The 252364-nt window shown below is 44.0% G+C and overlaps 6 protein-coding genes across 8 annotated transcripts; 1 reads left to right on the forward strand and 5 right to left on the reverse strand.

Annotated features, from left to right (window-relative positions):
• Window positions 1-19990: 19990 nt before the first annotated feature.
• Window positions 19991-59449, reverse strand: MAL (mal, T cell differentiation protein). The gene is made up of 4 exons (XM_048507911.1): window positions 59233-59449; window positions 23797-23964; window positions 23100-23228; window positions 19991-20342 (listed from the first exon to the last, which is right to left on the reverse strand). The coding sequence occupies exons 1-4, from the start codon at window positions 59317-59319 to the stop codon at window positions 20268-20270; spliced, it is 459 nt and encodes a 152-aa protein (XP_048363868.1). The 5' UTR covers window positions 59320-59449; the 3' UTR covers window positions 19991-20267.
• Window positions 59450-78193: 18744 nt separating this feature from the next.
• Window positions 78194-96633, reverse strand: MALL (mal, T cell differentiation protein like). Its single transcript, XM_048516059.1, has 4 exons — window positions 96377-96633; window positions 82285-82452; window positions 81051-81188; window positions 78194-79443 (listed from the first exon to the last, which is right to left on the reverse strand). Exons 1-4 carry the CDS (start codon window positions 96482-96484, stop codon window positions 79381-79383), a joined length of 477 nt encoding a protein of 158 aa, XP_048372016.1. The 5' UTR covers window positions 96485-96633; the 3' UTR covers window positions 78194-79380.
• A 6147-nt stretch (window positions 96634-102780) lies between these two features.
• On the reverse strand, window positions 102781-150319 carry NPHP1 (nephrocystin 1). 3 transcript variants are annotated; one of them, XM_048482121.1, is made up of 20 exons: window positions 150301-150319; window positions 149169-149242; window positions 142693-142753; window positions 142189-142325; window positions 140128-140362; window positions 138862-138963; window positions 138132-138235; window positions 135948-135990; window positions 135564-135648; window positions 134438-134532; window positions 133036-133164; window positions 131048-131122; window positions 123315-123425; window positions 122347-122429; window positions 114312-114388; window positions 113561-113660; window positions 111282-111394; window positions 107625-107698; window positions 106445-106489; window positions 102781-103891 (listed from the first exon to the last, which is right to left on the reverse strand). In XM_048482121.1, the coding sequence occupies exons 2-20, from the start codon at window positions 149201-149203 to the stop codon at window positions 103619-103621; spliced, it is 1977 nt and encodes a 658-aa protein (XP_048338078.1). In that variant the 5' UTR covers window positions 149204-149242; window positions 150301-150319; the 3' UTR covers window positions 102781-103618. The 3 variants fall into 3 exon arrangements, with proteins under 3 accessions (XP_048338078.1, XP_048338071.1, XP_048338087.1); XM_048482114.1 differs by lacking the exon at window positions 150301-150319 and adding an exon at window positions 149378-149847; XM_048482130.1 differs by lacking the exons at window positions 107625-107698; window positions 150301-150319 and adding an exon at window positions 149942-150073 and having other exon boundaries at window positions 103763-103891; window positions 149169-149244.
• Window positions 150320-156943: 6624 nt separating this feature from the next.
• On the reverse strand, window positions 156944-159664 carry MTLN (mitoregulin). The gene is made up of 2 exons (XM_048499555.1): window positions 159422-159664; window positions 156944-157263 (listed from the first exon to the last, which is right to left on the reverse strand). The coding sequence occupies exon 1, from the start codon at window positions 159606-159608 to the stop codon at window positions 159426-159428; it is 183 nt and encodes a 60-aa protein (XP_048355512.1). The 5' UTR covers window positions 159609-159664; the 3' UTR covers window positions 156944-157263; window positions 159422-159425.
• A 6806-nt stretch (window positions 159665-166470) lies between these two features.
• On the forward strand, window positions 166471-206657 carry LOC125424721 (two pore calcium channel protein 1-like). The gene is given in 21 exon segments (XM_048482153.1): window positions 166471-166708; window positions 177243-177325; window positions 178353-178467; window positions 179703-179831; window positions 185317-185433; window positions 186180-186298; window positions 186981-187082; window positions 189009-189135; window positions 190325-190529; window positions 191207-191301; window positions 191303-191320; window positions 191322-191362; window positions 191552-191737; window positions 195016-195080; window positions 198782-198869; window positions 199153-199222; window positions 201199-201418; window positions 202106-202196; window positions 202917-203030; window positions 203959-204083; window positions 206098-206657. Coding segments are annotated over 21 exon segments (2370 nt in total). The 5' UTR covers window positions 166471-166594; the 3' UTR covers window positions 206244-206657.
• Window positions 206658-207655: 998 nt separating this feature from the next.
• On the reverse strand, window positions 207656-235777 carry BUB1 (BUB1 mitotic checkpoint serine/threonine kinase). Its single transcript, XM_048482143.1, has 23 exons — window positions 235643-235777; window positions 233874-233933; window positions 233657-233792; window positions 233142-233338; window positions 232120-232163; window positions 229894-229991; window positions 227951-228000; window positions 227155-227351; window positions 225078-225235; window positions 223989-224350; window positions 222602-222654; window positions 220308-220436; window positions 219751-219846; window positions 218389-218470; window positions 217396-217474; window positions 215658-215835; window positions 214504-214641; window positions 212811-212926; window positions 210818-210979; window positions 209921-210078; window positions 209658-209835; window positions 209156-209262; window positions 207656-208036 (listed from the first exon to the last, which is right to left on the reverse strand). Exons 1-23 carry the CDS (start codon window positions 235696-235698, stop codon window positions 207841-207843), a joined length of 3030 nt encoding a protein of 1009 aa, XP_048338100.1. The 5' UTR covers window positions 235699-235777; the 3' UTR covers window positions 207656-207840.
• Window positions 235778-252364: the final 16587 nt, after the last annotated feature.

Consider the following 252364-nt stretch of genomic DNA (forward strand, 5'->3'; position numbering starts at 1 on the left):
GTGAGTAATTCATGAGTGAATTACTATCTCCATGCAAGTATAGAGACAGAGCAAGCGGTTTGTTTGCATAAGGTTCCAGGTTTACTCCCTAGTGAACAGATGGACCTATATAAAGAGCATCATATGGTGTTTGAGAACTCCCCTTTTTACACCCCATAAAAGAAGGCAGCCGAACTCCACTGTTGCTGGGGCAGAAGGCTAGAAGCAAAGCTGCAGAGGGAACAGCAGAGCTTGGTGCAGACGTGTTTCACTGTTAGAGTTGACCAGGAGCCAGCCATAATACTCATGTGTGGGAATCAAAGCAATTTTCTGTCCATTTCTATGGGGACTGGGGAGGGGGAGAACATGGTGATGGTTAAATCAGCTGATAGATGGTGAGATTTTCCTGGAGATGCAGCGTAGTCCCTTGTTGCTCAGAGCAGGTCAGATGTTATTGCCAACATTTAACCTCATCACACTGCTAGTGCAAAGGAATGATTGTGACATAATGGCTTACTCTGATCAGGCTCTGATTCCAAATACTGTGTGTGTACACACCCGTAAATCCAATGTTAGTAGAGGGGGAAAATATCTAGGAGGCAAGCTAATTATTACCCAACCCGTAGTACCCATATAAGAAAAGAAGTCGATAAGAAACATTCTACATTGTGTTCATGAGGAATATTCAGCACTTGAGAGAGGCTGGAATGGAGTTGTAATTAATGGTTTCAAAATGCATTCATCCCGATCTGCCAAGAACCACCATGGATCTGCATACAAAGATTCTCAGACCCATCTCCAAAATGATCTGAAACAAATCACATGATGTAGCCCCACCGTGACTGGGTCTCCTGGAATCTTGTTGACCCTAGTGACCCCTAACTCCACCCCATGTCAGCTCTGAGCAGGAGTTCTAGCCCCCTCAAAGGTAACCCCATTCATTTCAATATAGTGTGGTGTAGTGATCAGAGCACTAGGGTAGGACCAGGGAGAGTTTGGATCAAACGCCAACTCAATAAAGTTCACACATATTTTTACATCTTGGTGTGTGCCACAAACTTGAAAGACTATCAGATTTTTAAAAATCAGTCAATCATTAACATGACATTGTTGCTAAATATTTTGAAGTAACAAGCTTCTTCATGATCTATATATGTAGATTATTATCATTCTAACCAGCATCTGTTTGCTGGCCAGCCTGAAAAAAATAATTATAATGGCAGAGTTCATGTTTTTCCTTTCCGGTGTCATATGTTGCAGTCACCTGCCTGGTAGCCTCTGTGTAGAAGCCGCTGAACTCACATTCTGGAAAACAGCAATGAGAAAACTCAAGAGTTAGCAGAACGGCTTCCTTAGAACCCACAACTACCACCAGGTGGCGATGTTCTCCTTTGCCTCCCAGACAGAATTCCTGTTGACATAAATGGAAGAGCATCTTTCTTCTAGGGCGCTTAAGCAAGAGTTAAGCTTGAGTTGAAAAGTTTCCAAATACTTTAAAAATACAGGTTCTTTAAAATATATGTCATATATGTGGGTGTTTTAGTATTTACTGAATAGGTATAATTGTGTGTTTCTTAATAAATGTAAGGGATGAGCCTGGAAATTTCTAATTCACACTTCAGTCATGAGTTCACTAGATGGTCTGAAAGCAAAGTGTTTCAGTGTTCTCCTGTAATAAACTGGGCTGCTTTGTTTGAAAGATACTTTAATTGTGTGAGTTTAAGCTCTTGGACCATTAGGGGGGAGAACAAAAGCTCCATATAAATGCTACGTAGAGCTATTCATAGCAAGTATATGCCTCTCTAGAGGTTTTCAATTATGTACATCCACAACTGATTCACTTGGGCTGTTTTAACAGGAGTTTCATCTCCAAGACTCTACAAGGCCTGCCTAGAGGGCCTCCTCCCATGTTGGCAGGGCTCTCATCCAGCCCTGGGATAGTGTAGGTAAAGCAATAGTTCCTGAAAATGTAACTGCCAGAAGCTCTTGCCTGTAATCACTAATGGGCATCAGAAAGCTGGCCCCGTGGCTGTTTAAACTCTGCTGTTTAGTTTTTGAAAGAAAAAAAGACTGGAGGATTAATGTGTGAGCCAGAAGATAATGTAGACAGAGCTTCCTGCTTTGCATATCAATCACCTCATACTTTTGTCTCCATCCAAACTAATTTAAGTCAACCCACTGTATGATAAAGTGGAAAGATAGCAGTTAATGGGGAAAAGCATTTGCATAAATCAGACGGCCTGGGGTGATTTCTTCTGCTCAGCTAGTGTTTATAAAAAAACACCATGAGCCATGCATTCATGTAAGTGTCTAAGAGGTGGCAAACATTTTAAATGGCAGTTGCATGAGTACCAAGTAAGGCTACCATCTTCAATGATCTGACACACGATTAGCTAGTTTCTATGGCTGTCCACCCACAGGCACAAAGCTGAGGATTCAGTGCAGAACTATCCATACAACTCAAGTAGAGTCAGTGTTGGAACCAGTGTAGCTCAGGGCTAGGAGAAGAAGCTCTGATCCAGACATTTGCCTGCTTAAATTTTATCTCAGCTGCAAACTCTTTAGGTGACCCTCCTTCAGTCTGAGTCCCCTGCTGCAATATTATATGACTAGCAATAAATCCTGGTGTGTGGAAAAAATACAACAGGTTCTAGAAAACTAATCCTCCCAGGGCAAAAGATGTGGATGGGGCATTTCTACAGGAAATGGCACCCAGCACAAACAATGAAATTGCACTCCCCCAAACATCCCAGCTTTGCCAAAGAGGATCAGCTGCGTGCTTGTGATGATAGGGAGAGAGTTTTCCCCATCTTCACAGGCACTCCCCCATTTCCAAAGCTGGTTTTCTCTTTCCTTTGCAAAGCTGGATCCTGGCTTTGCAAAGGGGGGGGGGGGTCAGCTGGGTGTCGGTGAAAATGAGGAGCCTATTGTGTGAAAAAATACAATGGGCTCTAGCAAATGGGAATCCACAAGGTGGGACTGGAAAGGATATTACCGCCCCCTTATTTCTTTTGTTCTCCTCTTTCTTCTCTGCCTCTCACTCTCCATCCTGCCACCCCTTCTCTTAATCTTCTTTATTTTGGCCCCACTACCCCAACTCTCTTTCTCCCCCCCTACTCCAGCTTTCTCTTTCTGCCCCACAACTCCAGCTGTTTTTAACTTTCTGCCCTTCTACTCCAGCTCTCTTTTTCTCTGTCTTCCTGCCCTGCTACCCCAACTCTTTCTGTCTGTACACTTATTCCAGCTTTCTCTCTTCCCACCCTAACTGTCTATTCTCTATGTTTATTCCATGCTTCTCCAGCTTTCGTTCTCTCTTTCTGGTCACCTAAAGTAGCTTTCTCTGCTTCTCTCCAACGCTCATTCTGTTTTGCCCCTACTCCAACTACCTCTTTCTCTTACCCCCCTCCCCAGCCCAATTCTTGGTAGCTTGCCTGGAGTGCTCTGGGTGGACATGGTGAGCCCTTTTCCCACACAGCCCCTCTCTCGCCACCTCAGCCAAAGCTGTTCCAGGTGTGGGGAGGCCTTCCACCTCTACGTCCAAACAGCCTGGGGTGGGGTGGCCAGTTCAGTCCTGGCTGCTGATGCTGGGCTCAATGTTAACTTACTTGAGAGTTGGCTCAAGCAAGGAATAGGATAGCCCAGAGAACCCCAAAGCCTTAAGAATGTTGAGTGAGGAGTCTAGAAGCTGTAATCCTGTCAGTCCTGATGTGCTTGAGAAATGGTACCCTCTGGACTAAATTTCCAAGAGTCCTTTGCCAGGCCTAGCTGAGTCATGCTGTGATCCTAGTCTCTGAATTTAAGTATCCACAGATGGGGTTATGCCAAGAATTAGATATACTGATATGTTCAATGTACATGGTCTCTACCCTGCAACCTAATTTATTTATTATTTTCATTTATATCTCTTTTTCCTCCCAATGTAGTCCAAAAACTACTGATATTTTTCCTCCTTTCCTTCATATTATGTTTGCAGCAACCTTTAGGGATAAGTTCCTTGAGAATGTGTACTAACCATCACATGAATTTCCTTTGTGAGTGGTATGATTTAATATCTGCTTCATAACATAAAACATCTCTTTCCAATTATTTTTCCTTTAGGCAGAATTTAATTTCCTTTCTCTGCTAATAGAATTGTATTCTGAAAGCTTGCATAATTCTTGGTGTGCTGGCCTCTTTCTGCCACCACTAAGCATAGAATTCCAGCCAGTGTTCCAATAGGGTAGCAGTCTCTGTTGTATCAAACCAAAGACTTTTGGCACCTTTAAACACTCACACAACCTTCCTTGTCCAAGGCTCAGTAAAATTCTCAATAAAACTATTCTGAACTTCACTGACTGTGCTTGTTGTTGAGCGAAGCCATCAGATTGTTTCAGAAAGGGCATAACACCAGAGTCCTGTGATGGGAACTCTAGATATTCTGTTAGCCCTTAAAGGTAGCCATTGTTTGGGGGGGGGGGGGTTATGTACTGTTGGTCAGAGTTGCAGCGTGGGAACTATTTCCCAATCAGAAATTTCCCAGGGGCCTTCCATTGCAGCAAGGGGGAAAGATAGGCACCCATTTTATAACCGTCTTTCCTCCTCACTGAGACTCAAAGAAGACCAGAGAGGCCACTGTCAAGAGGAAAGTATTAACCTCCCTTTTCCCTTGAGCCTTAATGCTAATCTATATCAGATGTGGCCACATTGATGCTGCCTTTTAGTCTGACAAGCATGAGACCTAGGAGGCTTACAGGAAAAGGAAATACTTTCCTCTTTTTTCCCATCTGCTTTCCCTTCCCCTCATTCTGTTGCCACTTTCTGTCTTTCCCTTTTCCCCCATCACTGCTTTATCTCCAATCCAAGCCTCTCTCATCACCAAAGTGATGGATGTGTAGTGGTTGAGAGGGGTGGCGTAGTGGTTAAGAGCAGGTGCATTCTAATCTGGAAGAACCGGGTTATCTGGGTTTTCTTCTTCTTCTTCTTCTTCTTCTTCTTCTTCTTCTTCTTCTTCTTCTTCTTCTTCTTCTTCTTCTTCTTCTTCTTCTTCTTCTTCTATGTGAGTCAGGGGTGTTTCACCTCCAAGCCAGGCAGAAGTGACAGAATTGGGGAGGAAAGTGTGTTCTGCCTTCCATCTTCCAGCTAGAAGATATGGGAGGGTTGGAGGGGAAAGCACTTCTTACTCAGATACTAACAATCACTTGTACACAGCAAGTTTTCCACTCTAAACCTCCACTTTTACAATCTTGTGGGACCTGCAAGATATTTTGCAATTTTCCAATTCTGAACAGTTTTGAATCTCCTGAATATTTAAAACATTTTTTAGGTTTTTGTTCCAACATGGAGGTTCTCTGGTTTGACAGAAAGCCCACCCTTTTCAACTGTACACTGCCTGGCTGTGAGGATGTTTTGGTCTACACTCTAGAACAGTGGAATTGGCCATGCTGGAAGGGGCTGATGGGAATTGTAGTCCATAACATCTGGAGTGCCAAAGGTTCGCCACCACAGCTCTAGAACCATGTTCAGAGTTAGATATAAAGATAGTTTCAATCAAAGAACTCCAACATCACATATATATTGACACTGAGATATTTAGTAACAAGTAAAGCAATTTATAGAAATGATTCTAAATAAAATTAAAGACTTATCTAAGAATGAATTATTTTTAAAATGTCATATAGATTCAATACAACTGAAGAAAATTATGCTCCCATAATTATGTTCAACAAATTAACTGCAAAGCAGAGTTTTAAATTTGTTTTAGTTTTCTTTGGCAAGGTTCTTAAATTCTGTCCTCCCACACTCTGAAAAGAAATAATTAGATCTTCAGAAACAATAAAGAACAATTGGTGCAGTAGGTACTTGATTTGCAATTTGTGTTACTCCATTCCTGATTAGCTAGTCTGTTATTCAAACAGGTATGTAATTCTACCCATGGATTCTTGTATCAAGTAGTTTGTTGTTGTGAATTTAAAAGATAAGACAAACAAAAAGGAATCATTTATTTATGCACCTCCTAATTATTGTAAAAATAGTTTCTAAGTATGTGCAAAACTGACTTTAGAAAAAGTTTGAAATAATACATGGAGGATAATTTTCCTAGTGGAAATCTCTCCATATTAAATATAGGCTACTTCCCCAGGCTGTTTAATCTTCCCCAGGCTGTTTAATCTTTCCTGCCAAACTGGAGTGGGTTTTTCGGAGAAGCCACATTATATTATTTACTTACTGTTTATTTACTTATTGAAACATTTATATTCCACAATATATTCCACAATTATTTACAATAATAGTTAAAAACATTTTCAATTAAAATTAAAAATAAAATAGCAAACCCCAAATCTCTCCTCCACTCTCCCCTTTAAAAGATGCCTGCCCCTCAAAAGCCCTCTGCAATTATTGTTTCCTCCCACTTATCTGTCATCTTTCCCAAAGCTACTTTAGTATGATTTTTTCCAAAAAGATAATAATGAAAGTGGCTATGTGAGTGGCAAAGGCATTTATTATCAGACCTTCCCCTAAGTTGCCAGTGGGCCTTTTTCTGTTTTTTAAAAACACTGGTAGTTGCTGTATCACTGTAGCATCACAACACTATAGGGCCCCTTCCGCATATGGAGAATAATGCACTTTCAAAGCACTTTCAGTGCACTTTGCAGCTGGATTTTACAGAATAGCAAAATCTACTTGCAAACCATTGTGAAAGTGGATTGAAAGTGCATTATTCTGGTACGGACCTACCTATTACTGGGGACAAGTATTAAAGGATGCTCTACTTGTTTCTTCTCTGTGGATTGCATCTGTCAAGTGTCAGAAGACACAAGGGAAATCTAGATAGATTATTTTGATTCAGCACAGCACAGCAATCCTGCATTAAACTGTTAGCATTTTTAAAAATCTACTATCATGAGCATGATAGTTTCATGAAACCATCATGACAGATGTGAAAGCCAAGGGGTGGGGATAACAGACCATTTTGGGTGGAGGGTACAGTTTCTCTTGTTTTTTTCAAGGACGTCCCTCCTCCCAATATTTCTGAAGAAAAAAATGGGGAATTTTTGGAAGCTTAAAATAAAACCTCCTATGAAATACTGTTGTTGTTTTTTTAATTCAGAATGAGTGGCATGCTTTAAGATAAGGTTTTACTCACTCTGCATGTATAGCACGTAGACAATCTACAGCATTAAATTATCACTCTAATGTATCATGTAGGCATATCCAGCATATTTTAAGGATTTTATTGTTAAATTGTGACACTATGCTATAACGTATCTGATAGTAAATTATTAAAGTACAGTGTTATCAGTGTTCTAAACTTGGTGACCAAATATGCTAGTAGCAGTCCTATCTAATTGTGGCTGTCCTGAACTGGACATTACGTGTAACATTTAACTGTCATGAGGACTTCCAGTCAGACAGTAGTTGCAAGTTCCCCTTGGAAACTCACTTCAGAAACATTACAGTGGCCTCATTTGGATTGGGAGTATGGTGTGGAGGGCAAGAGGGGCTTCAGACCTGACTTGACATGTCCCTGGAGGGCAATTTTGTGGGAGCCTTCCTTTGGCTCTACTTATGCTCAATTTGTCAATAAAATAAATGTCACAAAGATTCTGTCTCCACTGTTCACTTATCAAAAGGGAACTACACTTGTGAACTGTTGTTCTGGAAATCAGGGGTGGGTAACACAATATTCTTCACTGACCTTTCAGGGGTAATAACACAGCCAGTCCATTGTGGTATCTGTGCCAATTCTGCCTTATCATTCAGCTGACTATGCAGTGAGAAAAACTTGCTATTTCAGTATTCCCCAGGGCTGTCTGACTTCTTTAAAATGTACTGAGGTGCTCAGTGAAATCCATGGGTTCTGTAACTATAACACCAGGGAAGGGTGGAGGGAGAGGGGTTTTGTCTGCCAATTAAGAGGCGGAACAAAATTCCCTGACAGGAACAAAATCTACTACAGGTCATACAAGGACCTGAGTCAAACATTGTGTCAGAGAAGCACACAGACAAGCATCTTCTACACTTTCTGGATCTGTGTAGCTGGGACTGGAATTTTAAATTTGTCTGCCAGAAGACCTAGCACCACTGATAAAGAAACCCCTAGGCAGTTCAGCAAAAGGAGAGTGGATTGTTCAACTGCAAAATTTGGAAAGTGATGGTGGGAGAGATCAAACTGCCACTTTTGGGAGAAGAACAAGGCTGCCAGTCAAAGCTGCCAACCATGTCAAAATTGTCTCATGTCTCCAATCAGTTTGAAAGAAATACTTGCTGTTTCCCTTAGCAATGTGCCAGCTTGGTCTTCATAAAATTGGGAGTTAGAGCAGAAGCAATGGTGCAGGGAAAAGAATAATTATTTTCATTCAGTTGTACTGCCTCTATGCTTTTCTAATACACTTCTTCAGGGAGATCAATAAGTATATAGAAAAAAGCAGAAATAAATTACTATTAAAAACAGAGTTGAGAAACTTAATACAAATATATTAATCACTGAGCATGTGAAAAAGGGTGTAAATGTATCCATAGCCACAAATCAGATATTTCAGATTTTGCTAAGTGTCTGGGGCATGCTACGCACGGGTGGAAACAGAGCTGTTTACATCACAATATAGATCACTCTGAAACTTCTACATGTTTAAAAAATATAATTTACCCATAAAATTGTGTAGCCAAAGCAATTCCTACAGCAACAGAACTTCAGAGAGAGAAGTTTGATGGTCTGACTAGGTATAAGAGATTACAACCCATGAGGGACCAGAGCTATTCATTTCAGAGTCCATTCTGCCTCTTCTTCAATAACATTTTGTCACTGTGACATTTTGACCTATGGCCCTTTCTGCACAGCAAATGTACAGCGGGTTGCAGTCGAGATAAAGTAACCCACTTTCCTGTTTTTGTGTTCACATGCATCTGTGCAGGCAGCAATTGGAGCCCACGGAAACAGTGTGAGTTGCTGTCGTGCCTTCGCACAGAGACAGGTCTCTTTTTATTTATTTACCTCCCACCGATATGTAGCTAAGCAGGCATGCACAAATGAACCCGCACAGCCACGCTGATGTCTCACGATACGACCCTCTGCACCTGCGTGGCTACGCAGATATAAGCCAGGATTTCTTTTTAAAGGAAAGCACAGCCGAATAAAGCGCCTCCTGCCCACCCGTTCGCTCGCAAGTGGCAGCAACCCAGGATTTTTAAAAAGACTCGTGCAATTCTCAAAAAATCCGGTTTGGGGGATATAACACAGGGCAGACTTGCTGTAGGAACGGGATCCGTGTAAAGTCCCCCCCCCCAAAAAAACAGCTTTTTTACCGTCAACACGTATTATTGGCTCATGTGAAAGGGGCCTATAATTTGCCCCAGATGTAAACTCTGTTGGACCAAGGCTATGGTCTAGAACAGTGGTGGCGAACCTATGGCACGCATGCCAGAGGTGGCATTCAAAGTCCTCTTTGCGAGCATGCACATTGTCGCCCCAGTTTGGGCACTTGGCAGTGGCATAGCACCAAGGGGATGAGGGGTGCACAACACATTAGGCGTTTGCCCTGCGGGGGCGTGGCAAGGGTATTTCGGGGGTGTAGTGGGGTGTTTCAGGGTGTGGCGGGGAGTTCCAGGGCAGGACGGGGGCAGACGGGGTGTAGCAGCAGTGCAGGGCACACACATGCCCCAGACACAGTTTCCTCTTGCTCCGCACATGGCACTTGATCTCTAAATGGTTAGCCATCACTGGTCTAGAAAGTGCTGAACCAGAGGGGTACCTGTTTTGTAAAGGTGATTTTTTTTTTGTATTCTGTAATACATACTATAAATTTTCTCAAGGTTTTGCCAACATACATGGATTTCAAGGACATTGAATAGATATTGCAGAATTAAAAAATAAATAGGTGCCCCTGTTTTGGATTTCGAAAGTGTTGGCTCTAGTCCCTCATGGGTTAAATGAAAAACTGAGTCAGACCATCCAGATCTCTCTTTCTCTATCTGTTATGTTGCTGTGGAAACTGCTTGGGTACACAATTTTACAGATTATATTTTCTAACCTGTAAAAGTTTTAGAGTGGTCTATATTATGGTTTAAAGATCTATGTTTCCACCCATACATAGTCTTCATAATGTTCCTTTGTTTACTTGTATAATATCTGAAACATGTTGACAGAATTGCAGCTCCAAATACATTTATGCACTTTTCACATGCTCAATGATTACTGTCTTTTTTACTAAGTTTATGATTTCCAGGGCTATAGCCAGGGTGGGTTTAATGAGTGCATTATCACATCAGGAAAGCTATTGTACTAAGCTCATGTCTTTTTCCTCATAGAGTGGTGGTTTTAAGCTATGATATTGAAAAAATTAGAGCTAGTTTTCACAAAACAAAAACAAACAAAAACAAAACCTTTAGCCACTACATATTTGTGAGCATGAGAAGATGCTTGAAGAGTGTGTCTTAAAACAAAAATGAACAACTGGAGGGGGGGGCATGAGCATGATTCTCCCGTCCCTTGACCTGGAAATTTCTGTGGTAGGCCTTGCCCAACCTAAAAATATTGCAGGAGCACCTAGGAAGGAAGACTGTTACTGCAATGGTAATAGTTATGATTAGGTAGCCTGACAGCCATTCTTAATCTGTACAGTTTAGGCTGGGCAAAAATGTGTTTGTTGTTTAATCCAAAGACTTGATTACAAGTGGAACCACTCTGTTTTTGTGAATGATATTCTTATGGTCTGTGCATGTTACACTAATTCCATTCCACAGTTATTCTGATATAATAAGTGCACTCAGCTAGTTCAAGTCATCCCAATATAGGCATTTGAATCACTGGATTCTGCACACATTGGGAGAGACAAAGGCAGGATGTGCAAGGTTTGCAATCTTGAACAAAGATGCATATTTTTGTCCCTCCCTGTCAACAGATTCATCCCTTGGTTTCCATGAATCTCTGATGCGGATCTCCCTTCTAAGGCAGGCCATTTGTTTTTTTAATCTAGGCTAATTTCTGGTCTCAATATCCTCAGAATGAGGTGGAAGATAGTGGAGTGCAACATGCCAATACAGGCTGCAGGTGGAGAGTCACATTTCCCATGTTTCTCTTTGGTCACTTCCACCCAGAGCTCTTACATTCCTTACAACCCACACAGCAGCAGTGCCTCTGGGGGCTTCCACACATCATCATCATTTGTTCATCCTCTTTCCAAGTTTTCCTTGACTCTTCTGCAAGAGTCTTCTTTGACTCTCCCCTACCTGTTTTGGTAAAGATTCCCAAAAGATCATACCCAGCGACAGGTGTGCACTCCCACACCTCCTGGCCCATATTTCATGCCATTTCTACCTCCTTTTTGTTGGTTTTATGAGTCAAGTTCCAGGATATGGAACTTTCTAATCCTGACAGTTAACTATAAGTTCAGTTTCATAGGTATGATAGTCTATATCGCCTGGATGACCTAACCTTTGGACTAACCTATTTCATAGGCTTATTGCATGAATTAAAGGGGGAGAACTGTGATCTTGAGCTTTTTGGAAGAAGAGTAGCATGAAAATCTAATCAGAAACCATGGAAGAATGAAACCATGGAAGAATCAGAAACCATGAAAGCACTCTTCTAGGCAAGGACAGATCAAGAGGGGAAAGTGCCCGGTGCACTGGTATGTCCTCCACCCCTGTCATGCCAACATCCACCCCCACCCCGGAACATCCCCGCCACGCCCCTGGAATGAGGGGCGTGGAACCCCGCTATATCCCCGCAGGGGTACATGCCTGGTGGATCGCCCCCCCCCATCCCCTTGGAGCTGTGCCTCTGCTTCTAGGCACCTGCAGAGTACAGTTCTCTCCATACTTTAATTGCTTTGGAAATGATGAAAAGGGTGGGGGACAGGATGACAAGTTTATTCGAACCACATTAAAGAACATTGCAGTTATTACAACATGCATAATTCAGATAGATAGTACTGAATCATGTTGTATCTGGAAGTAGGACATTCAGGTCAAAACCATCTAGGAAACTCACTGTGGAACCTGCCTCAGCAAGTCTCTTAGCTTAACCTATCAGAGTTGCTTTGAGATTTAAATCCTATTGTAAGCTCCTTGCGATGGGAGACGAATGAGTAACAAGGTTTAGAGGGAAGGGTTGTCACGATTAGAACTAGAACACACTGAGTGCAAATTGATGTCAGATGGGAACCAGGTTGCATAAATGAAGGCACAAGCACCAATACCTAGTGGAAATATTCATTTTTAACTCCCATCACGATTCTCTTCTGAATTGTCATTGTGTATGATAGACTCAATTTAAAACCTAATTCACTTCAGTTACTACGATATAGCAGAGGCACAAACCAGGAGCAATTAATTTTCAGCCCCCCTGACTTTGGCCTCAGTGCCTACCTTTTGCAATAGGAAGCTTCCAACCTTTTCAAAACTCCTGCTAGTATAAAGATACCTTATGTAAATTCCTATAAGTCCTCTTTTACTCCTGATATGATAAGGATTGCTGCAAGAGTCTTAACTCTACCACATAGCAATGGCTGACATGCACCTCTTGCCAGAATGGAAGGTGCCATCCAAGACGTGGCAGTTAAAATATACAACCATCATGCAACCCTTCAAGAGATTCATTAAAAAGACTGTTCATCTCAAAGGCCATATACATATTCTTAATGCCAACAGAATTCAGACAGTAAATATTGGCATCACGGGATTAACCAGCTTCACATAACCATACACACAGCTTGCTTAACCACCTTATTCATCCATACTGAAAAATTGCCACTTGGGGGTGGGGGGTGGGTGGGAAGAAAAACAAATATGGCCAAAATGGAACGACAAAATATATGCTCAAGTGTTTGGTTTACATGCCAGCAGGGGACATTTCAAACACAGCTGGGTACCCTTCCAGCTGGCCAGATTTCTCTACCCCCTCCTGCCCTGGAGGGGTGCCAGACCAAGCAACAAACCAAAATAAATCCTCTTTACACATTTTAAAGCTGTATTTTTTGTTATAATATACAGGTGCATAGTTTTATCAATGTGCAGAAGGTCATGGCAGTCTACTTACAAAGTGTTCCTGGTATGTTGCCAATCAACACAGGTATTCGAATGAGAACTGAGAACAAGCCTGTTTGTTGTTCAGGACATTCTTGATGCCTATGCCAAAGAACAATGATTTATAGCTAGACATCTCAAGACCAAGAATCAGTTTAGTCATGCAGGCAAGCAGATAGTGCTGTCCCTCCAGATGTCTGTAGCTGCAGAAAGCATGCACCCAATGGGCAGGCTCCATGCACTCCATCACAGTGTTTCTGAGCTATCAGCCATCTCATTTCATGGGCACGCAGCTCATGTAGAGAGGGAAATTGCTAAAGGGGGCTCTGAAGTGTGCTCTCTGAAGTGAAGAACTGGCAAATCCAGGTGTTTTGGGGGCAGTCTAGGTTTGGGTTCTCAAGGTGCCCCCCTTGTTGCCACAGGAACATGGAGATTAGGAAAAGGGCAATCACCCCTTCCCCCGCCGCTCCTTGGTGAAGCAGTGAGGCAGCACCCACCTGTCTGAAGTGCAGATGCAAGGTGCCGCAGCAACAGGCCTGTACCCACCCTAGTACTGCCAATGAAATTCCTGGAGATTTGGAGGCAGACCTGGGAAGGGTGGAGTTTGGGGAGCAGGGGGAGTCCAGCAGGGATGTGATGCCATAGAGTCTGCCCTACAGAATTCCCATTTATTCCAGTAAAAACAGTCTCTGCACTCTGGAGATGGTTAGTAATTCTGCAAGAGCTTCAGGCCTGATCAGAAGGCTGGGAACTGGAGCCTGCCCTTCTCACTCCTCATACAGCAGCAAAGCAATTGCCCGCCCTCCTGGTCTCCCACACTGTAGGGTGGCAGAAAGCTATTGACTGCTACTTGTCACCCATCCCCACCACCATGAGGCAAAATGGTGAGAGAACAAGAAAGATGGCTGGGTTGACCCCAAGGGAGAGAGGGAACAAGCCCCTGATTGCCACCCACTGTGTCTGGGGAACAGCTCTCCGGTCTGTTTGCCGTGGCAGATCCCAATGCCATGGGCAGGAAGAAAATGGATCAATGGGCAGGGGCAACAGGGTTGGTTGCCACTTAGCCACTTCTGAAGCCTTAGGTAATGGGAATCGCTAAAACATTATAGAAATCTGTCATACTAATGCACTAATTCCCAGTTTTTATTTAGAACAAAAATGAACCTTTCCCTTTATAACTCAGCAACAAAAAGAGCTAGAGACTTTATTTTTTGTTTTAAATGAAAACTGGGAACTAGTACATTGTTGCAATGGATCTTATATTGTTATAATACTAGGTATGTATAAAGTGCCATCAAGTCACAGCCTACTTATGGTAACCCAACAAGGTTTTTGAGACAAGAGATATTCAGAGGTGTCGCTTTCCTCGCGACGCAAGTTTCAGGTGTCTCCCCCCCCCCACGCCGCAAGAATTCTTGCCGGTGGGCGGAGGCCGCTCGCGACGCTAGTGACGCGAAGCGCTCCTCAGGAGGCAGGCCGGCGATCTACAGGCAGCTCCCGCGATGGAAAGTCCGCTTCAGCCCTCTTTTCTCATTTGTCTCCTATTCGGCCATGCTGGCCTCCGGCTCAAGCCCCGCTGCCATCGCCAAGCCTCCCTCCGACCTCCAGGGGGGGTCGGGAGGACAGTGGAGGGGAGGGGCCTTCGGAGGCCAGCAGGCTTCGCACGACGGGACAAGGTGAGTGGGAAAGTGGGAAACAGCGTGTTCCCCGGCGGTGCTGTTCGCGATCAAGGCCAGCCGAACACGCTGTTAGGGGCAAAAACACCCCTTTAAAGGGTTGTTTTTTAGGGTGGCCTGACGCTGCCCTGGGGGAGGGGGAGCAAAGCCAGGTCAGCGCTGCTGCGTTGCAGCAGCGCCGCCTGTGCGAATGGCTCCCTGGGAACGGCGTTTTTGCCGTCCCCAGGGCGCCATAAAAGGGCTGTGCGGAAACGGCCAGACATAATTTGCCATTGGCTTCCTTTGCATAATAACCCTCGAATTCCTTGGCGGCCTCTCATCCATGTACTAGGTAGGACAAACCCATGAAGTGTCAATTATTGATGTTTTTATAAAGCCCTAGAGGGGAATGGCAGCTGCAGGGGCTGAAGTATGGAAAATGGTGCTGATGTTTGGCAGTACCTGCAAAAATACCATCCACATAGCTTCCAATGTGATCTTTCCAAAAATGTTGACCCAAACCAGGGCTGTTTCCTCATGGATATTAGCTCCACAGCCCTTAGGGGAAGGGGCGGTATATAAATTTGAAGATAAATAAATAAATGGATATTAGCTCTGCCTTGACTTCCTTACACCACAGTCATATCGAGCTTCTTCATCAATCCTAATTGCTGCAATCTGATATGGCGATTTTTATTTTTTAAAAAAGATGTGTGCATGGGAAAGTGTGGAATCAGCCCAGGTTTGGGAAGATCACAACCACATGAAACAGGATGAAGAGATTATGTGGAGCTTTTCAAAACAGCTCTACTGTAAGAAAACCAAGGGAAAGCAAAACATCTGTGTGGAAACAGCCATGGAGTATTTGTAAATGCAACTGCTCAGAGTTTCATATCTTAGTATCTTTAGTTAAAGGGGGACAGTTAGAAATTGGTCAAGGAAGAACCTTTACATGGCAGATTGGAGAGATGAAACAAGTAGACAATACTGGGCTACATGAACCAAGAGACTTTGACATTAAACAACTTCAAGTGCTGCTCTTGTCTCCATCATGAACTGGGAGACGCAAGCAACCATAAGCCTCCTCCTTCCTCACTTCTTCACCAATTTAATAATATTGACCTATCTACAGGGCTGATGTAAAGACTATTGAAATGAAGAACGTCAAGAAGAATGAATATTCAGCAAAAAGAGAAATTAATTCAGGTTACTGTTTTAAACAACCATGAGAACCCTGAAAGGCAGAAAAAATACCAATGTTTTAAACAAAGTATTGTTAAATAGCGGCTCCCTGCAGTGTAGAATATAACACCATTTCCCCTCCAATCTTCCTTTTATCTTTATTTAACTTTTTCTTAACTTAACAAACACTGATCTTTCTGTGTATTGTCGAAGGCTTTCACGGCTGTATTCAACTGGTTGTGGTGGGTTTTCCAGGCTGTTTGTAGTTGTCTAGGAGTTAACAGTGGATCTTGTCATCCTAACGTTTACATGCACCATCTGTGGCTGGCGTCTTCAGAGGTGTATCACAGAGGAAAGTGTGTAACAGACTTCCCTTTGTGATACACCTCTGAAGATGCCAGCCACAGATGCAAGCAACCACGTTAGGGAACATGATCCCACTGCAGACCACGGCCACTGGACAGCCCTGAAAACCTGTCTACCACAATGTCCCAATACCTGATTCCTTTCTGTAAGTTGGCAGGTTACCGTACTTCATAGAATTTCATTTGCACAGCACAAAAACTCTGGGCAGCGCTGGCAAACCTCTCTGCAGAGCCATGATTCAGTGTTTCAATAACCCGTTCCTCCTCACGTATATGTAAGTAACAAGTACCAGAGCTCAGAGCTAGGCAAGGCCGACAAGCTGTTTTGCCACATATTTCACATTGTTTGTCAAAGGTGGAGTTAACGCACACACCTTTTACTAGGCACTTGACTTGCTTTTAGAAGCAGCATTGTATACAAGAGGGATCCTCCTCCTCCCCTCTCAGATGCCTCATTCTCCTTTGTCTTACCTGTTTCTTAAGAATTTATTGCACAAATGTACATCTACACTGCCATTCAACAAGCAGGAAAATGTTAAGTAAAGGCCTTTCCTTTCTAGGGTCATTCAAAGTTCAATAACTTGGGGCAGTTGTTAGAATAGGGCTAGAAGATGTTGGCCAGCCAAATGCAAGAGAGCCTTTTCAACAGTGCCAATTTCCATACAATGGCTAGCACTTCTAGAATCCTAGAACCATCTTCCTAGCCCAAGATAACCAGTGTCTGGGGCTGGCTAACATCCCTTAGTCCTTCTCCAACCAGGTAAGCTGTGAACAACCCAATGCTTGGAGGGAGCCCTGGAGCAGAAACCAGCATGGTGAGACAGGCAGGAGAAGACCATAGACCTCCAAATGTATTCATGCTTCAGGTATATTCATTCAACTCAGGCTCAGAACACAATTTTCTCAGTGTTGTTACCTCCATTTTTAGAATTCCCATTTGAGCTTGACTCAGGCATAAATAGCAGTTCAGTCACCCTGGTATTTACCCACCATTGTTCTATGGTCTACAGTTTTAAGTAACTGCAGGCTGTTTGCATCAAGATGGAGTGGTAGCAAAATTGTCAAGCTTCAGTATCCCAAGGAGTCCCCTTTTGATTTCAATATTTCATTGATCCACAAGCCTATTGACATTTACTTCAGAATAAACATGAATAGATGTTGTCAATTGTGGCACCATGCTGGACATAAAACATGTATTTCACAAGTAGCTAGATCCCAATGTGTACATGCCTTTTTGTTTTTTTTCCCACTTTCACTCAGAAGTTTTCTTGCCCCCATGGTTTCCACACTGTAGTGGGGCTTTTTGAGAAGGTCCGTAGACATTTTCCTCCAATTGTCCACTTTCCAGTCCTTCCCCATCTTTGGTATGTTCTTTTGCAATCCTGATTTGATATTATCTTTCTGAAAAAGAATGTAGTCTAGAATGTTCACAAGATATCTACATGGAAAGGTGCACAAAGGTCTTGTATACTCTGGCACAACTTTCCTTTTATCAGCCTCCCATGGAAGAGCTAGAGCCTGTGAATTCAAAGCTGTGAATTCAAAGGAACTAGATCAAGGCAGAAGGCCACTGCTTTCACATCCTGCATGTGAGCTCCCAAAGGCATCTGGTGGGCCACTGCGGGTAGCAGAGTGCTGGACTAGGTGGACTCTGGTCTGATCCAGCAGGCTCTTTCTTAAGAGTTCATCATGATGTCATTGAGCCATCAGACAATAGCAATCACCAATTTTTAAAGGAGTTCTTAACAGCCTTGTATTGATGGACTTGGAGGAAATTCAAGGGAAGTGGCAGCTGAATTCATGCAGAACTCTCACATTATGCTCTGCTGACAATGCAAATGTCTCTACATATGTGGTAGCAGTGACAGGGAAACAAAGAATGCTCATTGTGTTGATGTAACCACTTTAAAAATCTAAGAAGTGTACCTATACTATCAAATCCTGATTGCTGCTGTCCCAAGCCCACACCAAATCTGGAGAAGTAGAAGGCAAAGTCTTTATTTCTACTGTTCTGTGTCAGCCTTGGCTTCCTCCATTCCAGCCTCCTGGGTCCATCCGTCCCCCCCCCCCCATTGTTTCTGGAGTCACCAGCCTCAGATTGCCTCAAAAACAGACCAAACAACTGGGGTGAGGCTCCCTTCTGTATTCTTGGTCCAGGGCTCCCACATTGCCCTCCTCTCCCCCTCAGCAGCCAGTTTTTCTCCCCTTTTATTCACCCAGTCCCTTGAGTTCCCCTTTATTTCCTTGCCCCTGCCCTGGCCTTCCTTTTCCCCTTTTCCCTCTTTCACAAGAGGCCCAGCCCCTCTCTGGTCAGGTCACACCCTGACTCCCAATTTCTGGCTAGTCAGGGTGGATTCTGCCCTCCCATTCTTTGTGCCCCACTGGGTGTTCTCTTCTTCCGGTCCTGGGGCCAGAACCAGCACCCTATGCGCTTGCTGCCAGAATCATTAACACTGTGAAGGTGAGGAGGGTGACACCTCTTCCCCCATAGGAGCAGAACGACCATAATGTCACCCAAGGCAGCCCTGGTCACAGCAGACACTGGTAAGATGGAGCCACTGAACAACTATTGATGGGGGTGGGGGAGTGGAACAGTGGCCTTTCTGAGCCTTCTGGCTGCTTGAAGACAGGATGGAGGGGAGGGAAGCTGTGCTGGCCTCTCATGCCATGGCTGCCCTTTCCCACTTTAATAAGATAGGGGTGAGGCAAGTCATGCTGATTGCCTGAGCTGCGGCAGCCATCCCTGTGCTTGGGAAGGCCAGGGGACAGGCTGTGTTTGCCTCTTGAGCTGCAGCTGCCTGCCAGACCCTTAGGATTGTGGAGGAAGAGGAGCCACGCCAGCCCCTCCCCCCAGCCACAGCTGCTTTCTCTGCTCTTGGGGAAGAATGCGGAAGGTGAGCTGCACCAGCCTCCCCCACAAGGAACTCTTGCGCTCCAATTTTGGCTGTCTCCCCAACCTCTGGGAAGGCAAGGTGTGGGAGAGCAAGCCATGTCAGACTCCTGAGCAGTAACCATCCTCCCCTCTGAAGAACTTCTAAGTTGCGGCTGCTGACGACTCCAGACACAGCTCCCCTCTTTTTTTTTGTTTCTTCCTGGGGAATCTGGCAGTTTTGTTTCTTCTCCCCAGGAAGAAACCAAAAAGAGAGAGCATTCCATTGGCATTGGTATAGAAGTGTCCTCTTCAGTGCTGGATAGTAAAGCTGAAAGGCAAATGGGAAACGTACCACCATCACATTCCAATATTGTAAGACTTCATTTGTGACACCCAGGTTAAAGCGGTGTGGTTAGTGACTAACATAAAAGAGTTTTTAGTGAGGTAATATTGCAGCATTTCTATGGGCCTTTTAATAGTGAGAGCTTCTCTTTCTATGGCTGCAGTTTACGGCTTATGGATACTAAAGGAAATTCCTGCCTCTCAATGACCTGAATGAGGACTGGAAGGTGAGGGGTGTGTGACAGAATGTCCCCTCCCCCTTGAGCTGTAGGTGCCTTTCCTGCTCTTGGGGAAGAAAGGAGGAAGGTGAGCCAAGCTGTGTCATCCTCCCCATCAAGTAAGACCAGAACTCCAGCTGCTGCTATGGCTGCCTTCCCTGCCCCTGGGAAGGCAAACTGTGTGTGTGTGGAGAGGGGGTGAGCTGCACCAGCCTCCTGACCCATACTGACCACCCCCCGCCCCGCCCCCCTGCGCTCCCCGCATTACCACCAAGGAAGTTTCGAGCCCTGGCTGCCACCCAGGCTGGACAATGGAAGATGTAGGAAATACACTCCAGAAGGTAAGGTTAAAAGAATAGTTCACAGAACTCCACCTACTAGTTAACTCAAAGCTTTTTATTATACAAATTTGAACCTCCATTTACATAACAGGGATTTTTAATAAAAATAAATTTAAGAGACACAAAGTGTATTTGTCCAAAACTCTAAGAGGGAAAGAAAAAGATTAAAGTAAAATATAACCTGTAAGATTTCCTTCTCAAAGTAAAGGACAGCAAGGAATACAGTTGTGTGTAATAACACATCTCCAGAGTACGCCAACAACAGACCAAATCCACCTGTAAAACTCTCTATTAAAGACTGCCAGGGGCTTTTAAGATGATTTCCATCTCAATAGTGAAAACATCATATGGATCACATAGGTCAGCGTGGTTACAAAGGCAAAGACCTAGAGAAGAAGAGAGGGATGTTTAGTATGTTGACTAGATAAGCTATTTCACATGTGGTTCCAAAAGGCCATTTCTCTCCATGCAGTGATCTGCCAGAATACCACCCTCAACCCTCCCTTTACTGCCTCTCATGTCTTAAGAACTAGGAAGTGAAAAACCTCTCCCTTCAAATTCCTTCCACACACCCACCCACACACACCCTAAGTTGGCATAGGGGCCTAAGTATGTCTTAGGCCAGGGGTGCCCAACCTTTTATAGTTCATGCACCATTTTTTTTCATTTTTTTAGTTAAGATGCGCCATACAGTCTTATGCCCCTTTTCAGCCCTTTTAAAATATGGTAATATGGATATATTTAACTGTATTTTAATTGACATATAATTTTAATTTATAAATATATTTTAATTTAATACACTGAATAATTGCAGGTTTCAGTAATCAGGAAATTAGGGGAGCGGGCAAGAGCACGATGTACGTGTTCAAAATGAAAAAAACATTTACAGAACTATATTAAGCCCTCATGAAAACAGAAATCTCATATTAAACTGAAAGAACTGTTAATAAAAACATATACGTTTGAAAACAGAATTGTTCACACACATTAAATCAGGAGTCCATCAAACGTTATGACACGAGAGTCAGCTATAAACTGATTGAGTTGTCAGGATGGCTCCCTTCCGTCAATTAGGGAAGGGGAATCGAGCCATTAATGCCGGCTATCACATTGGCGCTAGCCCATCTCCCCCCTCCCCTCTGGTCAGTTGGCTGCGGACTTGGCTGTACTACCATCACAGGAACCACAGGTGTGAAGTGGTTCCTGTCTTTTGTGTCCTTCTTTTTGTTACTATGCTGAAGCTGTGGCTCCTTGGGCATCAGGGATTTAAGGGCATCAGGGATTGAAGCTCTAGCTTGCGGTTTGTCCCACAGAATCGTCTATGCTTGGTTATGCTTTGGTTGCCGAATAAAGCCTACAGTTTGAAAACTACAGTTTCTTTATTTCTGGACTGAAGTCTTACATGAGTAACTGGTGATGCATGTCAGCATTTTACGGTGCCTGTTGCTTCAAGATCACCTATCCCGCTCTCTTACGGGACTTCCTGGTTGCTCCAGTAACAGCGCTAGTGTGTGTGTGTGTGTGTGTGTGTGTGTGTGTGTGTGTGTGTGTGTGTGTGTGTGTGTGTGTGTGTGTGTGTGTGTGTGTGTGTGTGTGTGTGTGTGTGTGTGTGTACACACACACAGAGTGGTACCTTGGTTATCGTTGACTTCGGTTTTCGTCGGTTTCGGTTTTTGTCCACTGTTTCTGGGCAAAATTTGTCTCGGTTTTCGTCGATTGCCTTGGTTTTTGTCCTCCAAACCAAGAAAAAGTTTGCCCAGAAAAAGTCCACGAAAACCGGAACCGGCAAAAACCGAAATCAACAATAATGAGGAAGCCCAGCTGAGAGACAGAGGGAGCTCCTTATTTGGGCAGTGACATCAGGGGGAGTCACTGCCCAAATAAGGAGCTCCCTCTGCCTCTCAGCTGGCTAGAGTTTGAGGAAGCCCAGCCAGGAGGCAGAGGGAGCTCCTTATTTTGTATTGTATAAGACATTTTACAATATTGTATAAGAAATTGTATATTGTATAAGAAATTTTAAAAAATTCTCTGGGGTTCAGTGCGCCATTTCTAATCATGCAATGCGCCACTTTTGGCACATGTGCCGTAGGTTGGCCATCCCTATCTTGGGCCTATTATGTATGGAGCCGTTTCCGTGATACTCCTTACCCTGCAATGTCTTTGCAGTGAGGTGCCCTCAAACTTCCTTGTTTAAGTATGAAGAGGTGCCCCACTGCCTGTCACACAGCTTGCATGCTTGCCTGCCCCTACTTCTGGGTTGCTCCCCCTGGCAAAAGCCAAGATCAGAGGTCTCCTCCCCCACTCCTCACAGGGATCTACAGCCTTCATTTCCCTAAAAATGCAAAAGTAACGAAAGCAGCCTCAAAAAGAAATATTGATATCATGTTTAAAGGGCTTTAAATTATTGGACCAAAAATGTAACCCACAATGCCTTTTCATGACATTCTGTGGAACATAACGACAAAATCACAATTTCCCCCCAAATTAAGGAAAAAAACAAGATTTGGATGGAGCAGGAGATATTTCTGGCAAATCTGGAATAGCATTTTTCACACCCAAGAAAATGGTGCAAAGGTCTCAGGGAAGCAAGTTTTTACTCTTTCTTAAAGATACCCTCCCCCAAAGTTTGAAGGGGGTTAAACAAAAGGGTCCAATTTTACTGACCCCTGAACAAGATGCCCCCCAGCTATCCTGGTCTCCATTTCTTATGAGAAAAAATACCATTCTTCCTCCAGGCAAAGAATAGCTCAACAGAAACAGAGTCAAACCTGGTCAACTCCTTATACTACCAGTACCTGGTCAACTCCTTATACTACCAGTATCTGATCTGGAGGAACCGGGTTTGATTCCCAGCTCTGCTGCCTGAGTTGTGGAGGCTTATCTGGGGAATTCAGATTAGCCTGTACACTCCCACACACGCCAGCTGGGTGACCTTGGGCTAGTCACAGCTTCTCAGAGCTCTCTCAGTCCCATCTACCTCACAGGGTGTTTGTTGTGAGGGGGGAAGGGCAAGGAGATTGTAAGCCCCTTTGAGTCTCCTGCAGGAGAGAAAGGGGGGATATAAATCCAAACTCCTCCTCTTCTTCTACTTAAAATATGACTTTCATTAATCAGCCAACAGCCACAAAACACAACAGACTTACCACTGCTGCAATAGTTATTCGGTACTCTTTGACAACCATCGCTTCATCCTTCAATGAGTATGTAGTAAAGGCTAGCAAAACTGCTGCACTCAAGTAGAAGAGAGATGCTGTCACCTGGTAGAAAGCATCCTGAAAAAGAGATTGTTAAGGATCTTAAGAATACTGCTAGACAAGGCATTACCACAACTGCACAAGGCCTTTCTGGTAACCAGTGAGAAGCCAAAGAAGCATTCATTTCAACAGCAGTTTTACATGATACTATGCCACGACTAAAGGATTGAGACTACCCTGATCTGCATGGCCTAGCGACAATCCCAATTTCATCTCCAGTCGTTCTGTAGCTGGGCTTGCCTCCTAGCTGGAATGAGTGATGGTTTCCTGGTAAAGCCATCCTTCATGTGCAGTATGTCTCAGGTCCAATCACTGGCCTCTTCATGTAAAGGACTCTAGGTAACAGATGCCACAGAGATCCTTGTTTTGCTAGAGCTGTTACCAGGGAGAGCAGACCAGACTTCACAGAAGGCAGCTTCAAAAGTTTGTATCTGAAGATGTTTCCTCTGCTGCCATTTTTATGGTGTCTTTCTTTTACTCATTGTATCAGTTGGTCTGGACTGTGTCATGTTTAACACATGTAGGGATGGTCCTGCATTTGGGGCAGTGGGTTAACTAATGATATTTAATCTCTTCCAAGACTTACCACAGCAACCCAACCAGATTTTTCTCCATGAGCTCCACAGAAATACAGAAACAGAAGTAACGTTGAAATTACAAAGCAAAAGACAGAGACAAACATCACCCAGCCTGTCAGCATTGGCAAGATCACACGTGTAGATGCCACCAGAATCCAAACAAGGCCACCAAAAACCTACAAAAAAAAAGCATAAGCAGAGTCTGTCAAGAAAGAAATGTCACTGAGGATCTTACAAGACTGACGGCATCTTGGAACACCACCGTTATGCAAGAAGGAATAATGTTGGCAGTCAATGCAGGTAGAACTGTTGCTGAGTGATGATGATAATCTGACTTTTACATTTAAAGGGTTTCTTGTTATCCTGAACAGCATGATGTACAATACAGCCAAAGCTTAAAATATAAAACCTGAAGTCTTTAACGCTTTCCTCCTAGTTGATGATGATTTTCTGTGCTCTTTTTATTGCTGCTATGAATGAAGAGGGATTTACCATGGCCCTCACAACCCCCATTTCCCCATGTATTACTGGAGGGCTTTAAAAAAAATAGTAACTGACATATTGCTCTAGCATTAAGCTGTGACAATATGCCAAGTACCAATTTCAAGCTATACCAACACATCAATTGCTAAATGTAAAATTTAGCGCTTAAAATTGGCAACTGACATGTTACTGTAGCTTAACTGTGTAGTGATATGTTAATCACCAATTTTTAAAAGTTCAAAAAAGTTTTTCATTGGGGAAGCTGCCACAGGGAGTAGGAAAATGAAAATAGGGTCAGTGGGGGTAGAACAGACACCTTCCCATCCACCTCGCATGCAATGCACTTCGATTGCAATCTTTCTCCAAAGAACATACCAAGTCAGATTTGGGAAAGATCAAAGCAAAGCAGAGGGGAAGCATGGATAATGAATCATTTTGAGTGGACACTCCCCCAAAAAGAAAAAAAACGTTCTCCAGTTTAGACATAAAATATGAATATATACGGAGTGAGACCATCAAAGCCAGTACCGTCTTCTCTGGCAGTAGCTGTCCAGGGTAAAAGCCTTTCACTTCACAGACCACCTGGTTCTTTTAAGTGAAAACGCTGGGGATTGAACTGGGGACCTTTTGCATTCTGAACAGATAGTCTGCCACTGAAACACAACCCCTTCCTAGTCAACCCAAGTACTGATTGATCGACTGAGTTACTGATGCTCTGTAAATGGCCATACAGCTAACTGGGTTGTTGGGACAGCTGACTTTTTGTCTGGCAGACATTTTTTTTAGCATATTCCAGTCTAAGTCAATTGAAGGTGACTTTGAGCTAGAACTGAAATGTCACCCAGCCTGCATCACAGCCTCAGGACACCTTCCTATTTCCAAGCACTTTCTTAGCAGCAATTCCCCTTATAACCATGCTAGCAGTCTATGTCTGAGTATAACCTTCTTTCTAACCACCCCCCCTTCTGAAACTCTACAGACAGAAGCAGCCTAAGGATTCTGTCATTTTGCATATAGCAACCTGTCTAAGACACTGCACTTATCTGCACAGAAATTAACTCCTGATATAGCAGTGGAAGGGAAACAGTCTCATAAATATACATGACAGCATGCACAAAAGAAAGGGGCAAAATGTTCTTGAAATCCTGCATGCAAAGAAACAAATCAAAGAATGAATGTCAAAATCCAATCCACACTCGTATTTTCAGTCTCCCTCTGTATGCGGCACCAGCCCCTGATTTTACAATGATGGATCTCTTAAGCAACTTAAACCATTAAGTTCCTGGGAAATGTTCAGGAGGTTGGTCCTTAAAATAGATAAAGATAATAAAAATGCTGGTTAAACATTCATCCCCTTACCTACGCGTCATTCTGGGCGGAAATGTAAACTCCACACCGGGTTGTAAAGTACATGATAGAGGCCAGCACTTGAGTTTTGGGGTACTTTTGCTGCAGTTTGTTTTTAATCATTTAAACAGAAACCTGCCAAACCCCACAGCTGCACTTCTCTTCCTCAAAGAAGATTCACATGTGAAGGCACACAGAATGCAGACTTAGACATGAACATGGAAGCAGCAGTGAGCCAACAGGATGTAGAAATTTTTATACCATTTTTCTGATGTTCAAGGCAGGTTACAAATACCAACATATGTTAAAAACACAATAATGACATCTCATATTTAAAATGTAGTATATCACAGCATAAAAAAGACCTGCTGTGTCAAATGAAAGTTTGAGCTAAAAGCCAAAGATAAAACTTACATGGCTTCCCAAAAATTTTTTAAAAAGTTTTCTGTCACCTGCTTCAGAAGCACAGGAACCACAGTTTAGAAATGGCTGCATCTGACCAGCTTTGATTTTACCAGTTGGGTGGAGGGCACCACAAAGACTGTCTGTTGATTAGACATTAACAGGAACCGGGATTCACACAGAGAGAGGCTGCTCTTCAGGGATGTGGGCCTCAGACAACCAAAAGCATTAATGGTTATCATCACCACTTTGAACTGAGCACAGAAGCAAACTGCTAGCGAGCACACCAGGGAGAAGAGCAGTGGATGTGGCCAGGTCACGGAGCAGCCACACAAGATAAGGAGCTGCTCTGCGATTCTGACGTTGCAAAGTGGAGCTGCTCTTGACTGACGCTTCACTCACCTGCAGTTACTCTAACACAGGTGGCTGTTTTGAAGGAAGAAGGCCCAAAGCATTAATGAAAAACAGCTCCAAACTCCCTCTCCAAAACCAGGATTTAGAAGTCATTCTGGCTCTCAACTTGTTCAAGATCCCCCCCCCAAAATATTCTCTTACAGAACCTTAACATCCCTTTGATCTTTTTTCCTGTTGTCAAGTCATAGTTGACTTACAGCAACCCAATAAGGTTTTCAAGGCAAGAGATGTTTGGAGGTAGTTTGCCATTGCCTGTCTCCACCTCATGCCCCTGGTATTCCTTGGAGGTCCTCCATCCAAATACTAGCCAGAATGACTTCTGAGATCTGACAAGATCAGGCTATCCTGGGCCTCTCCAGATTTGGGATCCCTTGATTTTTTCCTGAATTTAATTTCATGATCACAAAAGCTGGCAAAAAACACAGGCCAAAAGTTCCCAGAATAACATTTAAATGTAATGTTGCCAGTCCATAGGAGGGGCCTGGGGATCTCCGGGCATTAGAACTTCTCTCTAGGCACTTCCACTGGTGAAAATGGCTGCGGCATTATATCTCACTGAGGAGATTTCCCAAACTCCTGCCTCTACAAGCTCCACCCTCCAAATTTCCCAGATGTTTTCCAGCCCAAGAGCTGGCAATCCTATTTAAATGCCAAGTATCCCCTCTTGCTGGTGAGGAGGACTTTCAGTGATCAAACCTGAATTCATCCTTGCTATATTTGTTAACCATTTGGTTGGCGCACATACACTCATTAGAAATTGTGTTGCATAACTAAGGGACACAACCCAAGTGGCCACAAGTGTATGCAATAGTATAGGCATCTCTGTGGCCCACAAGGTCTTCTCCCACTTGCATGGCCATCTTTACTTCTCCTCCTGCCCTTTCCTACCATTACCGACACACCTCTATTGTTTGCCAAGTTAATCCTAGCCAGAGTTATTCTGTTCACCAAAAAGATTCAAATACTTGTTTAATCAGAACTGGGGGGGGGGGGGGGGCTGCATAGTTTGGAGCGCAGAACCAGACAAAATAATTACAGGACATTATGCAATTACAGCCATTCCATCACTGCAGTCAAGACACTGATTGCTTTAATTCACTTGTCATTGGTTTCTCATCCAAGGGCCACATATCTGGTGGGTCTACCTATTTTTTACAGGACAATTTCTGGCACTTCAGCTGGAACCACAAAAGCAAATCAACTGGACACAAAAGGCAAAATTATACATTGTGAAGTTCTGAGGGGCTTTTTTAAAAAAATGCCACGCAACTGCTGATGCTACAATTTGCATTGAAGCTGGATGGAGGGGCTTGTTAACCCTTTCCATTTTTGCCCCTCTCCTCTCAAAAGCCATTTTTATTTCCAGATATATTTGCATCTTCTCCACAGCATGAAGAAAAAGGTAGTGTATATACTCGCATATAAGTCAAATTTTTCAGCACATTTTTGTGCTGAAAAAGCCCCCCTCGACTTATACGCGAGTCAGGTGTATTTTGAAAAATATTTTAGGGTTTTTACTTTGTCGGCCACCAGGGGGCGCATTTTTAGGCTAGCAGCACCAAAATTTCAGGGATTTTTCAAGAGACTCTCCTAATGATACCACCCAAGTTTGGTAAAGTTATGGGCCCCCAAAGAAGGTGCCCCATCCCCCATTGTTTCCAATGGAAGCTAATAGTAGATGGGGCTACCCTTTTGAGGGTCCATAACTTTGGACCCCCTGAACCAAACTTCACCAAACCTAGGTGGTACCATCAGGAGGGTCTCCTAAAGATACTCTGAAATGTTGGTACTGCTAACATAAACATTCCTCCCCTGACCAAAAATCCAGTTTTGAAGGATTTTAACTCTTGTGTTTTAGCTTGGTTGCTGATTGAGCTAAGGTTTTTGTACTTTTAAAGTTATTGTTGAGACCATATTGTTTTTGTTGACCCTCTTTTCCACTTACAGAGCTAGTTTAATGTTTTTCTTTGAAACAAATATTCAAAAACATTTAACCTACTGATGCCTCAATTAATGTAATTTTATTGGTATCTATTTTTATTTTTGGAATTTACCAGTAGCTGCTGCATTTCCCACCCTCGACTTATACAAGAGTCAATAAGTTTTCCCAGTTTTTTGTGGTAAAATTAGGTGCCTCGACTTATATGCGGGTCGAATTACATACGAGTATATATGGGTAACTTTCTGTGGCAGAGAGACCCATATAAATTACAGCATAATTTCCTGCATTATAAAAAAGAATATTCTCCAAAAAGATCAATGTCCTGTACGTAATGCATACTTCCACTTTCAACTGCATTGAGCCATTTGCCCAGTTGGCATAAAGCCAACTTCTGAGTGATACGGCACTATTAAAACATTTGCTCATTGGTATCTTGCTCACATCCGCATGTTTTTTGTTCTGGGGCAGCCACAGAACTTTCCTTCCCAGCCTTCAGAGGTGGACAAGTGCAGACACTCCTGGCTGCGTTCTTGCTTCTAATGAAGAGTCACCTGCCTCTCAGAAGTTCTTGGTAAGAAGACCTAGAACAGGGGTAGGGAACCTGCGGCTCGAGAGCCGTATGCGGCTCTTCTGCCCTTGCACTGCGGCTCCACGAGCCGAGCCGCTGGCTTCATCTTTGCCCAACCTGCAGGCAGCAGGGCAGGCGCACCAATTGCCCGCGGCCGGCCACGCCGCGGGCTTCCCCTCTCGCCCGCCCCGTTGGAGCGGGGTGGGCGCTTTCCCGGCAGCTGGTGAGGCCGAGCCGCCGGCTTCATCCTTGCCCGCCCTGCCGGCAGCAGGGTGGGTGCATCCATGCGCTTCTCAGAAAGAGTGGAGTAAAAGGTAAAAAAACCCAATATATACAGTGTTATCTTTATTTTAAATGTCAAAAATTATTTGCGGCTCCAAGTGTTTTCTTTTCCCATGAAAAACAGGTCCAAATGGCTCTTTGAGTGTTAAAGGTTCCCTACCCCTGACCTAGAAGAACTCAATGCTACTGTTTACCCTCCAGTATTACACAAATACCAAGTGCATGACCACTTTTTGAACACATGGCACTGAAATTATTTTTTAATTCTGAACCAGTTACTTTTGAAATTATTGGTAGCCTACCAGTCTCCTAGGGAGCTCAGGGCAGTAAACATGGTTATCATTGCTTCCATTTCATTCTCACAACAATCCTGTATCATAGGTTAGGCTGAGACAGAGAGTGACTAGCCTAAGATCATATCACAGAATCATAGAGTTGGAAGAGACCACAAAGGCCATTCAGTCCAATCTCCCGCCATACAGGAACACACAATCAAAGCACTCCTGACAGATGGCCATCCAGCCTCTGTTTAAAACCCTCCAAGATTCCACCACCCTATGAGGCAGCATATTCCACTGTCAAACAGCCCTTAATGTCAGGATGTTCTTCCTAATATTTAGGTGGAATCTCTTTCCCTGCACCTTGAACCCATTACTCCTTGTCCTAGACTCTAATGCAGCAGAAAACAAGCTTGCTCCCTCTTCAACATGACATCCCTTCAAACATTTAAACACAGCTCTCCTGTCGCCCCTTAACCTTCTCTTCTCCAGACTAAACATCCCCAGCTCCCTCTGGCCCCTTCTGCACATGCAGAATAATGCGTTTTCAAACCACTTTCACAACTGTTTGCAAGTGGATTTTGCTATTCCACGCAACTTCAAAGAGCACTGAAAGCAGTTTGAAAGTGCATTATTCTGCATGTGTGGAAGGAGCCTAAGTCTCTCCTGATAGGGCATGGATTCCAGACCTTTTAACATCTTGGTTGCCGTCCACTGGACCCACTCCAGCTTGTCATAGCTGTGTTGGGATTCGAATCCAGGTCTCTTTGTTTCCATTCAGTACTCTAACTACTTTCTAGCCCTTGCATTATTTCGGGTCAAGATACATGTGCCTCTCATTCAGATTCAGATGCTTAGCTGCATTACAAAAATTAGGTTCTTTTCCATTTTTTGATGAATGTGTTTTATTATTATTTCGTTTACATTTATAATAAATACAGAGAATATAAAACCTATACAGAACTATCATACTAAAACAGATTATTATTAATAATTCATAATAATAATCATTTATTATTATTTTATTTAACTTTATAATAATTACAAAGAATATAAAGCCTGTACAAAACAATACATACTTAAGACAGAACATTGAACTAATTAAAAATATATAGGTCATACACCATCCTGGAATTTATTATTCCCATATATTTATAAGCATCACTCATTTTCCTAATTATCTCTTCACATACAATGATTTTTCAATCTAATGTGGGGAGCCAACAATGTTAAAGGGGTAGTCTTCACACACAATTTTATATCAATCAAAACTGAAAGTGTATTCTTCTTTGCTTAGTTCGCTGGTAGGCACTTTGGGCAACAATTAACACATTTACAATCAGTTCTGCATCAGTTTTGACTATCACACCTTTCAAACACAACAGAAGAACTTTAGACTCAGAATACTTCACAAGAATATTTGGATCTTGGGGACTTGATGTAAATCTTTTATATGTTAATTAGGTTTTTATAAATACAAGTTCATCTATATAGACTAAGGTCAATTCCCCACCAAAAAAATGAATGTAGATACAAACCGGTTTGGGAAAAACCAGAACCTTTTCAGCACAGTTTCATCATCCCCACTGCAGCTTCTGCCCCACAAACGATCCTTGTTCCCAGAAACGCAGCAGCAACGAAGGATTCCCCACTGAGGTGGATTGAACACACGATCCACTCAGGGGCTATCCTGATTGGCTGTTGCATTGTGTTGGGGCAGGAATTTTTTTTATTTTCAAACTTCCAGATCCATGTCGCTGCAAGCATGCGCAGAACGACCCTATGCAGACACTAAGAAACAGGCGATTCAAGCAAAGCCCTGTTTCCGCACGCCTCCATGTAGTTGGATCCACGTGGATACAATGTGTAGCACCGCTTTGTATTGCCTCTACTCAGTCAATCAGTCAAAACCGGCCCCAGATTGCTTCGTTTCCACATGGATCTCTGGTCCGCGAAATTTAAAAAGTTGCGCCAAGCATTACATTACGCGCACACAGCCCACTGGGCTACAGTTTCCTCATATGGAAGCCGGAGGCTCCATCTGCCACTACCAGCTGCAGGAAAGCAATCCAGATTCACACCCTCCCAACTCTCCCCACCGGGCCCAGATTGTGCCTTCACACGCTAGCTTTTTGAAAAGGTCTACTTTCTTGCAGGTTCTAAAATAACACGTGCTGGGAGGGGGGAGCGCCAGAAACGGGATGAAAGCATGTTCGGCGCTGGTGCAGTGGGGATTTCTGCTGCAAACCTGGATATTTTGTGTGATGAGCACGCATCTAATCCTCAGTGGAGAATCAACCTAAGTAGCCACGGGAACATAACCTTAATTTTTTTCCAGCTTCACATCTGTGAATATCCAGTTTGTTAGACTAACAGCATAAAAACATAAGAACAAGCCAGCTGGATCAGACCAGAGTCCATCTAGTCCAGCACTCTGCTACTTGCAGTGGCCCACCAGGTGCCTTTGGGAGCTCTCATGCAGGAGGTGAGAGCAATGGCTTTCTGCGGCTGTTGCTCCCGAGCACCTGGACTGTTAAGGCATTTGCAATCTCAGATCACAGAGGATCAAGATTGGTAGCCATAAATCGACTTCTCCTCCATAAATCTATCCAAGCCCCTTTTAAAGCTATCCAGGTTAGTGGCCATCACCACCTCCTATGGCAGCATATTCCAAACACCAATCACACGCTGCATGAAGAAGTGTTTCCTTTTATTAGTCCTGATTCTTCCCCCCAGCATTTTCAATGTATGCCCCCTGGTTCTAGTATTGTGAGAAAGAAAGAAAAATTTCTCTCTGTCAACATTTTCTATCCCATGCATAATTTTATAGACTTCAATCATATCCCCCCTCAGACGTCTCCTCTCCAAACTAAAGAGTCCAAACTAAAGAGACTGACACAGAAATGTTTTTCCACTTCATATGCCAAGCCTTCAAAAAAAAAATCAAGTTGTTTCCCAAAGAAATTCTCATCTGGCTTGGAATATGATCCAATCTGGGTTTAGTCTTTGTGACTGCAAAGATGAGCTTTGGAACATGCTAGTAATATCTGATGACCTTTCATACACTGCACAACTTTGTCAAAGGTCATGCAGGAGAGAAGCTTTCAGCCTAACTCCTTTCTGTTCCCTTGAGCTGCAGAACAAATTTTTGCAAAAGCCTGTAGAATTCAGCTGCTCTGTGACCTGCAAATGTACAAATAGTTGCACTGTCACTGTGACCACCCACAGTACAAAACTTCCTGCTCTACCTTGTTGCTGTTGTTGATTTCAAACTGCTACAAGATTTCCCAGTTTCCCTCAGGCCTACAAAGAGAAGATATATATTGTCCTTAACAACTACTTTGAGCAACCTGGGAACTAGACTGGGGTCTATACTAGCACAGGAGTTTGCATCATTGGTTACAGTACAATTTATACTTTTAGTACAGCTTCTTGCAGACACTTAGTTTGTTGTGGCTGCCATAATATGTCTATTTATTTACAGTCCACCTGTCTCAGAAAACACAAAGCTAATTACTAAATGAGGTTGCCAACCTCTAGATGGCACCTGGAGATCTGGAATTACCATTGAGTTGCAGATGACAAAGTTCAGGTCCCCTGTAGAAAGTGGCTCATTCATATGTTGGACTCTGGGATTACACTGTGCTGAGGTCCCTCCCCTCCCCAAATCCTACATTTCCCAGGTGGGATGCCCAATCCAGAGGCCCAGGCAGGTGGGAACGGTGGCTTTCTGGTGATGTGGAAGGGGAGAGGAAAAAACAAAAGATCACCCCCTGCCAGAAAGCCCTCCATTGGGCCTAATGTACTTATGCCACCTGACATGGTCCCAAGTGCCAGGGCGCAGAACTCCCAGCCCCAAACCCTGGGTGGAAGCTGACTAAGGTTAACTTTGCCCCAGAATGCCCCAGCCATGCTGGTGCAGTATCCTGTACCAACACAGCTGGGATATAGCAGCCATTTTTTAGGTTGGGCACCGCAAAGCTCCCAGGCACCCATGTATCTGCTTCCTCCACTGGTTCATTTCCCCTTGTTGCACCAGCAGGGTGGGCACAAGGCTAAGCCAGCTCCAGAGGTAAGTCTGCATCCCCCTTCACCCCCAGATTGGATTCTTCACCACCAAATCTCCAAAAAGCTTTCAGCTTTCTGGAGATAACCCTAAGTATGCATGCATTAAGTGCCATCAAATCATTTCCAACTTATGGCAACCCTTTGAACTCATGACCTCCAAAACGTCCTATCATAATCCTAAGTTCTTGGACAAATGCCTATATATTGCCAATTTTTAAGAAAGGTGATTCCCATGAGCCATCTAATTACAGACCCATAAGTTTATTATCGATAACAGGGAAACTGTATGCAAAATATCTACTAAATCAAATGCCTGGTTGGAAGCTAATAATATTTTGGGTTCAGAACAAGCTGAGTTCGGAAAAGGCTCCACCACATTAGACCATTGCATGCTATTAAGTGGGCTGCTAATATCTAAATACAAGGTGCAAAATAATATCAAAATCTGTCTTGCCTTCCTGAAACTTACAGGAGCTTTTGATACGGTAAACAGATCTCTCCTCTGGGCCAAAATAAGGAACATGGGTGTTGACAAAAGACTCCTCGTTTTGATAAGAGTTATCCACTTTAAAACAACCTGTCAAGTAAAATGTACGTCAATTGCCAAACCTACCACTAAAATTCCAAACAATACGAGCATGAAACAGGGTTGTGTGTTGGCACCAACCTTGCCAACCTTGTTCAATTTATTTGTGAATGACCTTGCCCCTAAACTCAAAGATTCAAGTACACACTGTTTAATGATAGGCAAAGTTGCTGCTCCAATTCTTCTTTATGCCAATGATGCAATCCAGCTTTCTAGATCTAAAGTAGGACTAAAACTTCTCTTAACTAAATGCAGCGTGTATTGTAAGGAAAATTCTCTTAGTTTAAACTTAGGGAAAAAACAAAAATTATGGCTATTTCCAACGTGTTCCAACCCACTAGATGGACTTTATATGGAGCCGTAATTGAACAGGTCAAAATGTTTAAATACTTCAGAGTAATTTTCCATCAAAATTCTCACTGGACGACACATAGAGACACAGCAATTAAAAGATGCAACACTAGACTGTCAGCAATATTAAGGGGTGCTTTTTTTTTTTTTGCTAAAGATCATGTCTATATTCCTACAGCACTCAAAGTATATAATGCTAAAGCCACTCAGCAATGCATGATTGGTGTTTGGAATATGCTGCCACAGGAGGTGGTGATGACCACTAACCTGGATAGCTGTAAAAGGGGCTTGGACAGATTTATGGAGGAGAAGTCGATCTATGGCTACCAATCTTGATCCTCCTTGATCTGAGATTGCAAATGCCTTAACAGACACCAGGTGCTCAGGAGCAACAGCCGCAGAAGGCCATTGCTTTCACATCCTGCATGTGAGCTCCCATGGTGGGCCTGGTGGGCCACTGCAAGTAGCAGAGTGCTGGACTAGATGGACTCTACTCTGATCTAGCAGGCTCTTTCTTATGTTCTTATGTACTATATGGGATCCCTCTTTGGATCAACACATGGAATAAAACTGCCGAGAGAGTACTGTTTCTTATATAAAACTTTTGGAGTCCCACACATATGCGGTATTGTGCCTAGAGGGTGGACTCCATTTGTTGGAGACTAGAGCATGGCTTTATACTTTTATATACTGGGTCAAGTTTTTCTTTAACACTTTAGACAGTGTTCTAATTTATGTTATGCTCTCTGAGCTCCAAAAAACTGAATGGTGGAAGCATATTATGCAAAAATTAGTCTATCTTGGCTTACATCTTGATTCTTTGTTAATGTTGATTCTTAGAAAGATATTAAGTACAATCAGGAACAGCAGTGACTCTTTAGCCATGCAAATTTGTTCTGTTCACTATTATATTTGGAATCCCTCTTAAACCGGGTCAAATGGCATTTGTTAGCTGAACCCATACAAAGAAGGGCCCTTACCAGGGCCAGATGTAACATATATCCATCAGCTCAATATTACGGTCGATTTACTAAAGCACCACATACTGATAGAGTTTGCACAGCATGCCCGTCATCTAATGAATCTCTAGAACATATTTTGTTTGATTGTCCAAAACACGCTTCACTCAGAGAGGGTTGTCTTTCATTGGTTAAATCCACGCATAATATAAGAGCAATTATGGCCTAAATTCTTTACTGACAATTCTTTGATTTTACAAAGCATCACACAGTTTTTAATAAGTGTAGTCGTGCCCGCGAGGTCAGCGCAAGAACGAGACGAGACGCGGTGATAACATCTGGTGGAGAGCGCCAGCAGCGGGAGCGCGGGGGTCTGTGATCCTAGCGACTCTGCCGCGTGCTAGTACCTGGCACCTTTTATTAGGGTTATCGCGGGGGCGTGTAGAAGGGCGGACCAGGGGAAATCGGGAGAGCGGGAGAGCGGGAGATCGTCATGTGATGCATGATCTCACCTGGCTGTTACGTGCGGGAGGAAGCATCAGCGTCTGGGTCTAATCCTCACCTGGGGGCAGGGGCCCATTGTCCCTTTGTCTGGGACACCTGGTGGTGGTGAGCCAGGTAGTTCATGACCCGTGACTCATCAGGGGGTGAGGGGCAGGGGAGCAGTGCGACCAGAAGATCGTAGGAGCGCCGGCATTCCAGCGCTCTACTTACGGTGCTGCTGGGTCAGCAGCTCATCCCTACATCTCCTCCTTTTTTACGTTTTAGAAGGGAGGCCGAATTGTTAGGGGGCGATTTAGAGGGACGCTTGCCTCCTCCGCCGTTTGGCCAAGCTGGCCGAGCTGCTTGTGCAACATGAGAACTTGGTTGTGGTGTAAGGGAAAGTCGAGGGGTTTCTTACACACGTTACAGGCAATATTAGATACACATTGAATAAAACAAGATCCGATGATGAGGCACACAATCAAACCAATGCAGAGCTGTACAATAGCACTTAACCATCCTCCCGGTAGCCAGCTCCAGAGGGCTGACCACCAGTGGGCAATACGTCATATTTCAGATTGGATACAACTTCTTGCAGCTCACGCACTTTCATATGAATCAAATGGGAATTATCAGAGAGATTAAAACAACACATATTATGTACATTCTCACAACCTTGTGATGCAATAACAACAAGTAACATAACTTCTAAAATCAAGGCATGCAATAACTTCAACGATCAGTTGGGTTACAGTACTCAAGGATTCCTTTGGAGGTCGGCTCCAAAGGGCATAAATGGGGCAAGGCATAAATGGAAACAATAAACATTGATAAACAATACATAAGCTAGATGATGCAAGGTAGGGAGGCAGCCCATGGCTGCATAATTGTCCAATGCATGGCTCTTGCTGTTTGACTACCAAAGCTACGGAGCAATGGCGTTAGTCCATGGATTTCTCAAGAGCGTAGGGAGAGCTACTGATAGTCTTTAGCATTGCAGGTCCAGTGATTCTCACGAGCAAGGTTGTGAGAGAAGGCGTGTTCCAACAATATTCAAGCGGCTGAAAACAGCGGAGAGTTCCAAGGGTTAATCTATCAGGAATGTTCCTGGCTGCAATTCCAAGTTTCAGCCAGGGGGCGGCAGAGAGGGAGAGAGAATGGCGATTGTAGGTGAGGGGCAGCGACACACAGTATCAAACTCTGAGCCATAGCTGGCCCAGGCTGCCGTTCCCTCCTGGGGGGGCCCCAGTGAGGGCTGCGATCTCCGTGGAAGAATGGGTGTGCTGGCTCCAGAGAGATCCCTCCCATCTCGGCCCAGGCTGGGGGGCAATCGGGCCCTCTCAACAGGGCGGCTGGGTCGGTTCCTCCAGGGAGGCCCGCTCCATATCCGGGATGGGGCTGGCCTGGCATGGCGAGCTGGATTCCTGCACAGAAGAGAAAAACAAGCAAACGCTTTTCCCCCAGGGGGTTTGTGCGCTGGCTGAGTTAGTTTTTGTTGAGTTATTTCTCATAGGGGACAATGGAAAACCTGAGCCCTGAGTGGGGCGGGCTACTCCCCTTTCTTTGTTTGTTTGGCCAAGATTTCCTTAGGTGCAGTTGGCCCATTTGAGAGAATGCAAAAGGCAATGAAAAGGAAAAGGGAGGGGGGGGGGCTTGGAAGTTAACCTTACCTTGCCCTCCTGTGAGGGGGCTCGAGCTGGTTGGAATTCGCTTCCTACCTTCACAGTGGAGACTGTGTGAGATAGGTGGGGCTGGGAGAGCCCCTCGGCACTGTGACTGGCCAGATGGGACTCAGCAGAAAATGTGGGAGCACGGAAGTAATCCTGGTTTCACATATAAACCTGTGCTACGCCAATGTGGCAGTGTAGGCTCAGATAGATGAAAGGAAAGGTTCTCAAGGAAAGGCTTGAAGAAGAGTTTTGAGGGTTTAAACTAAGATGGAGGCGGCCTGAAGCAGGTCCCATCGGCATCCTAGGGAGCATGCACGAGCTGTGTCCCGTTTAAGGTTGATGCTGTAATGGGTGAAGCCTTTCAAGGCATTGGCACACATAATCAAAATGAGAGAAACTTTAATTGAAGCGCAAGAGCATAGCTTAGAAGCAATGGAAAAATCCCTCTTATGAAGGGAAAACTTTAGGGGTCTCTTGAAAGGGGGCAAGACATACAGAACTTATATAGGCACACAGAGCACGTATAAAGTAATGAGGAGGATTGCAACTCTGATTTGAGATCATGCTCTCTGCATCTTGCAGGGCGGTTCCTTTGCAGGCTGCAATCCTGCTCTCCCTGAGGTACTGACGATTTTGCTGCCACTAGGAGCTTTGAGCTTAGGGCTTTGCACAGGCTCAGAGGCTACGAGATCTGGTTTGAACCTTACAGCTGGAGAGGGCCAAGGGGGCTTCTTCTTCATGAAGGATTTTGGGCTTAAGGCCATTGTGCGAGCATCTTCCCCTTTCCATGCCTCATTGTCCTGTAGATTGGCTATGGGGCATTCTGAGGAGGGTTCAAAATGGCAGTCCTCTTGGTTAGTGAGACGGACTGGGCATAGTGCCAGAGTGTTGGCGTTTTCTTCCGTCAGCATCTCTTTCTGCTGCAACTCAGTGGTTATGGATTCTGCAGAGATTTTGAAATGCGCACCACTCTGTGGCACTGGTGGAGGCATGGTGACTTTGGAAATGGAAGGGGCTAGCAGAGCAGGAAGTATAGACGTAGGGGGGGCAAGCAACGAGATTTAGATTAGCTGAACTTAGATTAGACTCGAGGGAAAGCATAGAGGCAGGATGATCGGATGAACTTGGCAGTTCCTGCGGGATGTTTGTCCACACCTGGATGTGGATGGCTTCCTGGTGCGTGGAGTCAATGACCCCTGGGATGATGAACAATCCCTGCTCAGCGGCGGAAGCTTTTGGCGAGACCAGCCCAATGGTCTGCGTGGGGATGGGATCACTATACTGAGCTGGAGCAGCGAAGATCTCGTGGGGGAGCTCCGGGGGAAGGGTTTGAGGTGTGGGCCTTGGTTCCGGGCTGGGGAGATGCCCAGGTGCGGGCCTCCCCAGCGGGAATTGGGAGCACCCGGTCTTAGACCTCCCTGGGGGTCTTCGCCCTCTGGGGGGAGACCCCCTCTGTTCGGGCTGTAGGCCCCCCCGCCAGGCAGTCTACAATCCTTACGGAAGTGTCCTGGCTTGTTGCAATTGAAACACTCGTCTCGGGGCTGTCTCATGGCAGCGGAGAGGGCTGCGGCTAGAAGGCTGGCTTGATGGGCGAAAGACCCGATATCCTGGCAAGCTTTGAGCATGTCGGTCAGTTCGGGGTTCCTTCCTAGGCCTGTGACCGCTTTTCGGCACTCAGCGGAGGCGTTCTCCTTGGCAAGGCGCTTAAGGAGCTCGCCCTGGGCCTCTTCGTTGTCAACCTGCCTCCTGAGGGCCTCCTGGAGCCTGTTCACAAACTCAGCATAGGGCTCCTGAGGTTTCTGTCGAACGCTAGAGAAACTTTGGGTTGGCTGTCCGGTATTGGGGACTTTCAGAAACGCCTTGTAGGCGCACTCAGAGGCGATTGCAAGGGTGGCTTCCGGCAGGACGATTTGCGCATTGGGGTTGGCGAAAGCGTCGCAGCCATAAAGCTGCGTGGCGGTGTAGGCACCGCCAGAGGCTGCTCCTCTGCCTATGCACTGTTGGCGGTACGCACATATTGTGCGGGATTCAAGAGCATGCGAAAGGTGGTTTTCCAGTCCTCCGGAACCATTAGGTGATTCCTCGCGACTGCTTCCAGCATGCCTCTCACATAGGGGCTGGTGATTCCTACGTCCCGCATCGCCTTGCGGAGCTCAGTGAGGATGTTGTAACCTAGGGGGTGGTACTCAACAACTCTCCTAACGATGCCATCCTCCCCCTCATGATCGGTGTAGTGGATGGGGCACACAGCAAGGAGATCGGCATCGTCTTCCGTCAGGGTCTCCTTTTTTGCAGATCGTGGCTAATACGCTCTGCTAGGGTTTTGAAACCCGCGCCATTACGTGGCGCTGACGGAGGTGCGGTGGCTTCAGAAAATGAAGGCGGGGCGAGAGGAAGGAGCGGCCGAGCCGCGGGAGGATTTGAATGGGGCGGGGAAGCAAGGGAGGCAGAAGGAGGACAGGCGTCCAATTTAGCGGATAGAGAAAGTTCCGGGGGTGAAACTGAAGCTGAAGGGTCGAAAGGAGGGCGATCTACAGCAAGGGAGCCGTAGACCTGCAGGCTGATGGCGACATAACATTGCCTCCACGTCAGTAGCAGTGACATCGGCGCGCGAGGCTCTGTGTGAAGAGTGCGCCCGATGTTTTCCCAATCCTTAAGATTCAATGTCCCCCTTTCTGGGTACCATGGACATTGAGCTTCAATCTCCTCAACCAATTTGCGCAGCTCCCCTCTCTTTACGGAGACCCTGCCGCATTTCGCTAGAGCTTTCAATTCGCTAACGTGCTTGTCATAAGCCCTGCTTTTGCAAGCTCCCATACTTACCGTTGGTTCGTCAGACGAGAGAGTGTCCTAGAACTCGAGTCCCTGGATGCACCGATCCAGCGGACGGGCGGTACCGAGATGAGGGTCCCTGGATGCGCCGATCCAGCGGACGTCGGTACCGCGGCCCTTTCCCAGGCGACGGTAAGCAGGGTGGAGGTTCGAGGATTCCCGGGTTTCGGCACCAGCTTGTAGTCGTGCCCGCGAGGTCAGCGCAAGAACGAGACGAGACGCAGTGATAACATCTGGTGGAGAGCGCGGGGGTCCGTGATCCTAGCGACTCTGCCGCGTGCTAGTACCTGGCACCTTTTATTAGGGTTATCGCGGGGGCGTGTAGAAGGGCGGACCGGGGGAAATCGGGAGAGCGGGAGATCGTCATGTGATGCATGATCTCACCTGGCTGTTACGTGCGGGAGGAAGCATCAGCGTCTGGGTCTAATCCTCACCTGGGGGCAGGGGCCCATTGTCCCTTTGTCTGGGACACCTGGTGGTGGTGAGCCAGGTAGTTCATGACCCGTGACTCATCAGGGGGTGAGGAGCAGGGGAGCGGTGCGACCAGAAGATCGTAGGAGCGCCGGCATTCCAGCGCTCTACTTACGGTGCTGCTGGGTCAGCAGCTCATCCCTACAAATAAGGGCATTGATTGCCTGATTAATGAATTTGTACTCTTATTCAGTTTTATGATATGTTTATGCCTAATAAAGGTACTGAGTCTGAGTCTGATTTATTAGTTGCATCAGTTTTCCCCCTCTTACACACAGTATCATTTGTGGGAGTGGGGGGGGGGGGGCTTCTTCCCATGTCCTTTCAAACCATGACAAACATGATCTGAAAAAGCTCAAGAAAAACTCTTAAGAAAATCCAGGACACCAAAACAATTGTATTTGTAAGGGAGAGGGAAAAGCCAGGCAGTTAAGTGTTACACTGCAACAAAACCTAGTGCTTCCCTGTATAATACATGCAAATAATGCAATATAAACAATGTAATGCTTGCTCCAAACAAAGAAGTGGATTATAAAATTAGAAATAATACAAACAGTGCAAATAGCATAATATGTGCAGTAAATAATGCAAGAATAAAAGAAAGCTACCTAAATTTCCTCTTTGTAAAAATGCCCTCCTGAACAATTCCATTTTACAACAACCCTTTTTTAAAATGCCATTCTGACCAACTGACCCCTGAATAATTCTGGTTTACATATTCTGCAGAACAACAGGAGTGTTCCAATAGCTAGCTGAAATCTCTGAAGGACCCTAATTTTACTGCTTGAAAGTTGGATTATACAGCCTTCTCAACCTTTTTCTCACACAAAAAGAAAAAGAGATTTAGGTTAAACTAAAGCATGTGAGGTCCCACAAGAAAAGTTGTAGGACCAGCTGCTATCCCATTTCTGCACCACCACCCACTTCTGCTCCCTCCCCTCTCCCTTACTTCCCTCAGTTGCTCACTCTTTGTCCCTCCTGCCGCCTCTTTTCTTACTCTCTCCTCCATGCCTCTCTCTCTTTCTGCCCCATCACGCTCCCAGCCTCTCACTTTCCACTTGATTCCACTTCCTGCCACCACTCTAAGTGGGTAGGGCAGCGATGGCGCAATCCATCCCCTGGGTAAGGGGCGGCCTCGGGTTGCCTGCATCACCACAGGCCCTAGGCTCTTTCCAAGGCCACTGGGCCCACCTTTGCCCTGGGCGCACATAGCCAGCAGGGCCTGCACCAGTCATTGGCATCTGGACACTGCCACCGCAGTAGCTGCCCCAACATGCATCCTGATCCTGCTGGGTGCCTCCAGCCATGGAGGTGGGGAAGATATTAAAGATTGGGGCACCGTCCTCGCTTCATTCTTGGGGGCGGGGTGGAGTTGAATGAAGCCAGGTAGGCGCAGAAGCGGTGCCTGGGCAGGTGGGCCCTTGGGGATGGGGAGCAGAGAGGCTGCCCTCGCCGACCTTTAGAAAAGGCCTCCCCCCTCTCTCTCCACCCCCCACCCCCCATTGGTCACAAAACTGCAGAGTGACAGCTTCCATCCTCCTCCTCCTTCCGGGACACCCAGCCACCAGTGTCACTTTTCTGCTTCCAGGAACAGTTGAGCCGGCGTCCAGGATTGGAGCTCCCCTTCCCCTGGGTGAGCCTTTGGCAGAAGCAACCTTTGGCAGGGCACACATTGGCAGCAGGGTGCCCATGGTCTGGGCTCCATACCTGCATCTGCCCCAGGATGCAAAAAAAGTTGTTTGGTCGTGGTAGGGGAGGGTGGCCACCCATACTGGGAGGGGGTGGAGAACTCAGATTTTGAACTGAGCTACATTTTCCCTAGACACGCCTGTGTGTTTCAACCACTGAAAAAAATCTATGGTAAGCTTTGCATGCGGAAAAGGCCACAGTAAAATCCACTTGCAAAATGCATTGAAAGTGGAGTGAAAGTGCATTATTCAGCAAGTGCGAAAGTGCCCTTGCAGGCATCCAGTGGGAGATTGGAAGATGAGGATATGGGGATGTGATGTCATGCTGTCAACACAATGTCCTAGGATGAGGAAACTGTGATTTTACCTAGAGCAGCAATTCCCAACCAGGGTGCCGTGGTACCCTGGGGTGTCGTGAGCATGTCCCGGGGTACCGCGGCAATGCTACTGGCCCCCCTCACTTTTGTGGTGTCTCCCGCCGGCACCAGCAAGGATATGGAGATGGCCCAGGGGGCAGGGCCTGCTGCAAGATCAGCAGCCACTTCTCACCCACCCCCACCCCCGTGCTTCCCTTCACCCTGAGAGGGGAAGGTGGGGGGAGGATGGCAGGGGTACCGTGAGATATGAAGAGTGAGGTCAAGGATACCGTGACGTCGAAAAGGTTGGAAAACACTGACCTAGAGTGTCACAATGATGGTGTGATACCATTTTCAGGTTTGCCCTAGAAATGACATCATCCTGTCAATGCAATGGTAATTTTCAGGTTATTTTTTCCTCTGCTGCTCTATCAGGGCTGCCATCAGGAAGTCTCCCACTATAGCAAAAGACCTGGCAGCCATAGTCTGGATTGTGTTAAGAGGTTTGGGGGCCTGAAGTCATGGGAAGATGGTGAAGTTTTAACAGAGGACCAGTAGGAACATGCAACAGGAGAACAGATACCCTGTCCTTAGGTTCACCCCTAACCCCTTAGGCCCTTCTCCTGGAGCTGCTTCCAGATTCTACCCAAATATCAGTTTATTAAAAAATAATTTCAAGAAAATCCTAATAATAGCTTCAAGAGTTTGCCTGCTTGCATCACAATAAAACTGAGCCCACTGCTCCCTCAGGAAAGACCACAGCCCCATGGAGTACAGGTTTTATGTTTCTTTCCTGGGAAAAGAAATAGACACTTGTTTCAAACAACATAGTAGTAATATTTTGTCAGTACTGTTAACATTTATTTAGAACTTCTAACCCAGCTTCTTGCTCTGATTGATCCTAATCAGGAACAACCGGAAGTTCCTGTTCTACTGTGAGGAGAACGCTTGCACAAGGGACCTGCAATGTTAAAAGGTGAAATTCCTATTCCTTTCCCCGCCCAGAAAGCTTGCCAAGCCCCTGCTGGGGATGGGGGACCCCTTGCCCCAGCTTCCACTTCCTGCCACCACTATTTATTTATTTATTTATTTATTTATTTATTGTTTCGATTTATAAACCGCCCCATCCCCTGGGGGCTCTGGGCGGTGAACAACATTCACATATACAATTAATTAAATCGATAACAACAATATAATACTAAAAACCATTAAAAGCTACTTAAAAACAGCAGTTAGCATCATAATAGGTGCCCTATTATGGCCAATTCAATTTAGATCACCCCAGTAAAAGAAAAGGGAGGGGTCAGGTTCCTCTCTGGGAGGATAATAGGTGGTAAAGTGCAACAGATGGTATGTGCAAGAAGATGCAGGGGGGGAAGGAGAGGTGGAGGGGGAAGGGGGCGCCACTCAGCGACTGGACACTCCAAAGGCCCGGTGGAACAACTCGGTCTTACATGCCCTGCGGAACTCATCCAGGTCCCGCGAGGGGTCTGGACAGCTGGAGGAAGAGTGTTCCACCAGGCTGGGGCCAGGGCCGTAAAGGTCCTGGCCCGTGTGGAGGCCAGCCGCATCATCGAGGGGCCAGGAACCGCCAGCAAATTGGCCTCTGCTGATCGCAGAGGCCGAGTAGGGGCATATGGGGTAATGCGGTCTCTCAGATACGAGGGTCCCAGGCAGCGTAAGGCCTTAAAGGTTAAAACCCACACCTTGAAGATGATTCGGAATTCCACTGGAAGCCAGTGCAGCTGGCGCAGCACAGGTTGAATATGATCACAGAAGGCGCTGTGAGCAAACGCCGCTGCATGTTGGACCAGTTTCAGTTTCCGACCAGGCGCAAGGGAAGGCCCGCGTAGAGCGAGTTACAATAGTCAAGCCTGGAGGTGACCGTTGCATGTATCACAGTGGCCAGGTCTGCCTGAGAGAGGAAGGGGGCCAGCTGCCGGGCCTGCCGAAGATGGAAAAATGCAGTCCGGGTTACAAGGGCCACCTGGGTCTCCATTGAAAGAGACGAATCCAGGTGGACCCCCAGACTGCGGACAGAGGGGGCCGGCGCCAAAATGGTCCCCTCCCACTCCGGCGGCTGGAAATCCCCTGCCTCCCCCCTGCGGCCCAGCCAAAGGATCTCCGTCTTCGATGGATTCAGTTTCAGCCTGCTCTGCTGTAACCAACCAGCGACCGCCTCCAAACAATGCTGTAGAGCTGCAGGGGCCGTGACAGCTCCCCCCTCCATCAACAGAATGAGCTGAGTGTCATAGCTAAGTGGTATAGGGTTTCCAGTTCCTCCCTGGACACCATCAGGGAGTGGGAGATAGGATTTCCAGCTCCAGGTTGGAAAATTCCTAAAGATTTGTGGGTGGAGCCTAGGGAGGACAGAGACTACTGTGGGGTACAATGCCAAAGAGTCCATCCTCCAAAGGAATAATTTTCTCCAGGGAAACTGATCTCTGTAGTCTGGAGCTGAGCTGTAAGTGCAGGGCATCAACAGGTCCCACCTGGAGCCTGGATCTCTAGCGTGGTACCAAAAACAAAGGCCATCAGGCTGTCTTCATCAGTTCTGAGAAAAAACCCTCATCCAGATACTAGAGAGGATTGTGGCCATTCAACTGCAGGTATGCTTGGAAGAAGATGATTATCTAGATCATTTCAATCTGGATTCAGGTCTGGCCATGGAACTGAAACCACCTTAGCTGCCCTAATTGGTCGAATCCCCACTGAGAAATAAACTAGATACAACCAGGTTTTGAAATAAACTGGACCTTTTCATTGGGGTTTCAACCTCCCCACTGCAGCATGTATTCAGCAAAGACATGTAGGCCTATCTCAGATTCCAGAAATGCAGCAATACCAAGCAATACCAAGCAATACCAAGCAATACCAGAAATGCAGCAATACCAAGCAATCTCCTTTGTGTGTCTCTTCTGATTGGCTGGTATGCAGTGTTGGGGAGGGACCTTTCTCCCTGCAAAAAACATGATCACGTCATGACATGATGACATCATGATGTTAGAATGGTAACACGTCTACCCCCGCTTTCTGGTTGGTTATCATTTTCTCGTGTTCACATGCTTTCATGTTCTCGCGAGACCGCACGTTTTCTTGTGTTCTCGCGTTTTCGTTAGTGGCTAGTTTTAAAAAGTTCTAAAAAGGGTGAACAATTAATCGTTTAAGCGGTTTCTTGCTCTCCTATGGCAACAGTTGACTGGTTCACATCTCCTCGCGCACGCGCTCGCCGAGACCAAAGGCAAAATCGAAACCCAGGCAAGGTCGCACGCACATCGCTCAGCGCCCGCCAATCGCTGATTGGTTGTTGGCATTTGCGTCATGCTGCATGGCGGGAATTTCAAAGAAAGATTGGACCCCCGTTCCTCCCCTCGAAACTGGATAGAAAACGCTCTAAGAGGAAAAGTTGTACTTTCAAGCAGGTTCTGCCAGGATGCGGGATAAGTGGGGAGGGAACGAGCACCAGAAATGGGAAGAAACTCTCTTCATTGATCAAGCAGTGGGGAGGTATTCCTGAAACCTGGTTATTTCGCGTGAGTACTACACGATTAATTGCCAGTGGGGAATTGACTGATAACCTTTTTCCGGGAGAGAGATAGGGGCAATTCAACCCTGTTGATCCTCCTAGGTTGGCAGCTTTTGATACTATTGACCACTGTATCTAACCTTCAGTCCTGGCCAGCTGGCTGTCTTCCCTGTCTTCTTCAAACCCTGGCTTTTCTATTCCATTTCCTACTACCACATCTGCTCCACCCTTACTTTCTTGGTCTACACTTGAGTAAGCCTTTACCCCTGAGGAGGTCTGTATTCCTAAGGCAACCTTTCTCTCCAGTAAGGCTCATACTGGCAATCTTTGGTCCTGTCTGCCTTTTAGGCATTCTCAAGGCCTAATTCTGCCTTTCCCTCGTCTTAAATGCTGAAGTTCCCATCCTGACCCATGATATCATAAAGTGTGGCAGTCTGTAAGAGGAAACAAATAATAAAACCTTGTGTTAAGAATCCCACTGTGCCAGAACTAAGGAGCAGGCAGAGGCAGAAAAGCCTGAGGTGTGAGTGACAGGCTGGGAATGAAGCAGAGGGTGTTGTTGGAGGAATTAGAGCTTCAGACCAGATTTGAGAGAATTCAACTCTGCGTTCAACAGAGAACAGACATGTTTGGGGTCTGTGAAAGACCTGTGGTTTGGGCAGGAAGAGAGCATTGGGGAAGGAGAGATCTTACTCCAGCCATGAAGGGAATTGGAGAGAAGAATTCCTAGCCAGGCTCTTGGAGCAAAACCAGCTCATCTTCTGGGCAGAGTAGGTAGAGCGGAGGGCACTGACTTAGAGTTTGTGCCAGAGAAAGACCATTCTCCAGTCAAAAGGGGAATTTACATTGCATGTGGGAAAAGAATTCCCAACCCTAGTTTTTTAGAAGGATTTACTTCAAACACTGTGAACTTTGAGAAGCCTGGAGGGAAAATAAGTTGAGAGAATACTCCTTTCCGTATAGTTTAAAGACACCAGAGTTAAAATGTGAACCTCTGGGTGCTATATCTGTGAAACATCTTCGAAGTCTATCAAATTTTAAAGCATTAAGAACTCTGACAAACTGACATCTTTTCAAAAAGCCAGTTACCATCTTGTTTTGGAAACAACTTCATACTTGTATATAGAACATTCATTGCCTTTGGTTATTAAAAGGTGGGAGATTTTTCCCCTTGTGACCCCCCTGCCCAGTGTGTAGCACCCATGGGGCAGGGGGGCGCAACACCCCAGGCGGAGGCATGGCTGGGCCATTGAGGGGGCAGGGCAGGGGTGTTCTGGAGCAGGGCAAAGGCGGGCAACGCCGCAGCAGAGGTGCAGGGTGTGCATGCGCCCTGGACGCAGTTTCCCCTTGCTCCGCCTCTGCCCACGCCTTCGCACCTGTGTTGTATTGTTTCCCTGCCTGCATCAAGCTCCAACCCCTGTCCCCAGATAGTTTGATCAGGGATGGACCAGTGCCTGAAAACTCGGATGGAACTGCTTTATGTTATCTCCTGTGCTCTTTAAGCATTTAATCAAAGTAGTTAGCTTTTTTTAAAAAAAAATGAGACATACCAGATGCCAAGTCCCTTTTTTAAAAAAACCAGAAAGGGTCATGTCATGAAGTAAATTCCATTATAAAAAATTTCTTGAGGCAGTCTACGCTGGCCCCACCTTGGCTAGAGTGCAGATGTTACCAGGAGGACAACAGACTTTTTTGATACCTCCTGTAATGTGTAGTTGTGTCCCCAGTTTTATATACTGAGTGCTGATGGTTTGGCTAGAAGGGAAGAAGGAGACAAGATAGAAGGAGGTTTTGGCACCTTTTACATTTCCACACTCCTGACAAACACATCTGTTTGATTTTTTTTGTCTCTTACCAGAACTTCCTGTGCCCCTTCCCAAGCAAGACAGTGCACACGTAAACTGGATTACACCACTTCCCCCAACCACAGACTGCATTTTGAAATCGGAATGATTTGGTACACCATGTATGACTGATGCTGGTCATAAGGAAGTCTTTCTGGGGTATAAGGAAATTGGCTATTTCAAAATATCTTTTTCAGGGCGTTTCCCAACCATATACAAACAGCAATCGGCCTGCTTCTGTTTTGTTTTAGCAGAAACATTCCAATTTCCCCTTGGAATGGGCAGGTTGCAAAAATTCTTCCCAACTGCCTTAGGCATGTAAGCCAAATCAGCCCATTCAGAGGAACAGCTCGTTTATTCATCCTAAGCAAAGGTGACTCCCACAAATGAGAAAAAAATAGGGTAAAACTTCAACTTAATGAGTCAAATATAGGCTGGGGTGGTCTTAGCCATCTGGGCCACTGGACATTTGGGGCAACGGCCCTGGGCTTGGGGGGCTTGATAATTCATGGCCCAACCCTACCCCTGATCAAGTGGGGGGAAAGAGTAGGCAGGTAGCTTCTGCTGCCAAATGCAGATACCCCCTCCAGTTCTCAGATAGTCAGCTCCACAGTGGTCATGTGCTTCACCCAGAATTCAAGCAGCAGCCAGCCAGCTTGGTAACCGCCATGCACATTTATCCCCTCCAGGGTTCAAGTAGCAGCTGGCTTGGTGGCCACAGCATGCACCTATCCCCTTTGCATGAAGCTAGGTGTTCTCTACCTCTCTTGATGTGTGGAGGCCAACCCTGGAGGGCTGTTGGCCCTAGACCCAGACTAGTCCAGTCAAGGTTGTCACTGAATCTGGAATGTCACCCGGATCTCCTGGAAATGAGTCTTGATTGCAGGCTCATGGAACCGTGTCAGAAGCTGGAGATGCCAGGTCTGCCAGTCGCAGGGCCTCAGTATCAAGTTCTTGTGGTGGGGCCTGGGGAATTAGGAGGTCTGGCTCTGACGGAATGCTGTGATGCTGAGGTCTCCCTAGCTCCCTCATTTACCTCAGACTGTGTTTTTGTCTTTTCGTCCAGTTCACCTGGCTTCTCCTCTGGCTCAGCAGGAGACATGATACCAACCTACATTTGCCTTGAAGTACTAACACTTGGATGGCAACATATAGGAAAAGAGAGTGGAGAACGGGAACCATTGCATGACAGCCTGAAAAGCTTGCAGCTCATATTGCTGGATCTTATTCTATATGATGCCTGGGGTGCTGTTCCTGAGCACAAAGAATCTAAACAAAATCAATCTCCCATCCACCAATTCTCTGACACAGTTTCTGTCTTTTAGGTGCTTGAGAACTAGCATCAAGACATCAGACCAAATGCTTTCTTTGTGGTTCCATAATTCAGGGGGCAGTCAATGGATGTTCTATGAAGAGGAAGCACAGCTTTCAGACAGGAGACTAATTAAGGTCTTAGAAGAAGGGAATGCAATGGAGCTGGCCAGATTAGGGGCATACTCCAAAGCCCCCTTGAGCACAGCTCCTCAAAAGGCGGAAAGCAGAAACTTTTTGTGGTTCATGTTCACTAGTTACAGAAGGGTGTTGGTGTCTTCATTCCACAGCAAGCAGCCTGGCTGAACAGGTTTCTGCAGCACAATTAAAATCAAATGGGCCATTAATCCCCCCTTGCTCTGGAGCCATTGGTTTCTGTCCCTGTTTGGCCACCACCCTCTGCTTAATCTTTGCTCACTATCAGATTCTCTGCTATTGTATCAGTTGGGTGGGAAGTTGGTTTTGGCTGTCAAACTCTGCACCCATTCCCTAATCTTTCACTGGGTGGACACCACCTGTGCCAGCTTTAGTTCTTACTATCTCTACTGCAGGCCTCAACTGCCCTATCAGTTTGTTTAATGGAGGAAAACAGGCTGGGTGTGCTGGAAACTTTGAGCCGTTCCAGCAACTATGAAGTTTGGCCATCCCTTTGCTGCTCTCCTTGTTTACCAAACTGGACTTTGGGAAGGGTGTTATACAGTTTCTTTAGTTCCACAGACCACCTTGTTCTCAGAAAGTTCAACGCTTATTAGCTTTTATTTTTGCACAACTGCTACCATTGCAGAGAAAGTTGAATTAGAATTTTATGATACTGTGTGGCCCTTCAATTGCAACACAGGCAGCCATCTCTGGTTTCCATTCACCTTTTGCAAAAAAAAAAAGATTCTTCTGTCAGCACCGAGCCCCCCTCACATGATCTTCCCAAACTCTTAGAAAGATTCTCAAAATAAAGCAATCAAGCAGTAATGTCTTCACCTGGAAGTTAGATCCATGTCTGATCAGAACATTTTGAACAGCTGAGAAACACGGGTTGCTCTTGTACGATGCTCTTCTTCTGTATTCACTACCCCAGTTGCAATGGCTTTAACTTCTGGCTTCCACACAGCATCATTGTGCTTCTGTCAGCCTTCCCTGGCTCCACTGTCATTTCTCCCAGACCTGCTTTTGTACAGTCTTTTCTGGTAGATTGTACCATAAACAAGCATAGAAGAAAGGGTGTGGATTTCTACATCTCTCTGCCCACATCTCCTGCCCTTTTCTCTTTCACCACTACTGGGTCCTTTTGTGTGTGGTGGGGGTGGGGGTGTCTTTTTAAGACGATTACTAGTTGGGAGTATTACTACTATACACACTATAGCAGTATTCTACCTATTGATGATATAAAAAGCAGGAAAAACCCAACCAATGTCGGGGTCACTGGTGGGCATGTAAAGAAAACACAGCGTAAAGCTCTTTTCCCACTTTGAGTGCATCTGCAGCAGCAGTCGGAGCAGAATGGGGAATAATTCCCTGTGAAGAAGCCAACAGGGGAACTAAGCAACACAGGTCTAATGGTGAGGGAGCAGGGGACACACTCAGCAAAACACACAGTGAAGGACCTTTTCAGCAGGTGCTGGTGAGTTTGGGATAAGAGAGAATGAATTTCAGAGAAAAATGATCTGGGTTGCTAAACTCTTGCCCCATGAAATATCTTACCTATTCAAAACTGTCATACCCATCCTACCCTAAGCCAGTTTTCTATTAAGATACAAGGGCTTTTAATATTTGTGGCATAACTGTTTGCTTTGCAGTGGGATTTCCCCAGGGTTTTCTGTTCAAAAGGGAGGTCTCCTGCTGCAAAGAGTCCCTAAAGAAGTCCAGCTAATCCGCCATTTTGCCCTCCCACTGCTGCCTTGCTTGCTTCCGTGCAACCCCCTGTTGGGCCTTTTGTTTGTTTGTTTCCCATCTTTGGTCTAGCATGATTTTGCTGGATTTAAAGATAGATCTTCACTGTTAATGTTTTTAAAATGCCCTTCAGATCAGACTTCATGTAATGATGGAACTGGTGACACTACTGCCTGCACGCCTGCTGCTTCCTTGTTTCCATTGCCTGCTGCCTTTTTTGTTTGTTTGCCTGCCAACTTCTTTTTGCTTTTTAAAAAATGACTTCTGCTAGTGCAGTCCTTTGCTGCATCAATAAACCTTTCAACCTTCCTAACAATCTCAAATGGCAGAACTAGGGAAAGGGAAGGTGGGCAGGACTGCGAAAACCCAACAAGAGAGTAACAGTCCCATCTGCTTCACTTTCCCTGCACAGGCAGGGAGAAAGTTGTACCTCCCCTGCTTTTGGAAACCATGGGGATTCTCCTGTCTGCAGCACAGTGAGTTCAGAAGCAGGGAAAACACGTGCACAATTGAGAATCTGACCCGAAGGTAATGTACCCTTGCTGTGTAGCAGTCCACAGTGTACAAATGGCTAAGCAGTTAGGTCAGCTTAGAGGAAAATGTGGGAGATAATACATGGAAATAGGGAGCAGGAAATATTCAATTTCCGTCACCCATGTGGCCCCCTTTTTTGACATTAAGTCACAGCTGGCTTGGTGGCAACTACATGGGGTTTTCAAGGCAAGAGATATTCAGAGATGGTTTGTCATTGCCTGCCTCTGTGTCACTCTGATAGTCTTGGGAGGTGTCCCATTCAAATACTCACCGAGGTCATGGCCAAAAGTGTGTAAATGGCCTAAGGTCACCCAGCAAGCTTCCACTGTGCAAATGGTGATTTGAACCTGGGTTTCCCAGGTCCTAGTTCAACACTTTAACCACTACACCACCCTGCATCTCTTCTTACTCTACAAATATGAGGAGCAGCCCAACATTAAACACAGTCCCAGTCACATATAAGCGGCGCTGCCACCATGGTGTAGCGGTTAACAGCAGGTGGATTCTAATCTGGAGAACCAGGTTTGATTTGCCACTCCTCCACATGAGCAGTAGACTCTTATCTAGTGAACGGAATTGGTTGCCCTACACATAAAGCCTGCTGGGTGACCTTGGGCTAGTCACAGTTCTCTCAAAACTGCTTCAACCCCATCTACTTCACAAGGTATCTATCTGTCGTGGGAAGAGGAAGGGAATGAGTTTGTAAGCCACTTTGAGACTCCTTAGAGTTGAGAAAAGTGGAGTATAAATCCAAACTCTTCTTCCTTCTCATCTAGCTCAGCCGTTCTAGTCTTCCGTTGCCCAATGAAGCATCTATCCCAGCTGCCATTTGTTAGCATCATCATGAGAATGGAGTCTCTGGGGATGATGAGTTTTCAAGTGTCCTGTGGCTGCTCCTGGAGACTCACTCATACAAAAACCAAGGCAGTGCCAGTGCCCTTTAGTCTTTGTTCACCTGAAAATAATGAGCTATGTTTAAAATTAGGTGCTGACCTGGACCAAACTCTCTTGCAGCCACTGCAAGCTGCTTGTTATCTTAAGTGCCCTAAGCAGAATGACAGAAAGCTCTAGGCAATAGTGGAGGATTAAGAGCAAGCCAGGGGGGCAACCCTGTGCGCCTGTTGTGGTCACTCATTTTGAGGTAAATGTGGGCTAATAAACTGAAAGGACAGGCTGTTTATCTCCAAGCAGCTTGCAAAATAATGTCCTGTGTGCACATGCTACCATTTGCAGAGAAGAGAAGCAAAAAAGAATCATCGTTCCTTCCTTTTCTGTGTTGCTTGAATACTGAGAAAGACCTGATGCCTTTCAATAGCAATAAAGGTAGGGCTGAGCTTTACCAAGGGATCAGTCACACTAGTCAGAGCATATGGTATTTCCTTTTGGGTTATGAACATAGACTTGGGAGCTGTATAAATTAATAGCATGCTATGCAATCCAGCTTAATTTAAACCTATTGTCCAATATTAACCATTCGAAGCAGGAGGTCTCCATCACATAGTAGCCTAACCACTCCCAGGAAATCCAAGCGCTTGTTTCTCCTTTCCCTTCTCCTGGGCCCCTCAGTGACTGTACCATAAAACAGGCAATCCAAGAACTATTAAGGCAGGCTAACAGGATTACTGAGAAGTCTACTGGTTTGTTTCTTCATTCTCCAAAAACATACTACAACCATTTCTATTTCCCTTGTTCCTATGCATAACAGGGATAAAGAAGAAGCAATTATAGCTCAAAAAGATTGATTCTGGTAGCAGGATTGCAACTATCACTAGAGGCTGTGTGAAATTCTTCTGCTCTCCATATCGTTGGCTGCTGGTGACTGGAACTGCAACCTTCTTAGGGACACAGGGTTGTGCCTTTAAACAGCTGCTAACAAGTAAAGTTCCCTGCATCATGGCATTTGCAAATTAGGAAAAAATTAACCCCATATGTTTTGCATGTTAAATGGTTATTAAGGGCACAGATCTTCCTTCCATCAAACAAGATGGCAACATAACTGGGTGAACTGGGAAAGATGGTGGAATGAAAAATACTGCTAAAAAGTGGGCACAGTGATACTTTCTTTCTAATATTTTGAGCCTCCCCAAGAGAAAGCGCTGGTAAGAAATTTCTTTAAACCTTCTTTGGAGCATAAGTTGTTGTTCATTGCCATTACTGTAAATTATTTATTTACTTCATTTACACCCTGCCTTTCTTCTTAATGGAGAACCATAGCAGCTTACATCACTCTCCTTCCTTCCATTTTATTCTCCCAGCAACTCAGTCAGGTAGGTGAGGCTGAGAGTCTGGCTGGCTGGTCCAAGGTCACCTGTGAACTCCCATAGCAGAGTGGAGATTCAGACCCAGGTCTCTGAGATCTTAGTGTAACATTCCACCATCTTGGCTTTCTAGAGCCGAAAAACTAGCTGCTTAGACGTCTTCAACAGAGGAAGTCAGAAAATACAGGCAGAGTGCTACAGTGGCTCTAAGAACATAAGAACATAAGAACAAGCCAGCTGGATCAGACCAGAGTCCATCTAGTCCAGCTCTCTGCTACTCGCAGTGGCCCATCAGGTGCCTTTGGGAGTTCACATGTAGGATGTGAAAGCAATGGCCTTCTGTGGCTGTTGCTCCCGAGCACCTGGACTGTTAAGGCATTTGCAATCTCAGATCAAAGAGGATCAAGATTGGTAGCCATAAATCGACTTCTCCTCCATAAATCTGTCCAAGCCCCTTTTAAAGCTATCCAGGTTAGTGGCCATCACCACCTCCTGTGGCAGCATATTCCAAACACCAAACACACGTTGCGTGAAGAAGTGTTTCCTTTTATTAGTTCTAATTCTTCCCCCCAGCATTTTCAATGAATGCCCCCTGGTTCTAGTATTGTGAGAAAGAGAGAAAAATTTCTCTCTGTCAACATTTTCTACCCCATGCATAATTTTATAGACTTCAATCATATCCCCCCTCAGACGTCTCCTCTCCAAACTAAAGAGTCCCAAACGCTGCAGCCTTTCCTCATAAGGAAGGTGCTGCAGTCCCTCAATCATCCTCGTCGCCCTTCTCTGCACTTTTTCTATCTCTTCAATATCCTTTTTGAGATGTGGCGACCAGTATTATGTAGATGTGGCGATCTAGTATTAGCAAGTTCAAATCTGACCTCTGTGACGAATAGCCAAAGTAGAAGTGGTGGTAATACATGCACTTGTTTTCACTGTGACATACACACACCAAGCTGAAGCTCCTAACAGTAAAAGGAGTGTGCAGGGTCCTTACCTCTGCTACACATACCATATACTTTACCTGCTCTCAGGGGATCAACGCACAATTGGATATTGCACTCTCATGATGGTATCATAATTGTTCACCTCCTGTCTTGTCTTGTACACAGAGAAACATCTAGAGGTGAATTACTGTGTGTGGATCCACATATTGTTCCACACAGTCTTCTCCACTCATGGTTTAGAAACAGAACAGAGCAGAGTCTGGAGTAATTGACTAAAGGTTCGGCATCTCTGTTCTGTATGCTTCTTGTACTGTTTTACACATACAAATTGGCACATCTCCCTGAAGAAGTGAACATGGCAAACATACATACAACTAGGGTTGCCAACCGTCAGGCGGCACTTATAGATCTCCCTCTATTTCAGTTGATTTCCAGATGACAGCAATCAGTTCCCCTGGAGAACTGGCTGCTTTGGAGGGTGGACAATTAAGGCCCATCACCCTGCTGATGTCTCTCCCCATCTCAAACCCCACCCTACCTAGGCCCCACCCCCGAAATCTCCAGGTGCTTCCCAACCTAGAGCTGGCATCCCAACATACAACTAACTCAGCCTCAACTCAGTTTAACAAACTTCTTGCCTAAGAGTTCAGCACCTTGACAGTTTCCAAAGTTTTGGTCTGATAGTCTCAAAGGCCTCACAAATGTTGATCTCACACAACAGGCCAAGTCTATTTGCAAAGAAGTTTTCCAACCCACTGTTCACCTGAAAGGTTTTCTCAAAGGATCTGTAGACCTAAATATTTATGAGACCATGTCTCAGCTGCCATCAGAGTTTGAGTTTGTTTATAGCATTAAATTGCCAGGTTGTGACAGGAACCAAGGCTATGCCAAGGGCTGCTAGATGAAGAATTCAGATCCATGTTCCCTAGAACTTTCATTCCAACCAAACAGTTCTTGCTTATAACTGAGCAAGTTTAAAAACCACGTTCTTAAAATGTTAGAGCCCTTCTGAGAAAATTGGTGCAAGTATTACGAATGCACATGAATGAAGCAGGACAACAGCCAACTATGTATTTTCAGTGGATTGTGAGAAAAGCCCCTATAAACTGTACACACCTAGGCTTCTCAACAAGATTGTAATCACAGCCTATAGAAAGTGATCATGTGGGGTTTATTGCCTCATCCTTTTTCTCATGCACATACAAACACCCAAGTCAGTGTGCCTACAAGGATCATTTTGTATTTACTAAGGAGTCACATGGAATGTATTGCAGCTCAAATGCTTTTTACATTATCTCAAGCATGTATGACAAGGTTGCTCTTATTCTTTTTGCATTATTGTAATATCCCTATTTCCTTGCCTATTAGGGCCAAAATACACAATACATGTAACACAAGCTGAGACACAAGTGCCTGCCTCAACTTGTATCACAAGTAGTATCCAACTCATCACACTCACATTGAAAGTTTTGCATTGTTCTGTGCAACTCCAGAGAGGGATGGAAGGCTCAAGGTTTCTCCTCTATGGCCCTTTCTCCACTTACCCTTTTCTGAGGGTTGCTGCGCGGGGTCATCAAAAGGCGCCCTTTGAAAGAGCGCCAGGAATGCCTCGCGCTGAGGGGCGCGACAGCAGCAGCGTCGGGGCGGCTGCGCTGTCGCTGCCCCTCTCAGTGGGGAGTGCCGAGGGACCCCGCGCTACTCTCCTCGAGTAGCGCGGGGCTTAAGGTAAGTGGGGAAAGGGCCTATACCATTTTCTCAAGCAATGACAGTGGGGGGTGGGAGGGCAGCATTTGTCCTTTCCTTGAAATCCATGTATCCATTTTATCTGATTGGCACCATCATTAAGTCAGCAGAATCTCTTCCATCTTATGTGTGTACATAAACATTTCAGAGCATACTACCATATTCTTTGCTTCCCATTTGATCAGAAGCTTTAGGGAGCAACAGATCTCTGGATAGTCCTCTTAAACACCCTCTATTATTCTGAAAGATGTCATAAGTAGATCTTTAATATCACACGTTTCCAGCAAGGCTCTGTTGAAGTACATAGTGCTCATATTTAAAGTTGCCCTGTAACAGATTTCAGAATATTACTTCTTATAGGGCAACACAGTACAATAAAAATGAGTCTTCACCCCATGGTGTTGCCAACTGTGTTTCAGGAAATGCCTAGTAATTTGGGTGTGGTGCCTGGGCAGGGTAGAGTTTGGGGAGGGATGGGAACTCAGTCGGGATATGGTGCCAGAGTCCACCCCCAGAAGCTATCATTTCCTCCAGGGGAGCTGACACCTGTTGTCTGGAGAGCAGGTGAAATTCCAGGAGATTGCCACCTGGAGTTTGGTAACCCTATCTGCCCTCACAACAGCTCTGCAAAGGCTGAGAGATTGCAACTGGGAACTTCATAAACCAGATCTCCCCAATACTCTACTGAATTTGAGTCAGTGGGGTTTATTTTTAAAAGGTCTAGCCTGTACTTAGTGCCTGCAAGATGGCTACCAATGTAAAGTAATATATCCACTGTATTGTCGAAGGCTTTCACAGCCGGAATCACTGGAGTGCTAGATTTCTTGGCTAAGGGACAGACTAAAATCTAGGTAATTTTTTCTCCTGACATCTTGCCTGCATCTGTGGCAGATGCAGGCAAAATGTCAGGAGAAAATGCTACTGGAACATGGTCATACAGCCCAGAAATCCCACAACACTCCAATATATCCACTGAACAAAACACTATAAAACAATGAAATGAAACAATGAAATGAAACTGCAATAAGGCAGTAACAACTAGAGACAACACAATATAAAAGCAGTGAAACAAATCAAGTATCAAATGTCTGGGAACATAAACATATCTTAAACTTAGTACCTAAGGAATGAATTAAAGGAGCCTTGAATCTCTGTAGGAGGAGAAATGCTACAAACAGCCATAACCCAAAATGCTACCCTCATCTGAAACGTCTGCAAGACCATACCAAGCCCCCAACAAACACCTTGGAACGTACAAAACAGGCTATCCTTCAGATACAAAAATTGTTGGCAGAGACAGCGATGTCTGTTGAAAGCATCACCTGTTGAATTTCTGCCTGTGCTATATCCACCCAAGGCGCCTGATAACTCTGACCTTGAACCACAGCCATCTTCCTTCTAAAGGTAAGTATATGCAAGAACCAGAAATGTAGGTTTTTCACTGTGCTTTTAGCAAAAGATAAAATGGCAAAGTATTGCCTGCAATGGAAATTAAGCTATAAGAACATCATCCTCTACTAGGACTCAGGAGCATACAAGTTGTAGAAGGCACAACAGCAGAGGCTATCAGGATGTTGGCAAGCCTATCCATTCCTTCAGACCTCCAAGTTTCAGCAGCCTTTTTTCTAGATGTTTCTTTCATTCAGCAAATCAGCAGTCTTTTTCCCAAGTCTTTTGCAAGTTTGTGCTGCGGGCTTTATTACCCGCTAAAGTAGTCGAGCACCTGCCAGCTCTTGAAATCAGAGCAACAAGCCGTGCTTTCACAGTAAGCCACATGCTCAGTGGACCTTGAAGATTCGTTTTAGTGCAGGCCACCAGTTCAGCTTAGTAATTAGCTGCCTGAATGCTACACACACCACCTGGATTTAAGGAAGCTGGCACAGTTAGCAGCAGAGTAACCTAGAGGGGGCCACTAACTGACCCTGCTCTGGTCAAAGAATAAGAGGAATCAATGGGCAAAAGAGTTCAAAAGCAGGAGTTCAGGTTGCCTAAATCAAATCTGCACCAGGAAAAATGACACACCTGCTCATTTAGCTTTTGTCGGTACTTCTTAAAAGAAAATAAGTTTGCCGGGATTTATTCACTGTTTATTCTAGCAAAGTTGTTTTAGGAGAAGAGATACAAGCAGATTGAAGATAGTGTTTTTGGAAGACAGATTCTATCCACAGAACTGAGCTATGGCTTTTTTGTTGTTGGTTTGTTTTTTAAAGTCATACTCACAAATTCAGGCAGAATGAGAACATCTGGAAAAGAAGCCAGGACATTGATGCCGCTGGGTAAGGAGGCAGAAGTTGTTGCTGAAGACATCTTGCTGGTTACTTTCCAGGCTCACTAAACAAGTCCTCACACTACAGCTCCAGGTTCTTCCTTCTGTGCTCTTGGGCAGGTAAGTTCTTACCTGTTCCAATATGTTAATACTGCCCGCCCTTCAGGGCAGGATCTCAGCTTAGGTGTGTCTGACCAGTTGGAAATACCTCTCTTGTGTTTCTGTGCCCTGGACTTCTCTGGTTTTTAATCGTCTCATATTGTGTTAAGTGCCTTGTTGTCATGCCTAGAAGGCAAATGCAGCAAACGTAATTAAAAATCCAAATTGCTTTGGTTTGGGTGCAGCGGCTATAGAGCTAAGATTATAGCGGGCCAACCTCCAGAGTGAATGAAGTCATGTTGTGCTAATTATTGACTTGTTTGTTCATTGTAAATGAACTTCTCTGGAATTCCAGAGCTATACCCCCTTCTGCTATGTGCCCAATATTAGTAAATAATATTGTTTTTATTGCTCAAGCACTCTGTCATGTCACAGGATAGCATACACTAAAGCTGAGATGGTTCTGTGAATGGACCTTAATAGCTGCCATTAGTATGAAGCAGAAACCAATCTGGATTAGGTAGCCTGTTTTCAAAAACCTTGTGCTGAGTGACTTTGAGAAAGTATAGGATTTCCTGAAAAGAAGCAACTTAAAAAAAAAAAAAAGGACTTGTACAACTCCAAGCATGTACAGAGTGAACAGGTCCTGAGATGATTTAAGTGGAATCTAGCATCCTGCACCTCAAGCCTTTACCTGACACATACTGTAAATTCAGTGTTTGGAACTTAATTTTAAGGGACACATGACCCAGATTTGGATTGTAGCACATGGGGAGAGCTTTCCCCTCGCCCTGAAACAGCCTCATGGACACTCTATTAGTCTAGCTCTCCTCCATAGTCCCAATCCAAACTAGGACCTTAGGCACCTGAAAATTAGGCTTTTAAGAATCCCTTGGAACTCAGAAGGAGACCTAGCAAGGGCCTCATTTTCAGTCTAAGACTGCAGTAACTCAAAGGAGCTGAGGGGGTAGACAAGGATTACAGCATGGCTGTCATCTTTCTCAAAGTAACTGCCCAGCAGAGGTTCAAACTGCCCTTCTCATTAGAGAGTTTTCATCATATCTTCCACAGTCTCTGTTTTAGTGAAAAGCAGCTGTGGTGGGAGAAGCAATGCTTGAATGTCACACAGTCACTCAGCCCCTCCACTGGCCTTCTGTCCCATTAGGGACCTGGTGCCTTTATATTTAGCTCTGTTCATTCCACCATAATCTGATTTGACATCATCTATTGGTTATCTCCAGATATCGCTGTGAAGCACAATCAGCTTGTGTTTGGTTACAGAAACTCTTTTAGATAAATGTGTATTCATAGGGCGGCTTCACACCTGGACTTTTGATCTTTCTTCTTTACACAGCACTCAGAGCCACCCTACACTTTTCATGAAGCCTTTGGCCAACATTTTCACCTTCTTCTCCCGTCAAAATTAAGCTTGAATATGTGCATAGGTTTCTGGGCATATTTCGAGGTGTTAGATGTGCCCTTTGACTCCACAGCCTGCCTTGCATCCAGCAGAGACGGCACATGTCCCTTGACCCATTGTCATCTCCTGGACTCATCTTGCTGCCCCCAAAGTCCTGAGCCAGCCTTGTGGGAGGGGAGACCTTAAAGAACTCTTTAACTGAAAATGTCAATAATGAAAACACCTCTTCTTTGAAAACTTCTTCAGTGGGGCAAATCCAGGTGGGGTGCCCGATGGCCCTTTCACTGTGTCAGGAAGTAAATGCAACAAATAAGTGTCCTCTTGTTCTTTAAATTCTGCCAAGGAAGCTCAGAATACTACTTCAGCTGGATGCACTAGAAACAAGACCTTTTATGAGAATGTCCCCAACACTGAAGAATTTAGCAGAGGGTTGTGTTGCTCAGTGGTTGAGCATCCCAGAAACCCCAGGTTTAATCCCAAACATTTACAGTTAAAGATCTGGTAGTCAGTGATGCAAGAAACTTCTGCCTGTTACTCTGGAAAGTTGCTGCCAGTCAGAGCATACAATAACAACACTGACAGAATGGTGGGCTGACTCAGTACAGGCCCATTTTTTCCCTCACTGGTCTCTTTCTGGAAACATTTGAGACTGGAATTTCATTACTATGAGCTGGATTCTTTTGTATGAGATGTATTATGTATGAGATGTATTATGACATTTTATTATGTTGCTTAATGTGAGGGCTTTATTGTTTAATGTCAATCTACAAATGACTTTGCAAGTCTTTTTGGATGAATCAACAAAATAAAAATGCTTTAAGTTAAATAAAAATGACTATGGGTTGTTTACAGACTAAACTGGCAATTTCCACCAACTCCTTCTTGCGGCAGTCCCTCTTTATATCATTCCTTAGGGTCCCTTGTCCCACAGTTTTACCCAAATTGGTCTGGTCTGTTCCCTGGTTAGTTGGGGAATTAGCTGGAGACAGTCCTGTGTTACAAGAGGCCAGGTGGGGTCTGTACCAGTTTACACAGAGGTTGCTCCCCTTAAAAATCCACACAAACCCAGGATTAATGAGAAGGTTTATAAATTTATTAAGGATTAAAAATAGTAAAATATACAAGCAAGATGCAAATGCACACACAGAGAGATTCAAGGAGGCTAGGATGTAGAGACAGGTGATCAATAGAGGGAACAGAAGGAGGTGTAGAGAAAAGGGCAATATTTACCAATCTAGAAGAGATCCAAGGAAGCGGGAGCTACATGAAAATGTTGGGCACAACATAACAAGATCCAAAGATGAATTGTCCTCTTTTCAGAGGGCTAGTTATAGGAAAAGTCAACCCTCTAGCTATGATTGGAGGAGCTATTTTCCAAAAACAAAGCAGAGTTCCATTCCCAGGCAGGAACAATGCTATGGAAAAAGACTGGATTGGATGAAGACCTGGGAGCATCCAAGTCTTGATGAGGTTTGGATTGCGCTGATGAGATTAAGATCAGGGCAATCAAAATCTGGATGAGCCTGGAGTATTGAAACAAAGGTTGACAGTTCTTTAATAACCAGCGGCCAATTTAGAAGTGATGCTGGGCCACTGTAAGAAGCCCATCTGCATGGCTAGCACTGTGTCAAAACCTGGAGCTGGTTACGTTAAATTAATGTTTGAGAGAGAGGTTCATGTAACTTAGCTGGTTCGCTGATAGAATCAGGATGTGGGGCATTTACAAGTTCTTTGTGAGTATGACTGGCAGCCCTCTGGGCCTCGGCTGGTGAAAAAACCCTCCCCTTTCCTGGGTGGTGTCTGACCCTTCCTGACTTCTGGGCTCAGGGGAGTGGTCAGGGGCTTTGAGCCTCTTAACTCACAGTTTGTCCTAGGGGAAGGCTGCTGTCCCTACAGCTTCTACCTCCTTGCCCTTCTTCCACTCCCGTCTCTCCTCTTCCTGCCTCTGACCCTGTGCTGTTAAACCTCTGCCTCCTTGGTCTTCTCTGTGCTCCTCCTCTCCTTCTCCAACCATTCCTTTCTTCCTCCACTCTGCTATGCTGCTCTTCTCCCATGCCTCTCCCCCTCTCTGGCTTTTATCCCTTCCCATCCCGGTGATAGCTCACCTCCCCAATTGGCATCCTGCCCCCTGCTGATGATGTGAGCCCATCCCGGTGCCAGGCTGCTCTTCTCAGGCCCCACCCCTCCTTGAGTCAGGCCTAAAGCCCTGCAGGCTGCCCAACTCGGTTCTGGGAGGCAGTGCCTTACCACATTGTTTGCAGCCTCCCCAGCTCCACAGACATCCTCCTGGCCACAGCTATTGTTGCGATGGCCAAGTTGGGCATGGCTGCTGACTGGGTGGCCCAGACTGTCTCTGCTGCAACTGATCCACCGGGGGGTGGGTGCGGGCTGCTATTTCTGGCCTCCTGGGTATCCCACGAATCCCTTTCCCATGCTGGGCTTGTCTTGCCCGCATGTGAGGGGGGGCAAGGGAGATCTGGGGTGAGGTGGCGTGAAGGATTAAATTATGAATGAGATGTACGAGATGTATTATAACTGGCGTTATGGTCTTTCCTGTGGGCCATCCATTGGAGGGACACATGATCAGTGACCAGCGTGAACTGTCACCCCTCAAGATAGAATCTTAATGTCCCAATGACCCACAGCTAGTGCTTCTAACTCAACAATGACATAGCCGCGCTCGGCCATCTGCAGTTTTCGACTGATATATAGTATGGGATGTTCCCAGACCTGGGATAAAACCGCCCAGAGGCTGTTGCTGGAGGCATCAACCTGTACTAAGAACGGCCAGCAAGGATCAGGGTTTTACAGCACCGGCGCCTGCAACAGCACACTTTTCAGGACGCAGAATGCTGCCTCTTGTTTGGGGCCCTACTTAAGCTTGTTGGGGCAGATTGTCTAAAAGAGGTCCATCAGTGGGGCGGCCCTACTGGCAAAGCAGGGCAGAAACTTGCCATAGTAGCCCACCAGCCCCAGGAACCGGCCCAGCTCGCACTTGGTGACCAGGGTGGGGCAACTGTCCAAGGCAGCCACTTTCTTGGGCTGGGTTGCAACACCTGATGGTCCACCACATACCCCAAATAGTGGGGGTCTTGGAAGCCAAGGTGGCTTTTTGCCGGGTTGACTGCAAGACCGGCCTCCTGCAGGGCTTGGAACACTTGGCGCAAGTGCTCCAGATGGGATTTCCATTTGAGCCTGTATATATGCCATTATAAAGGCCTGGCACCGCCTTAGCGCCGTGTCCACCAGCCACTGGAAGATTGCCACCACCCTGTGTAAATCAAATGGCATGACCCGGAATATGAAGAGACCTCATGAGGTGGCAAAGGCGGTCTTTTCTTTGTCCCCCTTATTCATGGGTACTTTCCAATACCCCTTTGTCAAATCCAGGGCTGACAGAAACCATGCTGTACCCAATTGGAATATGCATCAAATTGTGCCAGGGAGTTCACTTCCCTGTAGTCAATGCAAAATCGCACTGTCCCATCTGGTTTGGGAACCAGCACGATGGGGCTCCTCCTTGCACTCTTGGAAGGCTCTATTCCCCTCATGTCCAGCATCTTCTCTACCTCCTGATCTATAATCGCCCAACATTGTTGTGGGATGGGCTGCCAAGCACTCTGTGCCACCTGATGGGGCTCTGTCTGAATCTCATGACAGACACAGGTAGTCCTCCCCAATGTTTTTGTGAGCAGCCCGGGGAACTGTTGAAAGATGTTGGTCATCTCCTGCTGTTGACATGTGCTTAGTTACATGTATATCTGGGGGATGGTGTCCCCTTCCTCCCTTGGGGCCTATGGTTACTTCCACACAGGCAAGTCCAAGGGATCTAGTAGGAGTCCCGTCACTACTGGCCAGGAATGCCACCGTTTCAAATTGTTTATGTGTAGGGGCTTCCTTTGCCAGCATGTGGGACCACATTGGACTTTGTATGAAAGTGGGTCTAAGACATGGGTGACAGTATAGGGGCCACGCCAAAGGTCCACAACTTTTAGGGGAATTCATCAGCTAATCTTCTAATTGTGGGGCCCTTGAACACCTTTCAAGGTCTGTAGTAAGCTATGTATATGATTTCCTGAGATTACAACGAGACTTCCACTGGAGAAAATACCATGAGATTTTGGAAGTGGAGCCTAAAAGGGGCAAGATTCAGGGAGGGGAGGGACTAACAGGGTATAATGTCATAAATTCCACTTTCCAAAGCTGCCATTTCCTCTAAATGAACAGTTCTCTGTCTCCTGCAGCTCAGTTGTAAACCCAGGAGATCTCCTGGAGGTTGGGAGCCCTAACCAGGACCCATAAAGGATGTGAGGAAAATGTAACATATAATCAGGCCGTCTGAGTAGGGATTTAAACTTGACTCACCCCAGCCTTAGACCATGGATTCCTGCATCTCAAACCAGTTTTAAAGAAACAGGAGCAAGCAGACTGTTCCCCACCCCCACCCCCCACCCCATCCTGGCCAACCCTACATTTGAGCTTCATTTCATCTGGTATTTGCATCCTATATTTTCATAGTAACTCCAGATTTTTCAATTGGTGAGGCCTACTGTGAACTGTGCAGCTCTCACTTAGGTTCTGCCCTTGGCTCCCCTTCCTTCCCACCCCCATGCTAATAGTTTTTAGCTAGGCTAGGCTGGGCTGGTTGAGTGGGTTCAGGAGATTATAAATTTGGGTATCTGGCCAAAACATTCATGTTCACCCAGGCTTTTAATGGGATTTTATCTCTTCCTGGCTGTGTTCTCTCTCCACTGTCATGGTGTTTGCTTTTATATCTGCTGTTATGCTGATTTTATACTACTGTTTTTACTACCTACTGTTTTTTAAAGGCCATTTCCACATACACAGCTTACCACAGACCTTATGACTTGGAAACGTTTTCTGTGAAATCATTCCACACACCAACTTTCCCCCTGTTGTTTTGGGTTTTTTCCTCTTGTCTCCTCAAGTGCATTTATGCCACACAGGGCTTCTGAAAATGTATTTTTCCTGATGGTGCTGTGATGTTATCCGTGTCTCAGAGGAAAACCCTCCTTCCTGGGTTTTTCCCCCATTTGCACAGGCACACTAGTGTTACTGCACAGTTAACCTTTTGAAGAGGCCGTTCAAAAACATCTCAGCCTCAGTTTCTGCTATTGAGAACTATAACCCAAAATGGAAGCCCAAACATCATTAGTAGAAATACAAACACAAAATAATCAAATTTTTCAGCCAAATTAGATCTGCAGAAATGCATAACAAAATAAACCAGGGGACATCACAATTTAATGCATCAGATCAACAAGACAGCCTGATGGCTTTCTTTAAGAGCTCTTTGGTTTGTATTTTCCAGGCTGCCAGGGCAAAGAGTACCATCTTATAAGAGACACAAGAGTCAATATCAGATAATAATCACTGCTGTTTTAATTTTGTTTTTGAAATTTTGAAATTGTATGTTTACTCTATTATGTTGCTATCCATTTTAGACAGGTGGAAAGTGTGGAACATAATTCTTTTAAATAAATACAATGTACCCTTGGTGAAATGGCTCTTAGGTCACATATGTTATGGTCTCTGACTTCCTCCATGCCTGAATGATTGCCTCAGACTGAGGGTGGGCTTACACATTAAACACTGTTCTGTAATCTTGTTGTTTCCAAGTAATTTATTTTTAAAAAACCACCAGAATAAAACCTCCAGGGCTACAACTTCAAGGGAGGCACCAACACAGGAGAGAGCTGGCATTCAACCCTTTCACCTCACCCCAATTTCCCATCAAAGTCAACCCCATCATTGCTGCATGTTCATTCCTGCTAGAAAAAAATTCCCCCCAAAGAGGGTAAAAGCATCTCAGAGGTAGTTATTTTCAGAGGGGGAAAAATGGGCCAGGGTCATGGAACTACATTTGGTTCTGCCCTGGGAGTTTCTTCTATTAATAGAGGTAGTTAATGGTTAACTGAGACAAGGCTTATACTGGTTACATTTTTTGCTTGTTTTTCTTTTAACTCCATAACTGATAAAGCTGGATATACATCCGTATGGAGGTTTTGGCCCCAGAGTGGGAGATTCTTACATATGTGGAAGAGAACAGTGACACAAAAGTGCTGCCAACACTGCTTGGGATTCCAGCCCTCACTCAAAACATGACTAGCTGCAGCAATATAGAGTAGAAAGGTCTGGCATCAGGCTGCTCATATGACTACTTTTTAAAAAAAACTAAAAATTGGGTTGCTCCTTCAAGCTGCTTTCTCCATCACAAACCATTCGGGTCCCACCTGCTGCAGTTAATTGTACACTTTATCTCTTTCATCTGCATATTTGAGGTACTTCTACTGGGTCAACCACATTCCCTAGGACAGGAGGGGAGAGGCTCAGTCCCTGACCAGAGCCAGTAGGCACATTCCAGAGGGGGCAGCCATGTTAGATTGCTGCAGCCAAAACAATGAGTCTTGCAGCTAACAGATTTATGGTGGCATCAGTTTTCATGAGATTGGCAAAAGTTATTGCTGGACTGCATTTGTTAATCTTGATAAGGTGCCACAAGGCCATTTGTCATCGTGACCAGCAGGTTAACAGCCCATTGAAAACAACAACTATTACAACAACAATAATAATTAATTAATGTCCCAACTTGCTTTTGTCTTATACAGAATCAGATCTGTAGAAATGAGCAGCATGGTACCAGCCTAAACTATCACTTTAGATCAAATTGCTTCTCACACAGGCAGCTGGAGGGGCTGGTTCACAGAAGCTGGCAATGTGAGGCACTGCCCAGAGATCTCTGGGAGAAAGAACAGTGCAGGTGGTTTGTGCTGCAGATCCTGTTTCTTTCTCTCTTTTTTTTTTGTACATTCAGTTATGTGAAACAACATACAACTTAAAAAGCTTAAGTTGACTCTGAGTAGCCAGAGGCAGACATAATTGCTATAAGGATCTGATTGCAGTGTTTTACTTCATTTTTCAGCAGTGTGCTTTGTGATAGAATGTTCTATGTCAGTCATGAGGTGACACAAGGCATTTTGCCACCCAGCTGTCCAAAAGCATTGTGAGGTGGGGCAGAGGGGTCTTAAACCTCAGGTGCAACTTAAGAAGATAATCTGGCCTCTCCCTGCTGGAGCAAGTGAGGAGCTGGAGCCACCAGCTGGCTGGCTCTTCCGCTACCAACTGTCCACAGCCTCACCCCTCTACTCCTTCCCTCATTCGCCTAGGGAGAGAGCAGGGCTGCTGCAGTCACCTCTGCTCATACCAACCTTGCAGCGAGCCCCAAGACGGGCAAGTGAGAGGTGGTCGGGGCACACTGTTGGGCCTATTACTAGGCAAGCTGAGGGCAAGAGGAGGTGGCACTGCCATGGAGCCAGTTGCCAGGAGACACAGTACACAATTTGGGGTGAAGGGGGAGTGCTGGCCCTGCCACCCACCTACCTAGTGCAGCCTCTGCTGCTGCCATGGGTACCTCTGTGGTCCACTTCACTGTGCAGCTGGTCTCTCCAGTTTGCCTCCAGATTGGTCCCTCGCTGTACCCCTCACACTCCACTCGCCATCAGATTCCTCCCCCTTCTCACCAGGGCACACTGGTGTTGCATTGAAAGAACTGCTGGCAACCCCTCCCCCTCCCTTGGAAATCCCTCTGGGATCTGTTCCTCTTCCCCCCTCTCCCACCTCCTGGGAGTGTGAAGGATTTGGAGGCGAGAAGTCACAGCCAAAGCAACTGAAAGTGAGCCCACAGTCTGGGTCTGAACATTCCAGCGAGGTAACCACTAGTCTTTGAATATGAACCAGCCACCTATGATGAAGGTAGACTGCAAATAATTAAGGCCTGATGGAAGAAATTTGAGCTGGCTAATCATATTAATTGTGGTTGCTGTTGTGATTCAGGGCAGCTGTGTTTATGTCCTGGTACAGACAAAGAACTGTCTATCAACTACACTGAACAAGAAAGCCAGCTGGACACACACAAACACCCTGAATTCTGCCCCCTTCCCCATCCCGATAGTGATGGTTATGTTACCTGAAGTGGTGGGAAGTCTCTCCCTTTTAGAGTGGGGAAATAGCAGGAGCAGACTTTTGGCTTAGCTAGAGGTCATGGAAAACCTTGATTACTTATGTATACTGGAGTCAGCTTTTGCAAGAAACTTGCAGGAGAGTGAATAAAGTTTAACAATTTTATTTAGGGATACACAAGCAAACAATATTTATTTAGGGGCACACAAGCACACAATAAAAATCAAAGCAGCAGAACACACACTCAGTCCTAGGATATAAGCAGTTGTGAGGGGATAGGAATAGATGAGGAAATTGGGAAGTAAGGGTTATGGTCACCTGATCTGGAGCAGAATCACTGGCGTAATGACCATTGGGCAAGGTGGGCAGCTGCCCAGGGCATCACCTTGTGGGGGGCATCAAAATGCTGGGTTCGTTTTTGGGTATTTTTAGTGGTTTTCCATTTCTGTCCTGCAGGGGGCGCAGTTTTTAGGCTAGCGGCACCAAAATTTCAGCGAATCATCAGGAGACTGTCCTTATGCTACTCCCCAAGTTTGGTGAGGTTTGGTCCAGGGAGTCTAAAGTTATGGACTCCCAAAGGGGGTGCCCCATCCCCCATTGTTTCCAATGGGAGCTAATAGGAGATGGGGGGGCTTTCACAGTTTTGAGGGTCCATAACTTTGGCCCCCCTGAGCCAAACTGCACCAAACTTGGGGGGAATCATTAGGGCAGTCTCCTGATGAGACCCTGAAAGTTTTGAGACTGTGCCTTCAAAAATGTGCCCCCCAGCCTGCAAGTAAACCTTCCCATTGACAGCAATGCAGAAAACTCCAATGCACAAACAAAGATTCTTGGGCAAATTTCCCCAGGATGTTCCTGCAGGGAGGGCATTCTTGGATGTATCATCACCAAAATTTCAGAGTATCATCTGGAGACTGTCATGATGGCACCCCCAAGGTTTGGTGCAGTTTGGTTCAGGGGGTCCAAAGTTATGGACCCTCAAAAGGGTAGCCCCCATCTCCTTAGCAAAGAATGTGGGATGGGGTACCCCCTTTGAGGGTCCATATGTCTAAAACTGTGCCCCCTGAAGGCACCAATGTCCTGATGCAAAAAAAAATTGGTCGTGGTGGAGTGGCCGTCCATGGGGGGGGGCATCCAACTCAGGTTTTGCCCAGGGCTACAGTTTGCCCAGGGCTGCCTTGTTACGCCCCTGAGCAGAATTGTCTGATAAACAGAACTGAGCCACCTGCGCTTAGGTCTGGAAGAATGATGTATTATGGAATGATATTACAGACAGTGAGGTGTCCAGAGATACTGAACTCTGACTACTTGGAGAGGGGGCTTTTCATAAGGAAAAGGGGACCCTCAGGGTTATGCAGAGTAATCCCTATTCTCCTAGACTCCCAGGCAGAGTTCCTGCTTTTCTGGGGAAAGACAAGAGACACCAACTTTAATAGTTGGGTCATTGATCTAATGGACAATGACAATGTAAATGAGGTGGTTGTTAAAGGTATTAGAGGAAGAAACTTTAGTTAGTATAACACTAGGCAGGTAAGCACATGATCACATTCATTGTCTTCACTGGGGTGTATGATCCAGAGCTGAAGATGGGAACTCTCTTCAGGGCAAGGTCTTTGTGTTCACTTAATCCTGTCAGGAAGGATGTGTGAGAAGCATTGTTCTTTCTCCTTGGAGTGCCCTAAGCCAATGTGCTCCCATTTTGGCACTGCACTGCTAGGCACCCCAAGGATTTCTGAGGTGGGTAGAGATGCCACTGTGTTTACTGTGGAATGCACTACCTTGTGGTGTGGTGGAGTATCCTTCTTTAGAGGTTTTTTAAAGAGAGGCTGGATGGCCATCTGGAAGGAGTGCTTTGATTGCGTGTTCCTGCATTGCAGGGGGTTGGACGGACTTGATGACCTTTGGGGTTTTTCCAACTCTGTGATTCTAGACAAGGTCTCCTTGGTCCACCCTAGATCAGTCTGGCAACAGTCAGATGTATGATGGGACAGGGTTGATATTTTTAGGCAATATGGGGATCCTTTGGATACCCAATTTTTTCACCAGTGATAGTTTGTGTTTTTATTTATTATCGTTGTCGTTGTCGTTGTTGCTGTTGCTATTATTATTATTGTAGATTTCACAGCTGCCAGATCTTTAGCTGGTTGTTGGCCTTCATTACAATTCGAGCCTCGCCCAGAGGCCTAGGAAGTTGTAATGTATCGGCGTAGTATTCGTGCGGATCCCAGCAGGGCTGCCTTCTGAATTTGACAGATGTTAATTTTGTCAATTCGAAGATGTTTCAAGTGCTGCCCTAGTGTTTTTGGGATGGCGCCAAGCGTGCCGATTACCATTGGGATGACCTCAGCTGGTTTGTGCCATAGACGCTGAAGCTCGATTTTCAAATCGCAGTATCTAGTGACCTTCTCGTGTTCTTTTTCAATGACCCTGCTGTCACCGGGGACTGCTATGTCAATTATTATTATTATTATTATTATTATTATTATTATTATTATTATTATTATTATTATTATTATTATTATTATCATCATCATCATCATCATCATCTATATCTATCTATATCAAAAGCTAACCGTGTATGTGTTGATGACAGGGTACCTCAGTAACTGCTGGGCCAATTCCTCTGAAAATTCCCAGCCACTATAGTCAGTCAGGCGAGAGTGTTTTCAGATGTTCACATACCTGAAATTTCATACCTGGCCCAGGTAAAAACGCCTTTTTCCTGGCGCTCCCTGGTGAAGGACAGGGAGGGGCCTGTGTGTAACTGTCACCCTTAGAATGTTCGTGCCCTTAGAATGTTCATTCAGATGGCCAAAGATGAGAAGTGGAAACAGCACATAGGCAGTAACTCGAGTGGAAGTGAAACACATACACACACATACACACGAGGGAGAGGGGAGGAGGAGGAGGAGAAGAAGAAGAAGAAGAAGAAGAGGAAGAGGAGGAGGAGGAGTTTGGATTTATATCCCCCTTTCTCTCCTGTAGGAGACTCAAAGGGGCTGACAATCTCCTTGCCCTTCCCCCCTCACAACAAACACCCTGTGAGGTAGGTGGGACTGAGAGAGCTCCGAGAAGCTGTGACTAGCCCAAGGTCACCCAGCTGGCGTGTGTGGGAGTGCACAGGCTAATCTGAATTCCCCAGATAAGCCTCCACAGCTCAGGCGGCAGAACAGAGAATCAAACCCGGTTCCTTCAGATTAGATACACGAGCTCTTAACCTCCACTGCCACTGAGAGGGAGGGGTGGCATCAGAGATGGGATCCAGCAGTTTCTCACAGGTTCCCGAGAGTAGGTTACTAATTATTTGTGTGTGCCGAGAGGGGGTTACTAATGGGTGATTTTGTCACGTGATTTTTGCCTTAGTTACGCCCCTTCTCTCAGAAGTAGCGCGCAGAACTTGAAGCAGTCTAGCAGGAGGTGCACCAGCGTGCATGGCAGCCTGCGCCTGCGTGCATTCGTTTCCCACCCAAGGACCGGCACAGCGGCTGCGTCCTTGCCACAGCCCCTCCCAGTAATGCCCCGCCCCTGGAATGGCCGGCCAGGCCCCCGTCGTGCCCCGCTCAGCCCCATTGGCACTACGCCACAGTTTGAATCCCGCCACCATGGGAACCTGTTACTAAAATTTTTGGATCCCACTACTGGGTGGCATGCAAGGGAAGAGAGGGAGGGAGAGGAAAGGGACGGTGGGGGAGGCATGCAAGGGAAGAGAAGTGAGAGAGGGGAGACAGTGAGCTGTGGCATGCAAGGGAGGGGAGGCAGGGGGCCCAGCATCTTGATATGACCCACCTACCCTAGCAGAGGGAAAGGGAGGGAGGGGTGGCATGCAAAGGAAGAGAAGGGAGGGAGGGAAGAGAGTGAGGGGCGACTTGCAAGGGACGGGAGGGAGGGGCCAGGCACCCTAGATTCCCTGAATACTGCAGTTACAGTTGCTGATGAGAAAACCAGGCAACGCATTAATGCTGCAGGAGTAAGCTCAGTACAGCAACCATGACATACTTTGAATGGCCATGCGTCGCACCCAAGGTCAGGCCAGGGTTTCCTCTAGAAGGCGACACGTTCCATTGCCACCAACCAAACCCTTACTCCCCAGGTAAAGCGATCATGACCAGCCAGCCTGGAGTATGTGTGGGAGGGGTGCGCTTTCCATTCCCCCCTCCCAAGGAATGTGGACACACACATCAATGACATTCAGCACAGTATCAGGCTGGCGTGTTTGCATGAAGCATGTACCTGCTGGTCTCTACGTAATCTGATTTGCATTAAGCTACTGTCTCCCTTTCCCATTTCACCACAATAAGCCACAGCAACGCGTGGCCGGGCCACGCTAGTATATATATATAAAAATCTATCAATTCATTTTTTTGCTGACAGGTAATCTCCCAAACTACTGGACCGATCGCCTTGAAATTTTCACACAACGTCACATTCGCATGCGGCCAGGTTTCCATACTGTTTCCACACCTCCTGTTGTGTACATGTCACAACTGTGCCAGTTATTGTGCGTTGTACAGAGCCACCTGGGTGATGAAGTTGGAACCAGACAGTTCTGTTCACAAGCAACAGCGCCACATCTGCTGGCCACTCAAAGCAACACCCTCTCTGATACAAGGAAACCAAACCATGCCTTCCTCTTTGAAAAACCACTCCCTTATGGAGTGAAAGGGGTGGGCGGGCCATCTGCACATGGCCCACCCACCCTTGCAGAGGAAGGGGAAGCAGTGAGGGGAGGGTCCAGGGTTTGTTTGCTGGGACCAAGCAGTCTGAAATTTGAACACAACGTAGCTCATGCCTCCCAGCGTGTTTTATGCTAGATAATTCGCCTGCAAGGGAAGGGAGTGAAAGGGACAGGACCAGCCACCTGCACATGGCCCACTCACCCTAGCAGAGGAAGGGGAACGTTAGGGAGGGACCGGCCGGGTTGCCATGCAAGGGAATGGGAGAGAGGGAGGGAACCGAGGGGCCCCTTGCCCCTCCCCTGCAATCATTGTGCAATGACTCATGTTCGAACCGTTTGCTTCCCCTTTTCTTTCTTTTCCACTACACCAGACTCAGCCACAGAAACGCGTGGCTGGGCCTGCTAGTTATTATTATTATTGTATTGAAATTGATTTTGGAATTGGTGTTAAATTATGTCTGAAAGTCGCCCTGAGCCTGGCAGCATGCTGAAGATTCTAGATTCAGTCCCTGGCATCTCCAGTTAAAAGGACCAGGCAGTAGGTGATGTGAACCATGGACCATGGTCTGACTCTGTATAAGGCAGCTTTCCATGTTCATGTGCTGTCATGATAAATAGGTTAGCTCCCACATATACCATAATGAGCCCCTTGTAAGAAAGGTGGAACACATATACAGTAATCATAAACAATACGTCATGAAATAATAGCAAGCCCTCATGATCTCTTAAGGTCACTCTATCTCAAGTCTGATTTCAACTTGGCATTTCATTCTAGTATGCAGATACGTAAATATACATACCTGTCGCCTAGACTGAAAGTCACCTGCATATCATTCCGCCCACCTCCCTATGAAGAACTTCAGATAAGGTAAAGTGGGTGATCCTTCCTAACTGCAGTTTCTAAGTTTTTACAGGACATGCACCAATGTTTGAACTCATGTGACTTCACGCCTAAATGAAAAGCATATGTATTAATGTACTCGGATATCCACGCCTCAAGTTTTGTGTTGTAAAATGAGCATTTAGTCCTCATTCAAAGACCACAAAAATAACTTAAAGGAACCAATTTCAAATATTTAAAGAAAATGGCTCATATTTCTCAAAGGAACTGCAGCAATATGGGATGAAGCCAGAAAAGAGGTGATTCTATTCATTTTGAACAGAACCCTGCAGACACCCTGTGGCCAGCCTGGTCAATTACATGGCAGTAAAGTAGCACTGATGGAAATGGAAAGGGGGGGGTCTCAATTTGCTATGTGCCAGAAGAAAAAGAATAAATTTGAAAAGGGCTAATGGCGGGGGGGGGGGGGGAGGAGTGCTTTGAAAGCTAAGCCTTCTTAAGAGGCATTCAGGCCCCTCCCTTGAACGTTCTGCTTTCTTCCTGAGTTTTATATGTGGCCTCTCAGACTTAAGCTTCCAGATAACAGCATGGAATCATAATTCAGTGCATAATCAATGCAGTTCTAAAGAATTAAGCCTCTAGGCATTGCTAGTAAAGAAAGGGCACTCTGTAAAGAGCAACTTTCTCCACATTTGTTCAAATTAAGTTTTAAATGTTATCAATATATTTCACACTAAGTGAATTCAGCTTGTTATAAAGAGAGTTTTGCGCTGATTTTACTTTCTGTGTGCGTGTGTATAAAATTCTGTCAAGTCACATTTGACTTGTGGTGACCCTGGAGGGTTTTCAAGCTAACAGATGTTCAGAGGTGGTTTTCCATCACCTACCTCCACATCATGCCACTGGTGTTCCTTGGAGGTTTCCCATCCATATATTTGCCAGGGTTGAACCTGAGAGCCCAACGTCACCCAGCAAGCATCACAAATCTCTGGGCATGGGCAGTGTCTTTCGTGTGTTTTTTTCCTTGGTGAGCAGGGCAGGCAACAGAAGAGGGATATATTTCCTTGGAGAGATACCTGTTAGCAACAACTCCCTACAAAGCATGGAAGAATGGAACTAATTGGGTGGACTCTATGATTTACCATAAAGTTTGAGTAACTAACCATTGTCCTCTGTGGAATGGTTGCTGTGCACCTTGGATTTATGGGGAATTACACTGGATTGGATGAGTCTTTTTGATTAGTCATAAATTAACCTCTCACGGGATAGAACTTCCTAGGACCAGATTTAATAGTCCTGTTGTTAAGTTTGCCAGTTTTCTCTGCTTTCTACCTGTTTTCTAGCCATTTCTAAATGTACCACTCACAGAATGTGACAAGCCAATAGAGCACATCAAACAGGATTGCCAACAGGCCTAGAGAAAACATCTTGTCCCTTTAAAAGATGTTTAATATTGGGCAGCTGAAGCTGTTCATAGCATGGAGGACAATTGCATCATATAGTAAACAGCGATCCAATAAGCCTTGATTAAATAAATAGGACCTTTTTCACTGGGGCATTTGGTAACCTTAAAAGCAAATTCCATTATTCTACAGCATGCAAGTTCTAAGCAGTAACAATGCAGGCAAGTCAGTGAGATGGATGCATTCCTGTGTGTGTTTTTACTGGATCAACTACTAAAATGCTATAAGCTTTCCTAAGTTTGTATGCTTATGTGAATATGACAAAAATCTGAAAAGTTTACCTTAAGCTCATGCGTGACTTGAAGGGACCAAGGTTTCCCCCCCCCCCCATATTGGGTTCCCCACCTAGGACCCCTCCTCAGCGACCTTTGAGGAGTGCCTGGCTAGGCGGGTCCCTGGCCCAAAACACATCCGGCTGGCCTCTACTAGGGCAAGGGCCTTTATAGCCCTGGCCAGAGGTGGGATTCAGCAGGTTCTCACAGGTTCCCAAGAGTAGGTTACTAATTATTTGTGTGTGCCGAGAGGGGTTACTAATTGGTGATTTTGCCACGTGATTTTTGCCTTAGTTACACCCCTCCTCCCAGCAGTAGCGCGCAGAACTTGAAGCAGTCTAGCAGGAGGTGCACCAGCGTGCTTGGCAGCCTGCGCCTGCGTGCATTCGTTTCCTGCCCAAGGACTGGCACAGTGGCTGCGTCCTTGCCACAGCCCTGCCCAGGAATGCCCCACCCCGGAATGCCCGGCCATGCCCCGTTGTGCCCCGCCCAGCCCCATTGGCGCTACACCACAGTTTGAATTCCACCACCATGGGAACCTGTTACTAAAATTTTTGGATCCCACCACTGGCCCTGGCCCTCCTATGGTGGAACAGGCTCCCTAGAGAGACTTGTCAAGTTTCCGCAGGGCCTGTAAAACAGACCTGTTCTGCCAGGCATTTGGCCAGCCGGGCTGAATGTGGTTCCATTGCCCCAGCCTCCAGTGGGCTCAGGGGAGTGGGGTGGGGGGAGAGAAGGGAGGGTTGTCACCGCCATCTGAGTTTTATTCTGTATTTTATTCTGTTTTTTTAGAAGTATATTGTATTGGTTTTAAATATTATATTAAATAGTATACTGTGTTGTGTGCCGCCCTGAGCCCCTTGGGGGAGGGTGGCAAATAAATCTAAAATATAAATAAATAAAAAATAAAATAAGTATTACAACAGTCTTTCTCTGCTATACATACCTGGGCCTTGCAAGAGCGTTCGACTGATATCAGGAGCAGTTCCCTTGCTATGGCTTTATTGTTTTATTGCTATGGCTTTATTGATAGTAATTGTTCAGGGATATAAAGTTGCCCCCTCTTTTGCTGGCCTGGCTTTTGTGCATTTAACTGTTGTCTGATATACTAATCTGTAGCAAGCAAATCTTTCTTGGTATGCAGAGATCCTGTGGGATTTTTGAGGCAATCCATTAAGTGGCATCAGTTCACCTTTTGCCTCTTGTGGAATATAGCAAGTTTTAAGACCCCTGTAGCTGTCCTTTTAACTGCAGTTTGATTTGCAGACATTCAACAGAAGGCAATGTTTTCCATAACCCACTCCAAAGCTTTACCTGTTGATTTCTGCATGTCTGTTCTCTGTTAAAGGGACAAGAGCAAGCCAGGCCATGAATGGGGAGGGGGGAGGCAGTTAGCAACCCTGATGTTAAATAGTGACTGGCTGGAAAGTTCTTTCTTGCTTTCTTTAGATAGGTATACCCTGCTTTTCTCACCAGTGGGGACTTACAATCACACCTCATTGTGAGGCAGGTTTCGCAGACAGTGAAGGTCTGGTTCAAGGTCATTCATGGAACTTCCATATCTGAGTGGGAATTCTGACACTGTCGCCACTACACCTTCCTGGCTTTTGGGTCTGCAGTATTAGAGACCATGAGATGAGAGCAAACCTAAACAGGTCTATCGAGACTCCTGCTCAAGTCTTTTGTTCAAGTCTATTTTAAAAAGTGTTTTTAAGATTGTACCATTAGTGGATGATGTTGTTCCTGTCATACCAGTGCAGACTCTAATTCCTACAAACACCTAGAAGAAAGCTCCAGTTTAAAATTGCCAACAGACCTGCAGAAAACATTGCCCCTTTAACACAGGTATTTGAAAATTAGGCAAGGATGCTGAGAATTTCACCACAAATAAATTCACCAGAAAAAGTTCAAAACTGTTGACTAGTTATGAGTTGATCCCTTGATAGGGTTGCCTCCCCCACTGGTCAGCTGATTGGCAATGGGGTCACCCTATCACCAAACCACCGTGAACAACTGCTAAACTAGTTCCCTGAAGTTCCCATAATTCCTCTATAACTGTTAAAACAAATGTAAGATTACGGTGCATATAAATCCTACATTATGTCTTCTGTGGTGTATCATTGAGGCTTCTTTCACACCAAAAACTGAAAAGGCACACAAGTCAGTAAAAGGGATAAAAGTCAGTCATGTTGTCCTGGCAAAAGATAGTTAACTACAATAGCAATACAAAATGAAGGAAGTTTAAAAATACATACAGATTTACTAATAAGTTACTTCATGTTTCCCACTGAAACAAATATGCTATGTCATAACAAAGGACAGAAAGTCTTTACATACATCATCATTATTGCAAGATAATTTAAGGCCACTTCATATATAACTTTCAACCTGGAAGTAGTCTCATGAGATGGCTCATTTTGGTGTATTCCTCATGTGGAGACAGCTGGCTTTTATTACATTATTTGTCCTATCCTGGTGTGGCATTAGAGTATATTTACTTGATGGTACAATCCCCCCAAAATAATTCCACCATAAAACTGAAGTAAAATCCTCTCAAGACTGTGCTGTTGTACCAACACCTCATACACAAATTGGTCCTAACGGTCAGCTGGAAAACAGTCATCAGTTTGTTGGTTTCAACCACGCTGAATAGTGTATACCTCTAACCTGATTTGTGGTCTGAGGGAAGCAAGCAACATTCAACCAATCTATGATTTTAAAGCTTTGTCGAGGAGAACTTCAGAACCTTATCAAGTGTTCCTCAGTGAGATGTACTTTAGTAGCTCATAAGCTTCCCTAAAAGTACACAGCTTATCTGCCACCAAGTTGTAATGTGCGCCCACAAGAGAGCTTTGGGCACCCCCCTGAGTTCATGACAGGCAACAGTGAGGTTCAACTGATCAGCTCAATGCCTCATTTGAACTGATACTGCACATGCCCCAGAAACCTCTGTAACATTCTGGGGATCCTCAGCCAATGAGCTAATGTTCCCTAAATGCAGAATGTTTTTAAAAAATGACTGTTTTGAGTAAATAAGAGCATTTTACATGGAAAGTAGAAGGAAACACACCATGATTTTGGATAACTGGAAGAACCAGATAATTGAGGATCAGAGTATATACATTCTATTGTATTTGAATACAGGATACTTCAATATAAAATTAATGATGTACAATTTTTTTTCACAAAACCCAATATCTTTTTTAACTTAAAAGAAGTTGGAGGTTCTAAGGGATCTCAGTTTTAACAGAATATAGTCCTTAAATTAATTTTAACCAGTTTATTTTCGAACACTAATTGTAGCTCCTTGATGCTGTCTTTGCCACTCTGTTCTTTTCTTCTGCAGAGATTTTTAATGGTAGTAGTTGCTGAAAGCATGTAAAATGTACAGCAGTGCGGTGATGAACGCAAAGAACTGAAAAGGAGAAAAACCATAATTAGTAAATAATGCCTGTTATTGACATATGTTTCAGAACTGTGGAAAATCCCAGTGCAGATTCACGAGTTCAATTTTCCTCTAGGGAGAAAATTCTTCAGCCCCTTGTAACATATCCAGGACTCCCATGGTCAAAGAAGGCATGTTCCCATCATCAAGGCAAATGGACTGCAGCTCAGTTCTCCTACCATGCTACAAACCATTGTCAAGGTGTATAGTACCTCACTGCATACTTCACAGCTTGAATGTGCGCCCACCCTGTTCTGATGTCCTTGGATGCTTGATCAGATCATGCTGCCTGCAGTTTTGGATTGCCAACCAGGCCTGGCAACCAGTGGCAGATCAAGAGGGGGGTGCAGAAACATTTGATGTGATCAGTGGAGATGGTGTGATATTATTTCTTGGGAAAACCTGTAAGTGACACTTTGACTCTCTTGGACTCTGAAAACTCTATGGTAAAACAATAGAGTTTCCCACAATTCCTAGAGATGTGTGACATCATAGCATAAGCCTAATTGCCCTTTCTTGTCTTTTTTCCCTACTGCCACTACTTAAGAGCAGCAGCAGAAAATAGGAGCTGGTGGCAGGGGATTTCTCCTGGAAATACAGCTGATCTCCAGACCAAGGGCGGAGTGAGGGAGAACTGCACCCGGGGCATGCCTGCGTCCTCTGACCCTGCCACGCCCCAGAATGCCCACAGAACACCCCCCCAGGCCCCGGGCATCGCGCCCCGCCCCGCCCCGCCCCGTTGGCGCTACACCACTGCTCTGGACTACTGTAATCAGTTCCCCTGGAAGAAACTGCTGTTTTGGAGGATGGCAAATGACAGCATCACATCTTCTCTGATGTTCTTTCCTTCCCCAAAATCTGCCCTCGACAAACACCCCCCCCTCCAAATCTCCATGAATTTCCCAAATTGGCAGCCTTAAGCAATAGCAACTTGTAACTCCAAAACACAAATCTTCTTTCTCTCTCTCAACACATTCGCAGCTGCTCCCCTCAGAACAAACATCTAGCTATGGCACAACCCAGGCAGGTTGATGTGAACCACGAAGGCCTTGATTTTCCGTTCACTGTAGGCAGTACGGAAGTGAAAAACAATTTTTTCTGGTAGTACAACTGACTTTGTTGCTGTAGCTGTGGGTCTTCAGCTGACTATGGTTGGCAAAAGAACAAAGGTCACGTGGCAGAGGTAAGAGAGGCTTAGGTCTTTGGAACCTTTCCTCATCATGGATCTCATATGAATAACTAAGTAAGCAGTCTTTACTCTCTGCATGTTTGATGGTTTATTTTCCTTTAACATTATTACAAATTATTTCCACGCTGCACAGATCAGTTTCCTTGGAGAAAATGGCAGTTTTGAAGGATAGAATCACATACCTGGTAAGCTCCCGTCCCCTCTCCAAACCCTGCCTGTCTATGCTCCACCCCCAAATCTGCAGAAATTCCCCAAGCTGGAGTGGACAACCGTAGACATCTACCTCTCACACAAAAGGAGTACACACACACGCACACAAAGATGAAGCATAACTGGAAGATTTCCTTAATAGAAATGTTGGGAGCACTAGCCCATGTCTGTAACTTACTGTGGCTGCAGCATTAAGTTGATAGTAGAGGGGCATATGTTCGTCTGCCACTTCTCTCTCAGAACGGATTGTTGCATTAGCTTGTAAGGCTGCAGCACTCATATAAAAAATCCCAGTGGCTCCATGGTAAAGGCTATCCTGAAAAATCGAAGCAGGAAATTTATTATTTATTTAGGGAACTTGTATTCTACCTCTCCAGAGACCTGCACAAGATGGCTAACAAATAAAAACACCACCAAACAAAAAAGCTCCTTTCCCTTCTTCTTCCCACAACAGACAACTTGTGAGGTAGGTGGGGCTGAGAGAGTTCCAAAGAACTGTGACTAGCCCAGGGTCACCTAGCAGGAATGTAGGAGTGCGGAAACACATATGGTTCACCAGATAAGCCTCTGCCACTCAGGTGGAGGAGTGGGGAATCAAACCTGGTTCTCCAAATTAGAATCCACCTGCTCTTAACCACGATACCAGCTATATACATAAAAACCAGCCATGTACATTTAAAAAGTATAAAATAACCAAGGAGCAGCCTAAGAAATGAACATAAAACAGTCCTTATGCTAAAAGCAGATGATGCTTTTAAAAAGAAATATTTTGGCCTAGTGACTAAAAGACAGTAAGTTTTATCCTGTCTGTATATACTTTGCTCTTACAGAATAAATAGTGATGTAAGTGCATCTAATAGTTACAAGAAGGTCAAGGAACTATGCAGAGTAATCAAAATTAAGGATTAATTTATTTTTCAATGTAATTTTCTTTCAGTAGCTACTAAAAGAGCAAAGGGCTAGCCATGATAGGGAAATGTATTGTCGAAGGCTTTCACAGCCAGACTCAACTGGTTGTTGTGGGTTTTCTGGGCGGTATGGCCCATGGTCTGGTAGATATTGTTCCTAACATTTTGCCTGTATCTGTGGCTGGCATCTTCAGAGGTGTATCACAGAGAGAGAGTGTCTGCCAAGCTTGTCAGTATGTATGGTTACCATTTTAATATCGAAACGTTCCTCAAAACAAAATGCAAGAGAGCTTGTTTTCCAGTCTAACCTGTAAGGTATACACTAAATGCATTTGTTTACTAAAGCCTTGTTCATAGGCTTAGATCAAAATTACATTTATTATTTTACCCATGCTAACCCAAATATCATGAAAACACTGCACCACAACTGGAGGAGTTTACATAATAGGTTACAGATGCAAGTTCATTCCAAGACCACATGTGCACATTTATTTCCCTACTTACCAAAATTCTCCAGGATGAAATGTTTCTATGGAAGCCAAACAGGTAGCCCATTAGGAGCAGCAAAGAAATGACAAAAGAACTGATGGACACATACATAACCCATCCTTGCAGCAAAGTGAAATGCACAGAGGTAGCTGCTACAAGGATCCAAACCCAGCAGCCAAAGATCTATGAGAGGAAAAATAAAAGAGAGCCATCAGCATCACTGGACAGTAACACATTATCACTCACTTCCTCAACACTGCCTCAGACTCTTAAAAATTTCAGAGGTAGGCAAGCCTATCTGGCTTTAAAACGTTGTGGTTCATATTTCCCTGACATATATCATGCCAGGTACTGCATATGACACACAGCATTCAAAAACCAATAAAATAATATAGAAAGCAAGTTAAAAACAGAGGTGGAAAGGATCCTGCACTCACTGTTATTCCTTGCAGACCAGGCTAGAAATTTCAGTATGGATCAAACCCCCACTGGAGAACATAATTAAGATTCTTTCACAAAAATGTAGCGAATTTTTACAAGCATTTGTTGTGGTTGCTTTTTTCTCTTGCTCTGTGTTGAAAGCCAACTGTACACCCACCCACCCCACCATTCTGATCCCTTTGGTTGGTTTGCTCATACTGTGTATCCCCAAAAATAAGCCCTATCATGATTTTTCAGGATTTTTGGAGGAGGCTTAAAATATAAGCCCTACTCCAAAAATAAGACCTACCGGTAGTTACAGATCAGGATGGTGTGATTCAGCAGGGTGCTCCCTGCAAATGAGGATGCAGCTTGCATCACACCTGACGGGGAAGCAACGGGGCTGCCGTGAGCCCACCTTAATGAATTGTGAAGGTACCGTATTTCCCCTAAAATAAGCAGTACCCTGAAAATAAGCCTGGGGTCTAATGCATCTTTTGGTGCAAAAATTAATATAAGACCCTGTCTTATTTTCGGGAAAACACAGTATACACATAGATGTGCTGCTTTCCACATACCAGAGATTGCATTTATCTAGGGATGCCAGTCTGCAGGTGGGACCTGGGGATACTTTGGAATTACAGCTCACCTCCAGACTACAGAGTTCAGTTCTCCCAGAGAAAATGGACTCTGTGCTATTGTTCCTCACTGAGGTCACTGTCTTCCCCAAGCTCCATCCCCAAATCTCCCAGAGTTTCCCAATCTGGATCTGGTAACTCTAACCCCTGGTGGCCAAGGGGGACCTGGAAACCCTATATTTCCCTCTTGAAGAGCTCCAGAGCTATAAAATAGGTCATCATAGCTGTGGAACCCCTATAGTGCTTCTGCCCAGTTCCACTAACCACCTTTCCCCTGCTTACTATGGAGTCCAGCAGATGGTAAGTGAGATCCAAGGGACTGTGATAGGTCCATAGTAAGAGAAGCTGCTGCAGCACTATATTTTGTTCTTGCAAAGTGGTTCAGGAGACATAGGCCCTTTCTGCACGGGCCATTTACAGCTGCCCAGGGACGGCAAAAACGCCATCCCTGGACAGCCGTTCGCACAGCCGTCCTGTGCGGCCCCGAGAGGCGTGAAGGCGCCGCTTTCCACCTCCCTTCCCAAGGGAGGTTTTTGGAAAGCGCCGCCTTTCCATCGGCGTGGTGTGAACTGCACCATGCTGAAGGCGCCGCTTTCCCGTCCCCCCCCCCCACTCACCTCGTCCTCCAGTGTCGGTCTGGAGGGCTGCTGAGACCCGCCCACACTGCCCTCCGACCCCTGGAGGTCGGAGGGCAGCATGGGCGGGTCCCTGCAGCCCTCCAGACCGACGCTGGAGGATGAGGTGAGTGGGGGGGGACGCAGAAGAGGTGGCTCCGTGCCGAGCCGCCTCTTCTGGGCTGGCCTCTGCAGGGGCTGCTCGCATGCTCCCATGCGAACGGCCCCCTCCCTTCCACCAGCATATTTTATGCCGGTGGAGCAGCGCCCTTTCCACTGTGTGAAAGGGCCATATATTCTGTTCTGGACTCCAAAACTCTAATGGGCAGTCAGAGAGGAGAAGTGCATGTCAAGCAGTCCTCCATTTCTGTGACAGGCAGTGGCATACCACTACATGCAGTCCCCAGCATTAGAGATGTAGATGTGTCCTTTGTAAGAGGTATAGTGGTTGTATTCATCTGTCGGTCACCTCCATTATTAAGCCATAGGTGGAGCCGTGCTCTGCTGCTCACTTATTAATCCAGCCCCACACCACTATTTTAGAGGAGCACTGTGCTTCTCTCTTCAGGTTGATTTAGATCTACTTCCCTTCCATCTTTGAGTGACATTAAACCTCTGTGCTATTTATGGATCCCTCAGCTGTGGTGCTTTTCTCACAGGACCAAGGCACCACATTCCATCTCACTGTGCAATGCGGAGTCTCCTGCTCATTGCCTCCACACCCATTCTGCCTCCCTCCCCACTTGGACTTCTGTCAGGTCTCCACCCAAAACTCATTGAACTGGACTCAGAGGGGTAGAATAAACCATTTCTGCTGCTTTTTTAAAAAAACAAATAGATGGTACAAATAACTTGTTCATTTTTAAGCAGAGCTTTTATTCTAAGCTAGCTTACCCTCATGATAAACACCCAAACTTTTGTTTTTAGGAGGAAGTTTAGTTTTTCAATAGATTAGCTTAATTTTCTGTGAATGAGGACAGACAGGCCATTGCTAAAAAGATCTGGTTAGACTTTTATTGCAGTCATCCTTACTCTTGGCCACTAAATACAGCTTTCAGGTGGATCAAGAGAGGGAAAAGAGTGCCACCTCCTTCGGTTTGGCTGCCGTGGGAAGCTGCTCAAGCATGAGAATTAATGGCTGGTTCACCATGATGTCACCAAGACTTCCACCATTACCAAAGCAATTTTGCACTTTTACTAAAGCAATGAATTAATGAATAAGCACATGAAAGTTATGAGGTAGGAAGCCAACATAGTATACTAGTTGGAGTGTCTGAATAGTTTCTAGGAGACCCAGGTTCAAGTTTCTCCACTCTGCCAAAGAAGTTTGCTGGGTAATATTGGGCTGGTTCAGGGGAGTAGGGGTAGAAAATGGCACCCGGGGCAAAATGGCTCCCGGGCGCCTCCCCCGCCCCCCACACAGATGCACATCAAAGGAAAGTGGGCGGGGGCCATTTTCAGCCCCCCCCCCCCGATGAAACACACACACACACCGTCCCCTTGAAGCTACACCACTGGGCTTGTCACACAGGTTCTATCTAACCTATCTCACAGGATTGTTGTCAGGATTAGGACTGAGCATGAACAATTGAGCTTGGTAAATTTTGACTTCAGGTTTTCAAAACCTAGACATTTTCTGTAATGCTGAATAAAGCTTACACTAATCATGGTTATCCTGCTTTTTACAGACATTTTTTGGATTTTAAAAAACTGAACCCCAAAAAATTCAGTTCTCCCCACCATTGCTTCTCAATTCAACCACCACCACCCCGCGCCCAGAGGGGGTTGCTTGCAGAGAACGGAGCAGTCCATTCTCTGTAAGCAACTACCTCCCTCTTCAATCCCAAAGCCAGCAACCAGTATAGCCAGCAACCAGTATTGGGATTGAGGAGACAGGGAGCGGGTCACTTGCAGAAAGTGGAGAGCTCCACTGTTTGTAAGCAAAAGGCAAAAAAAGCAAAACCTCTTTGGCTTCTTAAGCACCAGAATAATTCGACTGTGCCAAGTAGCCTGGTTTTTTTTCAGTAAAAAATCTGATAAGAGTTTTTTTCAGGTTTTTTTTTTTTTTTGGTGATTTGGGTTAACTAAATCACCACCCCCCAGTGAGAAAAAGGGGAGAAAGGCGGGATATAAAAGAAGTGAATAAAATAATGGTGTTGAATTTGCTGATAGTGACAAGAATTTTAATTATGCAGCCTTGGAAATCAATTAAATTACCAGACATCCATTAATGTTTTAGGAAGGTCTGGTTTGTGATGCTGAGGAATAAATTTGTTATGTATAAACACATTTAGGGGATAGATGATAAACACAAGCAAATTTCATATCAGTGGCCACCATATATGAAATATTGGAATAATAATAACAGAACTGGTGATGTATAGCAGGAGGTAATGCTTTGAATATAAACAAAGGCACTGGCTTAGAAAAATTGGGTAATAATGATTTATAATACATGAATTGTTTAAAAGGGGTGTTTTTTTTTAAGGTAGACAGTTCCACCTGAAGCTTGGAGAGAGAAATAGGCTGATAGTTAAGTAAGAGTTTAAGGGGATAATATGCGTTGGATTCAACCTAATTTTCTACTAGTGAGAAGGAGGACTGGGTTCCCTTTGACCACCCAAAAGATGTTCCTGGAGAGTTTGGGACCAGCACAGTCAAAACTTGTGCGGGACAGTGCTGTAGTAAACAAGGGGCACTGGGTGGATCAATGGTTCCCTTCCATATTTATTTTTTTAACCTTTTTTTTTTACAAGGAAACTTTAACCCTTCCTTCCTCTGCTGTTTTCTTCCTGGAAAAAGCCACCCCAAACTTCATTTACTCCCATTGGGGAAAATATACAGGTATCAATTTATTTTCCTCAGACCAGGTAAAAGCAGCTCAGGGGGGTGGCCTTTCCTTTTACGAAAACAGGAGGGACAGGATTAAAGTCCCCCTCTCCCTATGCTGCTTTCCTCCTCAATAAAACAATCCTAGTGGATTTATTTGCAAAGAATGGGAAAATGATGCTTAAAAAATGGAAGACATTAAAGGGTGTTGTTTGTTGAACATTCAGCATTTATCCTGTAGTTATGCACACCTTCTCAGTTGTGAAGCCAAAAGGAAGCTGGACTGAGGGTTGTGTTGAAAGACCTATTTCAGTGTAACATCCAAGTTAACCTTGTGTTTTCACTAAAAATGTATATTGTATGTATCCCACTTTTAATGGCCAGGACTAAAACCAAGAAGCAAATAGGAAGATTTAGAGACTTTGGTCACATTGAGTGAAGACAAGACTTACTGGAAAGGACAATAATGCTAGGAAAAGCTGAAGGTAGCAGGAAAAAGAGGAAGACCCAACATAAAATGGATTGACTCAATAAAGGACGCCTCAATTTGCAAGACTTGAGCAAGGCCATCAATGATAGGATGTTTCAGATGTCATGATTCACAGGGTCCCCATAAGCAATTTGACTGCACATAACACACATACACAGAGATTTTACTAAGTATAAATTGCTACCAGAACTTTTAAGGTAAAGCAATAAACCTCCATTTTATATGAAGCAGCGATCCTTGAACCAAAATACCAGCTCTGAAAGAGATGCAATTTCAAGATATTTTCCTGAAGGTACTACTGGCCTTTCCTGGAGCTGCCTGGGCTGCAGTAGAGAGTAGAAACTGACAAAATTGCATTACAAAAGTGAATGATTTATGTTAAATTGAATGAATGTGAATATGTTATTTTAGATGCATTATTGATGTGCTAAAGGCAGAGTATCCCACTGCTTGGATTGGATTAACGATTTTTGAAAGTGAACTGTTGTATCAACTTGTACAAGATTAACACAGGAAGACACCAGTGTGTTCAACCCACAAATTTATCTTAAGCATCTCTTCATATGAGATTTTAAAACAAAAATAGTCTGAAATTCTGTTTGAACCAATTAAACTATTTATAAACTGAGAACATTCTATGTATGAACTAGAATACAAATAAGATATTCTATCAGTTAACTATAAATAACATGTTTTGCACCAACTTAATACAAGATATTGACTATTTTACTAACCATCCCTTTGGTTGGGAATTTTACATACTAATAAGAGAGAAACTGATTTTCCCTTTTAAAAAGCAATTGCTATGTCTCTGAGAAAGAAGCATTTTTAACCAGGCAATAAATACCTTAATTTGGAAGCTCCTCTTGCCCATTTAGCTAATACAGCTATTTACCCAGCAAAAAGAAGCCAGTTATTTATACAGTTTTTTGGTATTGCATTTTATATTGGACAATTTTTGCACAGCTGAGGATACTAGTTAGTTATAGCCCAAAGTACCATGTATATCAACTTTTGGTTTACTCTGTTTACCGCCAAAGCCTTTTGCCTATTATTTATATTAAAATGTGAAAACCACATATCCCTGAACATATAGTTGTTAGAACCATGAAACAAAAAACCCCACAGTTAATTGTGAAAATATAGCAAGCCCAAAAATTGTAAAAGTCAATTTCACCAACCAAATCCATCAAGAGTCCAACATTAATAAAGGGCTGTGTGGTTTTTGTATTTTATTTTCTACTCAAGCAGAGGGCAGAGGTTGTTCTTAGGACTACAACAGGTAAGACTGTTATTTCATTTAAATTCATGCCTGCATTTTTTAATTGTACATATTTTATTTTACATTGTGACATGGGTTGCTTCTACATTCGTAAACTGCCTGCATTCACTCATCCATTGCAGAGATTCCAGAGGTCATAGCCAAACTGATGCTTTTTATATTCTCTTCCCATCTTATGAGCATTGGTAATTTGTTTTCAAATTTTAATGCTATTATAAGTATGGTGATCCCTACAACACATACAGGCAAACACACCCTTCACTGAACAGTGGCAACATACCTTCAGGTTTACTGTTTTAGCCATAAGGACTGGAAACTTGGTTCTTCTTTTAATATATGTTTTAAGAAAGAAAGAAAGAAAGAAAGAAAGAAAGAAAGAAAGAAAGAAAGAAAGAAAGAAAGAAAGAAAGAAAGAAAGAAAGAAAGAAAGAAAGAAAGAAAGAAAGAAAGAAAGAAAGAAAGAAAGAACTCTCCATCCAGTGTAGGATCCCTTTTTATAAGTGCAGAACATGCATTGCTATAAGTTCAGACTATAACCAAAATCTCTCTCACTCCTATCCAATATTTGTCATACCAAGGAAGTTTTCTAGCAAGGGAAAGGGAGACAAAAAAGAAGAGTCAAGAAAGAAGACAGAAAAATGATGGATAGTCTGCAAAGTATCTTATATTGGGCAATGAATATAGTGGCAGCTTCACCTTTTTCTCTGACAGAGGCATAAATCACAGGTAACTTTACTAGATTCAGGTCCGGTGGCACCATAGGGACCAACAAATTTTTGGGGGTATAAGCTTTTCAGAATCAAAATTCAGATAAAAGGAGCTTTGATTCTTGAAAATGTATGCCCCCAAAATACTGTTGGTCTTTAATGTGCTGCAGGTCTCCAGTCTACCTGTTCTGCTTAAGACCTACATGGCTACCCTATGAAATTATCAACTAAGTCAGTGAATATACTGGTGAAAAAAAATGTATGAGGGCCTAAAACACCATGAAGTAAAAGCAGGGGTGGAGCACTCATGGGGTCAAGTGGGGTCACATGTCCCCGGATGCATGCCATGTCCCTGGACGCACCCCTCCCCTTGGCCCCACCCTGCCGCTGGGCACCCCTCAACCCCATCCTGCCAAACCTGACGGAGACTGCAGCCTGGCATCCCTCAGCCCCACCCTACCAGGCATCACCAGGCTGCCTGGGACCACCGCCAGCTCAGGTAAGAGAACGTGGGGGGCGCAGGGGGTGGGGGCGCAGGGGGTGGGGGCACTTGGAGCAGGTGTTGCACTGGGTGCCATTTTTCCCTGCTACGTCTCTGAGTAAAAGCTGGTTCTGCATTCGAGATTATGCATTAAAATATTCACCATGATTGGCTGGAAGTTCAAACTACCATCCCAAAAGGACAGTTCAGAGTCAAGCTATTCTTTGGCTGAGGTCAAAGTCCCAGTATCTGTTTAAAAGCAGGAAGGCAGGAAGTCCAGGGACAGATAAAGGAACAGACAGGTACAAGGCCATGTGGCAACCTGAGATAGGGTCTTCTTGGTCATGGCACCAAAGCTCTGGAACTGTCTGGCCCCTTCTGTTGCTGGTTTCTACCAATGGGTGAAGACTTTGTTTGTTTGTTTGTTTGTTTGTTTGTTTGTTTGTTTGTTTGTTTGTTTGTTTGTTTGTTTGTTTGTTTGTTTGTGTGAGTGTGTGTGTTTGGCATGCCCTCAGTGATCCATCGTTCCTAATCATGTTTTAATACTGTTTTTATGTCTTGTACGTATTATAACTCTGTTTGTATTGTTTTAATTACATGTGTTGGGGTGTTGGTTTTTAATGGTTTTAAAATGTGGTTTTATGATGTACATTTTAAGTTGTTAGCCGCCTTGGTGGCCCTTCTGAGGGCAGAAAGGTGGTATATATCTTTTTTGTAAATAAGTAAATACAATGTTAGCCAAAAGCGGAAGTATGAATCCATGATGTTGCTGAGACCTGACCTGGAAGTATTTTAGGTCAGTTCAGAAGAGAATTAGGATGAAGCTAAAATAAAATAGTGTTTCATTCCATAAGAACATCTCTGATGGATCTTAGATCAACTGAAAAATCCACCTAATCCCACTGTCTGTGTCTCAGACTAGCTAGCTAGATAATTCAAGTTAGAATACCAATAGGACATGAAGGCATCAGCCTTCCTTCACCACTCATTCCCCCATAACTGATATTCAATAGAAAGGAATGAAGATTCTGTCTAGCAGAGCATGGAGCCATTGATATCCTTCTTCATCTATCCACTGTGTATTTATCTCAGCCTTTCTCCAAGGTACTCAGGATAGCATATTCCTCCTCCCCCATTTTATCCTCTTAACAACTAAGGTAAGATTAGACTGAATGAGAGTGATTGGCCCACCATCATCCTGTGACCAACATGGCTAAGGAGGGATCTTAATTTCTCCCAGAGTTGTTCACTAACCCCTGTAACACTGCACTGGGTTTCTCCATGAGTTTATCTTAATCGCCTCTGAAGGAAGGCGTCTCTGGCAGCGGCCATTGTGAGCTCCCCATTAATTCCCCATTAACTACACATTGTGAGGAGGCTTATGCTTTTCAGTCCATCCTAAATCTATTTGTATGATTCCTCCTTTCCCCATCCCCACGTTTTAGTGTTATTGGTAGAGCGGGGGGGGGGGGGTCTATCTACTTTCTCCACATCAAACTCAGTTTTACAAACCCGTTTAATTGTCCAACTATGCCTGCTCTTATAAATTAAAGCTGACTCACTCAGTCATTTGTGGGACTTGCTTTTGATCTATGCAGACTTAAAAAAAATAAGCCAAGAGTGACGATCCATATGGTAAATAATCATCTGTCCCAGCAATAGAATGATTATGGAGACTGCAGAAAGCACTGAGTAGTATATTCTGTAACCTCCCAGTATCTGCTGCCTGCACCCAGGGTGGCACATCAATAGTTCCTTTGTCGGTTGCTGCCTGCTGTCTTTTTCAGCCCCTGCTCTTGTTCCCTCCTTGGCCTTGTTTCAAGATAAGAACAAAAGTCTCAGTATTGTGCAAAGACTAGGCCACAAAGAAGAAAAAACCAGGAAAGAAAGAATGTCCAATTGTGACCTAATCAGACACATGAGCTCATTTAGTCATGGGGAAGACAAACAATGTCACTTCGATTAAGATTATTATTACCACTTTATTTATTTTATTTATTTATTTATTTAGATTTATATTTTTGCCCCACCCATCATTGAAAGGGCTCAGGGTGGCAACAACCTCATAAAATATGATTACAATTGAAACAATAATAAATACATTAAAAGCAATTTATACAATACATATAACATAACCAACCCAAGCTTACAGACACCAATTTATCCCCCCAGGAGGCCAAAAATAAATGCCAGCCTGGCTGGCCTCCAGAAGAAGCACGGTGGAATAGTTGTCAGTAATTTGTTATACGTAATTGTTCTCCAAAAGCAAGCATTTTAAAACTATAGTAAAATTATTTGGTGCTGGGGAGGAACACAGCCCAGTTTCTGTTGCAGGTCCTGGTGGTAAGAGTTATCTAGCCTGTTTTGTCTTGATGTGTTTGCCTTTCTCTGCTGTGATTTTTGTCTTTTGGTATTTACGCCTAATAAAAGTTTTGTACTACTGTAACTTGGCAATTATGCAGTGCTAGTCATGTACATGTCCCTTCACAGAGGAGCAGAGAACCACCACCCCAGACAAGTCTCTGCATCCAAGCCTCTTGCAAGCTAAATTTTGCCAGAGGGAGAAGATGGCAGAAAAAGTGAAAGAATAGCAGGAGGAAGAGGGCACTGTGGAAGGGAAAACTTCTGGTGTAATTAATCAATATCAACAGGAACTCTCAAGAACTCTTTCAAAACCAATGTCCCAGTCCCATGACCCCCTTGTGGGAACAGGGCTCTAATATGTACCAGCAGCTCCCTGGCCTGTGAGGACTTTCCTATTTGCTTTGATGAAGAAGGTGGTCTCATGCAAAAAAAAAATGCAGAGGTCATCCCCCTCTGTTGAAATGACTGAGGAAATTGCCTAGTCTAGAAGAATAGGATGTACATCATAGCACATGTAGATGAATTTGGGTGAATTTTGATGATTTTCTGGATCTGGCATTCTTCAGTCACTAGTTACGAGTGATTAACACTGAGAAGCCTAGATGTCGTTACGTCAGAGAAATGATAATGTGAAAGGACTGATGGGAGCAAACTTGTAATTATATTCGGTACATATTTTATATCAGATCCTCTGAAGATGCCAGCCACAGATGCAGAAGAAAATGCTACTGGAACACAGCCATACAACCCAGAAACCCAACAACGCTCCCTATTTCATATCATTTGTGCAAACATTTCATTGGGAACAGACCATGAATCTTCCAGACCATTAATTCATAAGTAGGAACCTAGCCATGCAATTCTCTTTGGATATTAGTTTCTGCATACCTGCTTGAGCCATAATAATAAATGGCTGCATACTTTTCAAAGGTGTTCCCAGACCTACCCAGAGCAACTATTTCCTTGCCAAAAATGGGGGGGATGGGACAAATCTGGCACTGAACTTTTCACATTCACTGCTTACTCAGCCCTCCACTCCCATTTCTAACCGATGAGCAAGGATCACTTTGAAGGGAGGCACTGATCCACTACAGAGGACAACTAAACAATTTTGGGGTGTGTGGAGAGAAGAAATTAAGCAAAGTTTGCCTTTTTAAAATAAAGGAATGGAATTAAGGTCACAACCTCATTACTCTGGTCTTGATAGGGCTGTGTACAATTTCAAAATGAAAATTCAAAATGCAAAATGTTTCTAAAAACAAACCCATTATTTAAGAAACATGGTTCACCAGATTAGCCTGTAGTATAATTTAAGGACTACGGTATGTGGATAAACTGGCCTCACACTGAAATTCATGAGAGCTGAACAAGAACAGTGTTTTCAGTTGGGCTTTGATGCACATCATTTTCCCTCTGAATGATGTCCTTTCTTTCTATGGCAAAGTCATCTATGCATCACAGAAATATAATGCAGAAAAACAGCAGGTCATCAAGCCAATGGATCCTCCATGTACCAAAATGCAATCACCCCATATATTAAAAACTCTCCCACTAGGTTTACTGCCCAGCTCCATCTTACTCAGAAGTCTTGCTGAAGGTGAAGAGGAACATGACATTAAGATTTGGAAGGTACATCCCCCCAATATAACTTGTTAACAAAGATAAAGGGAAAATAGTTCTACAAATTTGGGGGGTGGGGGCGGTGAGCTATGGACAGCACTGATTGGCCATCACCTGTATCAACACACACACCCCACACACACACTGTAAACCCTGGAACAGCGCCTTCCTCTTTTCATAATAAGATAGAGGGGCAGGGCTGATTGTTGGACCAGCCTTAGATTAATTGATATGAACACCTGTCATTCAAATTGAGAAGCCAAGAGGAAGCCGAGTCCACACTGTGTGCACAACTCGCAACTGGTTCTTTTCTAACAGTATGTCTAACTTCAGTAGGAGGAAATTGGTAACTTGCTGCTGACAGACAGAATAGCACTCCTCAGCTAGCTGGTCTGACTTAGAAGGTGGTCTCATACCTTCAAGCAGATGTTCCCCTGTTGTTATCTTGTCTCCCCTATAATTGAGTTTCCAGAGCTACACTGGCTTTGAACATTTAAGTTCAATATAGCTATCATAGCCATTAATAAAGCCATCCCTCCGTGAATTCCTCTAATACCATCTAAGCCAGTGGCAGTGATTCCCATAGATTATTTTTGTGTTGAATTAAAAGGTGCTCTTTCACCTGTCCTGACTCTGTGTTATTGAAATGATCCTGTATTCTAGTGCTATGGAAATTTCTTTCTATCCATTCCAGACATTGTGGGCTTTTTTGTTGTTTATTGTTCTCAAAATGAAGGGCAGAATTGGAAATTGAATGCCTTATTAGAAAACAGAACTTCTGAATATCAATTTCAAGAACATGCCAGAACTCGGAGGTAAGTTAAGGTGTGTCTGTCATAAAAGCACTTGTTTTTAGTTCCTCAGAGCAAGTATTTATACTCATTTACTCTTATCAGTACCATTTGAGAACTTTCCCAACATTTGCTGCATGCCCCTGATGATTTAAGCCTTCAAAGGCAAAGTCTGGCTGAGTGAAAGTCCACATGCCACACATCACACTTTATGAACATAAATGGGAATAATCAATTGCCTAACTCTATAGGCACAGTCTTAGTGAAACACTTTCTACCATGGAATTCATTACTGCAATGTGTGCCTTCTAGGAAAAAAGACAAATTTGTGCTATTACCATGAGATATACTAAAAGCAAGCACACACTAAAATTCTTATGTCACTAACTTAAAATTATGTCACTAACTTAATTTAACTTATATTGAAACTGATGGATTTGCCTCCAAAGCAAAATGTTGTATTACTTGTGCTACAGTCTTGGATACACTCTCAAATAATACTCCACATTACATGCCGGTAGCACTGTAGTCCTTACAGCAGTCTTATGAGGTAGGCTGGTATTATTTGTCCCACATTGCATAGCCAACTATTATGTTCCTGTAGAAGGTGAAATTTGAACCCTACATCATCCACTACCTACCGTGCAAGCAGCAATTAAAACTATATAGGAGTAGTCTTACTACCTGGAGGATAACTTGCTTGCAAGATAATTACTGGTAGTGAAATTGTCAGAGATAGTCCTAAGTCATGAATGGAACATGTTGTTATATTCTCATACAAATCAGCCTGCAGGAGATGAATTACAAAGGAGGGAAGAGGAGTGGTTTGTCCATCCTGGATGAGCATTATATTAAATAGGAAATCCAGTGTAACATAGTAGAATCAGAGAGACCCAGGTTTAAATCCCCACTGTGCCATGGAAGCTTGTGGATGACCCCGGGTCAGACACTCTTTCTCCACCTAACCTTCCACACAGGGTGATTTTTTTTTTTTGAAGAGGATAAAATGGAGAAGGGCAAAACAATGTAAGCCGCTTTGGGTACCCACTGGGGAGAAAAGTGAGGTTTACATATCTAAATTAATACTGGAACCATGTCCATATTCCTGCCTTCATGAAAACCTTCATCTTCCGCTGGGATCTGCAAATGTTCTTGTTTCCTTCTCAGGGGTTTCCTCTTTTGACTTTTTATCTTTCCGTCCCTTTCAGATTCCCACATCTTGGAACTGTTACCTTTCATGGTTTATGTAATGTGCAAGTTGCACATCATTTATTAAATATTAATAGGTGGTTAAAAAAATTAATGACACCATGTAAGTTTCAAGAGACCTTTTTCTATGTATTATCTATGCCAGACCTAATGGCAAACACAAATTTCATGCATTGCAGTACTTGTTTTCTTGGAAGAGATATTGTGTACAGTGATCAGACAAAATATAAGTAAATTCATGCAAAACATTGTCAGCTTGATCCAACTCTAGTAATACTTTTAAAAGATGCACAACTGTTTTCATCAGAATGTGAAAGGGGATGTCCATTTGAACACATATCCCACTGAAAATAATACCAAGTCAATCAAAAACCCTTAGTACTTCTTGGCTGTGCATTTTGATGGGTATTTGCTTGTGCATCAGATTTACACTTGTAGTTTCTGGAGCAAAGTATTTATGAATTTCTATAAAACTGTAGCCTGTGCCTTATTTCCTTGATAACAGGTGTGTGGAGCAGAACATACCATGTAGGTTACAGGTGCTGGATATGGTTGTTGTTCCATCTCATGAATATACATTATGTAAACAACTGGGTAACACAGCCCTTTATTAAATAGTATTTTTAAAAAGTTATAATAAAAGAAATAAAAGTTTGACTTACCAGCTCTGGCAGAATCAAAGCATATGGTATGGTTCTAAAAATATCTAGTCCAGAAGGTATATCTTCAGGTGCTGGGCAGCCAGATGACACTGTGTTTTTGGTGGCCATTTCTGCAGTCTGAACAGTAGCAGCTCCAGCTGTGTTCCCCTTGATTATCTCTGCAACACTGTTGGCATGCAAAGTTTATAATAGTATCCACCGACACACCCATGGGGACGTCAAAGGTGAAACCAGTTCCAGCTTGGCAGGTAACACCACTCATCCCTGAAGAATCATCAAGTATGTAAAAGTTAATAAAACCACTCAGCACTCGGAAATCCAGTGCCGTACTGAAAAATGTATGTTTGTATACATAAGCATATATGTTGCAAGCCAAAATCGTGAATTAGACAAAAAATCTTTTAACTGTTGACTGACTTTTATTCTGAAAGATTGGAAACATGGGGGTGGGGTGGGGGGGAAACCTACACTTTGTTTTCCAAATTTCAAAGAGTCAGTCTTAAGATTTTAAGTACCTGAATTTTCCACAGGTGAAGTTGGCAAAAGCAAGCTATTTGGTCACTGTAGCTGGGTAGAAGAGCCAGATAGAGGGAAGATTATTGTAATTTACTGGAAATAGGAACCACATCAACAACAGACAAATTCTCTGTAGTTCAATATTTTGGAAATACAGCAAAACCTGGGCAGTTCCTTCCCCCTTCCTTAATAGGTTTATGAAATGCACACTTAGGGATTCTTCTGGTACAGTTGATAGATAAACCAGGAAAGACTGCTGAGAGAAGAATACCTCCCTATTATTTTCTACAAATTCTAACTCCCAGAGTTTGCTGTTTGGGATGAATACGTGAAGCTGCTTTACACCAAGCCTGGCTCAATATTATCTACTTCGTCTGTTAGAACCTAGATGATTTTTAAACAAACTCATGCCAACAGCAGGGGACACAAACCTCTAGAGGATCCAGTGCGGGAGGCCAATTGATGTAGAACCATCACTGCCTTCAACCATAGGCCTGGTAGAACATCTCCATCTTACAGGCCATGTGGAACTAAGTCGAGTCTCTTGTGACAGAGTTCCACCAGGCTGCGGCCAAACCAAAAAACCCTGGCTCTGATCAGCCAGCCAGATATTTCTTGGGCCAGGGACCACCAGCAAGTTGTTTCCAGTGGAGGGCAGTGCTCTTTGGCGGGGTGTATTGAAAATTTCATGGAGAACTGACCTCTCTCTAACCAGTAGCCACAGAAGGAAGAAGAGAGCATCTAGCTGGAATTACATCTATATTATTATTGATCCTTTGTGTGACCCTTTGTTCTGACCAAATAATGTATTTTATGTTATTAAACACAAAGCTTGTGTTTTCTGTGTAACTCATTTTTTCATATTTTTCAGATAGCAACAATTAAGATGTGTAAGTGGGGATCTGCAAGGACATGCAGGAGGCATTTTCATTTCCTCTCCCTCATTATTACTTCTTTCTTTCCTGAAAATCCCCATACTGTTGCCACCTTGCCTGCTTCCTTTTCTCCTGCTTGGGCTGCCAACCTCCAGGTGGAACCTGGAGATCTCCCAGCTACAGAAATCAGTTCCCCCTTAGTGTTGCCAGCTCCAAGTTAATAAAATCCTGGAGATCTGGGGATAGAGTTTTGGGAGGGTGAGTTTTAGGAAGGAAAGTGGCCTTGGCAGAGTATAATACCATAGAGTACACCCTCAAAGGCAGACACTTTCTCCAGGGAAACTGGCCTCTGTCATTTGGAGAACAGCTTAAGGTCAGATCTAGGGGGTGAACTGGGGCAGGCAGAAAAGGGTGGCAGCAGGAGGTGGGGGAGGTTCAATTGTCTGAAAGAGATGGCTCGTTCTGAACCACGAATGGACATTCATCCTATTAGGCTGCTGCTAGGAAGTGGGGAAGGCTAATTGCTCAGCAGAAATGACTCATTCTGTATTATGCACATGCCCCTTTCCCCCAATTAGATTAGGTGTGGGAGGTTCAATTGCCCAGCAGAGATGGCTAATTCTACAGCACACGTGCCTCATTCCCCCAATTAGGCTGCTACTAAGAGGTGTGGGAGGAAGGGAGAGACAGAGACCCAAGCTTCAGGGGGGAGTCACAGCCCTGGGTAAGGCAGAAGCTGTGGTTGTTAGGCAGAACTATGGTGAGTAAAGAGGAGGGGGAGCTATAGGCTCCTGTGGAGGTGTTCAAAGGTGTCAAGGACTTGGACCTCCAGATAACTTTTCTTGGCCTCACTCATTTTCCTCTTTCCCCTGACCAAGGCATCCTTCCAATCTATCACCTGCAAAAATTTCCAATTCCTTGTCGTCCAACCCACCCCTCTTTCAAGGACTGTGCATTGACAGTGGCCTTGGTAGCCTGTGGGCATGCGAGACTTCTGGGGGAGGGCTTAGGCTGAGGCCATGAGCTGAGGCAGCCCTGAGCCAAGCCCTTGGTTGAGATAGCGGTGAGTCTATTCCATCTTTCTGCCCCCCCACCTTTATCCCCCTTCCCTTTTCCGACGAAACAACAATGTGATTTATGATGTGATGGGGACAGTTAGTCTTTAAGCTGTGCTGAGATCTGTCATGGATACCTAATTAGTCACCATTGGATAAATTATATTCTAATTTTAATGCAATATTTTATGGAATGTTGTTATTGTAAACCAGCTTTATGATGAATTGTATTTAAATTATGTGTGTAAGCCACCCTGAGCTCAGCTCTGGCTGGAAAAGGACAGAATAATAAATCGAATAATAATCAGTGATTCCATTTCTTTATGGTCTACCTCAAAGACAATATGGACAGTGAAAGGACCTGGCTGTGGTTAACAACTGGAACTCTCAACAAGGAAACTGAATCACTGATTTTAGCCACTCAAGAGCAGGCAATTAGGACAAATACAATCAAGGCCAGAACTGAAAAATCCTCAGATGATGCAAAGTGCAGATTGTAACAAAACGGAAGATCATGCCCTCAGCTACTGCTAAATGATCACCCAAATTGAGTACAAACAGAGACACAACTCAGTGGCCAAGACGATCCACTGGAATTTATGCAAGAATTATAACATGCTAAAAACTGATGGGAATGTTGCCCAGAGAAAGTCACAGAAAATGAGGTCAAGATCTTGTGGGATTTTTGAATCCAAACAGACAAAGTTGGCACGTAATACACCAGACATCACAGTTATCAAGGACAAGAAAGTGACTATCATCAACCTAGCAATACCGGATGACACTAGGGTCGTTGAAAAAGAACATGAGAAAGTCATTAAATACCATGATTTGAAAATTGAGATTCAGCAACTACGGCACAAATCACCTGAGGTCGTCCCAGTGGTAATCAGCACCCTGGGTGCCATTTTGAAAACAGTAGGGCAGCACTTAAAACATCTTCAAATCGACAAAATCCAACATCTGTCAGATTCAGAAGGCAGCCCTGCTGGGATCTGCACAAATACTATGCCAATATATTTCAATGTCCCAGGCCTCTGGGCGAGGCTCAAGTTGTAATGAAAGGCCAACAACAACCAGCTAAAGAACTGATATTTAACTAAATTAAATGACGACGACAACAACAATGACACACTTTAAACACTTATGGGGGGGGGAAGAGAGTTTTGGGGGCTCGTGGACAATGACAGCTTAGAATGCCTGATGACCCCTTTCCCGCTTCCATTCGCAACCTTCTGCTCCACTGAGGGGCTGCAATCCCTGGAGCAGCCAGGAGCTGAATGGAATTAAGGGGAAGATGATGGGCTCTTTGCTTGCCCCTCTCCCCAACACTTTAAAACTAGGAGCTGTATTATACTTGGCTTTGCCAAAGATGTTGAGTAAACCTGCCCCCTCATCTGATGGGCTTGGTCTTCCCCAAAGAACCCAATTTCACATCTTGGGGAAGGGGGAGGACGAGAGCAGAGGGCCTGTTCATGTGTGTTGTGTACCATCAAGTCTCTTCTGACATTAACCATTGATCTCCAAAATATCCTGTCACTAACAACTTTGCTCAGGTCATGCGAACTGAGGGATGTGGCTTCATTGATTGAGACACCCCATCTCATGGTGGGTCTTTTTGCTATTGTCTTCAACATTTCCTAGCGTTGTTGTCTTTTCCAATGACCAAAGTACAATAGCTTCAGTTTAGCCATTTCAGTTTCTAGCAGCATAATTACCAGATTAAAATTTCCTTGAGCTGTACTTTGTCCAGCTGTGAAGACACATGAGATGTGCTTGGTGCTTTTCTTGTCAAACTTATGTGTGCTGTATTTTAAAAAGTCCAGGAAAAGGCTAGGCTGAAAAACTTTATCGGGTTGGGTTTTCATGAGTGCAGAGGGCCTGAGACAATATTCAAACATTTTAGATAGATACAATAATGTAAAAGTGTTATTATCTATTAACGGGTCATAGAAGTCATAATTTGTTCTGTCATTTAAAATTTGTTGATATATGTGTGGACGATATCAATATATATAAAGAAAAAATATATATATAAGGCTGTCATTTTGTATTTTTGCCCCCCTTCAAAAACTAGATCTGGCCCTGGAGCAGCTGTGATTTTGGCCGACCTCTACACACATGAAAGCCCCCCACAGAGTTTAGCAACCCTAGTTCCTCTAGAGGAAATGACTGCCTTAGAGGGTGAAGTCTATGGTATTATACCCCTCTGGGTTCCCTCCACTCCTTAAACCACATCTTCCCAGGCTCCATCCTCAAACCATTAGGAATTTCTTAATCTAGAGTTATTATTTTTATGTATTTCATTTCTATACCACCATACATGAAGCTCTCCAGCCAACTTACATCAACCACATCTCCTTCCCACCCAACAGCCAACCTATCTTTATCTACCGAAGTCTTAAGATTCCCCTTCCTCGCAGCAGTGGCGTAGTGGTTAAGAACAGATGTACTCTAATCTGGAAAAACCTGGTTTGATTCCCCGCTCTGCCACTTGAGCTGTGGAGGCTTATCTAGGGAATTCAGATTAGCCTGTGCACTCCAACACATGCCAGCTGGGTGACCTTGGGCTAGTCACAGTTCTTCTGAGCTCTCTCAGCCCCACCTACCTCACAGGGTGTTTGTTGTGAGGGGGTAAGGGAAAGGAGTTTATAAACCCCTTTGAGTCTCCTATAGGAGAAAAAGGAGCAGATATAAATCCAACTCCAACTCCTCCTCCTCCTGCTTCTTCTTATTCCCCCCAGCATTCTCTGGCCATTTTTGCACAGTCATAATGCCCCGGGGATCTTATGTGCCGTGGTGCTGTTTTCCCAGTTTTTGACTCCACACAGTTTCCCAATTCTTCCTAAGAATCGAGGCAGGGCTAGTACGTAATGCCCCTGCTGTTTCTGCATGACCTCAGGGTGTGAGGGAGAAACAGTGGATTTTAGGGGGGGGGGGTTGTTGAAAGTGCCCCGAACGGGAGGGAACAGATTATCTCAAACACACATGGATTTTAGACGATGGGGGGTGGAGGGTGCCAATTCTGTCAAATACCCAGCTACTGTTGATTGGTGGGGCAGACCAGAGCAGTGACGCAGAAAAAATGGCCCCAGTTTACATGGTGTTTGCATGACAGCGGAAGCACACAGAGGCAAGCGGAGTCACACAGGGGCATTTCAAAAGAACCTCCAATTTGGTTTTTGAAAGTCGCAGGGAAAAGGGAAAATGGCAGTGCAACACAAGGGCAGAGCCGGTGCAGCTACAAGGACCATGGAGAATTCCAGGCTGCACTGGGATATTCCTCGTGCTAGCATCAGTACAATTTCGCCGTGAAAAAACAGCTTCTGCTGGTGCAGTTGTGCAATGTCAATCACTGAGCTAAGCCCACTTGCATGGTAGAAAATCCTCAAGGCCTTGCTGAAGTAGTCTTTTCGATTTAGGTGCTATGGCTCTACTTATGTTTTGGACTCATTAAATAAAGATCTTTAATAATTACATGGTAGTTATTTCCATACTGTGTTGTAGGCTCTAGCCTCTTGTTTCAATTAGATTTATATCAGAATAATCTCAGGGGAATATGTTGCAAAGAAAATGCCCAACATTCCTGTCTTAGAACAGTTCTGCTTACAATGCCAGAATGGCAATTTTTAGTGACACTTGTGTATGGTGACCAGCTTGGATCCACCCCATCACCTTTGGAACTGTCTGTCCTCTTCTGCTTATGTGGCCATTGATCCCCGAGGAGCGTGGACACACCTTAGTCTGGTATCTCAGCTGTGACCATTCTGCCTTGAGTCTGATGGGAGTTTAGCCACTTCACAAAGTCTAGACCCTTAACTATTGTCCCCAGCTTCGCTTATACGCACAAACTCTCTCACCACGCTTAAGTGTGCATCCAAAAGCGGTTAGTTTCAGCAATTTTTATTGGCTTTAATGACTAATTTTACCCTTTCTTCATGGCCTACAGAGATCTGCAGCCATGCAGCCTATCCCCTCCCCCCACCTAAAAATAGACATCCTTTGCTACTGATCAGTTGGTCTATTATCTCAGTCGCAAGGCTGAGGACCAAAATGCAGTAGAGATCCCATATGTTGACTGCATATCAACACTGAGCATATCATACATATGTCAGGATCGTGGCTTAGTTGGCTTTTGGCTAATTTGTCATATTCTTTACAGATGGTAAGGTAAATGTAAAGAACAAAATTGTCAGTAGTTCTTAACATTTTTGAAAGGCAGTTATCAATATGTTCTCACATTTACCAGCAATTCTCAAGGACCCCCCATGTCTCTTTGGCTACTGATCAATGTTCCAAACAAGGTTTACAATGGAATCAATTCTCACATTCACATAAGGATGATATCTGGCTCCTAACCAAAGACATCTGGGAACTCTTAAAAAGATTTAGCAGGAATAGCTTGAATGTTCTGACATTCTCCACCCACCTCCTAAAATATTAAGGATTAGCAATACATGTCAACATTAATGTAACGTGTGCTGCAAGAAAGACTCCAGAAAAGACAAGGGAATGCTATGAAAATTCTCTGAAGGAGCTTAATATAAAATTCAGCAGAAGAGCTTTATCAAAGAGTTACTTTATATATCTTCACATACTTTATAAAAATAATAATAAATACCCTAAAAACATGATATAAAGAAGAGCAATACAATTATAAAATGGTTGTAAAAATAAAATTAAAACCCATCTATTAAAAACACAAAACCCTTTTGGCTGTGCTTTCTGATGTGTTCAGTCTGTTCTTATTAGCATGGCAACTGGCAGAGATCCAGGATCTTGAAATGTATTTGAACTCAGGGACTATTTTTCTGTGCCTTTCCTAGGAAATCATATGCAATCTCTGTGATGTCAAAAGCCTTGTGAAGGGTTTCTGATGACAGCAGTGAGGACAGAGCGCCCTCTCTTTCTCGATTCTGCTTCAGGAAATTAGCAATCATTCGCCAACGGGTGCCTTCCGACTCTTCTTCTGCCCACCTGTACTCAGGAAGGAGCAGGGAGTGAAGCAGAGGGAACACCGAATCGTGATACACGAGGGTGAACACAGACTTCAGAAATTCCTGATCTCTCTGAGGAGAAGAAAAAGAAAGGAAAATGCATTGCTCTCCAATTTGATTTATTTAAACTGTCTGTTAGCTGCCTCTCCATTAAAAATGTTTGAGGTGACCGGCAATGTTTAAAACAAAATATCTGAAACTGGAATGTAAAACTGCAAATAATGGGGAAAGTAGCAGAATGAAAGACTTAAGAACATATAAATTAACTACATGCTTGGAAAAATTAAATTTATTTTTGACATTTTAGATAATGTTTCTCCAAAAAGGTTTCAAAGCAAGTCACAGTGTTATATAACACCATAATTAAATAGGAAGGCTATTACAACCACTTTTGTAAGCACATAAACTAAGAATCAATTCTCAGCTTCAATGCCAAAACCAGTTACACAAGCAGTAGATCTTTAACCATTTCCTCCAGTCACCCACCTAAGCAGTTCAGCTTTGCAAGTCCTTCCTTTCCTACATCTAAAGCTCAAGAGGTTCAGTATCAGGGGCACTGCACAAAAGATCTACACATAAGGTGCCACAGCAAAGAAGGTCCTGTCTCTGACCGCCATCTACTTATCGCACAGGAGTAGGGCTACTGAGGCTAAGCCTAACTGAAAAGCTCATGGAGTATGATCTTTCAAGCAATCCAGTTTCAGGTCTTTTACATACGTAAGTGCTGTCAAGTCACAACTGACATGGTATTCCTAGCAAGGGGCATTCAAGGTGAGAGAGAAGCAGAATCTGCAGAATCTGCCTTAGTGGTCCCCCACTCAAGAACTAACCCTGCTTAGCTTCTGAGATCTGACAAGATCATGCTGTATGCCAAGCTGCTGTTCCCTCCTCGGAACACTTTAGGGCTTCAAATATGAGAACCAGCATACTGAACTGTCAACTGATGAAGTTCTTTGGGGACCATCAGGATATGTTCTTCATAATCTGAACCATTTAATTAATATGCTGCCACATTTTGCCCCATCTGTAGTTTCAAATAATCAAGGGCCACATTTACAGCATTCTGGATATGATCAGCGCATATATAACTGCTGTCACATTTCAGGGAAAAGTAGTAGCTGACTATCAAATGAAGCTGTTTAAAGATACTACAAACCACAGAGGAACTCAAGGTGCAAATTTGGCCTTCAATGGCACCCTTCAATTACATGTATTTTCATGTGCTAACCTGCTAAGAATGCAGTTAGAACAACTTTTGAAATCTGTTTGCAAAGCCAGAATAGATTAGGCGGGGAGGAAATAAACAGGCAGGATATAAATTTATAAAAATAGAGGACTTCAACTTCAACTGGTGAGTCAGGGCCCACGGGTAAACTGTAGTCCCACTTAATATCACTCACAGCATTGCAATAAGCTTTTGCTTAGTACTGTTTTAAGGGGAAAGAGAATGAGAGGGGAGGAAAAGGAGAACACAAGCAGGGGAAGGGGATGAGGGAGAGTGGACAGAGAAAAAATGCAGGCATTTATCATGAACTGGGTCTAATGTTGCAGGTTATGGGTTAACAGAGACCTCATGGCTAAAGCAGTCACATGCCCTCCAGCCTAGGCTACATACAACTGATCAGCTACCAGCTGGGCTTTTATGACATCTTGGTTTTTCATTATTGTTCTTTCAGCTGCTGATCTGTGATATTGTTGTTAGTGATACATTTTGTTATTTTGCCATTGTGTTATTATTGTTGTTGCTGCTTTGATGGTCAGTGACTTCATGGATACTACCTGGGGCAACAGGTGGAATTAAAATCTTTTAATGAAAAATACGATAAAAATCAGCAGAGGTCTTCTGTTTACATGGGGGGGAGGCAGGAGGATAACCAGCAGCTACACATTCTGTAAATAGTTATGTATGTCATCTCTGCTCGGCAGAGCAAGGGTATCATCATGTGAAACCCCCCTCCCCCAATTACTTTTTTCCTAGTCCTCTCTGTGCATCAGTTCATTTCATTGTTTGATCATTCCCCCTCATGTTCAGCATATCCATCCCTGCAGAGTAATAAAACTGCATGACGGAAAATCAGTAGCAGCTTCAGTTTATTCTAGTCCATCTATGGCTTTAGGGGTGTGTGAATAGTAAAATAGGTGGCATTTTGGATTGTTGTGCCCCCCAGGATTAAGGAGAGCTGGAGTACCGAACACAGAAGTTGGGGGGGGGGGGAGGCAGTAAGGATTAAGAGGGGTCAGAGAGGCTGTGAGAGAGAAAGGGAGGGACAGATGAGAATGGAAGGGAAACTGAAGCAGTAAGAGCCTGGGGAAGGGGAGAAAAACATATCATTGGGCTGAGAGGAAGAGGAGGAAGGAAAGAAAGGGAGGGAGTGCAAGAAGAGCAAATAGCTGAAGGAGAAGAAAATGAGACCAGATCGGGCAGGTGGGCAAGCAGGGGAAGAAAGGAAACAGCAAGCAGACTAGGGGATGGAATGCAGCTAGAGCATTGGGAGGAGGAGGGGGGATTAAAAAAAGATAAACAACATTTGAGGAAGCAGAGATTGTTCTTCTCCCACAAGGCTTCTCAGCCCCACCCCACTATAATATGTAACTAATACAGGAAAAGCTTTCTTGCTCTCCTACCTTTTCAGATCTCTTTAGTGTGCTTTCCTTTTCTGCCCAGGCACTCTGAAAAGAAAGAGCAGAGATTCTATATCAGTTGAAGTATTAACATTTTTAAAGGAACAGGGGGAAGATGCATGTGAAAAAAGCATTCAAAATCACAAAAGTATCAAATTGGGTCTCCAAATCAAGACTGAACAGGAAGAGACCACACCTGTGTAAATGTAACAGCAGACAGATGCGAGCCCACCTTCCCCTTGAAAACCTGCAAGAAAGGAGAATTCAGAGCCTTCTTATGAAGGCACAGCTCTGTTGAACGGGTGTGTGAGTAATACGGGTGGGGGGGGAGGTCAACCAATGTACAACTCAAATCTGCAGTTCGTGTAAATTAAGCCTATGGGTCTTGTCTTTGCAGAAGGCAGGGTCCATAGTTATTCTTCCTTTACTTCTTAAAAAAATATCTGAATGCTTTCAAATCTCCTTATTCATCCTCACCCTACCTAAACATAACCCAAATCCTTTCTGAATTCACATTCACCACACCATGTTGACTTTTGTTGTGAACTGCCTACACCGGATCAGACCAACTATGCATTTAGTCCAGCAGTCTCCAACTCTCCAACAGAGGCTAAACAGGTGCTCCTGGAAAGGTTATAAGCCACAGTCTGTGGTAGTAAAGATGCCAAACAGCATTTGGGGAGACAGCTTTCCCTTGCCTTCATGCGGTCCCCAGACCAACCAGCTTGCAGTTTCCTCATCCTCGTGAGTCATGCCACACACAGATTCGAGGACTTGAGGGCGTCTTATATTCAGCCATATGCAAAGAACTTATATGTTTCTGCTCCGCCACTTTATTAGAGTAATGGGAATGTAACCAGAAATTCCTCTGTCAGTTGTGGCCACTGGAAAGTTAAACCTTTCTCAGCTTTTTTTTAGTACACCACACCCTCCAAGAGCATTCCAACCCCTCCTATCCCTGCTTTTTTTTAAAAAAATGTCCAGACTCTGGAGAGACAACAAGCGTTTCTATTTCTGTTTACTTTGCTTCCAGCATATTTGCCCAAGCCTTACATCATCAGAGCAGCTGCTTAAAACAGCTCTGTAGGACAGAAATATGCAAAGCCATCCACTCCTGCTGGCAAGAAATAGACTTTTGTCAGAACTGTCCATTCATATTAACCGTGCAATCTGTTTCACCCACCCGAAGTGCATCCATAACATCAGGCTGCTCCATGAGTTTTGGGAAAGTTGTCAAAATTGGATGGCTGATCAAATCTGCAGATCATAGATGGAAAACACGTTGGTTATTTTTGTATGATTTAGTGATATTTTACCGAAGACAGGAACAATTTGGGATGTACTTAAACACAATTCTCAGCCTTTTGCAACTCTGAATATCCAATGGGGACAGTCTAAAATACAACAAAAATGTTGGTGAGTTTATAAAGGGACAAGGACTATGTTGCCACTACAGTGCTCAACAACCACTGGGAAGAGACTATGCAGCACAATAGATACATCTGTAAGCAAGTATCTATATTATTAATTTAGGATACTCCTTAAAACTACCTCCAAGACTGCCTGCTCCCACAAGAACCCTTTTGGAAGCTGTTTTTTACCCTTCCACTGTCTGAGATATGCTGGGGTGGTTATGACAGACAGGACTTCCTCTGGTGTCATACAGCCCCTGGAATGCCCTTCAATTGGAGACCCACTTGGCTTTTTCCCCTTCTACATTTTATGAGGCAGGATTGTTCATTTCCATTGAGCATTTGAAGGGCAAAAAAAAAAAAAAAAACCAAGTTGGCCCCCCAGCCTACTGTTTGCTTTCTCAGAACCTGCAGCATACAGCTGTTAGTTCTGATTAGCACCCAGTTCATTTTTATGCTGTCGTTGTAGTTAGGAGTCACTTGTGGGTGATTTGTGATGTGCTGTGCTAGCCACTGGTGTGTAATACTAATAACAAGTTGCGGGCCTTCAAGGACATATGGGAAGAAACAATCCCATCCCATCCTCAGTTGTCTCTACTTTTGCAAAGGCTGCCCCCACCCCACCTTCTGCCTATCTTACTCACTGTTCTAATTGCCATTTTCCACCCTCCTTACCAAAAAGTCTATCCCCGTCACCCACCCAATTTTTCTTTTCTCCCTTTCCCCTCCCCCATCTGCCCATCTTGTCTACCCACCCAGTTTATCCTGCCCATCCTCAACTATCTGGCCAATTGCTTTCTCCTCCTATTTTTTGCATAGCATTTTGGGTTCCTTGGCTACCCAAAATGTTGCCTTTTTCATGATGCCTCCTCATTATCAAATGCGCGATTAAAAAGAACAGGGGTGGGGCAGCGTTTTTGAGTGTATTTTAAGAAGAACTTATATCTAATTCTACACCCGTGCACCTTTTACTTTGATAAGTAATTTGTATTTGTGCAAAATGTAAAGTAGGATTCAGCTCCAGAGTTATTACTAGGTGTTAGAAAAAATAATGTTTTTGTCTTTGGGGCGCAAAGTGTGACCACAGCCATTGCAGGTTAACAGACTATCTTATAAAAGAAGTCAGTAAGTTTCCTTTTTTAAGAATTTGTGTTCATCTATGTTCAAAAAATAACATCCTATTCAGATGCAGGCATGGATTTCCTTTCAAGTCCAGGACTACTTATACACCAAATGACATACTAAAAATCTAGCAGTCTGAGCCCAGAGCACATGTTAGATACTGTATGCTACAAAATAGCAAGAAGCTGTACAAATAATATCAAACTCTCTGTCAAACTTAAAGGCATTTAAAGTGATCTGATTTCTATACAAAAGCTGAAACCACAGGATATAGTTCAGTACTTGCGAACTATTGTCAAAGGGCTATAACAATAAGCATCAAATCTCTGCTCATCCATAAACTCAGCTCGTGCCCATAACAAACTGTTAAAAGGAATTTTCTGTGAGAGTTTTCTTTCTCCACCAGATACCAATCCATCACATCCTCTGATTCAAGCTAAACACTGACCGAACCAAAAATTGGCTGAGGAGCCAAATGCATATTCCATTAAACTTGTGTTTCCAAAAGGATGTTGTCCTCCATCATGGTCTCCTTAGAGCACCACTTTTGTGGCAGCAGACAAACAATGTCATCTTCTGTTTGTTTCTGTGCAGAAGCAGACATGGAGTCCAGAGTCCTCTGAATTCAGTGCACATTACGGTTAATTGCAAAGCAAAGCTGTCATCGGATCCCTCAGTAACACACCAAGATCAATTCTCATCTGAACACCTTGCTCTTTCATAGCACAATATAACTAGTACTGACATATAAATAGTACACATAATAACATAACACAGCAGAAATACTATGCCTGATTGTAGGCTAACAGAGGAATGAACATGCAATGGAGCAATAAGATGCACTTAACAGGAACTAAAACAATTATTAAAGAGCTTTTGCTTAGTTTGTTTCCAGTAACAGATCAGACAAAGGTTACGGTTTAAGTAACCAATATGTTTTGTGTTGTCTGTCTCCAATCAGTTTGACTGAATCAGCATAATGAAAATTTCAGACTGGGACTGTGGGACCAAAGCCTTTGTTTATTATTCTGAGGGGTCAGCCATTATGCAACACAGCTTTTTACAAGGAAACATCTTTACCAGTTACAGAGCACACAGCATGGGTCTGGGATTCAGATAACTTCTGTAGCTTGAACAAATAAAGTGTATCACCCCATCGCGCATGCTATTTACCTGACTTGAAATGGCGGGGACGGGGGCGGGTAGTATCTGGCCTACTGAAAATACCCACAAGCATACACTGAAGGGCATTTTGCCTCACTGAACAGGAATGTATTCCATTCATCTGTTGTTTGTACTGTTTCTGGAACCTGGGCTGAAGCTACTGTCTCTCTTTCCACTAGTGCGTGTCAATGGGTGTCTAAGGGGCTCTTGCTTTCTCCCAGCCTAATCTCCTTTGCTGGACTGTTGTATTGGGGAGTGCGGGGAGATCTACTTAGTCCCAAGCTCTTTGGAGAAAGGATGGAAGTAAAATGTGATGAACAGACTGTGCTCAGAGACTGCACTGGGGGTGAGGGGGTGCATTCAGCAAAAGCCAAAGTGCCTGAAAAATACCACATTTTTATCCCGAAAAAATGACAGCAATTTAAAGGAGCCAAAAGTGGATTCACTATGATGTCAATTTTTTTTCAGCATTCTACAGTCCCATTTGGTCTCACCATTAAAAGTCCCCTCCCACTGACCTGCTGGCTGGGCCTCAAAGTCACAGGTGGGGCAGAGCTGAACACTGAACTCCTGGAGCTCAGCATTCAGTTCTGTGCTGTTGCCTCCAACCTCCACATGGGCTTGGACGCAGCAGCGGGGCAGAGCTGTTGGAGGTTTTGAACATTTCTGGGACTATTAAACCCAAACCTGAAAAATATTTTTAAAAATGGTGCACACCTCTACTCTGCATCTTTTCTCTCACAGGCCACTGAAAGAAAAATATCATCCCCTTATTTGAATATACTGGTTAAGAAACACTGTTGTCAGCCAGTATTTAAACAAAGAGAGGCAGAGAGGAGGTTATAGCATATCAGTGGCCCACAGGCTATTCTCTAGAAGACCATCTACCAACTATTGGTTGCTAGAATTCTTGCAATGGATGCTGGACCAGGTAGATCTTTGAACCCACAAAGCACTTTTTTCAAGAGTACCTACTCAGAATCACTTAATAGATAAGCCACGCAAGACAGAAATTAAACTAACCCTGGTTCATGAGAGCTGAAAGGTACAATCACTAAGATGATGCACTGTTTTCTTGTGCACAGCATCTCTTCATTCTGGAAACATCAAACATTTCCCATCAGAAAAGCTGCCAGATTTACCTGCATTTTGCATGTTTAGCCTGTCTTTGAGGAGCGCATCCCCCAGAATTTGCCGATAAAACAGCAGGAGGTGTATGTAACACATACTGCCAATTAATACTTCTGGCAGCAAGCTAAAAATGAGAAGAAAAAAAGAACTTTAACGAAAAATGTATTTTGTTACAGTAAAATGTATATTATTACAGTGTTTTATTACTAAACTCCATTTTTTCCTTTGTACACGAGGTGTCTGTATGGGGAGGTAAGCCACAAAATATTGGGATGGATTCAAACTGAATGTCCCAATAGGAGCCTGGAACTTTACTGGGTCCCCTTAGCTCCTACTGCAGCCTGCAGAACTTCACAAAACACCAGTCCTGGGAAATGGGGCTCCAAGGAATGGCATGAAAGGTTCTGCAACAGGGAAGGGGGGTAGCTGAAAATTGCCACTTGCGTCTGGGTCCAAACAAAGAAGATGCACACTGCATAAAGCAGTTCCTAAGCTTGCATTACTTCTCTGTGATAGATACACTGCCCTTTGAATGAGATCGTTTCACACAGTAGAAGACAGAGGCGCAAGTCCACAGAAAGCAGACATCTTTTCAAAATATTCAGAGTCTATGACAGGGGTCTGCAACCTGTGGCTCTCCAGATGTTCATGGACTACAAATCCCATCAGCTACTGCCAGCATGACCAATTGTAGTCCATGAACATCTGGAGAGCCACAGGTTGTAGACCCCTGGTCTATGACATAGCTGGTATCGTATGTTAACTAGCCACAGCAGCAGCAGCAGCAGCTAGAACAGGGGTAGGGAACCTGCGGCTCTCCAGATGTTCAGGAACTACAATTCCCATCAGCCCCTACCAGCATGGCCAATTGGCCATGCTGGTAGGGGCTGATGGGAATTGTAGTTCCTGAACATCTGGAGAGCCGCAGGTTCCCTACCCCTGAGCTAGAAGAAGAGTGATGCACCTCCAGCCAGCAAGTCTAGGTCCTACTCCAACTTTTTATGGTGAAGGTTCAGTCTGCAGTCCTTCACCTGCTTTGGCTCCTCACTGCAGGATCTAAACAGTATCCACACTCTGCTATAGCACTGGGTAAGGAACAGAAGAGGAGGGAGGAGTTGGTGCAGATATGAGAGTGTGGGTAGGAAACAGTCCGCCTCTTCTGTACTCTTCCTCAGATGCAGCAGAAGAAGAGTTGGCTTTTATAGCCCTCTTTTTTGTACAGAAAGGAGTCTCAGAGCCTTAAAATCTCCTCTTTCTCCCCATCCTTTCACAAGCACTTGTGTAGTAGATGGGGCTGAGAGGGCCCTGACTAGCCCAAGGTCACCCAGCAGGCACCATGTGGAGGAGCGGGGAAAATAGGCCTGCCTCACCAGATTAGAGTCTGCCACTCATGCCGAGCGGGGAATCAGGTCTGGTTCTCCAGATTAGAGTCTGCCATTTCTAATCATTATACTACACTGGCACCCCCCTTTTGTTTTATAACCAGGCCAAAACTAGAGCTTAAAAAAATCCCTCCATGAAGTATCTTCTGTAATGTTCATGTAAAATAATCAGCAAATATTTGAAGGCATTTAACAGTCAATGGAATTTGATTTCAATATTTAACACTACAGCTGCTATTTGACTAATGGTGCTTAATACCATTTTTGGAATCTCTCATAAAACTATCAAGCTACAGTTAAACAAGAGAATTCCCACCTCATTCTGGCAGTCTGACATCTGTCTCTCAAGAACAAACTAATCAAGTCTTTCAAGAACTAATCACAGAGGATTACAGTCTGACCTTCGCACTTTTTCATTGGTAAAATCGTTATTTTGTATATGTGTTCCACTAAACAGGGGTAGGGAACCTGCGGCTCTCCAGATGTTCAGGAACTACAATTCCCATCAGCCCCTACCAGCATGGCCAATTGGCCATGCTGACAGAGGCTGATGGGAATTGTAGTTCCTGAACATCTGGAGAGCCGCAGGTTCCCTACCCCTGCACTAGAATAACTGGTCCATGATTTCTTGTCATCTCTTTTGACTCATGGTTTGGGGCACTTTGTTCTTTTACTCACTGGCATTTTACATTTAATAGCTGACACACAACAGCATTTCAGCAACTTCAGAAGTATTTGTCAGATGATATGCAAGACAAGGAGAGATCTTAAATTAATGTTGAACCAGTAGCAACCTCACAGACATCGCATACATAGAAACTTTATAGACAAGAGAAAATTAAGTCACTAGAACTCAACATGCAGTAGAACTCAGCATGCAATATCTCCTGCAAATTTTCCTTGCTTACTTCAATATGTCTTTGGACCGTGTGTTCAGTGACCGCAGTTTCACTAGGAGCTGAGGTTGCTTCCTCAGCGCTACCATTTGATGGAAAACACCAATGCTGGCTTTAGTAAAAGAAGAAAAAAGAAAGAAAAACTTAGCAGCATATTGATTGGAAATCAGATATAATGCGTCTTTTAATAGTTCAAAAGGAATCTTTTATTCTTTCCAGCATTTTCACAACCTAGCTGGCTGAACTTCACCCTAATCACTGGTTATTTTCCCACTTGTTTTCTCCCTCTTTGATACTCTCCACACATTGCTTGCCTGGCCTCCTCCTCCCGCCTCCTTTCACAGCCTGAATACTTTACTTCCCCGTATATTGACGCAATGCTGCTGCACTTTCTTCTTTCAGCGAATTTCTTAAAATGTCCTGACAGCACACCAGACAATCAGCCAGAGTTTATCTACACTTCTACAAATATTTTATTTATTTAACACTTTCTTCCCCTTCCTTCCCCTATTGCTTCACTGTAAGCTTATAATGGGAACAGGTGTGTTTGAACAGTGACACTCTAAGCAGGTCTACTCAGAATTCTCCTCAGACCTACTCAATGGGCCCTACTCTCAGAATAGCATCTGAGCAGAGGACACTGTTAATTTTGCACAATGTTCAGTGCAACATCAGGTTTTCATAGATAAATTTAAGCTGAGGATTTATAACATAATGCATAGGCCACCCTCCGCCTACAGTTAAAAAATGAAATAAGTTATACCTTTTCTTGAAATGGATGGGTCTACCTCAACCCCTTTCTCATATGGGGTCCCACCGTTCAGAAGCAACTCATATGTTCTGCAAAATATATAAATGACCACATCACATAACAAAATAAAAAAATCTTTTACATTAAAGAGATTTAAGTTAATACGTTGCCTCTTCTGAATTACCCTATTTAAAACTGAAGGACATTTCTTGAGGAGGTTTTCTTCATAGAAAATCCAATAAGTATCGATTGAAGATTTTATGAACATTAACATATTTCTTCTATAAATAATTACAGACTTACACAGGTCCCTTTCTTCAGACATGTATTCTCAAAAGGCATTCTTCTTATGACAACTGCAGAAACTCAGAGACAAGTATACATAACTTCTTGTGTATCAAAGTGCTATGGTAAGCACAAATCCTCCCAAATACATACAATAAAATGCCAGGTAACGCAAGTAAATTATTTATTGGGGACAATCTTATGAAAGACAAGCCAATAATGGATCCATCAATCTGTATGAGCCCAGGCTGATGGGATTTTTATTAGATTGCTTTTCATAAATCCACTCAATACAAAAGTTACTCATATTATTAGGCAGTTTATGATACGTGAGCAAATCTGTGCATCCTACAGTACTTGGGGTATGTTCGTTTGTATTTCTACTCTATATACCAAAGCTGAAATCCTCTAGAAAGGAATGTGTGCATGCAAGCACACATACAAACACTTGCCTTCCTCAGAAAACTTGAATCTTAAAGACTGGAACACACTGATGACTCTCAGGCGCCTATCTCCTAGACTCCATTATTCCAGAATTCACAAGTCTATTGAGGACAGATCAATCCACGTGCACACATATATTATTTCTTATCATTTGATGGCTTTCAACTAAATTTATGAACCAATGCTGCTGAAAACCAGGGGAGGGGAGGGTAATACAATACATCTGCCTGTTAAGATCTGTGATAGTTCAGTCATACATGCAAGCCACTATTTCTGGATAGAGAACCACCATTAAATTGATGAACATGACTGAATGAATCAGCCTCAGTGTAGTGGACAGAGTGGAAGATTCCTGCTTCTACCATGGAAGCTTGCTGAGTGAACTTGGCCCTTCACTCACAGGGCTGCTGTTGTGGGAGAACGAAGCAGGGGAGAACAATGTTCTAAAAGCCATTTCAAGCCCCAAATAGGACTTCAAATAAATGAATGCAAACACAGAAATGAGTCCCATGGCAACAGAAACATAATTATACCTGGTTCTTCATATATAGGACATGAGAATATCCCATATGAAGGGCTCATGAGAATAACCCGCACTAGATATGGGTTTATCAAGTGAAGAAGCTTATCCAAAGGCAGCAACTCCCCAAACTGGCTCTTGCTTAAAATCACATTTTCTAACAGCATCCTGACCTACAATTCAGCTTTAATTACCTCCTCTGAATGGAATAAAGAGGATTTATAACGTTTTTTGTCACTGGGTTATCTTATAATTTGTGCTGTCTTGTTCCAGGAACTGCTTGTCAAATGAAGAAGTGTTAATTTGTTCAGTATCATTTCCTGTACACCAGTGATTAATATGAGCTGCATGTTTATGAAATCTCCCATAAAGGTTGACACCAGTATTTAGTGATAAATGCCGGTGAAATGTTTTGCAGTCTCAGCACCTGCCCCTGCCAACTGCATTAAAGAGGAGCGATAATCTGAAACAAGCACCTGCTTCTTCGTGCGTTGGACATCACACAGCAGCTGCAATGGTGGAGCAAGGAGAGGGACAAAAACCTCCTGGTGAATATGGCATGCGCACCAGGCACTTTCCAGGTCTGTAGAGGTGGTATGAACTTAAGAGCCAAACAATACATGACTTCAGCTTTCCACAAGTAGAACTGTTGTGGCCCTCAAAAAAAATGTACAAGGCAATAGGAATAGGAGATGTAGTAATGGGGATGGGGACCTGACACTTTCTTCCCCATCCCCTGCAGGACTATTGTAATTTAAATACTTCCACATACTTTTGGGGGGCCTTGCTAAGTAATCGGGTAGCTTGCTAAGTAATGTTTCTACTGATCCTCCACCTTGATGTACCCTTTTCCACATAAAGATTTAAGCAAAATTGTAACTCCAGGAGCCATTTCCTCCTGCTCCCCTAACATGCCCCACCTCCTCCATGTTGTCTAGTCCAGACCAGGCTGTGTCAAGCGCAGTGTGTGGAGCAGCATGTGGAGGGAGGGAAAGGAGGAAATGGTGGATAAAGTTACAAATTTTTTTAGGTTTTTATGTGAAACGAGGTAGAGATAATAAGACTGTGACAACTTCAAATGTGCTCTGAACACATCTAAAGTCCAGTGTGAAAACATGAACAAGCATCCCTCTCCTCCTTGGCTAAACAGGAGTTCATCCCTATCTCAGTGACTTCAGAAAGGATCAAAAAGCAGCAAGTTGTTTGCCTCCTGAAATCAGCACAAGGTCAGGAAAACCACTGCCCTTCCACCAGAATGAAAAATGCACCCACCAGCAGTGAATTGATAAACACCTTTGTGAAGCACTAGGAGTAACACTAGCTCATGGGAAAGTTTCTGCAGGGGATAGCCCTGCTGCTTTTAAAATGTTGCTTTTCATCAGTGCTGGTTACCCAGAACTGTGGGGCACAGACCAGTGGAACATGCCACTGCAGAGAACATCATGAAAAACTGAAAGCTCAGCAAATGGTGCTGCTGTAGAAGTGAGACAGGGCGGAGACCTGGTGTTGCTCATCCCTGATCAGACCACAGACAGAGAATAATCGATGCCTGCAACACCTGACTACACTAATATATTTAAAATATGATATTGTGCCTTCAGGGAGAAGACATACAGATACAGTGTACAAAGCATCCAGTGCTGGGAAAATGTGATAACTCTTCCACAGGAAAAGAGGGAAGGTCTAGACTAGACTATGGAATATTAAAATGGGTAATGTGCATTTTAGACTGCGTAGACAAATCTGATCTCACTGTCAGGTTGGATAACACTAAAGATTTCAAAGGAATTTACAAACTAAAAATGTTACAAAACCACTGTTTTCTCATTTATTTTAGGTCCTTTGATGACTTCAGCATAAGCTTTTGTTCAAGGCTGAGGAAACAGTAGAATGGAAGCTGCCTCAACAGGTTCTTGGGGGAGGCAACATATACAATTTTCAAAATAAATAAATACTAAACTACTGATGAACACAAAGTCCACCCATATGCAAGATGGTTTGAAAAAAGACACTCTGGGTTTGGTTTATCCAAAAGCCACATTTAAAATGTGCTCGTTTAGCCAGTCCAACCACTTGCAGAAACTGTTAAGAGCCTAAATATATACCAAGTGACATCAAGTTTCAGTTTTAAATCCAGGCTCTTTGACATGTTTGGCAAAAGCACAGAAATGAATAGTTCTGGTATGATTCAAACCCAGCTCAAAGGCATGTAGTATGGTGAGAAAATATATCTGAAAGGCAACTTTCTTGGGCTGAGTCCCTGGAACCTGAAACTAAAGGTTTGACTGTTGAAAGGTCATCATTAAGGCGCATTAGTCAGCTCAGGTTCAGCCTTGCCTTTCACAGAAAAACTTTATTAGAGGTAGTACTGTTCTAGGTAACTGTGAATAAGGCTGTCTTTAATAAGCTTCTGGACAGGAAGAGGACAGAGAAGACTCAGCTACATGTTATGTGAAAGATCCATGATCAGCTATAAATATATCTAATTAACATGGCCAAATCTGTGGATACTTAAATTCAGACATTAGAGGCATGAACAGATGAGACACATCTTTCCACAAACTTGAAAAATCCCAGGTTTGCAAAAAAAATGAAACTAAGAAAAAATAGATTGGGAATTTAAAAAGCACAAAATGACAGAGGCAGTACCTGTACCTCTAAGAAAGAAGTGCAATGGCCATTGTGGGGGTTGCTAGGCAACCACATTATTGCCATCATTCCAATATTGGTTTCTGCCAGTAAAATGCAAAGGGGAGGGCCGTTTTCAGAGCTACTTCGACCTTTGAAGGATGACTCTTTGGGTCCAGGCCTGGCAGCAACCACTGGATACCCCAATACCATGCAACTTACGTGACTCTCCCAGTATTGGGTGCTTACAGCTATTCAGCAAGATCCACCATGCAAAAATCAGTGTGATGCAGTGGTTAAAGTTTGACACTAGGATCTGAGAGACCCAGGTGTGAGTCATCCCCTAGCAGTGGAAGTTCACTGAGTAACCTTGGGCAAGTTAAACATTCGCAGCCTAACCTACCTCACAAGGCTGTTGTGAGGTTAAAATGGATAAGAGCAGAATAATGAATGCTGTTTAGCATCCCCATTGTAAAGAAACATGGGATACATGTAATACATAAATAATAAATAGCTGCAGCTAGCTGGATTCTAAAGAGCCCTGTACTGGATCCTATAAATCACCAATGCAGAGGGTTTACAGAGTTGGATCCTCCCCAGCTTCCCCTTTCAGCAGCCCAAGGTCATCCAAAAAGCTCATACTGGAGGCAGGAGTGAAAAGAATTTTTGTGTGCAATACGGAAGGAGCCAATTTCTCCTAGATGCATCTCTTGCTACATATTGCACATGTCTTTAGCAGGACCCCCTTCACTTCAGGTCTCAAGACACGCTATTTGGGGAGATGAATTGCGGCAGAGAAGAAGGGCTGTAAATCTCCTTTGGATACCAGATCCTTTGGATACCAATCATTGTTTCACTCAATTTATGTCTAAAATGGAAGCTTGTTATTTAGCTTGCAATTGATGTAAGGACAATAAAGCTAATGCTTTTTAAAATGTTTAGTAGTAGCAGGTGCAGCATGAGTTTGCAAAAAACTGGCTGTGCTAGCAGGAAACCTTATTTGACATTCTACACTATATTACAAAGTACTGTCTCCAAACCATGAATTTTAAGCAATAAACTGGAAAATGTCCCTGCTTACCATTTAAATAACAAGCACAAAGGAGACGGTGTACACATAAAATCATTCATGAAACAAAATCAGGCTAAATTAGTACTAAGGAAGATATTGTATTGTAAGATATCTATATTATCTACCTATAAAAGCAATAATTTCAGGTGTTACATGCAATTCATGTGTTTCATACAATTCAACCTATTGCAATTCATCCCATTCATCCTATTTTGTTCAATGATTTCCCATATACTGAATTTAGAGAACAAAGAACTTTACAGATCTTTCCACCCACTCAGATATTGATCATTTCTCTGCTATCATTGCATCCACAAGTAGTTGTCCAGCTGAGTTGTTCCAGATGGTAAATGGGCTGCTTCTCCCCACTGGGAAAGCACCAATGACGCCTCCCCTAGGACCCAGCTGTGAAGTGTTTGCTATGTACTTCCAGGATAAAATTGGTGACATGCGCAGAGAGATGGACTTCAGAAGGGTGAGTGGTCCTATGGAGGTGTCCAGAGAACCATCTAGTCAGTTTTCCTGGGACCAGTTTCAATTATTGACACCTGAGGATGTGGACAAGTTGCTTGCTGGAATCCAGCCCACCCCCTGTTCCCTGAATCCTTGCCCATTGTGGCTAATTAAAGCTGGGAGGGGAGGGCCATATGTGTCCAGGAGGTGGTTAATGCCTCACTAAGAGGGAGAGTGGTGCTGTCAGCCTTGAAAGAGGATATGGTCCGCCCCCTTCTTAAGCGGCCCTCCTTGGACCCAGAGGCAATGTCAAATTATAGACCAGAGGCAAGATCCTGGAGAAGGTGGTGTATTCAGATAATGGTTGATTTTATTGATATTTGTAGGACTATTGTGAGCTGCCCTGTTGATGAGGAAGGGCACCCTATAAATCAAATAAATAAATAAATAAAAATAATAAAGCTGACCACAATATTATGAACATCTATTCCACCTCCTTATGTTACATGGAATGGATATTCAGGCTGGGCAGCCCAATCAACAGGGAGTGGGCTGAATCCCTCTCTGGAGGCAGTGCAGGCCTACACCGATGGATCTGCCCTCCCTGAGTCACTTAACATGGTGTGGTTGGGGGGGGGGGGATCTGACAGTGCCTGGCTGTTGAGGGGCCCTGGGACATCCAGCCATGCGCCCAGCTCCACACCAGCGCTCCCAGCATAGCAGGGGCATTCCCGGGAGCACAACCAACCTTAGTCAGTGTTCACTGCCTGTTCAGTCCCCTTGAACTGGCAGAGCCAGCCTCAGAGATACGCCTCATTTTCCATGGCACATCTCTGCTTTCCCCTGTGGGGAATTTTTGCTTTTGGGGCTTCATGTGCCACAGAAAAGCCCTTTGGAGTGGGCAGGGCACCGCCAGAATGGCACCGTCCCTGCTTGCCAGCCCAGTCTGGATAGGGCTGTAAGTCTTATCTGCTATATATGGGCTCAGTTCCAACTTAGATCTTACTTGACGTATGAAATTCATTTTATAAGTTGAAAAGTACATAACATATTTGTGCAAGTTTGCATTATTTTTAAAATGTAATCTGTATTCTGTGTCTTGGACCTCTCATTTGGTGTTTGTTCTTCCAACAGCTATTGATAATGGGTGTTACATATTTGGGTGTTACATATTTAAATCGTCACATATTACATATTTAAATCGTGTGTGCGCGCGCGTGTGTATATGTGGAGGAGGGCTTTAAAAGAAGTAACTTACTTCTTGTTAGACCAGATGCAATAGGAAGACCATTCATTGCAAATACCAAGGCCTTTGCAGGTCAGTTCGACTGGAGTCTTTAAGAGAGTTGTAGTTTGTATGCTACGATCTCACATTTAACAGAGTTTTTAATCTGTTTCTGAGGGATTCCAGTCAAAGTTTTTAAAACCTATACCGGTAGTTTATTGAAACTAGCAGTGGTACTTTCTTTCATAAGAATGTGGACAGGTGAGGTTTAATTACTTTTAAGGATATAAAAACCAAACCTTCCATTTTTGCATGTTTAATAATATCAGAGGAATTTACATGTAGAATACTCTGCTGAGAGGTATGTAACATGGGACTAAATAGTTACAACTGTCACATAAAACTGTGCACCTGCTCCAAGTTGAGGCTTCTCTTGAAATAGTGTTTTCAATACACTTTTTGTAATAGGTAATTTGTGGTAATATACCTCATTGTCATCTATAATATTAATGTCCCACATCCCTGAATTTATCTGAAGAAGAAAACCTATTTCAGAATAGGATGTATGCTCACTTGATGCTTTGTTGATGTACCTTCAGTTATGAGGGATTCTGTCACATTGGTATGTAATAGCATACTTATCCTTCACCAGTGTAAACTAGAGCATACCCAAGAATTCTCTGGCAGAGGATCCATGCATGGAAACCAATCCAGATGTCATGCTTTTGTTTTTTTAAAAAAAAAATCCTGCCTTTAACTAAGGGCAGTCCGACCATTCTCCATATCACAGTTGTCTTTCTTTACACAAGTAAAGGGAAGAACTGTGTGATATTTTCATTTGAAAGTTCTGTGCAGCTTCCACAAACAGAGGGCACCCAGAAGCCTGAGAGCTCAGTGATCTTCTCTACTTGCTCTCTTCTGGAGCTGGAAAATACTAATGGGAAAAAGGCATCCCCAAAACTGTCATTCTCATATAATATATAATAATATAATTACCCCAGATATGCAGTTTTTATAATATCAAAACCACAGTCATAGATCCTTATTTTCAATGCACCCCTTCACACAGCAGGGGCAGCTGCAGGAACACCACCACCGTTTGTTCTGATGACCATAGCAAATGATTAACATTTTACTAACATGAGCTAACTCTGTAGCCGATGCTGAACACATCTCCCCCTTCCACAAAGTATTACACTAAATACAAGTACATTTGTAAGGTGTGACTCCTGGCATAGACTCTACACAGGCAGGACAATAAATAAGGCACTATATTTTGTAGTTTAGTGTGATGCAATCAGCAGCTGTGACTCCTGACCTGCTCCAGGCACACCAACTGCATGAGCCTCTTTAATTCTCTTTGCCCTGTGGCTCTATTTTATGTCACCTCCACCCCTCCCCTTTTAGTCAAGAAACTTACTTGGAGGGGACTGGAATGCCACTGGAGTCAAAAAGTTTTTGAAATGCCCAGCCACAACTTAATTCTCCTCTTTCACCTGTTGACTAGAAAATAAGTTGAGGGAAACCAATTATTTCACTTGCAATCCAAGTCTTGTACCCGCATGCCTGTCTCCTAGCCCAAGAAGCTACTGAAAAGCAGTGGCAGAATCTTCACCCCCCTCACAACCCTGCCTGTCTGCAGGGAATGCCCACTTGGCACTCAGACAAGGAGGTTTTCATGATACAAAGAAAAGCGGTTAGAAGTGGAGGCGATTGGTCTGCCAGAAGCTACTATGACCAAAGCACTCAAGTGTGCATACTCAGATCTGCCTACAGCAGTCCTCGTGGTAAAGGTGTTTCTACAGATAATGATTCAACAAAATGCCAGATTCAGAGGCCTGTCATAAAACACTGCAGTTCAGAGAGGAACAATATGTAAACCCATCAAAATCATTTTTGTGTATTAGTTCTTGTTCACAGTCTTCGAAGTTTTAAACAACTGGTGGTGCAGTCCTAAACTGAGTTATGCTTCTCCACTTCATAGCAGCCAATGACTTAGAGGGATGAACGCCACTTAGGATTGCAGCATGGGAGGCTTACTTACTGCTGCACGTGCACATTTACAAGAAGGCTGCCAGATCACTCCATGGGTGGGAGACATATTTCTATGGGAGGATGAGGTTCTATTATTTTAAGTTTCAGATGACTGGAAATCTTACTTCTGAATATGTACATCTGTGATGAGGCTGCCAGGTCCTTCCACAGAAGGATGGCAAAGAATGTTTTTTTTAAAACGCCAGTTTCCATGGGAGGTGGACGTTCTTTTAATACTGAAGCCAACTCATGCTTCATTCCTGTGGGTTATGATGAAGCTGAGCCCTTTGTACAAAAACTTTCCACATGTCACCTAACACTGTTTCACACAATGAATCACACACATGAACTTACATTGCGAATATAAGTGATCCCAAGTTCAAATAATATACCAATATCTGGAGACGGAGAATTGGATCTGACAAAACAATCACCATCAAGCAGGCATGGTAAGATGCCGGTTACCTATAAAATTAAAGAAAAATCATGCAGATATAATGCATTTGCTTTCAAGAGTCTCTTAAAATACTGCGTTGTTGTTAGACCAACCCATGTTGTGTGGGGAAGGGGTTCTGTTTTAAGACTCTGATGCCTCTATCCATTCTGCCAATGCTTGGGGTGCCCAGCACCAGCAGTGCAGTGCCAAAATGAGGAGCCCATTCTCTGCATTAACTCAGTGTACCCACAAGGACACACAGTAAGCAAAAATGTGCGTGGACATGCCCAAATCAGCCTTGTATAATGCCTTTCTGATCCCCTTCTTGAAGGGATTAAGCAAATACAATACTCCTGCCCTGGAGAGTGTTCCCATCTCCAGCCCTGGACCATACACCCCTGCAGAGACTTGTTAAAGTGCCTGCCTGCCCAGTGTTGTATTAACCCAATGCTTTTTCCTCTGTTTAATACCGCTCTAACCACCACCTCATTTGCATTGTCATTGTTCTATAGCCGTAATTTCATCAACTACCTTCCTCCTTTCAGGCACTCCCAGGATTGGAACATCAAGCTAATGTCTCAACCCATTAGATAACAGACCCAACCATTAAGGTTGATGTCTGTCTCTTGTCTTTCTCCAGGAAGGCAGGACTTTTCTTTGCCCTGGGTCACTCTGCATGACCCCGAGGGTCCCTTTTTCCCCTATAAGAAGCCCTTTCACCCAGTAGCCCTTGTTCAATATCTCTGGACTCCTCTCTGTCTGTGATATTGTTCCACAATATACGGTTCTTCTTCCATAGCTAAGCACAGGTCACTCAGTTCTGCTCATTGGGTCATTCCACTCCAAGATCAGGTGACTATAACCTGTACTTCCCCAATTCCCTCATCTATTCTAGACCTATCCCTTCACAACCGCTTATATTCCTAGGACTGTGTGTGTGTTCTGCTGTTTTGATGATGATGATGATGATGATGATGATGATGATGATGATGATGATGATGATGATGATGATGATGATTTATTATATTTCTAAACCGCCCTCCCCCGAAGGGCTCAGGGCGGTGAACAAACAAATAGATAGAGCACAATAAAATCAATAATCATTAAATAACGGCTCTATATACTTAAAACCAACCCCATTAAAATGCAGCGTTCTAGCATCAGTATATCGATGGTGTCCTATTAAACATCCCCTAACGGAAGAGGGGGAAGAAAAGAGGAGAAGAGAGACAGCAGGGTCCACAGATGTTAGAAAGGGGGGGGGGCATCAGCGGCTGGACTCTCCAAAGGCCCGGTGGAACAACTCTGTCTTGCAGGCCCTGCGGAAATCATTAAGATCCCGCAGGGCCCGCATAGCTGGAGGTAGAGTGTTCCACCAGGCAGGGGCCAGAGCTGTAAAGGCTCTGGCCCGAGTGGAGGCCAGCCGCGTCATTGAGGGGCCAGGGATCACCAGTAGATTGGCCTCTGCTGAACGCAGAGGTCAATTTGGGACATATGGGGCAAGACAGTCCCGTAGGTACGGAGGTCCCAGGCCGCGCAAGGCCTTAAAGGTCAATACCAGCACCTTGAAGATGATTCGGAATTCAACCGGTAACCAGTGCAGGCGGCGCAACACAGGTGAAATATGTTCTCTGGCGGCACCTCCTGTGAGTAGGCGGGCCGCCGCATTCTGGACCAGTTTTAATTTCCGAATCAGCCGCAAGGGAAGGCCTGCGTAGAGCGAGTTGCAATAGTCTAGCCTGGAGGTGACCGTTGCATGGATCACAGTAGCCAGATCCGTTTGGGAGAGGAAGGGGGCCAGCCGTCGGGCCTGCCGAAGATGAAAAAACGCAACCCGGGTTACATGGGCCACCTGGGTCTCCATTGAAAGAGACGAATCCAGGTGGACCCCCAGGCTACGTAGACATCTGGAGGAGGCCGTGTGCCACCGTAGCCCTCCCACACCGGGCGGCTGGAAATCCCCAACCCCTCCTCCCCGGCCCAGCCAGAAGGATCTCCGTCTTCGATGGATTCAGTTTTAACCTGCTCTGCTTCAACCAACCAGCGAGCCGCGCTCCAAACAATGCTGGAGTGCTACAGGGGCGATGACTGCCCCCCCTCCATCAACAGAATGAGCTGAGTGTCATCAGCATATTGATGACAGGTCAGCCCAAAGCTCCGTACCAACTGAGCAAGGGGTCGCATATAGATGTTAAATAACAGCGGGGACAGCAGCGCTCCCTGAGGTACACCACACTGAAGTGGGCACTTTCGGGAGGCTGAGTCCCCGCACCACACTTGCTGGGTCCGGTCCCGGAGAAACGAGGCAATCCACTGAAGGACAATGCCTCGCACCCCAGAAACGGCCAGGCGGTGGGTCAAAAGATCGTGATCAACCACATCAAACGCTGCGGTGAGATCTAACAACACCAGCAGCGCTGATCCGCCTTGATCAAGTTGCATACGGAGCATGTCTGTGACAGCGACAAGAACAGTCTCCGTCTCATGTCCAGCACGGAAGCCGGACTGGAAGGGATCGAAGGCCGATGTGTCCTCCAGGAAACCCTGAAGCTGCTCCAACACCACTCTCTCAATTACCTTCCCCAGAAACGAAAGATTCGAAACGGGGCGGTAATTGGCCAGATCTCCAGGATCTAACAATGGTCTTTTCAAGAGTGGGCGGACCACTGCCTCCTTCAACCCACCAGGAAAAACTCCTTGCTCAAGGGAGCTATTGATGATACTCAATAGATGGGGTCGTAGCTCCGCCTGGCATGCTTTAATAAGCCAGGAGGGACACGGATCCAGAGGACAGGTCGTAGGTCTAACAGCAGCCAGAGCCCTGTCGACAGCGGCTTTAGAGAGCAGGGAGAACTGGGTCAAACAAGGACCAAAAGACGGCAAGGGAGCCTCCAGTTCACTTATTGTCTCTAAGGTGGAGGGAAGGTCCTGGCGGAGCGACGCGACTTTGTCTGCGAAAAAGCTCATAAATGCCTCACAGCTAATAGTCAATTGTTGATTTGTAGAGCCCTCAGACAATGAGGTGAGTGACCGAATGATACGAAATAATTGTGCTGGGCGAGAGCTAGCAGATGCAAGAGAAGAGGAGAAGAATGTCCTCTTCGCCTCTTTCGTTGCCATCTCATAGGCCTTCATAAACGTCCTATAAGATGTTCATGCGGCTCCGTCACGAGACTTCCTCCACACTCGCTCTAGCCGTCTGAGCTCCCGTTTCATACAGCGTAGCTCCTCAGTATACCAAGGAGCCAGCTTTGACCGGGGGCGCAGAAGGCGCCGGGGAGCAACAGCCTCGATGGCATCGGAAAGGCGGGAATTCCAGTCTTCCACCTGGCCATCAAGGGTGCCGGTGCTTGTGTATCCCCATTATTCCTTAATAAAATTGTTAAACTTTATTCGCTCTCCTGTGGAATTTCTTGCAAAAGCTGACTTCTGTAAAACATAGGCAATCAAGATCTTAAGCTGCCTGACCTTTTGCTAAGCCAAGGGTCTGTTCTCACTAATTACCCACTCTAAAATGGAGAGACTCCCATCATTTCAGGTAACAGCGTGGTATCCGAAAAGATTTATTATAGCATAGGCTTCCATGGACTAAAGTCCACTATCTCAGATTCATAAAGTGTACCCTTAGGTATATTTTGGATAGAGGAAAAAATAATGAGGTCAAAAAGTAAAGAAATACAAGTCTGCAATATTTCTATGCAAGGCTCAAGTGTATGTAGAATTAGCACAGTGGCCATTCACAACATCAACAATAGATGGATAACACAACATTTCTGGACATACAAAGCAAGTTTAAAAATTGAATTATGAGTGAAATCATGTCATGTTTCCTGATGAATTCAATTTCACAATTTTCATACTGGAATCTCCCTTTGAATTGTGACTGTTCTTATCTTATATCCACCACAGCTTTGCATAGAAATGTCACAGACTACACTTCTTTGACTGCATTGACCCCACTGTTTCCTCTTATTTGGTGTGTGTGCATATGTGTGTATACACCCATACATACATACCAGCTAACTAAGCAGAACACTTCATAGATTGACGAAATAGGCTTTAATTCACATGTCAGTAACAGGCCATTCCGGTTTCTGGGAGTGGCAAGCAACAGTGCTGCTACCACGCTGCCTCCACAAGGCTTCTAGGCAGCACAGCGAGTCAACTAGAACAGAAAACAAGTCCTGTCGCCCAAAAGTTCCCATAGGGTTTAATGGAGTAAGCCCCAGGCCCCAGGCCATGGCTTTTGCCACCCTAAACCCTACATGGAAGTCAACTAAAATCTGCTCCACTGCCAGGAATGCCCTGATCTGCCCCCTGCCCATGCCAGCACCTCTATCCCCTATGCTGACGGGAGTGCCCCATGCACCAATAGAGGGGACAAACGTGTCGGTGAGGCCCTCCGTCCTGTGAGCATTCAGTCCCCCCATCTGAATTGGGCTGTTAATCTTTAAAAAGCTGCAAAATTCCTTATTTTGTCTTTCTGCTGCAAAGGAGCAACCACCCTGAAATTCGTAACGAATCACTGAAAATTAGAACCTGTTCAGCTCCCTCCGCACCCTTTATTGTACAAATTCTGACAAACTAAGGGCAAAACTAGGTGTGACAAAACACATGGCTGCTGCTGCTGAAAATAGCAATCCTGCATTGGTTTTCCCTTCCATAATGTGTAGTGATGAAAATGCATGATGTGATCCCATCACATAAGAACATAAGAACTAGCCTGCTGGATCACACCAGAGTCCATATAGTCCAGCACTCTGCTACTCGCAGTGGTCCACCAGATACCTTTGGGAGCTCACATGCAGGATGTGAAATAAGTGGCCTTCTGCTGCTGCTGCTGCTCTCGAGCACCTGATCTGCTAAGGCATTTGCAATCTCAGATCAAGGAGGATCAAGATTGGTAGCCATAGATCGACTTCATAAATCTGTCCAAGCCCCTTTTAAAGCTATCCAGGTTAGTGGCCATCACCACCTCCTGTGGCAGCATATTCCAAACACCAATCACACGCGTGAAGAAGTGTTTCCTTTTATTAGTCCTAATTCTTCCCCCCAGCATTTTCAATGAATGCCCCCTGGTTCTAGTATTGTGAGAAAGAGAAAAAAATGCATACTTTTATAGACTTCAATCATATCCCTCCTCAGATGACTCCTCTCCACATCACGCACTTCCCCCATCACCACTCCGTGTCATTGGCTGTCAGGAGCAGACAGCCAAAGTGATATCTCTATTATCACACCTTGCAGTAGAAAAGAGGAAGAATTCAATGTGGGACTGCCATTTTCAGTGACCACCCTGTGCTTTTCACATAACTGGGAGACACAATCTGCAAAGGCAAAAAGCAGGGTCTTTTTGATTGTATTGATCCTGCCCAAGATTTCCTACCTAAGCTTGTTCCTGCAATCTTTGCACTGTCATCCTTAGCAGTGTTGCTCCCTCCTACGCCCACTGATTTCAGTGCACTTAGAAGGGTATAAATCTTCTCAGGATTTATTTATTTGTAAATTTTATGCCATCTCTCCAGGGAACCTGACTGATGGAAGGGAACAAAGATTAGAATTTCAAGGGACTTTTCTATTTCAATGATTATTTAATGTCACAGTCTGCCAAAGCCAGTTGTTAGCCTTATTACTAGTGAAATGCAAGTGTGGTGACTACACTATGTGCTTCATTTATTTGAGGAACTTATATGCCATCTTTCCAGAGATCAGCTCAAGGCAGCTCACAGGTAAATAAATAAATAACATAAAAGCATCAACATAAAAGATCAATATTAAAAAAGCCATGGACATTAAAACGGCATGAAAGAAAAGAGCAACACAGAACAGTCCTCAGACCCACAATACAATCAAAAAGACAAAACTCTTAGTTCAATGCATTGGTTTTTTAAAAAAAAGTTTTGCCCTGCCACCTAAAAAAACAATGATGTAAGCACCAAGTGATCTCAGGGGGGAGGGCACTCCATAGGCAAGGTGTCACTACAGAAAATGACCTCTCTAGCTGTCACCTGCCTCATATCAATAGGCGGGGGCACAGACAGCAGGGCTTAGGAGACAGATCTGAACTCAAGGGCTAGTCAGTGACTCTTTCAGTTGGTATCAAACATGCTCTGCATTACCACCCTGCCTTGGAAAGCACATGCAACTAAGATCCCCTTTGCTTCCTTCCTCTCTTTGAATCCAACCTTTCACTGGCCCTGTAAAAGGAAGGAAGGAAGAGGTAGCTGAAAGGCTGATTAGCAGCTCTTACTTTGCACTTTTTGGTTGTACTTGCAGCTTACTCATTCTGCAGTTACCTTTGGCTTCCTCTGCCCTGGTTCTCTTTAAACTTAACCTGGCATTCTTTCCTGCTCCTTTGTTTCCCCTGAGCCAGCTATGCCAGTTTTGCTCTGACCAACCTTCTCACAGTTGTTCAGTTTCACTTTGGTTGGTTATCCATTTTACTGGCCATTTTATGCAAAGCATTGGGCCGTTCAAAGGAAAGAAAAAGCTCATCATTTTATAAGTTATCAAGTAAAGCCCATAAACACAGATGGAAGTGACAAGGCGGGGCTGGGACAAGCTAGCTTCATCTCTACTTGGACAAAGATTGAACAGACACACGCAAATGTACTGACTAATGAAAAAATAAGACAGTGTTTTCTGGGTGCTGAATATCCTTGTATAACAGTTTAAAGCAAAAATGGGTCTATTGTATTATTGCTTTTTAAAGGAATATTTATGGTGGGCACAGATTACAGTGGACTTATGATTCTCCTTTAAAAGCTGCTGTTTTCCCTTTCAGCTTTCACCTGCAGGATTTCAAGACAGATTTAGAAGAAAGGTTGCCATCTGCTGACTCATCTATGCCACTTCTTCCCTCTTCTAAATAGTTTATCATCATTTATTTAGCAAAACAAATTTAGTCAATACAATTTGAAATTTGGTGTCACAAAAGTTGATACAGAATATTATGGCTGCAATCCTAAGAGTAACAGTAAAATGGGACTTATTTCTCAGTAGTCTGCTAAGGATCGCTACCTGTAACACTTACATTTACTCCACCTGGTGTCTGAGACAAGTCACTACTTATCCTGGTGCCACGGTTCCCGACTCTCTATAATGCTTAACTAGGATCTTTTTTTGTGTGTCTGACTTTGGGGATCCATCAACAGCACAATTGATATATGCACTATGCAGGTCATAGATTATGCAAATTTTACAATACCAGATTATTGTATATTGTCTGCACTGATCTGTTACATTGCTTGCTTTATGATGATCTAAGGAATAAGTTCATTAATAGGTTGTTGCCCAATATGCTACAGATGACAAATCACAAGAAACGAAATTTTTTGTTGTCCAATATTGACCCATATGCATCTAAAAGAGTTGTGCTTTTTGCACATGCTGTCAGAAAGATCAGACTGCAAATGACCTGGAAATTATTTTGTTATTGGTTATAGAACTTTGGTTTAATTTTATCTTTAAGATGGTAAATTTAGTTTTAACCCATATATATACATTTTATTGTATATATATATTGTCTAGGTTTTAGCTTGTTGTTTGCAGATTGTGCTGGCCAATGCAATAACATTTTCTACTACTACTACTACTACTACTACTACTACTACTACTACTACTACTACTATAATATCCTCTGCATACATACCCGTGGAGAAAAAGTCCAGGTTTTTGGATTTTTAGGTTGCCATGTAGCTCTAACTGTATGAATGTTACTCAGAACCTAAAATGAGAAACAGCGGCATGAGGAAAGGTAATTAACATGTTAAAAGGGAGGGAAAGTGAATCTGAATATAGCAATGTAGTTTAAGACAGCAAGTAAGAATAGGAAACCAGCCCAATTATTTCACTGCAAGATCAACATTTGGTGAGAAGATCAGCCATTTTCTCTGCAGCTCATGGGATTTAGGTAACCAGCAACACAAACCCATCCTTTTAGAAGAGATCTTTTCAAGTCATTTTGGGATGGACACCCAGGTGAATCCCAGTCTTATTAATGACTTGATATCTATTTGAGATGAGTCAGGAGTCAAACAAGCCTTCTGAATCAATGCATACCTTCCTTCTAAAACTATCCACAACTCTGAGCTTGAACAAAACATACAGTTCATTCTGACTGCATTTTCACCCCAGTAAGGAAAAGGTTATATTAGTTTATCTGAGCAAACAGCTCATAAAGAAAGAAACCTGGCAACTAGGAAGTTCATTGGCTTCCTTTTGATTTTAAGAAGGAGCACCATATAAGCCACCATGATGCACACGTTGTTTCATGAAAAGGTTAGGTGGCACGTATATCAAGATAATGCTGGAGTGAAGGTCCAATGTTGAACCGGTGTTCTTCAAACTTTTTACATCATTCAATACCACCCATTTACTCAACCATGTGTTTCTTTAATTACACTGTCTGAATCATACTGTTATGGGTCAGTCAGTTGACACCTCCTCAGATGAGGAGGTAAAGGAACCACGTTCCAGCTCAGGATAAGAGAAGCAGGTACAAGCAGAAGTATGCTTCTTTGTTTCTTAGGCCGTTTCTGCATGGCCTTTTTATGGCGCCCTGGGAACGGTAAAAACGCCTTTCCCAGGGAGCCATTCGCACAGGGCGTCAAGCCGCCCTGAAAAACAACCCTTTAAAGGGTTGTTTTTCCCTCAACAGCGTGTTCTCGGCAGCGCGGTGCGAACAGCACCACCGGGAACACGCTGTTTCCCTTCCCCGTCCGACTCACCGTGTCCCCGTCGACGGCCAGCAGGCCGACGATGGGGACACGGTGAGTCGGACAGGGAAGGGGGCAGAGGCGGCTCCATGCGGAGCCGCCTACCGTCTGCCGGCCTCTCCGGAGGCCGCCCGCACGTGTGCGTGCTAACGGCCTCCGCCTCCACGCCGGCAGAATTCTTGCCGGCGTGGAGGCGCCTGGGGGGCCGTGCAGAAACGGCCTTAGATTTAATATGCCACCTCTCCCCTTCCAGGCTCGGGGCGATGTTGCACCGTGCTCTTAGCCCTCTAGCTTAGGAACTCAAATCCATCCCTGAAACCCAACAACCATCAGTCTCACCTTTAGGGTCACCAGACCCTTTAGAACAAAGGAGGCATTTACAAAAGCAACTCCAGGAGAGACTGAGAAGTGCCAGATCGCTGGCTCAGCACAGATCACCCCCTGACAGAAGCACTGAGGCTCTGCAGAACTGATGAATTACACCTAGCTTGGAATGCCAAATTACCTACAGCTGCCTTATCTGTCCCAGCAAGATACATTCCCTGTGTAAGCAGCCATGGAAGAGAAGTTAGCATGGGAGAAATGTGACATTGCTTTCCCTTTGGGGCTGTGCTATACTTTGTACTCTGCAAATCTGGCTCTTCTGGACTGGATCGGACCAGACCAAGCCTGTTGGATTTGCCCTCTCCCGTTTTGATGCTTTAGACTTGGAATCATCCATGTTTGACTTTGGACTTTATCTACTGACCATGTCTGCTACCATAGCCAGCTACCTGACTCTGGACATACACACACAGTGAGTGTAAAGCCACCCTGATATACCAAATGACAGACACACGTAGCTTATTTCACACATCTAGCCAAATGTTTGGGAAGAATTCAATTTTTAACTCCTTTGAGTTAACTGATTTGAAAAACTTACTCTGTTACCATCAAATAGGCAAAGTCGAACATGCCTACTGAGGACCTGTATGCTGAGTCCGGGAAAGGGAATCGCTTTACAGTTCCACAGCGTCAAAATTAGTGATATGCGTGTTGGCCTGGGCTGAATCTGAAAGGCAGACAAAACACCAAAATATGGCATTATAACTCCATAATGTTTCTAGCTACTCAGTAGTTTCTAGAAATTTTACACGTTTTTGTCTAGAATTAGTAAGGTTGTATTTTATGGTTAGGCAATGCTCCTAATTGTAAGAACCACACGGCATCAACTGCTTTACTATCACTGCAGTTTATCACTGAAAAAGCACTTGAGGCTGTGCACACAGACTATAGATGGACTACAATAAAGTCCTATTCTATTGTTCTGCCTGGCAAGCAAAATCACATATGCACACATTCACACTCATGCCTCTTTATCTCTAAAAGTCCATTTTGATTTTGTTCTTTCCACCAACAGCACCAGGATCCCCAAGCTAGTTCAATCAGCATCACCTGTACTTGCTCTTAAGATTAAACATGGGTCCATGAAAAGGTTGTTTGCACTCATTCATGCAACTGTGGCAATGATTTTGAAAAGAATTCAACAATGAAACCAAACGCTGCTTTTAAAAAATTCTACTTCTCTCTTAAATTAGTGGTAAACAGGATTGTGGATTTTGTTGGTACACTGTTCGTACACCGTTGCCTAAAGAGTGCCTTCTCAGGGCCGCTTCAAGACGGCATCGGGCAATTTAATAAGCGGCCTGGAGGATTGGTAAAAAACGCCAGTCTCCAGGCCGCCATTCCCGCACCTCGCCCGCCCGTTGCGAAGCCGGCGTTTCCCCAGAGCGCTTTGGAAGCGCCTCTTCTTTGGGGAAGCACGCCACCTCGAAAAGCCACTGCCGAGCGAACGGGCAGCGGCTTCAATGACACCTCCCCCACCCGGCACTTACCTTGTCCCCGGGCCTCCGGCGCCGTCACCGGTGGCCTGGGGACACGCCTCTGCCCCTGCCCTGCGCTAAACTGGAGCAGAAGCGCTGCAGGAGACCAGAGGCGTGTCCCCAGGCCTCGGCGACGCGTCGTGGAGGCCCGACATGCTGGTTGGCCCGAAGCGCCAGCTGTCCCGGCTACTAGTTTCCAGGACCCGTCCGGGTCGCGGATCGGGTCCCAGCGTCGTTGGGTCGGCGTCGTAAACGCCGACCCGGCCGCTTCCGCCTTAGTGCGGAAACGGCCTTAGCCTGAGATGACAGAGGTGGTCTTGTGGGATTTTGTGACCCCTAGACTGGTTGTCCTGAGGGAGCTTCAATATTCATGCCAAGGCTGCTTTGTTAGGATCTCAAGGCTCCATGGTAACCATGGACATCTTTTTTGTCTTTGTGGCTCTAAGAAAAAAAAATACTTACAGTGCTTTTCTCGGAATTCCATACTAGATCTCGGAAAGCAAGATTTGAAGGTGTCAGCTCAGGTTGCAAGAAGTAAGGGGCTCGAAACTGAACTCCTAGAACAATAAAATGAACTGTTTAACGAGCTATTGGATCTGAAGACTGATGCAGTAGCTCAATTACAAATGTATAGCCATTTCTGAGCACACAGTTTTATCAATTCCTGAACGTATTTCCAAGCCACAGCGTTCAGGCATTTCACAAATTATGGAGCAGTAACCTCAGATTTGTCACAAGGTATAAACATGAGAGCGTGTCAAAGCTAATCTCTGCTTTGTGTGTGATACAAATGTGTTTGTGTGATATGAATGTTGCAGATGTACTTTTGCAACATTCACAATTTACACTGTAGCCATACATTCCAAAAACATAACAGGCACACATGAAGCTGGCCTCCTACTTAGAAAGACAACTGGCTTTTCAAGGTCAGTACTGTCCACTCTGACTGGTGTGAGATATTGATTGCGCGCCCCTCTTGTTCACCTAAGTATGTGTTAAGTTGTACATACCTTTCAGGCCAAAAGTCATGGGGCCTGCAGGAGCTGAAAATGTGCAAACGCGGAAGGTGAAGTAAGTTCACAGAGAGGCAAGTGAAGTTTGATCACCTTGTCCCAGTCTCCTGGCACCCATCAGATTTTATTTCTAACCCTGGCAGCACCTCTCCAGGGTGTTGTGTGAAGCTCTTTCATATCTCACCATATTTCGGATTTTTTTTTAATGGAGATGCCAGGAATGAAGCCGGGATCTCTAACATGCAAAGCCCATTTTCTTACCACTGAGCCACAGCCTCTTCTCATGAGGAGGTCCTAAATACTATACAAGAGTATCCCACGGTATCTGTGACACTTACAATTACAACTTCATTTCAAAGGAAGAGGTATTTTAAATATATTAAATGGTTAATATCAACACTGATTTCCAGAACCTAAAGAAATGAGGCAATTAAAATAAGCACCTGCAGATTTATTATCAGTGATTACATTCTCCAATCCCAGCCCCAGTCACCCCCTACAATTCCTCAGGGGAAACTGGTCTCATACACACAGCAAACTCTGGCTTCCAAGAAACAGCCTCACCAAACTCCTACCTTCTTCCAAGAGTTGTGCGAGTGTTGAAGGTCGAAATCCAGCTGGAACAGCTCCCATGGTGGTCAGTGCATCTAAGGTATTATTCTGTTCAGAAAAGAGGTAGTTCAGCTGTTACTGCCTCTCCAGTGTACGTTCACTTCTGACTTCACACTAATGCACTACTTTTAGGGCTATAAAAATCACCGAAGGTCAATTATTCTAAAGCCCAAATGTTTGAGAAATGTGGAATTAAATTAATGAACTACATTTGTTAATTCAGAAACAAATGTCTCTGTACTTGATCCAAATAGCCAATATTGGTTATGCTAAAAAACAACAAACTACTGAATGCCAAGTATTCAGGGTCTTACCAAAAAGCATTAATGGCAGCAGTATAAACTTACCTCTGTAATAGCCTTTTTCACAGCACTCCAGTGCGAGTCTGTTCTGAAGTAAAAAATGTCACAAAAGAAAACAAATAAATGTATTAACAGGTGTACCACCATACAAATTATGACATCATATGTGTGTTGATGGATTGCTGGAATAGTATGTTGGGTGACTGTCCCAGAAGAAAACACCAACCGATCTGTGTTCTATCCAAGCCAAGTGGAAAGTGAGACTGATACCTTTAAATAAATATGTTTGGATTGCTAATGCTTAATGTTTTTGGATTGCTAATGCTGCACTCCTATAAGAACAAATTGGAAGTAAATCTGTGAATTTAGAGAGAGACTTACTTCCAAGTAAACATGCAGAATGCGAGATATATTTCCTTTTGTACTGAGTTAACTACTTGATCCAGACATTTGCTAACTTCAGTACTTGATCCATATTGCTGCTAACTTCAGAACACTTCTTAACATCATTATCTTCTCAGTTATCCACTCCCAAAGTATTCAAGCCAATACACACTATCTTATTTCTTGTATTCTTTATCATGTCCTAAGAGAACTGAAATACTGGGGTGCTGTGTGGTTTCTGGGCTGTATGGCCGTGTTCTACCAGCATTCTCTCCTGACGTTTCGCCTGCATCTGTGGCTGGCATCTTCAGAGGATCGGATCTGAAGATGCCAGCCACAGATGCAGGCGAAACATCAGGAGAGAATGCTGCTAGAACATGGCCATACAGCCTGGAAACCACACAGCACCCCAGTGATTCCGGCCGTGAAAGCCTTCGACAATACATAGAACTGAAATAGATTCTATGGGTTTTCCAACAACGAAAAACGGAGGAAAAGGTCTTCTTTGACCACCAGAAGGCTATTCCTGGGGATTACTGAATTGTATGGACAACAGGAACTGGGATATGGACTATGACCAGCAGCCTGGATCAAACATCATACACTAACAGTACTGTATAGAGTGAGTTAATGTTTTGATCCTTTTGTTTCTCCACAGCTATTACTTTTCTATTTTACAACAAACCTCTCAAATCAGAAATAACTGCTTTGTTAGCTTATTAAATATCCAGCATTTGGTACTATACCTAACCATTGCTTTAATTTTTATGGTAGAAAAGTTACAGTCTCATCCAAAAGAGGGGACCTGAAGTCACTGCTGGAGAAGGGGCAGGGCTGTGCCAGCAGATTTGCCCTCCCGGGGCACTTGACCCTGGCAAAGGGGCACATATGGCGGTGGGTGGCTGCCTCAGCCCTCCACAATGCAGCACACTGTGCCACACCAGCATTCCAGTGACCCTCCGCTGGCAAAGTGGGGGCAGTCCAAAGGCATAGCCGGGGGAGGAGCCGACACTAGTCGACTTCCACCCAGCTGTTGCTACCACTATGCCGCCGCCGGCTTTGGACTTAAGCCACCTTCAGTGGCTTTCTGGTGTGCTTTTTGCTCCCCCACCCACTGGAAAGCTCCCTTGGGAATGGCGGGGTGGAGCAGCCACGTCACCACATCCGAGTGCCGAGCCCCTTGGACGGGTCTGCCCTTCATGTATTTTTGTGTGTACATTATTAGAAAAAAAGTCCAGACATCAATGCCTCTGGACATAGAACAGGAGTCACTGGGGGAATGATGGGGGACGGTGGCTGAGAATTTCCTGTGTTGTGCAGGGGGGTGGATTAGATGACCCATGAAGTCCCTTCCAGCTCTGTGTTTCTATGTTTCTAACCAAGAAAATTGAAGGGCAAAACTAAATTTAAACATATTTTCTGTTTCTGACTTTCTTCTTGTTCATGATTCATACAAACTGTTGTTCAGGAATATCAATCCAAACTATCTGTATCAAAACCAATTTGATTCTGCCACTGACTTTACTCAACTTCTGCATATGGTAAATAAAGTAAATGGTAAATTAAAAACTACAATGGAAGAGATGGGGAGAAGCTCCCATCACAAAGAATAAGCTAATAACATTTATATACATACATTATTGCCATCAAGTCACAACTGACTTATGGCAAAAGGGGTTTTCAAGGCAGGTGAGAACGAGAGGTGGCTTGCCGTTGCCTTCCTCTCCAGAATCCTTCTCAGTTCAAGTTCTCATTCAAGTACCAACCCTGCTTTAGCTTCTGAGATTGGGCTATAGTACCACTCCACATTCCCAATGTGTGTATTCCAAGCCATTTTCTCTTCACCTTTTCACAATTTCAGCACCTCCAGCTGTTTCATCTGCCACCTCTATATCTTCTTCTGTTTCCTCATCACTTGTTTCTTGGGACACTCCTTCTTTGTCATATATCTGCAAAGTTAACACATTGCAATGGTGAACGACACGAGGATCTTTATTTCTTACAACTGGATAAGAAGATCTGATCAACTAGGACAGCCAAAAGGTCCGCAATGATAAGCTTACCTTAGGCTGCAAGGTTATGATGCTTTATCATAGCCTGCCCGGAGCAATTCGGTGCACTGGGGACCAAAGTATTCTCCTTAATATAATCTAAAAGTAGGAACATTTCTGCTTCTTGGTATACCATTCATATTTATTTATGGATTCCTTAATAAGTGTCCTCCCCACATTCCACCCATTATCTCGTGAGTAATTCTTGGGGAAAATGAAGGCTCTGTGGGTATGTTCTGGCTAAACATTTGAGTGCAGCCCCATCAGACAGTCTGAATGCATTGAGAACACCTGGAACTGAGCAAGTTCTAGATATGTTGGCAGCTGCCCTTCTTCTGGACTTATCTTGTGAGGTCACAAGGTGAATGCATACATTGGTAAGCTGGCATTTCCATAACACTGTGTAGCTTTTCACAGCATACCTCAGAGCGCTACAAACCCAATATCAAGTGAAGGTGGAAAGATGCTAAAAATAAAGGCAGATAAGTCTACGTCAACAGAAAAGAAGGCAGAAGTATGCTCACCATCAAATAGGTTTTAGGCACAAGGCCACTTTCCCCTTGGGAATTTTTAGCCAGCCACCAGCCATCTGACTTTTTGTCAATTATAAGAAGTACCTCGCCTTTCTGCAATATGGAGAGAGGAAAAAAGAAAAAAATCAAAATACTGTATTAATTGTTTAAAGAGAATTCAGTTATTCTACATGCTAGATGCTTTGTGACAAAAGCTATGTACTTTGATGTTTTCCAGCAAAAAGAGTAGCCATTGTTTTTATCTTTTTTGTGCTTGATATAACATATGACTTTAGAAGCTGCCAGTTGAACAGGCAAATCTGAAGCACAGTAATTTGCTTGGTGATTACTCTGAACAATACTGCATATGATAGCCATTGCCTTGGAGATTCCAAAAAGAAAGCAGGCCACACTCAATTCAACAGAAGAGTTTCCCTTAAGGCAAAGAGTACCATTAGGTACAACTATCTACTGTAACTCAGCATCCTCTGCTCCTAATAGCTCTAGGAGGCGATTCTAGAAATGCAAACAAAGGAAACAGGAACTTCAAGGGCAAGGCAGCTGCATCAGATGAAGTTCTGGTCTTGATTCTCACAGGCATCCATTAACATTAATGAAAAAAATAGATGGACTGCAATTAGCAAGACTTCTCTCCCAGTTGCCAAGAATATGAGGTCACCAGAGACATATATAGTGCATACCGTATCCCAATGTACATGTTTCCTTTTTTTTGCTTACAAGAAAGAATGGTAAGTATTTGTTATATGGCAAAAGTAAAGAACTGCACTTGGAGAAATGCTGTAGTGGACAAAAACCTGACACCCAACCGTAATAGGCAGGCCAATTTCCATTGAGAATGACTCCACAGAGGAAATGCACTATTGCTACTTTTGATCCATCCACTACAAAGACTCGTTCAGACAGTAATAATCATGACAAACGCATTTTACAAAGTAGCCTGCCTGCAAATAATTTGGTGGGCTGTGGGCAGCAACAGCTATGCCTGTAGCCAGTATAAACAACCTGCAAAGCTGCACAGACATTATGAGCCAAGCCAGTGTATCATACTTGTGCAGTAGCACTGTGCTACTCTAGCAACACTGAAGGAAGTCCATCTAACAAACTTGTAGTACATAAAAGAGAGGCATAACAACAGAAGTAGGGATGAGTCACTTAAGTGACATTTGTACCACACCCACTATAACAAATGGAAGATTTTTTTAAAAAACCAGTGCCTGGTACATTCTGCCCATGGATTCTATGTTCTATATCACTTGCTTTAAATGTCAGATCCCCTTCTTGCTGAGCAGTAAAATCACCAAGAGTGATAAAATGTTTCACAGTTGAATCATCTCCCAGTTTGCTCTCATCATCATCATCATCTTCTTCTTCCTCTTCTTCTTCCTCCTCCTCCTCTTCATCTTCCGTACTTTCTTCATCACCTCCTTCATCATCATTTTCTTCAATCTCATTTTCCTGTTTCATCTTTGGGCTGGCTTTTCTTTTTTCATCTCTACACAAAAAATGAAAAAGAATCAACCACAGCAGGTGCTCATTTAAAGCAATTATTGAGAAACCCAATTATGCAGCCTTCATTTTCTTAACCCAGAGTAACAAGAACCAGGTTTTGGAATTCAATATTTGGCATTCATTCAGATTTTCTTAGCAGTCTTATTTCCCAAGCTCAAGACTATTCACAGTACACAATGTAGAGTTAGATCTCTTTTAAATGGAACCCACCTGGATCCTCATCAGCCACTACTTCCCCTACCCCCCCTGGTTCCAGTTCCCCAACTATACGGTGCTGGAGGGGAAATCTCTTTCTCTTTCTCTCCCCACTCCTTTTTAACCCTACTCTCACTGCTCTCTTTCCATTTGCTCCATTTCTTTCCCCTTTTCCACTGCTAGGCACACTGAGTCTTTGGGCTCACATATAGCCTTGCAAGTAATCTTTAGAAGAGCTTCTTGCACTCTCCCAAGTGCAAGGTGGGTTGACCAATGCCTGGAAAAGAGCAGTAAACCCTTTTGCAGCGTCTCCAGCACAGTCTATGCAAAGGATAAGCCTTGGCTTTGTCATCACTGTCAAGAAACTATGTTTCACTTGTGGTTTCTTGTTTCCTAAAATCCTGGTATGGACTTTAGGCCAGTTATAAAATAATAAAAGGGAGTCAACTGTGTTGGCACTTCAGCGGAGCTCTGACCTTTAGGAACTGATAAGAAACCAGATGGTAAAGAATAAAATACACTCTTGTGCTTCACTCCCAAGGGTAGGCCTCAATTCTGGAACTGCTCCCAAGTAATTAAGGTGGAAGAGTTTTTGCTGTGTCACTGTGACCAAGGAAGGTTTATGAATGTAACTCTGTTATCTCATTCTGACCTTAAGGTCATCTGGTCAGAAATTGGGTTGCATGATGCCTTGGATGGTCAGGAATGGATTAGATAGGATGATGGAACCTAACCATTCCAAATCCTTTGCCATCAAGTGTGGCTACCTGGCCTCACAAATAGTGCTGCCTTGGGTACCTTAAAACAGGTTCCTGGATTCATTCTTGCAGATCTGGACAAGTGTACTTTTGGTGCTGGAAACCAAGGTCACCTAACACCTTGAAACTTTGCTCGAGATGGAGTGGACTCTGTGCAGCTGAAGAACAGCTGGGATGTGCTAACACCTTGCTCTACATTTTGCTTTGAATCAATACTGTTTTATTTTTTACTCAGTCCTCCTTGGTACAGGTTTTATTATTTTATTCCTCACTGCTAAAGTTCTCTTATTTGTATTCTTACACACTTTTAATAAATTTCCTTCAATCATATTTGGAGGTGTTTTCTGTCTTCAGGTGGCTCCAGTCTAAGTCCAGTCCTGACCCTTTGGCTACATACTGTCAAGTTAACTATTTTGTGGAAGCCCATGCTGCAAGTAGTCTACTTTGCAGGGCTGATTTTCTGGTTTGTACTCTCAGAAAGGCTGGAAGTCTGTCCTTTGGCTTCTGGTTATTGGGATAAGCAAAAGAGATGGTGGAAGAACTACAAGATGGGGGTTTGTGGATTCATACTCCAAGGTTATTTAAGAGTTTTGTTTGGTTCTTCCCTTACCAGGATATTCTTTGGATTCAGATATCCTGACAATCATGGGTAGCTGGGGAAACCCATAACGCTGCCAGATAGATCACAAGATCTTCTCACAAAATCTTAGTCATCAACGGTTTTTTTACATTTTCTCCTCCCCCATGATAGAGAGAGAGAGAGACAGAGACAGAGAGAGACAGAGAATAACATCCATGCTTAAACTAAACTGTGACACTCTGACTGTTAAGTCAATAGCCATTTTATGCTGCTTACACAATAGAGCCCTTCGTCACATTTTCTCGGCTAAGAATTGAAGCAAGTTTTTCTAGCTGCTGAGAAAGCTTCAACAGTTGCTTTTCTTCTTCTTCTTTCCTCTGATGATAATTTCCCACAGGTGCAGGCTCATCTGACTGTAAGATCACAACATGGCACATTACTGGAACATTATAATTTTAACTGCATGTGATACAGAGCACATTCCTGGAGAGTATATTAATCACATCCAATCATTTACATGGTCCTCTACGTCAAAAAAGAAGGAGCCTGCCCTTTGCCCATGGGACACAGATTCCAATTGTTGTCTGGCATACACAGCTTACAAAGTCAAACATGCAGTTTTATTTTCCATATACCTGCCTTATAGTTATGAAAACACTAATCCAAAAGGCTACATGCTAGAGTCACACCAGGTGTGCTGTAAAATGCTAATCTGAAGCTTACATGATTACTCTGACATTCTGACCAATTTATTTTTCAGAAAGTACCTAAAATACTTGCCTTATCCAGGTTTTGAAGAGTAAAAGCATTCTCATCAACAGACTTCTTCAGCTCCAAACATCTACAATCAATACAAATAGCAAAGGCTGCATTTTTAGATGCTGGGCACAACATAAATAAACTCAGTTTTGCACCATGCAGTTTGAACTCATGAACACATAAGGTGGCAGACCACTGAACTATCTAGCTCCACATTGCCTGCTCTGGCTGGTAGCATGTTCAGCCAAAAAGGGTCTTCCCCAGCAACCCCATTAGCAAGATGCCAAGGACTGAACATGGGACCTTCTATATTCCAAAAATGTAGTTCTGCCACTCAGCCACAGCCCCTCCGGCTACCTGCTACTCACCTAAGCAGATAGGCATTGCTACAATATTGCACTGCCCACCATAGCACTGCACCTGCTTTCCTAACTAGGGAAAAACAGTGGAGCAATGGGTCGCTCCCCACTTACCTCTTCGTGTGCAACTCCGCAGCGTCCCCGCGCCGAAAAGCCTCCGCGGCTTATGACCACGGAGACTATTTGCTCCCCACTCATTTGCCATTAAGGAGCTAACGCGGGCAGCCAAGAACGGGAGTTTACGTGTGGAAGCTAGAGGCAATGTAAGCTGTTTTTAATTGGCGCTGCTGGGCACAGGTGTGCGTCATATGGAGGGAGGGCGGGCCTCCCATTTTCGCTATTGGCTGGGACGTAGGTCGTTTTATTGAGTAGGCTCTTCCCGGGATGTCTGTATCAGTCATCAGGAAACGAGCTGGAAGCTTTAAGGAAGCATCTTGGTTTGAGGATCGCCTGCACATGCTGACGCTTCAGCATAAAAAAATAAAGTGAAAATTCAGTTCCTTTGCCGCCGCCACCGACTCACCGTCGTCTGTGGTCTGGTCCTGCAGCACCTCGGCTGTGTGAATTCGCAAACTAAATTAAGCTGTAGGAATTTGCAGCAATAAACCGCGAACAAAGGGAACAATAATACTCGTCGCTACCAGCCACGTTAGCTGTGCACCACGCCTTCAACGTCTTCATGTGGCTTTCCATTCACAAGCACTGGATCGGTGATTCTCCCAAACAAAATGGAGGGATTCTTTTCCTGATTGGTTGGAAAGCTCTATGCTCTCAGCTAATCAACCACCAGCGTCATCTTCCGGGTTCCCCACCACCTGCTGCTTCTGCCAAGCGCTGGGCTTTGGGAAAATAAGGTTGCTGTTTTTTGAAGAGCAGATTTGACGCGCGCCAGGGAGGAGGAAGAGCGGCAATTTCTTGGCCAAGATAACGCAGTGGACGGCTTGGGCGCTATGTGGGGAACGTCCTGGCTCCCCGCGTCTGAACAAGAGAAAACCCCGCGGCTAATGGTGAGTGGGGAGCGACCCATTATGTCTGTTGTTGGTTCAGTCGTGCCCCCTGCTGGTGCTCAGAGATTAAAAGCTAAAGTGGGAAGCCACTATAATGCTTTGCAGTGTTTCCAGACCAAAAATATTACAGCTGCAGAATATTTCATTTCCTCAGTATCTGGAGGATTTCAACAAAACTCTAGAAAGCCCCCCTGGATAAAATATTAGCAATTTGGAACAGAAAATTTTCCATTTCTAAATGTTCATTTTTTATTAATAACAATAACAGGATGCCATTGCCAGTATGTTGTTAGACAAGCCTGGTATTTTCAAAGATGTCATTAATATTTTTCAAGTTACTGTCCCTAGAAACTGGGTGCATGTATGTTTTATTGATTCTACTGATTTGTAAGCGAGTTGGAGTGGAGGGAGAAATCCACAAATACATACAATAACAATACAATTTTGCAAATGTTATTGATTTTTCTGATTGACTATGGAGGTCAAACCTTTTTAAAAGCTAAACTTATTTAGTTCTTTCACATGGTGGAATGAGTATTGTAATCATCTATCTCAGTGGTGGCGAACCTATGGCACGGGTGCCAGAGGAGGCACTCAAAGCCCTCTCTGTGGGCTCACGCAAATAGTTGCCCCCACACACACACACATCTAGGCTGGCCTGGGCCGCTGGGCTCGATTATTAGCATTAAACCTAAGACCTAGTTTTGGGGAAGCAATGTAGGTAACCCTGTAAAGCGCTGTTAAACCCCACTGATTTTCATGCGAAGAACTAAAGCGTGATCCTTTATCTGGGAGTAAGCTCGGTTGCTGGCAATGGGGTTTGCTTCTGAGTAAACCCTCCTAGGGTCGTGATTCAACCGTTGGAAGAGTTGCACGGTTGCTTCAAAGCAAAGCCACTGACTACCACCAAGCTTACTACCGAGTAATGCAAGCCTCGGAGCCAACCGTTTTTTCTAAACTAAAACTATTTGGGTTAAATTGCCGTGTTGGCACTTTGCAATAAATGAGTTTTGGGTTGCAATTTGGGCACTCGGTCTTGAAAAGGTTCACCATCGCTGATCTATCTAATATGAAACTAGCAACGTTAACACAAGTAAGGCAATTGAAAGTGACATTAAAAGTGAGGAAACTGAGTGATATCCATGAAGAGTTAACCTCTACTGAAATAGATGACTGAACAACCACATCCATGGCATATCATGCACATTTATTTGGCTGTGCTAATCTATTTGTTCAGTGCTTTTAGATTATTTCTCACATTTAAACAATGTAAGGAAGTATATGCAGTTATTTTACAGTTATTCAAATAAAAATAATTTCTAGATAATGTCTGAATATGACATTTAAACCACAGTTGGCTTTTTTCCTTGTTAGCTCAACTATTGCCAGTGGGACAGAAAATTTAAATGAGGTGACCAATCCGGATGGACGATGATTGTGCTGTGGCAAAGGACTGCACCAATGCATTTGCCCCCTCTGCCAGCATTAGAGGCATCCACACCAGTATAGAGTGCAAAAATGCTGGAGTCCCACCACTCCACAGTTCTGTGCAGTGGCGTGGGGGGGGGGGAATGGTGCCTGCCTCGGACCCCTCCACACTTACCTTAGTTCAGCTGGCTGAAAAAGCAGCCTGGCTGGGCCACCAGCTGAACTAAGGTAAGTGGTGATGAAATGAAAAGGTAGGGTGGTGGCAGGGTGCCCGGCCTCTTCCACGCACTCTTACCTTAGTTCGAGCTGGCTTACCCAAAGAGCTTCCTGGCCAGACCTTGGCAACGGTGGGGTTTAGGAGGGAAGGGGGAGAGGTGTGGGGGTGATTTTCTGCCCCCCAAGTGACTCCAATGGTGCGCACCCGCGGAGCGGAGCCCCCCACCCCCACCCCATGGTAGCTCTGCGACTGGCTCCATGGAAAGCAAACCTGGGAGTCTGGTCTACCACGGAGCTACACTGACCTCCAAGTCATGGAATGTTCCTGAGGATGGAGCCAATATTAGTCAGCTTCCATCAGCATTCCAGCCTGGGAGTGCTGACCTCCAGCCCTCCAGGCTTATGCTGAGTGAAAGTAAGCCTGTTTATCCTATAGGGTAATTTGGTCAGACAAAGGGATTTAAACTTTCCCTATTTTCTGCACCACACAGTCTACATGGTGGTGGTGTGGTGCCACCTTTGCAACAATATCCTTGGCCATACCTCAAACCTAAAATATTTATTTAAAAGTAAACCTCCTGATGTTAATGAAGCTCATTGCAAAATAACTGTGTTTACAGTTGGAGCTTAACAGTGCAATCTTGAGAACACCTTCCTGAGAGTAAGTCCATTAGACAGACATGAATTGGATTCTGATGGCACTAATCTTACAAACAAAGATTTAAAGCCACAAAACCAATAACTAAATCAGTGAGAACTTGGACTGAAGAGGCAAAGTTAAAGCTGCAGGCTTGCCTTGACTGTACAGACTGGAATATTTTTAAAGACACCTCTGGCACGAATTTGGATATTGAACTCACAGATAACTGTAAACATCATATGTCGAAGCACAGAATTAACTGTGAAGATCTTCTTTGTATTACTCAAATCCAGGAACTTGCGTATGAGCATATAGTAAACAACAAACCTTTGGTCTCCACCCCAGCTAAACTTAAGCAGTTACGCTTGCTCCAAAGAAGAGGCCTTCCAGAAAGGGGTGTGATAGGAATGGGCTGTACAATCAGGGCTTTTAGAAATGTATTAGCACAAAGGAGATCAGGAGCAGCAAAAAGAAACTACTCCTTGAAAAGCTAAAAAATCAAGTTTTCACCTAAAGCGTAAACAGCAAACATGTGGAAAACTCTCAAAAATATCACCGGTTACAGTAGAACCACCTTCCTGGTTTTTCAAGCTGAAGGAAATCTCAGCAATTAAGTAGGACGACTCTAAATGAACGATGTGTGTCTCTGCAACTGTAGGTTTGAAAAACAACTCTACAGCCTCACCTTTCTCCACAACCTCTATCCTCAGATGCACCAACGCCGAATAGCCAAACTTCCTATAACTGGAACTTCCATTCTATCATTGGGTTTACAACCCCTGAGGATCCTCTAGAAAGAAGTGCAAGATCTATTCTCACAGACAGAAGCCTGCGAAAGCTACCCAGGCCCAGACAAGATAAACGCTTCTTGCCCTAAAAGTCTGTGCTGGTCCAATTGGCAATCCCCATCTCTTCACCCCAAATCTCTTTAACAAACTTCACTCAGGAGATGTGCTTAAGTGGTTCCTTCCTGCTTCCAAACACTCCACTATCAGTCCCAGTGCCGAAGAAGCCTTCCATCAAAGGGAACTTGAAACTTAACTACAGACCAGTTGGGCTCTAACATTCTGTAGTTAATGCCAGAAACTTTTGAAAGGCTAGTGAAGTGTACCCATTTGAAACTACCATCACGGATCCAATTGTTGGACCCCCCCCTTGCAATTCTGCATACCGAGCAAATAGATCGGTTATAGATGATAAGCTGTTAATATGGCTATTTCTGCACTCATATCCCATAGCATCTTGAATCGCCAAAGACTCCATGCAAGGGTCCCTTTAGTTGAAATTCTTTAGTTCAGCATTCAATAATTTCTATCAGGACCGGACATTCTTCTAACCAAACTAAAATCAGCTTTAGCAGTAACCTGAGCATATTTGTAAGTGGGATCACAAGCTTCCTAAACAGATAGGGAAACGAAAGCAGGTGAAGCTAGGGAAAAATTACATCAGACACCTGCCAAAATGAGCACAGGGGTCCCCCAAGGCATGTGTGTAATTCTTTCACCACTTCTCTCTCTGTATACCAATGACTGCATCTCAAATGATCCATCATTGTTAAAAATACTGAAAGGTTTCTGCAGGATTGATACAACAGTGATTATGGTCTCATTCCTGAGGTTTTCAACGATGAAACCGCGATACAGACGTGGGAGGTTGAAATTAACTAGCCTCGTGGTGCCAACTGGAAATAATCTAGAACTGAACACACTTAGTAAAACCGTGGCGAGAAATGGTGGTAGGATCTCCAGGAGAAACTCCTCCACATCCTACCTCCTCTCAAGCAATACCTAGACAACAGGCAGTATCAACAGTAGAGACTCCTTTAAATTTCTAGGGCTCCATCATATCTCATGACCTAAAATGGACACCTAACATCAAAAAATGCTACTGCATTAAAAAAAGCACAACAAAGAGATAATTTCTTTCTGGCGCCTAACCTCAGGAAGCTCAAAACTGCCTCAAGGAGCTGCTGGGATACAGTTCCTCTCACAGAGGGAATCATTGAGTCTGTTATCTGCACCCTCTATAACTGTGTGGTTTTGGTCTCTGCAACCTTGGCAACAAGATCGACACAGACTCTCTAGAGGAATAATCAGAACTGGGCAGAAAAAAACAATTGCTGCTAACCTGCCCTTCCATTGAAGAGGGGACCTGTATACCTGCACGGGTCAAAAAAAAGGGCTGTGGAAAATATTTACTGACCCTCGCATCCTGGAGCATAAAACTGTTTCAACTCTTACCCTCTAAATCACGCTACAGAGCACTGTGGCACACCAAGACAACTAGACATAAAGAAACAGTTTTTCCTAATGCCATCACTCTGTTAAACAAATAGATTCCTCTGGATAATGTCAAAATCCATTTTATTATATATTTCCATTATATAATTACTGCACTACTTTTTTCATCATTCCTATTACCCATCTCCTCCCAATCTATGACTGTATGACTATAGCCTGTGCTGACATTTCATTTTATCTTTTATGATTTTACATTTTCCATGGTTTTTATTACTATTTGATTGTTTCCTGATTGCTTTACTAGATCCTTATGATGACAATCATTAAGTGCCATACAAAATTCTTTATGATTCTTGACAAATGTATTTTTGCTCTTTTATGTACACTGAGAGCATATGCACCGGAGACAAATTCCTTGTGTGTCCAATCACACTTGGCCAATAAAGATTCTATTCTATTCTATTCTATTCTATTCTATTCTATTCTATTCTATTCTATTCTATAAAACTCTTTTAGGTCCCCCATCTAATCTATTTACATTTGGGAGGGGACTACTAAATGTTATTTTGACACAGCGACCCAAAGGAATTTCAAAAGTGCACATTACCTTTGACTAAGATTTTTCTTTTTGACAAGATCCATAGTTCCTGCTTCCTTGCTCTCCTGAAGCAATGCAGTCACCTAAAATATATTACAATAAAACATAAAGATCTACTCTGTCAAAGAAAATAACTGTACAGCCTCATATATTTTCAAATGTACACTCAGATGAGTCAGAACTCGCATTTGCATTATCCTCATCATAAGAAACAGTACCTTGTAATATGCATTTCCCACAGCTGGAGAGATGGGGACATCAGGTATAGGGCTTGTTTTTCTGCAAAAGCAGCTACCAGTGTCATAGTAAATGTAATGGTCTCAACTAATAATCTGAGCTATAATGAATAGTACAGTCATCATATGTGTGAGAGAGAGAAATTGCCACAGGGTTGCAGAAATGCAGGATACCATGGGAAGTCTAATGTTCAGAGCCACACTTTAAGGGAGTGCCACAAATAAAATTAAGGGCTTCACACTCAGATCTGCATGCACACCCTATATGGGCTTCTACTTCGAAGATAATGTATAATATTAGAAAAACAACACATTTTAGATGTACAGTGTTAGTCTTTATGGTGCCACAAGGCAGGCTTCTGCTAAAGCTGCTTGGGCAGGAGTCTCGACGTGTCGGGATCACCCCCGTTTACTATGGCTGTGAGCCCCAGCGCAGACAGTCCTGAGCCAGGAATGGCATCTTTTGAGCCTCCCGCTCTTCTTTCTCCCCGGCGTCCGGTATTCCTGTAGCCAGGACAAAGCAGAAGTCCGTAGGAGTTGCACTCTGTTCACCGCAGCCTCCCGGCCTACTGGGACGCAGCAAGCTATCTCTGGCAAGGGACCCGTTCGGCTCCGGCGCCCCGCCATTTCCCTCGGGGCGGCGTGAGGGATGCGTTAGGCCTTGCAGAACCACCGCCGGTCGCTATGGAGACAAAATGCTGCGGCGCCGAATAACAACGTCATTTAGAAAGCCGTGAGAAGAGCAACTCTGTGTTACCAGAACGAGTCAGCTGCAAGGCTGGGGACCATATATGGAAAAACTACAAATCCCGACGATCTCAAGCGGATTTGGACGGGGAAAAAAAGAGATCTATAGAGTGCTAATCTGATCTTTGAGTAGTATCAGGTAAAAAAAAACAATCAACCTTTTTTCTTTATTTCCCTCTAGAGGGTCGTTCCTACTGAGAATCCTCAAGATTTGCTTAGTTCTGCAATCTCGTCAAATCTGGCCAAGATTTAGTTGGGGGACCTCCAAGGCATGGACGTAGAGTATGGTTCGGGTTTTGAAACCCCATTTCCGCATGTCTGGAAGTTCCTGCCTCTCCGTTTGTGGGTTTTTAAAACATTTTAGTGATTTTCGGTTTCTGGCCTGCAGGGGGCGCATTGTTTGGGTTAGCAGCACCAAACTTTCAGGGATTGTTTGCGGGACTCTCCTGATGATACTACCTGGGTTTGGTAAGGTTTGGTTCAGGGGGTCCAAAGTTATGGACTCCCAAAGGGGGTGCCCCCATCCTCCATTGTTTCCAATGGGAGCTAATAGAAGATGGGGCTACACTTTTGAGGGTCCATAACTCTGGACCTCCTGAACCAAACTTCACCAAACCTGGGAGGTATTATCAGGAGAGTCTCTTATTGATACCACCCAGGTATTGTGAAGTTTGGTCCAGGGAGTCCAAAGCTATGGACTACCAAATGGGGTGCCCCCATCCCCCATTGTTTCCAATGGGAGCTAATAGGAGATGGGGGCTACACCTTTGAGGGTCCATAACTTTGGACCCCCTGAACCAAACTTCACCAAACCTGGGTGGTATCATTAGGAGAAACTTGAAAGTTTGGTGCTTCTAGTTTAACAATTGCACCCCTGACAGCGGGCACCCCCCCAAATTTCCCCAGATTCTCCTTTTAAATCCATCCCCTTCATCATGGATTTAAAGGGAGAGTCTGAGGTCCTCAGTTTAGAAGAAGAAGAAGAGTTTGGATTTATACCCCCCTTTCTCTCCTGTAGGAGACTCAAAGAGGCTTAAAATCTCCTTGCCCTTGCTCCCTTACAACAAACATCCTGTGAGGTGGATGGGGCTGAGAGAGCTCCGAAAAGCTGTGACTAGCCCAAGGTCACCCAGCTGGCATGTATGGGAGTGCACAGGCTAATCTGAATTCCCCAGATAAGCCTCCACAGCTCAAGTGGCAGAGCAGGGAATCAAACCCGGTTCCTCCAGATTAGAATGCACCTTCTCTTAACCACTACGCCACATTGAAAGTGATGCTGTTTCAGGGTGTGGGATAATCCACCCCCAAAACAACATCACTTACAATGTTGTTTAACTAGGGATCCCAGATTCTCCTTTTAAGGTGGATTTAAAAGGAGAATTTGGACTCTCTAGTTTAAATCATTGAAAGAGATGCTGTTTGGGGGTGGATTCCAGCATCACAGCGGCTGCCGGGGGGGGGGGCAAAACTCAGGAAACAAAGAGTGGGTGTAAATGGGAAGTTCTCACAATGGAGAGATGTCGGGAGTGGTGTCCCCCAAGGATCCGTTTTGGGACCAGTGCTCTTTAACCTATTCATAAATGACCTGGAAGTAGGGGTGGGTAGCGTGGTGGCCAAGTTTGCAGATGATACCAAATTATGTAGGGTGGGGAGAACCACAAAGGATTGCGAAGAGCTCCAAGCGGACCTTGATAAATTAGGTGAGTGGGCTCAGAAATGGCAAATGCAGTTCAATGTAGCAAAATGTAAAGTGATGCACATAGGGGTAAAAAATCCAAACTTCACACACACGCTACAGGGGTCAGTGCTATCAGTCACAGACCAGGAAAGGGATTTAGGCGTCTTAGTTGATAGTTCCATGGGAATGTCAACTCAATGCATGGCAGCTGTAAAAAAGGCAAACTCTATGCTGGGGATCATTAGAAAAGGAATTGATAATAAAACTGCAAAGATTGTCATGCCCTTATATAAAGCAGTGATGCAATTGCACTTGGAGTACTGTGTCCAGTTCTGGTCGCCGCATCTCAAAAAGGATATTGAGGAGATAGAAAAAGTGCAGAGAAGGGCAACAAGGATGATTGAGGGACTGGAGCACCTTCCCTATGAGGAGAGGCTGCAGCGTTTGGGACTCTTTAGTTTGGAGAGGAGGCGGCTGAAGGGGGATATGATTGAAGTCTACAAAATTATGCATGGGGTAGAAAATGTTGACAGAGAGAAATTTTTCTCTCTTTCTCACAATACTAGAACCAGGGGGCATTCATTGAAAATGCTGGGGGGAAGAATTAGGACTAATAAAAGGAAACACTTCTTCACGCAACATGTGATTGGTGTTTGGAATATGCTGCCACAGGAGGTGGTGATGGCAACTAACCTGGATAGCTTTAAAAGGGGCTTGGACACATTTATGGAGGAGAAGTCGATTTATGGCTACCAATCTTGATCCTCCTTGATCTGAGATTGCAAATGCCTTAACAGACCAGGTGATCGGGAGCAACAGCCGCAGAAGGCCATTGCGTTCACATCCTGCATGTGAGCTCCCAAAGGCACCTGGTGGGCCACTGCGAATAGCAGAGAGCTGGACTAGATGGACTTTGGTCTGATCCAGCTGGCTTGTTCTTATGTTCTTAAGGAATACCAGGGTCGTGGCACAGAGGCAATGGCAAACCACATCTCCACATCTCTTGCCTTGAAAACCCCGCCAAGGGATCGCCTCAAGTCAGTTGTGACTTGATGGCAAAAAATAAAAAAGTGAGAGGTTAACTTGCTATCGATTCTCAGCATCCCAATCTCGCCAAATTCATATAATCCTACCATTTTATATGGCAACCCTGTGCAGCTCCATGAGCATCAAAGCAGTCTAAAACGTGTGTCTACGTTAAATGTCAGGTCGCTTCCGAGTTATAGCGACCTCATGAATCAGTGACCTCCCAAACGTCCTATTGTCCACAGCCTTGCAAAGGTCTTGTGAACTGAGTACAGGGGCCTCCTTTATTGACTTAGTCTACCTCAGGTTGGGTCATCTTTTCCTGTTGCCTTCCAACTTTTCATAGCATTATTGCCTTTTCTAGTGATTCTTATCTTCTCATAATGTGACCAAAGTAAGATAGCCTCAGTTTAGTTGCTTCTAGGGAAAGTACGACCTTGAACTAGAGAGTGCGCTTACGGTATTTGTCTTTGTGGTGGTCCACAGTATTTGTTAAATTATCCTCCAATACCACATTTGAAATGAGTGAACTTTCTTGTCAACTTTCTTCACTGACTTTCTGAACCATACATAGTATAGTAGTGGGGAATAACATGGTACAAATTGTCTTGATCTTGGAATCTAAATTAGTATTGCAGTTTAGGGTCACAAGCTGCAGATTGGGAAACTCCTGGAGATTTGAGGGCTGGAACCTGGAGAGGGACCTCACCTTCTAAAACAACCATTTTCTCCAGTGAAATGATCTCCATCTCTGTAGCCTAGAGATCACATAGAATTCCACACGTCAGTACCTAGATCATGCTTTGCAACAGGTATCTATCTTGCTCTTCCTGGCAGGTACAACCAATAGTTATCTCTGCAGAGACACTCTCTGTTCCACTGACCTCATGGTGCTTTATCTGGCCTGTGGGAATGCAATTCCTGGTGCTCTGCAAAGAACCTTATATCTCTGAATCACAATTTATCCCCACATTTATGCGCTTCAGCTCTGATTGCAAGTGCCTCTGAGTTCCTTAGCTCTTGATGTTATACTCTTAGAACAGTGATCATGTAAATAATTTTGAAAACCTTATGAATGCATGATTTATTATGATCATAAACAGTACAAAAATACATATGGTTCCTTTCCATCACTTGTCATTTCTATAGAAAACATAGTTACCTTCTCACAGATGTATGAGCATGAATTAAGGCACACCGAATTGAACAAAGTCATTCTCCCCTTATACTGGATGATAAACCAAGTTAACAAAGAATTTCAACCCACGTGCTCCTATACCTCCTATCTGAAATCTTGCCTTCTGAATTAAAACCTTCAATGGATGATACCACAATAAAAAATTTCGTTTTGTGGAGAAGGTGCTTAGGACAGAAACAGATTCAAATATAAAATCAGAGTTGGAAGAGACCACAAGAGCCATCAAGGTCAACCCACTGTCATGCAGGAATACACAACCAAAGCACTCCTGACAGATCGCCATCCAGCTTCTGTTTAAAAACCTCCAAGGAAGAAGACTTCACCACACTCCAAGACAGTGAATTCCGCTGTTGAACAGTCCTGACAGTCAGAAAGTTCTTCCTAATGTTTAGGTGGAATCTCTTTTCTCATAGTATGAATCCATTACTCCATGTTCTAGTCTCTGAAGCAGCAGAAAACAAGCTTGCTCCATCTTCAACATGACATCCCTCCAAATATTGAAACATGGCTATCATGTCACCCCTTAATCTTCTCTTCTCCAGTTCCCTAAGTCTCTCCTCATACAGCATGGGTTCCGGACATTTTACCATTTTGGTCACCCTCTGGACACGCTCCAGGTTGTCAAAATCTTTCTTGAATTGTAGCACCCAGAGCTGGACACAGTATTTCAGGTGATATTTGACCAATGCAGAATAGACTGGTGCTATTACTTCTGTTGATCTAGACACTATACTCCTATTGATGCTGTCCAGAATTGCATTGGTCTTCTTAGCTGCCGCATCATACTATTGACTCATGTTCAGCTTGTGGTCTGCTAAAATTCCCACATCCCTTTCACATGTACTGTTGTCAAGCCAGGTTCTCGCATCTTATATATGTGCATTTCATTTTTTCCATTTAAGGAGAATACTTTACATTTCTCCCTGTTGAAATTCATTTGTTAGTTTTGGCCCAAACTGTCAAGGTAATTTTGAATTCTGACCCTGTCCTCTGGGGTATTAGCTACACTTCCTAATTTGGTGTCATCTGCAAATTTGATTAGCATGCCCTCTATTCCATCATCTGAGTCATTGGTAACGATATTGAATAGCTCTCGGCTCAGGACAGAACCCTGCGGCACCCTACTAGTCACTTCTCTCCAGGATGAAGAAAAGCCATTAGTGAGCACCCTTTTGATTCAGTCAGTCAACCAATTACAAATCCATCTAACAATAGCATTGTCTAGCTCACATTTCACTAGCTTTTTTTTTTCAAGAATATCATGGGGGACCTTGTCAAAGGCCTTACTGAAATCAAGGTATGCCACATCCACAGCACTTTCTTCATCTACCAAGCTTGCCATTCTATATTTTAAAAAAGAGAGATTAGTCTGGCATGACTTGTTTTTGAGGAATCCATGTTGACATTTAGTATCCATGGCATTCCCTTCTCAGTGCTTACAGACTGTCTGATAAATGATCTGCTCCAGAATCTTTCTTGGTATTGATGTCAGGCTGACTGGGGGGCGGAGGGTGATTGGGACTTATTTTCCCTTTTTGAAGATTTGCCCTCCTCCACTCTCCTGGGACTTCTCCTGCTCTTCCATGTATTCTCAAAGATTATTGTCTGTGGTTCTAAGATTATCAGTTATTTTAATACTTTTGGATGTAGTTCATCAGGCCCTGGAGACTTGAACTAAACAGGCCTATCTTTTTTCAGTTTTCATATCTGAAACTGCCCAAACAAGAAAAACTGTGCCAGATTTACAGGCAAATAGGCGAAATCTAACTTTTTTCAAGCCTTCTCTCTGATATGATAAAACAGACACATGTTTAGAACATCTCTTTTACACTACACATACCATCTGAGGTGACAACAGAGTCTGCATGAGGAGTTTGTTGCCTCAGGTAAACATTTTTCAATTACCTTAAACAATGACAAGACTGTAATGAAAAGTTTAAAATGCATCCCCTTTGCTAATTAAAATGGGATACAATCCCTTAATTACAGGTATTCTTCAAGACTAAGGGAATATCTGAACCCAAATCCCCCCAATCCAAGTCTAATTCTGTAGGCTGAGTTCTGCACAGGGACAAACTTGTTGCTGCAACTGCAATGAACAGAAGCAACATGGCAAGTTTCCTCAGTTTCCCTGTCCTAGTCGCCTAAGAGCAGCCTTTCTCACTTCCCCAAGGTCACCAGGGCTTTTTCAGTTAGTAACTGAATCCCATTATAGTGGTGTAACATAACAATCGGTAATCAGGTTGTCAAAATTCTCATTTTCGTTTTTTTTAGTCTCTAGCCCCCTTTAATTGCAGATATGCTTTTCTCCCTTATCTCAACAATGAAAAGGGCTAGAGACTTACTTTTTCCAAAAAAAAATGAAAACTAAGAATTCAGACAACCTGATCCACAGATTGTTATATTATATTGCTATAATATTATTCAATTGCAATTAAAAAATATGCCCCCCGTGTGGCAGGGAAGGAAATGGCCACCAAGGAAAGCGAAAATAGCTGTGATTTCAGTGGGAAAATCTGAACTTTCCCACACATAGCAGTTATCAAGTCTTTATTGTGATTTTTTCACAAAGCAGGTTGGAAAAAAGTCAGACCAAAACAAGAGAAACCCCAGAAGGTCCATGAAAATACTACACTGTTTTGGGGAGGTAGGAAAAAAATTGCTTCCCAACAGCTTTGAACCCAGAGTAAATGGCCTAGTCATGACACTATACTAAATTAATTACACATTCCCAGAAATTACTGAAAACTCTAAAAGACCATGATGAAAAAATACCTAATGATGACCAAAATACTGTTTTTAATAATTTTTAATATATCTGTTCTTGAAGATAAAAGGGATTGGGTGTCTTCTGGCTCACAATCCAAGAAGATAATTTAGCACAACAATTTAGTCAGAGTAACTTCTGAAAATGGCATTTTATTCAGTCATACACAGAATCCTGATTCTGTCATTACAGGTCACCAAGTGTCACACCAGGAAATAATTTATCTAAGCTTGGCACTAGACAAATTTACACAATCGAAGCACTTCCTTTCCACATGTGTTGAACTTTTTCGCAGAGGTACCAGTCTATCTGAATGACAGATTAAAGGTAATTCCATCACTGTTTCTTTTCAGAACAAGCTTGTGTGTGTGTATAAGAGCACTGTAAGTCAATTCATAGAGTTTAAAACACAACAGGACTTCATCCTAGTGCTTCTCAGTTTCCATTTTTGTCTGAAAGAGAAAATAAACAAAAACATCAGTTGCACATACCTATGGGCTTTTTCTCAAAGGATGAAAAGAAGTTTAAGAAGGAGGGGATTCAAAGAAAAAGCATTTCACTTTGGCATATAACTGAAAATCCCAGCCAAAAAAAAGTCCCTGGCCAGAGGAAATAATTTCCTCTCCCATCACAGCACAAAGTCTACTGAAATAAGTAAGTTTTATGGCTGTAGAAGGAAGAGGAAGAACCATCGGGGCAGGGGTAGCACCATGGCACATGTGCTGAGCAATAGCATCACCGGGCTAGTTCACCCCCAAGCAATCAAGGCAAGCTCCCAATGCACTGGAAGCATGGCTGGGGCGCAACTAGCTTCTACTGTTTCTGATCAAGTTGGCATGTTTTCTGGCAGTCAGATCCAAATGGTTCTGTACTCAGAATGCAGGAAAGCTACATTCTCCCCTCATTAAACACATGCTCTCTTATGGAGTGGGGAACTGTTAAGAACGGTGGACTGTAATCTGCAGAACCAGGTTTGATTCCCCACTCCTCCACATGAATCCTGTTGGCTGACCTTGGGCTACTCACAGCCCCATCTATCCCACAAGGTGCCTACCCCACAAGGTGCCTAAGGCTGTTAGTCACTGCAAGCAGTTTCTGCAAAATACATTATATTCTAAACAAATCCTTCATATAAAGGTTTTGAGTTTTCAATGGAGGACATCATCCAACTATTAAAGGTTTAGGTATGGATATATTTTGAAGGATTATGGTCAAACCAGCACAAACTGGAAGGGGTACTGGCAAACAGTCAAAATGTTATCTATGCTATGGGCAGAAAATATCAACAAAAGTTTATTGACAAGAAAGTTGCAGACTGTAAACGACAGAAATGACTTCTATGCTGCTTTATTCTGTTTCAATCAGTATGATGGAACATTGCTTCTTTCACTCTTTATTACTTCTGCTTTATCTGCAATTTTGTGTTGCCTGGGACTCTGAATAAATGACTCTTGGTTTTCATTGATAAATTTGCCAATCAGATGTGAGCCAGTCTGGTTTAGTGACTGAAGTTAACACTACGATCTAGGAGACCTAGGTTCGAGTCTCCATTCTGTCATGAAGCTGGGTAACCTTAGGTCAGTCACACTTCAAGGAACTCAGGGTGGAAGGGCAGGATAAAAAGAGCAGTAAATAAAATAAATAAAATTCCACGCTCCTTTCAGTAGTGCAGGGAGATTGAACAAATGATTTTATGGTTTTGTAATTATCGTATGCGAAAACCTCAAGCTACCCAATCTCACTGAAGAATAAGTAATATGATAGAATATATTTGCCAGCATCTCTTAATCATATTTACCCCAAGATAAATCATTATTATTTCAGTAAGCTTATTTACAGGTAGGTAAACTAATGATTGCAGCACTGATTGCAGTTGGAAAGCGTGACAGATTCCTTGCTTGCATAGTATTCTATTCATAGTATTCTGTGGATGAAAATGCATTGAAATAAAGGTACAACACGATCTGCATTCTATAATGTAAATATACTTAACAGATATTGCACAGAGATACTAGAATCCAGAAGAACCAGGAAGCTTGCAGGCTCAAACTCCTACTCTGCCATGGAACCTTAGGCCAGACACACACTCCCAGTCTAACCTACCTCACAGGGTTGTTGAGGATAAAATGGAGAAGGGGGAAATTACAAAAACCACTTTGGGTCCTTTTTGGGGAGAAAAGGAGGATATAAATAAAGTAAATAAATATGTTCTTTCCTAAGTTGAATTTTCATTACATGAAAAAACATCCCATTGAAGATGGACTCTAGCCCTTCACAACTTTATAATATGGATACAGGAACTACCTTTAAAAAAAAAGAAATGTATGAAACTGCTTTATACTGTTTCGGGCCACTGATTTACCAAGGAAAATATTATCTTCTCTGACTGACAGGAACTGTCTGGGGTCTTTTACCAGGAGACACCTGAAAACTGAACCTAGAACCTAGCAAGACAAATGCTGTACCACTGAGCCATAGCTCCTCCATTAAAATGATTTACTTTAAAGAAAGTATGCTTGGAACACAGTCAACCAGCCAGCCGCGCCTGCTTGACGTAAACCCCAAAGACGGAGGACATCATGACCCTTTCCAGGCATCGTCCTCTCTTACCTGCTCAAGCCAGGTCCAACTTCTTCTGCGTGGCCGACAGTTGGTCCTGCAACCGCCGCTTCCTCCAGTCCAGATAGCGCCTGCGCACTCGGTTTGCCTGCCAGCCCACCAGCACCCCAGAAGCGAAGGCCAGCAGCACGGCGAACTGCACCGACCGCTCCGACAGCGCCTCCGAACCCAGCGCCATCGCGATCACGCTTCCTCTCCGCTACGGCGGCGTCCGAGACCCAAATCACTTTGTCACGCGTTTCGGAGACGAACGGAGAAGTGGAGGAGCAAGGTTTGTAGCGGAGCTCCCTCCAGTGGCGGTGATCGATTGCCTCTGAGCAAAGTTTTAAAGGGGACTGACCAAATTCGCAAGCACGAATTCTTCATCCACCTGCTTATCCAGTAAAACCTAATGAAGGTTTGGAAAAAGTGAAAACTTTTTCAGTTTTTAATTGTTGTTCTAGAATTTTAATATGGACCAACACGGCTATCTTCCATCTTTGTTTAAGTGAGACCAAAGATTGGCTCGCTTTACTCCTCTGTAGACACTATTGTAACCAATGACGCTTAATTCTGAGGAAAAGAAACTCCAAACTAAGGCACAGACAGTTAAATGCATGCAGTCTACTCTAGGGAAACTCCGACAAAAAGCTACTGCAGTCTCTGAGACAAAAGTCTTATTGAATAGGGAGTGGCTTGCTTCTGAGTAAAGGTGCATTGGAGCAAGCGGTTCCAGAGGAGGGAACTCGGTTCTTTTCCTGTACCCCTCCAACTGCACTGCTCCCCCCCATTTCAAATGATGGTCTGCATCAGTTGGTTACAACCAATACAATTTGTATGTTTATGAAAACTGCCATTGAGTTCAGCAGGAATCACAAGTATATGTGCTTCAGATTGTAGGTGTGGTCAGCTGAAAGTTAGAGGGGCCGGCTGAGTCTCCCACTCAATCTGATGGATGTTTCTTCCACATAAATGAGTGTAGAACTGCAACCTTGGAGGACTGCTCATGATGGGCACTAGAAATGTATGAGAAGATTGTTTGTACAACCAGACTGGCATCTGCAAAACTCAAGCTTGAATCCCCACTGGACCATGAAGTTGCTGGATAACCTTGGTCCAGCCATACATTGTCAGCCTAATTGCCTCACAGGTTTGTTGTGAGGATAAAATGGAGGAAAGAAGAACTGCTACTCGAGGAGGGGAGGGTGACTGCCAGTCAGCAAGATAAATATGCTGTAAACCTCTTCGTGGTAATAAAACTGGCCACAACTTTTTTTTATTGAATGCTGACAAAGAAAGCAGAGGCAGACAGATCCTGATCACTGGGCAGCACCCCAGTGCTGGGGAAACCAAGAGCAGGAAGTCAGTGGGAGCCAATTGGCCGCTGGGCACTAAGTGGAGCTCCCCTTGATGCCAGGGAGTGGGGGCCATCCAGCAGCCCCCACCTGCGCAGGAGGCTCCTTAGAGGGACCTAGAAAATGGGGAGGCAGACACACAGGCTCCGCCCCCCCCCCAAAGATCAGTCTTCATGCACCCCACCATGTCCTTGCTCTAAAGCTTCTGAAGCCCACAACCAATCACATAGAACTTGCTGAATGCTGTGGAGCCACGTACCTAAGTTTCTAGTACTCTGTCCTCTGAAAGGAACCAGTTAGAGCTACCGGAATTTCTTGCTGCTCAGAGAAGTGTATAACAAAATGTATTACAAGTAGCTTTGTCCAACAGCAATAATGTGAAGAACACATTGCATGTTGCCTTGTAAATACAGTTCTTGTGTTATGTTATTCATTGGCTGGGGTGTACTGGACTGTTTTAAGAATGGGGCAGAAGCAACACTTCTCTTTTGTTTCTGTTCTTACTCAGACTATTTTTTTGGAGTGTCTCCATTGATCCGCTCCTATTTCCCTCACTTAGGGCTACGAACAATTTGGAGAAAAATGCTTTGTCTCTTTAGCCCAGGCTTAATGCGTAGAAATGGACAGGTGAAACTTTTCTGGTATGAAGGTAAATAACAACAGGTAACTAGCATCCTATGAAGCCTGCATTAAAGGGGCAAGACATATTTCCTCCAGGTTTTGGCAACCCTATTCAAGCTGCAGAGTCCCTCTCCAAAAAGTAATGTACACATTACTCCAAGAGGAGTGGCTCTACATTAATCACACATGATGTTACAAAGTCCTCATGTTCCTCAGATATGTTCTGGAAATTCTGTGCTCAGAATTAAATTCCCTGGTGCATGGATCATATCACAGTATGTGGAGGGAGAAAGTTTAAATCTTGTGCAGTTTTTTTGACCTGAAATAGCCCTGGGGGAACACTGCTTGCCTGTCTGGGAAAATTTATATGTAGCTAATTAGTGCAGACAAGTTTCCTTAACATGGAAAAAATAGTATCTTCCTAGTCCTTCAGCCAAAATAGAAAAACGTCTTGTTGCCCCAATACAAATGTCAGCTCAATGAATGGCAGCATTGGGGGGAAAAAAAGATAACTCCATGCTGGGGATTATTGGGAAAGGGATTGAAAATAAAACGTCCATTCTGCCTTTATATAGATTGATGGAGTTGCCAGTGTAAAAGTTCTAGTTGCTGCAGTTCAAACAAAGACAGTGAAGAGCTGGGAAAAGTGCATATGAGGGCAACCAAGATGGTTAAGAGGTTGGAAAACTTTCTCTATGAGGAAAGGATAAAGAGTCGGGTTTTTCAGTTTCAAAGGTTTATAAAATAATGTATGGGGTAGAGGAAAGAAAGGGCTTTGGTGGCTGGCATCTTCAGAGGAATTCCTCTGAAGATGCCAGCCACAGACACAGGCGAAACGTCAGGAGAGAATGCTGCTAGAACACGGTCATACAGCCCGGAAACCACACAGCACCCAAGTGATTCCGGCCGTGAAAGCCTTCGACAATACAAAGGGCTTTTTTCCTTTAATAGAACTTGAGGAGCACCCAATGGAATTGACAGTCAGTGGACTCAGGATAAAGGAAAGGATGTAGTTTTTATTGAACAAGTAACTAAATTATAGAATTTGCTGCCAGGGGCATAGTGATGGCCACTAACATAGATCGCTTTAAAAGGGGATTAGAAAGATCCATGGTCCATCAATGGCTACTAGCCACAGAGAACCTCCATATTCAGAAGCAGCAACTCTGTGTCTACCCATGATAGAAGGCAACATCTGGTCTCTGTTTTTGCTGGTGTTCCAAGGCAGCTGGCCAGCCATTGTGTGAAACAGGATGCCAGGGTAGATGCTCTGATCTAGCAGGGCTTGTCTTATGTCTTCTGTGAGCCAGAACTCCCTTTCTCAGAGGCTCTGTTATTTTGGTGCCCTGCTAGTAGTTCTGTCAGAGCATAGTTTTGGAATGAGTGGCAGCAGGAGAATCCACCCACAGACACCAGGCAAAGACTTCCTGCTGGAGAAGGTAGAGGGGGCCTCATGCATGCTCCCCTGCCAGTTCCCTTCTCTGCAAGGTAATTGCTGATATTAATTTTGCTCAGGGGTATATTCATGGGAAGTGGCATGTTGCTTCCTTGTGTTAAAAGAGATACCTGGGAAAGTTATACGGCTACATTCCAGACCTCTTGTTTTTTGGTTTGAGTAAGAGGGTTATAGAAATCTGTAACAGTAAGACTGGGTGGAAAGTTAAGGTGTCTACCTTTTCCCTTCCCTTCCCCAGCAAATACAAAATCATTGTATCCACAGCCCAGCCAGACTCAGACCTGCACTAGGGATCAACCCGTTTCCTTTAATTATTGCTTTAAAAAGACCAGGAGTGGCCCTACAGTGGTTGAATCATTTGGGGAGCGGTCTCCACCCTGCCACCCCCCCCTCCTTTAAAAGCAGCTGAATGAACTGCATTGTACTCTTTCAATGCAGCCTCCTTCTGTATGCGTCCCTGGAAAGATAAATGCTTTCTTAGCATTCCTTGGGCATTGATTAGAGATACAGTATTAAGCTAACTGGAACGCTAAACTTCCCTTTCCTGCATGCCAAATCCCGCCACTGGCAGATGAACTTTTCAAAGTTGAGGCTTGTGGCCAAGCACTAACCACAATCCAAGAAGGCTGCCAATTTTTCAACCTCTACAGCTTGGCCTGAACAGCAGCTAGTGGAAGAGAAATGTACTCTAACCGCAGGGTTCAACTAGTTTATGCAGTGCATTGAGCCCTGGACAGTAAATTTATCTTGTGTCGGATTTCTCTTCTGTCTGCCGCAATTAGCAGAGAATAATCTTCATCTCCAAAATATGGACCGCTTCACCTGCTAATTTCTGCCTGTCAAGCTGCTGCTAAAGACCCAGCTAAGGAAGATGGTTGGAAAATTGGCAGTCTTACAGTCCACAGTCCGCCCCGACCAAGAACCAAAAATGCACAGATGTGTTTCCCAGGCTTTTGTGGAGTCATTCACAGCTGGAATCTCAGGCTAGTTATTACCCAATTTGAACCTGATTCTCCATAGCCCTAAAGTTTTTAAACCAATGTCTAAGGAATATGCCAAAATATGACTATTTTTGCTTCTCTACACAGTCAAAATAGCATTACAGAATAAAAATATTAACTGTCTTCAACATCTAAGAACTTAAGGAGCAGACAGGTGGTCCATTTACAGGGCAGTCCTAGGCTGATTTTGCACATCAAAATTGCCCCTCTGTTGGCACAGGGAATGCCCCGATGCAGTTGGAAGTTTTGCACAGCCCCCAGTGCTGCAGTGTGGCTGCCATGTTTCTGCCCTAGAGCTGTCCCGCGGCAATGGCTTTGCTCCATGTATTTCCTGAACTGCAAAGTTTGAGTCCTTTTGAAATGCACTTTTGTTGCTCCAGAGGCTTCTGCCACCGTGCAAAACTTCTCCGTAGCAGAAATGGGGTCAGTTTTTCCGCCTAGCTGCTCTGGCCCACCCTGCCATTCTGGCCCACCCCACCAATGGACAGGGGCTGAGAAGTGGCACCTTCCCCCCTTGCAGTGAAAAAAACCTGGAGGCAGAAACCTTGGTTTTTATAAAGGAGGGAGAAACCTTGGGCAGAAAAACCCGCATGTGCAGGCGCCGTGAATGGCAGGGCAGCGATTCTCTCACACATGCAAGAATTTTAGATTTACATTTTAGATGGAAGGGGATGGAAGATGACGATCCCGTTGCACATGCAAGGATTTTAGATAGGGGGGTGAGGGCACCGATTCTCAGCACCTGATTTGTGTTCTGAGTCATGTAAAACTAAAATAGTGAAAGTGGTGGAGGGAATCGGGTGAGATTCAGCCAGTCCTGACACAGGAAATGGAGACTGCCCACGTAAAAATAAGTGAAAGAGACTACGGTGCTTATGGGAAAGCCCTGGCTTGGGAGGAAACATTTGGGACTTCCCTCACCGACCCTAACTTGAGCAAAGCAAAGAGCCGGGCAGCAGTGGGGAACTACAAGCAGGGTGAGAAGCTCACAGCAGGTATGCTCCCCAGCTAAGCCACAGAGCATTTAGAAAGTGCAAGATCAGCCATAGAGAATTACGGTACTCAGTTCTAAGGCCATTCATTTCAATGGGCTTAGGCTAGAGTAACTCTGCATAGGATTGTGCTGCTAGTCTGGCCTACTGTTTTATACCTGGAAGAGTAAACAAACAGGGTGAGGCCCTCCCCTGCTGCCGCCTGATATTTAGAGAGAGCCATGTTATTACTCCATGTTACAGCACAAAAATCAATAATAATTACAGTGTAGTGAGCCAGCATGGTGTAGTAGTTAAGAGCAACGGATTCTAATTTGGTGAACGAGGTTTTATTCCCTTCTCCTCTGCATGAAGCCTGCTGGGTGACCTTGGGCCACTCACAGAACTCTCTCAGCCCATGCAGAGGCATCAATGGCAAACCACCTCTGAATATCACTTGCCTTGAAAATCTTAAAAAGTCTCCATAATTCAGCTGTGACTTGATGGCACACGCGCACAGTGCCATCTGCATAGAACTGCAACATTATTATGGTAAATGTTGTTATGGTATTGTTGCCGAGTGCAGCCCATTTTATCATTCATACCTCCTCATCAGAACTACAAATCAGTTTGTAGTGCAGATATGTCCAGATCTCCTATGCTGTATGGCCTACAAATCCAGTGAAGAGTCTGCATGGTGTCACCCTCTTGCTGTGGCTTCAAACTAGTGCTTCAAAACTTCCCTTTGGTGACCTTGGTTAACCCTGTGTGGCAGTGTCCTATGCATATGTACTCCAGTGTTCCAGAGTCTACTCTCAAGTAAGTGTACAAAGCAGTGAAGTCACACTTTTTAAAAGAATTGAACACATTGAAAATAAGTCTGTTAGCTATTTGTCTATAGCTATTCACTCTAAGTCACAACCATTGGTGAGGATAGCTAAACAGAACATGCAGGTTGAGAGGCAGTCTACCTCACAAGGCCAGTGACAGGGGACAAGACCCTGCCTTTGCACTTTAGGCCCCTGATTGACTGATTTCAGAGACAGGATCCTGGGTTAAAGGGACCTTTGATCTATACATATACTGTATAACTTCTAGTTTTAACAGCTGCATCATAATCCTTCTGCAGCTAATAAAGTCTTGCTCCTCTGTATAGGAAGGCAAGTGTATAAACTGCAGAGTGAACGTAGGCTGTCCGTGTGCCACTGCCATCCTAAACACATTTGCCAGAGACAATGAAGTTTATTGGAAAGTGGAGCTGGGAGGTATTTCTTCTGAGGATAACTATGCGAAATCTGATTTAGTATAGTTCTTTGGGAATAGCTTCGGCTCATGAGCATCCGTGGCGTGGGATTTACTCCCAAGTACAATACAGAGGAGAGCGCTTTAGGACTGCAGTCCTGCGCGCATTTACGTGGCAGCTCTGAACCGATATGCCTGGATAGGATGGGATTGCGTGGCTTCACCCGTCCAACATCAGGGAGTCACTCCCATGGAAGGAAGCACGCTGGGGCGGCAGCCAAAACTTCTCTTTGCAAATCTGGCACCGATGTGGGGCGGGAGGAGACGCCCGCCGAGAGGGGGATCCCCAGGCCAGAGGGTCCCGCACAGCGCGCCTCCAGCCGGGAGGGGTGGGTGGGTGCGGCCGCCCACCGCCGCTGGCCTCCAAGCCCCCATCCCGTTCCCCCGCGCTGGCCCGTGGGCCGTTTCCGCTCGCCGGAGTCACGTGCGGGCGGGGATTAAAGCTCGGAGGCGGCGGCGGTGGCGGGGCTGGTCCGGGGATGGAGTCTCGGCGTCGAAGCCAAACGGGGATCCAGCCGGAGTTGCCGAGCGGCGCGGCGGAGGCGCTTCCGCCGGACAGTCCGGGTGCAGCCATGGGCAACCCCGCGCAGGAGGTGACGGCGGCTGGGGAAGCGGGGAGCCTTGCTGGCAGTCCGGGATGCCCGCCCCGCGGGAGGGGGCTGCAGCGTCCGCGTCGCTCGCCCGCCCCGCGCCTTGCGGGTGGGGCCCCCGCTTCTTTGTTGCTGCGTCTCATTCCTGCCCCCGACTCAGCCCCTGCCCGGGATCCCACACAGGAATGCCTGCCTGCCTGCCGCTGCAGAGGACCGGGGCAGCCGGGCTCGGGTGCCGGAGGAGGGGCTGGCTGGGGCGGATGGTGCTCCTTTGCACCCGCGCTGAGCTCGCTCTTTTGCAAACTGCGAAAGCGCTGAGCGAAGCACTTCGGCGCATTCCTTGGCCTGAGCCGGCGCGACCCTACGGGCGGACCGGGCAGCTGCCTGTTAGCATCACGGAGTCCAATGGGCCAGATTATGCCTCGCTGGAAACTCGTGTGCAAGGCTGGGCTTTGGACTGTCTTCTGCTAAATCCTGCTCCTTTTACACGTGAACGTGTGTGTGCGTTACAGATGCCAGGGGCTGCGGGGGTGGGCGGGCGGAGTGATCCCAGGGGTCTGGTCATTCTGGAGTTCCCTGATGTCACTTGTTTTGTTATAATGGTTGAACTTGGTAATGAGAGGCAGACTGTCGTTTTTGAATTCTAGGCAAAATGCTGTGATTTGCTCTAACACAGGAGGCGTTCTGAGATGCCTCCTCAGTTTGTCGTCTTCATGGCATGGCCCTCCTAGGGTGAAAGAAAGACTGAGCCAGGCCTGTTGGTTAACAACCCAAAGAACACTGCTGTAGTTGCACTTTGCCATCCTCACGTGCACTGCAATCCGTGCTCTAAAGTCACGATGGCAAATCTTTGAGCTCCACGTGTCAAAAATTCAGAAATGGTCTAACTCAGTAGTTCTCAACCTGTGGGTGGGGATCCCTTTGGCGGTCCAACGACCCTTTCACAGGGGTCGCCTAAGACTCTCTGCAACAGTGTTCTCCATCTGTAAAATGGATAAATGTTAGGGTTGGGGGTCACCACAACATGAGGAACTGTATGAAAGGGTTGCGGCATTAGGAAGGTTGAGAACCACTGGTCTAACTTGACTGTGCTGGCATGTCACCCCCACCCCACCTTGAACAAAAGTGAAACAATTCTTTTACCTATTCGCTTATTTTTTTAAAAATACAGTCCAATTGTGTGAGGTGATGCGTATTATAAAAAGAAACATCAAATAATTGCAAAATGACTTAAACTCAAACAGGGAGAATAGTTGTTGTTGGGGGCTGGTGAACAATGGCATGTCACCTAAGATCATAGCATGTCACCTTTGACATGTGTGTCACAGGTTTTCACTTTTCTGGAGTAAGGTGGAAGTATTTTACTGTACTGATTCCTAAGGAAAAAGGGGAAGCCAGTTCTAATGGAAAGGGGAAGTTGGTGTGAATTTTGATCTGAAACTTGGTTGACTTTTTGGTCCTGCTTTCCTGTTGTGAAGGAACTGGGTTTGGTTTGGTTCTTTTCGTTCTGTGATGGGAAAGGCTTCCTCAGCCATACACTGATACTCGTCTGTTGCAGATGCTGTGATCTTAGTCTGTTGCTTCCACTGTGGATGAGTCTGACTTGGTGGCCAAACAGACTGGACCTCTTCAGACTGAAGCGGGAGGGACTCCATTTTAAGTGCCCTCCATGCATTAAAGCCTGGGATATTTTTCTTGACCTGCTGTATAGAGTGCTCGTTGTTCAGGCTAGGTGCAAGTCAGGTTGTTTGATCCACCCAAGGTATGCTGACCTTTTTGAACCTGTGTGCTATTCTGTGTTTTTTCTCATTGTGGATTTTCAATGGCAAAGCAAGAATGTGGAAAGGTATTGCAGAAAATACAAATGACCACCTTTGACAGAAATTAGGGGTATCAAACTAATTTATTATGAGGACCAGATATAACATTAATGTGATTTAATTAGCTTGGGCCTGGTGGGGGGGGGGGGCTGCCTCAGCTGGTGAGGCCCCAGCAGGCTCCCCAGCCCAGATTGACACTAGCGGGCATGACTACCTGAGAGGGCTTATCAGGCCCACAAACAAGCTGCGGCAAACCCCCTCTCTCCCAATCTCACCTGGTGAGCACTGGGCCTGATAAGCCCTCTCAAGGCCTGGGCCCCATTTGACACCCCTGAGTTAGACCATTGTCAGGCTGTTACTGTTTTCTCCGTTAACATACTTGGCAGGCACACATGCCAAGGAAAAGAATTTTCTGTGCCCAAGAAGACTGAAATCTACATGTTGACAGGAGGAGAAACAAGGGAAGTGAAGCAAAGAAGGTATGAATATGGGCAAAGGCTTTTGCTTTTACTGAACACTTCATTTTGATAGAAGAACTGGAATCACCCAGTTGTTAGCAGAGTAAAAACACAATAGAGTTTAAAAAGAAATTATCCTGTATTAGGATTCTGGTTATAAAAAATTAGGCCACAAAATATATACAACAAAAAGAGGAAGAAAAAAATGATGTGGAACGATGCACAAGCAAGCAGACGAGCTTACATAGAAACAAACATCAAAGCAGCATCAACAACACAGCATACGGAGAAAAGAGCAGCAGGAGAATAAGGCAAAGGGGTAAAAAGGGGAGGTGTGAGAAGCATACAAAACTATACCATTATATGCAAAAAAGGGAAGGTGACCCCCAATTAACCTATTAGCAGCTCACCTGCCCTGCTGTACCAGAAACAACCAAGTAAATGCAGCTATCTTACTCCTGCAAGGACTTCCTGAAAAAATTGCTAGGAATGCCAAATATTCTAACACATTTCACTTGGGAACAAAGACTGAAGGGGCTAAGTTTTAGACTTTGTAACAACTGTGAGTTTTGAAGAGTGAAGAGCTGTTTAAGCCTTCTGGGCTGGCATTCCCAGTGTAGCTGGTAGGCACAGTAGGAGAATCATTGTGACAGGAATGAACTGTGAGAGCACGTATAATGTGCTTGGTCAGACAAGGAGGCTGTGGATTAAAGGCGCTGTGCATCATGAGAGCTGCTGCATCAGGGTTCGAGACCCACAGCTTCCAAAAACTACCAGCATTATTGCTTGGCAACACTGTGTTGCTGCATAATGGGCAACTTTTGTGTCCTCAATGGGCATAAAGCAGAACTTGTCTCAGTCTCTGTCCACTAGCACTTGGATTACCTCAGGACATATGAAATGGCGCTTTGTTGGCAAGCTGTCATCTCTTCCTGCGGCTGTTCCAAGAGCTGACATTTTGGAGTTCTTGATTTTAACAATGTTGCGTGCCTGGAGCAACATCCAGGTTTGTTGTGTAGCCAAGGCCTCTGCAACTGCAGGGTCATGCTGTTTCCATGTGCTGCTATTAGTGCTGTCTGTTATGAATGGTGTGAAGGAGGAGATGTTCTCAGAGGGCTCTCTGGAATTGTGTGCAGCAGGGGGCAGGAGGGGCTGGCTGGCTGGCAAGCTTTGTTTCCCTCAACTTCTCTCAAAGATCCTGGCAACAAAGTCCCTTCAAGGATGCTCTTCTAAACTTTATGTTTATTTAGAGAGTTCTATTTTGTTTTTCTACCATTTGTCCTTTTAAGGTGACTCAGTTAACAGTTAGTTAAAACAGCATGCATTCGACTTGTGAGAGAACAAACTCAATTTTGTTGCAGCTGAGAACAGCTAAAAATGATTAAGTGATTCCATATTATTGCGCACCAGCAGCTTTGAGGAAAACAGGACAGACTTCATCATGACTCTTAAAGAGCAGGGACCAGCCATGTATGAGGAGAAGATGTCCATGGATTGGGGTGCCACTCTAAAAGAGACTCTGTCCTTGGCAGAGTCTAACCTCTGAATGTGGAATATGTAGAGTAGCACCTTAGCCAACAGGCATGGGGGAAGGTAGCCCTTCACACAGATTGCACGGGGTCAAGTTAGGGTTTTATGAGTGGAACCAGCACTCAAAATTGTGGCTTGAAACAAACCTAAAGGGTTACAATGTTCACATGCCTTTCAAGATTTCACAAATGCAAATGGGCTACTTGCAATCCCCCGGCTTCCTCTTTGTTCTCCCCGGTTTGCTTTTGCCCATCTGAACGTTCTTCTCTTCCAACTATATGTTTTATTCATTTACTCTGCAAGTAAATGAACGGCATTGGCTTCGAAAGCTGGGTGTGCTTGGTAAAGTGACAGCCTGTTTCTTTCTTTTTTTTGTAAAAGAAAAATGAATCTTTCATCTTCGGGGTGGATCTGATTGCTATAGTGGTTGTTGCTCTGAGCACATCCAGCAACACTGGGGGACAGAGGAAGAAATCATGCAATGGAAATTCTTTACTTGGGCAGCCAAAAAAATTGGCACAGACAGATTTTTGGCTCTATAATCTTAAAGCAAAGAGGGTATCTTGTTCTTTGTTGCTGAAAGATATTCTAGAAAAAGTGTGATTTCCCACCCCAACTGCTCCATTGTGAAATGACTGGCTGTTCCCAAAATGGTGACTTAATATTCAAGTGCATGTGTTTACTGCTGTGACTTTTGTGTGCAAAAATGAGATGCCATTGTGATCTGTTTACCTGGGAGAAAAGGCTGAAACTGGAAGAAAATTAGGTCCAGGGTAGTTTATGAATAAGTTACTTTTTCTGACCCTGCCAATGGTAGGTTACTGGCTTGATTACTGCAGTGCATTTCTTTTGGGCTGTCTTTGAAGACTGTCTGGTTAAAGTTAAAGTGGAAACTTTAACTGGTCCAGAATTGGATAGCTGGATTGTTGACTGAACCTGTCTGTTTTTGAGATGAGTTAATTGTGATTGGCTTTATCGCTTCTGTCTTTTTAAATATAGGATCAACATCTCAACTCTGATGCTTCTGCATGTACATTAGCATACTTTTAAATCTCAAAAAAAGCTAAACTGGGAAAGTAATCTAAGAAGCCCTTACTAGAAGTTGCAGAGCAGTGTTACTGACACACAAGCCTCATTCTGTTTGGGCTCTTCAAGGCATCTGGGCCCTATGCAGTCATCCCATGTCTTCCCAGCAATGCAGCTCATTTCTGAGGCTGCCAAGCCATCGGAAGAGTATCCTCATGCTTTTCCTTCAGTGCACTGGCACCAGCTGGGTCAATTTCAGAAATTCCAATCAAGAGGACCAATACTCTTAGCTGCCCTGCCATATTCCTGTTTCTTTGCTACCCATGAGGGTAACTTACTGCTACGGCAGTGTGCTATAGTGGTTTAGAGCAGTGGACTCTAATCTGGAGAACTGGGTTTGATTCCCCACTTCTCCATATGCGTGGTGGACTCTGTTCTGGCAAACCAGGTTTCTTTCCCCACTCCTCCATATGAAGCTTTGGGGTGTCCTTGGTCAGCACAGTTCTCTCGGAACTCTCTCAGCCCCTCCTACATCACAAGGTGACTGTTGTGGGAAGGGGAAGAAGTTTGTAAGTCACTTTGAGACTCCTTATAGTTTACAAAAGCAGGGTAGGAGTCCAAATTCTTTTTCTTCTCTTGGGAAATAGCCATCTAGCAATCAACTGCCTCTCTTCCCTGGCAGTGGCACCTGTGGTAGATAGACTGAATGATTGAGGTCTGTGGTATGGAGAACAATGACCAGCATCTAAAATAGAAAAGCGTCCAGAAGCTGGCAGATAACGGGTGCTGGAAGCACAAAGCATAGTTAGTAAGACAGTCCAAAGTCAAGCACAATCCCATCAGAGTCCAAGAGAGGGCAATCCAAGTCATGAGTCAGGGTCAGTCAGTCCAAGAAGTCAAGATACCAGGAGTCCAAAATACAGCAGAGATGTGTAGGGCTGTCTAATAGACTGCTTAAATAAGCCTGTATCTTACCAGGGTTGAGGAGCCAGCCGTTGCCCATTAGACTGTTCAGGCATTCCAAGCCAGGTGCTGTGCATCAGCCTTCCTCTGCCTCATTGCTGTCAGGGAGTGATCCATGCTGGGCCGGCAGCTGGGCACTCCGTTTTCTCTCTTGCATTTCATATTGAAGCTGTCTTCCTTATTGCTCTGTCTAAAGGCTTTGCTGAGCCCTGTGGTGATGCTGACTGTTGCTGGGTTGCAAGCACAGCTGGAATCCCTGAGCTAGAAGGCTGCAGATACTGTGGCCAATTATGCACAGCGAGGATTCTGCAGCTTCAAAGAGAATTGGCCAAGGAGTCTTTGTTTGGGGGCATGTTCGGCATTATTACCCACCTCTCTGTTGGCAACGGGGCAGGCATTACCCATCAGCTGGCTTTTTGCTTGCATCTGGGGGCGGGGGACACCCACAATGTTTTCAGGTTCTCTATCATGCTTGCATGCTTTAATTTTTAGTATAATCTTTATTCTTTATCTTTAATTTTATCAATCGATTGTTACGTCAATCTATTGATAGATGATAGGTTGACATAAAAAGGTGAACTATTAAAGAAAAGTATTGAATACGACATCCGTACACTTTGCCTGAACTCTGATTGTTTTTATGGTGGGAAGGGAGGGGGGAGTAATGGTGGTGTGCAAACTGCAAAACTGCAGAAGGACAACATGAACTGTCGTTTGCTAAGCTCCCCAGGTCCTTGACAGTCTGTCTCCCGATGTGCTGTAAACCCAAACATCAAGACCAATGGCCTTTTCCCAGTGTGGTCTGGAGTCACTGTTGGCTTGTATGTAAAACTGTGAGGCTGGAGACGTCTCAGTTTGTTGATCAAATACGGGGTAAATTGAATGCTTGGACTTATCGCCCGGTCTTATTATTTTAACTTTTTTTTAGTGTTAGTATCAATTTAATGATCTATCAATATGGTTATTTTTTTAAAAAAAATCTGAAAGATATGCAGGAATGGGGAGGCCATGGGCAATAGAATTAGTATGGCAGAAGCAGTGACAAAGGGAGGGGAAACTGTGCCTGGGACATGAACTGCCTGCACGCCTCCTCCCGTCCCCTCCCACCCTGCCCCACCCCGGCATGCTCCTGTCCCTACCCCCCAACATGTGACTGCAATGGTGGCATCCGGGGCAAGCCCCCCCCCCCCCCAGATGTCCCAATTGCAGCTCCGTCTATGGGCAGAAGTAGGAAGCGGTCGGCAACAGGAAGGAGGGTGAGGGGGAAGCATGCAAAGCAGTGTGAGAGAGTGGGGACTAGACAGGCTGACTGTGGGCAGAGAGAAGAGGTCTGGGGCAAAGCTGTGCCCACTGGCAAATCTGTCCTTCTCTGGCAGTGAAGGGAAATTAAAATCATGCTACAAGTGAAGTTGCATGTCGTGGAGAGAGTGGAAAGTGAAAGTGGGGAGAGAGGAAATATGTCAGTACAAGAAATCTTGCTGCAGCGGACATTCGCCTCCACCACACAACAAACACCTTTTCAGCCAGTGAGACATTTTCTGCCTGCAGTGGTTCCTCTGTTTTCAAATGGACTCCCTCTATTTCCTCTTTGTCTGAGGAGGTTTCAGCAGGCTGACCAGTCATAAAAAGTTTTTATTAGAAAAAATCCATGCCCATACTAGTCTAGACAGCAACAGACTGAGCAGAGGATACAAAAAAACACCCAGTACAAATGTGCAGTTTTCTGTCACTAAGACCTAGCCTGTCTTGTTCTAAGGCAGTCTCCTTAAGCTTAACAGTTTCTGAAACCTTCCTCTTACCTTGGAGTCTTTGTCTGGGCTGCTGGCCCTCTTTTAGCTCCACATGGCAAAAAAGGCCCAAATGAAAGAGTTTGGACACAGAAAATATCTTGTTCCCTTTGTGACTGGGGGATTTATTGCCCACTGCAGGCCATTTCTGTCCTTCCCATGAAGACATACTATCTGGTATCTGGACTTCCCAAGTGTCCATCTTACCTAAGAGTTTCATGCCTGCCAGGGGGATAGATGGCCTGTTGATTGTTCTTTGCTAGCTAGAAGCATTTATGTAGCCAAATCTTTAACTACCAGATGCCTGTGAGAGCCATCGATAGGGTGGGGGTGTCTGAGAGCCATTAACTTATTTTCTGTTTTCTGTCTTTGTGCTGAATAAGAAGCTTCTTTAAATGAATGTGGGGGCTTTATAGCCCCAAATCTCTTCTATTGGGATGTAGTAGACCAAAATGGAGTGTTTCTTCACACCAGAAAATGAGGATTCATCTTGGAAAGGGGGCAGCACTGGGTTATCTTTTATAAACTTTAACTTCACAAGGATATGGTAAAGATATTGTAGCTTCTGCACAGATCTTTTTACTCTGACGTGGAATCTAAACTTGAGCAGGGATTAGTATTGTTTGTTGTTGTTTAGCATCCACATGGGAATTCAGAGGATTTAGTAGGTACGTCACCCTCTGGGGTGGGTGTGAGGGTCAGCTGTAGCAGCTGAGGAGAGGAAATTGCAGGGAAACTGTTGTGTGGTTGTGTCTATGCATTCACAACGGTACACAAGTGCTACCCCAAGAATTGTCACCATGTGAAAGTAGCCAGCGATGGGGCAGGGGGATGGAAGTTGAGGAACAGCAACTTGCCCAAGTGTCTATATGCCCATGATAGAGCAAGGTTTGAGTCCAGATTTTCCAAAGTCCTCATTTTCATCACCACAGTGAAACATCATCTTATCTAAATCAGCTTACCTTATGTTGTGAGTTGACTATAGCTTACCAAATGAATGCTTCAGAAAAGATCTGTGATAGCTTGAGCTGAATATGAATTCAACTCCATATGAATATGATAAGGCTCTTTGGTGGTCCTTCCCAAATAAAAACCACTTATCTCAAATCATGCATGAAAATATTTGTTTAGTGGGAATTGTCCTATTCCTGCAGCCTTGATACCTTGTATAAAGACTTAGTGCAGTGCATTTCTAAAGTTGCTTATGAGCCATATGAAATCTGTGACTTGCAATGTGCTTTGGTAACACCCTGTTGCACATCTTGTTCTGTATTAAGTCAACCATGTTAATTGCCTCAAGATCATGTTGTGACTATAAAACATAAAAATAAGGTTGCAGTAAATTTGTTCCCCTTTGTTCTTTCTTTCTGTGAGTTTATAAGATATGACCGGTTCATCCTAATATCTCATAAGTCAAAAAAAGGCTAACTTACAAGACCTCTTAAGTTAAAAGTTAACCATTACAACAAATAGCTAAACCACACCATTAAAGTAATCTTTCAACTCTTATTCTGCATGGTGCCTGCTGGTGCGCAAGCTTGTATTCATCAATACACATAATAAGCCCTTTATGTCTGGGAAGTTTGGGAAGCACATGCTTATTTCTGGCTCATTTTCCAAGGTATATTGCTATCCAACCCCAAACAAAATATCTGTCTGAGAGGCAGTGTGGTGTAATGGTTAAAAGTGTCTGACTAGTATCTGAAAGATGCTGTTTTGAACCAACATGTAGTCTGGAAGCATGCTGGGTACTCTTGGGCTAGTCATGCTCTTTCAACCTAACCTACCTCATAAGGTAAAATGGAGGCAAGTAGAATGATGTAAGTCACATTGGGTCTCCACTGGGGAGAAATGTAGGTTTAAATGACTTAAATAAATCACTAAATACCCTTTAAAAGAAATATAGCTTTTACCTCCTGGAACAATCAGATGAATTCTGTATGTATTGAATTAGAAATAGATTGTGCTGAGTTTTATGCTCAGGCTGGCAGCCAGGGTGGCAGGGTGGCAGGGACGTAGGTATAGATTTTTTTATGGGGGGGTTCAGGGGTGGGGCCACACCCCCACCCACCCCGGGAGCGTGGCCACACCTCCCCAAGCCCCATCCACTAGCCTGAGTGCTTATAAAAGCAGCTCTCCGAGGCCAGGGGTGGCAGACTCCCCTCCCCACCCCAACCCCCACCCCACTGGCTGTGCTCCCAAACCTCACCAAACCTTTGGAACCAAACCTGAACCAAACCTCACCAAACTTGGGTGATATCATCAGGAGAGTCTCCCTGAAATTTTGGTGGTGCTAGCCTAAAACCAGCGCTCCCTGCAGGCCAAAAATCGAAAAAACACTAAAAATACAAAAAACCCACAAATGGTGGCAGAGCTTTGGACAAGTAATGGGGGGTGGTTGAACCTGAGGAAAAAAAACCCTTACCTACGTCCTTGCAGGGTGGTATAACTGAAAGCTTGTATAGAAGGACCCTGGTTCAAATCTTCGCTCAGCCATAAAGCTAACAGTGTGTTTTTAAGCTTGTCTCTCCCAACTTAAGTCACAAGATGGGTCATTTTGAAGATAAAATAGCAAAAGGGGGCTGTTTGTCTTGTCCTGTACTCCTTTGAGCAGACGTGGGATAAATGTATAATATGTAATAAGACTCCCTAAAAACTGTGCATAGGATTGCAGTAACATGTTTTGAATTTTTCCTCACTGGATAGTAGCACCCATTAAGGATTGAGAAATGATGACCCAGAGGGACCAGAATTAAAGGATCCCATTCAAGTTGACTCCTTGAATAACCCCAGTGGTAGCCAGGAAAGTCTCTAGTGGAAGAGAGGGCATAGGAGGCTACCACTGGGGCTACTAAAATAACTGAAGGATAATTTAAGAGGGCTACTAAAATAACTGAAGGATAATTTAAAATATACCCGTACTGAAAATTATCTTGTTCAACTTTATCAACAGAGCCTTCTCCTGGCAGCAGCTTATGTCTATGATGCCCAATATAACAGAAATATCCCCTTTGAGACCTCATCACAGGCAGTCAGGTAAATGCATGCTTTGGGTTGGATTGACTACGCTGATGGATGGAAGAAAATGTACAAAAGCCATGGTACAAAGTCTGTTGGGTTTTTGGTTCACACTCCCCCCATTCATGCCTCATGCAAGGTGTCCCACACTGGACTCAGCTCTGCCTAATATGACCAGTGGTTCATACTTTCAGCAGACTATGATGTTGGTGCAAGAAGTATTGAATGAGATTAAGCTCTATGCTGTAATTGCCCAAAGAACCAGCATGTCTCCAGATTTTCACCCAAATATGGGTAATCCTGGCTGATAAATCAGATGTGATTTGGGTTTTTTTAATTCTGCTTTCAGTAGGAAGCTTTATGATTGCATATGTGTATCTGGTTGGAAGAAAGGGGTGGATGGGTATATTTCTGACTGTGTCTCTGTGTCATTGGCTATTGTGTTGCAGTACAGCCATTATTCCTCAACTGGATTGTCACAGGAAAAAATCAGCCTCAGATTTCTCTGGGTACTAGGGATTGTGATTGTGACAGTGGACAAGTGGAACTTAATGTGAATGGTTAAGCAAAACACATGAGTCCTCCATTATGAAATTATGCTCCTGATGCTGAAGTGCTATGATCATCATAAGGATTTGATTATATCTGCTATCTTAAATCTTGGGGAGAGAGCTGAGTGAGTAAACACAGATGTTAAGACTAGGATGTATATTGATGTATGGTTTTTTGGCATTCCCGATGACCATTCCTAACGGGTTGAAGAAGACATGTGTTGGCTGTGGTTTTTTCCCTGTGGCTTCCTAATAGTTTTTCAGGAACCATAAATTCCTAGTTCTGTGCCAGAGCAGGAAGAAAGATTTCAGTGGTGCTTTATGGAGGGAGTCTTTGGACTCCACACTTCTGCAGCGCCCCCATTCTAAGAGTGGATAGGCTCATTTCGTTTGGGTCAGATCAGATGTTGTCTTCACCACCCTTGTGATGTGAGCTTGAACCAAGTTGCTGTCCTAGTGATATTCTCAATTGCTTTTATGGCTTTTCTTCCCAGGCTTTATTACCTTTATAACCACTGGGCTATGCAAGCAGCCACCTACTTCTTTATTTTTGTTGACCTCTCTCTTGCCTTGTTTGAAGAACCAGCTGCGTACCCACTTCCTTTCTTGGTAAGCATGTAGAACTGACCCAAGCAATAATAACTGCATCCTGATGTTAGAACCACATAGTGTATATGTCATCTAAAACTATGAATCTGAAATGCAATATATGTTTTACATAAACACTTTTTGTTTCTTTTGGCACTTGTGTGGAATCTTGCAATCTGAAGCATGTTTTTCTGGAAGCAAAACCCATTGAATTGACCACATGTACAGTTAGTCGCTTGCAATTACTGGAATCTGACATAATGTCATAACATGTGGTGTCTCAGTTTGTGGATCCCAGCTACCTTTTTTCTTGGGTGAGAAGTGTGGAGAGTAAGTTCTTAAACTGCATAGTTGAAGACAAGCTTGTAAAGTAGTCAGACATGAACCCTGAGCCAGCTGTCATCTTGTGCAATGGCTGGAGGCACCTGGCGGAAATTGACAGCCCTCAAGGAAAGATGTACTCAACCATTTGCACTTGGACCAGATTAGCATTGCACTGGAAATGTTCATTGGGTTGTGCATCTCATCAGAAACCTGCTATCAGAAGGTCATCTCTATTTCTACTTACTATGGCAGGTGACCCTGAGTTTTTTGACCATGCAGGCACATTTGGCATTCTGACACAGCTTGGTGAATGCAACAACAGAATGGCTGCCACAGGAGGCATAGCCAACCACAAAATGATTGCCATATCTTAACTTCAGTAACGCAGTGTAGATCCTGGTGCTGTGGTGGCACCTGCTGCCAAAGCAACGTTTAAAAAAAACTGTGCAGCCAGTCAGAAGCCTTGCTGTGCAAAAGCCTTACTGGGCCCCACCCACTTTTTGAAAAACAATTGATGGGCACCAGATAATGTGTTGGCAGTCCCACTACATATATGGACTGTTCCTTATGGGCCATATTGGCTGGGTCCCTGTATTGCTCCCTCTGTCTACACTGGATCGTAGGGAAACTGACAGGAAAGTTGATGCCTATCCCTGCTTCAAAATAGAGTCCTCTCAACTGGGGGGGGGGGGATTTTCTCTGTAAACAAGGCTTGCCTCTCTAGCATTAGCTACTCATCCTTGTTAAGGGAGTTGTTTTTTTTTTTGCAGAATACAATTCAACATCCTGTACTGCATCTCTGTTTAGTACAGTTTTAGACTGCAGTTGGGAATACTTTTTGATACAGAATTCTTCTCATCCAACAAGCCAGTGTCCCAGATGTTAAGTCTTGCTCCTCAGTCTGACTCTCCTTTATTTTCCCACTTCCACAGGTTACCTCATTGGTTGAAGTCTTGTGCCTTTTGGTGTTTTTCGGACGACTCTTCCACTTTGCAAAAGTTACGCCTCGTGATGTGTTTTGGAAGGATGCAAAGAACATCTGCATCATGATAGCTATCCTGGTCAGTTGCAACTCCAGGCATAAAGAGCAGTGTCTCAGCTGAGTGGCCTGGTGGTCCCACTTGAATAGCACTGCTTACCCTCTTGCTCACAATGTAATTGGGCGCAGGTACCACTTGGTGGCACAGTGCAAACTTTGTATGTGTTCATCTAGATACCTCGTGAAATTAACCAGCAAATCATTTTAAAATTATTATGAAATACCACATTGAATGTCAAACAGCTTGATTCTTCATAGAAGGGAGGCAGGTTGTATGGCTGAGGCAGGGTAAAGTTCTTCTTTTATATTTTGGTCTCTGTCTTAATGATCATGCTGCCATAATGCAGCAAGGTCATAGGTCCCATGCCAAGCCTGAGTGTGTGTATTGTAGTCTCTCCATATCAATTCTGCCATCATGTCAGAAAACTTGGGTGTTTCCAGACAAATGGGTTGCTCCACTTTGGCTTCCTTACTGTAACATTCTTTTCAGGAACATCCATATGGTAAGAGTCTCTAATTGTCCTGCTTCTGTGTTTTGAAAAATCCTGTGGTGGTGGTGGAGAAATCCTGTGGTGGTGGAGAGGGTGAGGTAGTTGAGGGGGAACTTCCATGTACTTGTGTTTGCTGTGGTGATTAAAGCTACATGAAGAGTTGTCACTGTGCGGGAGTAATCTTAAAGTAGTCCTTAAAGGAAAAGGACTAATCAGTTCCTATAGGAAACACTCTTTCATGCCTCACAACAAATACATTTCTGTCAGATTTTTCTATAAATGGTAATAGGCCCTTTTGTAACCTTGAGCCACCATAATCTTTTCTGTTTCCAATCATGATAAGAATTGCTTGTCAGGCAAACATTCTTTGCCTCACATCTGGCATTTACTTCTCTAGATTAGTGTCTTCCTCATATTTCTGAGTTTCAGTGATGGGAAAGCCTTTTTTACTTAATTATTGTACTAAACCTCAGATACATGTCAGGCCTCACTGGCTGGAAAATCATTTGATAATAGGTTAACTCCGCATCAGCATGGGTAGACGATGAATCTGGTCTTAGACAGAAACATACATTCATTTCACATCTGTTTTCAGGCAAGCTTATAAATCAGATCAGCCAATATGTTATGCTCACTTCTGCTAAGCAAGCTGCCTGTCAAACAGCAACGAGAAGCTGTAGCCTGCAATCTTAAGCAAGAGTTGTCTTTGAGAAAATATAGCTCTGATTGTATTTTGTCTCTAAGATCCTTCAGGGCTAGATCTCAAAGTGAGAATTACTGGTATAACCCAGTGGTTCTCAAACTGTGGGTTGTAGCCCAGTTGTAGTTTCTAGCCCTCTTGCAGGTGGGACACAAGGCCCAGGGCAGTCTTAACTAATAGGCAACAGAGGCATCTGTCCCAAGCCATACTCTGGGAAGGGCCCCAACCACCTAAAGGCCTGCTCCACTCAAAGGACCAGTGGAGAGGAGGGGGGAGGAGAAGAGCAGGCTCTGCTGCCACTCATGCCCACTTCACCAGGGGCTCAGGCAGCAGGATTGGAGCAGTTGCTGTTAGCATATTTGATTTTATGTTTATTTGTATCTGAATTTTATGTTGTTCACCGCCCAGAGCCCTTTGGGGGTTGGGCGGTATATACGTTTGAAAAATAAACAAACAAACAAACTTGGGCAACAGACATCCAGCATAAGGTTGCTAGTTCTCAGTTGGGGGGCTGGGGGCTGAGGACATGGTGTTTGGGAACTATTGACTTAAGAACTGTAATCCTTGGACCCAGTGGTGGGATTCAGCAGATTCACACCACTTCGGCAGAACCGGTTATTAAAATGGTACTTGTAAACAACCAGTTGTTAAATTATTTGAATCCCACCACTGGAACTGGTTGTTAAATTATTTGAATCCCACCACTGCTTGGACCTTTGGTGACTAATGTGTTTTTTGTACTACATATGTATGAGCAGTGAAATTCATTTAGATCATATGCAGAATGGCTTCCCTTGAGACTTCAGCTGAACCTCTTCTGCCAGACTATCTTCCCACAATTGGTAGGCTATCCAGCGGCCAGCTATTCAGTGTGAGGCCGGAGAAGGCCTTGGTTTCAGTTCAACAGCCTGTGGAATTCCATTGAATCTGATTATGAGGCAATATGTCACCATGCCAGCATCCTGTGGCAGAGAGGCTAAACGAGAGACATATGACAAGGTTCTTGATGCACTTCTTTTGGCTTATGCTGGAATTGCAACCCTAATGTGCAACATGTTTGACACTGTATTCCTTTCTCTGGCACAAAAGCCTCTAAAGTAGTTGGAAAATGAGTGAGGCCAAGCTTTCCCGCGACGGGCGTAAATAATATGACCGGCCATGGAAACGTGGGAAAGAAACGCCAGAGCTGATGATGCGTGTGCCAAGACGCGATATGCGGCGAGGTGCGCTGGTCAACGCCGCCGCTAAAACGCTTTTAATCGGCGCTAAGACGCTTTCCAGATTCAAAAAAAACGCTTCGAAGCGCCTTTCGGCACATGTGACGCACCTGGACGCCGCGAATAGTTGTGCTTAACCGGGCCACTGGAGCCAGCTCTACTAACAATGTATGCGACTGCCAAAGGTTAAGCGCTTATTTGGTCACCAAGTCCCCTGGCCCCCCCACACACACAGGGCACACACACGCTTGTCCCTGGTGATTTCCCTGCATGTAAGTGGCAAGCACCTTCCTCCAGATCCATGTCGCTTCTGTGCAGTATGGGTGGCTGCCCATACACACCTCTGGTCTCCTACAGGTAACATGCACTGGGACCTGGAGCAGTAGCTGGGAGGGGAGGTAAATGACTGATGGGGACGGCAGGGACATCAGGGCAGCTCACGCCAGCCAATCGCTGCTGTTTCAAGGAAAGCGAGCCGCAACGGAAGGCGTGGCGACGCCGCTTCCGCGAGCGCCTGCGGTGAACTACTGCACATTTCTATGGGATCATGGACGCTCGCAGGCCCTCAGCCTGTCTGTGCGTAACGCTTTTTTTTTCGAGGCCAGTGCCGCACTTATTTACGCATCGCCATCGCCACGCCTTCCTTTGTCTCACAAAGTGCGGAAACGGCCTGAGTGTAGCATCTTAGAATCTGTTTATCTAAGCTGAATATTTTGTTTTAAGGGAGGAGCTTTGGCAAAGTAATGTAGCATCTGGTTGGGGCATGTAGAAGATTCAGTTAATCCCTGACATCTTCAGTTAGAAGAATATAGCCGTAGGTGTTGTGAAAAAACTCATCTTGAGACCCTGGAGAGCCCCTGCCAACCTGAGCCGAAAACACTGACTTGTTAGCCCAGTGGTCTGATTTAGTATAAAACAGCTACCAACCCTCTTGCAGGTGTAACACCAGGCCTATAGCCGCCATTGTATCTTAACGGTTCGCTATACTGTATGCTAATTTTAGGAGGTTAGCAGTGTCCATTTTCAGTAGAAAAGGAGACTGACTCCAGTAGCGTTTAGACCCTTATACTTGCAAGACCACCTCTCCCCTTGATCTCCAACACAACAGCTTCACCAACAATAGTAGGGTCTTCTTCAGGTGCCAACCTGCAGATGGGCAAAATCAGCAACTGCCTGTACCTGTGCCTTTTCTGTTGTGGCCCCCACCCTATGAAATGCCCTGCCTGAAGAGGTCAGGAAAGGCTCCCATTCTCCTGGCTTTCTGCAAACTATGCAAAACTGAATTATTCAAGAGTACACTAAATGTTTCTCAAAATTACTTGGATCAATTGTTAGGGATTGTGGTCTGTGCTATTGTGTATAGCTTGCTGAAACTAGGATCCTGCCAGGGCTCTGTTCCTGCAAGACGACGAGTGAGGATTGTGTGGAAACCTTCTCCACTTAAAATGGAGGGGTTGCACTGCATGCCCCCCCCAATAAAGCACCCTGTCCTTTGTAGGGTCCACCAAAGAAATTAGCATACAGACCCAGCACAAAACTGGAACTTTGAGCCCTCTTCCATAGCAGTTGTCCTGGAACACTCCACACATACCAATTCTCCTTGTATGCGAGGGACCATTGTGCCAGGAATCCACCATTCCTGACATCCTCATTTGACCACAATTCTGCCTGTCTCAGGGGTGGGAAACTTGTGTTGCCAGGGAAGCTCCAGGCCATGAGCAAGAGGAACAGGCTTCTGCTTACCTGGCAGTGTGTGGTTACCCCTTTGGGTTCTGCTTCCAGAGATGGGGTACCTATTTGGGTTCCAAAAAAAGGAGACAGCCACAGAGTATGAACTTTGATATTCCCTGTGGGTGTTGGCGCAAAGTGCTTGCCCTCTAGTGCTAAGTGCCCTTTCTGTGCTTATACTAGTGCTAAAGAGTCTCTCTGCTCTCTTTAAATCTACGAGGCCGGGTATTTGTGCAACGTGCCCTACTTTGTGAGTTGTGCTGTGTTTTTGCCAAGGCTGCAATTGGGTGCTTGAGAGGGACTTTGGTCACCACAGAGGAGGGAGATGATTGGTTGCTTCCATAGGCAGCATTTTGAGCAGCCCAAGTCGTATGTATATGTATGTACCTGTATGTATGTATGTATGTGGGGTGGGGACATTTTTTAACTTCTTTGGGTACCTGTGGGCTATGCCTCGTTTTTTGATGGTGTAACTGTCCACCTCTGACGGGGCATTCCCAGACTGAAATGGCTTTGGAAGCTGACTGAATGCACCCACGCCCTCATGCTCTACAAACACATTGGTGCAGGCACCTATGCCTCTGTTTCACCAATGGGCAGCTATTGCAGGGCTGCGACAGAGCCCAAGAGCAGTGGAGCGGTGTGGGACCTGTGCTGGTGTAACTGAGCTTTACACTGTCTTGGATATCCACTGGCGTAACACTCAGTCTACCCCCTTTTCACTTTCACCCCCCTTCAGGATTCGACTGTTGATGTGTTATGGTAATACTTGTGCTTTGCCTCAGTCCTGTTTTTAGACCTCTGGTTGGTTCTATAACCCTAATTTCACTGCAGTATTAATTGAATGTCCCATCATGTCTATTACATTGACTCGCTTTTTTGTAATTTGCCTTGAGTCCAAGTGAGAAAGGCAGCCTATAAATAATTTAAATAAAGATCAGACTGAAGGAGCTTTGTCACTTGAAAGCGCATCCCCCCCAAAATCTTACTAGACTCTAAGGTGCTACTAGACCTTAAACAAACCCCTGTATCGTATGAGTATTTGATATTCTCTTCAATTGTCTGTTTTGTAGACCTTTGTTGTCTGATTTGGGAAAAGCTGGAGATAGATGTGATTAAATATTAACCTTGGAGGTGAGAGCATTTCCAGGCTATAGATTAAACATATAAAGATTAAGATTGGTAGTTGGGATACATAAACCCCGTTTTGACTTCAGATGTCAAAGTCCTGAAATTGACAACATCCTGACCATACAATTTCATAGATGTGGCTCATTTTCTGCTTGTCAGGAAAGATAATTTCATCTCTTGGCTATTTCTAGATCATGATTCCTTTATTTTACTGGTTTGTATTCTGTCTTTTCTCACCAGATGACCTTGGTTGACCTAATTATCTATGGATCTCTTAGGATCTCAAACATTCAGAGCGTCAGGTGGTCAAGACCCATGCGGCCCATCTTCTTAATAAACTTTGCAGAAAGTCGACAGGTAAAAAAAAGCTTGTATGTAGGTTTGCCAACTCCAGCCTATGAAATCCCTGGAGATTCACGGGTAGCACCTGTGGAGGGGGAAATTTGGAGAGGGATTTTACTTAGAATTTTTAATGTACCACAGAGATTGTCCTCTGAAGCAGCCATTTTCTCTGAGGAACTGTTCTTTGTAGTCTAGAGATCAGTTGTAATTCTGGGAGAATTCCTGGCTCCACCTGAAAGCTGGCCACTCAATTTGTGTTTCTGAAATAAGCAGGCTTGTTTGTCAAATTAATTGGCAACTGGTCAGTGGACATTCTATATAAAGTGAAAAGGGCCTTGCTTTAGCTTTGTATCATGTCTTTTCCAAAGATCTTTCTCTCCTTCTGAAATTGCTTTCTACTTTTTCTTCTCTCTCTATGCAAACCTGAGGGCTTTAGCCTGACCTAGCTCGGGAAAGCTAAAAGCACGAGGTAAGGGATCATTAGGTCCTGGAAATAGGAGAATAATAATCTCTATAGATAAGGGAAGATCTTTTAGTTCTGCATTTAATGAAGATATTAAATACTAAGTTTAATTGGATGGTCTAATGAGACACTGGGTGTATGTGGCCGAAACTGGATCTTCTCTGATGTTTTAAAACTGAAAAAACTGTGACCACCTGTAGCTGTTCAGAATAGAACTATGTAAGGGTTGGGGGGAGTTTAACTCTGACCAATGCACAATTTGTTCATCCTTCTCTTAACCAATACTCCTTCTTGATAGATCCGAAGAGCATTTCGTAGCATCCGCAACACCCTACCTGAGATCACCTACGTCTTTCTGCTGTTCATGTTCAGCGTTCTGATGTTTTCCCTTATGGCCTTGAAACTCTTCGGGGACAGGTAAGATGTCTATTTATTTGCCTTATATCCCACTTTTTCTCTCCAGAGAGGATCCACACAGGTTGTTGTCAGCCTTTTCCTGAAGGGAGGAAACGTGGTAATGTATGGCCTTCCATATGTACCTGTCCAACTTCTTGGATTATCAGGTGAGGCACTCTTGTTACTATGGAGATTCAGTGAATCGAGGATGGATCATGGTGGTGGTGCAGTTCCTTCCCATATGAAGCCCCCTTTTCCTCTCCATGGCTTGATTTCAATGAAAAGCTGGCTTCTAAAGGCCAACTGGCATGTGATGCTGGAGATCCATGAGTAGAATCTCCCAGATATAACTTGGTGTAAAAAGCAGCTGCTGCTGTGTGTGTGACTGTAAAGGTTTGAGGCACCAGTTCTGCAAAGGGGCATTAACTTTTCCTGTTCCTCATTTTCCCTGTTGAAAATGGCCCTCCCAGATTGCACTTACTTCATCTATATGTGATAAGACTGCATTCTGTGTACTTTTTTATTTGTCCTGTAGCAAAAACAGGATGGCAGCTGCATTTTAGCATGAACTTTTACTAACATGTATAATGTAAATTAACCCAGCATAACCTTCCTAATGCCGCGACCCTTTAATACAGTTCCTTATGTTGTGGTGACCTCCAACCATAAAATTATTTGTGTCTCCGTTTCCTTTGCTGCTTAGGAATCTGAAGACAGTGGAAGGTTTGCCATATTTTACGGATTACCTTGACATCGTTTTTGATCTATATGTGCTGGTGACCACAGCAAATAGTCCTGATGTCATGTACGTATATCCTGTCTTCAGGCTCTATATTTTTCCTTCTAGCATAAATTGATGAACTGTTGATTTGTAGCCATGAGACACTTTTCTGACAGATGAAGGAGCTCTTCTCCTTGTTGGCATGGTAATCTTAGAGTACCATTACCCTTTGGTTGACTCTCTGGGGAGGGGCTGTGGCTTAGAGATAGAGCCATGGTGGTGAACCTATGGCACTCCAGATGTTTATGGACTACAGTTCCCATCAGCCCCTGTCAGCATGGCCAATTGTAGTCTATGAACATCTGGAGTGCCATAGGTTCACCACCACTGAGACAGAGCATCTTCTTGGCATGCAGAAAATCCCAGGCTCAATCCCAGGCATCTCCAGCTATTAAAGGATCAGGAGGTATGTGATGCAAAAGACCCTGGAAAGCCTCTGACAGTTTGAGTATACAGTACTGACTTTGAAGGCCCAATGATCTCATTCAGTGTAAGGCAACTTCATGTGTTTATGTAGGAAGCACTCTTGACAAACTTCTAGACAAAAATGTTGTTCTTGATCAATCACGTTCACATGTAAACTCACTTGTAAACTCATGTTCATGTGTAAACTCACAACTGCTTAAAACATTAAGCACTGGAGATATGGTATGGGTTTGGAGCACACAGTTTGGCTTGGCTTGGTGTGGCTGGCTGGCTGGCTGGCTGGCTGTACATGCTTTATTGAGGTAGAAACAGTGAATGGGACTTCCAGTTCTTACATATGAAGTTGCTGAATTAGACCATGGGTCCATCAAGATCTATACTGTCTACTCAGTCTGGCAGTGGCTTTCCAGTGTCTGTCACATCACCTCTTGCTTGTTCCTTTTAACTGTAGATGCCAGGAATTGAACCTTCATGTAGAGTAGATGCTTTGCCACTGAGTCAACCATCCTGTTCCCTGAGAGAAACAGAGATCTCAGAGAGGCAGAATGATTCCTGACATTTTCAGTGGAATAAGTTCCTCTGACTCAGGTAAACTTATTTTCTGTAATAACACTAATAGTTGTGACCAGTAAACACTAGGGGCCTTCTAGGCTTCCTTACTCTGTCAGAATGGACTGAATAAAGAGCCAACAATTGGAAGGCTCTTATTATAGATTATTTTAATTCTACAGCCCAATTATCTCATTGGCTTATTTTCAGTGGGAAGGGTCATGAAGGGTTACATAGTTCTGTGAAAAAATGCGGTAGACTATTAGCAGGGTTTCTTATGATCTGGTCAAAGCTATTATGATTTCTCTGCCATGTCAAATTTTGTCATCTCTTCCATTTTTCTCTGGATGGGCCATCCAGTCATGGCCAGACTGCATCTCACAACATATGTGAGTCCACTGTGAGGATTTATAGCCATACGGCAGCTTCAGGTTCCTGATGGAAACTCCATTTAAAAGCCACAGGGCCCCTGAGCTGGATTGAGACTACAAGGAGGGGGGGGGACCTTTCTGGTGCCATTTTCTTGAGTTGAAATTACACCAAACATTTGGTGAACATGGCCAACAGGGCAGATTACATGCCCTGATGCCATCTCAGTTTTGTAAAATATCACAGAGGGAAGGTAGGAGCCCTTGTGACATAGCCTCATTCCAACTGGGACTGCTGTGACATGTTATTAACGCCATTACAGCAGCTTCCCAGGGTTTGACAGTACTTACAAAATGTTTTATTTCAAACTCTGAGGAAAGGGCTTTTAGAGAGGGATGGTGGTATTTTGCCACTGGCTGTTCTCCATAACCAGTGGGGTTCTTACTATTACTATTGTGTGACAACTAGAGTTGATGCACCCTCACTCACTGCCGTGAAAGCATAACTCTGCTGGGTTAATTATATTGATTTTAGCTTGATTGTGATGCGGTGAAGTTGCAAGCATTTTCAGTAGTACTTTTCATAACTGCCATGTCTTTCCTGCAGGATGCCAGCTTACAATTTCAGTGGGTGGTACTGCTTGTTTTTCATAACCTATGTGGTTATCAATACCTATATCTTTATGTCCGTCTTCTTGGCTGTAGTGTACAACAACTACAGGAAACACTTAAAAGTAAGTTCTGCATGAGGAAAGGCAGTGCATTCTGGGTTTGTTTTATGGCAGTTTTTATGGCACGTGTAAGCCAGTCACTGTTTGGATAGGGGAAGCTTGTGGACTGGACACTATTGCATGCTTCCTTTACTTCCTAAATATAGCACTGTTAGGAAGCAATTGGATGGGGAAGAACCATGCTTTTCAGTCCCACCCACCCTGCTCCTCCATTTGTGTGATGGCAGAGTAGTGGGGGGGGGGGGGAGCTGACTGACAGCTCCAGCTACACTACTCCTGGAAATTTCTAAATTGGAGCATGTTACTTTTCAGCCCTGTTAACTACTTTTCTTGATCCTATTCAAACCAGTCACTTGATCTGAAATTGCCATCTTCCATTGATTCATGAAACTGCTGTAGAGGCTATCAAAAACATTGTTGCATTGCTAAAGACTACTAACTTTTCCTGCAAGGTCCTCTTGTGATGTCTGTAGTTACCCAACTGTCCAAGGGCGTATTGATGAGCTACAAGAGAAGCTGAAGAACGCCTTGAAAACTGAGGCTCCATGTTGGTTCATCTGTCACTCTGTACTTTTCTACAGTGGAGATGCCCCACGCAACAGTGATTTCCTATTCACTCCTTGCAACCTTAAGACAAAGCATGGTTTCTTCTCTAAGCCAGTATTGATTTGGCAGAAGGGAGGAAGGGATACCAGGTGGGATACCAACAGTCACTATGAACAGGGCTACCCTGCAGCTGTGAAGAGGATATCTACCCACTGATCTGGAAGCTTACCTAAGAAATGCTTCTTCCTCCAATTCTGATCCAGAAAAATATTTGCAGTTGGTGTATCAGAAATCTAGGACATGATGACCTGTGTAGACATCCTAAGAAACATTGTCCTTCAGTGTATTGTCGAAGGCTTCCACATGTGGACTCAACTGGCTGTGGTGGGTTTTCTGGGCTGTGTGGCCATGGTCTGGTAGATCTTGTTCCTAACATTTCACCTGCATCTGTGGCTGGCATCTTCAGAGGTGTAGCACAGAGAGAACTGTGTTACACACTGTGTCCAGTGAGAAGGGAATGTTTAGTGGGGTATACATTGTCCATGACCCAGGTATATTGTCCTTCAGCTTCAAAACATCCTTATGGGACACCTTGTAAAGTGTCTTTTAAAGGCTCTTTTAAAGTGATAACTTTTATGTTCTCTAGAATGAGATCCGTAAACTTGTTTACATGAAACGTCGCAAGATGATAGAAGCCTTCAACCTCTTGAAGATCAAGGAGGGAACGGAGTTTGTTGTCACAGAGGACACGTGGAAGAGTCTGATAAAATTGGTTGCTCCCGATATCAGCACATCTCATCGAGAACTTTTGTTAAGGATATCTGATGAAGAACAAAAAGGCCATGTGGGTATGTAGCACCAGATTGACGCATTACCTGAGGCAGCTGGATAGAAGTTGAAGTTGCCAAGACTGATGGAAAGTGAGAAGCAGAAGGGAGTCATGTCTCACTCAAGGAAGAACAAACACTTGGAACAGCTTCATATCTTAAAAACTGCCCTGTGCTACTTTTGTTTTGTTTTTAAATAGAATGTGGAGGGAAGAAGGGGGTCAGAGGCTGTGTTCTCCCATTATAATATACCCATGATGTGATCACAGATGATTTGTTTGGCCTGGTGAGATGCAATCCTGAGGTTGCAGAGTGGATTATAATCTCTTATGCTCTGGGAGGTGGGGGTGGGGAGATAAAGCAACAGGTCCAGAGAAAGCCAATTAGCTCAGTCGTCTTCCTACTGTACTCGTTTTTACCTTGCAGAGCATATTTGGTAGGGGACTGTTCAAAATGTATTTTACTACTTGCAGTCTGAAATGCTCATATTTATGAGGATCCTACTTAATAAACCCCTGAGGTGTTATATGTGCATTCCCCCAGAGCACTCTGTTTAGTACAGCAACAGGCTGCAAGTCAGCCCTCCTACAATGGCTTACGATATCTTGTTGGATATGGGCTACTATTAGTCGAGTATTGCAAAAGTACTGGTCCAAGATGCTTTCTGTGTTCTGTTTATGCTATTCTTTTACATGGGTGATAAAAATCTTTGGTCCGTCCATTGATTCTCCTGAATATACAGGGTGATTATGCAAATGAAGCTCTGTGAGGTCACCCCCCCATCCCAATCTGGCTCTAAGCATGTGTATAACTCTGTCTCCCAGCCCCTCTCTGGTACGCAGAATAGTTCAGCACAAGTAAGTCTGTAATTATTCCCTTTTTGCCTGCAACCCCTGATGGTCAAGGGCAGAATTCTCCTTCCAGCCCAAGAGTCTGTACAGATGGCAAAGAGCTGAGCAGCTGCTTGATTTGTTAAAAGATTAAATGTTAAACTTTGAGAAAAGACTTTAGAGCACTTCACACAAATCCATCTCATTCTCCTGCAGGGGATTTGTTTGGGTGTATGATGTAATCATACTTATCAATGCAGTCTTCATAGCTCTGGATGAGAAAAATCCATTTATCTCCTATGCCGAGTGGGTGTTCCTTTCTCTGTACATAGTTGAGATCCTCCTGAAGCTGTACACCTATGAACCCAGAACCTTTTTTGCAAGGAACCAGTTCTGGAACTGGTGAGTACTGATATGGGAAGGGGCCGTTGCTCAATGGTGGGACCTCTGCTTGGCAGGTGGAAGGGCTCATGGTCAATCCTAAGCATCTCCAGTCAGAAGGGACCAGTGATGTAGGTGACAGTAGAACCTCTTCCCAAGATCTTGGAGAGTCATTGCCAGTCACACTGACCTTGATAGACCAATGGGCTGATTCAGTGTAAAGTAGCTTCATATATGTCTATAATGGGGAGAGAAAAGCCAGTACCTCTTGCATTCACGTGATTTACCATGCATCCTTCTTGTATCTGCTGTTTTTAATGTCCAAGTAGGGATGTGCACTTAGTTGCATTTTGCTCAGTTTGAGTACCAGACCAGTATTGGACAGGAAACACTGGTCTAAAATCCCAGTGTTGTGAAACTTAGGAAAGCAACAGGTAAGGGAACAAGTTAAGCAACCTTTGTCCCAGCAAGGCCGTCTCATCTTGAAGTTTCTTAGCAGGCTACAAATGGCAATTCGACAATATATTGAAGGGGAAGCCCTTTAGGGCTTCCTCTGTAACATCTCACTCCTCAGGGAATGCTTAATACTAGCTAGCAGTTTACTGATTTCTTGGGAAGGGTCTTATGTTTCGATGCAGCATTTTTTTCTTTTCTTTAACCAAAGAGATCATGAGTATCAGACTGTTTCCCCACTTTGGCTGTATGTAGACTTCCTCCCCTCTTGCCAGATGTTTTAAGCATTAAGTAACTTTCCAATTTGATAAATAAACCTGGGTGAGATTTGCCTAAATGGCTTGCAAAACATATAACACATATGGATATATGTAAATGTCACAACCATTTTTTTTCTGTAGAAATGTGTGTAACATTGAATTTGGATAATTAGGATTTGTAATGTGTGGAAGGAAAGCAATTTGCCAGAAAACTTTTTTCTTTCTTCCCTCCCACATTCAGTTGCTCAGTTCTGGAAAATCTCAACCTATCATCAGTATTTCAGGACTAGACAAAGTCGCCTTCCCTCAGGTTTTGAGGGGTTGAAAAACATATTTAATAGTGAGGGGGTTTTTTTTGTTCTTTGCTGGAATACTCTTTTGCTAAAAGGGGAGGGAGAAGGGCAAAGGTTGACAGGGAGCCAAGCAATTGTGATAGAACAGAGAAGCTGCTCTTTCAAAAACTTCCTTTGGAGAGGAAGTGGCTTTCCTTTCAGAAGGGACTTCACTGTCCCTTCCTCCCTGCACTTTCCTACCCCATCTGGTTCAGAGGAGAGGCTCCCCTAAATAGTTTGTGTGTGTGTGTGTGTGTGTGTGATTTGCCTTCTCATGAGGGATGGGAATTTGTGCAATTAGATTTCAAGAAGTTTATCTTGGCTTTCCAAAAGGCCTGGTTTTTAGAGTATTTCCAGTTTTATTGAAAAAATGTGGTGTCAAACTCCTATAGTCCAGTTTTGATTCTAAGGGTGCACATTTTGAAAAAAAATCAAAGAGATTGCAGGATTAGTACATAAATATTCATGTTACTAGTTAGTGATATGAGAATTTCAGCAGACTGAATGCGTTTCACGATAGATTGGATGTACACAGTTGCTTCTTACAGAGTCAAATATTTAGATATTTGAAGGGATGTCATGTTGGTGAGGGAGCAAGCTTGTTTTCTGCTGCTCCAGAGACTAAAACCAGGAGTAATGGGTTCAAGATGAAGGAAAAAAGATTCCACCTAAACATCAGGAAAAACTTCCTGACAGTAAGGGCTGTTCAACAGTGGAATACACTACCTTGGAGTGTGGTGGAGTATCCTTCTTTGGAGGTTTTTAAGCAGACTCTATGATTCCAACTCTATGATTCTATGAAATATTGTGTTTTTCTAACCCATTTTGATCTGCTCTTTTGATCTGCTCTTGCTAACTGGCAGGCACTCTCCAAGGTGAGATCATTCCCATCCTGTCATCTGAAATCTTTTTTTATCTGCAGATACCAAGAACATAACTTTAAATCTTGTTTATGGGAAAGGCTATGGGCCCTTTGTCTTGGTTCCCTATTATCTAAAATCAGGAAACTTAGGGAGGAGGGTTTTAAGTACTGCTTTCTTTGTGTGGGACTGCTCAGATTCAGTAACTTAGTGTTATCATGAAGTCTGCATAATGTATGGCCCATACATAGGTGGCTCACATGGGACTTTGTTTGAAGTTGCTTAGGACTACAAAAACAGGAGGGGTTGATGAGCAACTGGCAGGCCACAGTCCAGGGGAGGCAGTCTGCCTTCAACTTGGTGGATTAAGTAGTGCCAGTGCTTTGAAACCACAATTCTATGTGTCGCTAAGACTGGAACCACATTTCATTGAATCTTCAATTGCCATTTGTAGCCTGCTAAGTAACTTCAAGATTAGATGGTTTTGCTGGGACAAAGGGTACTTAACTTGTTCCCTCACCTGTTGCTTTCCTAAGTTTCACAACACTGGGATTTTAGACCAGTGTTTCCTGTCCAATACTGGTCTGGTACTCCCACTTGTCAAAATGTAAATGACTGGGGAAAGGGGGGAAGATGCAGGGGATAAGTTATAAACAGGGGACGGGCTAAGCACTTGCCAGTATCGTTCAGGGAGATGAATGGCACGGGAACACTGCAGTCCCTATTTAAATTAGGCTCCCCATACAACTTCTGTTTACAAAGCACTGACATCACTTTGCAGAGAAGGAATGGCTAGGCAACACTAGGGTGCAACATAAACAGTGGTCTCTCCCATGGGGCTTGGAGGGGTCTACTCAGAGGTGGGATCCAGCAGGTTCTCACAGGTTCCCGAGAGTAGGTTACTAATTATTAGTGTGTGCCGAGAGGGGGTTACTAATTGGTGATTTTGCCAAGTGATTTTTGCTTTAGTTTCACCCCTCCTCTTAGCAGTAGCGCGCAGAACTTGAAGTTGTCTAGCAGGAGGTGCACTGGCATGCATGGCAACCTGCGCCTGCGTGCATTCGTTTCCCACCCAAGGACCGGCGCAGCGTCTGCGTCCTTGCCACAGCCCCACCCAGGAATGCCCCACCCCCAGAATGCCCTGTCACGCCCCCATCCTGCCCTGCCCAGCTCCATTGGCGCTACGCCACAGTTTGAATCCCACCACCATGGGAACCTATTACTAAAATTTTTGGATCCCACCACTGGGTCTACTGTACCCCAGCCCAACAGATTTCAGACAACCTTCTTTCCCAGCCTTGCCATCTATAAACCATGTTTTCTCTGGACTGTTAAGGCAGGGCTTCGAAGTATTATTGCCTCACTTTCTCTAGCATGTCACCCTTCCTTCCTAGGTTTGATACTTTTATCATTATCGCTGCCTTGATAGCAACAGTGCTCAACACTACACTTAAATCAGGTAAGTCCAGGTCTGTTCTGTGGGGAAGTATGCCGTGAGGAAGATGAAAAAACTCTTTATTCCCAGTGCTGTTGGGATCTCTTTAGCCAGCCATGTGTTTCTAAAAGTCAAGATATACTGAAATGTATGTAACTGCCTTTCACTGAGTCAGAGCATTGCTGCCTGCCCTAGATCAGTCTATTGGGACTGGCAGCAGCTGTCTATGGGGTCATGGGCAGACAGCTGCTACCTGAGGGTCAAATGATAAAAGATTCTGGGAGGTTTGTATTGAGATTCCCAAGCTTCATTGTAAATAGCAGCTGTGCAGTGCCCCAATTCAGATCAGCCTGATGGGGTGGGAAGATTGATCCCACCCACCCATGAAATGGCCCCATACAGCTACTGCTGAGGCCAAATGCTCAGGCACTCTGAGACTGGCCTCTATTCACTGTGTCTCAGGTTAAAATCAAATATACCAATTTCCACACCTAATCAGGGTTTGCAAGCTTCCCCCAAGAGGGAATAATTGCTCTCATAGCTATTTCACTAGAAGGGGAGGCCCACCTATGCATCACATTCTCCATCCAAACAAGACCTAGCTCTCTGTGCACCTTATAAATGTGGGAACCAGATATGTTTGATTTAGACCCCAGTGTGTCTTCGGTGACATAAGGAAGAATAATCTCAACAATAGCAGATTTACCTTTAGTGGTACTATTCAAAAATCCCATCAGAGGTTGGGGGTATAACACCCCACTCCAACTTGGCTAAAGAGAATAGGCAGATGTGGGCCTGCATGAAAAGAAGCACTTTTTAAATACTCAAAGGAAGAGCAATTGCTGTCTGTTAGCTGAAGCGTCTTGGAGTGCAGAATCTCTGTCTATATATCTTCTGCTGCTGCAGATCTGCTGATCTGTAGGAGTGCCTCTGTGCTCTGCTAGTACACTTGTGAATAAAGCAAATGGTATATAAAATGCCACAAGACTCCAGTACAACAGTCTCCATCAAAGAGAATCAGTCTGATAATCTCTAGCCCTGGCAATTTCCCCCCATTTTGAGAAGTGAGATATGCACTCTTTGCTCCAACAAGACAAATAGCAGCTCGGAAGGGCCATTATAGTTTAGGGAGAAGAATGGCATGAGAACACTGCCGTCCCTATTTGAATTAGGCTCCCCACACAACTTCTGTTTGCAAAGAAAAATTCATAGTACTTTCAGACAAGGAACTTCCGCAATCTTATCTCAATTGAGCTAAAAATCCTATTAACGAGATGCCAGGGAATGAATCTGGGAATTACTGCATGCTTTATTCATTATTTAATTCATTTGCACCCCATCTCTCACCCCAGAGGGGCCCCAAAGCGGTTTTGCATCATTCTACTCTCTTCCGTTTTTTCATCACAGCAACCCTGTGAGGGTAGGTTGGGCAGAGAAAATATGATTGGCCCAAGATCATCCAGTGAGCTTCCAGCATGGTGTAGTGCTTAAGAGCAGAGAGCCAGCATGGCATAGTGGTTAAGAACCGGTGGACTCTAATCTGGAGAACTGGGTTTGATTCCTCACTCCTTCAGATGAGCACCAGAGTCTTATCTGGAGAACCGGATTTGTTTCCCCTCTCCTACATTCCTGCTGGGTGATCTTGGGCGAGACACAGTTCCTCAGAACTCTCTCAGCCCCGCTCACCTCACAAGGTGTGTTGTGGGGAGAGGAAGAGAAAGCAGTTTGCAAGCCACTTTGAGACTCCTTGCAGGAAAGAAAGGGGGTTATAAATCCAGACTCCTCTTATTCTTCCATTGCAAAGACATGATTCGACCCTGGGTTTTCCAGATCCTAGTCTAACACTCTTAACCACCACATAACACTGGCATATGTTCTGCCCCTGGACCATGGCCCTTCAAACAGCGTGGGGCAGAAGGTCCATTTTCTGGGTCTAATTTTCTAATGGTCAAAGTCTGACTAGCCCAAATGAAATTGGCAATCTTTATCTTTGGCCTTGAGATTCTGCCAGAAGAACAGAATGGTGGCTTCAGGTACTCCATCCCCAGTGACTCCTGTGGAAACCTGTGGGAAAGGAGCTTGCTCTTCTTTTGCTCTAGGGCACAGAGCAGCAGGCAACAGCACCTGCCTTTCTTTCCCTTGGCTCCCTGTTTCATTTGAAGGCTTTTCCTTCTTTCCTGCCTCCACTTCCACCTGTGTGGTTATACAGAGGAAACCATAAACTAGTCTCTGGAACATCTTCTTCCATAGTAGGAGCGTGGAATGTGTATTCTGGTCACACTCGGAGCAAGTTTTTTTTCCAAATTCATTTATCTCCCAAAGTATTTCAATCTAAATATTTAAATATACAGTTTAATATACTATGATTTCATCTGGTTCCCCAAGTGAGTTAGAAAAGATGCTGAGAGGAATAGGGCAAGGAGGTGGGGGGGTGCCCATCCATGAGGTAGAGAAATCTTTACACTAAGGTCCTAGAATTCCTCTCCTAGATCCTGTTTGCACTTCGAAATTGCCCCTCTGTTGGCACAGGGAATGCCCCGATGCAATCGGGGGTTTTGCACAGCTCCCGGTGCTGCAGCATAGCTGCCACGTTTCTGCCACAGAACTGCTTTACTCCACAAATTCCTTGAACCACAAAGGTTGAGGTTCTTTTGAAATGCCTCTTTGTTGTTCTGGAGGCTTCCACTGCTATGCAAAACTCCTTCGTAGCAGAAAGTTTTCCTGCCTCATCACTCTGGTCTGCCCCACCAATGGACAGGCATTGAGAAGCAGTGTTCTCCCCCACCTTGCAGCGGGGAAAAAAACGTAGGGAGAAACCTTGGTTTTTATAAAGGAGGGAGAAACTTTGGGTAGAAAAGTGGCATGTGCAGGCGCCGCGAACAGGAGGGTAGCGATTCCCTCACACCCGCAAGGGATCTTTAGGATTTTAGATTTTGCCCAGATGGGGGGGGGAGGACATGATCCCACTCAAGCATAATGCAAGGCTTTGGATTTAGATTTTGATGGGGAGGACATGAAGCGATCCCATCACACCCGCAAGGATTTTAGATTTAGATTTTAGATGGGGGGGGGGAGGATGGCGATCCCATCACACACGCAAGGCTTTTAGATTTAGATTTTAGATGGGGGGGGGAGGATGGCGATCCCATCACACAAGCAAGGCTTTTAGATGGGGGCGGGGCAAGGGTGCCAATTCTCAGTGCCTATTTTGTGTTCAGAGTCATTTAAAACTAAAATAGTAAAAGTGAGTGGGGGAAATGGGGCAAGATTCAGCCAATCCAAACGTAGGTAACAGAGGCTGCCTGTGCATGTGTGAAAGAGACTACAGAAGAGATCGCGGTGCTTAAGCAGGGCTTATGGGAAAGCCCCAGGCTTGTGGGAAACCATTCGGGGCGTCCCTTCCCGGCCCTGACTCGAGTGAAGGAAAGAGCCGGGCAGCAGTGGGGAACTACAAGCAGGGTGAGAAGCCCTGCAGCAGGTACGCTCCCTGGATAAGCCACAGAGGACTTTTGGCATGCAAAATCGGCCCTAGAATGCAAATAAGAACAGTCATGAAAATATGGCAAGTTGCATGGAACACGTAATGTCCACTAAATTAGAATATCTGATTATAAGGTAAGGAGGAAGGTTTCTCACTCATGTTGAGATAAGGTTGGTTACAATGATGGGCAACTGGGGAGAACTTCACATGATAGTTAATGCCCTTTTTTCTTTTTCCTCCTCAGTATCTGTATACAACAGCCAACAAGTACTGGACATTGTGTTCATTCTGAGAGTTCTTAGGCTCATACGGATTATCGACAGTATACAAAGGTAGCTGTTCATTAGGTGTGCAGTAAGAGTTATGTGCAAATTCAGAGTGTAATTATGTTGGGGAGGTTTGGTAGAAATCATTGAATTAGTTACTGTTGGTACGACACAGTTGAATGAATAGGGGTGGGGAAAACATCAGCTAAAATTCTTGCCATGTATTTCTGCTTTCTGTTTTTCCATTTAAGTTACTAGCTGTAGCAAAAGAAAGATATGTCAGTGAGATGAAAATGCATCTTTTGCGCAATGTATTTCAGGCCAAATCTCCTCCTCTGTTGTCTTTTAGGTTCCGTGTGATCATGAATACACTCATAAACATTGTACCTACAATGCTGACTTTTGGTGGCTTGGCTTTGGTGAGCAATTTCTCATTTATCTTCATCCGAAACTACAGAATCTTGAGACTGTATCTTGTACTACTTTGACAAATCAACTCAGCAATGGTTTGCTTATGGTCATGTGTCACAGCGTTGTGTAAAAAAAATGCTATTTCTAGATGGCGGAATCTTTTCAGTACTATTTTTTCTTCTTTTGAAAGACACATCTAAAATGCTGCTCTCCCCTCAGGGGAGGGTCTTATTGATATAAAGTCATGTGACTACATGCACCTTTAACATGGATTGCTCCATCCAGTATCATCAGCTCCAAATGATAGTGTCTGTTTCCAGTTTCAATCAAGCAAAGGACTTTTTCAGCCCTCCTGTCCAATAACTTTTTAATTTCAGATGCTATTATTGCTTGATTTCACAGCTGCCAGTTCTTTAGCTGGTTGTTGGCCTGTCATTACAATTCTAGCCTCACCCAAAGGCCTACGAAATTGTCATGTATCGGCATAGTATTAGAATGGATCCCAGCAGGGCTGCCTTCTGAATCAGACAGATGTTAATTTTGTCAATTTGAAGATGTTTAAAGTGCCCCCGCCTGGTTTGTCCCACCACCAGCCAGCCTCCTTCCCCGGGCAGCAGCAGCTGACTCGCATATAAGTCAAGGGGGGGCTTTTTTTCAGCACCCAAAAAGGGCTGAAAAACTTGACTTATATGCGAGTATATAAGGTAGCCAAGTTCCACAGAACCTTGGTCTCATTTGAAAAAGAGTTCCAGCAGGTTGGGGCCAGAGCCAAAAAAGCTCCGGCTCTGGTTGAGGACAATGGTTCTAGGGCCAGGGACCACCAACAAATTATTACTAGCAGAGCATATTGTTCTTTTGGTGTGCATTGGGAGAGGTATGAAGGGCACAAACCATTTAGGGTTTAAAGGTTAACATCAAAACCTTAAATTGGGTCCCTTTAAGGATCCTTGCTGCCACATTCTAGACCAGCTGAAGTTTCCAGAACAGGCAAAAGAGTAGCCCTGCATAGAGTTTACAGTAGTCAAACCTGGAGGTGACCATTGCATGGATCACTGTGGCTAGATCAGGGGTGGATTCCACACAGCATATTTATGAGTTCCAGTAATTATAAATGAACCTATTTTTCCTTTTTTTTTCCCCGTTCACATATATGTCATTTATGTATTCAGGAAGCAATTTGTGCTCATGGAAACAATTCGGGTTGCTTCTGCGCCTTTGCACACTTCTCTTTTTTAAAAAAATTGTTCAACGCATGTGTAACTGCGAAGGCATATAGGACTGAACCCTCTCAGCCATGACGATGTTCCCACAATCTGATTGACTGTACTTGCCTAGCTGATTGACTGTACTTGCCTAGCTCTCCTCAAATATCATCCTCTGTCCCCAGTCCTGAAAAATGAAACCAGCCACTGTAAGACTGTCCCATGTATACCAACATCAGTGAGACTCTGGGCAAGGAGGTCGTAGTGGACAGGTCAAACACTGCTCTCAGGCTGAGCAGTAACAGCAGTGCTGATCCTCCTCTGTTCAGCTGTCTCTGAAGATTGTTGATGAGGACAACTAGCAAAGTTTCTGTCCCACAGCCAGGCCGGAAGCCAGACTGAAATGGGTCCAGTGCCATGGTCTCTTCCAGAAGAGCTGTTCTGCTGCCACTCTCTCAGAAATGAGAGATTCAATACTGGGCAATAGTTGGATGGTTCTGAAGGATCCAAAGATGACGAGCACTCTCAACTAGGACTGTATGCAGGTACCTAGGTATTCTAGGTACCTAGAATTGTTCGTGTGCAGATAGCTGTAGTGGCATCCTGGGTTGGTAGGAGCTGAGGGTGCTCAGTGATTGGCTTCTTGGGGCAGATAATCCAGAGAAGTGGCCAAATACCTCATCTGGTCAGTAATGTGGACTAGCCTTATTAATTCTTAATATATCTATTGTATACTTAATACGCAATGTGCTTATGGTAGTTATTCTTCTCTTTTCTGTTAGGTGGTGTATTATATCTTTGCCATCATTGGGATGGAAATTTTCCATGGGAAGGTCCAGTTCTTTGCCAGAAACACCACCGCCCAGCATGCTTCATACTGTGGAAACCCCTCTCTAAAAGACTCTATGTTTGCCCATTCCAAATATTGCAAGAACAACTTCAACGATATTATGTCTTCTTTCATCGTCCTGATGGAGCTCACTGTTGTCAACCAATGGCATGATATCCTTTGGAGACGTTCAAGTGTGATTTTTTTAAAAAAAGATTCGGAAGGGACTAGAAGGTTAGCAAAGGCAGGCCAATCCATCCTTGGCCAAGCAACATGTTCTTAATCTACTACTTTCCCATAATGGAAGTGCAGAAGTACTTTTGGGAGAGGGTGGGAGTCAGATGATACTCTTTGTTCTTTCATCATCACTTTAGTTCAAAGCCTTTAAAGCCGGGGGTGTTGAACTGATTTGTTACGAGGGCCGGATATGTCATAAATATTGCTTGGTCGGGTTGGGTCCTGGGGGAAGCTGCTGCCTCAGTAGCTAAGTCCACAGAAGGCTTGCCACCTAACTTTGGCACAGGGAGGGGAGGGGGGCTGCCAGCAAGCAGTGGGCTTGCCAGCTCAGTTTGGGGGGTGGGGTGGCTTGCCAGGCCAGATTTGGAGCAGGGTGAGACTGACCAGTTCTCAATGGGCTTGCCAAACCAGATTGGGAGTCAGTTGCCTGGACTGGCCAGATCTGGAGCAAGGAGGGGCTGTCTCAGCTGGTTTGCGGGTCTGATAAGCCCTCCGCTAGGAGCCAGATTTGGCCTCCGGGCCACATGTGTGACACCCCTGCTTTAAAGGCTCTAAACAACATCCAAATATGGGCAGTGCTTTTCTCTCTCTCTCTCTTTTTTGAGTAGACCTTAACTTTGTACTCATTGCCAGTGGGTTTGCCCTTGTGACTCATCAGGCTGCAAAACTGTTCTTCATCACCTTTCATATTGTCGTGGTTATTATGATTATTAAGTAAGTCCTGTGCTGATTTTGATTAGTTGGTATGAGAGGATATTTTTTTGTTGTGCACATTGTTTAAGGTTGTGTGTATACTTGTAGTTGCTGGCTTGGAGGGGAAAGGAAAGAAGCTTCACAATTGACTTCCCTCTCTTTTCCATCCACATCTTGGAGGAGAGGAACAGATCAGCTTCTTGCCTCCCCATTTGCAATAGGAAGAATAGAGACTGATCACTTCTGACACCCCATGCAGGGGACAGAAGCTGACAGATAAGAAACAGATACCCCCCCCCCCCACACACACACACAGCTATCAGGACAGAAACCATTAACTCCCCCGCCACCCCGCCACCTTACAAGATAGGGACTCAGGGAGACTGATCAGCGGAGAACCAGCTTTTCTCCCCCACAAGTGTCACCCCTTATCCCTGAAAGGCCTGGAACACCAGCACAAACAGCCAGGCAGAAAGTTGGCTTCTCTGCTCGCCACTGGTAAGCTGAAAGAGTGTCAGTTTGAGCATCCACAAGTGTTTTGGGAATTAATTTATCATGCAAACCTATGGCCATCTATATTCCTGTGTGTGTTTTAAATCAGTTTTTGGTTTGTAATATGTGAATAATATGAATTGTGCAGGCCAGAAAATCTTTTCATGGTTTTACTGTGGGAATGGGAAAAGGAAGAACGGGAGGATGTTAAATACAATGCAACTTTCCACATCTTGACTTGATTTTCAGCATCTTTGTAGCATTTATTCTGGAAGCTTTTTTTGTGGAATATTCCCTTGAAAAGAGCGAAGTAGAAACTGCCATTGAAAAGAAAATCCAAGAACTCGGTGTAGGAATTCAGGAGTAAGTAAATATCTCTCTGTTCCCAATGCCACTGATGGTTGAGGAGGAACCTCTGGTTGTGCCTATTTACCATGTGTGAAGTCAGATTTGATCTAAACTTTTTCTCATAGGGAAAGGTTCTTAATTGCTGTTGCTTACAGCTATTGCAGTTGCTTGAGATAACGGACACATTGCCAGTGACTGCTGATTTTTTCCCTTTTGATATCAGTATAGGGTCAGCACTTGCAGTCTACAATGAAGAAAACCTATTTAGCCATAGCCTGAAAGCCCAGCTTATTTCAGCATGCAATTTCTGTGGTATTGAAAGGACTGTCAGGTTCACAGCACAAGCAACTGTTTGGCATGCCATGGCAGGAGGGGAACATTTTTGGCCCCTGGTTTTCATTGCTGTCCTTTCCCAACTGTCCTTTTCTCTACCTGGCTGTAATGGTGGGACTCAAGAGTTTCACAGGGGTCTCCTCACAATCAGATTGAGGAGACACTTGCTGAAGAGATTGGTTGTGCCTCCAGTTATGGCTATATCTACAGGTATATGTATGAACTTGGTGGGCCTTATAAATAACAGAAGTCCAGAATTACTCTGCAAAACGACTACAACTTGTTGCAGAATTGTGCTATGCTGGGTTAATTTACATGTTAGTAAAAGTTCATGCTAAAATGCAGCCGTCGTCCTGTTTTTGCTATAGAACAAATAAAAATCAAAGGGTAGCTAGGAGCCTGTTGTGGTTACCTTAAACAGGCAGGCATTAATTTTGTTTTAATTGCCTCTGATACTGACTAATGAGAGGGGAATAAGAATGGGAGAGTGGGTAATGTCAAATGGCAATTAATCTCCAGCCCTTGGTGGGGGGGGGGAGGGAGAGAGAGGGGGAGAGGGAGAGAGAGAAGGCTGGGACGTCTCATGATGCCTTGATGGGTGGATTTTCAGGGAAGAACTACTGGATGGCAAACTGATAGACAACATGGAAACCAGTGAAAATGACCTTGGGGGTGAAGAGAGGACAGTAACAAAGAAGAAACCTAAAGGATTAATGTTCAAAATTGCTTCAAAAAGTGAGTTTATGCTGTCAACAGATTTCCTTGGGATCTGTAATTTTAAGGAGAATATCTCTATTGATTGAAGAGTATGGGGGAGGGGGTTGTCATGAATGATGACTATCTTTGGCGCAATGTCTGGATTTTTTAAAAGGACAAGCATAGTAGTAACCATCTGTTCAAAACATCCAAGCATTTCTATGAGCAGCTCTCAGTCTCACCATATTTAATTATATTTATGATGTTCCATGGTTTTTAACCTTGTGTACGCTGCCTAGAGCAGTGGTTCCCAACCTGGGGGTCGGGACCCCTTTGGGGGTCGAACGACCCTTTCACAGGGGTTGCCTAAGACTCCCTGCATCAGTGTTCTCCATCTATAAAATGGATAAATGTTAGGGTTGGGGGTCACCACAACATGAGGAACTAAAGGGTCGTGGCATTAGGAAGGTTGAGAACCACTAGCCTAGAGACTTTGGTATGAGGCAGGCTATAAATATTTATGAATAAATATATATAACCCACATTTCTCCTCCTCCAATTTCTCCTCCCAAGAATCCCGTGGACTAGGTTAAGATGACAGGATGTGACTACCAACCTTCCCCCTGCAGAATTGGGACTCAAACCTGGGTCCTCCAGATCCTAATTTGGCACGCTAACTCCTATTCCACACTTACAGTTATCTCATGTTTTAACTGCTACAAAAAGATGCCTGTCATCCTTCTTTCCCCCAGAATGGAAGAACATTTGAGTTAGGAAGCAGCAAGGAAAACATAAAATAAATGTAATATATCACTGAAAGGTGATATAGAGCAGCCTAAGTCTGCATTTCTTTTATCTCCTTTCCCACCCACCCTCTTTTGCAGCGCAGGCCTATCTTTATGTTAACACAATTGCAGTAATGTATATAGATAGCAGTAACTGTCATCTCTGTATTGTCAAAGGTTTTCACGGCCAGAATCACTGGGATGTTGTGTGGCTTCCAGCCATGTTCCAGTAGCATTTTCTCCTGACATTTTGCTGGAATCTGGCTGGAATCTTCAGAGGATTTGAAGATGCCAGCCACAGATGCAGGCAAAACGTCAGGAGAAAATGCTACTAGAACATGGCCATACAGACGGGAAGCCACACAACACTCCAACTGTCATCTCTGCTTTCACAAATCTGATTTTTGCAGTGAAAAAGTTCAAGGTACCAGGCTTCTGGTACTTTAATAGGCTTTTTTGGCCTGCCTGTCTCACTAAGGTTCAAGGCAGATTACATAGTGCAAATCAATTGCAGTCACCAGGATGGGACATCCAGTGAACAAGACAATAGGATTTGGACTGCAGAAATTTCAGTGAGCTTCTAAGCATGACACATTGCATGGTATGGAAACTATAGTCTGGAGTGTTGCATAGTAATACTGTGGTGTAGGTCACAGTTGTTCTGTTTATCAATGCAACTTTCTGACTTCAGTTCTAGTGACCTGCCCAAAAAGCTCTCCTAAATAATTCCATTTTGGATAGTTTGCAGAGCCTACTTGACCTCCTCAGGGAGGCCAGTCCATAAGGTGAGGGCTGCAACAGAGAATGCATGCGTCCAAGCAGTTATCAGTTTTGCCCATTTGCAGGATGGTGCCTGACAAAAACCTTGCCGGAATGGGTGAAGTTGTCATGGTGGAGCATTGGGGAAAAGACATAAAAAGGCTCAAATCCATGAAAGCCTTTATCTGTGAAAGTCAGTACCTTGAATTGAACCCAGTAATAGATGGGCGACCAATGGAATGTCTGCAGAATGGAATGTCTGCATCCTGAAGAACTCTACAAGACAGTTCCCAAACTGAAGTTCTCAAAACTGGAAGGGAAAATACTAAACTTCTCTAGGCAGGAGAATGACTTGTAATATTTATATCCAGACTTTGCAGGACTGGTTAACAAACGTGAGTCATGATGCTATCAACGTAGTATGTAATAGTGAGTAGAGGTGACCCTTTCAAACATCTGTTTATAGTCAGCCATACAATGAGAAATTCAGATGGATCTTTTTTCCCCAGGATACAGAACAGTGGATGCTTTACTCCAGCGCATGTTTGAAGCAGAGATATCTCCAGAAGAAGAAGGTCCTTCACTGGATGAGATCTTAAATTTTTCTGCAAATGATATCTACCTGAAGAACCCTACCTTTGACAATGCTGCATAAGCTACAGAATGAAGGGAAACTACTGGAAATGGCTGGAGCAGCTTTCTAGATCTCTCTGCGGCTCACTCGGTACAAGCTTCAAACTTACTGCAAGGCCCATCTACCACTTATCGATGAGAGGTCATGCTGCCCTGGTCCATGGCTTTGCCCTCCAAAGAATCAACCATTCCATAGTTGTCAATTAAAAAAAAACCTGTATATAAATAATTAAAAAGACAGTATTATTTTTATAAAGGGAAGCACATTGAATGGGTCTAAAATGTTTGACTCTATTTAGGCTTGTGGCATAAAACATAGTATTAACTTGTGTACATTTCTGTACTTAACTTTGTAACCTCACTTTCTACAACCAGCAATGTTTTACAGAAACATTACAAAGAAAGATGTGGGAAAATAAAATTCTATCTATAGAGACCATAGTGTTGTGCATACTTGTTCCGACAGATAAATTTTGGCAAAGCAGGAATGGGGTAGGGTATATATCTTTTGTCCTTATTTGCACAAGCAATGTTTCAGTGCAAATAAATGTACATGAACAGTAAATGTTCAAAGGCAGCAGACTTCATACAGTAAAGTTTAATTTACTCTTTATAAAAATCATCAAACAGCTATGAGATGTTTATCAAACACGTAGTACCGTGTTTCCCCGAATATAAGACAGTGTCTTATATTAATTTTTGCCCCCAAAGATGCGCTATGTCTTATTTTCAGGGGATGTCTTATTTTTCTGTGTTCGTCGGGCATGCTTCCAAACAAAAACTTTGCTATGTCTTACTTTCAGGGGATGCCTTATATTTCGCACTTCAGCAAAACCTCTACTATGTCTTATTTTTCAGGGATGTCTTATATTAGGGGAAACAGGGTACACGCTCCTTGCTTGGATAGTTAGCCGCTGGGTTGCTGCTACTGTCCTGATGGGGAAACGTATATATCAGTGGTGGCAAACCTATGGCACTCCAGATGTTCATGGACTACAATTCCCATCAGCCCTTGCCAGCATGATCAATTGGCCATGCTGGCAGGGGCTGATGGGAATTGTAGTCCATGAACATCTGGAGTGCCATAGGTTCACCACCACTGGTATATATAGACATAGGGCACATGAAGCTTGTAGTCCCTTTCCATATGCACCATGATCCAAATCTGATGGAACAGTTCTCAACTGTGTTATATTCCTTGGTAACTTCACAAGCGTTGCGGGGTAATAGCTGACCCCAAACTAAGAGGGCGCATGCAGGACTTTACTAACAATTTACTAACAAAAACTGGAGAACTCACCTATGTCCCTTCTTTTAGCTGTTCCTTTGCAGCAGTTGCCCTGTCCTTCACTTCTCCTTATATGTAGCAACGTTAATCTATGGCAGTAAAATTTAAACAATTCCAGTGGCAACTTAAAGACAACTACCACTTAATCCAGCTAGATCTTTCATGAGTCAAAGCTCTCAAAGTTTATTTAAAACGAAAAGATTAACCATCATTTAATCTTAGCCCCTTCATTCAATTTGTCAGACGTTAACAGAGCTGGAGCCTGGATAAAATCTCTTCCCAGGAGAAGTACAAGATTTCCTTTCTTCAGTGGGGTCTGAGGTGTTTGCATTTATTTACGTGAACGTTTATTTTCTACAAGCAGCACTGCAAGCCTGTTACGGAACCCCTTTACTTTGTTAATGTAAGTACTCAGAAATAAGTCTCTCAGTTCTGCCCGTAGAGCTCTCAAAGAAGGCAGATGATTGCAATCTTGTACATTCAGAAGAGTCTTGAAAAAATCGCTCCAAATTTCTCCATGTGGAATCCTGGAGAATGAAGCACAAGGGCAGAAAGTTTAATTATCTCTTAATACAAAATGCCATACCTACTGCTGAGATTTCTAGGGCAATTGGCAGTTCCTCTCAGCCGAGAAAAAAAACTGTTGCCCCTGCCCCACTTTAACTCTGTGGTAGTACTTCATGGAGTAACTAGACAAAGAAGAAGAGTTGGATTTATATCGCCCCTTTCTCTCCTGTAGGAAGACTCAAAGGGGTTTACAAACTCCTTTCCCTTCTCCCCTCACAACAAACACCCTGTGAGGTAGGTGGGGCTGAGAGAGCTCCGAGAAGCTGTGACTAGCCCAAGGTCACCCAGATGGCGTGTGTGGGAGTGTACAGGCTAATACAGATAAGCCTCCACAGCTCAAACAGCAGAGCGGGAAATCAAACTCAGTTCCTCCAGATTAGAGTACACCTGCTCTTAACCACTTCCTCATTCCATATGAAACTACCTGTCCACCCCAGTCTCTCTGCTACATACAACCTCATTTTCCTCCAAATGATAATTATATTGGAGCCAGAGCTGCCCAGGTGTATATCTCCAACTGAAGAAATTCTTAATTCAGAGGTCTTCTGCTGTGAGGCTAGTTGTGCAAACTAGGTGAGAGGCCTGCTAGGCTATTTCATTTTGGAATGCTTGGGGAATTGCTTATTTTATCATCCCATGAGTGTTTGGGAACTGTGGGTGTTTAGCTACTACTGATTGGTTTTAGGCTTATGCAAATTTCAGCATAAAGAATCATTTATTGGGTTTTTAAGTATCTGGTTTTATGGATAACTAAGGATGTTTTTGTATCTGAACTGATACATATAAGATACAACTGAGGTGCAGGAAGTAAAACCAACCTTTCTTAAAATGCTTGGCTCCATTCTGAAGCTCAAGTTTCTCAGTGTTCATAATGGGGTTGAATTCAAAGGTGACTATGCAATGCGCTTATGTTCGCAGAATGGCATATGTGGTTGGAACGTTTTTGGGCAGAGTGAGAGAGTGTGTGTCAATTTTCCCTTCCTACTTCCCACTGCAATACTCAGGGATTATTCACCAAATACAATGTTGAAAAGCGTTACAAGAAGAGTAGGAAATCTGAAAAGCACTTGAAGACCAACCTCCTGAAGCCACCCTCAGGCTTCCATACTCCTTGCTCATTGCTGACTTTCATGTACGTGCCAAGTAGCATACAGTACACAGTCCCAGCAATTCCAAAATAATCAGCCTGAAAACATAAAAGGAAAAAAGGGGACAGTTGTACAAAGTTTTATAGTTTGGACAGAGGATTGTTTATTCTTCAACTGTCGTGTGAGCCTAGACTTTTGCATCTCAAGTTCTTTTGCAAAGCTTTTCAGCATCAAATAGTAGTGACTCAACTGTAAGAATAATGTTAGAGTCTGTCAGAAAAGTGGCATATAAGTTTTTAAATGTAAATCAAGTTTTAGCCTTTTGGCACAATGTCACCCGTGAAAGAACAGTAGTATGTCCCAATATGAATTATTTTCCAGAAGGCAACATGAAGGCAGTCAGCAAGCATGTCATCACAGCCACCAAAATCTTCTGCCAACAACCCAATTTATACAAGTCTATAAGACCCCCATCTATGTAATTCATGTGTACCTGGTAATTCCATGGTTTGTGAGTCAACATTTCAATACACTGAAATCCAGATGTTTCACACTTCCCAGTGAATACAGTTCCTTCAGGAAACAAGTTCATGTCTATACTTTGGCCAAAGTCAATGATTGTCAGGCCATGAGTCATGCTGTCTACATCACATGTGTCATCATCTAAAAACCTGTGTATTGAGAAGGATGGGCATTACCGAAAAAGGTAATGCGATGAGTCAAGATTTCATTTTCATTTTTAAGCAAAATACTTGCCTTTCTCCAAAGATAAAGTTATCAGGTTTAACATCACCATGAATTATTCCACACTTGTGAAGCTCTTCAATCATATGTAGAATTTTTATGGCAAAGTAGATAACCAGTGCTTGGGGCATCACCTTTTCGGGCAGTTTTTTGTATATATTTATGGTGTTCTAAAAACAGAGCAGGGGGGAAATTGCTTAGATGTCATGTAGCCACACTGACCAAACACACGAATGTTCTGAATTCCTATTACACACCTAACACAGAAGTAAACCATTCAAAACAATGGGGCTTTCTAAGTAAATATGCATTTCAGCTGCCGAAGCATAATCCATTAGAAAGTTCTGTTGCACCAACCCTGCTAATATCCATGGAAACTGTGCATGAATGTTGTTTAAAACATTAAAACAAGATTGAGACACATAAATATATACTACACAAAACAAAACAGAACCTAACGAAATAAACACTTGAACAGGAGACAGGGTCAATGAGAATCAGTGATAGAACAACAGACCAAAGAAAGTCTTCACCCACTAGTGGAAAACAATGAAACGAGGGAACAGGTGAATCTTCCTAAGGCAGTGGTGGCGAACCTATGGCACTCCAGATGTTCATGGACTACAATTCCCATCAGCCCCTGTCAGTATGGCCAATTGGCCGTGCTGGCAGGGGCTGATGGGATTTATAGTCCATGAACATCTGGAGTGCCATAGGTTTGCCACCACTGCCCTAAGGAAATAAAAAATCATAATTTTGGTGCCATAACTGAAAAGATCCTTTCCCAGGTTTCCACCAATGTAGACTCAAATGATGAGGTCACGCAAAGGAGGCCTTCCAAAGATAGTTTCATATGGGAGCAGGCAGTCCCTTTAAACCAAGTTCTAGACAAGTTTTTCTACAACTTACCAACAAAGTCCCATAGCTGTAAAGTTCGCCAACCAAAATACTTCCATTTCGGAAGAAGTGAGCAGAATAGAAGTGGATGAAAAGATGACGTAGGCTTGGCTTAAGCCTTTCTGTCAACTGAGCTGCTATGTAGAATTCCCAGGGGGCTGCAGGCTTCTGTATCTACAAAACAAAAGGTTCTGCTTTGAACTACTGTGGGGAGATAACCCCATAATTAGTGAAACCAAGGACTTGAAGCCAGTATTATAACAGACCTTGTATTTATGGAATATTTATTTGCAGTGGCATACCACCACAAAACGGTGCCCGGGAGGGGGGAGGGTTAAGGCCAGGGAGGACTTGCTCCTTCCCTGGCCTTAACTCTGCCCCCAGTGTGTCGCCAGCCAGCACCACTCAGAAGAGGAAAATGTTTGTTGGAGGAGGTGGTTGCGGGAGTGGCAGTGTGGCATGGGGAGTTTGGTGGCGGGGGGCAAAATGTACCCACCAAGTGACCCAGGTGAATAATGCCTGGGTCATCTGCCCCCCTTAGTTTCACCAGTGTTTATCTAGGCCATTTCACTACTTCACTTTAGTATAAGTGTAGATATAATCAACTTCACATGTTTGTGATGTCCAGGCAGAATATTCCTTGCCTCCAACCTGGCAAGATCTCACTCAAAATGTAAACTTGCCTTACAGTCCTATGCAATGGTATACAAAACTTTAGAATATGCTGTTATTCCCCAGAGTCCTAAAATGGCCCCAATGTGCTGGCCATAAAATTAGAAAACTCAAGATTATCATTCTTCAATGCGACAGACAATGCGACAGTTGATTTTGAACTGTGCAGTTTGCAAACATCAGAAGTTAGTAAAAATTAGAAGTATTTCATGAAGGGAGCTTTGATTCTTCAAAGTTATACCATGGAAGTCTTGTTGTTCCGCAAGATGCCACCAGACTCCAATCTTAATCATCAGAAGTTCAGGTTTGTTTTTAGCTTACATTCTAAGAATCAGGAGGTTTTCTATAGCTATGGTATACCTTTACCTCTGAATGAATCCCACTTTGAGTTCTTGGGGCCACATAGATAAGAATTAACATGATTTCTTATACTGTGATTCACCTTATCCTGTCACACGTCTGGGGGTGAATGACACCCATACTTCATCTGTCACTTTAAAAAAAACATAACTATTAAGATCGCCCAGTAGTGGGATTGGATTGGCTCCTTCCTTCCACCCAACCTAACCAGACCAAAGCACACATGTCTATAAGGTCAGGCTTGCTCTGGAATTTATGAGACAGCAAGTAGGATTTAATTCATGTTGCTTTGGCAATCAGCATGTTCCATTGGGACTTAAGTATTTATGGGTCATGTGGCTCCCCAGGTCTAAACTAAGCATATGTGAGACCATTGTGTGTACATGTGTATGTGTATGTGGGGGGGGGGGGGGGGGGTTGCTAGTCTGGCAGAAAAATATGGATGGGCAAACAACTCAAAAACTGTATTATGGATTCTACTATATTCTGGATCTTCTGCCAAGATGCAATGATTGTATAAAAGGGAACCTTTTGCAACATGCAAACATGTAGATCTAAATCAGCTCATAACCATATTGATATCTAGTTGTCTATGCTGTTGAGCTGTGGATTACAGAGGCCCCATGCCTCAGCAGGAGGGAAGCTGTTTTGTATGCATGAAGGTGCAGTCCCTGAGATCTTCACTTAAAAGGCTCAGGCCCTAGGTGAACAATCCCTGCATGAGGTTGTGGATCGCTAATACCAGTCAGAGTAGACAATACTGTCCTCAACTGACCAATGGCCAGATTCAGTGAGGCAGTTTCATGTAACAACTCCACAGCCAGTACATCCATGTGTAGCCCAAAACCAAGAACTCCTAATAACTTCAGTAAAGTGAGATTAAAAAGTATTTATCACTATTCAAAGTGATATTTTACAGCAGTACAGTGTAGTTGCAGGCAAGCAGTTCAAAATTAGAACCAAGATCACTTACTTTCAATATCACTTTCCGAGAATTTCCTGGGTTAGCCACGTCAAAGACAGAGGCTTGATAGACGTGTGCAAAAGCCCCTTCTCCAAGTAAACAGTCAACATGGAAGGGCACGGAGTCTGATGTGATTTAGACAGAAGGGGGGAGAATGATGAAATTCTTAGAACATAGCAAAAATTAATCAATTCCAGCATTGCAGGTGTTAACATTCCAACCCTTTAAAACAGTGGTTCTCAACCTTCCTAATGCCGCGACCCTTTAATACAGTTCCTCATGTTGTGGTGACCCCCAACCCTAACATTTATCCATTTTACAGATGGAGAACACTGATGCAGAGAGTCTTAGGCGACCCCTGTGAAAGGGTCGTTCAACCCCAAAGGGGTCCCGACCCACAGGTTGAGAACCATTGCTTTAAAATAATTCTAAAAACGGTATCTCATGAAACAGGTTAAATTGCTTCAGGTTGCAACATGAGAAAGTGTTTGTCAGACAAAGATTGTACATGAGAAGAGGCAGCTAGCTACCTCATATTTTTAAATTTAATATTATATCTAGTCTACACAAACAACAACACATGGCGGTAGAAAAGACTGCACCAATTCAGATGCAGGAAAGGGGTGCAGTGTTTTTTTTTCTTTTCAGTGTTTCCCAAGTAACACAAATTAAAAAAAAATAGCATCAATGACAAATGGCCATGGTAAGGGCACACTCCATCTCAAGCTGGCAAATGGCTTGGAAAAATGTCCCTTTAACAGAGGCTTAATGTATTTAGGTGGGCAGGTGAAGCTTTTCATGGTATGGAGGTAAATAGCCTCCTGGTGAATAACACCCCATTAAATCTGCATTAAAGGGACAAAACATTTCTCTAGGCCAGTTGGCAACCATAATTCCATTACATTCCCTTCCCTCCAATCTGAAATGGAATAGGCCATTCCACTCTTTCATCTCCCTTCCAAGATGGATACAGGTATCCAATATCGTGCCTGATGGAACTCGAGGTTTAGGTTTGCCTCCTGGAATGGTAACAAGCTGTTCATAAACAACATAAAATACATCCTTCTCATGCTCAGCAATAAAATATGAATTATGAAACTCTATTCTAGCCAGGTTGGTATGCACTGAGTTCTATTCCTAGGCCAGCCATATTGCATGCCTGAGAAACCAAAGTCTGAAGCCTGTCTCAATTATCATCAAAATGGCTGTATTTGCTCTATGCTGAATAATTATATAATTTTTATTATTTTACTAGCCCTGAAGTGGTATAATAACACTGTAGACCGATCAAGAGCCACTGAAAATTGATGTCAGCCTCTTCTCTGCAGGCACTGGCTACATACTTTCAAGTATATCAATCTCCACCACCATAAGAATTAGAAACTTGGTTTTATATTGTGTGTCAGCTGTGATCCTTCATTTTTTGAATTCCACACCTCTTACTACATTCTGTATGCCTAAAGAAAACACACAGCCCTGGTGATAATTTCAGAGCTATGCAAGGGACATTAATTCGTACTTGCTACACAATTTATATAACCATCAACAAGTTGGCTTTGAAGTAACACAAACAAAAATGGCTCCAATCTTGCAGAATGCAAACAATCAGCCCGAACCAATCCACTTCTAGAGCTTTCACAATTTGAATCACACCCCAAAATAAGCTTACAGAAACAAAGTAAGCACTGTGCATGCATCTTACCCAATCTGAGTAGAGCCTTTGGTTTTAGAACTGGAAGTTTTGTTCCCCATTCAAAAGTATTTTCATAGGCACTTATTGGTTTAGGAACCTCAGACAGAAGCTGGTGGATTAAGCCAACATCCCAAGGGTTTTCAATCACTTAATGTAAGAAGAAATGGTTAAGTCATAAACAGGAACCAGGGGGAGGAAAACAAAATTCTTGCACAGACATGCATGTTCAACTGTTGAAAAGCAACACTTAAAGAATTACTTTGAGAATGGGCTGATAGGATGAACCTTAGTGTAAACACATGAATGGTTTGGAAAATTAGTATCAAACTTAACCCCTGCCCCCCTCCCAATAACATGGAATCATATAAAAACCCAACCTTCAGAGACATTTGGAAAAGCCATCATGACTCTGCCTTTGGCAGTTTGGTAGACCTACCAGCAGTGTGACATAATAGTGCTGAACTACAACTTGGAGACTTGCTTAAAACCAAAAACTCTCATGACGCTCACACCCTTCCTTACAGAATTATTGAGGATAAACCTAACAGGGGAAAACTGTATCAGTTGCCCTGAGATTGGCATCTTCAGCGTTCAGATCTAATCACCATCCATCCCTATGTAAATATCCAATTCTGGCATTTTATTAAACAGATTTCCAGCATGTTTTGAGCATGAAATTTTCCTCCAAGGACAGGGAACAGTAACAACCCTCTGGCAAGCATCCTCGCAATTCTCTAAATACCTACTCTCAAAGAAAGTTTGGCTATTATTCTCCCCAATTAACACAAATACCCATGATAAAAAAAATCAAGAATACCTGCCTGTTTAATAATCCAGTGAATACCCACCAGTGTTCATTACTGTTGAGTCATCCAGGACTGTGTAATTATCACAGTTGCATAGAAGGGCAGGAGAGAGAAGAGGCTTCACTTGCTGATTGGTTTCAAGAAAATTGGATGGTGGGATGGGTGTCCTTGCCAGACTCTTCTCCTCACAAGGGTCTCGGAGCTGTCCCCCCTCTTCCTCTCCTCCCATGCTCCCCACTTTTTGATGTCCCAATGCTAAGTGATCCAGCGCATTAGTGATACGTTCTATGTAATCTTACTGGAATAATTCTTTAAAATTATTCTACAGTCCTAGACTATATTATTTCAACATTTTACCTTTATCCCATGTCACTTGGCAGGTATGCACTGGAACAGAGTTGAATGGCGTAGAAACGTATCGTGTGGCACGAGCAAAGTCTCTTGTATTATTAGGATTGGGAGCCAGGGTTTTGTTACAGTGATTAGCCCACACAGTACAGTCTGCTGTCAGGCTCTCAGTCGGCGGACTTTCTTCCTAAAAAAAACCACACACACACACACACTCAAGTGACATCTATCCTTCCACTCAAAGCAGAAAGCTAAATTTCATGGGAGGGATTTAGAAGCCTAAAAGCTAATTTGGATTTCACCAATTCAATTTTTTTCTGCCTCGAAAGAATTATTTCTTTCTGACGTAGGTCACGTGCACACAATGGCTCAGTTTAGATGCAAGGCTAAGCCACAGTTGGCAAAAATCACAAGACCCACACCAAAAGAGGGAAGGAAGCAAACCTCGAAAAAGGTGGTAGAATTATGCTCTTTCGCACAAAGTGCTCCGAACTTAACATGTTTTGAGTATCAAAAAGCCATTTAATTGAAGCAAAAGCTTAAAAATGAAGACAGTAGTATGTTTTAACACACAAAAATTATCAACACAACAAATCACATAAAGTGTTTCATTTTTTTAAGCACGTCAGAAGATCCTGGCCACAAGAGGAAAGGAATAACTCCTGCAACAATGGCAGCAAGATAAGAATACCCAAGTAACGGCTGCTCTCATTCTTGTCATCCTACTTTCAAGAACATGCTGTTCAACTCCGGAACAGGTGATCTGTTCTTAGAGACAGCCTGGGCAAACTCTGGGCATGGGCTGTGGCCTGCATACTCTGCTGGTGGGATTGCCAGAAACACCTGGCGGGCCTTGTTTGGTAACAGGTTGCAGGAGCAGGGGGAATCCTCGTCCTGATGCAACAAGTCTCATCTTGTGTCCTTAATTTAGCATCCAACTTAGGGTGGACTGACAAGTGAGCTCAGGGGCTCTCCTGGGAAGAGCCGAATATGTACTTCCTTTACAACTGGTGCTGCTCACTTCAAGCAGGCCACAGTTGGGAAGATTATACAGCCAGCTTTGCACCGTGATAGTGAAGAAGAATGAAGAAACAGCCCCTAAGCGCAGAAGTCTCTCACCACACTTGGGATTGTACCAGTCTGCACTAATCTGGCCTCACCTGATAAGCGTTGGATTTTTTGGTCCACCACACAGATTCCAGTAAGCATAAGCCCTATTTGAACAATCTATCCATCTCAATTTTATAATGGACAGATTGCACAGATAGGGAAAATGGGCATACGTTTGTATGTAAACACAGAAGCACTTGAAGCTGAGTTTGTATGTAAACACAGAACCACTTCTACTGAGTCATGCGTTTGGTTTATCAAGGTCAGCCAGGCAGTGGTTCTCCAGGTTTCAGAGGTCTTACATCACCTACTACCTGCTCCTTTCAACTGGAGAAGCTGGGGATTTAACCTGGGATCTCCTGCATGCAAAGCAGGCACACTGACACTTGAGTCACAGCACCTCCCCCAAAGTACAGTGTGAAGTCAAGCCATTTGGAATAAGTATGCTCTCAGGATGCAGCAGCAGGAGCCAATGAAATCCCAGCTCAGTAAGGGAATGTCAGCCCAGGGTTATTGGTTGTGTTTACTGCTGGGAATCTCTCCAAAATGTTGTGGTATAGACTGGAATTAATTACAAGAATTTCTCATTCATAATATCTCTTGATTCACACCTCCATTGTAGAGGCCCTTGACTTACTCTTGGTTTGGCAGCACAGTCCATGAGATGCTCTCCTAAGACTTTGACTTCTGTTGGCTTTGAAGGCGGCTGGACAACCCTAAGAGCAGAGTAAATCTTGAGTTGGGATGACTTCTGAAGAGGTCTATCCACCCAAGGGAGAAAACAGGCTTGGAAATTACAGTAGGATTCAGAAGAGAAAAAACATAAGAACATCATGAAGACTGTGACTATGAATAATTGTACCAAAAATCCTCAAATAGGATAATGTGTCAGAACTCCCCTGAACAGACAATGAAACACTTGAAAGTTCAAAGGCTTTATTGCTTAAGACAGGTTGAAAGCAGAAGCAGAAGACAGGTAGAAAGAAGGTAGAAAGTAAAGCTCCCAGCTCAGAACATTGGATAATACATTGCAAAGGTTTACCACCACCCCTCCTCCATGTGAACCAAGACAGTACAATATTCACTTGACTACCGGTAGATAAGGCAGCTGCAGGAGAAAAGCATAATGGCACAAAACCCCAGCAACAACCCAACCCCCATGACACAGAACCTGACATCACGTGGCCTTGGTTGGTTTAAAAAATAACTTCAGAAATGAGCAATGTTGGACTCCAGTCAAATCAATCCCTCTGCCTTTCACTTCCCATCTGCCCCTGCTATGAATTCCCTTCCCTCTAATCCAACCACAGTGATGCCCAATGGAGAGATGTGCATGTGGTGAAAAACAAAGGGGTGAAGGAAGCTATTTGTTGGCATACGTAAAATGGCTGCAGGACGAAGCTTCAAGAGTAGTTTGTTGGACCCCTGAAATTGTGAAGCCCAAGGAAAAGAAGGGTCATACCCTCCCCCAACCCACCCACCCCATCATGTGCTCCATTACTCCCTTCATCTTGCTTGCTGCATACTCTTCCTAAGCTAAAGGAAGCCCAAACCTGATCATGAGAAGGCCATTTAAGATGATACCATCCTGCTATTCCCACAAAGAAAGTAGTTCTTTACTTTAACTCACTCTGCATTCTCATCTTCAAAGATGGTGAAAGCAGGCACCACAGCAGGAGCGATGGATTTCGCACTGTCAGTCTTATGTGACTCTTTAAAAAGAGAGAGAGAGAGAGAGAGAGAAAGGAAAACGGAGAGGAGGGGCTTTGACTTTTCATAACCAGGCAGAAGTAAAGCAGGAGAGGCCTTTTACAGACAAACTGTGCTCATTTAAATTAACCAAAGGACTCAGCAGTCTCTCTCAGTTGGACGGGAGATCTAGGTTGGGACTGCTGAGACTTCAGATTCCTATTCACGTTAGATTCATCGTACAACACAATCACAAGTGGATGAATTGGCTCACATTTTCTAACACTTAATATCCACACAAGCAAACAGCCATTTGTGGTAACCCCCTAGAGCAAGTTAGAATTTCCCCCCAGCTTAGCAGGAGCTGACTCTAGCCTAGTTCTCAGTGAGGTTGTGTCTGGAGGTGGAAGGTCACAGGATGGAAGTTCTGTCACAAGGAAGCATTTCCACACATGAGAAAGCAAAGCACAAAACAAAAAACTAGCACATGAAGGAGAAGATACCTTTAAAATCTTTTCCCCAGACACCTAATTTCCTATACATAAAACTTATTTTTGTACATGGTGGAATATTCAGTTACATCTGTCTGTTCCTGCAGTCTAAAGCGACAGTCTAAAGTGATAGGCCTCTATTTTTTCACTGGAAAGCCACCTATAGGCATGCTTATTTTCCAAACACTGAAATCACTGTAAAGAATTGAACACAAATAGGACATCTTGACTCTACGAAGAGTATACTAAGTTAGTAAAGCACAAATTCACTTCTCCAGATCATAGCATTAATAAATGCCCTCCAAAACCCTTATATGAAAGAGATGCATGCACATTTCTCTTGGGATCGTCTACCCCAGTATGTGCCCCAAAGATCGCTCCACTCAGCGAATGCAAATGTACTGGTGGTTCCTTGCCCCAAAGATGCCCAGCTGGTCTCAATCTGGGCCAGGGCTTTTTCAGCCTGGTGAAACACTCTGCCTGTGAAGACCAGGGCCCTACAGGACTTTATGCAGTTCCACAGGACTCGTAAGATGCAGTTGTTGTATGGCTGAGGAAGCTACAATTAACATCTAAAGGTCTGTCCCATCTATCAACTCTTGGATATTAATTTGTCAGGGCTGGTATATTATTTAGTAGCCCTTGCTGTGTAGATTTCAATCAGGATGATGCAGAAGTGTATCTATCAATGAGTTGTTTAATTTTTTAAATTGTTTTAAAATTGTTGTTGCCATCCTGAGCTCGGAAGGGGAGGGGCGGGATATCAAAACCAATAAATAAAACATACTAGAGATATTTGCAGCTAGTCATACCTTGATTTCTACAATAGGCGTCAAATTCATCCTCTGAGTCAGAAACTATAGGGGAATCTTTAGGTGAAGATCCGTGGAACACATCCATTATGAAACCTAGTGAGACCAAATAAGAAAAGGATATCCATGGGTCAGGCAGGAAAGCTAGCCCTACCATCATTTCAAGGACAGAGCTCTTCAGGACACACAACAGATCTGCTGACGATTTGCTTCGCCACGAGAGGAGACCGGGGCTCAGCAGCACAGCAGGAGCTTTGACTGCAGAAGGTCCCGGTTCAAACCCTTCCTCCTTCATTTCAAAATGATCTCTGGTTGAAGATCCCCATTTGAGACTTTGGAAAGCTGCTGCCAATTAAGGCAGACAACACCAGCCTAGATGAACTCAATACGAAGCATTGGCAGGTGCGTTTCACTCAAACACCTAAATACCCTTAGTCCCAAATGAGGTGTGAATAAACCCAGGATGGACTGGAGGTTGCAACAGCCCAGGAGCAAGCCCACTTCATGTTTTATGAAGCAGAGATTCTGAATTTCGGAAAAGAAACCCACCCACTTACCCAGGGCTTCTTTGGTGTGGACGGTAGGAGACGGCTGTACTAAAGACAGAGCCAGTTGCTTCGTGGTGGATGTATTTGGGGTTTCTTGCTGATTACCAAGGCTAACGGAAGACTTCCATCCACCTGATACTGAACCAATGAGAAAAGCAGTAAGAATCTGTAGGGCATGTGTTTTACTTTTTTGGACTAACTTGCCTAATTCCTTTCTCTCCATCTCCCCCTTGTTTTAGCTACCAATTTATGTACTGATATTTGTTCAAAATTTAATTTTATTCATTACCTGTTTGGAGACTGAATTCTCTGTTAATAGAATTGTACTATTATGCCAATAAAGGTTGTTGAAGTTGAAGCTGATTCTGTTCTATGGTCACACTCCATTACTATGCACAGTTGCCACAGAGGAGGCACAACGGCTGCACCAAGAAGTGGCAACATTTTATTTAGAGATTTACATCCCACTTTCTCTATGGAGCTAAAAGAGTAATATTTAAGGAGCAACTTTCAGCGCCGCCTGTTAACTCAGAATTAGCATACAGAATTCAAAGAACGGAATTCTTTAGTCCCAAAGAAACGTCGACATGATTGCATTAACAGAAGTTTCAGGTAGGTAACACATAGCCAACTGATGGTACGCAAACCAGATGCAAACCTCAGAGGTATGTTCTGTTTGTTTATTAGATTTCTACACTGAACAATTTAAAATATTAAATCAATCCAAAATTCATATGCATTAAAATTACAATATAACAGCATCCCCTGGCTCTCTAGCAACATCCCATTCACTACCCGGTGACTAAGGAAGGAAGAAACTAATTAAAATCCTCAACCAATCCAATCAATATTGAAATCAACACAAATATGTCAATAAGGATAACACAGAAATAAGGATAGGGAGACCAGAAGTGATGTAACCATCACTGCTTCAGCCGTTGCCTGGTGGAACATCTCCACTGGCAGTGTTCCATTAGGCTGGAGCCAGAGCTGAGAAAGCTCTGACCCTTGTTGAAGCCAGCCAGCTACTTCCAAGGTGAACAAGTTGTTCCCAGTTGAGCAAGATGCTCTTCAGGGGTTATATTGCAAGCTTTTACATTCTGAATTTTGGACCTATAAATCCAGAATGGTCTGGGGTCAGAATACCAGAAACAATGTCTGCTCCCCTAGGAACTTCACCACAAGCTCAGGTGTTTCACCTCCATTAGAGGTGAAGTAAGCCATTACTAAAAGGAGCCCCCAGTGAGGGGCCCTGGCTCAATGGCAGGACAGATGCTTTGCACACAAGAGGTTCCGGGGCTCATGATCTGGCTTCTTCAGCTACAGGCTGTCAGTCTGCAGATGCTGGGAAAGATCTCTCTCTCTCTGCTTGAGATCCTGCAGAGCTGGGCAGACACTACTGAGTGAGACAGACCAACGGTATGACTCACTGCAGCTTCCACTACAGTTCTGCTTGCCCCGGTTGTGAAGCATCATTTCAAAGAAGGTTCTGCTGGCTGCTTGCATTGTCTTTTTGGAGACAGGAAAAGGCCACTTTTCTCGCAGAAGCTCTGATTTTATTGGGGTAGGATGAAAATGGCTAAAACTAGCTCAAAGCTTCTTTCAACTTTTTGCTGTTATTTACTTTTTTAAAAAATTGTTACCACTGTCCATGGGATTTTTAAAATTAGTTTGCTGTGAGAGTCCCTTGGCAACTGGCAGGGCAACAGTAGCAGGATGTAAGGAATTGAGAAGAATTTGGATTTATACCCTGCTTATCTCAACCGTAAGGAGTTGCAAAGTGGCTTACAATCACCTTCCCTTCCCCTCCCCATAACAGACACCTTGTGAAACAGGTGGGGCTGAGAGAGGTCTGAGAGAACTATGACTAGCCCAAGGTCACCCAGCAGGCTTCATGAAGGAGGAGTGGGGAATCAAACCCAGTTCTCCAGATTAGAGTCCACCTCTCTTAAGCACCATACTACGTTGTAAGGAAGAATGCTGTATATGTTCATATGTAATGTTATATCCAGGCCCAATTGCTCCGTATGTGAGAGGCGCCCACTTTATTTTATAGACCCTGACTACTTGCAATCCCTAGACCAGGGGTGTCCAAATCTGGTGCTTCAGATGTTTGTGGACTACAATTTCCATCAGCCCCTGCTGGCAAGCGGCTGATGGGAATTGTAGTCCATGAACATATGAAGTGCCAGCGCTGGACACCTCTGCCCTAGACTGTGGCTCATGAGATTACAGAATCTTGGCCATATTACACATCAGGAGGCTAAGAACTTCTTACAAAAACAGCAGGACAGCAAATTTACCATCTCTCATTTCTGTAGAACACGGCAGCTTTGGGTCAGAAGCATTCAGTTGCCTGCACACAAAAAAATCAACATTGAAGCTCTCCAGCACACACTTAACAATGCAAATGCATTGAATAAAATACCACTAGCACAGCCTCTGCTCCTAAAATATGTTTTGTGAACAGAGTCCTCGAAGGCCATCAGGACACAGGGAAGAGAATTTCACTCCCAGAACTGTTCCAGATTCTATTTTTAAACAGTTGTTGTGGTGTGGAGAGGACTCCCCCTCAGGATCCTGCTGACTACCGAGCTGCCCTCTCACTTGGCACCAGTAACATGAGCCCAGCCCATCTCTGTGATGTGAAGCAAAATAATCTCACATGCTGCTAACAAAGGGGTTGCTTGCCCTAGCTCTAGCGTAATATTTAATAATCATCCTACTCAGACCACAAGTTTGCAAATTTCTTCTCTTCACATAACACTAACAATATAATGGACTACTCCACACATTTTTTTTAACATTTAAAAACTAACATAGTGGTATTTCCAGTAGTTGCCATGATGCTGAGTTGCAGAGAAGAAAAGCTGACCAGACAGGAGTAGAGAGTGTAGACATTCCTTATGCGCAGCGATATACCTCAACAGCCCCACAAAGACTTAACATAGCATGAGAGGAAAATTATGTGGGTCGCTTTAGTGAAGTAAATGTATTAAAAGCATGGAGGGGAAAACAACATTTTACACATGGGTGAGACCTGCTTGAGAAATGGACCTCCCGAGTTTCCCACTTCAACTGAAGTCTACAAAACCCACTGACGTTTTGTTCCTGGGATCAGTGGATTCTCACTGACAGCACAGAGAGAGGGAGGTTGCATCGGGAGGGGAAACTGGCAGAAATTGTCCTCTCTTCAAAGTTGCAAGTCCCTTCCAAGTTCAGAACCAAGCAGGAAGGTACAAGCCAAGGAAAGTGCTACTTCTATAATTTGATATTCAGATGCTGACAAAACCCAGCACATTCACAGTGAGCTAAGAAGCTAGGCCCGCTCATCAGTCCACAGTACAGCTCAATTCATATCAATGGATTTAGACTGGAGTACCTATGCATAGGATTGCGCTGACAGTCTATGTGTAGTACCATCGTATCTCCCACCAGAAATGTCTTCAGCAGGACACAAAGTTTGAATTGTCCACTGCTGAGGCATAATGATCACAGGACTAAACTATGTGGATTGGATGCAGACTTTTTACAGGTATCGTATCCCACGTGAGTTGTAGTGCCCATTGTGTGTAGTGCCCATGAGATTCTAGTTTCCCCCTCCTATAGGTGAAATACTGGCTTATGTGGACAGCCAAACAGTTAAACTAAAAGTCAACTGAAGTTGAGACGCCTAGTTCTTTTACTTACTGCTGCACATGGTGGTAGTCATGGGAGATGGCAGCACGTTTCTGAGGAGGCTGGACAACTTCTTCTGTACTGACTTGAAGTCTGTGTAAACTTTTCTCACATTCCTCAATATCAAGCTTGGATCTGGAAGGATCCTTTTCGGACATGGTGACTGACGCAGACACCTGCTGCTTCTGAAGATTTTCAGCAGGCTGCGGAGCCGAAGCCACAGCGGGTGAAATCTCTGCTGCTGCACTGAGAGGCATGGATGAACTCTGATGCTCTGTCACCAGGGTCACAAAATGCTGCAGATATCCAACTGCAGAAGGTGCTGCCCTATCTGACAGGTTAGGAGCTGCACCAAGCTGAACATGTGGTTGACCCTTTCCAAATTCAAAGGAAAGAATGTGTTAGCAAACCAAACTTTGCAGTCACATTAGAGTTATTTCTGACTTCAAAAATGGGTAGGGTTTGCTTTAAAAATGAAAAAAAAATGTTTGAAACAGCTTGTGGGTGTTTCAAAAAGCCAGCATATTGGGTTTAAATTGTTAATGATTGTCTCTTCGTTTTAAATTTGCATCCCACCCCATCCTGACATACTTCAGGATCCCATTTGTATGCACATAATGCTTACTCTTGACAAATTTGCATGCAGAAATTCTCAGATTCAAGAGAACAGCCAGTTTAGGAAATACCTCAGGAAGCAGCTGCCAGCCAGAGTACACAAGAACTGAATGAACAGATCCAGTAGCTTGACTCAGTAAAAGACAGCCTCATACATTTGGTAAATAATACCCTCCCCGCAAAGGAAAAACAATAGCTCATACAAATCTTGAAATCTCATTTCAATTGGATTCTGGAACAGCCACTTAATTGTCAACTGAATGCCCTCACACTAGGCAAGTGTGGAGTTCTTAGAAGGGCATTCATGCTTAGTCTTGCCATGATATAGAAGGAAAGGTGGCTTTGAAAGAAACTAAATTTGACCTCGCAAACTGTAACCAAGACTTTGTGGTCGAGTTACTCACTACAATGCCAACATTTGAAATTGCTATCGTTTCTATAAAGGAATTCCATATCACATTTTGATATATAGTATCACAAACATACCACTGCAGTGCTTTGCAGGGACTGATGAGTAGATGGCCCTTGTTCAGTTTTCTGCGACGAGGATGATGTCTGAGAAAGGAGATTCAGTTTCTGTTGCAATGTTTGCAGCTCGAGAAGATCGTTCTCTTTCTTTTTCATGAGTTCTCTGTCTTCATCCTCTGAATGTGTCAAAAACCATTACTGCACAAAGTTTATGAATACTGGGGTGTTGTGGGTTATCTGGGCTGTATGGCTGTGTTCCAGAACTGGAACATGGTCATACAACCTGGAAAACCCTCAACACCCTAGTGATTCCGGCCGTGAAAGCCTTCGACAATACATGCATGAATACTTCTTAGGGTTCCCCATCCCACCCCATCCTGACTCATTTTGCTATTAATAAAAGCAGGTAACACACGATGATCACACTTTGTTACTGATAAAAAGAAGGTAATGCACGATGATCTCAGTTACCTTGGTTTTGTTTGTTGAAATGTCTGCAAAGAGACAACTGGGATCCATCAGAGCATTTCCCAAGGTGGACAAGTTTTATCTGCAGAGCAGAAATGGACTGCAGTGGGAGTGGGGAAGCAAGAAAGTCACACTCCACTGGTAAAAATCCTTCCATCCGCAGAAATGCACTGGTGGATCCAAATCCTCCTGCATGTGAGCTCCCAAAGGCACCTGGTGGGCCACTGCGAGTAGCAGAGTGCTGGACTAGATGGACTCTGGTCTGATCCAGCAGGCTAGTTCTTATCCTCACTTCTCCAGTTTTGGGTTTTTCCCCCTCAAAAAACAAATTTATATTTTCTAATTTGTCAGATTTTTCTGCAAACCCAGGGTTAAAGCAGATGCCAGGAAGGCTTTTTTTTAAAAAATCCTATCAGATAAGATTGCTGCTTTTCAACAACTACAGATGATGCACATGAATGCTGTGATACCTGGGGCTGCCCTTGATGACTGTTTGGAAGCTTCATCCAGCACAGAATTAATTTCTCATTATCCTGATAGGAGTGGGCTGGAAGATGAACATTAGCAGTATGTTGTACTGCATTTGCACTGATTCCTGATTACTTTTTGTGCACAGTTCTGGGCACTGAATTTGGCTAATAAAGCCAAGGTTTTACTTGTTTAGATTATGAGCTTATGAATGGAACCATGTTTATTTTGTCAAGTGCCTAAACGTTTCAGGTATTTGCTTGTTCTGATTATAAATCCTTTAATACCTTTAGAGCATACATCTAAAACACAGCATTCTCCTTATGTCTAAGCAGCAATCATTCAAGCAAGACCTTTTTTAACAGTACAGTTTACCTGAGGGGAAGCCACATGAACTTGCGGGTGTGGGGGGAACCCACCCCACTGCACCCATCCCAAGTTCTCTTCCCTTGCTTACTCCCTTCATTGCCTTTGCCTTTCTCCCAATCCCCCTCTTCTCTACCTCCCTTCAACTCCTCCTTACTTAAAAAAAAATACCTTGTATGGAACTGAAATACTTCAAGGTGTTCACTCGCAATTTGGGAGGGGGATTTATATGAGATCACACGTCACTTTACTGAGAGAACAGGTGTAGGAGGGTTAATCCCATTTTTAATTTATGTTTTCTTATTTAAAACGTGGGAGCTCCCCCAGGTTTGTAAAAGTATCTCCCTTTATGTACATGGCCCTATTGCCACTGGTCCAGACTAATGTTTCTATAGTCCTGTCAAGTGTAATACGCTCCACACGACACACACAGCCCAAAAGGCCGCTGAAATCCTACCCCTGGGAAAATCCATTGTCTGTATTTTCTGATCTACACTCTGAGGACACGTTTAGAATTATATAGGATTAGTATCAACAAAAGTCAGTCCACAACCCCCTCTCTCTGCAAAATTAACATTACAGTCCTCTGTTTCTGAAAAGCATATTATGGACTTCTTATTTAGGCTGCCTTTTAGTAGCAAGAATGGAAAATGAAACTGGGAGAATATTTAATGTTACCCGTTTACACAAGTAGAAAATCGACAGTGTGCATCGGCGGCCATTTAGCACATTTCTCATTTGCTGTTTCCCTGCTTTTGGATGAGGACTACTGGAAAGAGTAAACTGCAATTACCCCATTCTTGGTGCCTTCTCAGACGTTCAGCCCTTTTCAAGTATATTTTGGCTCGTACTTCTTCAAAGCACAATTCAGAGTCTTCACAGTAAAGAAGATTCTTGTCATACATAACCTTCTGCTCATGGGTCACACTAGAAGATGGCATTGGTAAGACTTCAGATTTTGAAATGGAGGTTATATATTGAGGCTGTTCCCTGCAGAGGAAAGTATGTTAATTTATTTGTCAAGGGCATTTGTGGCCACAGGCACTGCAAAAAGGCATCACAATACAATACAGCAATCAAAATTAAATTTCAATATACATATTTAAAGAGCCTATATAAAATCAAGCAGCCAAATTAAACAGACAATCAATGAATAAGCAGCAATCATAAATTAGTCTCTGTCAACCAAAAACAAATTAAATGAAAACAGAAGTGTTTTTTATTCACCAGTGAAATATACATTGGGAGGTAGCCAGGAGACTGATCTCCTTTTGGAAGCATCTTCAACACAAGTAGAGCTATGGATTACTATTCTGGCCTTGGCCAAGCTTCTCTCCCACATTCAAGTGAAAGGAAAGTACATATGGGCAAAAAGGTTCACTCAGTTATACAGGATTAAAACAGCGTAGTCATGTTAACTAAATGCTCCTTAAACATAACACTTCTCAAGCAACTACTTACTTTTTTGTAAGTAATATCAGGAAAGTACATATGGGCAAAAAGGTTCACTCAGTTATACAGGATTAAAACAGCGTAGTCATGTTAACTAAATGCTCCTTAAACATAACACTTCTCAAGCAACTACTTACTTTTTTTCTGGTCCATCATAAACAGAACACAATTTGGAATTTGTTGGATTCTGAAAAGTAAGATAAGAAAGTTCAGACCAAGGATTGCCTTTTATCACAAGGTTCAGCAATTCTTGTGGGGGCGGGGGAGCAAAAGGGAAAAGAATTGTGGGGAGATGGATACCAGATGTACAAAATCTGGGCTGAGCTTTTGTTTCAGTCCTGTTAGCAGTGAGGTATAAGCCTTTTGGCAAGAGCCAAAGGATTCTTGTTTCTTAGCTCAGGGCTTGCAGTTTGCGATCCTGATGGACCTCACCCCAGTGGATTCTAGCCCACAAAGCTAGTGCACCTTTAAGAGGGTTATTTCTGTTTCTTTATGTTGTATTTTGTTTATTTAAATTCTACTGGTATTTTGTAAGCCACTTTGGGCCATTAGTTGGATAAGAAATAAGAATAAGTAGTAAAAGGATAAGATGGTCTTAGTAAGATAAGACTATAATATCAGCCACAGACACTTTGTGGCAGTACACTATCTAAGAATAGTCAAAAAAAGCAAAAACAAGCTTTCAACTTAGTGAAAGGATTCAAATTGGCCCATACATCCAGACTCCAAAACAGGCTCTATATTTCAGGGCCCTTCTGAAGGAGCCCAGGAGATCGATTTGAGGTCACATCAGTGACTAGTTGTGCATGAAAAGAGCCTTTGGCTCATGCAGTGTAATATTTGAACTGGAGTTTATGTATACCAATGGCTATGTGTTTACAGGCCCCAGGTAACACAAGGTGCATTTTTTATTTTGATTTAAATCTTCATTTCTATTACAAAAAGAAAGTTATTGCAATATCCATGCCTCTCCAAGAGGAAAAAAGTGTACCACCTTCCAACCGTACAAAGAGATGTCTGGACATTGTGGACAATTAGACACATAAAGAAGGAGCCCACAAGGGATAGATATAGCCCACCTTCCTCTGCTGGTCTCTGCTTCCTCTCCAGTAGCTTGCCTCTTTCTACACTCCCTGCTTCTGCTACCTTCCCCCCCCCATAGCTGTCTTTCTCCCCCGCCCACACCAATCCTTCTGTCTCCTTCCCATTTCTGCAGGTCCTTGTTGCTCCCACCTACCAGGTAACTTGGGGTGTGGGGAGCTGAACTTTAAACAAGAAATGAGCAAGATGCACTTTTTCTCCAAGCCTCCCTTTACTAACCAGTTGATTGGAGAAAGTATGACTGACCAGCTATCCCCTTCAAGCCTCCAATAATGTCCAATATGGTAGTAGGGGGGTAAGCTTGGAGCTGAACATTTCTGTTTCAGTTTTCCTCACCACTACTGATGATCTGCTGAGAAGTTTGGAGAGCAAACATCGACAGCCTTTCTGGTTAAACACACTTCAGGCAACCAAGATCTTACAGCGTAGTATCATGAGGTCTGGTCTGAGCTTGTTTTTTTAATATTTAAAAAAGCCTCAATTCCATCCTCTTCAGATTTTTTTTCTTATGTGCCCAGAGGTTTATAAAAACACCTTCGCCTGCCCTGCTCATCTCTGACTCCATTCAATGGATTTTTTGATCCACACACTGGGGCTGGGTTCAGAATTAGATATATTTTGACACCATGACATCGTATGATGAGAACTAGAGACTGCAAACAATGATATGATCATAATTGGGGGGGGGGGGGCGGTTCATGAAGAATTTCAAAAGGTTATCTAAGAATGTTTAAAGTTCATCAAACTTCATACAAAGTAATTAACAGGGCTACACTATCCGTCTATTAACTCCATTTTTACTGACACCTTGGACAAGCCATTCACGGGACGTGAATTTATATAAGACATAATGTGCATGTATTGAATCAGAAAATGTTAATATTGTTAAAAGTATAAACTGAAAAATGTTTTTTTCCATTGAAGTTGCATAGAAGTGAACAAACAGATCTGCTGTTTCAAAGAATACAAGGCAACCTACCATGTCCTTAAGCACCTGGTTTTGGTGAACACTGGCTGAGTCATCTTTAGAAGTCATTTGATTGCAGTGTTGGGAATTATGTGGTTGCAAGACTCCAACTACAAAAAAAACCCCATTAAAATTAAAATGGGATATGATAATTACAGTTAACATTGGAATACCTCTTCTCAAAAATAAGTAAAACAAGTAAAAACTGGTTTCCAGAACAAACCTAGCTTAGATGCTTTTAGAAATGTGAAAGTTTAGGAAGGGGGGGTGGGGAATCCAATCATGCAAATTCTGCCAACAAAGGACTTTTTTTAAAAAAAACCAATGAACAATTCTCCCCTCAAAATTGAATAACCTTTCCCCCCCATGGCTTTAAAATTTTACACACCTCATTGCTCTACATTCCCATTCTCAACACTGAATAAACCAAGACAACAACTTCAAACAAGGAGATTATAATCTAAATCGTGCTCCAATATGGGCAGGTGGCCCAATCAAAGACCCAGAAAGAATTCAGTCCAAGTTTTTTCGAAACCTTCTTGGACTACCCAACTGTGTTGCATATGTCAGCCTATGTCTAGAAATGGGTCTAAATCTTATGACTACATGAGTCTGAACATCAGCTTTGAAATTTTGGGAGCACCTTCATCATAATGCAAGGCCAGGCAGGTTAACATGGCACATGCTCACTGATTCATACCACTCCAAATGGAACCAACAAATTACAAATTATATTACGACCTTAGGTTTTTCTGTGGAATTTTTTTCCAACTCGGATGAGATCAGTACCTTTCACATTTTAAAACAAAGAGTACTTGATTTGGAAAGACAAAAACTGCTATCTGAAACTAACAGGTCTTGCTCATCGTTGAGTTCCTCCACCTGATGGACCCCATCCGGCCTACTTTAAAAATCTCTCATCCCCATTACTGAGACGCTTTTTTATGCATACACGTCTCAATGTACTCCTCTCTGCTGTTCTCCGGGGCAGATTTCTTTTGGTCCCATTACAAGCAAGAACTTGTCAGTGTTGGACCAACCAAGTGGAAACAACTGCTCATATACTCTTGTACTGTTCTCGCTATTCAGAATTCAGGAGTCATTACATTGAACCTCACATTAATTCATGTCTTGCCATTTCCGACCAAGACAAGATATGTCTACTCCTGAATGATCGCTGTACTAAAAGAACTGCGGATGTAGCAAAATTTTTGGCGATAGCGTAGCTTTATCAACCACTCACTCCTTTTGATCACCTATTAATCTTTTGTTGTTGTTGTTGTTAGTTTGATCAGTGGCGTAGTGATTAATAGCAGGTGTGCTCTAATCTGGAGGAACTGGGTTTGATTCCCTAATCTGAATTCCCCAGATAAGCCTCCACACATCAAGCAGCGGAGCGGGGAATCAAACCCGGTTCCTCCAGATTAGAGTACACCTGCTCTGAACCACTACGCCACTGCTGCAAATATCCTGTAGAAAGCAAACAAGTTCATGGTGGCAGCTAGCAGGGCAAAACAGGCAAGACCAACAATAAAAAAGCTCTCAGAGGTTGAGCTATGTGTTTAGACAGGGGAGCAGCCTTAACATCTGCTGTTCTAGTCACAAATAGCAAGTTTTCAATAGCATTACAGTGATGCTCACCTCTACCTTCCCAAGGCATCCAAGTCAACTACATCCTTTCTGTCAAACACCTAACCTCGCTATATCCTTCCTCTGCCAGTTTTCCAAGTTTATGCATGCAGGTAGTTAGCTTAAGAGAAGCAAGAAGCACCAGCTGAAAGGCAAGAGCCAAAGAGCTTTGCGCTAATCGGTCCACAGTCTGGGGCCTGCATTAGCTGGCCTGGTGAAGTAGATCGGCTCAGGATCTGCTTGATTGTCATGAGAAATACCCAAATAAACATCTCATTGTACACTGGGCATTGTACATACAATACTCAAAAATCAGTCTCCAATAATAAAGATAAGCCTCAAAAGGTCCCGTATTTTCAAAAAAATACCTAAAAGAAAATAACTGTTTGAAAGAAAGATTGAAAGATACACTGAATCAGAAAGAGCCAAAATTGTTGAAGGCTAGTTAAGGAAGTTTCTGCTATATCTTGAAGAAACATACATCTTCAATTTCCTGTATGTACATTTTCAATTTCCTGTACCTAAAGTAATAGAGTTTGTTTTGGTTGTTTTTATACACAGGATGGGCAAGCTATTTTAACTTTTTAAATACAGTAGAATTGGACCCACCTTGACTTGAAACTTGATTCTGGCCAAAGCACCTCTGTAACAACCTAGATAGAAGAAAAAGAAAGTTACTGGCACTAATAATCAAGATGACACTCAGAAAGTAAATCAGTATAGAACAACGGTTAGCATATCAGACTAGGATCTGGAAGACCATGTTTAAATCTCCACTTGGCCATGAAAATTACTGGATAACCTTGGGCTAATCGTGTTCTTTTTCTAGACCAGGTATGACTTATACAAGGTAACCAAAATTCAGATCATCTTACTTCACTGATTTGATTGCCTTAAATAGCAAGCAATCTGATCTAATTGCCAACCTTTCAGTCAAATGCTGAAAAAGCCTCTGAAAAAATATATCAAAAATTTATTTGTCACATTGACTAACTTAGGCATTTCTCACAACTTTTTCAAACAAATTAACATTATTTACCTCCCAGACCTAGGTCCTGTGTCTGACAGCATCTTTTCTGTACCATTCCACCTTGATAGGGTTCTAAAAAAGGTTGTCCTTCTTTCTCCTCTTTTTTTAAATCTATATTGAGAACCTCTGCCCTGTGCTATCAGACAAAATAGCATTCATGGCTTTGTACATCTCTTTGGCATTTAAAACTATTCTCTATGCAGATTTTTCATTGTGTATTTTAGAACTTCAGTCATTCCTCTACTAATGAGAATGATTCATATTTCTGGTGATCTCTCTTGCTATTCAATTAACTGTATAAAAATCTGAGTTGATGCCATGGGGAAATAATATACCACGGTATGTGTCTGACTGATTGAGATTTTTGTGGTACCCAGATATTGCTTATCTTAGAATACTGATTCCTAAAGTGAAAGAATAATAGAGTTTACCTAGCAACAAGGCAGGGAAGCAACAAAGGAAAAAAAAGATGCCAAGTGACAGCTTAATTTTGTAAAGCCCCTATGCTTTTTGCTGTACAAGTTTTGACAGGGGAATCAGAATTTATTTGTGCTGACCCTCTCCACAGCAACTGAGAAGCTTCAGTCAAAGACACACATACCTGTACTGCTGATGCAGTTTTTCAGCAGGTTCTGCTCCACTGTGAATCCCTTTTTGTATAACAGCATTTGCATGTGACACCTTTCCTTGCATGTCAAGTTGCTGAGCCCATGCCATATACAGATTGGCTGACTGGGTACCAATTCCTTGACTGTACATATAGTCAAAAAATTGACATGGGTCATCAATGAATGTAGCCTAAAGAAGATATGAATTAACATTAACATTTAGACAAACAGAGGAACAGTTTAGCTTAGCAGTGAATTCTCTGTTGTTCCCTGGAAGACACATGAAATGTTGTGGGGCTAGACAGGGATGCTAGTTACATATTGACTCTCTCTGCACTGTCTGAAACTTAATCTCTTTGTCTGAAACACAAAAAAGCTAAAAATCATGGCTAAGTATTAACTGTCCTAAACAAAAGAAAAACAGATTAAAAGAAAAACTGAGCATTTAAAAAGTTACAGTTTAGCACATAAAATTCTGCCAATTTATACTTCTATCCAGTGTACGTACAAATTTTATGCAGTAGCGGATGAATCTCCTGTCATGCTGGTACCTCTTGTCACCCAGAAAGATCTTCACAAGCCGCTCCAACAAACTTGATAGTCTTTCTTCTTCTTCTGAAAGCCCTTCTACCCATTGACAGTATCTAAAAATAAATCAATCAGGTGAACTGTCTGCTGTAAATTTAGAATATAGACTAAAGAACATAGTTAAAATAAAGCCAAACCTATCCCAAGGATCAAGTGGATCATCTCCTTTGTAGCTCTGTATGTGAGCTTCAAATAATCTGTAAAGCAAAAATAAAGTTGTATAGTATTTGCCCAGACCACAATACATACATGTTAATAGAAATGGGGCTACTGGAAGACTACAGCTGGCAGATTTTTGTACAGGCTTTCAAAGACAAACAGAGGTGTTGTTTTGACTATAAATGTGCCACAAGTTAGGGCATTAGAAAATAGGGCCACTAGCTCAAAGATTAGGACTGAGCCTAGATAAAACTTTTCAGAATTATACACACCAAAAACTGGTATTCTTCTCCCTTGGCAGGGAGCAGGAATTCCCATGACTCCAGACAGGCCAAACAAGGAGTGTGTTGGTCTTTTCTCCTTGCTTTGTATATCTCTACAGCTCACAAATCTATCACATTTACTCTGGACTTGACTAAGTTCTGTCAGCGAGACAGGCTGTTTTAGAATGAACTACACTGTTAAGGTTGCATCAAGATTGCATAACATGGTTTAGCTATCCAACTACTATGGATAGACCAATCAGAAATAAATTCCACTGGATCTATGGGATTTATTTCCAGTTAAATATGCTGAGATTATACCTAGGTCTAGACCATCCTGTCATACCTGCAAGCAGTTCTCAAACTATAGGTGATTTATTTTTGCATTTTTCCATATGTTGCAGTAGTTGCAGTTTTAACTTGATATATCTTATGTCTCAAATATGATTTTAGTTGTTTACATGTTGCAAGCTACTTTGGGCATTGTAGAAAGGTGGGACATAACATTTGAAATAAGTAAATGGCTTGTGTGGTCCTCTAATCTGCTTTGGTAATTAACAGCATCCTATGGGTTGTGGCTATTCTTGCTGAGGGTAGAAGATCTTGAGATGAGACCACCTATAGACCTGTTCATGGCATGAATGCACTAGTCTTTCTTGAGGCTCCTTGAATTGGTGTTTATGTATGCTATTGCACTAGGGGTCTGCAACCTGCCGCTCTCCAGATGTTAATGAACTACAAATCCCAGGGGCTGATGGGATTTGTAGTCCATGATCATATGGAGAGCCGCAGGTTGCAGACCCCGATTTACTGTTAATCTAAGAGGGCACTGAAGACCAACAGAACAACCGGCAAACTTGGTCTAGTTAGAATAGCTGAAACAAACACCCCCAGAAAGGAGAGGGCTGAAGGCACAAGAATGGGTGACACAGTTAATCCCCCAAATCTTTCTCAACAAAATTCAATCCACAAACCTCACAAAATCTTTGCTTTGTGTGACTTCCCCATGCCCAGCCCACCCTGCGTGAAAAAGTCCAATTTCTGCCCACGAGAGATCCAGTTAATCTAAAGGTAGGGAAACGGTAAAGCAATAGGGATGGGATGGGAAAATGAAAAGGGAAGAAAGCTGCTGAGTCCCATGCCCACGTACATGTCCATGGTGTGTTTAAGCTGGCAAACCACTTTAGCTATGAGGAGCCGCATAAAGCCAGAACCCCCAACCAGAATCTGAAAGGGTATGCTCTATTCTACCCAAATTTTAGCCTCCTCATTTCCATCTCCTGCGCACTTCACTTCCTGCCCAGGTGAAGTGCCTCCCCCAGAATGCGAGGTAGCGTCCAGCGTGTCTCTGAGCATGAACAGAATATCTTCTCCCTTCTCCATGGTTCTGGGCTGGGATTTCAGACGCAAGGAAGACCCCAGAATAATTAAACGCTGGATGCCTAATGGGGGCAAGTGCGTTTGTCTACCCGCCCGTCACTCACTGTGCGCGTGCGGAGAAGTCCATGGCCGCCGTCTCGGCAAAAGCCGCATCCACCATAACGGGCGAAGCGAATTAGAATTCAAATCGTCCCGCGCAGTCGCGTAGGCATCCTGGTGTCTTCGGGACTGGGTAGCGTCACTAGCAGGGAAAGCCAATCAGAACGAAGAACAACAGAAACCTCGGCCTGTTGCATTCATTGAAATAAGGAGAAAGAGAGGTAGCTGTGCATGCAGCTGTCACCTCCGGCTTTCATTCGACATCCTACCTATGCGTGTAATGTAGAAAGAGAGAAACGCTCTACTCCCCAAAAGTCTCTTGCCCATCTGTTGCTTCCTCAAGTTGAAATAAGAACAAGACGTGCATCTTTGAGCTATAAACCTTATGGGTCCCCGAGTAATGTTTCCTTTGGGAAGGGAGATCTGGCCTGGGAACACCTTCACTATCTTGGGTGCAATGATTCTGCTAAGCAACCAGCGTCAGTATGACCAGAGTTGGTATCACTTTCTTTTGGGCAATGAGTGGAGCAAGAAGATGTAAAGCCTGGGAAGGGAAATAAACATCCCAACTTTTCTGTTATTTTCTTGGTGCGCATGCAGCTGAAAAATGGATGCCTTTTAGAGCAGTTAGTTGTTTTTTTTTAAAAGTGACCCACAGAGCTGTTGCAAGAATTATTGAGGCCGAACCTGTACATGTGGGTAAAACAAGCTTCAGGATGCATGTAAGAGGCATTATAGATTTATACAAGCTGTCAAGCGTCGAATGCTAAGACTCTACTCTTTTGAGTGCTCCACTTTGTAAAAACTCCCTGCATGGAGAAAGCTTCCCATCAGGGATAAAATGTGCTAGCTTAGTCTTGTTCCTGTTTTCTGGTCTCTTTCTAGGCAGCTTCTTGTTGTTGTGAGTGGGTGTTTGGCATAGAAGCAACAATCTTGTGATTTCTCCTGTCCTCCTGCAGTCAGAAGTGATGTGGTTCATTTTACTTTATTCTGCTGTATGTGTAGGACCAGAGAGTGCACGTAGTGAAGTACTAATTCCAACACTGAAAAACTATGTTTATTTTTAAAAAACTAAAGTATGAGAAGAGAAATTAATTTTCATGCTCAGAGGTGCTGGCATGGAGAGGTTAAGGGCTCTGATGGACTGGATGGCTGCCATCTACTGGGGTGGGGGAGAGAATAGGGAGGAAAAAGCAGATGAGAATAGGGGGAGAAAGCAGCCACCATCCAATCCTCGCCCCCTGGAAGGAATGAGAAGACTAGGGGACAGTCCAAAATGGGTGGGTGGGGGCACAATACCCCAGACCACCCAAATTCCCATGATAGCTAACCCCTCCCTGGGACCTACCCCATCACATGGCAATCAGGGGTTCCAAAAAGGAGCTGTGTTGAGGCGGGGGGGGGGGTGTGCACTCTCAGCAAAAGGGTCTGCCAGGCAGTCATAGTCAGCCCCCATCCACACTGCTGACAGGTTCCCCCCTGCAAAGACAGTGTGGACACACTCATTCCAGGGCAATGCATAGGGTTCTGGCATTTACATGTGTTCTCAGACAAGGGGAAGGGGCAACAGTGCTTTCTGAGTTTCGAACTCCTGCTTCCTGTGAGAGTATTCCAGGTCATCATTTTATCTAGATAGGTCCCCAGGTACCAGCCCAACGCACCAATTGCAGACACTGCAAAGACACCAGCCACCAGGATAGTCCCAGGAATGGCACATCTGATCAGATGGTGATTCCCTCCACCAAGCAGATTCTGGACCCCATCTCCTGAGAGTGAGTCCTCCAAGTTTGAATGACACCATACCCCACACGTACAGGCCAAGCATGGCCTGAGTCCTCATCCCAGTGCCTTTCCCACACAGGCAGGCCAGACCAGCCTCCTGGGCAACTACCCCAAGCAGGGTAGCCAGACGGTCATGGATGTGAGCATGAGCCATCACAATTTGCCACGGTAATACCAGCCACCCCAGGTGTTCCAGCCATCCCAGCCCTTCCTGAGCAGTCCATCAGTATATCCTAATGTCAAAAGGAGTCATTTTAACTGCTGGCAGTCCAGTGTGCATCAGCTATCTCGCCAGTACCCCCTGCCAGTGGGAGAGTGTCCTAGCGCTGTCTGGGTCTCCCTGTCCAGCTGCTACCACCCAAACCCTCATAGGCGGGGCCCTTAATGCCTGACCACAGATCCCCTCCCTATCAGAAAAGGACATTCCAGCTGTTGGGGGATGTGTCTGATCCCCGTGGGGTTGCCTGGTGCCTCTGGTCAATTGTGGAGGAGGTGCTGCATTCACCTTTGAGCAGCCTGCCACCTGCCAGGACCTTCCCTGTTTTCTCTCACTTTTAACTTCATTTCTCCAGCCCCCTCCCTTTTTCTAACAGGGACATGAGGATATCACAGTTGGGTGAATGGAAACTTTATTGAGGGGACACCAGACTCTAAAACACTGCCTTGTCTTGGGCCTCGCTCCGCTCCACAGATGCATGGCAGTGGCTGCAGACTTTTCTGGCACTTGCCACAGTGGCTTCCTTACTCCCTGGAGCCTGGGCCTGGGTGCTTGGCTTTGCAAATGAGGAAAGTAGCAACAGCACTCGATGCATCAACTGTAGCCCGAAGGCTGCCGGCTGAACCCTTGCATTGGGTGACAGTACATCCCATAAACCAGTGTGGCTGTTGGGTCAGTGACTGGCACTAGTGGCCCAGCCCCCACGGACTCTGGCCCGCCCCAGCTCCTGCCCATCCTGCAACTGTGCCATTCCATCTGCACAGCTGTGACTCCATTCTCCTTTCCCACTGCTCCATTGGGGGTGCCCTCCTCTATAACAAGATGACACAGCAGTTACAGGAGCAAGAGTTGGGCCGAGGGGCCAGGGTCCCCCCAATGTGGGGGTGGCGATCATATGTTTGTGGCCTCACCCTCCCCACCACCTTGAAACCCAGCCCCCTCAGCCTTATTGGTGCACCGGGTAGGAACCATTTGCCCCTGCTGCCATGCCCACACCTTTGCGGCCAATTACTAGGCAACTCCAGGTGAAGCCAGGGGAGGGTGGAAAGGGTACTCACTCATTGGGTAGCATCTCACCTGTCTTTTAGCTTTCTGACCACTCGTTCCTGGCCGCTTGACTGCCCAACCTGCAAAGTACATTTGGTGGGAGGGTCTGGCCACACAGTGGATGTGGACTTTGTTCTCCTGTTGTGAATTGGGTCAGCCCCGCAGTGCAAGTGTCAGCCCATCGTGCTTGGAGCAAGCCCAGTGTGCAAAGTATCAGACTGATGGTGCAAAGTGCTTGCTCCAAGTTCTTCCTCCTCCCCTACCCCCCTCGCCAAAGGCACTCCATGTTTATATTAAGTCTGCATGTCTGTTAGCTGTTGAACAGCATAGCAGCATGTGCGTTACTTGCTGGGAGGTGTGTATGTCTTAAAAGGCATTTATGAAGAGGGGGGGCCACTATTGGCCAGTGCTCAGGGGGCTGGGCTGGCTTATTCTGCAGCCCCATTGGCCATCTGCCTGTGACCATGAAGGTGGCGCTGCACCGATGGGGGGGGGGGGGCTTTTTCACAGTTCGATAATGTCGCTCTATGGGCTTTGCCACAGTTTTTGTTGGCATAACTTGGTGTCAGAAAAAGTGAGAATTCCTGACCCAAAAGGGCTCAGGGAGTTGACTAATAGTCCTGCCTCTAGGAAGAACCCTTTTGACGCTGGTAACGAGCCACTTTGGGTGCATCGACATTTCTGGCCTGATGATGCCTCTAAACTACTTCAAGATCCTGGCCTGATGATGCCTCTAAACTACTTCAAGATTGTTTTGAGACAACAAATTGGGATGTTTTCTACCACCCAGATCTGGAGGAGTATACCACTGCTGTTCTGAGTTATATCACCTACTGCACAGACACTCTTACTGTGGATAAGCGCATCCGGATTTACTCCAGCCATAAACCCTGGATGACAAGGGAGGTTCAGCGACTTTTGCATGACAGGAATATTGCTTTCAGATCTGGTGATGAGAGCCAAAGGTATAGATGCTTGGCCGAGAGCCAGTCTCAAGAGAAGGCATTCGACAAGCCAAGATGAGTTATAAAGAGAAAAAATTGAAGATTATTTTAATAATAACAACATGAGGCAGGTGTGGCAGGGGGATTCAACAAATTACCAATCATAAAACCAACCAATGACATCTCTGTAGATGGGGATTCTTCTTCTCTGGCAGAGGAGCTAAATCACTTTTTTGCCCGCTTTGAAACAGGTCTATCAGAAGGAGATGTACACACAGCCACTAGGTGATTGCAGCTCACACCTCACTGTGGAGGAACATGAGGGTGTGAGGCAAGTTTTGAGGGCTGTGGAATCCAAGGAAAGGAAAGGCTGCTGGACGAGGATGAAAGTATTCCCGGTCGGGTGTTAAAGGGAAACGCTACCCAACTGGCTGAAAGAATTGTGTTTTACTGGGATCTTTAATCGATCTTTATCCCAGTCCACCATTCCATCTTGTTTGAAAGCTTCCACCATTCTTCCACTACCAAAGAGATTTCCTGCTGACAATCTTCAGGATTATAGACCAGTGGCACTCCCCCCCATCATCATGAAGTGTTTTGAAGAAGCTGGTCCATAGGCATATTAGTTCTTGCCTTCCAGATCACGATTTGATAAACATCCAGTTAAGCATATCGGACCTAATAGATCTCACGAGGAGGATGCCATTGCCATTAGCCTCCACCACAGCTTTTGGCAGCTATCTATGGAACAGCAGGGAATTATGTCGCGAGATGCTCTTCACTTTGGACTTTAGTTCCGCATTTAATACAATCTCGCCACAAAGACTGGTGACAAAACTTGTGGACCTTGGACTCTCACATTCAATCTGTTTGTGGATTAGGGACTTCTTGTCTGGGCGTTCCCAGAGGGTTAGACTGGGAAATCCCGGGTTTCCCTCAGTTCTTACTCTAAATATGGGAGCAGCCACAGGGCTATTAAAGTTGAGTCCTTTACTGTTCACCCTTTATACATATGATTGTACTCCTGTACTATCCATAGTAACACCATTATCAAATTTGCTGATGACACAGCGGTGAAAGGGTGGGGCTCATCTCTGGAGGGATGAGTCTGCCCTATCGGAGATGAAGTGGACCGACTGCTCTCATGGTGCAGGGAAAATCAACCTGGTTCTTAACACTAACAAGACAAAGGAGCTCATAGTGGACTATAGAAAGGAATAGCTCAGAGAAATTCAGCCCTTGACTATAAATGGGAGATCAAGTTGGGCCCGGGTGGCTAGTTTGTAAATTTCTGGGCGTTATACTAGATTAAAGAGGATTTGACCTGGGGGAGTACAGACTGCAGCGGTGGTTAAGAAAGCCCAGCAAAGACTGTACTATCTGAGACTTTTAAGGAAGCAGCAACTGGATGGAAAACTCCACTGGTGTCCTTTTACCGCTGTGCTATAGAGAGTGTCCTAACCTACTGCATCTGTGTATGGTTCTCCAGTTGCACAGTGGCGAATAGGAAAGTAGCTCCAAAGGGTGATCACCACTGCACAAAGGATTATCGGCTGCCCTCTCCCCTCCTTGGAAGAAATCTATAATGCCCGAAGCCTAAATAAAGCCCAAAATATTCTGAGGGACCCGTCTCATCCAGCACACTCTCTTTTTAAACTGCTACCATCTGGCAGACGATACAGGGCCCTCAGAACTAGGACAAAGAGGCTTAGAGACAGCTTCTACTCTAGAGCTGTGGCTATGCTAAACTCCGCTGCTTCATATTGATGTATTTGGGGCTGTGTAGGGATGGGTGGAGGATGATGATGTATGAGTCTGAAATTGTGTGCATCGAGGAATGCTGCTGTAAATTTCGTTGTGCGTGCACAATGACAATAAAATGCTTATGCTTATGCTTATGCTTATGCTGTGCCACCCCACCCATGTCACTCCCTGGCCCAGCGCCATCACAAATGCCCCTTATCCACAGTACTCCCCCTCTTTGGATTGCGTTGTATCATCTCGTACCATTCTTGACCTTTGAAACCACCTAAATGAAATGCTCTTTCGTCAGTTGCTTTGGATTTCGTCAGCGTGCTGACGAAATTCACTGTGACTTTTGTGCAAATAAAGGGCGATCGACGCATTTCTCCTGCTCCAACTGCTTTGCCTCGGTTTTCAGCAGTCTCAGATTTCACCGGTTGTTTCTGAACGGATTACCGATGAAAACCAAGGTACCACTGTATTTCTGTGTGCTCCTTTAAAGCATTCCAAGTTGGCAATCATGGCTACATTCTGTGGCAGTGAGTTCCACAGTTTTTCTATGCACTGTGTGGAGAAATCAGTGGCGTTCCTGCCTAGGGACAGGGGGTACCCTCTGTCCCCGGGTGCCCCCCATTTGGTCACGTGGGGGGGGCGCCAACATTTTAGGGTCGTTTTGTGTTTTTAAATGTTTTAAGTGTTTTTCACATTCCGGCCTGCAGGGGGCGCATTGTTAAGGCTAACGGCTCCAAAATTACAGGGTACCATCCAGAGGCTGTCCTGATGATGCCACCCAAATTTGGTGATGTTTGGTTCAGGGGCAGCAAAGTTATGAACCCCCAAAGAGGGTGACCCCATCCCCATTGTTTTCAATGGGAGCTAACCTGAGATGGGGGCTACCCATTTGAAAGACCATAACTTTGGTCCCCCTGAACATAACTTCACCAAACTTGGGTGGAATCATAAGAATAGTTAACAGATGATACCCTGAGAATTTGGTGTCTCCGAGAAATCTGTCCTGAATTTCTCACCCTTCAGCTTTAGTAGGTGGCCCTGGTTTTTGGTATTGGTATTGAATTGCATGTGGTATTGTGACAGAGGGCAAAAAACTTCTCATTGGTGGTTTCTGCACAACACACTAATAATGTGTGTAACATGTTATGAATGAACCCAGTTAAATCTCACCCCTCTAGGAAGTGCAATAGGATAGGGAGGTATAAAAATCTAATACATTAATTAATAAAATAAAACAGTCTGGGTTGCAACCAACTCACCAGGCATTCTAAACTCCAGATCATTTATGAACAAGTAGAAAAGCACCTTTCCCAGAACAGATTCCTTAAGGACTCTATTGCACAAATCCCATAAGATGCCTCAAAAGTCACTAGCATGAGACCATAAAACTGGCCATTTTCCTTTGAGAATATGGATGATTGCACCCTCAATGTTTAGCCATTAATTTTCAGCAACAGGTAGCAAAAGCCTCCTAGGGCAACTGAACAGTCCCAACTTGTCCTATGGGCACTATGCTATATCGGTTAGTTGCCTGTGGAGAATCATGCTCAATGACTTTTGGTTGATTTGTTCATATCACAGTTACTTCGGTATTGCTAATCTAGCTCCTCTGGCACATTTTAATTTCCATGTTTTCCACAAGAGGGTGGCAAACAGTAAGTTTTTTTTAAATACCTCATAATTTCACAGTGCTGTCTTCCTCCAGTATGGTTAGAAGTTTGTGAGGAGACTGGTTGAATTTCAAGTACTGCTTGTTGCTGATAATGAGAGAGTTAATATTTCTTTTCTTTCCCTTAGCTAGCTGTTTTAAAAAGTTGCCAGTGACAGTGTATACTGCTCTTACAAAATGTTAGAGACGAGAATCTTAGAGGAACTTTATAATCTGTGCAGTTCTGAAACACTTGCTGGTGATGTAAGTTGTACAGAACTCAGTGGGACTTGCTTCTGAGAAAACATGCTTGCGACTGTAATATATATCTAGAAGTTGTAGAAAGAGGCCACAATTCAGCAGAGAGTTGGGCATTTACGCCCAACGACTTTAAGAGCGAATGATTATCTGCTATATCAAAACCTAAATTTGTAGCTGTGAGCTAGATTTTTCATTCCACAAAAGCACAAAGCAGGTGACAGAATCTGAACATGTCAGAATCTGAACATGTCAAAGCAACAAAAAATTACCGTGCCCAAATACTCAGAAGCAGGCCCCATTTTAGCATAAGCATAAGCATAAGCATTTTTTTATTGTCATTGTGCACGCACAACGAAATTTACAGCAGCATTCCTCGATGCACACAATTTCAGACTCATACATCATCCTCACTTTCCCCTTCCTCCACCCATCCCTACACAGCCCCAAATACATCAATATGAAGCAGCGGAGTTTAGCATAGCCACAGCTCTAGAGTAGAAGCTGTCTCTAAGCCTCTTTGTCCTAGTTCTGAGGGCCCTGTATCGTCTGCCAGATGGTAACAGTTTAAAAAGAGAGTGTGCTGGATGAGACGGGTCCCTCAGAATATTTTGGGCTTTATTATTTAGTCAGTGAGGCTTGCTCCCAGGACAGCGTTCTTAGGGTTGCAGCCACAGTATCACCAGTTGGCCATGGCCAAGCAATTCCTTCTCCATCTCAGTCCTCCATCTGCAATTTGTGGCTAATTATATTGGCTTACGGTCAAGGTTGTTGTAAGCATTACTTTGATATTGTAGGGAAAGTGTTTTGAACATTGTAAAGGCTATTATTATTATTATTATCATCATCATCATCATCATCATCATCATCATTATTGTAGATTTCACAGCTGCCAGATCTTTAGCTGGTTGTTGGCCTTCATTACAATTCGAGTCTCACCCAGAGGCCTAGGAAGTTGTAATGTATCGGCGTAGTATTTGTGCAGATCCCAGCAGGGCTGCCTTCTGAATTTGACAGATGTTAATTCTGTCAATTCGAAGATGTTTCAAGTGCTGCCCTAGTGTTTTTGGGATGGCGCCCAGCATGCCGATTACCACTGGGACGACCTCAGCTGGTTTGTGCCATAGACGCTGCAGCTTGATTTTCAAATCGCGGTATCTAGTGACCTTCTCGTGTTCTTTTTCAATTCCCTGCTGTCACCAGGGACTGCTATGTCGATGATGCTCACTTTCTTGTCCTCGATCATGGTGATGTCTGGTGTATTGTGTTTCAACACTTTGTCTGTTTATTATTATTATTATTATTATTATTATTATTATTATTATTATTATTATTATTATTATTATTATTATTATTATACACGGCAGCCAGGTATCACTGTCGGTGTTGATCTACATCATGATCGAGCCCTAGCCAAGGGCCAGGATGTTGTGACGTATCAGCGAAGGATGTTTGCGGAGCCCAGCAGCGCAGCTTTTTGAAGTTGACAGATCTTGATTATGTCAATGTTAATTTGTTTCAAGTGCTGCCCCAGGTCTTTTGGGACAGGACCTAGTGCGCTGATGACCACTGGCACCACTGCTGCTGGTTTGTGCCAAAGACGCTGGATCTCGATCTTTAGATCCAGGTATTTCGTGATCTTTTCATGTTGTTTTTCATTGACCCTACTGTCATTGGGTATCGCGATATCAATGATCCACACCTTTTCTGGTTCAACGATGACAATGTCAGGCGTGTTGTGCTGCAGGACTTTGTCTGTTTGTATATGAAAGTCCCACTTTCTCTGGACAATTTTCCCACCAGTTCTTAGCTGTTCTGTTGTTGATGTTGTTGTTGTTGTTGTTGTTGTTGCTGCTGCAATGCAAATTCTGCAGTTGGCAACACATTTTGTTTGGTGGTGTTTACATTTGCACTTGGTAATGTAACCTCTGTTTTATTCTTTCTGCTTTTAACTCCACCCAGGTGCATGATATATATAAATTTTGACTGTAATATGTATATCTGCCAGTAAACATTGATGGTACGATCATCCATTTTGCTTGCGTTATGTTTCAGAGCAGAGTTAGGGTGATCCTAATGTTGACATTTCATTTCACTGCCTGTGTAATTAAATGCACATGTTCTGTTCTACACTGTTTTGCTATTCCATATTAGGGAGGTTTCATACACTCAAGATTCCCTTACATGGAGTAATTTAATTTCACTCAGGTAGATCAAGGTCAATGATTAAGCAGTTAAATATTCTTTACTCAGTTATGTGTCCTAGTAGCAACATATTGATATTAGGAAATGTGATTGTTCCCTTACATTTTTCTATTAGGAGGAGAAGTCTTATTTTTAGGAACGATGTCTTTGTGACTATCAGGAACTGCAGACTGCACCGGAGATCCTTCTGGGCATTTTCTGACAATCTCCCATTACTCTTGAAGGCAATAGGATCTGCATGTTTTGTGGGCTGTCTTTCATATGGAAATTCTTCAGGCTTGATATGAAACATCTGGCTGCCCAACAAGTTGCACCAAATCTGACCACAGAGTTGGACAAGTAGAAAAAAGCCATCTTGGCTCACCCAAAAAATACTTTTTGCATAGAAAAAGTTGATTCACCATCCACCAGGCAGATATGTCTTTGGCATTCTGTTTCTCACTCCTTGCAAAAGAGCATCTCATGTTCATCAACACTTCGTCATATCACAGTGACTTAAACTATCATAGGTGTTGGATCAAGATCATCGAATATTGTTCTGTGCTTCTGTCTCTTTCAGTTTTACCTATTTAAGGTGCAAATTTCCAAATGGCTCTGAAAAGCACAGTGTGTTAGAAGAGAACTGCTAGTGTGCAGTGAGCAATAAACACATGAAGTGGTTGAAGGCGTAAATCCAAAAACATCCACCTACAGAAGAGCTGCATGTGTGTCTCTGTGTGAGTCACTGTTCCAGATGTCTGCGTTTATTGATCCAAACATTTCTATCTCACCTTTCCTTGTGACTTAAAGTGGCTTACATATCATAATTAAAAACATCCCTATTTAAAACCACCAATCTCCAAAAAAACACAGTGCCCGCTCAGACAACATATGTTTTCTGTGGTTGTGCAAATAGATGGGGAAGGGGGTTTTAAATCAGGAAAATAGCAGCAAGAACTTCCCAGGCTCCATGGCCCTGGCTCAGTTCAAGAGCTTCATTAAACAACGGTGGCTTTCAACCTTAAAAGAAAGTATTCAGGAGATCTTGTTTTAAACCAGAAAAAAAGCTCTGAAGAGCCTGGTCACAAATCTGTTGCGAACCATCCAGTTTGCTGCTGATACAAGAGGCTAGTCTGAAAGCCATGCGATACTGCTGGAGCTGTGCTGATCTGGCCCTGAATGCTGTCTGCGTGGAATACTGCCTGGGAACCATATGGAGGCTGCTGGGAGAGGGATCTGCCGGCTGTATCTTTTTGTCTGGGAGGGATCATGGAGGAAGGCAGTAAATAAAGGGGAGATGAACTCTGGAATTTGTTTTATGCTTTTTCCTACAGGAACATGAATTATTCTTTGTTCAGGAAATGATTTATTTTCTAATCTTATCATGCACTTCCCAATGCAGATAGTGTGAAACCACTGGTGTCAGAAGATCCTGAAATTATAGTTTTTTCCTGTCATTCAAAGAGCAGTTCTGAACTTATGCTGAAAATAAGTTTGTGTATTCACTTCATTTCTACCACACTTTTCTCTCCATCGGGTACTCAAGGTGGTTTTCAACATTTTCCTTTCCTCCTAATTATCCTGACAACAACCCTGTGAGGTAGATTTGGCTGAGAGTGTACATGCCCAGTCTAAAGTTACCCAGCAAGTTTCCATGCCAGAGTGGGTATTCAAACCTTGATTTCTCACATTCTGTTCTGACACTCTAACCACTATACAACACTGTGGTACAGTTTGAGTTTAAAGAAAAGTTTAGAGTACTTTTAAAACCCTGTAATATAGGCGGATTCTGCATGGTCCAAAAACCATTTTACACCGTTTTCACATCACTGTTTTTGGCCCATGCGGAATCCGCCTAAATGTGGACACTGCTGAGCCCTGATGGCCAACAATGTATTTCCTGCTGCCTTGAGTGAAATCTCAGTTTGATGCATGGTCTTGAAGTTGTTGCAGGTAACTTTTGTTATTCTTTTCAGGCTGATACAGTCGAATGCTGAGTCTGTAAAAAAAAAATCTTGCTGTTTTTTGAGAACAGAGATGATTAAGATGACACTTTCATTTCTTCAGCCCAGTATAGGTGTTTTTTTTGTTCAGTGACATTAAACTGGTATCGCTGTTGAATTTCCATCCGTTGCCTTTAGTAGCTGACAGATGATGAGCTTTATCTACACCAGAAAAAGGCAGTGAGGCATCCCCAGAACTGCCCTTTAAAGATAACACATCTCAGAACCTCCACCTACACAGCCAAGAGAGATTTCCTGGAGTGTGGGTGGTGTCTGTTTCTCACATGGTTCCAGTCTCTCTCACACACATGCACCAAGTCTACCTTTTCATTCCGTTTCTTGATTTGATAAAAAAAAGGTTTACATTTCTGAAGAACCTTAATTTTCTCACTCTGACTTTAGTCCTGATTGTCCAGCTTCTCATCCATAACAATTTATGGCTTTGGTCCCATAGCAAGAAATTGGGGGAAGGTGGGAGAGAGCAAAAAGGTTCATTAGGGAAGTCATACATCTATATGTAACAGTAAAAAAAAACCCAAAACCCTTAAATGTAAATAATGTAGTATGTTCAAGACCTTCTTTTTAAAAAGACCTTGGTTAAGACCTTGCTTAAGACCTTCTTTTTAAAAAATGCCAGGTGTTTGTTGATGCTTTTGTATTTACTGGCTGAAACACTTGAAGCCAAGGGTGGCTTCCTTTCTACTGAGAACAAAAAAGGAGGTCACACCAATCACAAGGTGCAGAAGGTAAAGCTAAACTGTGTTTATTATTTAATGCAGGGGTCTGCAAACGGGGCTCCATTAGGGGGTGCATTAGGAAGGTAAATGGCCTGGGTAACAGCCATTTCTCCTCCCCCACAGAAGGACTGCCCGGTGGGGGTGGCTGCAGAAAAGGAAACAGATCCTCAATGAGGGTGTTGCAGCCCCCCACCTTTCATCTGCATACCCTCCCAGCCTGAATGGATGATCTGTCAGTGTAACATCATGAGCAAGGCCCACGAGGCACACACTGAGCATGGGGAGCCCTGCCATGTTTTGTGTCTTATAGGGAACCTTGCAAGGTAGACATAGTAGAGCTTCCTGGGACAAGCACAGCAAATACTTCCAAGGGAAGACTTTTTGGAAGAAATAAGGATGTGCCAACAAGATTTCAGCAATTAAGCTATACCAGGTGAGAAGACAAAGATGCCTCTTCCTGTATTATTTCTTACATGATACACAACCACTGACCTTTAGCACAATTTGGACATTAAGTTCTCTGTGACAATTCAGAGAGAGAGGAGTAGCAACAGAAGAGACTTGGCCAGGAAGAGCAGAGTGACCTGCTGGTGTTCATTTTGGAGGGCTTTTCTCAAAGCCACAGCTTTTAAAACAGTGTATTTTAACAGGGGTTATCTCTTTTTCTCCTTGTAAGGCTGCTGAATCTGGAAGGTGGGGCTTAACAGGGGTTAACAGAGTTCATCTCTTGTTCCTCTTTGTCCTGAGAGGTGGGGCTTTTGTCCTGAGAGGTGGGGCTTTAGTTCAGTCTCTGGAACCAGCAGAGAGGAGTAGCAGCAGAAGAGACTTGGCCAGGAAGAGCAGAGTGACCTGCTGGTGTTCATTTTGGAGGGCTTTTCTCAAAGCCACAGCTTTTAAAACAGTGTATTTTAACAGGGGTTATCTCTTTTTCTCCTTGTAAGGCTGCTTGTAAGGTGGGGCTTAACAGGGGTTAACAGAGTTCATCTCTTGTTCCTCTTTGTCCTGAGAGGTGGGGCTTTTGTCCTGAGAGGTAGGGCTTTAGTTCAGTCTCTGGAACCAGCGGCACACGCCTAACGGCGCGCGCAATTTTAATTTAATTTTTTTGTTTTTTAAATTAATAAGGACATATTTGACAGATAGTACATACAGATAGCTCCAGGGGGGCAGTGACTAAAAGTTTAATATTTAAATATCTAAACAAATCAGATATGAGGGCAGAAAGCCAGCAGGGGGATGGGGACTTTCCAGTGTTTTGCACTGAGTGTCACATGTATGACTATCTGCCACTAGGACAGAAGTCGTGGGTGTGCCCTCGCTGCAATGAGCTCCTGGCACTCAAGGAACGTGTGCGTTCTCTTGAAGCCAAGGTGGCAGACCTGGAGAAGCCGAAAGAGGCAGAGAGGGTGACAGACGAGGATTTCAGGGACCTAACAGCCGGGTCCCACTCCCAAGGTGACATCTCTTCAGATGTCATGGAGAATGAAGGCCTTGGGGATGGAGGGTGCCAGTCTGAGGTGGGGGAAGATGCTCCCTTAGATGGGATCCCTTCCTTAACTGGTGATCAGCTATCCTCTCGCACTGAGGATACCCCTCGGGGAGGTGGGGGGCTCCTTGTAGTGGGTGATTCGATCATTAGAAATGTAGAGAGTTGGGTTTGTGACAGGCGTGATGACCGCATGGTGACTTGCCTGCCTGGTCGCGGTTTGCGGATGTCACGCTTCGTCTAGATAGGCTTTTAGACAGTGCTGGGGTGGAGTCAGCAGTTATGGTCCACATTGGCACCAACGACATTGGGAAATGTAGCCGGGAGGCTCTGGAAGCTAAATTTAGGCTGCTAGGAAACAGGTTGAAGTCCAGAAATGCTACCCGTTCCACGCGCAGGGCAAGCGGAGATACAGGGTCTCAATGCGTGGATGAGAAGGTGGTGTAAGGCAGAGGGTTTCAGATTTGTCAGGAACTGGGGAACCTTTTGGGACAAGGTAGGCCTGTACAAACGGGACGGGCTTCATCTTAACCAAAGAGGAACCAGGCTGCTGGCGCTCAACATTAAAAAGGTGGCAGAACAGCTTTTAAACTGATCACTGGGGGAAAGCTGACAGGAGCTGAGGTGACTTTGGTTCGGAATACAGTATCTATGGGGATGCAGGCAGAGAGGGAGGTTTTTCTAAATCAACCACATACAAGCGAGGAACATAGCAATGTGCATGTGACAAGGGATAGTGTCTACAAAAGACTTGAGGGTAAAGCACATAAATCCCAGGTTAAGGACAGAGACAGGGTATACAGGTGTCTCTATGCTAATAGTAGAAGCATTCGACCTAAAATGGGGGAGCTAGAGTACAGAGTTTTGAAGGAGGACTTTGATATAGTGGGCATTACAGAGACATGGTGGAATGGGGAGAACCAGTGGGATGCTGTTATACCAGGCTACAGGCTCTATAGGAAGGATAGGACAGGGCGCATTGGGGGTGGAGTTGCCCTTTACATCAAAGAGAGCATAGTATCACATAAAATAGACAATGCAAGGGGAGCTGGTTCCCCTACAGAATCACTGTGGATATCAATACCAGGTGTGAAGGACAGTTTAATATTAGGAATATATTATCGTCCCCCAGACAAAAGTGCACAAGAGGATTCTGAGATGGAAAAAGAAATTAGAGAGGCCAACAAAAACAAAAATGTAGTGGTAATGGGTGATTTTAACTATCCCCATATAAACTGGAAAAATGCATGTTCAGGTCATAGTAAGGAGAGAGCATTCCTGGATATGCTAAATGACTGTGGCTTACAGCAGATGGTTGTGGAACCAACCAGGGGAGAGGTGATCCTAGATCTAATTCTATGTGGGACCCAGGACCTGGTGCAGGAAGTCAGTGTTGTTAAGCCGATAGGGAACAGTGACCACAATGCTGTCAGATTCAGTATCTCAGCATGCGAACAAGTGGCAACTACTAATGTAGTTATATTCGCCTTCAGAAAGGGAAATTTCTCAAAGATGAGGGGGATAGTGCGCAGGAAGCTGAAAGGGAAAATCAAGAGAGTCAAAACTGTCCAGGATGCTTGGAGGTTATTTAAAAACACAGTAATAAAAGCTCAGCTGGAATGTGTTCCACAGGTTAGAAAAGGCAGCACCCAGTCCAAAAGAAAGCCACCATGGTTAACAAGAGAGGTTGAGGAAATTATCAGAAAAAAAAGAAAATGTCTTTTAGAAAATGGAAGTCCAGTTTGGCTGATGAAGAATATGAGAGGGAACACAAAATGGTGGCAAAAAGAGAAGCAAGTTAGCTGTAAGGGAGGCAAAAAAGGATTTCATGAGGGAACGCATGGCTGTGAACAAACATCAAGACTACAGCAACAAACAGTTCTTCAAGTACATCAAAAAGCAGGAAGCCAGCAAAGGGAAGCGGTAGGTAACCCGTTAGGATGACAAAAGGAACAAAGGGTGTGCTAAAAAAGTGATGGCAGGGAGATTTGGCAGAGAAGCTGAATGAATTCTTTGCATCTGTCTTCACCCAAGAGGAGGTGAGGAACATTCCTGCACCTGAACCAAGCTCTTAGGGAGGCCTAATCCGAGGGAACTAGCTTGAAGATAGTGGTAGACAAGGAAGAAGTCTCTTGGCAGCCATTGATAAACTAAATGTTACCAAACTCCCCTGGCCCAGGGATTGCATTCACCCAAGAGTTCTTAAAAAAAGAGCCTCCAAGCATGAAATTGCTGATCTTCTCTCACTTTAATATGCAACTTATCCCTTGAAATCCCAGGCTCCATCCCCACAAGAAGACTGGAAGATGGCCAATGTCACACCAATCTTTAAGAAAGGATCTAGGGGGACCCGGGAAATTACAAGCCACAGTCAGTTTGACATCTGTTCCTGGTAAATTAGTAGAATCTATCATTAAAGATAAAAATTATAAAACATGTAGAAAAGCAAGACTCTGGCTGAGAAAAGAGTCAGCATGGCTTTTGCAGAGGCAAATCCTGTCTTACTGGAAACTTACTAGAGTTCTTTGAGGGTGTAAACAGGCATGTGGACAGAGGTGAACCGGTGGACATTGTCTACTTGGATTTCCAAAAGGCTTTTGACAAAGTTCCTCACCAGGAGACTGTTGAGAAAAACTCAGCAAATGGAAGGAATAAGAGGGGAAGTCCTC

Source organism: Sphaerodactylus townsendi, linkage group LG01 (genome assembly GCF_021028975.2).
Source record: "Sphaerodactylus townsendi isolate TG3544 linkage group LG01, MPM_Stown_v2.3, whole genome shotgun sequence".
In the NCBI taxonomy this organism is placed as follows: Eukaryota; Metazoa; Chordata; class Lepidosauria; order Squamata; family Sphaerodactylidae; genus Sphaerodactylus; species Sphaerodactylus townsendi.

What these genes read in the sequence shown, in the direction of transcription:
- BUB1 (XM_048482143.1), bottom strand. Translation starts at nt 235,698, where the DNA reads ATGGTGGATGCGGCTTTTGCCGAGACGGCGGCCATGGACTTCTCCGCA. An exon ending in ACCAGGTGCTTAAGGACATG is followed by an intron (nt 228,001 to 229,893) that starts GTAGGTTGCCTT and finishes CTTACTTTTCAG; the next exon opens with AATCCAACAAATTCCAAATT. An exon ending in CCAAGTGACATGGGATAAAG is followed by an intron (nt 214,642 to 215,657) that starts GTAAAATGTTGA and finishes TCTTACATTAAG; the next exon opens with TGATTGAAAACCCTTGGGAT.
- NPHP1 (XM_048482121.1), bottom strand. Translation starts at nt 149,203, where the DNA reads ATGGATCTTGTCAAAAAGAAAAATCTTAGTCAAAG. An exon ending in AAGGGGATCTGACATTTAAA is followed by an intron (nt 138,964 to 140,127) that starts GCAAGTGATATA and finishes TCCATATTGCAG; the next exon opens with AAAGGCGAGGTACTTCTTAT. An exon ending in CCCATCCATTTCAAGAAAAG is followed by an intron (nt 113,661 to 114,311) that starts GTATAACTTATT and finishes CTTTTACTAAAG; the next exon opens with CCAGCATTGGTGTTTTCCAT.
- MALL (XM_048516059.1), bottom strand. Translation starts at nt 96,484, where the DNA reads ATGGCCACCAAAAACACAGTGTCATCTGGCTGCCCAGCACCTGAAGAT. An exon ending in CTTTGATTCTGCCAGAGCTG is followed by an intron (nt 82,453 to 96,376) that starts GTAAGTCAAACT and finishes TTCCTCTCATAG; the next exon opens with ATCTTTGGCTGCTGGGTTTG. An exon ending in AACTTAATGCTGCAGCCACA is followed by an intron (nt 79,444 to 81,050) that starts GTAAGTTACAGA and finishes TCTCCTTTTCAG; the next exon opens with TTCTTTGCGTTCATCACCGC.
- MTLN (XM_048499555.1), bottom strand. Translation starts at nt 159,608, where the DNA reads ATGGCGCTGGGTTCGGAGGCGCTGTCGGAGCGGTCGGTGCAGTTCGCC.
- MAL (XM_048507911.1), bottom strand. Translation starts at nt 59,319, where the DNA reads ATGTCTTCAGCAACAACTTCTGCCTCCTTACCCAGCGGCATCAATGTC. An exon ending in TTCTCATTCTGCCTGAATTT is followed by an intron (nt 23,965 to 59,232) that starts GTGAGTATGACT and finishes TTTTTTTTGTAG; the next exon opens with GTTTTTGGTGGCCTTGTTTG. An exon ending in AATCTGGTTGGGTTGCTGTG is followed by an intron (nt 23,229 to 23,796) that starts GTAAGTCTTGGA and finishes TCTCTTTTTCAG; the next exon opens with GATGCTTTCTACCAGGTGAC.